Source organism: Ranitomeya variabilis, chromosome 5 (genome assembly GCF_051348905.1).
Source record: "Ranitomeya variabilis isolate aRanVar5 chromosome 5, aRanVar5.hap1, whole genome shotgun sequence".
Classification (NCBI taxonomy): domain Eukaryota; kingdom Metazoa; phylum Chordata; class Amphibia; order Anura; family Dendrobatidae; genus Ranitomeya; species Ranitomeya variabilis.
The window spans coordinates 301,122,727-301,411,084 of record NC_135236.1 but is presented as its reverse complement, the minus strand read 5'-3'; the positions used below and the strand labels follow the sequence as shown (position 1 = coordinate 301,411,084).

General features: G+C 43.1%; 1 protein-coding gene and 1 long non-coding RNA gene across 7 annotated transcripts in view; one reads left to right on the top strand and one right to left on the bottom strand.

Moving 5' to 3' along the window:
* The window catches only part of SFMBT2 (Scm like with four mbt domains 2), a 284,729-nt gene extending 195,766 nt beyond the window's left edge, over positions 1-88,963 (top strand). For 3 of the 4 annotated variants that reach the window (XM_077264494.1, XM_077264491.1, XM_077264493.1), the window contains 13 exons: positions 1,170-1,317; positions 2,665-2,747; positions 9,529-9,655; positions 15,453-15,566; positions 26,315-26,357; positions 44,941-45,017; positions 47,002-47,138; positions 59,778-59,887; positions 80,059-80,234; positions 84,855-84,997; positions 86,325-86,567; positions 86,834-86,962; positions 88,400-88,963. In XM_077264494.1, coding sequence (XP_077120609.1) covers positions 1,170-1,317; positions 2,665-2,747; positions 9,529-9,655; positions 15,453-15,566; positions 26,315-26,357; positions 44,941-45,017; positions 47,002-47,138; positions 59,778-59,887; positions 80,059-80,234; positions 84,855-84,997; positions 86,325-86,567; positions 86,834-86,962; positions 88,400-88,540 — 1,671 coding nt within the window. In that variant the 3' untranslated portion in view covers positions 88,541-88,963. The remainder of the gene's footprint in view (positions 1-1,169; positions 1,318-2,664; positions 2,748-9,528; positions 9,656-15,452; positions 15,567-26,314; positions 26,358-44,940; positions 45,018-47,001; positions 47,139-59,777; positions 59,888-80,058; positions 80,235-84,854; positions 84,998-86,324; positions 86,568-86,833; positions 86,963-88,399) is intronic. The other variant, XM_077264492.1, reaches the window with a different exon arrangement.
* A 44,777-nt stretch (positions 88,964-133,740) lies between these two features.
* On the bottom strand, positions 133,741-275,291 carry LOC143773634 (uncharacterized). Of its 3 annotated transcripts, XR_013215264.1 has the most exons (4): positions 275,258-275,279; positions 268,423-268,516; positions 144,293-144,454; positions 133,741-134,109 (listed from the first exon to the last, which is right to left on the bottom strand). It is a non-coding gene; the product is annotated as an uncharacterized LOC143773634 (long non-coding RNA). The 3 variants fall into 3 exon arrangements; XR_013215265.1 differs by lacking the exon at positions 268,423-268,516 and having other exon boundaries at positions 275,258-275,291; XR_013215266.1 differs by lacking the exons at positions 268,423-268,516; positions 275,258-275,279 and adding an exon at positions 264,769-264,837.
* Positions 275,292-288,358: the final 13,067 nt, after the last annotated feature.

Below are 288,358 nucleotides of genomic sequence, written 5' to 3'. Positions count from 1 at the left end.
CTGTCGACATAATGCTAATTAACAGCCGGCTTCCCGTTGCTTAAGGCCACATTCACACGTTCACTTTTTGGTCAGTAATTTCCATCAGTATTTACACACCAAAACCAGGAGTGGGTGAACTTTGTCTTTTAAATACTGAGGTAAAATTATGACCAAATACTGAATGTGTGAACGTGGCCTAACAGTCATTGTCCATCAACAGAGCAGGGCAAAAAAGAATGTGCTGCTCTGTTGACGTTGAGCAGCTGAATCGCTGGCAGGAGTGGTCAAGTCCTGCTCTGTACCGGCACTGGGTAGAACAGTTGGGTAGTTAGCAACTACCTGCCTGCTGTTTTTTATGCACATACTAAAAATAAATTCCTGAATAAACCCTATAAACACTGTCCTCCTAGTAGGATGCATTAGCACATATTGTCTTCATGAGTTGAGGAAATCACAATGTTTATTATGAGCAAGCACTAGAATTATTTTTGAGTCTTTAGCTTTGGAGGATTGGAATTAATAGTGTTTAATTAATGGAGAAGTTATTTGTTTTTTGGGTTTTTACAACTTTGGATAATATGCACTGATATTAATTTTTGCATCTTAAATCAGTGTAGACGGTAATATGGTGCTCCGTGCTGTGCTGCTACATGGGGGTATTCTTATGTAGAAGACATTCTTGTTATTCCATGGAGCTTGCCACAAATTGTGTAACTCATATAGAATCCTAGAAAAGAAATCTGTATTAAATCCGTAGCGTGTGAGTTACACAAGGCTCTTATCGCTGCTTACAACTCGGTGTTTTTATGGAGCCATATTAAGGCTATATCCATGTATTGTAAATGTAGTCCAAAAATAACGTTCTTTAATCTATGATTGTGCAATAATAGTATAAATATCAATAAAATGCAGCATCTTCTCAATCTAACAACAAACAGTCTTGCCTACTTGTTAATTGATATTTCTTTGTATGCTCATTAAGTGTATATTCATCTTTTTTATAGCTTTATTCCATTCATACAGGCTACCCACTACTCAGTTCATCTTTACAATTTTTATAGGTATTTTTCCCACTTGCATAATTTGTTGAGGTCTATAAAATGTTGGTCAGCAATGATAAAGCAGATAACACCACTGTCCGAGTGAGCCTCATTTAGTAATACAATCCATCTGGCTGTATATTGCAGGTTTTTAACAACGTATACTTCCTCGTAACTATTGATGATCTGAGAGCTGAAGCAAGAAACATGCCGATGCTTTGTCACGCTGATTCCTTGGGCCTCCTCCCGATACAATGGAGTCTTATAAATGGGGTTAATCTCACACCCCCAAAAGGTCTGTAATGCAGTCATATAAAAATGTCATAAAAGCACTTTAAGGCCGAGTTTCCACAGTGAGTAGTTGGTGTATGTTTGATGCTGAGTTTTTTCATGCGCAAAAAATGATGCGTCTTACAGTTCCAACAAAGTGGATGGGAGTTATAGAAATCTCATGGCCACTGTGTTGTGCTTTTCTATGCTACATAAATTGACCATTTTTGAAATGGACAACATGTCAATTTCTAATGCGGGAAATGTTTATTTTATTTGTAGATTTTCTACATAGAATTGAATGAGGAGTAAAAAAACAAGCATATGCTCCGTGGAAATGCACTAAAACCGCATGTAATCCACACATGACTGTATCAATAAAATACAAAATTCCAAAAAAAAGCCGTTTTATTTAAATCAGAACACATCAAAAAAACACAAAAACGCAATAAAATTGCAAGTAACCTAAATGTAATTAATTGGTACAGAAATTATCCAGAAAATTTGCAACATCAAAAAGTCACTGATTATAGGAACGTAACCTAAGGCCATGTTCGCATGTTCAGTATTTTGGATTACAAATAGTGATGTAAAATACTGACCAAAAATTGAATGTGTGAACGTAGCCTAAAGGAGTAGATTATTATGTGAACGTGTTGTTGTTGCCCTTATGCAAGGTACAATCTGATAATGTGACATCATCACATTACACTGGGAGATGTAAGGACGATTAATGTGTTTAAGGGGTTGTCTGGTCCAAATCGATAAGTATGGCTGCAGACTTATGAACCTCCCCAGCGTATGCGCTTTGGAGATTCGCCAGTTCCTGAGCCGGGACTGGAGGGTATGTATGTCCCATACACAAGCATATGAAGCTGGGCTGTGCCCACTGGCCGGGCTCTGGCCGGGAGTATGGGTAACTCATTCACACCCTGCGCATACACAGAAACTGATGAATCCCCGCAGCACTTAGTGTGTCTGCAGACTTATGGATTTGGACCGGACAACCCATTAAATGAATGTAAAAGTGGTCTGGACCATAATGTCTCTCGTTATTTCCCCTTTTTCTATGAATACATTTGCATTTTTCTATTAGGAACTTTGTTTTGACTTTCTCAACATTGATATCGTAGGAAAACAGTAGGTTGAATTCAATAGATTTAATTGTGTTTTCTATTTGTTTGCCATTATTGATTTGAATGATGTTTACACTAGTTTTCATCCGTGCCATCAATTGTACACAGAATTAACAGGAAAATAATTATATTGATCATTAAATATGAATATTTGTACATGTACAAATATTCCTTCTGGACAAATGCACCTACGCTGTATTATGTTGTAAGCATTTCCTCCTATTTTGTGAAATCAGGTTATCCGGAGCAGGACTTTGACTGGGCGGATTACCAGAAACAGTGTGGAGCGGAGGCAGCACCTCATACATGCTTCAGAAATGTAAGATGCCAACGATCCTATTATTAATGGTGTTTATTGTGCTAATGTGTACAACCAGGGAAGCAGGTAATTGCAGACGTGGTTGGTTCGGGACATTAACTTTATGAGCACAGCTGGTTATCATCGCACACAGCCTTCAGATACCTGTGGTGCTGTTTTGGGAAAAAATAGCTGTGTTTTTCTAAGCCTGTACACTCAATATAAATAAAAATTATTTGAATAATTATTTGGTGCTATGAATACTTGCATTTTATAACCACAACAATATAGCCTGTGTACATGACCTGTGGCACAAGCACAACACAGACGAACATCTTAATTTTATGTAGATTTTCAAGATGTTGCATTGTAACTAATGCTACTACCGTAGCTGGTCTTACCTGGTTTTTACCCTCTGTTGCTCACTATAAAACCTATAGCACAGTCCACTGACCAATGAAAATCCTTCCGTACAATTTGTATATGGAACCTGAAATGGCTAATTGTAGGAGCCACTGTCACAATTCTGCAAAGATGAGTGGGCCAAAATTCCTCCAGAGCGTTGTAAGAGACTCTTTGCCAGAGATCGCAAATGCTTGATTGACGTTGTTGCTGCTAAGGGTGGCCCAACCAGTTATTAGGTTTAGAGGGCAATCACTTTTTCACACAGAGCCCTGTAGGTTTGGATTTCTTTTTCCGTTAATCATGCCGAACAGCTGTACTAGGTGCCGGCCGCAGCCGAAACTGCTCAGTTACAGAGCTGCTTTGTCTGCTGATAGTGGCCATGGCACATCCTCCCCCTATTCAAATCAATAAAAGGTGGATGTGTAGTTCCCAACTGTGGCCACGATCCGTAGACTAATCTGCTCCTTAACAGTGCAGTGTGGACATCGCCAGCACCTAGAACATCTGATCATCGGGAAGCTGGGTTGCACACCCTCACCGATCAGACATCGATGACCTATCCTAAGGATAGGTCGTCAATGTTAAAGTAGTGGAAAATCTTTTTAAGTCTATTGTTCTAAGCTTGCCACTGCCAAGAATACTATGGTAAAGAAAATAAAAGGTATATTTTCAACTGCGGGAGATCTGTGTGGAAAAAGAGTACCCCTTATATAATCCTTTGTTCTTCTAGGCTTTTAATAGTTACATAACTCCCTGACAATTATGTTCTCAGTAAACTTCCTCATACCATTCTATGGAGCCTATATTAAAACAGAATTACACATACTCATTAACTAGTTACAAGCATACAGTATGCACCCATTGAATTTTCACTGGTATTTACTCATTAAGTGTGATGACACAGGTCCATAAAGAAAAACATCTTATCATCTCTTGTGTCCATCTGAAAGAATCATAGAAGCTGGACAAATGAAAGCTTTAAGAGTGCAAAAATATTTAGTAAAAACATATCCCTCTTTATAAATACGCAGATACCGTCACAGTATGGTGGCTGGTAAATAAATGTTTAGGGATCATTTTAATTAGTGGTATTACGATTTTGTGCGGTTTACTATCTGTCCTGTACATTCAGAGTTAGTCTGTTGTAGTCTGCATTATTTCAGTAACTCCATAAGTCATTGCCGAAAGTGTTGGCACTCTTGAGATTGTTCCAGGAAGTGAAGTAGTTCTACCAGAAAATTATTGCAATTGCATATGTTTTGTTATACACATGTTTATTTCCTTTGTGTATATTGGAAGAACACAAAACAGAGGAAAAAAATGCAAATTAGACATAATTTCACCCAAAATCCCCCAAATTGTCCAGTCAAAATTGTTGGGACCTTTCCAAAATTGTGGATAAACAACTTTATTTCAAGCATGTGATGTCCGTTCAAACTACAAAGAAATTCATGCTGTCCTGCAGGCTCAGGGTGCATCGGTGTCAGTGCAAACTATCTGTTGACATTTGAATGAAATGAAGTGCTGTGGCAGGAGATCCAAGATGACCCCACTGCTGACACAGAGACATCACAAAGCTAAACTGTAGTTTGCCAAAATGTACGTAAGTAAGCCAAAATGTTTCTGGGAAAGGGCCTTGTGAACAGATGAGCCCAAGACAGAGCTTTTTGGTAAAGCCCATCATTCAACCGAAAATGGAATGAGGTCTACAAAGAAAAAACACAGTACCTACAATCAAATATGGTTGAGGATCAAAGATGGTTTGGGGTTGTTCTGCAGCCTCTGGCACTGCGTGCCTTGAATGTGTGCAAGGCATCATCAAATCTGAAGATTACCAAAGGATTTTTGGGTCGCAATGTACATGGTGGGCCATTTATATGGATGCACCTAAATAAAATGGGAATGGTTGGTGATATCAACTTCCTGTTTGTGGCACATTAGTATATGGGAGGGGGAAAGCTTTTCAAGATGGGTGGTGACCATGGTGGCCATTTAGAAGTTGGCCATTTTGGATCCAACTTTATTTTTTCCAATGGGAAGAGGGTCATGTGAAACATCAAACTTATTGAGAATTTCACAAGAGAAACAATGGTGTGCTCGGTTTTAATGTGACTTTATTATATCATGAGTAGTGTTGAGCGATACCGTCCGATACTTGAAAGTATCGGTATCGGAAAGTATCGGTCGATACCGGCAAAGTATCGGATCCAATCCGATACCGATACCCGATACCAATACAAGTCAATGGGACTCAAGTATCGGACGGTATTCCTGATGGTTCCCAGGGTCTGAAGGAGAGGAAACTCTCCTTCAGGCCCTGGGATCCATATAAATGTGTAAAAGAAAGAATTAAAATAAAAAATATCGCTATACTCACCTGTCCGACGCAGCCTGGACCTCAGCGAGGGAACCGGCAGCGTTGTTTGTTTAAAATTCGCGCTTTTACTTGGTTACGTGAAGTCCCGGCTTGTGATTGGTCAGGGCGGCCATGTTGCCGGGACGCGGACCAATCACAGCAAGCCGTGACGAAATTACGTCACGGCTTGCTGTGATTGGTCCGCGTCCCGGCAACATGGCCGCCATTAACCAATCACAAGCCGTGACGTCACGGGAGGCTGGACACGCGCGCTTTTTAAAATGGGCGCGTGTCCAGCCTCCAGTGACGTCCCGGCTTATGATTGGTCACGGCGCCATGTTGCCGGGACGCGGACCAATCACAGCAAGCCGTGACGAAATTACGTCACGGCTTGCTGTGATTGGTCCGCGTCCCGGCAACATGGCCGCCATTAACCAATCACAAGCCGTGACGTCACGGGAGGCTGGACACGCGCGCTTTTTAAAATGGGCGCGTGTCCAGCCTCCCGTGACGTCCCGGCTTGTGATTGGTTGCGCCGCGGTCAACCAATCACAAGCCGGGAGGCTGGACACGCGCGCATTTTAAAATTTTAAAATGGGCGCGTGTCCAGCCTCCCGTGACGTCCCGGCTTGTGATTGGTTGCGTCTCCCATGTGACTGCGACGCAACCAATCACAAAGCCGGGACGTAATTTTAAAATCCTTAAGGACCTGAAATTACGTCACGGCTTGCTGTGATTGGTTGCGTCGCCCATGTGACTGCGACGCAACCAATCACAACGCCGGAACGTAATTTTAAAATCCTGAAGGACCTGAAATTACGTCACGGCTTGCTGTGATTGGTTGCGTCCCGGTCACATGGGCGGCACGCAACCAATCACAAGCCGGGACTCACGTAAAGGAAAGAAAAGCGCGAATTTTAAACAAAGAACGCTGCCGCTTCCCTCGGTAAGGTGCAGGCTGCGTCGGAGAGGTGAGTATAGCAATATTTTTTATTTTGATTCTCTCTTTTACACATTTTTACATTAATGTTGTTTCGATACCGATACCCGATATCACAAAAATATCGGATCTCGGTATCGGAATTCCGATACAGCAAGTATCGGCCGATACCCGATACTTGCAGTATCGGAATGCTCAACACTAATCATGAGTTATTTACAAGTTTATGACCACTTATGAAATGGGTTCAAAGTGCAGCCCATTGTGTTGGATTGTCAATGCAACCCTCTTCTCCCACTCATGACACAGTGATAACACCGCAGAAGAAATGCTAGCACAGGCTTCCAGTATCCGTTGTTTCAGATGCTGGGGTCATCTGAAGGCAATTGTCTATGCTGTGAAAATACGAGATGTGCAGCTGTACTTTCAAAAGACTTTGTATAAGTCAATAGTATAGGAGGTTATAAGAAACTTTGTAATGTCTTATCAGAAAAATCAGCTTCCTTTCCCACTTATCACAAGTCTTACCCTTCCCCTTGCCTCCTGAACTTTTCATCCCCTGTGAAAAAGCAGCTCAAGTCCATCTTGCTCAGAGGAGACGGACACAGTTGTCATGTGACACAGCCCATTATCCCCTATCGAGAAAGGAGATGGGGGTGGAATGAAGCACAAGAATGGGAAAAGGTAGACGGAGACAAAAAACATTATGCAGAGCTCTGTAACAAGTGTTTTGTCTCACATCATAGCTTGATTGAAATCAACACAGCTCAGCTCTGCTATATAATGTCCTCCATGTTGGTACAGCTTGTGTCTGTGAGCTAAAAAGTGAATGAAGAGCCGTAATTCACCTTTCTGCACCGTGCTGTCTGTGGGATAAATCATTGCATCTGTTCTCCTCCTCCAGTTCCCAGTGGATTGTAATTTACAGATGGATCACGCAGAGTAAAAAACTCATGAGCATGCAGAATAAGTCACATGGCCAGGAGTGGTGTTATTCATCATGCACACACACAAGGCAACTTGTTCAGAAAAGTTGTTTGAAAGCATAGTTAAGCTTACATTTTTCAGTCATTTTTATATTACTTTTTTTGCTACTATTTTGAGAAAATATGAGCATTATAGGAAATATGTCTCTATTTTTCACTTTTTTTATTTTTCATGACCACAAAAAACTGCTGAAAAAGCATTTCAAATTACACTCCATTGCCTGTAGAATTTTTTTTAATGTTGAGCATATTTTTTTCTGATGGGTGCTTGGCTAAAAACAGGAATTTGGACTGGAAGTGTCTCTTTTTTAGTTTTGTTATATTTATTTATATTTTTTCTTGCTTTTTTACATTTATTTATTTCATACTGTGCCCTCCAGAAGACATTAAAATATCTCTTCGGGAAGGGTTTGTCTTAATATATTGATACATACTTTTCGTCACTTATTTTTTCCATAATTGGGGCTGGTATGTTAACCCCAGTCTCAAGGAAAGTTCCGTTTCCTTCATGTATAGCAGAGCGATCTGAGTCTAATAAGACCCAAGAGCTCCTGCTCTCTCCCTACACCATGCACTGAAGTGATAGGTGGGTCCAAAGGAAGAAGCCTGACAGCGTTTCTTATACTGTATACACAGCACTAGTTTACTGGTTTGTATACAGTGATCAGGAAAGAAGGGATGGTAATTAGTGATGCGCGAACGAGCTCAGATAAGGTGTTATCTGAGCATGCTCATGTGCTAACCGAGTGTCTTTGGCGTGCTCCAAAAATATGTATGTTAGGCAATCCCTGCATCTGTTGCGCCTATTGAACAGCTGCAGAACATGCAGCCCGTGGACTCGAACATATTTTTCGAGAACACCGGAGACACTCGGTTATCACATGAGCATGCTCTGATAACACCTTATCCGAGCACTTTCACTCATCACTAATGGTAATAAACCATTTCTGCCTTCTCTATGAGGAGCCTGGCCGTCTCTGACACCTGGCTCCCTGCTGCATCAGCTGCATGAACTTATGCAAGGAGCTAAGTCTGCATCTGCCTTTTTAACGTCAGTGTAGAGTAAAGTGTGGACTGCCCTGATGTTTAAAGTCTATGGGCGGTCCGGAACTGGTCAAGATATCTTTTGTTTATTTACTTCTTGGCTTCAATAATAATGTATTTTTGGGTGTCTATGTAAAAAAAATTTAGTTTACATATTTTTATTGTATAATTGTAATTGTTTATGGTATGTGATATTTGGAGCATAGGGACAGATAGCTCCAATAGTCACACAATGTACATATAAATTAGGCCCTGTTGCACATACATGACTGTTCTGACATTTTGCAAATATATTTTCGTTCCATACAATAGAACTAACTTCTGCATCATGTTCACAATGCCCTTTCCTAGAAACTATTCTGTATAAATTGCAAAACTGTAAAATAATATTGATTTCATAAATTTGTCAAAATTCAATTTTAACAGTCTATAACAGCAACCTGACAATTTTCTGCACAAATGACAATTTTACACATTTCCCTAATGCATTGACTTGTAAATCAAAGAACCACGTTTATTTTCTGTTCATTATAATAACATAACCTGCACACAGTGAAACTTTATCACAAATACACAAATACATGACTTTTTCTGCGTTATCTAGAGCAATTATTTCTTGTCTAATAAAGACACATTGCTAAATCTGAATGTGAACATCACCATGCTATTTTCCTATCTCACTGTCTCACTGTAATGTTTACGTTCTTATGAAGATTGTTGTGTTCCCCGTAAACGGCAGTTACCGTAATTCATTTAGTATTCCCATTGAAATAAATTACATTGTGACTTGTTTCTAGTAAAGAATAAATGAGGTATGGATAATGTGACAACATTATTGAACACCGTGCCCTCTGTTCAATTGTTAAACATATATTTTTTTAGCAATTTGAGACAAAACTTACTTTTGTGCTTTCAACTCTTCTAATTTTTAGATCTATGTAAAGACAAACCAAATAAAAGAAGTTATATTTGTATCATCAGCCATTGTTTCCATTGACAAATCATATTTGCTATTCCCGTTTGCATTGATTTATAGACTGTGCCTTTTAGTAGTCTGAATTTGTGTTTCAGACCTCAAATTCTCGTGGATTTACAAAAAACATGAAACTGGAGGCGGTCAACCCAAGTAATCCGTCTGAGATTTGTGTTGCATCTGTTACCAAAGTAAAAGGAAGATTAATTTGGATCCATCTTGAAGGTATCTAAGTTTCCAGTCATTTTGATTTGTGCAGACTATTGTAACAAAACAAGTTGTGTTTTTTATATTTTAGCCACATCTTTATTGGAATTACAAAAAAGCCGGAAGAAAACAGAAAGCACAATAGGGTCTTATCTAGATAGAAAAAAGAGGATAACACTGCCCAGTTGTGCTCACCTGGTAGGGTTGTGTGCACACAACCACAACGCTGGAGCGATAATTTCATGCTACTACGTACGATTCTCAGCGGGGTCCCTGATCGCAGTAGCGTGTCAGACACTGCGATATCGTATGGATATCGCTGGAACGTCACGGATCGTGCCGTCGTAGCGACCAAAGTGCCACTGTGTGACAGTACCCTAATAAGGCTTAGGTTGCTGTAGACCATGAGGAGATAACAGGAGGAACTAGAAGAGAATGGGTTAACATGCCCAGGCATCAATAATGATGAGAAGACCGGATTCAAAGATATGTAGTTTAGTAGTCAACGGGTTTCGAAATATACAACAACTTCACCGTGGTTGTTTGTCCTGATGAAGAAGTTGTGTATTTTTCGGAATTCGTTGACTATTAAATAGTGATGACTGCGTGTAGTCGTTGCTCGGGTGATCTCGAAGTATTTGTTAGTGTTCGGAGATTTAGTTTTCATCACCGCAGCTGAATGATTTACAGCTATTAGCCAGGTTGCTTACATGTGGGGATTCCCTAGCAACCAGGCAACCCCCACATGTACTCAGGCTGGCTAATAGCTGTAAATCATTCAGCTGCGGTGATGAAAACTAAATCTCCGAACACTAACAAATACTCGGAGATCACCCGAGTGTGCTCTGGAAAACCCGAGCAATGATTACACTCGCTCATCACTACTATTAAACCATATATATTTGAAATTCGCTCTCTTAATCATTATTGATGGCAGCACAGGTTATCCCATTCTTTTGCAGTTGCGCCTGACATCTTTATTTGATGTATACTACTTTGTAAATTTCATGTCATGCTAACAATGAATTCCAAAAAAGAACATTGTGGCTGCTTGCTAATAGATGTATCTTACTGCATATTGTCATATATTGAGCTCATAAATAACAGACTATGCCGTAAGCGTGTATGGTCCCGATTGTGTTGGCTGTTGGGAGCCAGAACTTGTGCTGTACCGCAATGTCTATGCAATGAATTCCAGTTCCATATAAAAACAAACTTTTCAAGATATACGGTATTGAGAAGTGTAAGGATTTCTCGTCAGAGATAACCGCTTTCAAAAAGCACCTGCTGCACTGATAAGCCGTGTACTCGCTGGTAAACAGCTAATATTGTCGGCCACAGCTGCTTCATGGAGGCTGTACGATTACATGTCTTATAACACGGGAATTGCTCCAGTCCTCATTCTTACACAGCGATTCTTTATTCTAGTTCATGAAGAGGTGTGATGAGCATGGATCATTCTATATGATGTCCATATGACCAGGAATTTGTCATTATTAGATAATCCACTTAAATCACTGCATTATTTTAAAATTAAAAATGACAGAGGAATTCACTTCACAGTCACTGTTGAGATACTGAAATTAATAGCTATTTATTTAAAGGGAACCTGTCATATGGGGTTAATCTGCAGGTTAATAGCATTTTTGACACCATGCGGTGCTGGGACTGAGAGCCCTGCTGTCGAGATGAAATCAACTTTATTCACCCTGGCAGCATTTAGCTTCCAGTCATAGGGATGGTGTTGTGCGGCTTGAGCCACCGATCTGTTTAAAAAGAACAGCAGCTGTAACTGTACAGCTGGCACTGACTGACAGCTAACTCAGTATTAGGGCGGCTGTCAGTCAGTTATGGGGGCGCAATTACAGCCGCAACTGTGACTGAAGTCGCACCAGCGCCACCTCTATAACTAGAAGCTGAACGCTGCCAGGGGGGTAAAGTATATTTCCTCCCAGCAGAGGGGCTCTCAGTGCTGGCACCACATGGTGTCAGATCACTATTAATCTGTAGATTAACCTCATATCTGCAGGTTAGTAGTTATTCTCATTAAATGAAATTGCACTTGTATTTTCTTTGCTTTATGCGTTTTGTTTACTTGTGAAGCCTCTCTTTAGGTGGGGTTAGATGTCTTTTATATTTTAGGAAAACAGTGGAATGCCAGAGGTTGGATTTTATTAGATCATCTCAATATATAGCCAAACACAAGCACAAGCTTCACATCAGTGTTTTGTGTGATTCAATGGCTACTTGGAAACCAATCGGCTCATCTGGAAACTGAAAAAAGCAAAATGTTATTATTTTCAGTAATGCTTATCTAAAACCAGATACTGAATTGTTCCAAGCCTTTAATATGGCTTAATGCTGAATATCACAGACAGTGTAGTATTGGTCGGGATGAGATTAGAATTCAGTAAGAGCCAATAAGACAACTTAATAGAGCTCGACCATTGCACAGTTCTCTGAAGCCAGGGAGCTAACTGCGGCAGAATCAGCAGCAGATATGTGTGATACAGATACAGATCTCTATTGCTGACACATCCAACAAATTAAAATGGAAAGGAAAAGGATGTTGTGGTTGAGTTTCTTGCACATTTCTTAGTGGTCCCACAAGCACCTGCATCTGCAACAAATCATAAAAAGGTCGAAACAGGAAGTTTTTTTGTTCTTTTCTCAGTAATATTAAAGGAAAGCTGGTAGTAGATGTCCTGTTTAATGCTGACATATATAGATATCTACCACTGCACAACATATAATATAGCACGATGAGAATAAGATGTAACTTTGGATAGAAGATAGTAGATACAATTATTTATACTTGACAGGCAAAACTGAGGCCATAATAAATATGCTACTAGTTATGTTGTACAGTTTTACGATTCGCTTCTCCATGAGTGTGATTGCTAAAGAGAATGTCCACTACCCTGATAACCCTTTGTTAAATAGTGCGCCATATTCTGTAAAGAAAATCATCACCGGTGCAGTAGGTATCTGTTTTTTAGTTTAAACTGGGGACTAAAGCATTTAAATAGAGGTTGTTCAAGAAGTAAACAACCCCTTTAATCTCAGATTGAACATTCCTTTTGGGTGTGCCACATTGTTGTTACTTGCTAGAAACACCTAAGCCTTATTTGAGATGAAACTTTACGTGATGTTACAGTCATCGTTAAAGCCTCAACTAAGTTGGACTAAATTATACCTAAGCATTGTAAGGGTGCTAAACTACATTTCTAGTCTAAGATATTGAGAATTCTAATGCTTATTCTCATGCACCAGTTACTATCATCTGAAGTATTTATTTAGCTTCTTGTTGTGCGTTTCTTATATAGTGCCATCATATTGCATAGCGCTTTAAAGACATCATCATCACTGTCCCCATTGGGGCTCATAATCTAAATTCCCTATCAGTATGTCGTTGTTGTGTTGGCGGAAACCCAGACCAAAATGGGGAGAACATACAAACTCTTTGCAGATGTTGTACTTGAGGAGTTCTGAACCCGGGACCCCAGCATTGTAAAGCTGCAGTAATAACCACTGAGCCACCATGCTGCCCAATATAATATATGTATTTACAATTTTTAAGAAGATTAAAATCTAGCATTCTAAAGAATAACCCAAAATGTTGTAAAATATTAGCAGGTGATTTATATTATGACACAATATAGTCGACTGTCCCATTAAATCCCTACTTAATTATTTGTTAATTATAATATTTGTGGGACAGTAACGTTGGAGATCATTATATTGTTTAGTTTCGTTTAGTTTTAAAAAAATATTTATAGCAGTATATGTAAAGCTTAAAATATCTTGAAAGAACTTGAATGGTCACAAACTCATTTTCATTTAGTCACATGCAAAATATTTCTCTGAAGTTTAAAATTGGTCTATGTCAATTCAACAAGTTTAGCATAAATCAATAGCACATGTGAATCTAAGAAAATTTGTTCGATATCTTATTAGAAACTTCTGCTTCTTTCTCCACCTATGAGCTATTTCTCCCATACTTCTGCCTCCTGAACTCATCATTCACTTAGAAATATTGTTTAAATTAGTATTGCTTAACCCCTCCACACATAAATGGACACCAAGGTGATGTGTAATTAACCGTATCAAGCCATACATGCATGGAATGAGGATGGTGAGGACACAGGAGCTATTACATACAACTGGGCTCCCACTGCAGCAGTTTGGACTGCAGCTATGGGCAATTCCATCTATTTAAGTCTTTACATGATGTGATTGTCATTGACAGCGCTTTTAAGCAGTTTGGCAAAGAGAAAATGCTCCCTCTATCAGCCCATCTGCACCACCGCAGTGATATTGTGGGGAGCCGATGGGTTGCCATAGCAGCCAGAGACCTAGGAATGGCCTCCTTGTCTGCCATACATCACAGCTTACCTGATCTTTCTGGAGGCTGGGTTTGATAAGCTACTTGTCTGTCAAATGACGACAGGCTGGGATAATACACCATTACATAATGGTTTATTTGGAAATAAAAAGTTCTAAAAAAAAAACCAAAATGTTTTGCATTGCCACATCTGTACCAATCCATACTATAAAGCTACTTGGATGGTGAATGCTGCAAAAAAAAAAGACTTGTAATGCCAGAATTGCTTTTTTTTTGTTTATCCTGTCTCACAAAATATAAATTAAAAAGAAAATGATAAAAATGTGCTTGCACCCCAAAATTGTACCAATATATTCCAATTATAACCCGAAAAATGAGCCTCATATAATTTTCTAAGCAAAAAGAATGAAAAGTTATAGCTCTCAGAATATGATGACACCTCACCTCCCCCCCAAAAAGAAATGTTGTAAAATGAAAATTTCTGCTTCAAAAGTAGTAAAGTATTAAAAAAAAAAAGTATAAAAATTGGGTATCACCATAATCGTATCAATCTGCAGAATAAAGGTATTATGTTAGTTATGCCGGTGAAAAGAACTCCTCACTCTTTTTCAAATTGCAAAGTATAGGTCTGTTTGTTGTTCAGCAATCCAAAAACGTGACGACTCGGTCAGATGAAAAACTTTCTCAAACATGGGATTGCATGAGCTGGTTATGATGTACAAAAAAAGTGCATTGAATGGTGATATAACCGCTCTGGTGAGAGGCGTGGTCTTAATTATACTGCACAGTGAATGCTATAAGAAATATAAATAAAAAACAAACGGCGCTCAAGACCATTAATGAATAAAATTGTGTCAATACAATTGTTCAAGTTCAGCATGTGTCCATGCGACCACTCGATGTAAAAAGGGTGCATTTGCTTTCACCAGAGATGTGGTGTCAAAATAAAGTACAAATGGATGTAAGAATAAAATGTATCAAATAAAGATGCCACATACAAAGTTATAATGATGGTATGACCTGAATGGCTTTGTAATTGCTGGATACTGGGAAAGCTGGGTGCAGTGCTCATGGTCGGATGCCTGGAAAGCTGGATGTGTGGTGAGGTGGCAAGACGCCACATAATAAGATTCAAAATACGTTGAAGGGCTGTTTTTAGGCAGTGATTATAATAAACACGCTGTCCCGGCCGGTGGCAAGTGTGTGGGGAATCACTGCCGTTTGGCCTGAGCGCTTCTAGTTCATCACTCCCATACCTGTAGCAATGTACGGCCCTAAACCAACGCGTTTCGGGAGCTTACGGCTTCCTTCATCAGGGATGTGACATGCTCGGTTAACACCTTATCTGACCACGTTCGCTCATCGCTATTTCTTACCCAAATGACAACTCTTGGCTGAGAGTCCCATTGATCTTACAATATCTCCTGCCTACAGCTAACACTAAAACAACCATTTCTTCATACATTTCAGGTCTAGTGAAGCCTGTTCCAGAGTACATAGTTGATGTGGAGTCCATGAATATTTTCCCTGTTGGATGGTGTGAAGCGAATTCATATCCACTGAACACCCCACAGAGAGCAGTAGGTAAGTACATCCAGATCATGTACACTATGTACTCAGCCATGAACCCTGAGCTCAGGATTATCCAGGCTCTTATAAATAATATAAGAAATAGCTTACAGTGATATAAAATGGCCCTACCTAGTTTGTCCCTTTGTTAAAAATCAAACAATACACTCAATCACACAATATAATATAGTGGATGCAAATTCATGGAGTTACTGAAAAACGTTTGATTTGAGAAAACATCTGAAGTTTCATGAGGTATAAGTCACAAATCAATTTTCCATAGTTAAGTACTTTCTTAATAGTAGTTTCACGGATGAGTTCCCTTCTCAGCGCAGAGGAGTTGATGATTAATGACATTCAAGTAGCACAGCCACACTGCGAAAATCACGGGTATAGCACAGGATCCAAATAATGGGAGTTGTGACAGATTCTGCTTATGGGAGGGATAGTTTATCATGTACTCATTATTAAGAGATGGGAAGTCAACAAGAAGCTGTGGGGCAATGTTAAAAGGAAGTTATCATGTTGAAAATGGTATTTTATCTATATGCGGGGCGTTATAGAGCTGGAGGAGCTGATCAGATTAATATACATTTTTTTAAGTTTCAGTACAAAGTTTCAGTAAAACTTTAGTTTTATTTGTTGAAATCCTGGTGTTTGTATGAATATGAGTCACGTGATTGTCAGTCTTCCCTGAATGACAGTGCATGCAGAGATAGCTGTCAATCATTGAGTAGGACCACCCACTGGACTCATATACACACAAACACCAATGATTTCAAGGAATAAATTACAAGTTATATTAAATCATTTCCTACTAATCTATACAGTATATCATTCTGCTCAGCTTCTCCTTCTCTATATCATGTTGTCCACAGATCAAACTGCAGATAAAATGTGACATGTTCCCTTTAAAGGGAATCTGTCACCAGATTTTTTATCTCTTATCTAAGAAAATGATGATGTAGGTGCAGAGACCCTGATTCCAGCAATGTGTCACTTACTGTACTGCTTGTTGCAGTTTTGAGCAAATCCCTGTTTTTTTCTGCTGCAGATCTACCAGTTCTCTGAATGTTGATCTCTAAATAGCCCCGTCCACACCACTGATGGGCAGCTTTCTGCCTATGTACAGTGTATACAGAAAACTGCAAATCCATGGTGGATGTGGGGTTATACACAGCTCAGGAATATGCTTGACTACCTGGCTGCATGTTTACTAGTTCTTCAATTATAATCTCCTGCTGATAAAATACTTATTTTATCAAAACTACACTAAGCAGCCCAGTAAATGATACATAGCTAAAATCAGGGTCTCTTTCTCTACACTATACTGCTCTCAGATTACTAGGCAAATATCTAGTGGCAAATTCCCTTTTATAGGAAAGCTGAGACACTAAATTCAATGGTGTTTCACTTTCTTGCCTGTGTGCTTTTGTTTACTTACAATAAGGGTTTTATCACCAGGAGAGAATTACTTTTGGACTACAGCACTGCATGAGCCCTAGTCCAACCCCGCCTCCTGTGATAAGCAGCTCACTGTTAATAGACTATATACATAGGGATATAAATCTAATATTTGTCCATATGTACCCTACATTTAGGGGAGCAGGTAAACAGAAGTGACCACTTAAAGGGAACCTGTCACCCTCAAAATGGAAGATGAGCTACGCCCACCAGCATCAGGGGCTTATCTACAGCTTTCTGTAATGCTGTAGATAAGCCCCCGATGTATCCTGAAAGATGAGAAAAAGAGGTTAGATTATACTCACCCAGGGGTGGTCCCGCTGTGGTCCGGTCCGATGGGCTCGCAGTCTGGGGCCTCCCATCTTCTTACTATGACGTCCTCTTCTTGTCTTCATGCTACGGCTACGGCCTCTCTGACCTTTCCCAGCACCTGCGCACTGCAGTACTTTGCTCTGCCCTCAACAGGGCAGACAAAGTATGCCTGCACAGGAGCCACGGCGTGAAGACAAGAAGAGGACGTCATCGTAAGAAGATGGGAGGCGCCAGACCGCGACGCCCATCGGACCACAGTCGGACCAGGACCGCCCCGGGGTGAGTATAATCTAACCTTATTTTCTCATCTTTCAGGATACATCGGGGGCTTATCTACAGCATTCCAGAATGCTGTAGATAAGCCCCAGATGCCGGTGGGCTTAGCTCAACTTCGATTTTGGGGGTGACAGGTTCCCTTTAACGGGATTTATTTTAAAAACTAATATATTAACAAAATTATTTTAAAAGAAAAAACAGCATATAATTTCAAAAAACAACTATTGCCTCTTGTGTGAGGGATTGCTGAGTAAATAACCTCTGCACATAGTGCCAATAATATTATGCATCCTTTTGATCAAAATACTATATTGGGTCTAATAGAACCACATCATAATTATCTCCATATAGATGGGTATATTGAACAAATGGATGCATAATATTATTGGTACTATGTGCAGAGGTTATTTACTGTGCAATCCCTCACACAAGAGGCACTAATTGTTTTATGAAATTATTTATTGTTTTTCATTTTAAAATAATTGTGTTAAGAAAATATATTGTTTTTTAAAATGAATCCCATTAAGTGGTCACTTCTGTTTGCCTGCTCCCTTAAGTGTAGGGTACATATGGGCAACCATTTGATTTACTGAATGTTATTGCTTGTGACACTATATCAAAGGACACTCCTTTTTTTATTTTATATATACATAGTGAGCCTGGTGTGGGCGGGGTTAGCTTTCTCAGCTCTGCTTCATGCTACATCTAAAAATTCTGATTGTGTCAGAACTGCTGCACCCAGTAATCTAAGTGATACATCATTTGAATCAGGGTCTCTTGCCCTATATTATGCTATTCTAAAATGATATAGCCAAATCCTGCAGACATATTCACTTTAAGACACTACTCCGCACAGTAGAAGCATAAAATTAGTGTGAAGATTACCAGGTACAATGACAAAATGCATTTGAAGAAATAAGCTGTTACTTAAAGAGAACCTGTCACCCCCCCCCCCAGGCGTTTTTAACTAAAAGATCCACCTTGTGCAGCAGTAATGCTGCATTCTGACAAGGTGGCTCTTTTAGTTCTGGGTGCTGTAACTGCCGAAATAATCCGTTTTGTAAATTCTCCCAAATACCTTGTCTTCAGACAAGGAGGCAGGCGTTTCCCCTCTGCTGCAGACGCCACACAGCCGTCACTCAAATCCTCTTGGCGCCGGGCGCCGCCTCCTCCTCACCGCTGTTTTGAAATCAGCCGGCGCCAGCGCTCTTTTCTCCTGCTTTGAGCAGGCGCAGTGAGCGCTGCCCGTCCTCTGTGCTCATATGCAGTCTAGCTGACTGCGCCTGTGCGGCCGCCCTGCCTGTGAATCCCAGCCCCGCAGTGTCTTCTGATTTATTCACATTGCGGGGCTGGGACTGCATATGAGCACAGAGGACGGGCAGCGCTCACTGCGCCTGCCCAAGGCAGGAGAAAAGAGCGCAGGCGCCGGCTGATTTCAAAACAGCGGAGAGGAGGCAGCGCCCGGCGCCAAGAAGATTTGAGTGACGGCTGTGTGGCGTCTGAAGCAGGGGGGAAAGGCCGGCCTCCAGGACTGAAGAAAAGGTATTTAGGACAAATTACAAAACGGATTATTTATGCAGTTACAGCACCCAGAACTAAAAGAGCCACCTTGTCAGAATGCAGCATTACTGCTGCACAAGGTGGCTCTTTTAGTTTCAAACTCCTGGGGGGGGGGTGACAGGTTCCCTTTAAATGACAAAATGTGAGTTGTAAAGTTCCAGAAAGAAATAATAAAGCTATATATTTATTGTTCATTGGAGAACATGAAGTATGAGACAACAAATGTATCAGATGTCCTTTCAACTCCACACCTACAAACATGTACAGTAAGGCTGCTTTCACACATCAGTTTTTTGCCGTCAGTCACAATCTGATGAATTTAGAAAAAACGGATCCGTCAAAAGTTGCTGCTGGATCCGTTTTTTTTCTCATAGACTTGTCTTAGCGACGGATTGCGATGGATAGCCTCCCGTGTCATCTGTTTTTCGCCGGATAATAATAATAATCTTTATTTTTATATAGCGCTAACATATTCCGCAGCGCTTTACAGGTTGCACACATTATCATCACTGTCCCCGATGGGGCTCACAATCTAAATTCCCTATCAATATGTTTTTGGAATGTGGGAGGAGAACCCGGAGGAAACCCACGCAAACACGGGGAGAACATACAAACTCCTTGCAGATGTTGTCCTTGGTGGGATTTGAACCCAGGACCTCAGTGCTGCAAAGCTGCAGTGCTATCCACTGAGCCACCATGCTGCCCACGGTCGAAAATTGCCGGATCCGTTGAAAATTTTCTGGCGGCTGGAGAAAACGGACATAGTAACGTTTTTTGTGTCCGTCCAAAAAATGGACAGATCCGTCGCCATCTTTCGTTTGCTAGAATGGAACCCTATGGCACCGGACCCGTCAAATTACGGAATCCGGCAACGGATTCCGTTTTTTTTAACTGAGCATGCTCTGATTTTTTTGGATCCAATTAGCTGGATCAGCTAGTCGGATCCGTCAAAAAAAAGGATCCACTTCATCAGTTTTTCACAATCTGCGACGGATCCGTTTTTTCAACATTCGACGGATTGTGACTGATGCCAAAAAACTGATGTGTGAAAGCAGCCTAAGTGTAAAACCTTCCAGAAGGACATAGATGAGTTCTGCCCTTATGGCATACCTCCTTGTGTGAGCACTGTGCATTGCAAGCCCATATCCAATTTACTAGTCATTGACAGGTGACTTGTTAAGGGGGTTTTCTCTTTACATAAGCTGCTTAAAATATTCTTGTATTTGTATGGTGCCATCAACCAACTCAGCTCTCTTCTTACTTACATGACACATTGTAGCGATTAAAATTCAGTTTTGACACAGAAAAAAGACAGTGTTACAATGTAGCAAAAGTAACGACACTCGGACTTCTGGCTCAAATAGTATTTAGGTGGTTTTATTCACTAACACATGTGCGCAGCGTTAGACAATGAGCCTTTTTTAAGTTATATTCGGTATATGGCAAGGGTTCGATCCAATCCTGTCGGAATGAAAAGCTACTATTAGGGGCAGTGGACCAATCTGCGCCAATGCTTACAAGACACATTTAGTAGGAGCCCGGCTTATACAAGTTTACAATGCATAGGAAACTCACAAAGGCAATAAAGCTTGTGATACACTGGACTCTATGTACTAAGTTCAACATGTCTTTAATATTATTTTCCATTCTGCGGATCCTAGTGTTTCCAGACGTTTTGTCTATTGAGGGGTATTCCAGCGCAAGCAGCAGATAGGTGACAATGAGGAGCAGGGTGGTGAAGTGACTATAAGGATTTTTTTTTTCCATTTTTTTTTTTACATCTTACATGCAAGAGATTAAGGGACATTAAATTTGCAGAGAATAACTTCTCTGAAAATCGAATTTCCAGGTTAAATCCATGCGAACAATTGGCATCTGCTAATCTCTAATTTGCAACATTTTTGATGTTTTGTTTTCTGCACAAAAACCTCAAAAACTGGAAAACCACAGTGCAACATCTGCATGTTTTTTATGCATTTTTCTACAGTTTGAGTTATGTTTTTTGATGCATTTCCCCTCCCAAAAGCAGAAAGAAAACTAACACCGACAACTCTATGTGTGAATTGTCCAGCACTTATTTCCACAATCGCATAAAAGTGACCATAACAGTGTCCTATAGTGAGGAAGATTGTTGGTTGGCCACTTCTCTACAGTATTCCTCTGTGATATTTCATTGTTTTAATGAATAGGTTTGAAGCCTTTGATAATGGAAGCTTTAGTACTAACTAGCAAATTTGCTCTTTCCAGCAAAGTGTAATAATAATAATAGGAAGGCAGTGGGGAAAAAAGATACTAAGTCACCCCGAGTTAGTTGGGTATGATCATATATATACCAGCACCAGCATGGGGCATCATTTCTAAGTTTGCAATGAGGTTGACACAAAGCGGAATTTCTAAAGATCCCATATGACTAGTTAAACATAATTACTAATTACAGTAGATGAGATTCCTGAACTGTTGCGTTTACGTCATGTACTGTATATGCTGCATAGCGCTCCAAGCATTTCTCCTGAACAGTTTTGTAATCCGTTGATGAGTGTGGGTGGTGTGGTGGTAATAAATGTATGACCTTCTGTCATTATTTATTAAATATAGGTCATCAGACAATCTGTTTATGAAGTTTTTCCATTCATTAGCCTGTACTGTGTAGTTTTGTATTGAAGAAAATATCATTACTGCATCGCTAACTATTTAGAGACCTCTTTGGGAAGTTATGTCTGTGGCACCTGTTATTCTCCTCTTTCACCATACTCCTTCCCTATAAATCCTGTTTCTGCAACTAATTGCTGGCCCGTGAAAGGGACGAATCATTTCATGTGAGAACTGTAACAAGAGTTCCACATTCCGCAATTTTTCCAATGTGTTTTGCACAGAGCTTGAAATTTTAAACAGATCCAACACCCCGGTATATATGATAATCCTGGTGTTAGATTCCCTGGCTTTAGAGTACAATGCATGAACAGTGAGAATGTGCAAAAGCTTTACAAATTGTGTATATTTCAAATATGACTTTTATTACTAAGTCATTAAATGTAAGTTAAATGGAGCATGAAGCAGATCTCAGATCTGGATCACATGCTCCGATATAAATTACACAGCTCTCTGGCCAATTTCAGCATTTCCAATTACTCCTGTAAGTGGCAGTAATGCACCCAGATTTTCACCATAAACATTCGAAGCCTAGCAAGACCATATGATCTGAGCAACTGGGAGACTGTCATTTTGGCAGTAGTTCTTGAAGCTGTTATGAAATTAGATCCAGTGCTCCGAGCACTCATTCAGTGATTCATAGCGAACATTACTGATCACAGGCTACGCAGTTTAGGTTATGATTAACCGCATACTCATGCATTGCTGACCTCCACACAACACAATTAGGATAATTGTTGATCAATTAAAATGATATTTAATAACATGTCTTACTCCCTTAGGAATGAACAGAATAGCAAGTAAGCTAAGAAAAAGGTTGTTTCCAATGCCGCTCAATATTAACAGCTAACCCTTCTAAGGCCGGGTTCACATTTTGCGTTCAGGGGCTTTGTGGAGGGCTGCGTACATCCTCCGTTAAGCCCTGCCTGTTTCCGCATACTTCAGCATACGTCCTGCGTACCTATCTCTAACATTGGGTGCGCAGGATATGCGGATGTATACGGATTCGTCATTTTGACGCACCCGCCATGCGTTCCCGTGCGGTCAGCAGGTGCGTCAAAACAATGTATCCGCATACATCCGCATGTCCTGCATACCCAATGTTAAAGATAGGTACGCAGGATGCATGTAGAAGTATGCGGAAGTAGGCGGGGCTTAACGGAGGATGTACGCAGCCCTCCACAAAGCCCCCGAACATAATTGTGAACTTAGCCTAAAAGATGCAAATGTTACATAAATAGGTACATGTATACACAAGATTTGCTCAGTTTTATATCCCAATGTAACTCCCCCTAGGGGACACTGTACCATTAACCATAGATATATCACTGAAAGGTGAGATAAAAAATACACTGACCTCAACCTAGGTACTGTAATAAAACAACTTTTATTTAGAAAAATTCCTTATTAAGACAACATTATTACTATTACAAAAAAGGGTACTGGAACCACAAAAGGAGGGACAACTCTGCCATAGGTCAACCCCAAATTACGATCTGGCTATTACATAATATGTTTGATTGGCTGCCACAACTGTATAGCTATGATGGAAAAATCATAAGATGTAATCATACTAGGGGTAAATTTATATCTTTGCCCATATGGGCATACCATTACCTAGGAAGCTATACGCTAATCCTCTTAGTCTCAAAAGGTTTTCCCCCACATTAAAAAGCATACATTGTATAAATATTATAAGGCATACCTATATTTTAGCCACATGGGGATGATCCTCGGCGTCCCTCTGCCCCGACACGTGTTTCACACTGCTTCTTCAGGAGGCGTGTCTGGGCAGGGGATTAGCCGGCTTAAATATAGTACACATGATTTTGATTGGGCCCCGGAACTAATGATAACTTCGATACGGTGGTGTATTGTGACCATCATTATGTGCGCCGCTACCTAGTAGCACCCCCTTGTGCAATTATCACAGCTTGTAAATACTTTTTGTAGCCAGCCAAGAGTATTTCAACTCTTGTTTGAGGGATTTTCATTCATTCATCCATTCTTCATTGGAAAATTCTTCCAGTTCTGTGAGATTCCTAGGTCGTCTTGCATGCACTGCTATTTTGAGGTTTAGCCACAGATTTTTAATGATGTTCAGATCATGGGACTGTGAGGGCCATTGTAAAACCTTCAGCTTGCACCCTTTGAGGTAGTCTATTGTGGATTTTGATGTGTATTTAGGATAATCACAGATAGTGTTATGTTTACATCAAGAATTTGTTGAAATTTCATTGAATCCAATCTTCCTTCTACCTGTGAAATGTTTCCAGTGCCATTGGCTGTAACACAACCCCAAAGCATGATTTATCCAGCCCCATACTTAAAAGTTGGTGAGATGTTCTTTTCCTGAAATTCTGTGCCCTATTTTCACCACATATACATTTGGTCATTGTGGTCAAAGAGTTCTACTTTAAGTTCATTGGTCCAAAGGACTTGTTTCTAAAATGCATCAGGCTTGTTTAGATTTTCTTTTGCATATTTCTGATGCTGAACATTATGGTGAAGACGCAGGAGAGATTTTCTTCTGATAACTCTTCCATGAAGGCCATATTTGTGCAGGTGTCTCTGAACAGTAGAACGATGTACCACATCTCCAGAGCCTGCTAAATCTTTCTGAATGTCTTTTGCAGTCAAGCAGGAGGTTCTGATTTGCCTTTCTAGCAATCCTACGACCAGCTCTCAATGAAATTTTCCTTGGTCTTCCAGACCTCATCTTGACCTTCACTGTTCCTGTTAACTGCCATTTCTTAATTACATTTTGAACAGGAAAGGGCAATTTGAAAACGCTTTGCTATCTTCTTATATCCTTCTCCTGTTTTGTTGGGCTCCACCATTTTCATTCAGAGTGCTAGGCAGCTACTTAGAAGAACCCATGGCTGCTGTTTTTCATCACAATGTTAGAGGCTGGGTTTTTATAAAGCTGGGAAATTTATATCATCTGACCTTTCCTAATGATGATAATGAACAAGCCATAACCCTAACAGGCTAATTAAGTTCTGAAACATGGGTCAAAGCTATCTGAGCACACAAATCTCCAAGAGTGGAAATGTGTCATCTTTAACTTTAGCCCTTTTAGAGATCATTTCATTTTCAATGTGTAACTGTTCACAATAACAGTTATTTTGACCAGGGGTGGCAAAACAATTACATTCCACCGTAATTATGAGAGATCAAACACATAACGTTTTGCACATTTATGTGATACTTTAGTCCCCAAAAGTAGCATGAAAATCATTTAGAACAAATCACACCAATATGTTGTATGACCTTTAGTGAACCTATTACCGGTTTTTGCCACCTAATCTCAGAGTAGGATAATGTAGAGACAGAGGCATCAATTTATCACAGATTTTATGTTCCAAAAGTGGTGTAAAGGCTTTGCAAAGTTACAAAATATAGCAATTTTTGGTGTTTTAACTACAATTATTCCCAGCTCTGCCAAAATGGACGGAGCTGGGGCAGGAAGGGGGCATAGCTCCATGCCACATTTTATCTAATTCATGATAAGTTGCGGCATTCCCTACTCCAAAAATGCCACTTCAGTGATATTTTTTATGTAACGCATCATGAATCAGGAGAGTTTGACTCTATCATGCCCCCTCATGAAGACCAGCAAGAAAATTGACTGTCTTGATGAATCAGGGCAATGTGTTACTTTCTGGGCTATGTGTTGTAGATTTGATGGAATCACCAATAGATTACCAATAGAGGACTAGTAAACCAATGCTGCCATGTAGTCCTCCATATTCATGAGCTCTGTGTAACCGTTCCGTCACTATCTATTAGTTGGCTTACTGTGTGCCAGAAATGTGCTCAACAATTTTGGTGCCCAAATTAGGTTACACCCTTTTCCAATAAATCCCACCCTATCAACAAAGTCATACCCCCATTGTTATATAAGTTGTAAAAAGTGTCTAAAACTTCAAATAAATATGCTGCAAGCCATCAAAAATAGGGTTTTTTTTTTAAACAAATTACCTTAAAATTTCAGCACATTTAGCTTGATAAATATGCCCCAGTGTCTCTAAATATTCATTTGCTTAATAACTTTTGTCAATATGAACAGAGCTTTTTTGAAGCCATCATGCTAAGATTTTAATGTTGCAATACTTGTATATAAGAAAGCAAAAACAGCTGGAGCAAAGGGCAACTCGTACCAGAAAGTGAAAAAAAATGTGCAATGCAGTAAATCACTGTTGGTAAATGGAGATATTGTCATAGACAGAAACCTTGGAGTACTGCCACAGGCTTCTAAACCACCACTGTGACAATCATGACCTATATCTCTAAGCAAGACAGCATCAGATCAATGAATTCTGCCATTAGAATTCTACCTAAATGTGGATTTTGTATACATATGTATTTGTATAAATACATTTGATGTAGAACTAACTCAAATTTGCTGTTATTTTGCACTTGCACCATGTTCACGTACGCAAGTGAGTGTATGGATTTTGGAATATTATTTTAAAATGTTAATTTCATTTTTTTTCTAGTGAAAAAGAAAAGAAAGATTGCTGTTGTTCAGCCAGAAAAACAGTAAGTAATATTCCTTATATGAAGAATTGTAACAAATGAAGAAACTTTAGAGAGTGTCCCCCAATGAATATTATACAAAAGGGAGCTGACTTTCTCACATTTACTGATTTCCCTATGTATTTTTTTTACATATAATTTCAAGATCAGAAACACAATGCAGCAAAGGAGGAATTATGTTTCCCATTTAAGGGAAAAACTGTTTTTTTTTAAATTTGTTATTCTTTATTTAATACGTTTTACCGGTGCAGACAGTGCCGCTCTATCCAAAGTCTATGGAAATGACAGAGATAGCCAAGCGCTGTACATGTCTATTCTGGTCAATCCCACAGACTTTGAATAGATCAACACAGGAAGACCCAGTACCTGTAATAGAATACTTGTCACCTATGGATCTTATTATTTCCTGTAGATTGGTTTATGGGCAAAGTCCTAAAATGCTCCTTTCGAATGGTGTCCCCTTTAATGTGTATTGGGGCTCCCAACTCTCCCCCTGATCAAACTTGTTGCATATCAGTGGCCACTCCTTGCATTCTAGCGAAAATTCACTTGCCCAAAAGGTGTGAGGAATGTTTGGAGAAACGGTAATCTAATATATATTGCCACAATTTCTATGATGTCATCCCAGACTCCAAAATTTACATACATAAATCAGATTATCGTGAATTTACAGATTTAAAAAAAGGCAAATAAGAATGTTGGTCCTTTTAATTAATATAATTAATTATACTTTGTGTATAGAGGTATACATTTTTTTTGTCATTCTGCAACGTTTTTCAGATATAGTCATATATATAGTATATATATGCGACTTCTTACTATAATAGCTTTTCCTTATATTGTCACAGCTGAAAATAAGAGCAAATGATTGGTGGCAAGTAAAAACCTTGTAGCTAAGTGTAATGTCAGTAAATGAGCAGTAGAGTTGATTAATAGAGACGGTTTTCTGCTTTTTGCACTGCCGGGATGCAGGTTTTCTAGCATTTTGCTCAATAAGGTCTCTCTGGGTAGTTTAAACCACAATAAAATATCCTACAGTGAAGATTAACATCTGTAAATGTGTGTTACTTCTCATTCAGTCAAATCAAACTTCAGTAACCAAGTATTTCAGTATCCAGGACCATTTACAAAATAGACATTGTATAGTATACTACCATTTACATCTCTAGTGCCTCTTTCATTAGTCTGACATTAACATAAGGAATCCTATAAAACAGATTTCTGTCCATTACATGCAACATTAAAAAGCAAATATAACTTTTCAGGATGGAATTAGTGTTGTGTTGTTGATTTTAATGCTGTTTTTATTGAAGCTGTAAAACTAAAAAATTGAATTGAAATCCACAGATACAATTCCCTGGCAATATTGCTTTTTATTTAGTCAACTTGGCATAGTGTTGGTATCAGACGAGCCATAAAAGCTGTTTTACTAAATGCATCATTACTGTGTGAATTTAGTGTTATGTCCTTGCAATTACACAGTGATTTTGTAAAGTAGGTATTGTGGTCTACTTTTTACTTAGACGAGCCCTGCACAGGTTTTATGGCATCTTGATTGTAATTATTGTAATTAAATTCTACCGTGTCTTCTTAAAATTGACTATACACAAATAAGACACAGAACTTCATGAGTGCATCCGCCAAATGTTGGCACAAAAGGCCTAACGACTTATGTACCCTCTGTTTTAATACCCTGTCTGAGGCAGAGAGAACACAAGTATAGCGTTAGAATCACAAACTTTTATTTGTACTGTAAAGGTTTCTTTGTACCTATAGGGGTCCTGGGATCAAAGCGCATGTGCATAGTGATTGATATGAACACATATGAAGGGGGGCACAGGGCCGGTATGCTGTTGTTCAGAACTGGATTATATTTGCCCTGAAACACTTCTTTTATATAGGAATCAGAGTTGAGTGTGATGTGCTGTGGGGTGCTTTCTTTTTTCACTTTTAGCTCAGGAGTCCTTCTTCCCTCCACATCTATGGGATCAGATCCAGCTACAGATATGACAGGGGATCATAGGTCCGGTTCAATAGGTTCAGCTTTACTGTCCAATACGGATACAAGCAGTTGCAGCATACATATTGAGACAGAGTCCCTTTTTAGTGATGTTCCCTTGGCCCTGTATATTATCAGTCTTTGACTCAATTCTGTCCAACCTGCCCCCACCTCAACATCTTCTGTTGGTCCCAGTAGCTTCACATCCAGCATAACAGTTTCCCTGAAGTCCACCATCTTCTCCTTTCACTGTGACCAGTCTGACATCTTTCTCACCAGGGAAACAAAGACACGACACTCAATAACTTTCCTGGACCCTAGGCCCAAGACTGTCCCGGCGTCCACACGAAGCTTGGGATGTGTTTTCCTACTGTTAGACTTGAACTGAAAGAACCCTTCCGCCTATGCTATATACGTTATCTTAGAACCCGTTGGTATAATTTTTTTTCTTCCTCTGGATCAACATGTTAGGATATGGGTTGAACTAGATAGACTTAAAGTCTTCCTTCAACCTTAAATACTATGTTACTATGTATTATCTAGCCATTCCTCACACACTTGACTCTCCTAAACTCCTCACTTACTCTTCTCCACTCTTAACTCCACTGACTAAACTAGGAAGTGCTTTCCCTAAAAACTAATCTAACCCCTCCTAACTAATAAGCTAATCCCTTGTATTATCGCTATACTACCCTGCGTGGTGCAAACTATAACCCTCTGCTAGTTATGGTCCCCCTAGTGGACAAATGCATGTAGGATAGCTGCGGAGACACCATCATGTGTTTCTCAACGCAAGCAGTGAATAGCCAGGCCTTTCCCCGGGAAGGAACAACCACGGGAAGGGCAGCATCCAATAAAGGAAAACATCCAATACAGGAAAACCACCTATGCCAAGCATGGTATCCATCCACAGACAGCTGTTTCGGGGTGTTTGCCCCTCATCAGTGTGGAGTAGGAATCTAGCTATTAGGAGCAGTGCCTAGTAAAAGGCTGTAAAGGCACAGATGATTGGCCTCGGGGAGACCAAAACATCCAACACCGCGGAGACACCATCACGTGTTTCTCAACGCAGTGATCCAGAACACTGCCCCCATCCATTATGGGAAATATGCAAATGCATGTAGAATAGCTGCGGAGACACCATCACGTGTTTCTCAACGCAAGCAGTGAATAGCCAGGCCTTTCCCCGGGAAGGAACAACCACGGGAAGGGCAGCATCCAATAAAGGAAAACATCCAATACAGGAAAACCACCTATGCCAAGCATGGTATCCATCCACAGACAGCTGTTTCGGGGTGTTTGCCCCTCATCAGTGTGGAGTAGGAATCTGGCTATTAGGAGCAGTGCCCATAAGGGATGGGGGCAGTGTTCTGGATCACTGCGTTGAGAAACACGTGGTGGTGTCTCCACGGTGTTGGATATTGGATGTTTTGGTCTCCCTGAGGCCAATCATCTGTGCCTTTACACCCCTAGTGGACAGACCTACCCCCATTTCCAGGGACGGCCTTGAGGTAGAGCTTTCAGGAGAACTGAGACACAAACTGGCCATAAGGATAAAATGCAACACCTTTTTATTACACAACTTAACACATCACACTAGACATTAACCCTCTTGTTTTCATTACATATTCCGTCACCCCCCTACATGCCCCATGGCAAAATATGGTCATCCCCCACCATCAAACTGTATACACAAGAAAAACAAAGAATTAAAACACTGTACAAAAAAAACATGCAACAGGCCTCCTGTAGCAACTGGAAACCAAAACAAACAGGATGCTGGACCACTCTGGAGTCTTACTGAGTCTGGATCATACTGGCTCAAACGATGACCTTTGGAACTCAGTCATACAGGGGGAAAAAACAGGAGAAAAAATCCTGGGACCGCCTGGAGATGTCTATTTCTTTTCCTCCTTCCAATCCTCCCAGGTGTTGGGAAATGGAGGTCAGTTTCACCTCCAGGGTTGATCTGGAAACTTCTCTTTCCCACGTTTGGTCTTAGGCAGTCTGGTCCCAGACATGAAAATCTGTGTAGAAATATTGCCAGTCAAGGAGATATTCATTCCAGCCACAGAGGACATCTCCGTGCTTGAGCATTTATCTTCTCTGACCCGACAGGGGGGTTTGAGTGTTGATTTGCATACTGCCACTCGCTTTCTTTGGGGATCTGGGAGCTTCAGATGGCTGAACCATTGGCTGGGAAGGTGGGTGTCGGCACTTGTGGCAGTGAACTCTCTCGAAGTCCACCTATTCTTCCCACTTCAAGACTTCTTTACTGGAGGCCGGTCATGTGACACCCACAATGTATCAGCATTTCCAGCACCAGACTTTACAGAAGGTCAACTTCTCCCAGACATAAAGTCTGTGGAGACAATAGGGCAAGATCTCCGTTTGACCATTGCCCAGTTGACATAAATTTCATCCCCGGTTCCCTGCTCCTTAATGAACCTATAACCTTTCTGGTAATTGAAGCCAACAACTCGGCTGTCGGTGCATTGCTCCTCAAAGGCCGCCCTCTTTGAACCTGCCAGCCATTCCCAGGCTAGCGCATCAGCCTGCATGCACTCCTCTACAACATCGGGGAGCTACCGTGGCCACAGGAACCTGGGAAAGCCGGGCTCTGAGGGATTGGGGGTCCCATTGTCCTTAGTCCCAGTCCAAGGACTCGGGTTTATCCAGCAGCGGGGGGTTGGTGGCAGGTAGTGGAGCTTCCTCCTCTTCTTTCACTTCGGCCTCTTGGGACAGTTCGGACAGTCCAGCAGGGGTGTACAGACCTGGAGATGACAAAGCTTCCAGGTCCGGCATCTGACTGCAGTACATGAGACGGACTCGACACTCCTAAACTCTAACTCACTCTCCTCTACTCTTAACTCCACTGACTAAACTAGGAAATTCTTCCCCTAAAAACTAATCTAACCCCTACCAATTAATGAGCTAATTCCTTGTATTCTATACTACCCTATGTGGTACAAACTATATCCCTACATTAGTAATAATCCCCTAGTGGCCAGACCTCCCCCAATCCCAGGGACAGCCTTGAAGCAGAACCTCCAGGAGAACCGGCCATAAGCATAAAATGCCACAACTTTTTATCACACAACTAAACAAAACATATTGACACATCACACTACACATTACCTCTGTTCGTGCCCACAAGAGAGAGCAAGTTCTTATTCAGTGGCATGGGCCCTATAAGATGGTGGAAAAAGTGGGAGAGATCAACTATGAAGTACACCGAACATGGAAAAGGAAGGCCTTTCCCATATATTATGGCAACCTATTAAAACCCTGGAAAAGAAGGAACCCGCTATAAACTCCTTCCTGGTTGCCCTGCTTAGAAGCCAAACTTGTGAGTGTTTAAGTGGAACAGGAACTTTGCCGTCCTGCAAAAATCACCATGGGTGAAAATTGGTACCCAAAAAATAAGGGCAGGTGATTGGAGTTACTAAGTCGTCCTCATGTCATAAAGCATGAGCCTTGCGTTCGAGTCAATCTAAAGCGCTGTAGACTCTGTGTGTTGGCATATAGTACCCAGTCCCATGTTTTGGGTGAGGGGGATGAATGTAGCAATGCCAAGTAGGCTAGCGTTAAGGCTAAGTGCACACGTTGCAGAATTGCGGCGGAAATTTCCGTGGCAATTCTGCAGCTCCTGCTGCGGGTATTTCGCATGCAGAATTGGCATGCATATTCCCGCAGAAAACTAGCGTTTTGCAAGCATAATTAGCTTGCAGAATGCTAGCATTTTCCAAGCGATCTGTAGCATCGCTTGGAAAACTGATTGACAGGTTGGTCACACTTGTCAAACATAGTGTTTGACAAGTGTGACCAACTTTTTACTATTGATGCTGCCTATGCAGCATCAATAGTAAAAGATAGAATGTTAAAAATAATAAAAAAATAATTTAAAAAAATGGTTATACTCACCTTCCGCAAACAGCCGATCTCCTCAGCGGCTTCCGTTCCTATAGATGGTGTGTGTGCAGGACCTTCGATGACGTCGCAGTCACGTGACCGCGACGTCATCGCGGTCATGTGACCGCGACATCATCGCAGGTCCTTCACACACACCATCTATAGGAACGGAAGCGGCCATGTGCACCGCTGAGAGGCGGGAAGACTCCGGGGCCATCAGAGGGTGAGTATATCACGATTTTTTATTTTAATTCTTTTTTTTTTTAACAATTATATGGTGCCCAGTCCATGGAGGAGAGTCTCCGCACATGATCTGCTTACTTCCCGCATGGTGGGCATAGCCCCATGCGGGAAGTAAGCAGATCAATGCATTCCTATGTGTGCGGAATCCCCGCGATTCTGCAAATTTAATGAACATGCTGCGTTTTTTTCTGGAATGCGATTCCGCTCAGGAAAAAAATGCAGCATTTGCACAAAAAATGCGGATTGCATTCTGTTAAATAGGATGCTTAATGTGAGCGTTTTTTTCGCGGTTTTATAGCGTTTTTATAGTGAAAAACCGCAAAAAATCTGCTACGTGTGCATATAGCCTAAAGTCTAGCTCTGCAGGCTTTGATTAGTGCAAATGCCTAGCTCTGTATATAATCAAGCTAGGTGTTCATCAAAGTCAGTCTGCTGGGGAAGCTGAGCAGACTGGATATGTCTTGAAGTTGAAGAGAGAAACAAGCCAAAATCTCTTTGAGTAGAGTCTACTCAGGCCATGTGCACCAAATTGAAAGAATTAGTGGTTGTTGTAGATGATAGCATTTTGTGTGACTGAACTGGGGCTAGCTCAGAGGTGTCTGAAGCAGTCAGGGTCTGCGCTGTTTAGTTAGTGCCTGGACAAGGCTAGAGATTTATGTTTATGATTGTGTTGTTTTGGTGCTTTGCAAAACGTGTGAAGCAATAACAACTGCACGTGTTGGACCAAAACTGCACTGCCTGTGTGAACGCTACCTAAGACCTAATGCCTACCTGAGAGCGTGAATCCCTACACTATATATGGCGTACTGTGCAAGAGTAAGCATCCTTTGAAAAATAGAAATGTTAATAGTTAATTTTTTATCAAATAACAATATGCAAAATCAATGAACAAAAGAGAAATCTAAATCAAAACAAAAGCTTTAGGCAGTTATGCAAAAAAGAGCTTCACAGTACTGTATATTATGAGCATTTACATGCTTACTGGTTGCATACATTGCTGTGGGAGTAAGGGGAGGACACCCCCGGGCTGGGTTTTCCATGTGGCCTGTGGCCACAGGTTATTGTAAACACGATTGCAGCAGGGGGTTGGGTGTGTCAGTGTGCAAAAGCTCAGCCTGTGCGAGATTAACACAGAGCTCAGCAGAGCGAACTCTTGGCACCTCGCTGCGTGATACCATGGTGCAGTCTCCCTCGGCAACCAGACACACTTATGGACTGTCTCGTTTCCCGGCTGCGATCCAGGGGATACCGTGTGTTGTACACTGTGTGAGTTTTGGACATTAAACTCGTTTTGCTCTGAACTTTCCTTGTGGGCACTGCCTATCACCAGGGCCGGCGTTAGGGGCAGGCAGACCAGGCAGCTGCCTGGGGCCCCCGCTCCTCCAGGGGCCCCCAGCTAGTGGCAAGTCACGCAGCCGCTATGGGGCCCCTGTGAGGCAAGGGGGCCCGCCTGCCGCCAGCGCTGACTCCCCCGCCGCATTGAACTATACCGGCGTCTGCCGGTACAGTTCAAAGCAATGATGGTGGAGAGAGCGTCACCTGACGCTCCCTCTCCCATCATTCCCCGCTCTGCCTCTGACACAGCGGGGGTGTGTCATCGCGCACCCGCTGTGTGTAAGGCAGTGCGGCGGCAGCCGCCGAAACAGAAGCAGGGAGCAGCGCGGGCTAGGGGAGAGGTAAGGAGCTTATGTTTTTTTGTTTTTTACTGGACTGTGCGGCCATTCTCGGGAGGAGAGAGGCGGGAAGGAAAGGGGGGATGTGGGCAGTGCTGTATACTACTGTATGGGCAGCAGTGCTGTATACTACTGTGGGCAGTGATGTATACTACTGTGTGGGCAGTGCTGTATACTACTTTGGGCAGTGCTGTATACTACTGTGGGCAATGCTGTATACTACTGTGTGGGCAGTGCTGTATACTACTGTGGGCAGTGCTGTATACTACTGTGGGCTGTGCTGTATACTACTGTGTGGGCAGTGCTGTATACTACTGTGGGCAGTGCTGTATACAACTGTGGGCAGTTCTGTATAATACTGTGGGCAGTGCTGTATACTACTCTGTGGGCAGTGCTGTATACTACTGTGTGCAGTGCTGTATACTACTGTGTGGGCTGTGCTATACACTACTGTGTGGGCTGTGCTATACACTACTGTGTGGGCTGTGCTGTATACTACTGTATGGTCAGTGCTGTATACTACTCTGTGGGCTGTGCTGTATACTACTGTGTGGGCAGTGCTGTATACTACTGTGTGGGCTGTGCTGTATACTACTGTGTGGGCTGTTCTGTATACTACTGTGTGGGCTGTGCTATATACTACTGTGTGTGCTATGCTATATACTAAGTGGCTGTGCTATATACTACTATGCGGGCGGTGCTATATACTACTATGTGGCTGTGCTATATACTATGGGGATATATTATATTCTATGGGGGAGGCTGTGTTATATACTATGGGAAGCTGCATTATGTTCTGTGGGGGGCTTTATTAGATTTTATGAGGGATGATTGCATCATAACCTTTGATGGGGCTACATTATATTCTATGGGGAGGTGGGCTGTATTATATCTTGTTTAGGACTACAGTATATTCTATGGGGGGGCTGTATTATATTTATATTCTACTAGACTGTGGCCCGATTCTAATGCATTGGGTATTCTAGAATATGCATGTCCCCGTAGTATGTGATTCGCGGCAGACTGTGCCCGTCGCTGATTGGTCGAGGCAACCTTTATGACATCATCGTCGCCATGGCAACCATTATGACATCATCGTCGCCATGCTGTGCCCATCTCTGATTGGTCGAGGCCGCCCGACAAACCGTCGACCACTCCATATAAGGTATGGTCTACAAACCGCCAACCACTCCATATAAGGTATGGTCTACAAACCGCCGACCACTCCATATAAGGTATGGTCTACAAACCGCCGACCACTCCATATAAGGTATGGTCTACAAACCGCCGACCACTCCATATAAGGTATCCTGTTTGTAGACCATACCTTATATGGAGTGATTTCCAGGACAGACAGACAGACAGACAGACAGAAAGACAGACAGAAAGACAGACAGACAGAAAGACAGACAGACAGACAGACAGACGGAAAAACCCTTAGACAATTATATATATAGATGAGGGGTGATTGCATCATACTCTATGAGGGGGCTACATTATACTATATGGGGGGCTGCATTATATTCTATGGGGAGGTTACATTATACTCTGTGGGGGGGTTACATTATACTCTGGGGTGGCTGCATTATACTCTGTGGGGTGGCTGCATTATACTCTGTGGGGTGGTCTCTGCATTATACTATATGTAGGCTGAATTATACTGTATCGAGGACTATGGGGAATACATTATACTATATGAAGAACTATGGGGTGCATTATACTATGGGAAGGGAATTGTACTACATGAATGACTATGGCGGTGCATTATACTATATGGAGCACTGTGAGGAGTGTATTATGCTATATGGAGGACTGAGCAGTGTATTTTAATATATGGAGGACTATGAGGAGTGTATTATACTATATGGAGGACTACGGGAAGTGTATAATACTATATGGAGGACTATGAGGAGTGTATTATACTATATGGAGGACTATGGGGCACATTATATTATATGGAGGACTATGGGGACTATGGGGTGTATTATACTAAACAAGCAAAATGCTGCATATTCATTGGGTGATTGGATTGTTTATGCCGGAATAAAAATCATTGTTTTCAGCAGCACATCGCCGGTGTAAATTGTAGATGTGCTGCTGATAACATGATACTGTATGGTGATCTGTTAGTGATCTATTAGTGATCATTCTGTCCCCTTCATTCTTTCTCAGACGGTGGAAAGAGGCCAGGAAACAAGCGTCCAACGACTTCAGTATTGTCAATCACACTCGTTTAGCGGCCTGAGATCAGCGCATGTAAATACAACCGAAATGCTTCTGTATGATGTGCAATATGTTAGCATTTGGGGCCCCACTTTGCCTAAAACCGGCCCTGCCTATCACACTGAACCAACCCCGTTGCACTACAAAGTTGAGAAATATTTTGCTAAACCCATGTTTGTGGTTCGCAAATCTTGAGTTATGAATTTTTCAAGTATTAGAAGGAAATTGTTAAGATAATGTTAGGGCTAGCGGAACGCACCAAATAATTAGAGAAAAGGAATTAGGTGCGTTCGCTGCCAAGGGTCCACCGTGCAGAGATGGAACCTGCTGCTAAGCAATGACGAACTATGTGGGGGTACAGTGAGGATACACACACGGGTTAGCTTCACCCTGTGTGAAAGAAGCGAACCCTGTTGTGTCACAGAGCCGCAGTACCGCACGTAACAGAAATAATAATAAAGTAGCACGAGAGTGCATGCAGTGCCGCTCTGGTGGATGCCACTAACCACCCAGACTTGGGTTAGGAAAGCGCAGAGATAGCGCATGGCGCCGCACTGGCGGTCACAATAACAGACGCTTTTTGTGTACCGGTGTTGGTAACAAGTCGGGCGCTAGATTACAACCATCCTCCTTACGCGAGCATTCAAACACAAGGGAGGGGATGTTTAAAAGAGCAACTTTCACTCACAACACACACACGTAAACAAGAGTATACTAGCGCATGGCCGCACGGCGAACCTTTTATAGCTGCAGCAAGTTCAGGACCGCAATGAGCAGCGGAGCCCGAATGTGCTCTACAGGTTCCCAGGTTCTGTCCTCAGGACCATGGCCCATCCAGTCCACGAGATAGTATTTTTTGCCACATACTATCTTGCACCCCACGATAGCATTCACCTCGTACTCATCCATGGACGAACCCGATGTCCCGGCAGATGACTCAGAAAACCGGGACATATTGACGAGCTTTAAGAGAGAAACGTGGAAGGTGTCGGTGATACCAAGGCACGGAGGAATAGCCAAACGGTAGACCACAGGGTTAACCTGTTCCAGAACCTTGAAAGGACCAATGTAGCGAGGCGCAAACTTAGTGGACTCAACTCGCAGCCTGATGTTACGGGCGGAGAGCCACACTAAGTCGCCAGGAGCGAAGATCGGAGCGGGGCGCCGGTGAGCATCGTCAGAAACCCTCATTCTCTCCTTGGAAGCCCGAATGGCATCCTGTGTGTGGTCGCAAATGTCATGTGCCTCCACTGCCCAGTCTGCCACCCTGGAATCAGTGGATGACACGGGCATGGGCACAGGGACACGTGGATGCTGGCCGTAATTAAGGAGAAAAGGAGTCTGCCCAGTGGAATCGGCTATGGCGTTGTTCAGAGCAAATTCTGCCCAAGGTAGCAAAGATGCCCAATCATCCTGCCTAGCAGAGACAAAATGTCGCAAATTTGTCACCAGAGTCTGGTTGGCCCTCTCTACCAACCCATTCGTCTCGGGATGATATGCAGAGGAGAGATTTAGTTCTATGCTGAGCAGACGACAGAGCTCTCTCCAAAACTGAGATGCAAAATGGGGACCCCGGTCACTGACAATTTTATCAGTCATGCCATGTAAACGGAAAATGTGTTTAATGAACAACGCCGCCAAGGCCCGTGCAGAAGGTAACCGTGGAAGCGGCACCAAGTGCACCATCTTAAAGAAATGATCGGTGACTACCCAGATAACAGTGCATTTACCCGAATTAGGTAAGCCCACCACGAAGTCCATCCCGACCATCTCCCAGGGCCTGTCTTTACCCAGGGGGTAAAGTTGCCCAGCAGGCCGTTGCTGAGGAGACCGATTCTTGGCGCAGGAGACACATGCCCGAATATAGTCCCCGACTTCACGGACCATATGCGGCCACCAGTACGTCCTCGCCAAGAGCTCAGATGTCCTCTTGGTCCCAAAATTTCCACCCACCCTGGACGAGTGAGCCCAAGAGAGAACCTCCGGTCGCAAATTAGATGGAACAAAAGTCTTGCCTGGGGGCACAGACTCTAGCAAAACCGGAGCCACAGTTCTCAGGCTCTCAGAAGGGACAATAAGCTGAGGCTCCTCCTCAGATGACACTACGGAGCGAGAGAGAGCGTCGGCACGAATGTTCTTCTCCCCCAAGAGAAAATGGAGAGTAAAATGGAACCGGAAGAAGAACAGGGACCATCTAGCCTTGCAAAAATTCAGCCGCTGGGCCGTCTGTAAGTACACCCAGTTCTTGTGGTCTGTGAAAACTTGGAAGGGAAAGCAAGCTCCCTCCAAGAGGTGTCTCCACTCTGAGAAAGCCAACTTCATGGCTAGCAACTCTCTGTCCCCGATGGAATAATTCCTCTCCGCTGGTGAAAAGGTCTTGGAGAAGCAAGGATACTTCCGACCTTGAGCATCCTTCTGGAAGAGGACTGCTCCAGCACCAACGGATGAGGCATCCACCTCCATAATAAATGGCTTATCTACATCGGGGCGATGTAGGATGGGAGCGCTAGTGAAGTGTGACTTTATCGAGAGAAAGGCCTTGGAGACCTCCTCCGACCACAACTTGGGATTTGCTCCCTTCTTGGTGAGGGCAACCAAGGGAGCTACCAAGGTTGAGAAGAGTGGGATGAACTGGCGATAGTAATTAATGAACCCCATAAAGGGCTGCACCGCTTTAAGAGAATGGGGTTCTTGCCAGTCCATTACAGCCTGTAGCTTGGCAGGATCCATAGCCAATCCCTGAGCAGAGATGATATAGTTAAGGAAAGGCAAGAACTCCTGCTCAAACACACACTTCTCCAACTTGGCGTAGAGGGAGTTTGCCCATAAGAGGTCGAAGACTTTGCAAACATCTCTCCGATGGGAGTCAATATCTGGAGAGTAGATGAGAATATCATCCAGATAGACTACGACCGAGGTCATGAGCATCTCCCTGAAGATGTCGTTCACAAAGTCTTGAAAAATGGCTGGGGCATTACAGAGCCCGAAGGGCATCACCAGATATTCATAGTGCCCATCCCTGGTGTTAAAAGCCGTCTTCCATTCGTCCCCCTCACGGATGCGAATCAGGTTGTAAGCACCCTGCAGATCTAGCTTAGTAAATACCCTTGCGCCCCGTAGCCTATCAAAAAGTTCAGATATCAGGGGTAGTGGGTATTTATTCTTAACCGTGGTGGCGTTAAGACCCCTGTAGTCTATGCATGGACGTAGTTCTCCATTCTTCTTCTGCACGAAGAAGAACCCAGCCCCTGCAGTTGACACTGACTTCCTAATGAATCCTCTTGCCAGATTCTCTTGAATGTACTGGGACATTGCCTCCATCTCCGGAAGAGATAACGGATAGACTCAACCCCGGGGAGGCTCTGCACCAGGCAAGAGGTCAATAGGACAGTCATAGGGGTGGTGAGGCGGAAGAGTCTCCACAGCATTTTTGGAAAACATGTCCGCGTAGGACCAATAGTGCTTGGGGAGAGAGGAAAGATCTGCGGGTTCCTCTGTAGTAGCAACCTGAACGCACTCCCTCTGACATCTACCCTCACAGGATTTACTCCATCCCAAAATTTTCCGTGAGGACCACTCTATATGAGGAGAATGATAGCGAAGCCATGGTATCCCCAACAGGACCTCATCAATTCCCTCAGGAATGACTAATAGGGAGATAATCTCCTGATGTGATGGAGACATAGAAAGAGTGAATGGAATGGTTTGATGTGTAATCTGTGAGGGTAGTGTCGACCCATTTACCACTCAAACGGTCACAGGTTTGGCGAGCATCACCAGGGGAATTGCGTGATGCTGGGTGAAAGCAGATGACATGAAATTGCCTTCCGCCCCGGAGTCCAGGCAAAACTCTACCATAAGAGTGGATGGGCCTATGGTAATTGTCCCCTTGAAAGACAATTTAGAGGAAAACGTCTCCGTGTCTAGTGTACCGCCTCCAACTACCATTAGACGCTGACATTCCCCCGACCGCTGAGAACACTTGGAGGCAAGATGTCCTGACTGCCGGCAAACATGACAGACCTTAAGTGCATGAGCGGGCCGGGACTTAGATCCCTCACACAACACCTTTACGGCCTCATGTGACTCAAACACCTGGACCAGAGATTCCTGAGGTTTGGCGAAGGTGGGAGCCAGCCGAAACCTCTGATTACACTGGGCTCGCTACAACCTTCTCTCGTGAAAACGAAGGTCGATGCAGGTTGACATAGCTATGAGCTCCTCCAGTGTGGCGGGAATCTCCCTAGTGGCCAAAGGGTCCTTCACATGGTCAGCCAGCCCTCTCCAAAATACCGGGATAAGGGCTTTATCCGACCATTCCAGCTCAGACGCTAATGTCCGGAAGTGAACGGCAAATTGGCTGACCATGGACGAACCCTGAGTCAATGCCAGCAGTTGGAGCGCCATATCATGGGTGACTTGGGGTCCTAAAAAGACCTGTTTCAGAGTGCTCAAAAACCACATGATCGTCGCGCTCCCACAGCGGCGTAGCCCACTCCAATGCCCTGTCCGACAGCACAGAAATTATAAATCCCACCTTTGCCCGCTCTGTGGGAAAACGTGCAGCCAGGAGCTCGAGGTGTATACCGCACTGGCTCACGAAACCCCTACAGGATTTACTGTCACCAGAGTATTTCTCTGAGGTGAGATAAGGTCAGAACAGAGATGGCAGTGGGTAAAGCTGCCGCAGCCACGCTAGCAGCCTGAACAGCTATTGCGGTAGCATCCACCGCTGAGGTTGAACGCTCGTGAGCCACCAACCTGCCCTCCAGCAGCTGGATGTACCCCTGCAACCGCTGTTTATCCGTCATTATTTAACCATACCCTGGCGCTAGTATAATATTAGGGCTAGCGGAATGCACCAAATAATTATAGAAAAGGAATAAGGTGCGTCTGCAGCCCGGGGTCCACCGTGCAGAGATGGAACCTGCAGCTAAGCAATGACGAACTATATGGCGGTACAATGAGGATACACACACAGGTTAGCTTCACCCTGTGTGAAAGAAGCCAACCCTGTTGTGTCACAGAGCCGCAGTACCGCACGTAACCGAAATAATAATAAAGTAGCACGAGAGTGCATGCAGGTTAGGAAAGCGCGGAGATAGCGCATGGCGCTGCACTGGCGGTCACAGTAATAGACGCTATTTGTGTACTAGTGTTGGTAACAAGTCTGGCGCTAGATTACAATCATCCTCCTTACGCGAGCATTCAAACACAAGGGAGAGGATGTTTAAAGAGCGACTTTAACTCACAACACACACACACGTAAACAAGAGTATACTAGCGCATGGCCGCACAGCGAACCTTTTATAGCTGCAGCAAGTTCAGGACCTTCCTAGAGGACCAATGAGAACTGCTACAGTAACTGAGCAACTTCAGGACCTTCCTAGAGGACCAATAGGAGCTGCTGCAGTACCTGAGCATGTGACCCCAGACCTCCACTGAGAGATCTTCCTTTGGGCATGCTTAGAAGGGAAAAAGCAGGACTTAGTCCCAGAGACGTCTGCTCGCCGCTGATCAGTACAGGCTACAATGGCAGAGCCTGGAAAGGCAGCAGTAACCCTTTGCACAGAAGCAGACTAAGCGAGACGCTGGGACCGACGTCTCCGCTGAGCAGGCTCCACTGCTGCTGATGCAGAATGAGAGACTGCAGCAGACATGGTTCGAGATTCCCCCAGTGCAGCGGCGGGAACTCGACTCCTAAGAGATGATATCTTGGAAATCTGCAAAGTACAGTGCTGTGCAAATTAATTGGGACAAAGCATTTTTTAAGTAAACTCGTAAGTTGGTTACCAGTCAGTGATTAAAACCAGTTTTAATAAATCTTGGTCAACTAGCCAGAGGAAAAAGGTAATTTTCAGAATTAGTATGTAACAGTGCATTATAGCATTTTATTTTTTTGCTTTGTCCCAATTAATTTGCACAGCACTGTAAAAGCTTAGTTTCTAGATAAAAACTGTAAAGGTGCTGGAAATATATTTCTAGGGGTGTTATTGACTTTAAATTTTCACCCATTGTTGGTAACTACCCATCCAGTCCAAACAGGCAAAGAAATTAACCATTTCCTTAGATTAAGTTATTTGTGTAACGAGAAATTACACATAGAAAAATATTGGACACATGAAGAACGAGAGATGCTAAAAGCAATAGAAAGTCATGGCATCAGCTGAAATCTATCAGTAATTAGAAAGGAATCCTGCTACTTAGTGAAAAATAATATCAGCTGGTTCCACTGCTGGCCTATTAAAAGGTGTCTCGTTACCAAGGTAACACACAAAAAACATCTCATGATGGGTAAAACTAGTGAGCTGTCTGAAGACCTTTGCAACCTTATTGGATAAGAGAAGAGGTTGAAAAATTAGTGCCACTCACCACTGGTAGCTTAAAAGGGCATCTTTATTGAGGGAACATGCACACTATATGGCCTAGGAAAGCACAGACCAGCGACAGCTGTTTTGCTTGGAACACACTTCTTCCGGCTCAGAGATCGAAAATAAAGATGCCACAGTGGCCCTGCCAATCAACTCAACTGACCTGAATCCAATAAAACATTTATGGAAGGAGCTAAAGCTCAGAGTTTATAGAAGGAGCTCACTTAAACTTCATGATGTGAAGACTGTTTGTGTGAAAGAATGAGCCAAAATCTCACCTGAGCAATGCATGCAACTAGTTTCTCCATACAGCATGCGTCCTGAAACTGTCTTCATTAATAAAGGCTTTTCAGTTAATGTGTTTAATACTTTTTCCCTATATCATTTCTCAACGTTTTCACATAATTTATGGACATCTATGGTTTGATTTCTTTGCCTGTGTGGATTGGATGAATTGTTACCAACATGTGGTGAGAATTTCATGTCAATAGCACCTTTAGAGATATATTGTTCTGGTGTCACCATAGGCACCAGGAATAAGGGTTCCTCTTGGTGTGTGTGATACAGCTTGCTGTAGAATTTTCCAAACAGGCTGCATACCCTCAGAGGACACAAAAATGTAAGATATAAAGCATTATCAGAAAAGCATTCAGTCCATTTTATAAAAATAAAGTGAACTTTACTGTTAGAACTGGTAAAGCAAAATTGTTTTTCACATCATCTTCTGCTTTAGACAGAGGCACAGATATATTGATTTTATGTGGTCGCACCTCAATTGTACATAATATTTCACCCATACAGTATGCCTGATTTGGTTATTTTATTCTTTCTACCTGTCCTTCACTAACCACAGTCCACTTCTGTGCAGTACCTCTGTCACTGCCTGGGAAGTGTAGTCTTCTTTCATTAACACTTCCAGGTCCAACCTGCATGTTGTCTCTTCAGCCTTCAACATCTATCCAGTGTCCCCTCAAATCCACATCTGTACTTTCCAGGTTCCTGGTTATAATAACCACTGTTGCTGAGCTCTCCTTTCATGTCTGTTACACTTCCCAGGATCCAGGATGTTCTGGTCATAATAAAATCCCGACTTCCCCCTTTATCTAGTACAGTTACAGGGCTTGCTGCCTCAGAAAATCTCTTACTCCGAGAATGCGGCCTATTCAGTCACCATACAGTATGTGTGACTGGCGACACTCTCTTCACGTCACTGTTGACTCACTCTAATGCCATGTTCAGTATTTGGTCAGTATTTTATCTCAGTATTTGTTAGCCAAAACCAGGAGATAGTAATAAATGCAGAAGTGGTGACGTGTTTCTATTACACTTTTCCTATGATTTTTCTACTCCTGGTCTTAGCTTACTTAATACTGAGGTAAAATACTGACCAAATACTCAATGTGTAAACGTGGCTTCACCAGGACGTAATACTCATCTTTCTTCCAGGGCCAGCTAATTGTTAGTCTCTCCTTACTGTCTCTCTGCCTATAATGTTGCTTTCACTTTCCCCAGTACAATTGCATAGGAGGCATTAATCATACATCAAACGTCAGCATTCACGAAAATACAAGTACAGCATATCATCATATCAAAAATCATAATTACCTTCTGGGAGTGTCAGCCATCTCCACATCTCCACGCTCAGTAACCAGATTTCTACACATATATTGAATAAAACTAAACAATAAGAAAAAAGATAAAGACCATGAAGATATGTAGTACAATATGTGTATTGATAATAAACCCTTGGACGACATCAAAAGGTTTATTCAGATTTACAACAGTGATGCGTGGAAAAGACCAAGAGGTCCATCATTTAAAAAGCAGTAGTTAGATTTGTTGCACATAGGTGTCCTTATGAGGATAAGGCTCCTTCTTATATTCCAGTAGAACGCTTGCTGAGCCATTATACTTGAGTTTGACAATAGATCTGAGCTAATGTACCAGCTTCTTTCATTGTACTGGCTGAGAATGGCTGATCTTGATGGGTGTATATTGTTTTCATCCTATATAATACTGCTTTACCTACCCAGTAAGCTCCGCTCACTAATACACAGAGTACATCACAAGGATAAAAGCTTACAATAGAAAATATGTAGCAAATAACCTATTATCATTATTGTTGTTATTATCAATTAGTAATAATATTACACATGTTTTATCAGATTACCATCCTCAGTGCCTGTGCAGAAAATACCTCATGATCCTTGTCCGCTTCCTCAGAGTGACAGCTGCTCAACAGGTACATTATGTTCGTTCTGGCTACAAGCTTTAGTTATTTTGTGATGTTGACAGGTATTGATTTCTTCGAACAAAGCAGCACACAGAAAGCTGTATTTCATTACGTTATTACATACAAATTATTTATCTGTCACTTTATTTGCTTGCTATGAATTTATTTGTTGCTGGGTAATTGCCAAAGACAGCGAGATTCAGTACAGAGTAAAAGTAGATTGTAAAGTGGTAATTAAGTCTTTCACACATTTTGAAACATAAATAATTTATAATTATCTTTTGTTCTTGCATTTTAGTCAAAACTTAAATGTAAAAATATTTAGACAGGATCTTTACTAACTCTTTTATGAAAGGTGTTATCTTACACTATATCTATTATCATTATATAATAAAGTCAGAGAACATTATATTATACTTTATACATACAGTAGGAAAAAAAGTATTTAGTCAGCCACCAATTGTGCAAGTTCTCCCACATAAAAAGATGAGAGAGTCCTGTAATTGACATCATAGGTAGACCACAACTATGAGAGTCAAAATGAGAAAACAAATCCAGAAAATCACCCTGTCTGATTTGACAAGATTTATTTGGCAAATTATAGTGGAAAATAAGTATTTGGTCATTAACAAAAGTTTATCTTAATATTTTGTTACATATCCTTTGTTGGCAATGACAGAGGTCATACATTTTCTGTAAGTCTTCACAAGGTTGGCACACACTGTTGGTGGTATGTTGGCCCATTCCTCCATGCAGATCTCCTCTAGAGCAGTGATGTTTTGGGCCTGTCGCTGGGCAACAAGGACTTTCAACTCCCTCCACAGGTTTTCTATGGGGTTGAGATATGGAGACTGGCTAGGCCACTCCAGGACCTTCATATGCTTCTCACGAAGCCACTCCTTCGTTGCCCTGGTGGTGTGCAGAAAGACCCATCCATGTGTTCTTTGTATGCAACTCAACATTCTATCTCCTCCAAGCATAACGAGTTTTGTTTCTACCGAACAGTTCTACTTTGGTTTCATCAGACCATATGACATTCTCCCAATACTCTTCTGGATAATCCAAATGCTCTCTAGCAAACTTCAGATGGGCCGGGATATGTACTGGCTTAAGCAGGGGGACACGTCTGGCACTGCAGGATCTGAGTCCCTGGGGACGTAGTGTGTTACTGATGGTAGCCTTTGTTATGGTGGTGCCAGCTCTATGCAAGTCATTCACTAGGTTAACCCATGTGGTTCTGGAATTTTTGCTCACTGTTCTTGTGATCATTTTGACCCCATGGGATGAGATCCTGCGTGGAGCCCCAGATCGAGGGAGATTATCAGTGGTCTTGAATGTCTTCCATTTTCTTATTATTGCTCCCACAGTTGATTTCATCACACCAAGCTGCTTGCCTATTGCAAATTCAGTCTTCCCATCCTGGTGCAGGGCTACAATTTTGTTTCGGGTGTCCTTCGACAGCTCTTTGGTCTTCACCATAGTGGAGTTTGGAGTGTGACTGTTTGAGGTTGTGGATAGGTGTCTTTTATAATGATAGCAAGTTCAAACAGGTGCCATTACTACAGGTAATGAGTGGAGGACAGAGGAGCCTCTTAAAGAAGAAGTTACAGGTCTGTGAGAGCCAGATATTTTGCATGTTTTTAGGTGACCAAATACTTATTTTCCTCCATAATTTGCTAAATAAATTTTGCAAAATCAGGCAAGGTGATTTTCTGCATTTCTTTTCTCATTTTGACTTTCGTAGTTGTGGTCTACCTATAATGTCAATTACAGGCCTCTTTCATCTTTTCAACTGGGAGAACTTGCACAATTCATGATTGACTAAATACTTTTTTCCCCATTGTAAATTCTGATATTTTCTTAAAGGGAAGGCATCGTCTTGAAAATGCTGATTAAAGTATAACATCTTGTTATAGAGCAGAAGGAGCTGAACAATTTGATATAATGTTGCGGGAAAGGATTCATTGTAACTTGTGGGTTTCTTTTTGCTTAGGAACCAATGGAAAATACTGCTGCCCTCAACTTTACATCAATCATCGCTGCTTTTCAGGACCATATTTAAATAAAGGCAGGATAGCAGAACTACCTCAGTCAGTGGGTCCTGGGAAATGCGTGCTTGTTCTTAAAGAGGTATGTTCACCATTCATGATACCAAATGAATAAACTATCCTATTTGTGTGCCAGGTGCTTTAGTGTAGGTATTATTATGGTAGAGTAGAGTTGGCGTGCAGTTTTTGAGGTGAGGTGCTGGTGGAAGGTGGTAGTGAGCTCCTAGGACATCGACTAAAGTAAGTTCACTGCATACTCAAGTTGAATGCAAGTTCTTACTGTTTTTATTGCAAAATACACACAAGTTCAGCAATTGTAAAAAAGAAGAAAAAAATGCGATAGCACTCACCAGATAGGTGTGGTTAAGTCCTTTTATTGAAGACGATATTTCATGACAGCATTTTCACGGCTCGAGGGAGTGCAGGTAGAAGGGAGGTGAGCAGGGATCGACGACGGGCGTTTCGCGCTATTACAGCGCTTCTACGGGACCCGTGAAATATCGTCTTCAATAAAAGGACTTAGCACTCACCAGATAGGTGTGGTTATCGCATTTTTTTCTTCTTTTTTACAATTGGTGTAGCTTTCTTTCATGCGAGCACCTCCAGTAGTGAAGTCAGGCATTGTTGAAATACACCGCGGTTGGACTGTTTGTTATCCGCTCTAGGTTGAGAGGCTGTGCGGCTCTACTTTTTTCTTTTTTTCTTATCACACACAAGTTCAGTGTAGGCATAGAGTAAGGGTACTGTCACTGTTGTGTATCCGCTTTTTGGGCTCCCCTGGTGGTTGCTGGTGGTATTGGTGACTTGTTTGCACTTTGCTGCTTCTGTTCACCTGCTTCCATCAGCGTTTGGGAGTTTCCTATTTAGCCTTGCTCTCCAGTCATTTCCTTGCCGGTCATCATTGTAACCAGTGCCTTCGGTTGCATGTTCCTGCTACTAGTCTGCTGATCAGCTAAGTGGACTTTGTCCTTTTGTTTTGTATCTTTTGTCCAGTTTGCAGTTTTTGTAATTCTCTGTAGCTGGAAGCTCTTGCGGGCTGAAATTGCCACTCCTGTGTCATGAGTTGACACAGGAGTCTTAAAGTAATTTCAGGATGGTTTTTGAAAGGGTTTTCAGTTGACCGTGAAGTTCTCTTTTGTATCCTTCTGCTATCTAGTAAGTGGACCTCTCTTTGCTAAATCTACTTTCATACTGTGTATGTCTTTTCCTCTTAATTCACCGTTATTACATGTGGGGGGCTGCTATCATCTTTTGGGGTATTTCCCTAGAGGTAAGCCAGGTCTGTTTCTTCCTCTACTAGGCGTAGTTAGTCCTCCGGCTGGCGCGTGGCATTTAGGAAGCCGTAGGTATGCTCCCTGGCTACTATTAGTTGTGTGGTAGATTTAGCTCACGGTCAACTCGAGTTTCCATCACCCGAGAGCTCGTTCGTTATTTATGTTTCTTACGTTCCCTTGCCATTGGGAACCATGACAGTATGACCGGCCCGTGTTAAACTTATTGGCAGAAGAAAGGAGAGAAAAAAGAAGTCTGTAAATTTTTTTTTTTTTTCTTTTTCCCTATGCTTGCTCCATAGTTGGATCAGTTGTATTCCAGCTCTAATTACTGCCTTTGCCTTTCTCTCCTTATAATCCTTGAATGGCTCTGAGCTCACCTGTTTAAAGATGGATCCTCAGAGTTTGGCTGCAGGTTTAAATAATCTTGCTACGAAGGTTCAAAATTTACAAGATTTTGTTATGCATACTCCTATTTCTGAACCTAAAATCCCTACACCAGAGGTGTTTTCCGGAGATAGATCTCGGTTTCTGAATTTCAAATATAATTGTAAATTATTCCTTTCTCTCAGACCTCACTCCTCAGGAGATCCTGTCCAGCAGGTTAAGATTGTAATTTCTTTGCTGCGAGGTGACCCTCAAAATTGGGCATTTTCATTGGCACCAGGGGATCCTGCGTTGCTCAATGTGGATGCGTTTTTCCTGGCTTTAGGGTTGCTTTATGAGGAACCTAATTTGGAGATTCAAGCTGAAAAAGCTTTGATAGCCCTATCTCAAGGGCAAGATGAAGCTGAGATATACTGCCAAAAATTTCGTAAATGGTCTGTGCTTACTCAGTGGAATGAGTGCGCCTTAGCGGCAAATTTCAGAGAGGGCCTTTCTGATGCCGTTAAAGATGTTATGGTCGGGTTCCCTACGCCTACAGGTCTGAATGAGTCCATGACAATGGCAATTCAGATTGATCGGCGTTTGCGGGAGCGCAAACCCATGCACCATTTGGCGGTATCTTCTGAAGAGACGCCAGAGAAAATGCAATGTGACAGAATTATGTCCAGAAGCGAGCGGCAGAATTATAGGCGTAAAAATGGGTTATGCTTCTATTGTGGTGATTCTGCTCATGTTATATCGGCATGCTCTAAACGTACTAGGAAGGTTGACAAGTCTATTTCAATTGGCACTTTACAGTCCAAATTTATTTTGTCTGTAACCTTGATTTGTTCATTATCAGTTGTTACCGTGGATGCGTATGTGGACTCTGGCGCCGCTCTGAGTCTTATGGACTGGTCCTTTGCCAGGCGCTGTGGGTTTGATTTAGAGCCTCTGGAAGTCCCTATACCTCTGAAGGGTATTGATTCTACACCTTTGGCTTGTAATAAACCACAGTTCTGGATGCAAGTGACTATGCGTATGACTCCAGACCATCAGGAGGTGATTCGCTTCCTTGTGTTGTACAATTTACATGATGTTTTGGTGCTTGGATTACCATGGTTACAGTCTCATAACCCAGTCCTTGACTGGAAAGCTATGTCTGTGTTAAGCTGGGGATGTCGGGGGGGCTCATGGGGACACTCCTTTGGTGTCCATTTCGTCATCTATTCCATCTGAGATTCCGGCATTTTTGTCTGATTATCGTGATATTTTTGAAGAGCCTAAAATTGGTTCACTCCCTCCTCACAGGGATTGTGATTGCGCCATAGATCTGATTCCTGGCAGTAAATTTCCAAAGGGTCGTTTGTTTAACCTATCTGTACCTGAACATGCTGCTATGCGCGAGTATATTAAGGAGTCCCTGGAAAAGGGACATATTCGTCCTTCTTCATCACCTTTAGGAGCCGGTTTTTTCTTTGTCTCTAAAAAGGATGGCTCTCTGAGGCTTTGTATTGATTATCGACTCCTGAATAAAATTACAGTCAAATATCAGTATCCGTTGCCTTTGCTGACTGATCTGTTTGCTCGCATAAGGGGGGCTAAGTGGTTCTCTAAGATTGATCTTCGTGGGGCGTATAATTTGGTGCGAATTAAGCAGGGGGATGAGTGGAAAACCGCATTTAATACGCCTGAGGGCCATTTTGAGTATTTGGTAATGCCTTTCGGCCTTTCTAATGCACCTTCTGTCTTTCAGTCCTTAATGCATGATATTTTCCGTGAATATTTGGATAAATTTATGATAGTGTACTTGGATGATATTTTGATTTTTTCTGATGACTGGGAGTCTCATGTTCAGCAGGTCAGGAGGGTTTTTCAGGTTTTGCGGGAGAATTCTTTGTGTGTAAAGGGTTCAAAGTGTGTTTTTGGGGTTCAAAAAATTTCCTTTTGGGGGTACATTTTTTCCCCTTCTTCTATGGAGATGGACGCTGTCAAGGTTCGGGCTATTTACGACTGGACGCAGCCTACTTCTCTGAAGAGTCTCCAGAAATTCTTGGGCTTTGCTAATTTTTATCGTCGATTTATAGCTGGTTTTTCTGGCGTTGCTAAACCTCTGACGGATTTGACTAAAAAGGGTGCTGATGTTGCCAATTGGTCCCCTGCTGCCGTGGAGGCCTTTCGGGAGCTTAAGCGCCGCTTTTTGTCTGCCCCTGTGTTGCGCCAGCCTGATGTTTCTCTTCCCTTTCAGGTTGAGGTCGATGCTTCCGAGATCGGAGCGGGGGCGGTTTTGTCGCAGAAAAGTTCCGACTGCTCAGTGATGAGACCTTGTGCGTTCTTTTCGCGAAAATTTTCGGCAGCCGAGCGAAACTATGATGTTGGTAATCGGGAGCTTTTGGCCATGAAGTGGGCATTTGAGGAGTGGCGTCATTGGCTTGAGGGTGCCAAACATCAGGTGGTAGTTTTGACTGATCACAAGAATTTAATTTATTTGGAGTCTGCCAGGTGCCTGAATCCTAGACAGGCACGTTGGTCGTTGTTCTTTTCCCGGTTTAATTTTGTGGTCTCGTACTTACCGGGTTCTAGGAATGTGAAGGCAGATGCTCTTTCTAGGAGTTTTGAGCCTGACTCTCCTGGGAATTCTGAACCTGCTGGTGTCCTTAAGGATGGAGTGGTTTTGTCTGCTGTCTCTCCAGATTTGCGACGTGCTTTGCAAGAATTTCAGGCGGATAGACCTGATCGTTGTCCGTCTGGTAGACTGTTTGTTCCTGACGAGTGGACCACTAGAGTCATCTCGGAAGTTCATTCTTCTACTCTGGCAGGTCATCCGGGAATTTTTGGCACCAGAGATTTGGTGGCTAGATCCTTCTGGTGGCCTTCCCTGTCTCGAGATGTGCGTGTTTTTGTGCAGTCTTGCGATGTGTGTGCTCGGGCCAAGCCTTGTTGTTCTAGGGCTAGTGGGTTGTTGTTGCCCTTGCCTATTCCGAAGAGGCCTTGGACGCACATCTCTATGGACTTTATCTCGGACCTCCCTGTTTCTCAGAAGATGTCTGTCATCTGGGTGGTGTGTGACCGTTTTTCTAAAATGGTTCATTTGGTGCCGTTGCCTAAGTTGCCTTCCTCATCTGAGTTGGTCCCTCTGTTTTTTCAAAATGTGATTCGCTTGCATGGTATTCCGGAAAACATCGTTTCTGACAGGGGTACCCAGTTCGTGTCTAGATTTTGGCGGGCAGTCTGTGCCAGGTTGGGCATTGATTTGTCTTTTTCGTCTGCATTCCATCCTCAGACCAATGGCCAGACGGAACGAACTAATCAAACTTTGGAGACTTATTTGAGGTGTTTTGTGTCTGCGGATCAGGATGATTGGGTTGCCTTTCTGCCGTTGGCGGAGTTTGCTCTTAATAATCGGGCTAGTTCTGCCACTTTGGTTTCTCCTTTCTTTTGCAATTCAGGGTTTCATCCGCGTTTTTCATCTGGTCAGGTTGAATCTTTGGATTGTCCTGGAGTGGATGCGGTAGTGGATCGGTTGCATCAGATTTGGGGACAAGTGGTGGATAATTTGGAATTGTCCCAGGAGAGGACTCAGCAGTTTGCTAACCGCCGTCGTCGTGTTGGCCCCCACCTTCGTGTTGGGGACTTGGTGTGGTTGTCTTCCCGTTTTGTCCCTATGAGGGTTTCTTCTCCTAAATTTAAGCCTCGGTTCATCGGTCCTTATAGGATTTTGGAGATTCTTAACCCTGTCTCCTTTCGTTTGGACCTCCCGGCATCTTTTGCTATCCATAATGTGTTCCATCGGTCGCTGTTGCGGAGATATGAGGTACCGGTGGTTCCTTCTACTGAACCTCCTGCTCCTGTGCTGGTGGAGGGTGAATTGGAGTACGTGGTAGAAAAGATCTTGGACTCCCGTATTTCCAGACGGAGACTTCAGTATCTGGTTAAATGGAAGGGCTATGGTCAGGAAGATAATTCTTGGGTAACTGCCTCTGATGTTCATGCCTCGGATTTGGTTCGTGCCTTTCATAGGGCTCATCCAGATCGCCCTGGCGGTTCTTGTGAGGGTTCGGTGCCCCCTCCTTAAGGGGAGGGTACTGTTGTGTATCCGCTTTTTGGGCTCCCCTGGTGGTTGCTGGTGGTATTGGTGACTTGTTTGCACTTTGCTGCTTCTGTTCACCTGCTTCCATCAGCGTTTGGGAGTTTCCTATTTAGCCTTGCTCTCCAGTCATTTCCTTGCCGGTCATCATTGTAACCAGAGCCTTCGGTTGCATGTTCCTGCTACTAGTCTGCTGATCAGCTAAGTGGACTTTGTCCTTTTGTTTTGTATCTTTTGTCCAGTTTGCAGTTTTTGTAATTCTCTGTAGCTGGAAGCTCTTGCGGGCTGAAATTGCCACTCCTGTGTCATGAGTTGACACAGGAGTCTTAAAGTAATTTCAGGATGGTTTTTGAAAGGGTTTTCAGTTGACCGTGAAGTTCTCTTTTGTATCCTTCTGCTATCTAGTAAGTGGACCTCTCTTTGCTAAATCTACTTTCATACTGTGTATGTCTTTTCCTCTTAATTCACCGTTATTACATGTGGGGGGCTGCTATCATCTTTTGGGGTATTTCCCTAGACGTAAGCCAGGTCTGTTTCTTCCTCTACTAGGCGTAGTTAGTCCTCCGGCTGGCGCGTGGCATTTAGGAAGCCGTAGGTATGCTCCCTGGCTACTATTAGTTGTGTGGTAGATTTAGCTCACGGTCAACTCGAGTTTCCATCACCCGAGAGCTCGTTCGTTATTTATATGTTTCTTACGTTCCCTTGCCATTGGGAACCATGACATGTCACACAGTGGCACTTTGGTCGCTACAACGGCACGATCCGTGACGTTCCAGCGATATAGTTACGATATCGCAGTGTCTGACACGCTACTGCGATCAGGGACCCCGCTGAGAATCGAACGTCGTAGCAGATCGTTTGAAACTTTATTTCGTCGTCAAGTGTCCCGCTGTGGCGGCATGATCGCAGCGTGTAACAAAGGTGTGCACGATATTCCCAATGTCCCGTATGACTTCTACATCGCAACTACGTCATGAAATTATCGCTCCAGCGCCGTGCATTGCAAAGTGTGACCGCAGTCTACGACGCTGGAGCGATAATCAAGCGACGCTGCAACGTCACGGATCGTGCCGTCGGAGCGATCAAAGTGCCACTGTGTGACAGTACCCTAAGGGTTGTGAGTGCGACCTATAGACGTTTTGACCCGGTCCCGGGTCTTGCTCACAGAGTTGCTCTTTATAGTGCTGACCTTGATAAAAGGTGCTGATGGTACCTGGAGGGGTAGAAATGGAGGCCTTCTCCTGTGGAAGTGTCCTATGTTGTGTGCATCTGCACCTCTGGAGTGCAAGCCAGTATGGGCAGTTTTTATAAATGTAATAACACTATTAAACATCTTAAAATGTTCAAAAATATGTTCCTAGAGTTAAAGTGTAACCCGGAACCTCCTGTTTAATATAGCTCCATTTCTAAATAATGTTCTGCAACTACAACACAAAGATTAGACTTCATTATTTAAAAAACATCCATGCCTAAATAAAAAAAAAAATCAACATTGATTAACCCCAAAAGTGCAATCAACTTAAACAGAACTGTAAAAAGTGGTTGGTGGGTCATAATTGACTGGAGAGTTTGGGCAACTCTTTTAAACTGTTTCCTGGCAGCAGTTTTAATTAAGGTGGCCCAATGGTTGCCCTACATATACGAGCTGACATCTTTTAACACAAACTGCAAAGATGAAGAATGCCTCCTTTGTTATTATAATGGATTAAGCTTATAATCAGTAGTCTGATGAATTAATTCTTCTCTGTTTATAAAAAGACTTTATGACCTCGTTACAAAGTGACCTAATTAAATACAAATAAAACCTATTTCATATTGTATAGGGACCTAGTATTCGCGATGGCATTCCTATTTCTATTTATATACAGTGGCATGTAAACGTTTGGGCACCCCTGGTCAATATTACTGTTATTGTGAACCTTTAAGCAAGTTGAAGATGAAATGATCTATAAAAGGCCTAACGTTAAAGATAACACATTTCCTTTGCATTTTAGGCAAAAAATATATATATTTTCATCTTTTACATTTTAAAAGTTACAAAAAGGAAAATGGACCAATGCGAAACTTTGGGCAACCTGCATAGATAGTACCTAGTAGCACCCCCTTCTGAAAGTATCACAGCTTGTAAATCCTTTTTGTAGCCAGCCAAGAGCCTTTCAATTCTTGTTTAAGAGTTTTTCATCCTTTCTTCCTTGTAAAATACTTCCAGTTCTGTGAGATTTCTGGGTTGTCTTGCATGCACTGCTATTTTGATGACTAGCCACAAATTTTGAATGATGTTCAGATCAAGGGACTGTGAGGGCCATTGTAAAACCTTCAGCTTGCACCTTTTGATGTAGTCAGTTGTGGATTTTGACGTGTGTTTAGGATCATCATGTTTGTAGAAGCCATCCTCTTTTCAACTTCAGCTATTTTTTACAGATGGTGTTATGTTTGCATCAATAATTTTTTAAAATTTCAGTTAATCCGTTCTTCCCTCTACCCATTAAGTGTTCCCCATGCGATTGGCTGGAACCCAACCCCAAAGCATGATTGATCCACATGCTTAATGGTTGGCAAGATGTTCTTTTCCTAAAATTCTGTGCCCTTTTTTCTCCACACATACCTTTGATCATTGTGGCCAAAGAGTTCTGTTTTAACCTCATCTGTCCACAGGACTTGTTTCCAAAATGTTTCAGGCTTGTTTAGATGTTCTTTTGCATACTTCTGATGCTGAATTTTATGGTGAAGATGCAGGAGAGGTTTTTTTCTGATGACTTTTCTTTGAAGGCCATATTTGTGCGAGTGTCTCTGAACAGCAGTGCAATGTACCACAACACCAGAGTTTGCTACATCTTCAGATGGTCTTTTGCAATTAAGCAAGGGTTCTGATTTGCCTCTCTAGCAATCCTACAAGTAGCTCTCACTGAAATTTTGCTTGATCTTCCAGACTATATCTTGACTTCAACTGTTCCTGTTAACTGCCATTTCTTAATCACATTTCGAACTGAGGAAAGGGCAACTGAAAATGCTTTTCTATCTTCTTATAGCCTTCTCCTGCTTGGTCAAAGGTCTCTGAGTAAATAAATCTCCAAGGGTGCACAAACTTTTGCATCTGCCCATTTTCCTTTTTGTAATTTTTAAAATGCAAAAAATGTCAATATAATTTTTTTGGCTAAAATACAAAGGAAATGTGTTATCTATAACTTTAGGCCTTTTAGAGACCATTTCATCTTCAACTTGCTTATCTAATTACAATAACAGTAATTTTGACCCGGGGTGCCCCAACTTTTACATGCCACTGTAGATGTTTAAATTTTTTTCTTTTTTTAATTTTCTTGTTCAAAACTAGAGATTAATTATGGCTGCTTACTATAATTTAGTCTTCAGTCTCTGTTTTTTAATATATTCTCCTTTTCTTTATCTGCATTATAATAGGGGTTAATGTGAAGAGTTCATTCAGAGCTTTATAAAAAAAAATGTAGCTCTTTATTCTCAGTGTTATTACAGGCTTTGCTCATGAGCCTTTTTTTTTTTATAGTCCTTTTTAAATCCCCGGCCGGGAAAGTGCTCAGGAAGAAATACATACAGTACTCATTTTTTTATTGTAGCATCAAAAGATTCCGCTTGGAATACAGCATTCCAAGTATCTTTTATACTTTCAGGTGTGAGATTGTTCTGTTGAGATTTTTCTTTTACTGTTAAATGTGATTTTGATAATCATCTTACAGCTACAGATTATATTTTTAGGATTTTATCCTGTAAGAAATGGAACAATTTGTATATAGGCTCTTTTAATGAAAAACAAATGTCATGACAATACAATGGAATTTGGCTTCGATATTTTACAATTTGGTCTTAAAGTTTTTTTGTGGGATTAGCCAAAGTTCAAATCTGCAAATAATTCTGTAGTTTTCTTTTTAGACACTGGGTCCCGTATACTGGCTTCAAAGACATTATTAGCTATAGTTTGTGTAACCAGTCTCAAAAACATTAATGTTTTACCCTCTACTCTTATATTGATGACCTATACTTAGGATGTTTTTAATAAAAGGCAGGTGTGAGTCTAACTTAGGGCACCCAATGATCATCTATTATATGCTTTGGTGGTGGCCAATTGTAAACAGTGTACTGAGCGTAAAAGCATGTCTCTGCTTCTCCGTTTCCTGTGTCACTGTGTCCTATACAGTCATAAGTTTCTATGAGGAGCCAATCAGTGGTGATTTCAAGTAACAACTACCAGGGGAAGTGATTCATTTTACTTGGATAGTGGTGTTAGCAGACTTGGACTGGCCGACAGGGGAACAGGTCAATCCCCCGGTGGGCCCGTGTGGAGGAGGAAGCCACTTATCCCCCAAACTGATTAATAGCTGGCCCAAAACATTTGATTCACTATGTACAGACAAAAGTGGCATCTCATCACTCATTCAACAACCTACCTAGCTTATTAGTATACAGAGGCAGAGGTAAATTTGTAAAAGACGGTAAAGTAATATGTAGCTGACTAGTGGGCACCCAAAGTCAGTGTTACTGGAGGGCCCTTGCCACCCCAGTGCTTGGCCTTACCCACCCTTCCAGTTGGGAATTATTATGTTAAGGAGACTTTCCTACTTAAGTGTACAAGTTAGCAATATATACTGTATTTTTACTTGTCTTGTTCAGTTAAGATGTTAAAAATTGTATCCGGCTGTTATTCTCTGTAATATCTTTTTTTCTGGGAATGTTGAGTAACCGCTATAATAAATGCCGCTACTGCTTGCACATGTGTAGTCCTTTGGCTCTTCCAAACTCTTGAATGGCAAATCTGCCTAGAAATACACCTTACTCTTTCATTTTGCTGCAAACTAGGCAGACTTGCCATCCAGAAGTCAGCAAGAGATAAGTGACACCCCTGTGGGAGCTATAATGGCTATATCGATCGCCACCCCGGAGATGGATGGATAGAATTTTTAATAACTTGTTATAAGAAGACAAGCAGTTGAATGTTGAGACTACATTCTCTCTCTTTCATTTTGGGCTGAATTGCATGTGTGGCTGCAGTTTGCTGTTTTTGTGTTTTTGCCGCATTTCCTTGTACTGTCGCTTTATTAAGATGTTTATTTTATTCTAGACGCTGAAACAACAATAAAAAATAAATTAGCAGATGCTTCTTAGCGAATAGTGACTGCCAATCTAAGCAGCATGCAGATGTAATTGGTTTAGATTCACTCACCCATGAATTGAATATACTACATTTGCTTTGGGAAATATTCGCAGTATGCCCTATGAAATTTATGACCTAATTAGAGTCTTTTGTAGATTTAGTTTACATTTCTCCGCCAGCAGATCGCTCTACCAAGGTAGTGAACTCTAAGTAAGTGTCTCTATGGCATGCTCAGTGGTGCAAATGAAAGAAAAGGATCTGGCAGTAAATTAACTGTAGGCACTGCCAACCAAACTTATGTGCAGTGTATTAGTTTGTGGCTTTTTATGGACTGTTTTCTGTAAGATTTGTGGTGGCCTTCACAATCATTCAATGTGCTGTTTCCAATATTGCAAGGTGACATTGCCATACAGTTGCTTCAGAAAACATGTCTTTATCATATGACTGGTTCAGAGCCACTCAAAATGTTAGGGATTTATCAGCAAAATCCTAAAAATGACAGTTTGAACTGGTAATATCAGTATCTTGGAAACGTAATGTTCATGTGCTATTGGCAACTCACAGGTATGGTTTATGGTAGTCAGTATTCTGCGATGTGGCAACTAACAGAAGCGCCATTTAAACTGATTGTCACTATAACTGGCATCTCTTGGGAAAAGACCAAGTGTTAAAAAGTGGCTCCTCCAAGAGATTTTTTTTTATTACAACAAAGCCTTTTATTTATCAGTGCTACTGCTCTATACTCTGCTTCATATTTGGGGACCTCTAATCAGGTGGTTGTGGACCATTTCAGTGGCCAACAATTTGAAAGCTTATATTATAAAAGGGTGGTCTGAAATCCTCATGTATTTTCATCCTCAATCTCGATCTATTTGATGCCATAACCTAAACTCTTTTCTCATTAACTTGAATTTAAATTCCCTAGCTTTCCCCAACTACAGTAACTGCTTTATTTTTATACGCATCATTTAAGAATCTGAGTGCATGCTGAGATAATCAAATGAAACCTCATCAGAGTCAGAGGCCACGTCACTGCTGAAGCCTTTGCTCCCTCAGTGCGGTTACTGCCGCAGTCTCTGCCTCCTCCATAAAATGAAACATCATCAATGATGCTCATTTCAGGGGCTGGGCTAGTCCCAGTGCGATATGCACAATTACAGCGCTCGGCTGCCTGCTCAGATCAGCAGTAACAAGCTGGCAACAGAGTTCGTTGTCAGAATACCTGGTGCGTAGGAACCAATGACGTCTCTTGCAGGGGTGGCGCTGGTCTCTGCACCCCGGGTATTCTGACAAAGCAGTCTGCTGCCATCTCATTACAGTTGATCTGAGGCAACAGTACAGAGCGCACTGTCATTGTGCACATCACACTTGGATTAGCAAAGCCCCTGAAATGAGTGTCACTGATGAGGCTTCGTTTCAGGGAAGAGGTAGGGGATGGCAGTGACCACATCCTCTGCCCCCTGATGATGCTTCATTTAAGTATCCCAGTATGTACAAGGATTCAAGTATCATCAAAAAGGAAGTAGAAAAAAAAGAGAGTAAAGCAGTTATGTAGTTAGTATAGTAAGGGAAGAATAGGGAATTTTTAATTCAAGTACATTAGAAAATAGTTTAGACTATGGCATTAAATAGATAGGGATTAAGGATGAATTGGATTTCAGATTGCCTCTTTCACCTCAGCTAGACTTGTACTCGTCTGGTAATTGCTTTTCATGCTCTTAATATAAGTTAAGTATGGAGTAAAACAGAAGAGAAAATGGTTAATATATCTACAGATGAAACCATGTTTTTTTTGTTCCATATCTTTAAATATACTCTGTTAAATGGTACAACTGGCAGCAGTGCAGAAACTTACTTGCTATATATTTGCGGCAGGTCCTCAGCATGGTAATTAATGCTGCCTACAAACCTGGAAGGGTCTTACGAGAGTTACAGTTAGTGGAAGACGCATCATGGAATTTCCAGGAAGAAACACTCAAAGCCAAGTAAGTAATCCATGGCTAATACACACAGGTCATTATTCTTACTGGTGCTTTATCCTCGTGCACTGTTATATAAAGTCAGCAGCGCTGAGAACAAATGAATTCTGGTTAAACAATGACAAGCAATCCACGAACATACTGGGCTCATGTATTAAATACTAATTAATAGTCTGCTGGAGCGTAGCAGATACCAGGTCGGACAATTAGGACACGTTTCTGTTTTATGTAATATTCTAGTAGTCAGCTAGAAATGCTGCAGAGCTGAAGCCTTTGTATGCTGCCAAGCAGATTTACTGGAACAAGATAACACATTGATTAATACTAGTACTTTACATATGATCTAATACTGACAAGGTATTGAGTGAGTTCTGTAGAGTTGTGGTAACATACATTTAATACATAGCTACAGTACAGGCTAATCTCCATTACAAAATGTACCCAGTAGCTAGAATTTGGAACTTATCAGATAATAGTTGCATGTCCTGCTGGGGATAATAATAGTTTTAATTGTAACTACCATAAATACATTGTAGATGCATTTACACTGGTTGAATATGGCTATTAAAAGACCACATATAGGCTACATGCAAGCCGATCGGCAGTCGGCATTAATATGATCGTTCTGTGCAAATATTTTCTCAGCAGCACATGTCCCTGGGAGGGTTGATACTGATCAGCCAGTGTAAATGCAGTCCTAGGGTGCAGATTGTGGCTTTCAAACAGCTGCCGATCGGCAACATGTAAGCCAAACCAGTAGGGGCATGACTATAGTGGGTGCAGGGGTTGCAGTCACTCCCAGACCCTAGAGCCTAGGAAGAGGCAAAGAGTACCTTTGGCCCATATGAGAATACTATACTAATACAGACTCATGGTAGTTGAGGACCCTGTTGGAGATTTTGCATTGGACCTGCAAGCTTCAAGTTAAGCAACCTCTGATCAGAAATTACTTATTTGTCTGTTTAGACAGGCCTACCACGTATCCATATGCACAGAATGATTGCTAATATGATCATTCTGTGCAGTTAGAATATCATTTGATTCAGTTAGCACCTCTATGTTTGAAAATATTCTTACTTTGCATCATTTTTCACACACCTGGCTAAAACCTTTGCACAGTACTGGATGTGAGAGTAAAAAAAATATACCGTATATACTCGAGTATAAGCCGACCCGAGTATAAGCCGACCCCCCTAATTTTGCCACAAAAAACTGGGAAAACTTATTGACTCGAGTATAAGCCTAGGGTGGAAAATGCAGCAGCTACCGGTGAATTTCAAAAATAAAAATAGATGCTCCATACCATTCATTATGGCCCCATAGCTGTGCCATATAGTGCTCTGCACCGTTCATAATTGCCCCATAGCTGTGCCATATAGTGCTCTGCACCGTTCATAATTGCCCCATAGCTGTGCCATATAGTGCTCTGCACCGCTCCTTATTGCCCCATAGCTGTGCCATATAGTGCTCTGCACCGTTCATTATTGCCCCATAGCTGTGCCATATAGTGCTCTGCACCACTCCTTATTGCCCCATAGCTGTGCCATATAGTGCTCTGCACCGTTGCCCCATAGATGTGCCATAGAAAGCAGTGCTGCTGCTGCAATAAAAATAATAAAACACATACTCACCTCTCTTGCTTGCAGCTCCTCAGCGTCCCGTCCCGGCGTCTCTCTGCACTGACTGATCAGGCAGAGGGCGGCGCGCACACTATATGCGTCATCGCGCCCTCTGACCTGCACAGTCAGTGCGGAGAGAGAGACGCCGGAAAGACAGAGCGGCGCCCCGGCGTGTAGAACGTGGACAGGTAAATATGACATACTTACCTGCTCCCGGCGTCCCGCTCCTTCCCCCGGACAGCTGTCTTCGGTGCCGCAGCCTCTTCCTCTGTCAGCGGTCACCGGCACCGCTGATTAGAGAAATGAATAGGCGGCTCCGCCCCTATGGGAGTGGAGTCCATAATCATTTCTTTAATGAGCGGTCCCACGTGACCGCTGTACAGGGGAAGAGCTGCGGCACCCGGAGACAGTGTGACGGGCAGGGGGAGCGCCAGGATCGCCGGGACTAGGTGAGAATGCCTCAGCGCCCTCTCCCCCCTCACCCGCCGACCCCACCGCCGACCTTGACTCGAGTATAAGCCGAGAGGGGCACTTTCAGCCCAAAAATTTGGGCTGAAAATCTCGGCTTATACTCGAGTATATACGGTACATACTGTATGTGAGACCAGAATAAATACATATTTGAGATCGTAATAAATAGATATATGAGAACAGAATAAATATGTAAGGTCAGAATAAATACTTTTGTTAAACTAGAATAATTACGGTACATATTTTAGACCAGAATAAATACATATATGAGACTTAGGCCAAATTCAGATGAGGATAATACAGTTCCATACACAGAGCCTTAATTCATCTATTTGCTTAGATTTAGATTTGCTTTGTATTGTTTGCAGTGTACACATATGTATATACTGTATATGATTGATGCGACTGATGTATAGATATACAGTGGCATATGTTTACCATAGGCTCGCGTATGTAAAAATAAAAAAGTATATCATGCAGTATACTTTTTTACTGAATTTCCTTGTATAGAAAAGTGTAATGTACTATTAAATTCTGTACAGCACAAAATTCTGTACAGCACTAAAATTAAATGAATGCACAAAGTTGCCGACCAACCTTGATATTTATTCAAAAAAAGTGTACAATTGTGTAAGTTTATCCTTATTATCAAATATAAAGATGAACCTTTTCATATGAGGTTGTCCCAGTTAGATCACATGACTGGAGCATTGGGTATGATAGTATGACACCCCCACAGTGAATTCCTCCACAGTACCCTCCACATGCACTTTATGATGATTCTACTGTACCCCCTTCAATACCCCTGGCAAATTATGGTAAACCCCATCACAGTATGATGCCGAGCTGTGATCCCCACACAGTATAATGGGCCTTATATAGTCCTTCATACAGTACAATGAGCCACACATAGTCCTCCATACAGAATAATGGCCTCACATAGTCCTCTATACAGTATAATGGACCCCATATTTTCCTCCATACAGTATATTGGGCCCCACTTAAACAAAACACCTCTACTCGTTCCCCCTCTGCTCCGGTCTTGACAATGAGTGCTCTGAAGCTCTTCACTGATCGGCACAGCGGGCTAAAAAATAGTGACATCACCACAACAGATGCAGAGGAAGAATGATGGGGGAGGGACCAGACAGGTCGCATCGTTGCTTTCAACTGTATCGGCATCCACTATATATGTCTACTATCGTCTCATCTTCTGGTAATAATAAATAGTGGGTCACATCTGAGAATGCAGGGTAGACATTGCCAATAGGTATGTTGTACTTCATTATCTATCCTACATTGACAGAACTGTCCACGTCTTCTAATAGAATGAACAGGTCTTTGAAAATCTGTCTGTTCAGTTTGATGCTGGTAGATGGGAATACTGAAATTAAACAGGGGCATTCTGCCAAGTAATTTCCAAGCAGCTGCTGCCAGTGTTGATTCTCAAGTACACCATTGACTTCCTGACTCCAGGAAATGACAATCAGATATCTCACTAGATCAATAATGTGCTGTTAGTACTTCGCCTTCAAGTGCTCCAGCTCCAAAGGGCAGAGCGTTTGCTGAATAGGTCAAGGATCGGTGCATTGGATGATTTAACAGTAAAGATAGCCTTGTTGTTCTGGAGTTTTAATTTTCCCCAATTTAGTGTAATTTCACCTATAGATATAAAGACACCACCTGCAAATGACATATGCTCGAGTACACAGGGAAGATGTTTGACAGGTTTTCTCCCCCTAATCTTTAATTTGTTCTTGAAACCATATTTGTCTGAGGCACACTTGGATTTCTCAGAGAGGCTAATTAAACTAATTTACCCTAAACTATTATTAATGAAAAACTGCTGATTACTGCTAATAATGCCATTTCCTAACTGCTGTTTCTGGCCAATATCTTTTAATAGGATTTAAGTATCTTATCTGTGATTACTAATCTCTAATCCTCGGCTTGCAATATCACTTTACAATTGTCATGACTTAGCCGCGCTCAATGAGGCCACTTGAAACTGTGCCAGCCGTACATTTTATGACCCATTTATTGAAAACAGCTCACTTCATTAATGATATTTTATAGGATCCATTTTACGGTGTAGGTGACAGTTTTTGACAGATTTATAGTATTTGCTGATTTTTATACATGTTTCTACAGATGACATAATGACGAATGTAGGCATGGTGTCCAGATACTTGTTTTCACGTCCAGAGCACAGAATACATTATTTCATCTGATTATGGATAAAATGTTCCAAATATGTTATTTTAATCGTGTAATGCATACTTGTAATATTTACAGCTATATAAAAGCTTCAACACATTTTAACATACAAGCCATATAAAAAATAAATGTGCAGAAGGAAAATTCATTAAATATATACTTTAATGTATAATTAAAGAGCCCCTGCCTTACTCCTCTTTCAGTTTTTCTGGTTTTATTTGCTATATAGTTTTAGATTTACATTGTTTTTACTTGTAAAACTTGCCCATATGTCACCTAAATGTATAAAACAAATCAAAGCAGTGGGTTTTTTCATATATGAAGTCCTGCTTAAAAGAATGGAGCTTTCAAAGAGCTCTACGTTTGTTCCATGTAGTGAAGTCATATCAGAAGGTAACATTTCGGGGGCTCAAACATATTTCGACAAATTAAAATTAGCATAAATAAAATGTTCTTTTTTAATGCTTAATAATTTAATAATACTTCAATAATTGTTGAATTACTTTTGGTCCATTTAAAATGAAGCAGCTGCATATTAAAAAGCTGTAATTCCTAATCCCTTCCTCCAATTAGGAAGTGAATATCTTCAAATTAAAGCTGTGAGTCTGCACTTTAAGCCCCTACTGATTATATAACTGTATCTTGAATATGTTTTGGTGAACAGTAGTGTTGAGCGATACCGTCCGATACTTGAAAGTATCGGTATCGGAAAGTATCGGCCGATACCGGCAAAGTATCGGATCTAATCCGATACCAATACCCGATACCAATACAAGTCAATGGGACTCAAGTATCGGACGGTATTCCTGATGGTTCCCAGGGTCTGAAGGAGAGGAAACTCTCCTTCAGGCCCTGGGAACCATATTAATGTGTAAAATAAAGAATTAAAATAAAAAATATTGCTATACTCACCTCTCCGACGCAGCCTGGACCTTACCGAGGGAATCGGCAGCGTTCTTTGCTTAAAATGCGCGCTTTTCCTTCCTTCCGTGACGTCACGGCTTCTGATTGGTCGCGTGCCGCCCATGTGACCGCGACGCGACCAATCACAAAGCCGGAACGTAATTTTAAAATACTGAATGCCTAGAAGGACCTGAAAATTACGTCACGGCTTGCTGTGATTGGTCGCGTTGCGGCCACATGGGCGGCACGCGACCAATCAGAAGCCGTGACGTCACGGAAGGAAGGAAAAGCGCGCATTTTAAGCAAAGAACGCTGCCGGTTCCCTCGGTGAGGTCCAGGCTGCGTCGGAGAGGTGAGTATAGCAATATTTTTTATTTTAATTCTTTATTTTACACATTAATGTTGTTTCGATACCGATACCCGATACCACAAAAGTATCGGATCTCGGTATCGGAATTCCGATACAGCAAATATCGGCCGATACCCGATACTTGCGGTATCGGAATGCTCAACACTAGTGAACAGCTAAAATACCAAAACTTGTGTCACTGTCCAAATTAGTGATGAGTGAATATACTCGTTACTCGAGATTTCCTGACCACGCTCGGGTGTCCTCCAAGTATTTTTTAGTGCTCGGAGATTTAGTTTTCTTCGCCACAGATGAATGATTTACAGCTATTAGCCTGCTTGATTACATGTGGGGATTCCCTAGCAACCAGGCAACCCCCACATGTACTCAGCCTGGCTAATAGCTGTAACTCATTCAGCTGAGGCGATAAAAACTAAATCTCTGAGCACTAAAAAATACTCGGAGGACACCCAAGTGTGCTCGGGAAATCTCGAGTAACCAGTATATTCACTCATCACTAGTCCAAATATTTCCGGACCTAACTGTATATACATTGCATATATTTATATACATATGGCTGCTTCCAGGAAGTCCGTTAGTGTGTGGCAACCCAAATGTCGGTATCATATTAGTGAGCAGAGAGAAGTAGACTGGAGGCTTGATGGACTTAGTTCCCAAGAGTGAGCCTCGGAGAAGTCTGTAGAGAATGCAGCAGCTGCCTAAATACATGTTCTTGGTGGAATAGCTTGCTGCAACTTAGCTCTGTCGGAACATATATGAAGAAATGTGAGACTATAGGGCAGGATGTCACACACTACAGCCCAATGTCCTCACAGTTGTCAGAGCTATCTACTTTGTGAGTGGGGAATGTGTGTGTTATTGTGGGAGCATGTTTGTTAACCCCTTAACGACCGCCGATACGCCTTTTAACGGCGGCCGCTAAGGGTACTTAAACCACAGCGCCGTTAATTAACGGCGCTGTGGAAAAAGTGAATAGCGCCCCCCAGAGTCGGATTTTCTCTGGGGTCTCGGTTGCCGGGGGTAGCCGAGACCCCAGAGAACATGATTCGGGGTTTTTTTACCGACCCCCGAGATGCGATCGCCGGTAATTAACCGTTTACCGGCGGTCGCAACAAAAAAAAAACAAAACGCGATTTGCCATTTAATTTCTCTGTCCTCCGATGTGATCGCACATCGGAGGACAGAGAAATGTGGTCCCCCGATAGCCCCCCAATACTCACCTACCTCCCCCGGTGCTCCTCGTGGCTCCCGATGGGCACCGCCATCTTTTTCCGGGGAAATAATGGCGGGCGCATGCGCAGTGCGCCCGCCGCCCGGCACCCGGATGTTCTTTGGGGTCTCGGCTGCCGGGGGTAGCCGAGACCCCAAAGAACATGATCGGGGTCGGGTTTTACCGACCCCTGTTTTGCGATCGCCGGTAATTAACTGTTTACCGGCGACCGCAAAAAAAAAAAAAAGCGATGTCATTCTCTGTCCTCTGATGTGATCGCACATCAGAGGACAGAGAAATAGGGGGATTCGGGGACCCTGTTATACTTACCAGTGTCCCTGGGTCCTCCTGCTTCTTCTGCTGGCCGCCGGCTTCTTGCTCCGGTAAGAAAATGGCGGGCGCATGCGCAGTGCGCCCGCCATGATCTGCCGGCCGGCAGAAGAAAATTCTTCCTCTTTTTTTATTTTGGTCACTGTGAGATCCTATCACAGTGATCAAAATAAAAAAAATAGTAAATAACCCCCCCCTTTATCACCCCCTTAGTAAGAAAAAAATAATAAAATAAAAAAAATGTATGAATTTCTATTTTCAAAATAGGGTTAGGGTTAGGGGTAGGGTTAGGGCTTGGGTTAGGGGTAGGGTTAGGGTTAGGGGTAGGGTTAGGGTTAGGGTTAGGGTTAGGGTTAGGGGTAGGGTTAGGGGTAGGGTTAGGGGTAGGGTTAGGGTTAGGGGTAGGGTTAGGATATGTGCACACATAGAATGGTTCTCTGCGGATTTTTCCGCAGCGGATTTGATAAATCCGCAGGACCAAAACGCTGCGTTTTTCCTGCGGATTTATCGCGGATGTACCGCGGTTTTTGTGCAGATTCCACTGCGGTTTTACACCTGCGGTTTTCTATTATGGAGCAGGTGTAAAACCGCTGCGGAATCAGCAGAAAGAATTGACATGCTGTGGAATGTAAACCGCTGCGTTTCCGTGTGGTTTTTTCCGCAGCATGGGCAAGGCGTTTTATGTTTCCCATAGGTTTACATTGTACTGTAAACTCATGGGAAACTGCTGCGGACCCACAGCTGCGGAAACGCTGCGGATCCGCAGCAAAATCCGCAACATGTGCACATAGCCTTAGGGTTAGGGTTAGGGCTTGGGTTAGGGTTAGAGCTAGGATTAGGGTTAGAGCTAGGGTTAGGGCTAGGGTTGGGGCTAAAGTTAGGGTTAGGGTTGGGGCTAGGTTTAGGGCTAAAGTTAGGGTTTGGGCTAAAGTTAGGGTTAGGGCTAGGGTTGGGACTAAAGTTAGGGTTAGAGTTGGGATTAGGATTTGGATTAGGGTTGGAATTAGGGTTACATTTGGGATTAGGGTTAGGTTTGGGATTAGGGTTAAGGCTAGGGTTGGGATTAAGGATAGGGGTGTATTGGGATTAGGGTTAGGTTTTGAGGTTAGGGTTGAGATTAGGATTAGGGGGGTGTTGGGTTTAGGGTTTTGATTAGGGTTATGGTTAGCTTTGGGATTAGGGTTAGGGGTGTTTTGGGGGTTAGGGTTGTGATTAGGATTATGGATCGGGTTGGGATTAGGGTTAGGGGTGTGTTGGGGTTAGGGTTGGAGTTAGAATTGGGGGGTTTCCACTGTTTAGGTACATCAGGGGGTCTCTAAACGCCACAGCCAATTTTGTGCTCAAAAAGTAAAATGGTGCTCCCTACCTTCTGAGCTCTGCCGTGTGCCCAAACAGTGGTTTACCCCCACATATGGGGCATCAGCGTACTCAGGATAAATTGGACAACAACTTTTGGGGTCCAATTTCTCCTGATACCCTTGTGAAAATAAAAACTTGGGGGCTAAAAAATCTTTTTTTGTGGAAAAAAATTTTTTTTTATTTTCACCACTCTGCATTATAAACTTCTGTGAAGCACTTGGGAATTCAAAGTTCTCACCACACATCTAGATAAGTTCCTTGGGGGGTCTAGTTTCCAAAATGGGGTCACTTCTGGGGGTCTCTACTGTTTAGGTATATCTGGGGCTCTGCAAATGCAACATAACGCCCGCAGACCATTCTATCAAAGTCTGCATTCCAAAACGGCACTCCTTCCCTTCCGAGCTCAGCCATGCACCTAAACAGTGGTCCCCCCCACACATGGGGTATCAGTGTACTCAGGACAAATTGGACAACAACTTTTGGGGTCCAATTACTCTTGTTACCTTTGTGAAAATAAAAATTGGGGGGCTAAAAAAATCTTTTTTGTGAAAAAAATATTTTTTTTTGTTTTCACGACTCTGCATTATAAACTTCTGTGAAGCACTTGGGCATTCAAAGTTCTCACAACACATCTAGATAAGTTCCTTGGGGGGTCTAGTTTCCAAAATGAGGTCACTTGTGGGGGGTTTCTACTGTTTAGGTACATCGGGGGCTCTGCAAACGCAACATAATGCCTGCAGACCATTCTATCAAAGTCTGCATTCCAAAACGGCACTCCTTCCCTTCCGAGCTCAGCCATGCGCCCAAACAGTGGTCCCCCCCACACACGGGGTATCAGTGTAGTCAGGACAAATTGGACAACAACTTTTGGGGTCCAATTTCTCTTGTTACCCTTGTGAAAATAAAAATTGGGGGGCTAAAAAAATCTTTTTTGTGAAAAAAATATTTTTTTTTGTTTTCACGACTCTGCATTATAAACTTCTGTGAAGCACTTGGGCATTCAAAGTTCTCACAACACATCTAGATAAGTTCCTTGGGGGGTCTAGTTTCCAAAATGAGATCACTTGTGGGGGGTTTCTACTGTTTAGGTACATCGGGGGCACTGCAAATGCAACATAATGCCTGCAGACCATTCTATCAAAGTCTGCATTCCAAAACGGCGCTCCTTCCCTTCCAAGCTCTGCCATGCGCCCAAACAGTGGTTTATCCCCCACATATGGGGTATCAGCCTACTCAGCATAAATTGCACAATAAATTTTGGGGTCCAATTTCTCCTGTTACCCTTGTGAAAGTAAAAATTTGGGGGTGAAAAGATCATTTTTGTGGAAAAAATATGATTTTTTTTATTTTCATGGCTCTACATTATAAACTTCTGTGAAGCAGTTGGGGGTTCCTAGTGCTCACCACACATCTAGATAAGCTCTTTGGGGGGTCTAGTTTCCAAAATGGAGTCACTTGTGGGGGGTTTCTACTGTTTAGGTACATCAGGATCTCAGCAAATGTAACATGACACCTGCAGACCATCCCATCAAAGTCTGCATTCCAAGCGGCGCTCCTTCCCTTCCGAGCCCTGATGGGTGCCCAAACAGTGCCCTCCCCCCACATATGGGGTATCAGCGTACTCAGGACAAACTAATCAACAGATTTTGTGGTCCAATGTCTCCTGTTACCCTTGATAAAATAAAAAATTGCAGGCTAAAAAATCATTTTTGAGTGAAAAAAAAGGATTCTTTATTTTCACGGCTCTACGTTATAAACTTCCGTGAAGCACCTGGGGGTTTAAAGTGCTCACCACACATCTAGATAAGTTCCGTAAGGGGTCTAGTTTTCAAAATGGTGTCATTTGTGGGGGGTTTCCACTGTTTAGGCACATCAGGGGCTCTCCAAACGCGACATGGCATCCGATCTCAATTCCAGCCAATTCTACATTGAAAAAGTAAAACGGCACTCCTTCTCTTCCAAGCTCTGCAGTGCGCCCAAACAGTGGTTTACCCCCACATATGGGGTATCGCCACACTCAGGAGAGGTTGCACAACAAGATTTGTTGTCTAATTTCTCCTGTTACCCTTGTTAAAATAAAAATTGGGGGGCAAAAAGATCATTTTTGTAGAAAAAATGCGACTTTTTTATTTTCACGGCTCTACGTTATAAACTTCCGGGAAGCACCTGGGGGTTTAAAGTGCTCACCACACATCTAGATAAGTTCCTTAAGGGGTCTAGTTTCCAAAATGGTGTCATTTGTGGGGGGTTTAAACTGTTTAGGCACATCAGTGGCTCTCCAAACGCGACATGGCATCCGATCTCAATTCCAGCTAATTCTACATTGAAAAAGTAAAACGGCGCTCCTTCTCTTCCAAGCTCTGCAGTGAGCCCAAACAGTGGTTTACCCCCACATATGGGGTATCAACGTACTCAGGAGAAATTGCACAACCATTTTTGTGGTCTAATTTCTCCTGTTACCCTTGGGAAAATAAAAATTTTGCGGCAAAAAGATAATTTTTGTAGAAAAAATGTGATTTTTTATTTTCACGGCTCTACGTTATAAACTTCCGTGAAGCACCTTAGGGATCAAAGTGCTCACCACACATCTAGTTAAGTTCCTTATGGGGTCTAGTTTCCAAAATGGTGTCACTTGTGGGGGGTTTCCACTGTTTAGGCACATCAGGGGCTCTCCAAACGTGACATGGCGTCCGATCTCAATTCCAGCCAATTCTACATTGAAAAAGTAAAACGGCACTCCTTCTCTTCCAAGCTCTGCGGTGCGCCCAAACAGTGGTTTACCCCCACATATGGGGTATCGACGTACTCAGGAGCAATTGCACAACAACTTTTGTGGTCTAATTTCTCCTGTTACCCTTGTGAAAATAAGAATTTGTGGGCGAAAATATAATTTTTGTGTAAACAAATGCGATTTTTTATTTTCACGGCTCTACGTTATAAACTTCTGTGAAGCACTTGGGGGTTAAAAGTGCTCACCACACATCTAGTTAAGTTCCTTAAGGGGTCTAGTTTCCAAAATGGTGTCACTTTTGGAGTGTTTCCACTGTTTAGGCACATCAGGGGCTCTCCAAACGTGACATGGCATCCGATCTCAATTCCAGCCAATTCTGCATTGAAAAAGTCAAACGGCACTCCTTCTCTTCCAAGCTCTGCGGTGCGCCCAAACAGTGGTTTACCCCCACATATGGGGTATCAGCGTATTCAGGAGAAATTGCACAACAAAATGTATGGTTAAATTTCTGTTTTTACACTTGTGAAAATAAAAAAATATGGTTCTGAATTAAAGTGTTTGCAAAAAAAGTTAAATGTTCATTTTTTCCTTCCACATTGTTTGAGTTCCTGTGAAGCACGTAAAGGGTTAATAAACTTCTTGAATGTGGTTTTAAGTACCTTGAGGGGTGCAGTTTTTAGAATGGTGTCACACTTGGTTATTTTCTATCATATAGACCCCTCAAAATGACTTCAAATGTGATGTGGTCCCTAAAAAAAAATGGTGTTGTAAAAATGAGAAATTGCTGGTCAAATTTTAACCCTTATAACTCCCTAACAAAAAAAAATTTTGTTTCCAAAATTGTGCTGATGTAAAGTAGACATGTCGTAAATGTTATTTATTAACTATTTTTTGTGACATATCTCTCTGATTTAAAGGCATAAAAATACAAAATTTGAAAATTGCTAAATTTTAAAAATTTTCACCATATTTCCATTTTTTTCATAAATAATCGCAAGTAATATCGAAGAAATGTTACCACTAGCATGAAGTACAACATGTCTCGAAAAAACAATCTCAGAATCAGCAGGATCCGTTAAAGCGTTCCAGAGTTATAACCTCATAAAGTGACAGTGGTCAGAATTGTAAAAATTGGCTCGGTCATTAAGTACCAAATTGGCTCTGTCACTAAGGGGTTAATGATGTGTTACTACTGTTTTATAGATGTGCTGGTCTGGGTGACATGCATGTTGCCATGTACTGTGATATAGGTTTCCTTTTTACAGCATGGGGGACTCTATGCTTTCACTACCGGAGGAGGTGCCGACCCAAGAGTCTGATACTGACAGTTATGTCCTTTGTCATATATTTATAATTCTTAAAAATTAATATGTGATATTTTAGTATGCACACCTTTTTAGGGTATATTCCCACGTTCAGGATCTGTTGCGGTTTTGGCGCTGCAGAATGTCCGCACCATTTCCGCACCTATTATGCAAATTAACAGACATTCGTTTAAGTTTTTTTCACATGAGGATTTTCCTCATTAATAATGCAAGTCTATGGGGAAAATCTGCATGCATACTCTCAAGAAAAATTGAATTGCTGCGGATCTGAAAGAGGCGCCGTATGTCAGTTGTCAGTTTCCGCAGGTTTATTTACATAGACATACAGGTCAGCTTCCTATGACCTGTATGTCTATGTAAATGGCTTAGGAGGGTTGATCCTACTGGCAGATTAATTTTAAGCAAACCAAAAGATAATTGTACCCAATGAAAGAGTGTTTTGTTCATTTGTCAGGTGATAAACAGCCTGATTCAACTGCATGATTATTAACATTTAGCAATGCTAGTTCATGAGAACTGTGGAGTATAACTGAACCCTTAGGTTTGGGCTGCTCTATTATTTACATTAAAAAGTCAGAAAAAAATAAATGGCTTGTCCACTGTATGGAAATGACCCTATTTATTGCAGGAGTCAAGTCTGAACTTCTGGATTAAAAGAATCCCATCATGACCCCTGCAAATTTCTTAAAGGTACCTTCACACTGAACGATATCGCTAGCGATCCGTGACGTTGCAGCGTCCTGGCTAGCAATATCGTTGAGTTTGACAGGCAGCAGCGATCAGGATCCTGCTGTGCCATCGTTGGTCGGAGCAGAAAGGCCAGAACTTTATTTCGTCGCTGGATCTCCCGTAGACATCGCTGAATCAGTGTGTGTGACACCAATCCAGCGATGTCTTCACTGGTAACCAGGGTAAACATCGGGTTACTAAGCGCAGGGCCGCGCTTAGTAACCCCATGTTTACCCTGGTTACCAGCGTAAACGTAAAAAAAAAAACACTACATACTTACATTCCGGTGTCTGTCCCCCGGTGCTGTGCTTCTCTGCACTGTGTAAGCTCTCCGATGGCCGTGGGATCACTGTGGGATCGGGTCGGCCATCGGCGATCTTCGCTCCAAAGTCAGGTTTCTGTGAAATTTTGCACATACACACTACTAACATTAGTAGTGTGGAATATGCAAAAAAAAGGGGGATATGACATGGTTTACTGTATGTAAACCATGTCTCATATCATGTCGGGTTTAGGCAGGAGAAATGAAAAGCCGGCAATTGAATTACCGGCTTTTCACATATATCGCGCTGAAGTAAATATAAAAATATATAGATTTCCCATTGACTTGCATTGGGTTTCGTATTTCGGCCGATCCCCGACTTTTCAAGAAGATCGGCCGATTTCACTCGACTCGACTTCTGAGAAAGTCGGGTTTCGCGAAACCCGACTCGACCTCAAAAAAGGAAAAGTCGCTCAAACCTACTGGTAACTAGTTCTGGTGGCATACAGTGTAGTGATTTCTTGGCTTTGACTAGAGATGAGCAAATGCGGCAAACTTCAACTTCACCTGTACATTCAGGTTTTCCCTGCTGTAAAAAAACTGATTTTTCATACAGCCTATAATGTCTAGTGAATTTTAAAGATAATTTTTCTGCTAGTGACACCGTCTTTAACTGTAGCAGCATTTTACATTAAATTGGGCATTAAAAAATATCTGCACCTAAGATGTTCTTTATGTTAATATCCAGTAATATTATAGCTCGCAGAAACTGAAAGTGAAAGCTATTTATTTTTGTCAATGCTGTTGCGCATTGTTTGCAGAGTCTGTATTTTATCATCTTTTTTTTCCGTTTTTTTAATGCTAAATCTAATTGTAAATTAAATAGAATCTGTCATTTTACTGAATTATACAGTGTACTGTAAGGAGCTTATCGTCTGCTCAGGGTTTATTCAGTAAATGCTAATATCCTAGCGACACTAAAGAGATCACTTACTAAACCCAGAAGTGGCCATTTCACATAAATCTGGAGCTCAAGTAATTGTGTCTAGATGGACAAAAACAGGATGGCATCTCAGACTAGAGTGGGTAATATTTCACAGCACTCAACTTAGGGTCTATTCTTTTACGATAAATACAATTCTAATTCTGTTATCTATCAGTGATGAGCGAATATACTCGTTACTCGAGATTTCTCAAGCACGCTCGGGTGTCCTCCGAGTATTTTTTTAGAGCTCGGAAATTTAGTTTTTCTTGCCGCAGCTGAATGATTTACATCTGTTAGCCAGCATAAGTACATGTGGGGATTCCCTAGCAACCAGGCAACCCCCACATGTACTTATGCTGGCTAACAGATGTAAATCATTCAGCTGCGGCAAGAAAAACTAAATTTCCGAGCACTTACAAATACTCGGAGGTCACTTGAGAGTGCTCGGGAAATGTCGAATAACGGCTATATTCGCTCATGACTACTATCTATCTATCCCATATCTATCACATATCTATCTATCTATCTATCTGTCTATCTATCTATCTATCTGTCTATCCCATATCTATCTATCTATCTATCTATCCCATATCTATCTATCTATCTATCTATCTATCTATCTATCTATCTATCTATCTATCTATCTATCTATCCCATATCTATCTATCTATCTATCATCTATCTATCTATCTATCTATCTATCTATCTATCTATCTATCTATCTATCTATCTATCTATCCTATATCTATCTATCTATCTACCTATCTATTTATCCCATATCTATCTATCTATCTATCTATCTATCCCATATCTATCTATCCCATATCTATCTATCTATCTATCTATCTATCTATCTATCTATCTATCTCTATCTATCTATCTATCCCATATCTATCTATTTATCTATAATTTTTTCATATAACCAAAATAACATAATTTTTGGGTGAAAGAGTGCCCATCTCCTACACTGTGGGCAGAATTATTAAGTGAGTATTTTGACTATATCATCATTTTTATGCAGATTGTCCAAGTCAGGCGCTGTATAAACATGAATGCTTATTGGATGAAGTAGATCAGGTGATGTGTATTTGCATAATGAGGGCTGTGTGGTCTAAGGATATAAAACTCTTTATCAATGTGTGCAGAATTATTAGGCAGCTTGTTTTTTTTACAGCAAAATGGGCCAAAAAAGAGTTTTAACTGACTCTGAAAGTCCAAAATTGTTAAAGGTTTTACAGACGGATGCAACACTCTTGAAATTGCTAAGACATTGGGGCATGATCACAGAACCATCAAAAGTTTTGTTGCAAGTAGTCTACAGGGGGTCACAAAAAACATGTTGAGAAAAAAGATACACATTAATTGCCAAAAACTTGAGAAGAATCAAACATGAAGTGACCAGGACCTCTTTATCCTCGGAGCTGTCACATTCCATAGCTGCAGCCTCCTTGAAGTGCCCTGAAGAAGCAGGGCGAAACGTGTGCGTCAGGGCAGAGAATGCAAATGCACATCTCTTCTCTTAGACTCTTTCTCAAGGTGTTTAGTGCTCTGAGACATGGAGAAGGTAAGGCAGGCTGAAACCCGACCACCATTGAGCAAGACACAAAAGTCGACATGTCAGAACTGGGCCAAGAAGTATCTGAAGAAAGATTTTTCAAAGGCTTTATGGACTGATGGGATGAGAGTGACTCTTGACGAGCCAGATGGATGGGCCAGAGGCTGGATCAGTAAAAGGCACAGACCTATACTTCAACTGCGAAGACTTCACTTCAACACCATCAAGGTGTAACTGGGGTACCGATATGAGGGGCATTGTTAAAAAAAGAGCTAATTGGACCTTTTCAGGTTAAAGATGGACTCAAAATCAACTCTCAAACCTACTGCCAGTTATTAGAATACACTTTCTTCAAGTAGTGGTGCAGGAAAAAAAAACCCTGTATATTTCTAGAAAACCCTTATTTTTATGCAAGTCAATGCGCCATCACATGCATCAAAGTCTCCACTGCTTAAAGATGAAAGAATAATGACATTGGCCCTTCATTGCCTTAGATAAACCCTGTTGAAAACTTGTGGGTCTTACTTCACCCACACCAAAGCTTTCTGTGTACATTGTATATTGACAGTAGGTTGCTTATCAGAGAAGGGTAGGACAAGGTCTCATGTGGGCACCAGTCTTGGCAGTGATAATCTCATGCTGATAAAACACTCATTGTATTGAAACAGCGCACAGCCTAATAAGTGACACATTGCTGAAATCAGTGTCTCAGCCCCCTCACTCATGCTGGATTATGTAGAAAAAATCTGCTAAAGATTCCCTTTAACATAGCCTAATGATACACCATTGGTATATCACCACTTATTTCTGAATATTTTGTCTTTTTTGTAATAAACACAAGGCACAAGGGTGGCAGTAATGTTGACCACAATTTTATGCCACTGTACAGCTCAGCAGTAGCCATGGATTCTTTATAGGTGAGTTTATGAAGTTTTTAATAACACTAAGAGCCAAAACTGATCCTACCTAGAAAACATTCTGGTAAATAGGTGCTGCAGATAGACAGATTATAGATAAAAACAAATAGATAAAATGTTATAACATAAATTAACTTTAAATAAAAATATCAGGAAAAAAATTAAAAATAGATGGAACTCATAGTGAGGTTTTTTATGAGTATTTGGGAGCAGATTCTGCTGTAAATCTATTTAATAGCCTTTGAGCATTCTATAGATTTCAGTTGATCTCGACAGGCCTATAGTGCACATGCTGCAAAATTAGCCACCATGTAGTCAAAACTTCAGGTATTACTACTTGAAAAAATAATCCACATTTGACTATTGAATCAATTGAAGCAGAGAAAACACTCCGAAAAACACAACAAAAAAAGAATTCCAAAAAAGTTTGATAATGAAGATGAAAAGAATTGGCTTCCCAGGCTTGAGCATATGTCTAATGAGTACCACACTATCGACTGTCAAGATGTCAAGCTTCTGTTTGTGCTCTCATATCAGTATTCTCCAACCTGTACAGTTATCAGTTCTAACAGGGGAAATACAACTTTGTCCTAAAGCGCTAAGCACTCCTGCTGTTTATTCTCTGCATGGGAAGGAAACACTCTGGGTAATGATTTCTGCTTAACTTTATGAACATCGAGAGGGGAGAAGATGTGTTTTCTGAATGCAAAGTATGCCTGCTCTACCGACTTGACCTTCTTTGTGAGTATCTTGTAAGGGATGATTAAGAAGACCCGCTAAATGAAGGGAAATAAGTTTACCAGTCATTGGGGTAAAAATCAATATTATATTGTGGTTACTTACTACAAAAAAAACAGAAGGACAGGACAAAAACACAGGAAGAACAGCAAATGCAATGTGCAGTCATGATGACTACTTTAATTCAGGAGAAACATTCAGTGAAGTGATAAAAGTGAATACGTCACTGCAAGGTGTATTAGAAGAACTGTATGGTTCAGACTTTCTTGCAGTGCCTATACCATTCATCAGAAATTGTAGCAAGTACACACTTTACACAGTTTTTCAAAAAAGTTTCAGACCCACTTCCAGAGATTGAAATATATGTGTTGGACTCTCCTTAATGAGGATCAGCTTAATTAGGAAACCACATTGATGTGGAATGGCTCCTCGAGTTGAGAAGTAATTGGTTGCCGATTCCTTCTTTCTTGTATGGTTCCCTGTGAGAAGTCAATATAGACGAAGACTTGATGAAAGGGGTATGGTAACATTACAATCTTCTTGGATGCTGTCATGAGATTACCTTAAATGTTATTAAAAATGGAGTATGACATCGTATGGATTATTCTCTGTAATATCTGTAATACTTTAGGTTTGGGGAACCTAAGCATTCCATGAGTAATAAGATGCAATTGTGTGGTATCAGGTAAAATGGATGCAATAAATTCCAACACTGCTAAAGCATTAGAAAGCGGTCTAACATAATTTTGAGTTGCCTGGTGGGCCTCCCCATAATGCCCTACAGCAAAGGCTTCTTACAGATTTTCGTACCTTGGGCAGATGTGTTTAGTACCTGGCCTATGACAGATCAGTTGTTGCCAGCAGACCACAGTTTGTACAGCAGAGTCATTTTCCACCTCCAGAGTCACAGGGTAGATCCCTCTTTTGTATAGCATAAGCAGTTATGATCGGTAGGGTCCTCTCTCTCCTGTAGAGTGTAAGCTCTTATGGTCAGCAGCGTCCTCTCTTCTGTAGAGTATAAGCTCTTATGGTCAGCAGGGTCCATTCTCTTCTGTAGAGTGTAAGCTCTTTTGGTCAGTGTGGTCCTCTTTCTGTTCTGAAGAGTGTAAGCTCCTATGATCAGCAGGGTCCTTTCTCTCCTGTAGAGTGTAAGCTCTTATGGTCAGCAGGGTCCTCTCACTCTTATGTAGAGTGTAAGCTCTTATGGTCAGTAGGCTCCTCTTTCTCTTCTGTAGAGTGTAAGCTCTTTTGGTCAGCAGGGAACTCTCACTTTTATGTAGAGTGTAAACTCTTATGATCAGCAGGCTCCTCTCCTGTAGAGTGTAAGCTCTTATGGTCAGCAGGGTCCTTTCTCTTCTGTAGAATATAAGCTCTTATGGTCAGCAGGGTCCTCTTTCTCTTCTGTAGAGTGTAAGCTCTTATGGTCAGCAGGATCCATTCTTTTCTGTAGAGTACAAGCTCTTATGGTTAGTAGGCTCCTCTTTCTCTTCTGTAGAGTGTAAGCTCTTATGGTCAGCAGGGTCCTCTCACTTTTATGTAGAGTGTAAACTCTTATGATCAGCAGGCTCCTCTCTTCTGTAGAATGTAAGCTCTTATGGTCAGCAGGGTCCTCTTTCTCTTCTGTAGAGTGTAAGCTCTTATGGTCAGCAGGATCCATTCTTTTATGTAGAGTGTAAGCTCTTATGGTCAGCAGGGTCCTTTCTCTTCTGTAGCGTGTATGCTCTTATGGTCAGTGGGGTCCTCTTTCTCTTCTGTAGAGTGTAAGCTCTTATGGTCAGCTGGGTCCTCTTTCTCTTCTGTAGAGTATAAGCTCTTATGGTCAGCAGGGTCCATTCTCTTCCGTAGAGTATATCTCTTATGGTCAGCAGGCTCCCACTCTTCTGTAGAGTATAAGCTCTTATGGTCAGCAGGGTCCTTTCTCTTCTGTAGAGTGTATGCTCTTATGGTCAGTGGGGTCCTCTTTCTCTTCGGTAGAGTGTAAGCACTTATGGTCAGCTGGGTCCTCTCATTCTGTGTTTTGTAGTGTGCTAGATAGTATTTGAGGTTAAGCACACATCTGATGGTTTTTGGTCATGTGAATATTTATGTGAAGAAGACACCAATCATATGATTACTACGTTCAAAGGATTTTTCTTAATATTATTGCTGCTTTTTCACATAAAACTCTTGATTTTAAAAGAGAGTAAAAAATATATTTCTCAGCAAAAAGTTATTGATTGTAAATAAATCCTATATTAGGATTAGTCATAACAAACATACCCAGTGTTACAGAACCAATGTACTTTGTTATTACCTGTGTTGCCATATGTGATTTGTACAGCTGCTTGGTGATCTGGGATATAATTGGCAATTACATGAAATCCCATCCATGTGAAAATGGTTCTCAAGAGAGCTGCAAGCAGGTGTGTATCTGTGGAGAAAATTATCTCAGCATTTCATGTTTGTATCCCCTCCAGATACAAAGGGAAAACCTACAGGGCGACTGTGAAGATTGTCCGCACATCCAACCAGGTTACAGATTTTTGCCGCAAAGTTTGTGCAAAATTGGAATGTTGCCCCAATTTGTTTAGTTCATTCCTGGTCACTGACGTATGTCCAGAAAACTGCTCCATACACACGAAAACCAAATACAGTGAGTATCTCGAGGCATTGTGAATTCATGCAGCTCCACATGTAGAGAATAGCATTACTTCAGCCCGTGTGTGGAATGAATTTATCTTCTCCAGCTGTATGACAGGTGCTTTAGGACTACAAACAATTACAGACACAGGAAACTATTTATTTTTTATTGACACTGGATTAAGAAGTAAATCTCCTTGGAAGCGAGCAGTCACAGAATTCGCACTATAATGAACTGTCTACAAACACTATCAGTGCACCAGCTTTTAATAGGTCTAAGTAGGGGATGTATTCGGTACAATGGGTTACAATTAATGATGTGTTCTTCGCACAGTTCACAGTAACATTATACTTTAGCATTTTAAGTACAGCAAGTGGCATTATACTTAGTATTTTCTCCCATGTTCACTGGAAGCAAATGTTCATTTTCACCAAATAGAGCGCTCCTTCACTTTTTTTTAATAATGGGAATAAAATGTAAAACAACTATTTAACAGATCCCATTTATTTCACTTGGTTTGGAATATATCATACAATTCTTGTTTACAATCAAAGTAAATGATAATGAGATAATCACAAAACACAGAGATAGGTATGGATGTGAACATGTTTGCAATCTATTTTTGCATTGCAAAAGAAAAAGCAATGGCAGACATTTATCTTTCGTTTTGTGCCCGAATTTTCATGCATTTTGTGTTATTTTTAGTTTTATTCACACTTCTTAATATTTTGTCCCATTTTGCACCACGTACGTCATTTTTATTTTGAGCAAGTCAAAATTCATGGGTTCTGACATTTTCATAGGTTTTTTTAAATGTGGAACAAAATGGGTGCAAAATCACTTGCGTAGGGCATGGTGGAAAAAGTGAAAAATCAATTCTGGATAGAAGTCTTACATCTAAACATTGTGCAACACTTTAATAAATTTATCATAACAAATGACAATATAACCAGAAGCTAAATTGAGCTTACCCTGAAGGGACGTGACCAAATGTCTACTGGGTATTGACCAGAGCCTCTGATGGTGAGGATAGGCTGGGCTAGTGGTAGACACCATGTACCACTCCAGGGCAGTCCCTGGGACTGTAGCAGCAGACTGACTTGGGTAGGGGGTACAGGTGAGTGACACAAAAGCATAGTCAGACGGTCCAAGGTCAGAGCAGGCAGCACAGGTTCAGAGTAAAGGCCCCGTCTCACACAGCGACGCTGCAGCGATACAGACAACGATGCTGATCGCTGCAGCGTCGCTGTTTTGTCGCTGTGTGGTCGCTGGGGAGCTGTCACACAGACAGCTCTCTCTAGCGACCAACGATCAGGGGAACGACTTCGGCATCGTTGAAACTGTCTTCAACGATGCCGAAGTCCCCCTGCAGCACCCGGGTAACCAGGGTAAACATCGGGTTACTAAGCGCAGGGCCGCGCTTAGTAACCCGATGTTTACCCTGGTTACCAAAAAAAACAAACACTACATACTCACCATCTGTTGCCCGTCAGGTCCCTTGGCGTCTGCTTCCTGCTCTGACTGAGATCCAGCCGTACTGTGAGAGCAGAGCGCAGCGGTGACGTCACTGCTGTGCTCTCACTTTACGGCGGCAGTCAGAGCAGGAAGCAGACGCCAAGGGACCTGACGGGCAACAGATGGTGAGTATGTAGTGTTTGTTTTTTTTGGTAACCAGGGTAAACATCGGGTTACTAAGCGCGGCCCTGCACTTAGTAACCCGATGTTTATCCTGGTTACCAGTGAAGACATCGCTGGATCGGTGTCACACACACCGATTCAGCGATGTCAGCGGGACCTCAACGACCAAAAAAAGGTCCAGGCCATTCCGACACGACCAGCGATCTCACAGCAGGGGCCTGATCGCTGGTACGTGTCACACATAGCGAGATCGCTACTGAGGTCGCTGTTGCGTCACAAAACTTGTGACTCAGCAGCGATCTCGCTAGCGATCTCGCTATGTGAGACGGGGCCTTTAAATAGATATAAAATAAAATACACGTATTTGAGTCCACATATCCAGCACATAACACTTCAGGGGTCGTTGCCTTAAAGGGAACCTATCACCCCGTTTTTTTCGGTATGAGATAAAAATACTGTTAAATAGGGCCTGAGCTGTGCATTACAATAGTGTAGTTTGTGGACCCCGATTCCCCACCTATGCTGCCGAAATACGTTACCAAAGTAGTCATTTTCGCCTGTCAATCAGGCTGGTCAGGTCGGATGGGCGTGGCTTCTTCCCCCAGATATTGCGTAGTTTTCCGTTGGTGGCGTAGTGGTGTGCGCATGTCCAAGGTCCCCAATCCTGCACGGGGGGGTGAAAATAGCAGCGATGTCCGTTATTCCATTGGTGGTCGGTGGGCGCGGCCATCTTCCTTTGGCCGCGCGTGCGCAGAAGCGGCGCTCTGCTGGCCGCGGCTTCAGGAAAATGGCCGCGGGATGCCGCGCGTGCGCAGATGGAGATCGCGGCGGCCATTTTCCTGAAGCCGCGGCCAGCAGAGCGCCGCTTCTGCGCACGCGCGGCCAAAGGAAGATGGCCGCGCCCACCGACCACCAATGGAATAACGGACATCGCTGCTATTTTCACCCCCCCGTGCAGGATTGGGGACGTTGGACATGCGCACACCACTACGCCACCAACGGAAAACTACGCAATATCTGGGGGAAGAAGCCACGCCCATCCGACCTGACCAGCCTGATTGACAGGCGAAAATGACTACTTTGGTAACGTATTTCGGCAGCATAGGTGGGGAATCGGGGTCCACAAACTACACTATTGTAATGCACAGCTCAGGCCATATTTAACAGTATTTTTATCTCATACCAAAAAAAACGGGGTGATAGGTTCCCTTTAAGAAAATAATTAAGGAAATGGAAATAACAGCCGTAAGAGCAGGTTTACAAGCCGGCCGGGTGGACGTCACTAATTATTTTAAAGAGTGCGAGCAAGCTAACAAGATACAAACACTTAAGGCCCCGTCTCACATAGCGAGATCGCTGCTGAGTCACAAGTTTTGTGACGCAACAGCGACCTCAGTAGCGATCTCGCTATGTGTGACACGTACCAGCGATCAGGCCCCTGCTGCGAGATCGCTGGTCGTGTCGGAATGGCCTGGACCTTTTTTTGGTCGTTGAGGTCCCGCTGACATCGCTGAATCGGTGTGTGTGACACCGATCCAGCGATGTCTTCACTGGTAACCAGGGTAAACATCGGGTTACTAAGCGCAGGGCCGCGCTTAGTAACCCGATGTTTACCCTGGTTACCAAAAAAAACAAACACTACATACTCACCATCTGTTGCCCGTCAGGTCCCTTGGCGTCTGCTTCCTGCTCTGACTGCTGCCATAAAGTGAGAGCACAGCAGTGACGTCACCGCTGCGCTCTGCTCTCACTGTAAGGCGGCACACAGTCAGAGCGAGAAGCAGACGCCAAGGGACCTGACGGGCAACAGATGGTGAGTATGTAGTGTTTGTTTTTTTTGGTAACCAGGGTAAACATCGGGTTACTAAGCGCGGCCCTGCGCTTGGTAACCCTATGTTTACCCTGGTTACCCGGGTGCTGCAGGGGGACTTCGGCATCGTTGAAGACGGTTTCAACGATGCCGAAGTCGTTCCCCTGATCGTTGGTCGCTAGAGAGAGCTGTCTGTGTGACAGCTCCCCAGCGACCACACAGCGACAAAACAGCGACGCTGCAGCGATCAGCATCGTTGTCTGTATCGCTGCAGTGTCGCTGTGTGAGACGGGGCCTTTAGTAGCCGAGGTCAGGAGCGGAAAAATCAGAATAAACGAAAAGGCAAGCCGGGTACAGGAACTAGAGACAAAGCTACTAAGAACCCAAGATCAGGCGAGGAAGGGAGAGTGAAGTCGCCTGATATCATCTGCTGGCAAATGATACGCTGGGGAAGCAGATCTCTAAAGGACAGAAGGGACACAAATACCTGGTCGGTTATTGAGTGTAGCAGAATGAAACACGCAATGTGTAGGTCTGCGCTTAGGAGGTGTGCAAATGGCAGGTGTAACAGTCCCTCTATATGTGGCTATATAGGCTGAGGGCATATCCATATTTAAAGGGGATATCTGAGACTTAAAAAAGGCATGTAGTTGCTAACAGAGTCAACTACCTGCTTTTTAGTACCCAGCGCTGGTCATTGACCGCTCTTGCCAGAGATTCAGCTACTCCTTGTCAACAGAGCAGCAGTTTCTCTGATGACATGCAGGACTACTGGTGTCCACACAGTTTTTATTTCTATACGACAACTGTGGCCAAAGCTTGCACCAATGAAAAGACATTGTACAAAAACTTAAGGGTGGATGTACAGTGTACACTAAGACACCATGTAGTTCCAATGACATAATCCGATTCCTGGAAGATTAGGTAAGCATTTCTAAAGAAAGATTGTGAACGATTTTTCTGTCTGAGATGCACAGACCAGGTTTACAGATAACAGTTTGGGACAGTTTAGAATACTGTTTACATTTTTAGGGGGCTAAAGCAGGATGTGCATCCCAATGAACAAAAAGTATAAAAGAAAAAGCACTGTTTGAACTAAGTGTAATAAGGACAGTATGTAGTCATTCTCTTTTCTTAATGCAGAAGTACTCACTTTGATGAATTATTGCTGTTTATTACTGCAGCTTATTATGGAAAGAGGAAAAAGATTGTAAAGGCTTCTAGTGGTGAACATCAAACAGACAATACCCCGACCAAACCAACAAGACGCAGAAAAAGGAGAAAATCAATTTTTGTACAAAAGAGCAGCCCCGTTGGCTCTGTTGAGGTAAGGGAAATTTTATTTAAGAAATATTTGTATAATATTCTAAATGTTTTATTTATGAACAGTGTAAACAAAGTATTTCAAACACTAATCAATTCATTTGATAATGTGTACATTGGAAATTTCCATTTTTTTGTCTTCCAGGTTCTTTTTTAAAGCTTTGTTGTGATAATGGATTGTTATTGGAAATGGAAAACGGGTCACTTGTATTTTTAGTGTAAATTAATATTATTTCATTTTTTCAGATATCTCTGTGCTCCACAAACATTGCTTTGGTTCAGTAGATGTCTGCTGAGGAGGAGATTTGCAGACATTTCTTTTTAGTCCCTAAAATTGTGATTATTCTAGGCCAAGTTTTGTGTCTAAATGATCCTGACATTTTTTAATACTAAAAGTAAATAAGGTCACATAATTATCCAATTCATTATTGCCTCACTTCTTTATGGGGGTATGTTTACATGAGGCAGGTACACTACAGATTTCTTGTTAGAATTTTGCTAGAAGAAAATAGACAGTGAAGTACCAGCAAAGTTCATGAGATTTTGCCAAAAATTATGTCATCCGTGCCGAAAGTGACCTGAGTTGTGTAACAGATTTTTCTATTGAAGTTTATGTCTCGTTTATGCTCCTCTTGAAATTTAATAAATTTGGAGATTAATAGAAGAAAATAAAAACAACCAATTTTCCACTATGTGAAAATGCTAACTATGCCTGGAACTGGCTTGACTGTAGCAATGTCCCTTTAAAATTGAAGTCAATTACTTTATTTTAAAGGGAACCTGTCATATAAAAATAACACTACAAATCTGCAGATATGGGGTTAATCTGCAAATTAAAAATGTTCTGAACATGCCTGGCTCCGTCCCTGCGCTGCCAGGAGGAAATAAACTTTATTCCCACCAATGTTCAGCTTTCAGTCATCGCTCAGTGTATAGAGAGCAGCGGCTGTAACCGCCCCCCCGTCACTGACTGACAGCAGGTTCAGCATTACAGTTGGCTGTCAGTCAGTGCCAGGGGCACAGTTACAGCCGCCGCTTTCTATACACTGAGCGATGACTGAAACTGTGCCCCTCTGAGTGGAAGTCGAATGCTGCTGGGGGAATAAATTTAATTTTCTCCCTGCAGCGGGGCTCTCTGTGCTGGCAACGCATGGCATCAGAACACTATTAACTTGCTAATTAACCCCACATCTGCAGGTTAGAAGCGTTATTTTACATGACCGGTTCCCTTTAAATGTATAGGTAATTTTTTTCTAAAACAAACATCTAGACATGGTTTTTTTTTCTATTTTTCATATATCCTTTATTAACTAAATTTCCAATGTTAATAGGAGAGTGCAGACGATGATGGCCTCGAAGATGATACAGGCAGTGAGGGAACAAGTTCTGAAGTACGTGATGATCACACGGACACCTCCTCTGTTGAAGTTCCCTCTGTTCGTCCAAGAAGAGCTGTAACGCTAAGAAATAGCATTGCTTCTGACAGACCACCTCTAGTGGAGAGGACAAGAAGAGTCCGGAAAACCCGTTCTCTGTCATATGCTGAAAAGGTCGATACCATAAGTGGGAAAGATGTACGTTTGTATGTAAAAACACAAATTGTTTGAGAACAAAAGAAAACTATTAGTTGTATGCAATGGCCTAGCGTCAATACAAAGAGTACTGTGCACATGAATTGGAATCTGGAGCTCTCCTTGAGTTCTGAGAATGTAATGTTTTGCAACAATAACATGTCATGTTCTATAAGCCAAGTTATTGGCATGCTTTTGAATACAGGGCATTAACATATATTAGTCTTGGGATTAATGATTGGTAATATCTGATTATTTTGTTCCCATAGGAAATAAAACAAGAGGAAGAAGAATGTTTGGTCCTAGAGAGTAACCCCTTGGAATGGACAGTAACGGATGTAGTGAAGTTTATTAAGTCTACAGATTGTGCTCCCTTATCTAAAATTTTTCAAGAACAGGTATAAATATTTTTTTACATGTTGTACAATGTTTTTACAGAATTTCCCATTAACATACTTAATAACTTTTGAAGGTTTACCATGTTTTTCTCTGGCTACTTTCTACAAATTTTGAAATTCACTAAAAATGGAACTATGAGTCTTTAAAATAACTGCCCCGTCTGATGCTCAGAAAGACATATAAATCGGGTGATATTTTTTCCTGCAGTTCTTGCTTATATTCTCCTTTTGTGACCTGGGACTAGAGCTTAGAAGCGGTGCTTATGAGGTGTTTGAGATAGACTCAGACACATGTCTTGCCTTTTGATTGCCTTACGTTGCTGGCTAGTCCCACTTTGCAGTTCTGCCTCGCCTGATTGGTTACTGTATAGTATATACCCTATATAGAACAACTTACGGTACTAAGAAACATCCAGCAAGAGCAAAATAATCTCAAAAAGGTTGGCTGCTACTTTCTTTTATTGATGGCCTTACCTTGAGATTGGCCATCAGTATCTGATCAGTGGGGGTTTGACAACCGGCAGTTCTGCCGATTAGCTGTTAACGACAGCAGCTGGAAGTCTTCAGATGCTGCCAGAAAACAGCAACTCCATGCATTAGGAGGTGGATCTGCAATACCTGGCTGTTGCCACTAAAGAACTGTTGGAGCTGCTGTGTTCTGGATGTATCTGAGAACGTCCAGCTGACACTGGCCCTAGTAGCAGCTGATCATCAGGGTGGAAAAGCGGAGGGAGTTGAGTTGAGTGTAGTAAATCCACCAATCAGATATTCATGGCCTATCCTAATAGGAAATCAATATAAGAATGGCTGCCAACCCTTTTAAGGTACACATAACTAAATGACCAGTGTGAAAAAGAAAATGATAAGGAAACTGATGCACAAAGACTAAAGGGGATGCGTCTTAGTAATGGGTAGCACAAAGGGTCGCTATAAGTGACGTCAGTCTCCTGATCATCTGCAATAAAGTTCAGTATTGCTGCAGGTGAATGTCAGCAGGACATGAGCTGCTGTTTCTTATATTTTATTGTGCGTTAACATGATACAGGCTACCAAACACAGTATAGATCCCAAGGCGCAGCTGCTGGGAATCTCGACTTTCCTGCTAATTCACAACTTATTGTTCAATTGTCCATGTTGGTAGATGAATCCACTTGAAAATAACTATATTATTAAGGAGCTTGAAGTTTTTTAAAGTTAAATATAATTTCTTTTACATTAGTATATTTTATATTTATAGTTAAAAAAAACTTACAGTACAGGACTTTAATTATTACATACCTTAAGAGCAGTAGTTTATTTCTAAAGTTTTGTTACCCAGAGGCTTTTAGCTTCTTTAAATGTATCTACCATTATCTTTATATTGTTGGGGGCTGTTGTTATAACAGTACATCCGCATATATAAAGTGCACTAAATATGACTATTTTGTGTATCTTTAGGACATTGATGGACAAGCATTCTTACTTCTGACTCTTCCCACGGTACAAGACTGTATGGAATTAAAACTGGGCCCGGCCATAAAGCTCTGCCACCAAATAGAGAGAGTCAAAGTGGCATTCTATGCACAATATGCCAACTGAACCTTCCGACATGTTTTGCTGTATCTAATTTAGACTCATTTTCAATGTAAAAAAAATGAGTTTTCAAGAACAAAAAGAGGATAAAAGGAAAAAACACAGAAAAGATTTTTCCACATTTGTAAGCATATGTAAATATCGCTGCGATTTTTAATATCGCTAAGGCTAATCATAGTTGTGAAATCCGCAGAAATCCCAAACAAAACAGAAGAAGGATTTTTGTCTTGTTTTTCTGATATAAAGGCATACTTTGGCATGTCTGATCTTTTAGCAAAACTCGTAATCTTCTTTCATATTGAAAGTGTGTGTTTGTTTATACCGTGATCTGTGGCTTATGGGAAAGCTTTGATATAGTCGTTCACTTTCTATTGTCGCTTCTTGTCATTTTAATACCAATCTGAAGGAAATAAAGCCTTTCACTGCAGGAGAAGTCTGTCCTTCATTGCAGAGTAATAAATTGCAGGAGACTTCACTTGTCATTAGACTGCATTGAGCTGTAAAGTGAAGTCAGGCAAGCTACGTGGATATAGTTATCTGATTTAATGATGCACTAACGTGAGGAAATGATAAGGCCAAGGTGTAAACTGTCCTAATTTCTAATACTGCTATTGTGATACTATAGTATGACAGGTACAGTAGAAAATTATTAGACATATACTATACGTAAAGAGTCCCTATAACCAATGTGGGGTTATTTTCCTTAAATACTACACAAGTGGGCAGCCCCAGATTGGTGATTTTCCTAAATACAATGCAGTAACAAAACCTTTCATAATAATGTCCCCCAAAAGGATCTAGCAAAAGTAGGACCTGGTCTTCTGAGGTGTCAGATCCCGGCAGGTAGAGCAGAATCCCACAACTGCTCTCTTACTCAAACCGCGAGATTTCTACAGTGCTGCCACTTAATTTACTTAGCTGTTACCGAACAGGCACATAATGAGAGGTTACTGTTCGGTTACAGCTCAGTGAAGATCATGGCAGCGCTCAGTTAGTACAAAGATTGAGGTCTTGTGCTAAGGTTGAGCCTTGGGAGGTTGTGGGAGTCTTCTCCACATGCCCGGATCTCACAACTCGGAAGTTTGGGCTGGACTCTTACGAGAAGGTTAGTCCCTTTCAGGGGACATTAGGTAACTTATGAGCAGTTTTGTCCTACATGATATTTAGAAAAATCACCAATCAGGGACTGCCCATTCTTTTATTAAATAGGCAGCCCCAGACTGGTCATAGGTATTCTTTCAGGCTCTGGAACATCACTTCATCCTTAGTTTTTACGTTTTCTTTCTTTATGGTACAGCCATTTAGTGTGTCAATTTGGTATATGTTTTTCTCTAGTGACATATAACATCTCCTGCCTTTCACATAGTGCTATACAATCAAAAATGTGATATTTCATTTTTACTGTTATTACACTTTCTGTCTTGAATATATTATGACACTTGGAACATGTGGAGAAGAAAGGATTTCATTTTTCTACCTCTAAGGGATAATCAGCAAAGAGGTATCACCAATCCCCACCATTATCGCAAAGCGTTGTCTGCAGCATACAGCTGGCACCTGTTGAAGATAGTGGTAGCAAGAAATGTACAGTGAGCGGCTCCAAGGAGTTAATATTTTCTGACTATCCACAGAACGGGTATACTTTATTGAACCCAATACATCCCTTTACAGAGTATGGATATACCCGAGAGATAATGGGAGTTGTATTGCGCTGTATTATGCAGGATGGATATACCACATAGGTTATTGAATTTGTGTTGAAGAGTGAACAGCGAGTTGTACTGTACATATATATCTATATATAAATCATAGGTAGTTGAGGTCAAAGGGCATGTAGATGTATATACATAATCTTAAACAGGTTGTCTACAGAAAAAACATTATCACCTATCCACATGATCGGATATAACTTATAGATTATTGGGGTCCTGTGATCCACACTATTTGGCAGATTGGGGCCGTGTATCCCCTTTATCCCAATTTTTAATGAAGCGGCAGTGTGCATGCCCACCTATCACTCCATTCATTTTCCATGGGCATATGAGCCATTCTAAATGCGATCAATAGGGATAAATTTGTCCCTTTCTGTCCCAGCAGAAGCTTAGGTATCTATCATCATCTTTTTTATTTTTATATAGCGCTAACATATTCCGCAGCGCTTTACAGTTTGCACACATTTTCATCGCTGTCCCCGATGGGGCTCACAATCTAGAATCCCTATCAGTATGTCTTTGGAATGTGGGAGGAAACCGGAGAACCCGGAGGAAACCCACGCAAACACGGGGAGAACATACAAACTCCTTGCAGATGTTATCCTTGGTGGGATTTGAACCCAGGACTCCAGCGCTGCCGATTCCAACTGCTAACATCTAACTAACTGTCACTATATGAGTGATCAGAGCCAATAATATCTGGGATACTGCAATGCCCTGTACATGGGGTAAGGACATAGCAAATCAGAACAACTATACTACATTTCTAAGTGGAGGTATTTGCTAATATTATTATTATAAAACCTACTACATATTGGGATAGGAACTTGGACATGGAAATACCCAACTGCTGGGACCGAAAGGGGCACTTTTATCCCTAGTAATTACATTTAAATTGGAGCTGGCTGTGCGTATGCCCATAGAGCATGAATGGAGAGATAGGTGAGCAACTCTATTAAACATACATGCTAAAAAAACATAAACACACATAGCTGTAAATAAAATCATATAAATACTCGGATACATATGTGGACTTATAGGCTCCACCTAAATACATGGACACAAATCACGGGGATACCTTTCTATTCCACAAATCCTCTGGTCCTCTACTGAAGTTCTTAAGATGAGTCTTAGCTAAATTATCACTGAAGACATTCCCAGATTCATTATTTACTGAAATGTACCGAGCTCTCAGACACGAGTTTAACTCTAATTGCGACTCACAATAGAATTTAATGTTATTATTTCATTAGGTCTGTAATTAACTGTACAAGTAAAATGCACTATGCTTCATATACTTGGCAGTTTCATTGACTACATTTTCCAACTATTTCAGGTTGTAGCACAATCAATTAATAATCTCTATCTGGATATTAGGTCTTGTGGCCAAAATTGTGGCAGACTAATGTAGTCATTATGGTGCAATATGTCACCAGTGCTATATGCGTACTATATTCATGGTGTCTGGGGGATTAGATTTGACCTTCTTCAGTTTCCTCAGGCATACTGTGTCAATATGCAGAGTATGCAGACTTTCTTAGATTGCTTGCTTGCTTACTTTGGTTGCATAGCTTATATATACAATATTAAAGTGCTGAAAATTGCTCCATATGGTGAGTACTTTGTTTTTAATCAATGTTTGTAGTTTAGTTTTGTTTTTATAATAGAACTACAATAATTAGAATTCTACATGAACTGACTTTCATCTAAACTTAATATGACAGATTTAGTACTATAGTCGGCATTCTGGAACTTTATAACTTTTCACAACATCTGTTATGACTGCGGAATCTCTGACCAATATGAAAAATGTCTCTGGTTTCAGTACTAGACATACATCTCTGAGCTCTCAAAATCCATGCCCTTTAAAAAAAGGAATTTTTTTTTCCGGAGTAAACATTGATTGATACTCCCAGGTCCTATATTGATCAGGAACTTGTTTGTGGTTGAGTTGCAGTATTTAGTTTCTCCGCACTGTGTCTGGATATACACTGAATGGGCTGCAATTATCGCCTGAGAACTGTAACTTCTTATTACTTATACTAATCACTGCAGGTCCCTGGATTAAGGTCAGGATTAATCAACTATGAATAAGCCTTCAATTTGTATTTCTGGAAAAAACACTTTAGCACCAAATATATATAATTGAGTGAGGACTGTGCACAAGACAAAGGGCGTTATACCAATGCCCCGGTGGAATGGAAGTTATGTAAGAGATTAGAGAATTTAGTTCACTGGACCAGCAGGCACATGAATAGTCTGTGGCTGCCAGACGGGAGCCCTGCAAGCCTCGTCCTACATGCCAGTGCCTCTTCTGGTCAGTAAGCCCGGTGTGACTTCATATGTGTATCTCATTGCATGATGTCGCAAGGAGGCACAAATCAGAAGAGGGGCCAGAGATTTTGGTAGGGAAGAGGGCTCCCATCCAGTGGTTATGGATGTGGCAACTGGACCAGGGTACCAAAAATCGATTTGCTGAAATTTAAAGTTGTGCTTATTGGAGTCTTAATTTAGGATGGGCATTTGTATCTTACATTGAAATAGTTGGCTACACAGCTTTAGTGTTTTCAAGAGAATAGGAGCTGTAGTATCCGACAGCGACACATTGTATGCCGCATCTCATTGCGTGTCATTAATTTAAGTCTTCCCTTCTCCAAAGCTAAACACGACCAATCGGTGGGTGTGACTGGTGTCGGACCCTAACCTAAGGATAGGTCATCAAAATCTCGTGACCAGACAATCTCATTTAATGATCAGGCACTGCTGAATACGTCTCTGTTATAAATCAGGAATTGAACACAACCCAATCGGTTTTGTTCATGAGAAGTAGTTGTTTTCTTTAGGATTGTGAGGTCTGCTGAACACAAACTCCCATTTGTTCTGTAACTATTATTGAAAAGTTATAGAAAATTAGATCAATAGAACAGTTGGTCTAATACAGTTTTTCTCGTTAAGTAGCTACTAATTACATAAGTGATTTTTTTCCTGTAAGCAGAGAACATACTAAGAAGTATATCAGAATTTCAGTAAAATCGCATTTTTTCTAAACATACATGGGTTATTTTAAATGTAATTTCCTGATCAAAATCGTTTTCAATCTAGGATGTCACACTGTTGGCGTCCTGTGCTCTTGAAGACTTTAGCTCTCATGTATTCCAGTAACTAAATACCTATGTAACAGAATCCTTGTAGAATGCCCCTTGGTGTTTCCACTGTATTCATCAGATGTTAATATTACATAGGGCCAATGAATGGCCACAAGTAATATTACGATACCAAGCTTCTCGGGGCATAATGAGCTATTTTCAAGGGGTGCAGGAAACCAACCCTAAAGGGCGCTCTCTTTGTAAGACAACCCCTTTTATGTTTGCTTGTGATTAAAACACTGGGCTATATTCCTAGAGTATAATGAATTAATAAACCATTCAAAAGAATTAAAAGGGTTTAAAAAATAATATTTTCCACCTTTCTTTCCATATGTTGAAAAAAAACTCTAGGAAGAATCTGAAATAACAATGTTATTATGGGTACAAATTGTCTCGGAACGCACAGTATGAACCCACATTGAAGCATTATTTGTCCAGAAATCCTGTTTTTAATAAATCCTATTTTGACAAATCTTTTTTTCTCAAACCATATTGAAATGTCAGTGTACGCAGCAATATATTGTGTTTGATTAGCTTGGAAAGGTTAATATAGGATAATGGTATTCCGAATTTACATTTAAGCTTCTGTTGGAAAGCCTAGGGCAGGAATACTTACTTATTCATGACAACCTTTATGGGCATGGAGTTCAATTGTGTGACCTGTCTACTCCATCAGTAAATATACACCCGTGTACTGTATATACACCGTTTTATTTTGGAACATTGCAGCCTATTTTCTTATGTTGTGATAAAATCTAAAATGTACATTCCTGTTCTGCAATACCGCTGACTATATTGTGAAATGGGGTTTGAAGAAACTTGGAAATGTATCTTATTCTTATCCTTTTACAAATTTCAGGTGCAAAATTCTGCTCCAAATTATCAATTCATGACTGTTCATAAAATTCAAAACTGAATATACATTTAGAATAACATACTTTTGTCTCCATAACTCCATAACTCCATGTCTTTTAACATATTTTAAGGTTAATCATGGTGATAGGTGAGGTTTATTTTAATTATTAAGATTTAGATTTATTTAGAATTCCTAATTTTTGTAATTTAATTTTTTAGATTGTTAAGGGTTATTCCCACTCTGATCTTTTATTTTTTCGGGAGATGAGAGGGACAGGTGACTTCATGTCTACTGATACCCAGCAGGATGCGTGTGTGATCAGCAGGTATGATGCACCTGTCCTAGGATAGAATTAAGGCCCCGTCTCACATAGCGAGATCGCTAGCGAGATCGCTGCTGAGTCACTAGTTTTGTGACGCAACAGCGACCTCAGTAGCGATCTCGCTATGTGTGACACGTACCAGCGATCAGGCCCCTGCTGTGAGATCGCTGGTCGTGTCGGAATGGCCTGGACCTTTTTTTGGTCGTTGAGGCCCCGCTGACATCGCTGAATCGGTGTGTGTGACACCGATCCAGCGATGTCTTCACTGGTAACCAGGGTAAACATCGGGTCACTAAGCGCAGGGCCGCGCTTAGTAACCCGATGTTTACCGTGGTTACCAGCGTAAATGTAAAAAAAAAAAAACACTACATACTCACCATCTGATGTCCGTCAGGTCCCTTGCCGTCTGCTTCCTGCTCTGACTGACTGCCGGCCGGAAAGTGAGAGCAGATCACAGCAGTGACGTCACCGCTGCGCTCTGCTCTCACTGTACGGCGGCTCAGTCAGAGCAGGAAGCAGACGGCAAGGGACACCGAAAGGCGAGTATGTACTGTTTGTTTTTTTTGGTAACCAGGGTAAACATCGGGTTACTAAGCGCGGCCCTGCGCTTAGTAACCCGATGTTACCCTGGTTACCCGGGTGCTGCAGGGGGACTTCGGCATCGTTGAAGACAGTTTCAACGATGCCGAAGTCGTTCCCCTGATCGTTGGTCGCTGGAGAGAGCTGTCTGTGTGACAGCTCCCCAGCGACCACACAACGACTTACCAACGATCACGGCCAGGTCGTATCGCTGGTCGTGATCGTTGGTAAATCGCTATGTGAGACGGGGCCTTAAGGTGAATGTTATCTGACAATTGTGGACACAACCCAGCAGGTTTCAGTAGAGGTGACATCACCAGCCCTACAAAAGAATACTTCTTTGAATAAGATCAAACATCATACCTTTAGCCCATTCTAGTAATTTTTCTCGGTAGTTCTACAAAAACGTAATGGGGAAAATAGTCTTGTCTTGATGCCCTAAAAGATATAGATTTCTAACATACAGGCCCTGATTCATCAACACTGGAATTTTTCATGCCAGTCTTTATGAGAGGGTAGGGTGGAGTGCGAGGCACCTCATTTATTAAGACATGCATGCTCTCAGTTAATCAGGCAAGTCTAGAAGTGAAAGTGTTATGATCCTCACCAAAAATCTTACTCCAGTCAGAGCCTGAAGAATTGTGCTGTAAGGAACTCCACCTCTTGTTGTGAATTTGATGAGTGGGGGTCGCCACCCCTGTCCCACCCCAACTCTGTACACTTTGTCAGATCTGGGCGAAAATGGAGTAAAAAAAGCTGCAAAATTTTTGCACAGCTTAGTTTTGTTCAAAAATTTTAATGACTATTCAAATCTTTTTACAACTGGTTTCTTGCATAAAAGCTTTAATAAATCAGGGCCATAGGGTATGGCTGCATTATTCAGATTTTTGTCATGTATTCACATACCAATAAATGTATATTTCTATACAACATTTTTCATATTTATTGCCATGGAGGTATAAAACATGCCTATATTCTACTTTTACAAACAAATCCTTCCTTTAGAAACTATTCCCCGTGGGTGCAAGGTTGCTAAATAAAAGGTGCAAATAATGGGATTTCACAATTTTCATGCTAGTTGAAAATCATATATCTTTTGTATTTCTCCATCACAAATTTCACCACAATTAGTCTACTGTATATACAGTAGATGCCATACAGGGTAAATCACTATATAGACTAATATTTGTCTTTCTTCTTCCATATTTATTCACCAAAACAGTAACAGGTCCCAGACTGTGGTTTTGGGAATGTTGATGGAAAGGGTAAAAGATTTGCCAAATTCATTTTAGAAGTGTAACTAGAAGTCCCCCAAGAAGAGTGCGGGTGATCCCCAACCATTTAAGGTTTGGGCAGATGGGAGAATAGAAGTATTACCTTATTCCTTTTGCTTAGACAAGAACTCACATAGTAGTGCTAAATAGCAGAAATCCACCACCTTTCCGCTCTCAGAAAGGAATGGAACACCTACTGGCTCTGAGTGGGCCCGTTCTGTCTCTGACCCCCAAATCATGTGCTCATGTTTTGTCTATTCCTTGATATGATAACATTTTTGGGATGACATTGAAGGTCTAAAACTTCAACTGCTAACTTTACCTTTATACAAATGTTGTAGAATCTCCTCCGCTGAGTTTATGAAATCAAACCTCGTTTTTTCCTCACGTCTGTTCTGTGCAGGAAATTCTCTTTTTCCTAATGACTTTTAGAATTTATGCTGCACAACTTGTATCTGTTAAAGTGGTTTGAAGTCTTTTTCCATTTCCTCTTTTTATAAACTACTCTTTCTGAGTTCAAGGTGTCTCCTTGGCTCCTCTAGAAAGAAATTTAATGCATTTGGAGCAGGAGACTATAGGGTTACGTTAATAATGCATCATTTGAAGAAGTCTACCAATAAAGATGAGACTTTTTTGACTTGTGATAATAGTTGAATTTAGACCTAGTTACATGGTATTTTCGGGGGTACAGGCATGTAAAATATATGCTGTACATGCACCTGATTGCATATATTTTTTTCTTTATTAAGTCTGTAATAACTAATGAATTGATGAGATCAGTAAGTGCCATTAAGGCTCTGTTCACACTGCGGTTGAGCCCTGCATTTGACATATACGTAAAAAATTTTCCCAGCGTATATGTCAAAAGTATACATATGGTTCCATTTATCTTACGGAGGTCAAAAGAGCAACCTTTTGACCTCCACTAGGCTGACATCTCATTGTACACCTATTTGTAATATTTAGTCAATTATGCTTTTTGCAGAAAACTTAGTAACGTATGCCACTGTTTGCCTCTTCTCCCGATGTTTACGTCTGTTATAAGATCAGATATGATGTGAACAGGGCCCTATAAGGATCTGATGAGCTGTTTACATGATGATATTGATGAATGCAGCCACATGTCAGGGCTAGCTGTCAGTCCTAATTCAATGTAAAATATGTTGTAATGAATTTAATGTTTGCTATTTGGCCAAGGGGATGCGGTTGTCTTTTTCTGTAATATGTATATACATTTTCATTGTATATAAGTAAAATCTATTTACAGAGATTTATTTTAATTTGTATTAAAAGCCAAACCTTTCTACTTGAAAGACTTGTAAACCACCATGTTAATAAACTGCTATTGAAACACTTTCATGGTTTGCGTTTGTCTTACTGAGCCGTTTAGAAGCTGATTCATGAGGACTTTACATTCAGTCTTAAAGGGATTGTCATAGTGTTCAATATGAATCTAGCTGATACATGAAATAAACTACACCAGTGCCCCTGTCACATGCATTTAAATTGATTCTTACTGTATGTGCCCAAGGCATTAATGTGAAAAGGACAGGAAAGGTTGCTGTGTACCGTATCTGAGCTCCTTAAAGACTAATAACTAGGACCCCATACTCCCTATGTCTGTTATTACCCATCATTTTATGGGCGCCTAAGACAGAATGTTATACTTCTTAAACATAGTGACTCCGCCACTTTAGAAAAGGGCATAATACTATATTTCTTTAACTTTTCAGGAGCTTTCCATATTTTGTATTAAGCAGGTCTATGGGGCAAAGGAAAGAGAATTCTACCTGAATCCAGTGCATGTACACACGTTACCTTCTCAATACTGCTTGTTCTTACAAGCTCTCTGCAAATGTAAAATGCACCCTGGGTGGTAGCCATAGGCGAGTGTCAAGTGTCCAACACCCCGTCACGTTACAGAGAAACGAGTGTTAGGGTGGGACATTATTCCTGCCTCTGTTACCACCACCATCCACTCTGATGCAGTGTCGCTTCCTTTAACCCTTTCAATCAGGAAGCCAGACTAGCTCTTACAATCAATGTCCATTTTATGCCCAGCCAAACAGGGAATAACAGGTTATGGATTCTCCTTCACCATCTTCCATACAATTCATCGGCTTCTTTCCCAGAGTTACACATTGTATTTTTATTCCTGTCAACAAGTACAGCAAAGGAATGGGGAGAAGTTGGAATTGCCTGCATTTTCCTTGATAGGGTCATACAGGTCCTAGGGTGTCATTATGACCCTGATGCCCTATATCTTGCCTGTTTCAGTCCTAGGGGCTGCTCGCAGAGACGTTGCTCCCTTGGTCAGTACCCACAGCAGGGTGCTACCTTGCCCCAAGGTGCTGCAATTTTTTCCACATTCAGATTTGGTCACTAAAAAAAAAAATCCTTCATCTCCATTGCCCATTGAATTATATCAATACAATTGTCTGTTTTTTTATGGACAAAACTCAGACCACAAATATGGTTGTGTGAATGAGATCTCAGTGTGAGATCACACAGTGTGGCGGGCAGCAAGATCGAAACTATGCCCAGCTGCAGTGGCCATCTATTGGCAGATTTTGAAGCTCCTAAACATAGTAGAACATTAAAATTAGCAAAAAGGATGCAGTAGTTAGACAAGTCCAATCCATTATATGATCACTTTCTGTTCTTGTTCTAGGGCCACCTATAGTTGGCTTACCCTGTATGTCAGAAATATATAAAATGAAGGAAATATTGCTATGTAGATGCTGTCTGACTTGTGATCCGTCGGTGTCTGTCTTTTAAGGCATGCATAAAAGTGCCGTCGGCCACAGTTTTGCGCACCTCTGAAAAGAAAAACACCACTGAATAAAGGCCAGATTGAGTCCAGAGAAACTCTGCTGCCTCATTATAGTGAGTGAATCCCTCAGGAGTTTCATCTGAATCACGTCAATGGGAGATTTAGATTGAAACCCTCATATAAGTGCTCAGCGTAGAGCGCAGGATAAATGTGATCCCAAAAATTATATAAAATGTTCCTACCAAAACCTACAAACTAATCCACAAAAAAGCACCCAGTTAGGGCTGTCATCTGTCAAAGGAAATATAGGGGGCTTCCACGTTACTGGTAGCACAAAGGCTCTGGAAAAGCAAAATGGCTCCTCGACCCCCAAAAGAAATTCAGTAAATTCTGCACTGCCAAATCTAAGTGCCCCCCTTCCTCTCTGAGCCCCAGTGTGCCTAAGCCACATTTAGCGCCCACAGATTTATCATTTCTGTAGCTGTGAGAACCCACCTAAGTTATGGGTGCGTGTCTCCAGAAGCATGAGCTGAGCATAATGTACTGATCACTACAACATACTGGGAACTACAACGTTTTGGGGACTACGTCATACTAGGGACTACAATGGCAGTTTGCAATTTTCACTCAGCAGTATCCACTGCTGCTTGTTTCTGGAAAACACCCATGGGGTCAAAATTGTCACTATTTAATAGATACGCCATTTCTGGGTCAGCTGAGAGCTGATGTTCTTAGTCTGGGAGGGGGCCAATATCCATGACCCTTTCCTAGACTATTAATATGAGCCTGCAGCTGTCTGTGTTTGCTTGGTTAGTAATTATAGGGGGTACCCAACATCATTTTTTTGAGGGGTGTCCACTATAATAACCAGTAAAGGCTAAGCAAACAGCTGTGAGTTGATATGTGTCTATAAGACACCCCCATTACTAACCCCATAGTCAAATTTAATAAAGACATAGATTAAAGTCATTTAATTGAAATAAATACAAGAAGTTGTTTAATTGAAATAAACAATCCATGACCCTCTTTTACCCATTTATTCACCAAAAAATAAAAATGAAAAAGCAAAGTTATACTCACCTTTGCACCAATAATCCATTAATGCCCATGTCCCATGATGATCTGGATGGTTTGGTGAGTGGCCACACCAGTGATGTGGCCTCTCACCACTCTGAACACATTGAGGTGAGCTTGATAAAGCGACTGTGTTTGACAGTAGCGACATCATTAAGGTTACCGCTGGTCACAGGCAGAGCTTTTCATGCTCAGCTCAGTGTGTTCTGGCTGGCGTGGTGATCAGTTGCATCCCTGATGTGACCGCTCACCAAACCATCCAGATCGTCGTGGGACATGGGCATTAATGGATTATAAAGGCGAGTATAACATTGCTTTTTTATTTTTCGGTGAATAAATGGGTAAGAAAGGGTCGGTGAGTGTTTATTTTGATTAAATTATAAATGCGGTGTAGGAGTTTTGACAGGTTCTCTTTCATTCAAGGGTTTGAGCAGCTCATCAACATGGAACAAAAATGCAAAAAAGACTGGATTTTTCCAGAAGCAGTGGACTGGTATCCATCGACCGTGTATGGTACTGCAACTCCAGCCTATTCAATTTAATGGGATTTACAATGAGGACATGTTAAAAGGGAATATTCTACTACTATTTGTCTCCAAAATAACATCAAAATAGCATATTTCAAAATACCCTCAGACTATCATAAATGGTTCTGGCATGATCTTGCTTCCATGGATAGTCAACTTGGTGATAAAGGTTGCAGATAAGGACAAATGATTTTCCTACAGAATGTACCTAAGCAGCTAATGGTCTTGTTCAATCAGCTTGTGTGGTCTACTGATTCTCAGTGTAGTATTTTTTGCTCTTAAGACTTTTTAATATAATACAGGAATGCTGTAGTCTGCAGCTCTATCCGGACAGAATTCTAATTAGCTGACTTGATAAGGTGGCATCCTATGATCATGTCACATTGAAAGTCACTGCACTATGACCTTTTCTGTGACTTATGGTAGTCTATGGAAATTGCACCTGTCGGTGGAGGGTGTGTACACTAATTAGAAGGGTTGTCCACAGAAACTACAGTTATGGAGTATGTGAATGGAATTTTACAATTATTCTACTCTGATCAGTGGATTCGAAGATTGAAATAGAATATAAAATCACACTGAGTGATGACACATAAGAAGATTTCACTCAGCAAAAAACAGCTATGGAACAAGATCTTCTCTTCACTTCAAAACATTCTCCTTTATGGTGGGACAAATGGTTCTTTGAAAGCCTTGCAGCAGCTGTTTAATTACTAGTCTTCTAAGGAAAATTTCCTTTTCTTTTCAGCTGATTTCCTGTTGACTATAAAGACTGTGTGCATATTTTTCCTCTTACAAGTATGTGTGGTGTCATATGACAGTGCTTGAATACTGAGCTATAGAAGCTATACATTCATAGCCCTCTAAGGAGCCTAGTCATGGCTGTGGTGACAAGTTATAGTTAAAGGGAACCTGTCACCACGTTTTTGGAAGATGGGATAAAAATAGCGTTAAATAGGGGCAGAGGTGGGCGTTACATTAGTGTGTTTGTTACGCGTTTATTACCCACCTAAGTTGCCGAAATAACTTTGCAAAGTCTCCGTTTTCGCCTGTCAATCAGGCTGGTCTGGTCAAAAGGGCGTTGTCTTCCCCCAGATTTTGCGTAGTTTTCCGTTGGTGGCGTAGTGGTGTGCGCATGCCCAAGGTCCCGAATCCTCTGCCAGGGGATTTAAAATAGCACGCTGTTCGTTATTTCATTGGTGATCGGTGGGCGCGGCCATCTTCCTTTGGCCGCGCGTGCGCAGAAGCGGCGCTCTGCTGGCTGCGGCTTCAGGAAAATGGCCGCGGGATGCCGCGCGTGCGCAGATGGAGATCGCGGCGGCCATTTTCCTGAAGCCGCGGCCAGCAGAGCGCCGCTTCTGCGCACGCGCGGCCAAAGGAAGATGGCCGCGCCCACCGATCACCAATGAAATAACAAACAGCGCGCTCTTTTAAATCCCCTGGCAGAGGATTCGGGACCTTGGGCATGCGCACACCACTACGCCACCAACGGAAAACTACGCAAAATCTGGGGGAAGACAACGCCCTTTTGACCAGACCAGCCTGATTGACAGGCGAAAACGGAGACTTTGCAAAGGTATTTCGGCAACTTAGGTGGGTAATAAACGCATAACAAACACACTAATGTAACGCCCACCTCTGCCCCTATTTAACGCTATTTTTATCCCATCTTCCAAAAACGTGGTGACAGGTTCCCTTTAAGTAAAGAGATGCTAGACAGTAACATAGATGTTTCAAGACTCAGGAGTCAAGATTAGTTGGGAGGAAACCTGTGCATGTAGGTTTAGATAGAAAGTACCTGTGTTCTACAATTGTAAAACATTTTTACTTGAAATAACTATGTACAGATGCATGGATGTAGTGGAGCTTACTGTGACAAAGGGGAACTGGAATATCATCCATGTTACTGAGAAATGTGTCACGATGTACAAACTAAATAACTCCGGAACACTACTTGTATAGATAGAAAGACAGATGCAACTACAGTACTAGACAATATACATAACTTATTTTATACAAATTTGTTTACATTCATTTATAGCAGTCTTATTTGGGGTTGTATATTTAATACAAGTAAGGTTTTTTTTTAAACGTTTCTTCTTTTTTGTTGGAATTCTTGAAGATATAAAGCCTGTGGCTACATACTCAAGAGATGCTGATGACAACATGTCCCCTTCTGTCCTCTAACCAAGAAAATTCAGCTGCACTCTGAAATGCTATAATATGCCAACATTTAATATATGCAATTGAAACTACATTACTGCCATAAAATTGGCCAATTCGTGAGAACCCAACAGCCCTAACAAGGCGTACTCTTTTGTGGGAACCCTAAACCTTATATGCCTCTCCCAAGCTGGAATTTTAAGGACAGGCAGGATCCGATTCTCAGCCAGACAATAGGTGGCGCTATAGAGTTAAGTCCTCTTTTTCTCAGAAGAGGCAATTTGCATATTTAAATTCCCAGAGGAGCATTGCACGGCGAATAAGCCTCCTTACCTTGACAAGCCAGCTGGTTTGTCACTCTCCAGGAGGAGAAGGAGAAACGTTACCCCTTAGACCTCAGTCCAGAGCCTCTCACCTAGCCAAATCAGTTCTCATGCTTCGCACTGACGAGGGCCAACAGCCCGAAACACCGTGTCTGCGAATTGAGATACTGATTTGGCTTTTATCCTAAGTCATATTGCACGACTCGTTAAAGGGTTAATTGTGACTTGTAGGATCGCTACTTCCAACAGGTGGCGCTATAGAGTTAAGTCCTCTTTTTCTCAGAAGAGGCAATTTGCATACAGCCAGAGAAAGACATAGTAGGTTTACGGTCCCCACAGAAGAGTATGCCTTGTCAGAGCTGTTGGGCTCTCACGAATTGGCCAATTTGTGCACTATACCTTCATTTTTTAACATTTTTTTATACAGTAGTGCAGTTCCAATTTCATATATTCAATGAATGCATATTATAGCATTTCTTAGTGCTGCTGTATTTTCTGGGTTATATTGAATAGTTGTGACAGCTTGCACCTGTTCACACTTGTCTTGTTCTGTTTCGAGGTGCTGGTCACTCTTTTTGATATTTGTAGTACACTCCCTCGGAATGAGCATGCCTCCTATTATCCTAAGGCATTTTTAATTAGAGCTGGCTCCTACCTGCCCTAAAAGTTGTAGTATTTCAGCCCAGAGACATTTTGTCTGCAAAATTGGCTGGAATCAAGAACAGACACCATGTTGCATTCGGAGCGCTCCTGATGTACCTAAACAGTAGAAACCCCCACAATTGATACAATTTTGGAAACTAGACCCCATCAAGAAGCTTAGCTAGATGTGTGGTGAGCACTTTAAACCCCCAGGTGCTTCACAGAAATGTATAACTTTGAGCTTTGAAAAAAAAGATAGTTTGTTTCCACAAAAATTATATTTTAGGCTACAAATTGTTTATTTTCACAAGGAAGCATGAGAAAATGGACCGAAAAAATTATTTTGCAATTTCTCCTGAGTACGCAGGTACCCCATATGTATGGAAAAAATACTATTTGGGAGCACGGTGGGTCACAGAAGAGAATCATCACCGTTTGACTTTTTGAACGCAAAATTGACTGGAATCCAGAGCGTATGTCATGTCACGTTGGAGAAACCCTGATGTGCTTAAACAGTGGAAACCCCCCCAAAAGTGGCCATAGTTTGGACACAAGACCCCTCAATGAATGCATCTAGATATGTGTTGAGCACCTTGAACCCACAGATGCTTCACAGAAGTTTATAATGTACACCTTTGAAAATAAGTAATCACATTTTTCTCCAAAAAATGTTCTTTTAGCCCCAAATGTTTTATTTTTATGAGAAAATTGACCCCAAAATGTGTTGGTCACACGGCAGGGCTCGGAAAAGGAAGGAGCACCATTTGTCTTTTGGAGCGCAAAAGTGGCTGGAATCATTAGTGGCTGCTATATTGCGTTTGGAGAACCCCTGATTTGCCTAAACAGTGGAAACCTCCACAAGTGATCTCATTTTGGAAATGAGACCCCTCAAGAAATCTATCTAGATGTGGGGTGTGCACCTTGAACATCCAAGTGCTACACAGAAGTTTAACATAGAGCCATGAAAATAACAAAATCAAACTTTTCCCACAAAAATGTTTTTAGCCCCACATTTTTTATTTTCACAAAGGCAACAGGAGAAAATGGACCACAAAATATGTTGTGCAATTTCTCATGTGGTAGAAAGTTACTGTTTGTGCACATGGCAGGGAAGTAGCGCTGTTTGATGATTTTAATACAAACTGGAATCTTTAGAGTATGCCATGTCGCATTTGGAGAGCCCCTGATGTTCCTAAACAGTAAAAAAAACACAAGTGCCCCCATTTTGGAAACTAGACCCTCAAGAAATGTATCTAGTTTTGTGGTGAGCACCTTGAACCCCCAGGTGCTTCACAGACGTTTAGAATGTAGAGCCTTGAAAATAAAAAAATTACATTTTTCCCACAAAAATGATTTTTTTAGCCCCAAATTTGTTATTTTCACAGGGATAGCAGGAGAAAATGCAACCCAAAATTGTTGGCCAATTTCTCCTGAGTATATCAATACCCCATATGTGGTCAAAAACTACTTTAAATGCATGGCAGGGCTCAGAAAGTAAGGAGTGACGTTTTGGAAAGAAGACTTTCATGGAATGGTCTGCGGGTGTCATGTCGTGTTTGGATCAGGTCACTGATGAGCTTAAACAGTGTTAGCCCCACAATTGACCACATTTTGGAAACTATACCCCTCAAGAAATTTATCTAGCCTTGTGGTAAGCATCTTGAACCCACAGGTGCTGCACAGAATTTTACAACTTGATTTGTGAAAATGAAAAAAACTTTTTTTCTCACAATGATGTTTTAGCCCCAAATGTTTTCATTTTCACAAGGATAGCAGGAAAAAATGGACCCCAAAAATATTTGTGCACTTTCTCCTGAGTACATAGATACTTCAAATGTTGTGGAAAACTACTCTTGCGGCACAATGCAAAGCTTAGAAGGGAAGAAGCGCCATATTGGAGTTCAGATTTTGCTGGAATGGTTTGAGGGTTACATGTCCCATTTGCAGAGCCCCTGAGGTGCCAGCAGAACCCTCCCATAAATGACTCTATTTTACAAACCACACCCCCCATTGAATTCATCTAGGGGTGTGTGATCATATTGACACCACAGGAGTGTCACAGAATTTTATACCATTGGGCAGTGAAGACAAAAAATTGTTTCAGCATCAGATTTTACATTTTAACAAGGGGAATTAAGAAAAAATGGCACCAAAATTTGTCTCACAATTTCTGCTGAAGAAATACCTCATATGTGGCTGTACAGTACTACTTAGCCACACAGGGAGACTCAGGAGGGATGGAGTGCTATTTGTCTCCTGGAGCACAGATTTCCCTAGAATAGTTTTTGGACTCCAAACACAGAGCCCCTAACTGCTGGAAGAGCAGAATCCCTCTCCAAGTGACCCTATTTTGGAAATTATTCCCCTTTGGGAATTTATCTACAGGTGTAATGATGATTTGACTCCATGAGTGTTTTTTAGAAACTAGCAGTAGTGGATTTTTCTGAGTGACAATTGCAAACTGTGATTGTAGTGCTCTGTAACTGTACGTTGTAATTCCCAGGACGTTGTGGTGCCCAGTATGTGGTAGTGCCCAGCTAATGCTTTGGAGATACGCATCCATCTCTTTGCTTCCCAAATTCCAAACATGTGGATGCTATATGTGGTTTAGGCACACTGTGGCTCAGAAGGCAGGGGGCATTTGGATTTGAGTGCGCAGAATTTGATGATTTTTTTGGGGGTGAGGAGCCATTTTGCTTTTCCTGAGCCTTTTTACTACTAGTAACATGGAAGCTCCCTATATTTACATTAACAGATGACAGACCTGAGTGGGGACTTGCTTTTTTGTGGATTGATTTGAAGCTTTTGTTGGGAACATTTTTAAAATGTTTTGGATCACATTTATCCTGCACTCTACACTGAGCATTTACTTTGGGGTTTCCATCTAAATCTCTGAGTGACGTGATTCAGATGAAACCCCTGAACGATCCATTCACTATAATGATGCAGCAGATGTACTCTGGACTCCATCTACCTTCTGTTCAGTGGTTTCCTTCTTTTCAGAGGTGCACAAAACTGTAGCCGACCCCGCTTTTATGCACGCCTAAAAAGACGAACATCGTTCACAAGGTATACCCCTATATGGGATAATCCATATCTGCCGCAATTGAGGACACTGAAGGGGTTTGCGCAATGGCGACGAGTGGGTATCTGGTGGCTCTCACAGCTGATAGATGGGGGTGTCTTTAAATCATTTGAGGACTTACGAAGGGAGTTCTCACTTCAGCATTCTATGTTTTATCAGTATTTACAAGTAAGACACGCTTATATAATGCAGACTCATATACACCCTATTATTATACATCATGATACTGTTATTAATAGGCTCGGTTTACAGGCATCTACAAGGGGACTAATTTCATTCGTGTACGGGGAGCTCCTCTCGAGGGCGCTATTAGGTCACCCGATGACTGCATTGGCGAAATGGGAACATCAAGTGGGGGGGATTTCGGTAGATCAATGGGAGTCAATAATGCAAATGATCCCTAAGTTGTCTCTCAGTGAGCCTAACCGTCTGTCTCAACTATATATCCTTTATAGGGTTTATAGGACTCCTAAGTGGCTGTTTGATTTAGGTCTAAGGCCAAATTCAAAATGTCCCAAGTGTACGCTCGATAATGCAGATATCCTACATATGTTCTGGACGTGTCCCTGTATACAAATATTCTGGATTATGGTTCTCAACTTAATATATATGGCCACAGAGCAGGATATTCCCAGAGATCCTATTGTCTGTGTGCTTGGATATGTTGAGGAGGCGGGAGGAGATGATCATTCACAAATAGCTGTTGCCAGAATGCTTTTTACTGCTAGAAAATTAATAGCATATCACTGGATCTCAGATAAAGTTCCCACGAGGAAGGAGTATGTAAATAAGCTAAACCTCATACTATGCAGAGAGAAGGCCATTTATCTTAAACGGGGTAGACCGGCAGTGTTTGAGAAAATTTGGGCAGGATGGTTGAATGTTCCAGGCTTACCGTCTGTAAGTTTATTCTCGTGATACCATGTTTATATCACCCTGAAAGTGATTTAGTTGTACTCCATGACTGGTGCCTTGGGATATGTGCCTTATCTATGTCTGTATTTTTCTTGTGATATATTTTATCATTGGACCAGGGTTGGGGGGGGGGGGGGGGGGGAGTTGTTGGGAATGGGAAAAGACTGTGGGGTATTTTGGAAAAAATTCTGTTATGTTCTGAAAACTTTAATAAAAAATATCTGATTTAAAAAAAGACGAACATCGCCGGATCATAGGCCAGACTGCATCCACAGCATTTCCATCTTCCTCATCATAGGGAATCTTCCATCCGGGGATCCATCTGAATAACGTATTTCAGAGACTTATATGGAAATCCTGGTGCAAGTACTCAGGCAGAGCACAGGAAAAATGTGAGCCAAGCCTTACTGCAAGCTTTGGCAGGCAGAATTTAAAAATCAACAGCAGGTGAAGAATTAGTTTTATTTATTTTTTACGCCGTTCCTCGTGTGGAATAAGTGATTACATGACTTTTTTTTGGGTCAGTGTTATTACATCAATACCAAATTTATATAGTTTTTTTATGTTTGGCTGTTGTCACACATTAAAAATGCTTTTTATTGTGCATTGTCATATATTAAGAGCTATTGCAGCGCCCCAGAGTCCTAGTCGTTGCAGTACTGACGCTCCGCCACTAAGGGGAGTGATGGTACGTCTGATGGCACTTAAGGAGTTCACCTGACCAGGTATCACAGTCACACACTACATTTCACACTCTGGCCACCAGGGGGAGCAAAGGGTTCTATGTATTAGGCCACTCCTCACAATCTGGTAAAACTGGGGGCTGGATAGGAAGTTAGTCAGAAGCTGACTGGGTTGGATCCAGGCAACATCCTGTGGCAGAGGGTGTTGCAGGGGAAGATTCAGGGGGGTCTCTGTCAGGGGTGGAATCCTGACAGTGGCCTAGCGAACAGAACAGAACGTTACGGAGCCGCGCCTGCACCCGTTGTGGCGGCATCCCAAGAAAGGAAACGAAGAGAAGTTTATTGTGGAGAAACGAGATCGCAGCAAAAAGGAGATAAAGCCAGTAGGAGTCGTGCGGTAAGATCGTGGCAACATCCTACTGAGGCACGTAGCCGGTGGCTGGAACGCCGAGGAAGTATTAGGCTCCAAGCATTACTTCAAACAGTGGCAGGACAGTTAATTTTAGGTTGGCTGTCTCACCTAAATCACCTAAGCAGACATAGGGGGCAATTGTGGGAGAGGGGCGACGCTAGGGTCCCGGAAGAACTCCAGGCCTACCCGTCATACGGGTGCGTCCTATCCATATCATCTGGGGGGACGGAGAAAGAACATCAGAATAGATACGAGTTGTGAGAAAGAACATCAGAAACAGACACAACAGTTGTGAGGACTATCCCGTGGTGCTCAGCAGGGAGGTACTACAACACACAGGCGCTAGAAGGTAGGCACTGATTTCCACCTGCAAAGGGAACTCTGGATGTGCCTTCGGACCGGCCGGTCTCAGCCTGCCCTGTTAGCAGTACTCTGGATTGCGGATCCTGAAGCCTTCAGTAAAGAGGTAAAGAGACTGCAACCCTGTGTCCTCGTTATTCATCGCGACCTGCACCAAGCACCCCATCTTTCATTGGACGCCCCTTAGCAGGGTCACGGACCGGGTCTAGCCACCGTGACAACCCCAGAACTGAGACAGAGAGGCCCGGTACCGAGTACCCCGCGGCCCTGCGTCTGGGGGCACTCCACTATAATTTTTCCATATTTCTGCAGACAGAATTATGTGATGACTTGTTTCTTGTGGTAAGAGTTGGCATTTTTATTGGTACCATTTTCCGGCACATAAAGTTTTTTTTCCACAGTTTTAAGCGTGCCCTAAAAACACATTTGTTCAGACTGGCCTACCGCCTCAACACATTAACCTAACTATCCCTGTGTGTCCCATTCAAAAAACTTAAACCATAATCAGGTTCCTCGCATCATGTTCTCATACACTTTATGCAGTTAATAGCACTCTGTGTCTGTACTGCTACATACTTAGGCTGATAACTGGTTTATGCAGCATTACATGAACACCTGATTCTTACACTATGGCTGGTCCGAACAATGAAAGCAATTGTTGCCATCCACCTCTCGTGTCTCCCCTTTTTCCTCATAGATTGTAAGCTTGCGAGCAGGGCCCTCATTCCTCTTGGCATCTGTATTGAACAGTGATTACTGTTTGCTGTAATGTCTATTGTCTGTACAAATCCCCTCTATAATTTATAAAGCGCTGCAGAATATGTTGGCGCTATATAAATAAAATTACTATTATTATTATTATTTTGATCACTTTTTGTATTCAAATTTTTGGGAGGCAGAATGAACAGAAACAGAGGTAGCTTTATTTTTTGGATCAGTGCAATTACAGCGATACCACATTTATATAGTTTATTTTTTTATTTTTTTTGCCACTTTTACACAATAAAAACCATTTTATAGAGAAAATAATTATTTGTGCCTCACTGTATTCTGACAGCTTTTTTTTTTTTATCTTCCACTGATGGATGTCTTGTGGATTGTTTTTTTAGGGACAAGATGACTTTTTCAGCGATACCATTTTGATTTACATTCGTCTTTTTGATTGCATTTTATTTAACTTTCTGTTCGGTGGTATGATGAAAAAGCATTGTTTTTTGCACCTTTTTTTTTACGGTGTTCACAGAAGGGGTTAACTAGTGTGACAGTTTTAGGCAGCGAGTTGTTCTGGACACAGCAATACCAAAGCGTACTTTTTTGTTTTGTTTTGTTTTTTTCACATAAAAGTACAAATTGATGGATATAATATATATATATATATATATATATATATATATATATATATATATATATATATCCAAGCAGAAACGGCTGTCGTCTTTTGTCCACGTTCTCCCCAGTGTGCCCGCACATGTTCTAAGTAAACGACTATCGCACAAAAGACCGGTGAGTGCACTGTTTTGTCCTGCTTGGATTTATCTCATTTTACTATTTAAGTGCACCCAGTGTCTGTCAGGCACATATGGCATAGCAGCGGCATTTAGTTGTATTTTCTGTGGAGGCGGTTCATCACGCGGGCATATCGGTGCCGTGTATCTTTTCTACATTTTTACAGATATATATATATATATATATATATATATATATATATATATTATCATTATTGTTTTGTAATTTTTTAAAAATATTTTTAACAATTTTGTTTTTCCTTTTTTTACTTGTTCGCTCTATGAGACTTTCATTTTCAGGTGTTTGATCGCTGTTATAAACCAGTGAACTGACACAAGCCACTCAGACCTTACACTGCCCATGGTCTAAGGGGCTTGCCATAGCATGGTTACTCGGATGTCTTCTTGACGACCTTGGATCACTATGGCACTGATTGGGCCCCCGTGATGATGTTGTAGGGGCGCTGATTAGAGGGCACAGGGAGCTCCCTCCCTCTTCTTGCCTTCTAAATATTGAATTTTATGTTGTTTTCAGATTTTAGAGGTTAAGCTGACTGGAGCACTGCGGGCTCCTGGCAGTGAGAGCAGGGTGTCAGCTGTGATGTATGCTGAACACCCAGCAGCTGCTGTGCTTGCAAAATCGCCAGGATGAAGAAAGTCAATCCCAACTAGGATGTACTGGGTACATCCAAGGTCGTGAAGGGGTTAATACAGCTCTGTCATAATTTATTTCTGTAGGAAAATATCTGAAACCAAGGATTGTGCATGACAGAAAATGTACTTCTTGGCGTGTGAGACCAGTGAGCTATAATTTACATTTTTTAAAAGAAAAATCTCCACACTCCAGAAATGTAAACATAACTGTGTACATTTTTCCCAACTTTCCCTGTTGTAATAGTCCAATATCATAGTCGTATATGTGCCCTGAATATCACTGCTGGCCACCACTTTTTACTATCCGTTTTTCTCTATCCAGATAGTTTGAGGACACTTGGACATTATTAAGGCTATGTTTGCATTAAATAGCATAAAAGGGGTTCCGTAATGTGCTAGGAGATCTTTGAGTGTTTTAATCATATTTTTGGGGGTGATTAGAGGCTTTGAAGTATTGAGAATAAATTTGCTGCAAATCAAATTTTGTGGAAAAAATTGGCATAGATGGTGAAATTAAATTTCCAAAAGAGTCATCCATCGTTACCTTTAAGTGTCCAATACTCTTTAGATGTAGTAAATATCACCTTATTTGTGTATACTAGTGATTTTTAACGTAATATCCACAGTGGAAATATTTTTTTCCTATTCCTAATTCATTATATGCCATTGATTATGTTAATTCACTTGAAATACACTAAGCTGCTATTTTGTTCATCGAATTACAAAATTTGTAACTTCTTCACTTGTTCAGGTGTATTTTAGGACTATAATTGTTTATTGCTGAGAAAAAAACATAGGCCTCAATTCACTAAGAGTTTAGTTTGCAGTGTCAATGAAGAGAGCACTGTAGTAAGATGCACCATATTGATTTTGAGGCGTAAGATTCACCTCTTAATTAGTTTGCGGCATCTGACAATTGCCGTGTGCCCCACCAGAAATGTTACTTCATCCAGAGACTGTCGTATATTTCTGTCATAATTTACGCAACCTTTGTGGTGTAAATTTGGATGAATTTGTCAAGCCGGCCTTACTACGCCTCGTCCTGTTTCAGCTCCACCAAAGTAGCCTGGAGTAAAAACGCCAACAATTGTTGCACCAGATCTCTGGCTAAAACTCCTCAATAAATAGGGGCCATATTGACATAAAGCATAGGTCCATTAGAAACATACAGGTTCTGTTACATACAAACCTGGACCTGCTCTAGAGATATCTGCCTCTATTTCCATGGGCTGCAGGATTCACCCTTCACGTAGTGCTGATGATTGAGGAGACAGCAATGCCTAGATAAGTGGTTGTCGCAGGTGCTGTACATCCTGGAATACTGGTGTGGCTGGGACCTGTGGTGCTACCCATTTGGGAAGAATGGGTGTACATGTTATCCAGCAGCGCAGCAGGAATAATTAACTCACTGCTGTAGTCAATGGGTCAGCACCACACCCTACTTCTATTTTAATTTTGACCCCAGCTCAACTGACTCTTCTTAATGACTGACCTCCTGTTCCTGGTTAGAGATGAGCGAACTTTACAGTTTGGGGTTTGTACCGGACGGTGCTGAATTTCGAACACAGACTTTTCACGGAATTCCATTTTAGTGTTCAGAGTTTGGATGGAGAGAGAGAGATTCTGTGGGGTTACTCTGCTTCCTTTGGCAGCACCTTAGCGCTTACTGCGACAATTTTGCAGCACTACATTTCAGGGCCCCATTTATTCTATCGGGTTTGGGTAGAGTTCTGCTACTCAAACCGAACTTTGATCTAAAGTTCGGTTGTACTCAATGTGCACGAACATCCACGGGTCCGCTCATCCCTAGTCCTGGTACCTGACTCTAGCTATTCCTTTGACTGTGGTTTTGCTTTCTGCTTCTGTCCCTCCCTAGTTTTGTCCCTTTTGATACTGATCTGACTTTGCTTGACCATCTCTGCCTCACTTCTCTGTCCTGCAGCTACTCCGTGGACGCAACCCAGGGGGCCCTGTTATAAGTCCAGCTCGCAGCTACTCCGTGGACGCATCCCAGGGGGCCCTGTTATATGTCCAACTCTCTGCATACGGGATAAAGCATGAAGGATTGTGTTCAGGCTCCTCTGGGACCTACTAGATAGATCTATGAAGTACCCTGTGTGCCTGAGGACCCTTTGTGAACTGAAGGTGTCTGACAAATCTTACAGTACTCTATTATTTCCAATACTTCTTGTGCGTTAGTTTGTTTAAAAGTTGACAAACCTTATTAAATACCCATTGTTATTCTTAGAATACATTATTAGCATTAGTAATTGGCAATAGTGTTGTAGCACCAATAATTGGACAGGATTGTGCATAACCCAGAGTACTTCAAGTCACAGAATATGGTGCAAAAGGTGAGACTTTTAATATGGATTAGTCTATCGTTTACACTACTCTTCAAGTTACTTTTCCTCATTAAACTGTGAGTTTGACTTTTACAGTCATTATTCAGTGTGAACAGATTCCTGTTTTCCAGAGTAATTTATAATCTAATACATGTTTAGCTTGTCACCGTGCCAAAACATTCACTGGCCTTTTCTAGAGGTAGAACCAATCACGCCGGGGCTGACTTCACCCAGGCTTATATATATACGCAGTGTAAACTCAGACTCAATGACCGCTTCAGAAGGTGTCATTAGCTTCCACCATATAAAAGCACATTAATGGTGGTCGGCCATATGTATTGTTGCATTGCCACTACAGTTACCAGCTTTGAGATATTAGATCTTTATTTGTAACTGTGAAAGTGTTAACTTTTATATTGAATGTGAAACTTCACTGTGTCAACAAACGAGCTGTGACTTTATTTGTATTTTATAGAAGGCAGTATATAAGAGAAGACTGTTAAATGCCCTTGACTATTCATAAAGACACTTTTGTTATTGGTGGGAAGGAACTATTGGAGATCTTCTCCCTCTAGTGGACGAGAATATATTATATAAGCAGGAAAAACCCTGAAAATGACTGGGGTTAATTTTGGACAATTCTTAAAATGACTGATTCAAACTTTTCTAAAAAAAAATATATATATATATTTTAACTTATTGACTGCATTTAAAAAGCAACATTTATTATGTACTTTTTAATGAAAATGACGCAAATTATATTTTCGTGTCATTGGTTTGCATTCATACATTGCCCGTTTCAAACAATCATTGAGCAGTTTTTTAATTTATTTCTTTTAGTGCTTTCAGAACATGAAAGCTACACTGCGATTGGGTGGTGTGGGCAACAAAGATATTTTTTCACTTATAAATAATTATGCCAAGGTTAATATTTCTGAAAATGGACTAAAATCATGCAGAATGTGGAGGAGCATGCCACTGTAAATCCCCTGACTACGTATGCCGTATGTGTATGGCGCTCATCAGAGAGAGCAGCGGTATGGAGCGGGCTCAGGAACTGAGCCTGCACCATCCTTGCCTGTCTCTAATAGTTGTGGATGTACTTGAGCTTCACCCACTGTTCTTAACCTGATAAATGCAGCTGTCAATCTCTATTTACACAGCACCCCCACGTCAAAAACTGCTCCATGCTACCAACGCCTCATTCACAATGTGATTGCGAGGTGCGGATAGGTTGCAAGGATAGCCAGAGGTCTGGTAAGGATCCCATGACTGTCATGATGGTGCTCTCGTGAAGCCCAGGATGCCAGTAGACTGTAGTTTTCACCACACACTACAATGTGGATCGATTACAGTCAATAGTATAGGTTATCAGATAGTTACAGGTTAAAGTCCCCTAAGTTACCTAATATTTTTTGTGTAATTGTGTGTATTAAAAAAGATTAGAATTGATATTTTCTTACATTTTTGGTCATTGTGCTTATTTCTGGCCACTTGTTTTTGCCTCATAAGAAGAGCTATAATGACTCAGACTAGTTTGTTATGTCTTATTAGCACTATACAATACATAGATCGCATCCCACTGTTGATCATTGCAGTGTGCATTAAAGTCTGATCTTTCAAAATATAATTATAATAATATATTCATTAACCCCATCAAGAAAAACTATAAGGAGGAAAGAAATGAAATGGAAGTTGAAATTTCAAAGAGAGAATTGGAGCAAAGTGCACTGACACTCTGACAGAATTTGATCCAAGAGTCTTTGCGTAATATTAACCGTTATTGTGCTGTCTGGTGCCAGCACGCCGTCGAATGTATAGGGAATAAAATGATCTTTATTCTCCCTGCCAGCATTCGGTATTCAGTCATGGATGCGGCGGCGCCGGTTCAGTCATGCTCTGAGTACACAGAGCAGCCGCAATGTAGAGTCAATGTAGAGTCAGTGTCAGTCAGGGCTGGGGGCACAGTTGCAGTGGTCACTCTGTGTACTGTGTACTCAGAGCGGTGACTGAACCACCGCTACGCCGCCTCCACGTTTGGACATATTTGCGGTCCTTAAAAAACAGACTGCATACAGACATAAAAAACGAATGTGTGAAGGGGCCTTAGCGATGTAAAAGTAACCTCATCATAAAAAAATGGTAACCCAGTAGTAACCAAAAGCCTATTTAAATGGAATATGTCAGCAGGTTTTAGGTTTCAGTGATGTGTCACTTACTAGGCTGTGTGTTGATGTTTTAATAAAATCAGTGTTTAATCAGCAGGAGATTATCACTACAGGACAAAGTTTCTGTGGCTCCTAGTTAACTTCTCTGTGCAACCAATCCCCACTATTGATTAGTAGCCTTCTGTCAACATACAGTGTACACAGAAAGCTGGCAATCATTGGTGTGGGTGAGGTTATACAGAGCTCAGCATTTAAGGCTGTGTGCCCACAATGAGCGTTTATCATGTTTATGAGCTGTGTATTTTCCTTGAGTGTTTTACTGTACCAGCAAACTGGATGTGATTGATAGAAATCTCCTGCCATTGTGCTTCTTTTTTATGCTGCGTAAACTGACCTGTGGTGCGTTTTTCCAATTCACAGCACGTCAGTTTCTCCTGTAAGTACGCAGAGTTTTCAGTGCATAATTTTCCCATAGACTTGTGTTGTGAATTCCATTCTCGGGCTCCCTCCTGTGGTCGTGAATGGTACTTTGGTGAGTTCTGTCCTTGGACACCCTCTGGTTGCTTTGAGTGGAACTGCTGATCTTTGAGCTTGGCTTTCTCACCTGCCCTCGTTTATTGCTTCTGCTTGTTTCCCTATTTAACTCTGCCCAGGCCGTTAGTCCATGCCAGCTGTCAATGTCTCAGTATTGGTTCAGATCTCTCTTGGATTTCCTAGATGACCTGTCTACTCCAGCAGAAGCTAAGTCCCTGCTAGTTCATTTGCTGTTCAGTGGTTTTTGAATATATTTCTCAGTGCATGCTATGTTTCTAGTCCAGCTTGCTATTATGTTATTTTCTTGCTAGCTGGAAGCTCTGGGGGTGCAGAGCTGCACCTCCACACCGTGAGTCGGTGTGGAGGTCTTTTTGCACACTCTGCGTGGTTTTTGTAGTTTTTTATACTGACCGCATAGTTCCCTTTCCTATCCTCTTTCTATTTAGAAAAGATTCGGCCTCCTTTGCTAAAATCTGTTTCATTCCTGTGTTTGTTACTTTCCTCTTAACTCACAGTCAATATTTGTGGGGGCTACCTTTACTTTGGGGAATTTCTCTGAGGCAAGTTAGGCTGCTATTTCCATCTTTAGGGGTAGTTAGCTCTTAGGCTGTGAAGAGGCGTCTAGGGAGAGTTAGGCACGCTCCACGGCTATTTCTAGTGTGTGTGATAGGATTAGGGATTGCGGTCAGTAGAGTTACCACCTCCTCAGAGCTTGTCCCAGGTTTCCTGTTTTAACCATCAGGTCATTTCGGGTGCTCCTAACCACCAGGTCCATAACAGTCTTGCACTTGCGGAAAAACGCACATACGTTTTTAGTGTGTTTCCGTGGTGGAAACGCATCAAAAGCACATTTTATCATCACCTAATGATGTAAAATGCCAGGAGGTTTAAAAAGCAAAGCAGCTTTATTTAAAGCATGAAACACCAGCCAGAGACAAAGAACGCAGCATCGAAAACGTGATAAAAACGCATGTTAAAAAAATGCAGTGAAAAAAAGGACCCTAATTTACATAATACGTGCAGAAATGGTGTGGAAATTCTGCAATGTTAAAAACTCACCAAATACTGATCGTGGGAACGTAACCTTAGAGAACAGGTAGAGAAAACAGTTGTTTCAAAATCACTGCAAGCAGCCCAGTAAGTGACACATCGCAGGAATAGAGGATGAAATGTTTAGAAATCCCAACCACTTTGATCGATTGTAGGATGCTGCTTTATTGTTTTGTGCTGTGAAAATGTGCGGCGTCAAAAACTCGCTGAGAACTCATGGTAGGAACTTAACCTAACAGAAGAAGTGAAAGCGCACAAAATCATATTAGCAACAGCAGGGCCGGACTGGCCATAGGGCACTTCTGGCAAATGCCAGAAGGGCCGGTGCCAGTGGTGGGCCGCTCAATCCGCCGCCCCCGCCGTCGCATTCAACTATACCGGCGTATAGACGCCGGTACAGTTGAATGCAATGATGGAGGAGAGAGCGTCTACAGACGCTCCTCTCCCATCATTCCCCGCTCTGCCTCTGACACTGCGGGTGCGCGATGATGTCATATCATCGCGCACCTGCTGTGTCCCGGGCAGACTGCAGCTGCTGAGACAGGAGCAGGAACCAGGAAGCAACGCTGGGCACGAGGAGAGGTGAGGAGAGTTTTTTTTTTTTCTGGACTGTGGGGCCATTCTCGGAGGAGGTGAGGGGAGGAAGAGAAGAGATGTGGGCTGTATATAGTACTCTGTGGGCTGTGCTCTGTGCTGTATACTGCTGTGGGCTGTATATAGTTCTCTGTGGGCTGTGCTCTGTGCTGTATACTGCTGTGGGCTGTATATAGTTCTCTGTGGGCTGTGCTCTGTGCTGTATACTGCTGTGGGCTGTATATAGCTCTCTGTGGGCTGTGCTCTGTGCTGTATACTACTGTGGGCTGTATATAGTTCTCTGTGGGCTGTGCTCTGTGCTGTATACTGCTGTGGGCTGTATATAGCTCTCTGTGGGCTGTGCTCTGTGCTGTATACTACTGTGTGCTCTGTGCTATATATAGTTCTCTGTGGGCTGTGCTCTGTGCTGTATACTGCTGTGGGCTGTATATAGTTCTCTGTGGGCTGTGCTCTGTGCTGTATACTGCTGTGGGCTGTATATAGTTCTCTGTGGGCTGTGCTCTGTGCTGTATACTACTGTGGGCTGTATATAGCTCTCTGTGGGCTGTGCTCTGTGCTGTATACTACTGTGGGCTGTATATAGTTCTCTGTGGGCTGTGCTCTGTGCTGTATACTGCTGTGGGCTGTATATAGCTCTCTGTGGGCTGTGCTCTGTGCTGTATACTACTGTGTGCTCTGTGCTATATATAGTTCTCTGTGGGCTGTGCTCTGTGCTGTATACTGCTGTGGGCTGTATATAGCTCTCTGTGGGCTGTGCTCTGTGCTGTATACTACTGTGTGCTCTGTGCTATATATAGTTCTCTGTGGGCTGTGCTCTGTGCTGTATACTGCTGTGGGCTGTATATAGTTCTCTGTGGGCTGTGCTCTGTGCTGTATACTGCTGTGGGCTGTATATAGCTCTCTGTGGGCTGTGCTCTGTGCTGTATACTACTGTGTGCTCTGTGCTATATATAGTTCTCTGTGGGCTGTGCTCTGTGCTGTATACTGCTGTGGGCTGTATATAGTTCTCTGTGGGCTGTGCTCTGTGCTGTATACTGCTGTGGGCTGTATATAGTTCTCTGTGGGCTGTGCTCTGTGCTGTATACTACTGTGGGCTGTATATAGCTCTCTGTGGGCTGTGCTCTGTGCTGTATACTACTGTGGGCTGTATATAGTTATCTGTGGGCTGTGCTCTGTGCTGTATGCTACTGTGGGCTGTATATAGTTCTCTGTGGGCTGTGCTCTGTGCTGTATATAGTTCTCTGTGGGCTGTGCTCTGCTGTATACTACTGTGGGCTGTATATAGTTATCTGTGGGCTGTGCTCTGTGCTGTATGCTACTGTGGGCTGTATATAGTTCTCTGTGGGCTGTGCTCTGTGCTGTATATAGTTCTCTGTGGGCTGTGCTCTGCTGTATACTACTGTGGGCTGTATATAGTTATCTGTGGGCTGTGCTCTGTGCTGTATGCTACTGTGGGCTGTATATAGTTCTCTGTGGGCTGTGCTCTGTGCTGTATATAGTTCTCTGTGGGCTGTGCTCTGTGCTGTATACTACTGTGGGCTGTATATAGTTCTCTGGGCTGTGCTCTGTGCTGTATAATACTGTGTGCTGTATATAGTTCTCTGTGGGCTGTGCTGTATATAGTACTCTGTGGGCTGTGCTGTATATAGTACTCTGTGGGCTGTGCTGTATATAGTACTCTGTGGGCTGTGCTGTATATAGTACTCTGTGGGCTGTGCTGTATATAGTACTCTGTGGGCTGTGCTGTATATAGTACTCTGTGGGCTGTGCTGTATATAGTACTCTCTGGGCTGTGCTGTATATAGTACTCTCTGGGCTGTGCTGTATATAGTACTCTCTGGGCTGTGCTTTATATAGTACTCTGGGCTGTGCTGTATATAGTACTCTGGGCTGTGCTTTATATAGTTCTCTGTGGGCTGTGCTGTATATAGTTCTCTGTGGGCTGTCCTGTATATAGTTCTCTGTGGGCTGTGCTGTATATAGTTCTCTGTGGGCTGTGCTGTATATATTACTTTGTGGGCTGTGCTGTATATATTACTTTGTGGGCTGTGCTGTATATATTACTCTGTGGGCTGTGCTGTATACTACTGTGTGGACTGTGCTGTATACTTCTACGTGGGCTGTGCTGTATACTACTGTGTGGTCTGTGCTGTATACTACTGTGTGGTCTGTGCTGAATACTGCTGTGTGGGCTGTGTTATCTACTACGCGAGCTGTGCTATAGTATGCAGGCTGTGCTGTATACTATGCGGTTTGTGCTATATAATATGCGGGCTTTGCTATATACTATGGGGAGTATATTATATTCTATGGGGGAGGCCATGTTATGTACTATGTGGCTGTGTTATATACTATTGTGGGGGTATATTATATTCTATGGGGGAGGCTGCGTTATATACTATGGGGGGCTGCATTATATTCTATGGGGGGCTACATTATATATTATGGGGAGGTGGGCTGTATTATATTCTATGGGGGTTACATACTCTGGGGTGGCTGCATTATACTCTGTGGGGTGGCTGCATTATACTCTGGGGTGGCTGCATTATACTCTGGGGTGGCTGCATTATACTATATGTGGGCTGCATTATACTGTATCGAGGACTATGGGGAATACGTTATACTATATGAAGAACTATGGGGTGCATTATACTATGGGAAGTGAATTGTACTACATGGATGACTGTGGCGGTGCATTATACTATATGGAGCACTATGAGGATTGTATTATGCTATATGGAGGACTATGAGGATTGTATTATGCTATATGGAGGACTATGAGGAGTGTATTATACTATGTGGAGGACTGAGCAGTGTATTTTAATATATGGAGGACTATAGGGAGTGTATTATACTATATGGAGGACTATGGAGCACATTATAATATATGGAGGACTATGGGGTGTATTTTACTAAACAAGTAAAATGCTGCATATTCGGATTGTTTTTGCTGGAACAAAAAGCCTTGTTGTCAGCAGCACATTGCCAGTGTAAACTGTAGATGTGCTGCTGAAAACATGATACTGTATGGTGATCTATTAGTGATCGTTCTGTCTCATCATTATTCCTCAGCTGGTGGAAAGAGGCCGGGAAACAAGCGTTGAACAACTTCAGTATTGTCGATCAAACTCGTTTAGCGGCCTGAACTCAGCGCACGTAAATACAACAGAAAGGCTTCTGTGTGATGTGCAATATGTTAGCATTTGCGGACCCATTTTAAACTTTGCCTAGGGCCCCACTTTGCCTAAAACCGGCCCTGCCTACAAGTGTACAAAGATATTATACAGTCACCATGTGACAAGTGGGCCTGTGTAACTTCAAATGCCAGGGCTGAATTTTAGTCCCAGTCCGGCCCTGAGCAACAGTCTCTGGAGTACAGTTTTTCTAGAACACTGAATAATCCAGTGGGTCATCGTTGCACTTTCTGCCTATTAATAAGCTGTAAAACCAAATGGTTTGCAGAACAATCAAAAGACAAAAGTGGATTATCATGTGTATTTGGTTAGACAAGCAGCACAGTCGGGGAAGCTTCCTTGGAACAAGATGAAACAATCTAGCAGCACAGAGATAATGTGCTTCACACAGTCAGGCTTCATGGGATCCTTGCGTCACCACTCGGCTTTTCCAGCTTCTCTATATGTGGCCTCCTTTTATACTTTATTCCCTTCCTCCCATGATGTCACTGGTCCTGTCACAAACAGCTTTACCCTCGCTAATAGAGTCACACCAGTGGACAGGACTTGGCCTTCCATCGCCTGCCGCCTCTAATGTTTAATGATCTAATTGGACAAAAACATACTCATGGAAGAAGAACAACTAAGAAAATGGTAATGAGACAAGGACACGGTGAGAACAGGTTTTTTTCATTTTAAATTCATGACAAATTTTCTTTTTCTTACAACCATAATCATTTTATAATTCTAAATTATTTCTCCTTTGAGGACAAACTCAAATCTAAATCGATAATTTGCAGTAAATAAAAATGTCCACATTTCTAGATTAAAAGAAAAGAAAGAAACTGAATATCCAGAGGAGAAGCAGGAATAAAATAAGCAAAAAAATTACTTTTTAACCGGTGATAGGTTCAAGGGGCCATTGTGTTTGGATGGGACTGAGCTAGAAGGCACTCTATATTGTAGTTATAAAAAGGTAGGACGCAACCGTTGCCAGAAGAGATGATTAACGAAAATCACAGCCGGTGTTTTCCTGAAGCGTGTTCTTCTTGCTAAAATAAGCGAGTAATGTTTAAAAGATGTTGTGAGAACATACCCCAAAAAGGTTTTTGGAAATCATCTTACTGACAAAGCATGACTCAAATTTTTTTTATTTCAATGCTGGAATGGTGCTTCTAATCTATGTTTCCTGACCCTAGGATTATACTCACCAGCTGCCGTCTTCAGCTCTTCTCAGTGCCGCATCTGTCCCATGCCGCCATAATGTGACCACAACTTCTGACTGACCAGAAGTCTGAGGTAACAGCTGTATCCTTGCTCTGACTCCAACAGACTTACATTGAGCTCACTTCGGGATCGCTAATGCTGGGTATAAACTGCTGGAGACCAACCGGAGAGGTGCCGATAAACATGAAAGTTGGTGGCTGGTAAGTATAAGACTAAGGGCAGGGAACTTAGATTAATAGCACTACTCCAGTGCTGAAATAAAAAAAAAACCACTGCAGTGGTTCTTTAAGGCACTTATGTATTTATTTATATAATGTATATGGTCCCAACATATTCCACAGCCGCATACAGGCATTGCTATCACTCATGCCTGGATATGGGCTCACAATCTAAATTCCCTATCAGGACGTCTTTGGAGTGTTGGAGGAAATGCACACAAACACAAGAAAGACTCACCAAATCCATACAGATATTGTCTGTAGAATTGGACCCAGGGGACCAGAGCTGCAAGGCAACAGTGCTGAGCTCCTTAACCCCTTAGCAACAGGGCCAATTCTTAAAATTCTGACATGAGTCACTTTGTGTGGTAATAACTTGGGAACTCTTCAACATATCCCATTAATTTTGAGATTTTTTTGTGACAAATCATATTTTATGAAAATAGTAAGTTTAGGTTGATATCTTTTGGGTTTATTTATAAAAAATATCAGAAATTTTACAAAAATGTAATAGAATTTGCAGTTTTCCAATTTGAATGATTATCCCTTTTATCCAGATAGTCATAACACACAAAAACATTAATAAATAACATTTCCCTCTTGTCTGCCTTACATCAGCACCATTTGTAAAATGTTGTTTTATTTAGTTAGAATTTTAGAAGGTTTAAAAATGGAGAAGTAATTTTTATTTTTTTCAAGGAAATTTACAAAACTTTTTTTTAGGGATCAGCTGAGGTTTGAAGTGACTTTGGGGGTTTACTTGTGGGGTGCAGCACCTCGACCATGACTACCATCCTGTGCTGCTTACACACCCTTTCAAACCTCGCCCCTCTTGTGTTGATGACAGGTTTAGCGTTCCATTGCTTGACTCATTAGTGGTCTGGTGCGTGACCAGCATGTCACTGATGTAGATGATGTTGAGAGAGGAGTTGTGTCTGCGCGGGCTCCTCACTGAGCAACACACAGGAACACAAAAAATAACGAGGGCTATAGGAGGGTACAATGGCCAAACCTCAATATAGTTCCTGACTTGAGCTAACTTGTTGAAATGGAATAGAATTGCTATTTCTCAATTATGCAACCATTATAAATGGCAAAACTGGCATTTAGAAAGCTTGCTTTCATTACACCTATCTATGTTGACCTATTCTGGCAGATTTCCTGTACAGCTGATCTGTAATAATATTATGCTACCAACTTTAAGGCCAGCATTAAAAGGAGACATGTCCTGTATACTATTTGCCCAAAATGGCACCTGTGGTGCAAAAACGCTATTTACCTGAAGATATAGGGTTAATGTGCAGGTAAATAGTGTTAAAACACTTATCTCCTCCCAGGAGCCACTTGCTTTCAGTCATAGGGGCCTGCACGGAGCGCTTACAGTCATTTCTCATTATCACTCCCTAAAATGACAGCTCTGTAGGTAAATAGCATGTTTGCACTATTCTGTAGTACTGTTTTGTAATTGGCACATAACATGACATATACAAGAAAAAATATAACATGAGATATTTGTGAAAATTAGCTCTTGGAAACGTAAGATTTGAGGAGCATACATACAGATGATTTCTTACAGATCTAAATGGTAACAAAATAATGTGGCACTGGCTGTACAGTCTGTTCTGTACCATCAAACTGAGCAATTCAGAGGAGAAATCTATGAAAGAACGACCTAATGAAGGCTCGGCCCTAATGGCCTCATGCACAATATACTTGATTTTCCTAGCAGACATTATCATTTACAGATTGTTCAGTTTGGAGAGAACAATGACTGTGCATCTTATCCAGTAAATTACTCATCTACACAAAGATAGAACTGTTGGTATTGCTTCAGAGCACATCTCTGTCGTTCACTTTATATGTAGTAGTGGACTGGGGATTGCAGCATGTTGCAGAGAATAACATGGACATATACCCCACCTTTTCTCCTCTTTCACTTATTTTCCTCTCAGCGTTCTAGAAATGAAAGCAAGGTTCAGAGTTAAAAAAGGAACAAAATGTAATGAAAAAGGGTTTCTATTTAGTGCTAACGTATGCATTGTTGTCTCTATATGGGGCCACATAGTGAATATTAAAATATGGCTTTAGGTTCAAACTTTATATGACATTTGGACTGATTTCTAACACACCTTCCTATCACTGCATTGGCTTTGAAGTAGTTAGATCTGTGCAGGATCTCACCATCTTTAGAACTAAGAATTTACAGCCAATCAAATCTGAAACACCAATTTTCATAAATCAAAAAATAGATTAAGCTGAATGCGAAAAGTCCAAAATTGTTAAAAGTGGCATGGAGCGCTCTTGAAATTGCTGTGCTGTCATATTCCAGAACTACAACCTCCCTGGAGTAGCCAGAAGTATTAGGTCAGTTCAGTGTTCAGTGCTCAGAGACAAAGCCAAGGTAAGGAAGGCTCAAAGTTGACCACCAAAATCAGCTTTTTGACAAATTATAGTCTAATGTATCCCTGTCTTGAGTTCTGACAATAAGCTGTGTATTTCTTATTTTATTTTTTATTCAGTGCCAGTGTCGGTCAGGACTGGGGGTAACAGCCACTGTTAGCTATACTCAGCGCGGTGACTGAACCCACGCCAGCACCCCACCCGTAACGGAAACTGGACACCTGTGACTGAAACCAGAACACTGTGGGGGGAATAAAGTTCTTATTTGTTGGTGCCGGTGAGGTTAATACCGTTATTAACCTGCTATATCTGCAGGCTAAAAGCGTTTTTCTGGTGACACGTTCCTTTTAAACTTGGGAAAATCACAAAAATAAATAGGTTTCACATCCTGCTGAACCTGCTTTCTTTCACTAAGGACACTACAAAAACTGATGGTAATGTTTTTTGCTGCTTTTTTGCACTTACTCATTGCTTTCTATAGGTAAAAAAAATACTGCAAAACACTGAAAGAAGTGACAAGCTGCAGTCTTCCAATTCAGTTAGGAAAAGAAAAAACAAGCGTCTGCATGAGATTTCTGAAATTTCACGGCAGCTTTTAATTTGCATGAAAAAAACATAGCAAAAAACTTAACGTGCGAACCTAGCCTAATACTGAACGAACCCTAAATCTTGACAATATTGTGGAGTTGTGGACTTTCCTTTTTCACCATTTTGTTGCTCTATTGAGGCTTTGATAAGTTATACATTTTGATTGTCTATTGTACTTTTTATTTCTTTTTTTAACATATTTGTTACATTCCGGATTACATTTGCCAGGGCAGTTTCCATGGTGCTGCGACATATAGCACATAGTAGGAATCAGATTAGACCATGCATAATACTTAATACTAATAATAAAGAAGGCAGAGCTCGCTCATCATCCAAATATTGCACAGCTGTATGGCAAGTGTTCTCTTTAACTACTTCCGCATGTATCAAGAAGTTGTCTCTTAAGCTGCAAGCTAGACTTTACAAGAAGAGATCAAGTTCTCACAGAGCAGAGTGACAGCCGTATTTGCAGAATTATGCAGTGGTAAATCTAAGGAGCGCGGTTGCCTAGTAACCTGGTAGATCTATGTTGACTCAACAGCGTACTAACTCCATATATTCCTTTCTTAAAATTACCCGCAATGAAAAGGTCATCAACCGAAGGGAAAATCAGATTAAGTTAAACTATTAACTAGACAAATAGAGTGAAGGAACTCCTATGCGTCGGTTCCATCCGATTAGATTACATATTGTTCTGTCAAATCAAGCATGAATCATTAATTTATTCCTGAAGCCGGCTACTCGGGTTCCTGCTGAAAGATTAAAATTCAGTCCTCGGCAAATAGAAAAACAATTCTGGTAGCGCCTGTTGGGCTTGTAACACATTGTTTGTAGCGTGATAAATAAGGGAACGGCATATTTGCTTTAGTAGTTGCATTGTTTAACCTGTAAAGAAATGACGCTCCGCATTGTCCAAAGTTTATTCTGTTTAGAAGTAGGAGACATTTAATAAATACTGTACCGGCATGTACGGGCCAGATAAAGGCGGCCCATAATATAAATCATCGGTGTAAAAAAAGCAGGATTTGAATAATTAACCCTTTTTATGTCCGGAGCGGAAAAAAATAATGAAAATATTACTACAATGGCTTTCCTTAATATGGCAATTTATTCATGCACAGATCTCCAACTGTTTTATTCTTATATTACCTTAAGATTAATTCTTCATTCTTTAACTTAAATATATCAAACATTCTCTGCTAATTAATTTCTTAAAGGGAACCTTTCACCCCGTTTTTTTCAGTATGAGATAAAAATACCGTTAAATAGGGCCTGAGCTGTGCTTTACAATAGTGTATTTTTTGTCCCCTGATTCCCCACCTATGCTGCCGAAATACCTTACAAAAGTCGCCGTTTTCGCCTGTCAATCACGTGCAGATGGAGATCGCGGCGGCCATTTTCCTGAAGCCGAGATGCGAACTCGGCTTCAGGAAAATGGCTGCCGCGATCTCCATCTGCGCACGTGCGGCATCCCGGGGCCATTTTCCTGAAGCCCCGGGAAGCAGAGCACTCCATCTGCACACGCGTGGCCTCAGGAAGATGGCCGCCGCCACCGATAACCAGGGGAATAGCACAGATCGCGCTCTTTTTTGGCTGTTGCGCATGCGAGAACCACTACGCCAACGCCGGGAAGATAAGCAAGAGGTGGGGGAGAAACAGCCATTTCACCACGCCCTTTTGACCAGACCAGCGTGATTGACAGGCGAAAACGGCGACTTTTGTAAGGTATTTCGGCAGCATAGGTGGGGAATCAGGGGACAAAAAATACACTATTGTAAAGCACAGCTCAGGCCCTATTTAACGGTATTTTTATCTCATACTGAATATGCCTTTCTGGCTGTCAAAGCTTCCTCTTCTGATAAAGCTGTTAGTCAGCTACAAGTCAGGGGCAGGGAGGTGGTAGAGCACTCCCATCATGCCACTTTGAAATTGCAAACAAAATGCAATTCTACAATTGTTCTTTTGTTTTTTTTTATTTATCATGGTCACTATACTGAACTGACCTGGCAATATGATTCTCCAGGTCAGTGTGAGTATGCAGATACCAAACGTATAGTTTTTTTTTATTTAAGTGGTGAAAAAATTGAGATATGTTGAAAAAATTTTTTTGCTTGTGTCGCTATTTTACGAAAATTGTAACATTTTCATTTTTCGTGATATGGGGCTGTGTGACAGCTTATTTTTTGCCCCCTGAGCTGATGTCATAAAGAGACCTCTGTGTTTCAAGAGAACACCTGGTCTAGTGCTAACATCCTCTTATGGGCTAGATTCATTGATGATGTATTCTTGCTTTGGTGCAGGTCTTGATTGTGGGTGAGTTCAAATTATTTGTTGACTGTCTTAATGACAATGGTATTCGTATGAGACTCACATGAGAAAGTCAGTATAAGGAAATACCATTCTTAAATCTCATCATTAGCAGAGGTAGACAGAGATACTTAATTACAAGAACATATAACACATGTAAACTTACTGTGACTAATAGTCTTTTTTGAGATGGCAAAGTCATCACCTTGGTCCACTTAAAAAGAGAATAAAGGGCAATTTATGTGGAGTAGGAGAAATTGTACCCATATGGTTGATTTTCAGGTACAGGCCTTGGACATCAGAGATAGATTCCTACAGAGAGGGTTTCTCAAAGACATTTTGGATTCAGCTTTCCGTAATGCATTGGATCAAGTCATTACTAGAGTTGAGCGACTTTTACTTTTTTCTGATCAAGTCGGGTTTCGCGAAACCCGACTTTGTCAAAAGTTGGGTCAGGTGAAATCGGCCGATTATTGCGAAAAGTTGGGGGCCGACTGAAACACGAAACCCAATGCGAGTCAATGGGGAATCAAAGTCGGCAGTGAGTGGAGGACAGGAAAACACCTACAGTGCCCACTTTAATGCCAAAAACATCAATTCTTATTACTTAAGCTTGTCAATCTTAATTTACTTTATAATAATAGTTAGGCATTGAAAACTGGCGGTCATTTGGCTAAAGTTGTGGGGGGGTAGGGCTGGCTCAAGATTTTCGTGGGCCCAGGAAACGCGGAATTCCTCACGGCGGTGGAGCAGGGAGAGGTAAGTATTTCAACTTTGCAAGTGCTGTGATCCTGAGCAAGCAGGGGGGGCCCACTCGTTGGCACTGGCACAGGGCCCCTCATAGTACGGCGTTGTGTGCTTGATGGCGGGTGGCGCCTCCCACTGGCAGAGACACTTTTGCGTACTATGAGGGGCCCTGTGCCAGTGACGTCGCCAACGAGTATGCCCCCCCACCTGATGAAGGAACCTGCACTTTCATCTGCACCTTCCTCTTTGTCCCCGTGTAAGGTGGTATAGTATGCGGGAGGGGAACCTGACTTTTAGCAGGGTCAGATTCTGGCTGTGTGCAAGGGGAATGTAGTGGTCTGGGTCAATGTACCAGCAGACTCATCTAGCAGTGGCTGGGCAATGGGCAGGATGAGGAGGAAACACAGATATAAGCCCAAATAATAAAGTAGGCTAAATGCAGTTCAAAATTGGTAACAGGACTAAACAGGCGGCATTGCTTTGTTCAGTGGAGGAAAACTGTAATGAGTGGCAGACACAGTTAGTAGGCCCAAATAATAAAGTAGGCTAAATGCAGTTCAAATGTGGTAACAGGACTAAACAGGCGGCATTGCTTTGTTCAGTGGAGGAAAACTGTAATGAATGGCAGACACAGTTAGTAGGCCCAAATAATAAAGTAGGCTAAATGCAGTTCAAATGTGGTAACAGGACTAAACAGGCGGCATTGCTTTGTTCAATGGAGGAAAACTGTAATGAGTGGCAGACACAGTTAGTAGGCCCAAATAATAAAGTTGGCTAAATGTCTGCCAAAAAATTGTTCATAAATAAACAGGTGGCATAGCTAGGTACAGGGGTGGGCTCCTCTGCTGAGTAGCAGACAGTGGTAGTAGGCGCAAAGTATTAACTGGTCTAAATGGAGGCCAGGGCCCCTGTATATTTTAACTATCATCTATCATTTTAACAAATTTGTATTGGCAGAGCCATTGAAGGATTTAACAGCACAGACTACACAGTGGTGGAGCAGGGAGAGGTAAGTATTGCAAGTGGTAGAGCACTGTTCGACACACACGACGGTGTGTCTGACGTTGGTTGTGCACCACCACCATCAGAGACACTTCATTGTACTATGAGGGACCCTGTGCCAGTGCCGTCGCCCAAGAGTGGGCCCACCCACCTGTCCAGGCAAACGGCACTCACCCGGGTGCTTGCGCCAGGTGGTGACCACGACCCTGTGTGGGGGAGTCAGCCCATTTAGGGAGATATAAAAATGGCCTATGGTGGACATTCAGCAGCTGCAAATGGAGGAATTGGAGAAGTCAGTAAACAAGGTAGAAGGTGTATATAAACTTGTTGAGAATTTAAATCTCCCTTTTTTTGGGGAGACTGAACCAAAACTCAGGCCCTGTGCATAAAACAACACAATGTAAGTGGCAGAAAGTGGCTGGCTGACATACGACAAACTAACAGGACTGAAGTATATCCACTTTGTGAGAATTTGAATCGAACTTTTTTTTTTGGAGACTGAACCAAAACTCAGGCCCAGTGTATAAAACAACACAATCTAAGTGGCAGAAAGTGGCTGGAAGATATATGAAAAAATACAAGGACTGTAGTACAATTTCAATCTCCCTACAATTATCTCACGACAAGTATGGCAGCAATAAAAAGGACTGCTGCACACAAAAGTGTGGACAAATAAACAAGATAACTGCAGAAAGGAGCAACAGGATTTTTGCTTTTAAAAAAGCAGTTGGTTTGCACAGCAGCGTGCAAACAGCAATGCAGCTATCAGGGAGCCTTATAAGGCAGCCTAATAAGCTACAGAGCTGATGCACAAAAATATAGCCTCCACTGTCCCTGCAAAAAAAAGGCAGTGTCGGACAGTGGAAATCACTACAGCACAAGCAGTTTGGGGGTTAATCTTCCCTCCCTAACTATATCCCTTCTTCTGATGAAGCTGCAGCAACCTCTCCCTATGCTAAGATCGGCAGAAGTAAGATGGTGGTCGGCGTGAACGCCCCTTTATAGCCCCTGTGACGCCGCAGAAAGCAAGCCAATCACTGTCATGCCCTTCTCCAAGATGGTGAGGACCGAGACCTATGTCATCACGCTGCCCACACTCTGCGTCCTCCTTCATTGGCTGAAAAATGGCGCTGAAAGCGTCATATGAAACGCGACTTTTGCGCGCAGATCGCTGACCTCATGGTCGATCCCACACTAGGATCGGGTCGGTTTTCATGAAACCCGACTTTGCCGAAAGTCGGCGATTTTTGAATTTGCCCGATCCGTTTCGCTCAACCCTAGTCATTACCTTTAAAAAAAAAAAAGAGAACCCGATAGATGTACCTAGGATTATTTGAACGTATGACAATCAGGCTAACCATATACATTACATGGAGTAATTAAAGGGAACTTGTCACCTGAATTTGGCGGGCCCTTTTTTCGGTCTGATGGGCGGTGTCTTCGGGTCTTTTATTCGCCCCTTCCTTTCCTGCTGGCCGCACGCTGGCCGCAATATTGTCTTGAAGTTGATTCGCTTTCCTCCGTAGAACACGCCTGTGCAAGGCAATCTTGCCTTGCGCACGCGCAGTATGCTTTGCCCAACTGCGGGCATAGCCGAAAAGCATTAGTGCGCATGCTCCGGCGCACTATGTCCGGGAAGTATTTCGCTGTTAATTGTAGTCCGTGTTTACCGTTCTGGTACCCGATCCAAACATTCAGCCGAACTTGCCAGACCCAAACATCCAGGGGTTTGCGCATCACTAATACTAACTTTTTGCCCATTCTATTGAAGCCCTTATCCCCTGTAAAAAAAGGAAAATAATAAACAACCATATTCCTCACCTGTCCGTAGTGAAGATAATCCATACTGTCCCACACCGTAAACCATGTCTGTAATATGTAGTTTACAACCTGAATGATGGGATGATGCGACCTTTCATGCGACCTTTCATGAGCGCAGCTTCAGTGACTATTGAGATTAAAGCAGGTCACTGAAAGTGCATTCCTAGGCTCACTTTACTGTGAGCAAGGATGATGAACTGTGTTGACCTGAATGAGATCACAGCGAGCTCTGTGAGAATTCTCTTTGGAGAGTTAAATAATTTTAAAAAATGACATTGGGAACCCTCTATTCTTGATAACCAGTCATGATAAAGCTGACAGCTGTTAGTTGCAGCCCACTGCTGCCGGTGTTTTTCACGCTGTCATGCAGAGGACAGCAGGGGAAACACTTGATGCTCGGTGTGTCGAACCCAAACAGTAACATGGACTTCCTAGAGAAGTCCGTGCTTTAACACTAGGTGTTTGGTACAGACCCCGAACTTTACAGTTTGGGTTCGCCTATCACTAACCAAAACCACACTTTCTTAATATTTGAATGAAGTACTCTAGTTAGCACACTCAAAGGTCTATGAATGACTCTCCACGTGCAAAGCCTTTATGAGTGTAGAAGTACCACAACTATTATTTGAATGAGGTACTCCAGTTGGTGGCTTCAAGGATGTATGGATAATGGCAGAGGATCCGGAAATCCAGGTGTGAAAAACTTGGTGCATCATTCCCAAGAAGACTCATGGCTGTACTAGCTCAAAAGGGTGCTTCCACTCAATACTGAGCAAAGGGTGTGAATACTTATTTATGACCATGTGATATTTCAGTTTTTCTTTTTCAATACATTTTCAAAAATTACTACATTTCTGTTTTTTTTCAGTCAAGATGGGGTGCAGAGTGTACATTAATGAGAAAAAAATGAACTTTGTTTAATTTTCCAAATGGCTGCAATGAAACAAAGAGTGAACAATTTAAAGGGGTATGAATACTTTCTGCACCCACTGTACATTCATAAAGGATCTGCACACAGTGCAAGGCCAGAAAAAACTCTTACCCAAAGTCATGTTACTTTTAGGCTATGTGCACAAGTTGCTGATTGTATACGTTTTTGCCACATTTTTTCGCTGTGAAAACGCATACACAACACAACCCATTGAATTCAATGGGATTTCGCAATGCTGTGCTAATGCTGCGTATTTTTCCACGGCGGAATCGCATTGTGGAAAAATATGCAGCATGCTCATTCTTTGTGCGGAATCGCGGCGATTCCGCACACATAGGAATGCATTCATCCGTTTACTTTCCGCATAGGGCTGTGTCAATTATGCGCAAAGTAAGCGGATCATGTACGGATGGTACCTGGATGTGGAGGAGAGGAGACTCTCCTCCAGGCCCTGGGAATAAAAAATAGTTATAATACTCACCTTCTGGCAGCCTTCGGATCCAGCCCAGGCCTTAGCTATGCTCCCGGCAGCTCCCGAGATGACATAGCGGTGTAGCGTGATGCTACATCATCTGGGGTCATTGTTGCAAGGCATCGCTGGGAACAGGAGTTGTCGGGAGCATCGCGAGGATCGGGAAGGCTGCGGGGCCGCATGATTTTTTGTTTGTAATTATTTTTAACATTCTATCTTTTACTATTGATGCTGCATTGGCAGCATCAATAATAAAAAGTTGGTCACACTTGTCAAACACTATGTTTGACAAGTGTGACCTGCCTGTCAATCAGTTTTCCAAGCGATGTTACAGATTGCTTGGAAAACGCTAGCATTCTGCAAGCTAATTACGCTTGTAAAACGCTAGTGTTTAGCGGGAATATGCATGCCAATTCCGCATGCGTATTTCCCGCGGCAGGGAGTTGCGAAATTTTTGCGGCAATTCCGAACATGTGTGCGTAGCCTTAAGGTTGAGAAAGTGTGTGTTACGCCCACAGGGTGTGGGGAAGTATAGTGGACTCACTAGACCACTGAGCAGTGGTAGCTGTATACCCGGTACACAAGAGACAGGAGAATGAGCTTCCAAAAAGCAAAGGTATTTATTTAAAGGAAGCTTTAACAAACAGAAAGAGATGCCTGAGAGAAGACCTTTCTGGACCACAACACTGAACCACGTAGTGGAGCACAGGGCAAGGTGTACCCCTATACAGGGATTCCCCCGTCACAACACCAGATGGCCTAAATGCCGCAGTACCCGGACCAGAGGGACGACACGTACAGACCATATTAACAAGATGATGGAATTCAGGCTCTGTCAGTGGAGAGAATCCTGGAAGCTCTGTGTAGTCCCGGAAAGGCTGAGCCAGCCGGCAGCAATATCTGGATGGTTCAGAGAGAAGCAGCTTAGTCAGCCTGGAGTGGAAACCGGAGAGTCCAGAAGGATCCAGAATAGGGAACTGCCAGCAGAGGATTCTGAGGAGACAGAGGAATTAGAAAACCGAAAGTAATAAACTTCAGTTTGCAGAGCACAGCAGAGTGTGGCCTGAGCAGAAGGCCACGAACAACAGAATGAACACATTGCCCAGGCACCTCCCTTAAGGGGAGGATGCCTTTTATGCACAGAGCATCATAGCACAGAGAGCCCTAATAGAGAACAGCTGCTATGATGTTTTAGGTATGTGCAGGAAGAAGGGCGCACCTCCTAAGAGCATTTCAGGAGACCTGCCAAGAGGATGCAGGTTCTTAGCAGAGAAAGGAGCCGCTGATTGTCTGGAGCCACGGACAGGGTGTGTAGTACCAGTGGAGCTGCGTGAAAGGTGCCGGTCTCCCTTTGCAGCGGAGACCGGGCCTGCAGCTGAGGGCATGACAGTGTGCATGAGAATGGGAGCATTACACATAGAATCTATCTCATTCATGGTGTTTCCTTCCTTACCAGCTAGGGTTCTGTTGGGTATGCCCCGGTTTATGAAACACAATACTACTATCAATTTGGAGAATTGTGAGGTTAATTCATGTTTTTAGTACCGTATATACTCGAGTATAAGCCAAGATTTTCAGCCCAAAAAAATGGGCTGAAAGTGCCCCTTTCAGTTTATACTCGAGTCATGGTCGGCAGGGGGGTTGGCGGGTGAGAGGGAGCAACGACGGTCACATACCTGCTCCTGGTGCTCCTGACGCGGTCCCTGCATGTCCCATGGTCTCCGGCACCGGCAGCTTCTTCCCCTGTTTAGCAATCACGTGGTACCGCTCATTAAAGTATTGAATATGGACTCCATTCCCATAGGGGTGGAGCCGCATATTCTTTACTGTGATGAGCGGTACCAGTGACCGCTGAACAGAGGAAGAAGGTGCCGGCTCCCGGAGACTATCTGTCCGGGAGAAGCTGCCAGGGACCATGCCGGGAGCAGGTGAGTATTTCATATTCACCTTTCCTCGTTCCACCGCCGCTCCGTCCTCCGCGTCCTTTGCAGTGACTGTTCAGGTCAGAGGGTGCAATGACGTATTAGTGTGCGTGCTGCCTTCTGCCTGAACAGTCACTGCGGAGAGACTGGATGCTGAGGAGCAGTGGGCAGCAACGAGAGGTGAGTATGTCATTTTTTTTATTGCAGCAGCAGCATTATATGTGGCACATTGTTATATGGAGCATCTTATGGGGCCATAATGAACTGTATGGAGCATTATATGTGGCACATTGTTATATGGAGCATCTTATGGGGCCATAATAAACTGTATGGAGCATTACATGTGGCACATTGTTATATGGAGCATCTTATGGGGCCATAAAGAACTGTATGGAGCATTATATGTGGCACATTGTTATATGGAGCATCTATGGGGCCATAATGAACTGTATGGAGCATTATATGTGGCACATTGTTATATGGAGCATCTTATGGGGCCATAATGAACTGTATGGAGCATTATATGTGGCACATTGTTATATGGAGCATCTTATGGGGCCATAAAGAACTGTATGGATCATTATATGTGGCACATTGTTATATGGAGCATCTATGGGGCCATAATGAACTGTATGGAGCATTATATGTGGAACATTGTTATATGGAGCATCTATGGGGCCATAATGAACTGCATGGAACATTACATGTGGCACATTGTTATATGGAGCATCTTATGGGGCCATAATGAACTGTATGGAGCATTATACGTGGCACATTGTTATATGGAGCATCTTATGGGGCCATAATGAACTGTATGGAGCATTATATGTGGCACATTGTTATATGGAGCATCTATGGGGCCATAATGAACTGCATGGAACATTACATGTGGCACATTGTTATATGGAGCATCTATGGGGCCATAATGAACTGTATGGAGCATTACATGTGGTACATTGTTATATGGAGCATCTTATGGGGCCATAATGAACTGTATGGAGTATTATATGTGGCACATTTTTATATGGAGCATCTTATGGGGCCATAATTAGCATTTGTGCAGCATTATATGGGCCAAATATCCGTATGGAGCATCTTATGGGGCCATGATCAGCATTTGTACAGCATTATATAGAGCATATTTTAATATGGAGCATCTTATGGGGCCCATCATAAACTGTATGGAGCATTATATGGGGTGTATTTTGTATGGAGCATTATATGGGGCCCATCATGAACTGTATGGAGCATTATATGGGTGTATTTTGTATGGAGCATTATATGGGGGCCCCTGATTCAATATGGATATTCAAAAACACTTAACCTACTGATGTCTCAATTAATTTTACTTTTATTGGTATCTATTTTTATTTTTGACATTTACCGGTAGCTGCTGCATTTCCCACCCTAGGCTTATACTTGAGTCAATAAGTTTTCCCAGTTTTTTGTTGCAAAATTAGGGGGGTCGGCTTATACTCGGGTCGGCTTATACTCGGGTCAGCTTATACTCGAGTATATACGATATATCTAAATCCCTGGCATCAAGGAGATATCTTCTTCTAGATTTGATTCAGAATTTTGAGGATGTGTTTTCCGAAACTGATTGTGAATTTCTTCCCACGCATAGGTCATATGATTGTGCTATAAAATTTTAATGTGATCATCTGGGGGTGTTGTGTGGGGGCACAACACTTATAAGAGCCTTCGATTCCGCAGTTGCAGTCTCATGATTTGTTTTTCTACATTGAAAAAGGTGCCAATTTGGCACTGAAATGCATTGGTTGAATAAAAACCTTAATTTTACTCAATCAAAGTTTCTTCATTCCCGCAAGGACAGCCCAGGTACCATTAGAGTCTGCTGTAAGTCAGTGCCGGGGTCACGACTACGGCTGTCGCACTCTATACACAGAGGAGTAACTGAAACACGAACGCTGTCAGGAGTAAGAGAGTTAATTTCCTACTGGCAGCAGGGCTCAAAGTATGGGTGTCGGGCTATTTACCTGCAGATTAACCCCATATCTGCAGGTTAATAGCATTTTTTCACGTGACAGGTCCTCTCTAAGCTGATAAATATGAATTTAATTCACATTGGTTTAACTTTTTCCAGAGAGAAAAATAGCGAATATATGAATATATGCGATCATTGCGATGATCTTACTTTGTTATACTTGGTCCTAACCCAAAGAAATGTTAGCGTGTGCCAAAGCTAATAACATATTTTTCAGATGGTCATAAACTACTCTTATACAACCAAACATTTTGTATTCATTCCTATTTCCTCTGTCATAGTGCTGGCCTACCCTAAAAACTTCAATGTTCACGTAAGCTTCCTCAAAGGTTTCAGAAACTTTGCAAAATTACAATGTGTTAGTTAATGTTATCTGAGGCAAGCAGTAAAATACAAATATGTAAAATGGGATTTTCCACTGCATTTATATAGTGAAGTATTTCCTCATAGCTCACAATGGAGGAATTACCTTAACCTACTTGGAGCAGTGCTTACTAGGCTCAGTGACAGGTCAAAAACCAGAGAAGTTAGAATATCTGCACACAAGCAATACAAGTAAGGACTCGCTCACACTGGCGAGTAGCAGCCGATGATGCTGTCTTGCCAGAGAATCAGATGCTATTTGCAAATCACCCTCGGCTCAAACTCTAAGGGTAAATTCACACTAGGTGCTTTTTGCTGCGTTTTTGAGCATTTTTTGCTGAGTTTTGGCATACTAGAGTTGTCTCTTGTGCATGCTGATAAAGTTTAGTTTTTTTTTTTTTTTAAATCCTATTCTACAAAATCAAGTTTTGGCTCAAAAAACGCAGCAAAACCTGATATTTGCGTTTTTGGTGCTTTTTTCAGTGTTTTTCACCACCCATTCATTTCAATTTGTGAAAAACGCTGAAAAAAGCTGAAAGAAATGACATGCTCCATTGTGCAAAAAAACATGCAAAGCACAAAATCCTGAAGACAAAAAAGCTCAATGTGTGTATGAGATTTCTGAACTCTCATAGACTTTGCTGGTACTGTAAAATGCAGCTGAAAAATTGCATTAAAAAACGCTGCAAAAATGCCTAGAGTGAACATAACCTTAAAGCACACTTTACAGCCTTTTTACACACTGTATGTCCTTAAATGTATTGCCGACCAGTGGTGGTCTGAGTCCTGGAGATTCTGACCTACAGCGCAAAACACTGTTCTAAAGCACTTACTTCAGGAGGCAGAAGCTCAGCTCCTGCAGGAGCACGTGCATAGATCTATGTATGCTCAACAGAAAGCTGAGGATATACAAAATAGAAAACCATTGTAAAGTGTACGAACAGTTGAGAGAAAACCTGTCAGCAGGATTTAGCAATATAAAATAAAGTTATTATTACCATAATGGTGCTGTTATACTACTTCAACTGATACCACTGGGGTAGGGTCATCTTCCTCCACAGTACAGCCAGCCTCCTGTCTTGCTTTGACAGGAGTGACCTGCCTCCTATTAAAAATTCAGCACTGCCGTCATTGGGGTGAGCGGTGCTTATGCAGTGTGATTCCATGGTGATCAATCTGCACATGCTCCACTTCCAGTGTCATTTTATTGAAGACCTGAAAACCGGCAATGGACTCACACTGCGCACGCACCACCCACCCCAATGATGGCAGTGGTAGCGTGGAATTTAAAAAAGGAGGCAGGTCACTTAATGATCAGTGACCTGTCATAGCAACACAGGAGGCTGGCGGTTGGACAGAGGAGTAGAAGAAGACCCTACCACCAGTCCTTCCCTGATGCACAGATATATCATTAGAAGAAAAATTTAGACCCTGTTTAAACAAATACCAGAGGTCTAATTCCTTCACCAAAGATATCAATTTAATTAGCAAAACAGTGCCAATATGGCCATATCTTTACTTTATATTGATAAATCCTGCTGATAGATTCTTTTAAGCTTCCCTTAGTGGCAATTGTAGGTGACCAACATGGCATCTCTTCAATCTATGTCTACTGTATGTAGGGAATTTAAAGCTTTGTACCATAAAATTTCAGCTCTAACCTTTAAAAAGATATAGTAAGCAATTGCTTCCCAGACACATTAAATATCAGTAGTAGAGATAAGAGGAGGATTGAGTTTGAGTCGAATTTCCTGAAATCCTAGGTTTCACACAAATTCAAACATTTTGAATTTGTATTACCAAACTGAGGAGAACCCCAAATAAACACTCACTAGGAAGCCTAAAATGTAACTTTTATTATTAGCAGTACTAAAAATTAACTAAAGGGTATAAAAATATGTCCCTAATCTGCCTACATTTGTTTAAATTAAAGCGCTCACTGATCTCTTTCTTATACGTGATAGGTAGCACCCCGGAGTGCCAACCCTTATCTGGTAGGACATAGACAATTAGCACACTAGTCCCCCCCAACATGTCACCACATTTGAGGCGTCATCAGGTGATGGGACACTGAATGGTGGCCATCCAGACAAGCCATCTATATATACAATGGGTACGGAAAGCATTCAGACTCCTTTAAATTTTTCACTCTTTGTTTCCTTGCAGCCATTTGGTAAATTTAAAAAAAAAATAAATCATTTTTTCACATTAATGTACACTATGTACCCCATCTTGACTGAAAAACAGAAATGTAGACATTTTTGCAAATTTATTAAAATGAAAAACTGAAATATCACATGGTCATAAGTATTCAGACCCTTTGCTCAGTACTGAGTATAAGCACCCTTTTGAGCTAGTACAGCCATGACTCTTCTTGGAAATGATGCAACAAGTTTTTCACACCTGGCTTTGGGGATCCTCTACCTTGCAGATCTTCTAAAGTTCCATCAGGTTGGATGGTGGACGTTGTTGGACAGCATTTTCAGGTCTCTCCAGACATGCTCAATTGGGTTTAGGTCAGGGCTCTGGCTGGGCCAGTCAAGAGTGGTCACAGAGTTGTTCTGAAGCCACTGCTTTGTTATTTTAGCTGTGTGCTTAGGGTCATTGTCTTGTTAGAAGTTGAATCTTCGGCCAAGTCTGAGGTCCAGAGCACTCTGGATGAGGTTTTCATTCAGGATATCTCTGTACTTGGCCATATTCCTGTTTCTTCAATGACAACCAGTCATCCTGTCCCTGCAGCTGAAAAACACCCCCATAGCATGATGTTGCCACCAACATGTTTCACTCTTGGGAGTGTATTGGGCAGGTGATGAGCAGTGCCTGGTTTTCTCCACACATGCCGCTTAGAATTATCACCAAAAAGGTCTATCTTCATCTCATCAGACCAGAGAATCTTATTTCTCATAGTCTGGGAGGCCTTCAAGTGTTTTTTAGCAAACTCTATGCGGTCTTTCATATGTCTTGCACTGAGGAGAGGCTTCCTTCGGGCCACTTTACTATAAAGGCCCGACTGGTGGAGGGCTGCAGTGATAGTTGACTTTGTGGATCTTTCTCCCATCTCCCTACTGCATCTCTGGAGCTCAGCCACAGTGATCTTGGGGTTCTTCTTTACCTCTCCTCCCCTGATTGCTCAGTTTGGCTGGATGGCCAGGTCTAGGAAGACTTTTGGTGGTTCAAAACTTCTTCCATTTAAGGATTATGGAGGTCACTGTGCTCTTAGGAAGCTTGAGTACTGCAGAAATTCTGTTGTAACCTTGGCCAGATCTGTGCCTTGTCACAATTCTGTCTCTGAGCTCCTTGGCCAGTTCCTTTGACCTCATGATTCTCATTTGGTCTGACATGCACTGTGAGCTGTGAGGTCTTATATAGACAGGTGTGTGCCTTTCCAAATCAAGTCATATCAGTTTAATTAAACACAGATGGACTCCAATGAAGGAGTGGAACCATCTCAAGGAAGATCACAAGCAAATGGACAGCATGTGACTTAAATATGAGAGTCTGAGCAAAGGGTCTGAATATGTATGACCATGTGATATTTCAGTTTTTCTTTTTTAATAAATTTGCAAAAATTACTACATTTCTGATTTTTTTTTCAGTCAAGATGGGGTGCAGAGTGTAAATAATGAGAAAAAAAAACTTTTTTGAATTTACCATATGGCTGCAATGAAACAAAGTGTGAAAAATTTAAAGGGGTCTGAATATTTTCTGTGCCCACTGTAAGTATATTAGTTGTTCGCATCATAATGAATATCTATTTATTTTATTCAATATACAAATAGTAATAGGGGAAAACCAGTAGTTTTGAATACCAACGTCACAGGTTCCTGATATCCAACATACGTTATTTATAAACCATCTCCATGAGAGGAACATGTTACATCCATAGCAATAAAGTATCAAATAAAACTGTTGTTATTGTTCTTATTGTTACAGTATTAGTCCACTTTCTATGCTAGATATGTTACGATTACTCAGCTCCTCAACTATTGATATTAATTTACTCCTCCTGACGTTACATCAGTCTATATATCTATTGAGTTCATAGCACTTGAACCCTTGAAGGTTTTACACATCTTGATTAACATTAGACCATTGTACCAAAGGAGACATAATACAAGGCCAAATAGACTAAGAATAGTGCTAATTAAAATATATTAAAAACACCATACCCACAACTGTAATGATTTTACCATATATCATATATAAATGTAAATACACTCACCGGCCACTTTATTAGGTACACCATGCTAGTAACGGGTTGGACCCCCTTTTGCCTTCAGAACTGCCTCAATTCTTCGTGGCATAGGTTCAACAAGGTGCTGGAAGCATTCCTCAGAGATTTTGGTCCATATTGACATGATGGCATCACACAGTTGCCGCAGATTTGTCGGCTGCACATCCCAAAGATGCTCCATACAAGGCAGGATGGATCCATGCTTTCATGTTGTTTACGCCAAATTCTGACCCTACCATCCGAATGTCGCAGCAGAAATCGAGACTCATCAGACCAAGCAACGTTTTTCCAATCTTCTACTGTCCAATTTCGATGAGCTTGTACAAATTGTAGCCTCAGTTTCCTGTTCTTAGCTGAAAGGAGTGGTACCCGGTGTGGTCTTCTGCTGCTGTAACCCATCTGCCTCAAAGTTCGACGCACTGTGCGTTCAGAGATGCTCTTAGGCCTACCTTGGTTGTAACGGGTGGCGATTTGAGTCACTGTTGCCTTTCTATCAGCTCGAACCAGTCTGCCCATTCTCCTCTGACCTCTGGCATCAACAAGGCATTTCCGCCCACAGAACTGCCGCTCACTGGATTTTTTTTCTTTTTCGGACCATTCTCTGTAAACCCTAGAGATGGTTGTGCGTGAAAATCCCAGTAGATCAGCAGTTTCTGAAATACTCAGACCAGCCCTTCTGGCACCAACAACCATGCCACGTTCAAAGGCACTCAAATCACCTTTCTTCCCCATACTGATGCTCGGTTTGAACTGCAGGAGATTGTCTTGACCATGTCTACATGCCTAAATGCACTGAGTTGCCGCCATGTGATTGGCTGATTAGAAATTAAGTGTTAACAAGAAGTTGGACAGGTGTACCTAATAAAGTGGCCAGTGAGTGTATACCTCCCTGTATATACAAATATTTTCTTTATAGTTTCCACTCATAGAAAAGCGCCATTTGAGAAACCCTCATTAAGGCCAACTGGACTCATAGTACCAAGGCGACAAATCTACGGTATCTAGCCTCTTCTTTTAATCACAACTGATCCAAATTGCCTTCTCTCTGTTTGAGGGTATATTTTTGAACCCCCAAAATCTGCATTGCCAAGGGACTCGAACTATGATGGAATCTCATATGGCGCAAGAATGGCGTATCATATTCATTGCCAATTGATCCAACATGTTGTAATACACATCTCTGATGTTTCGGACTTTTAAATTGTTTTGTCATAATAATAAAGCTGCACGCCTTGCAATGGCCACATTTAAAACACCCTGTCATTATATTTGTAAGCCAACTACTGCCAGATTCGCTCACTGGTGGGAAGTGACTTGGGACAGGCATATTTTTTTTTTTATTCGGCCCTTTGTGATGTTCTCGAATTGGGAAATCCTATCACATAAATCCTTATCTTCCCTTAGAAGGTACCAGTACTTTGTCAATATCTTTTTAACCTCTGGTGCACCTTTCTCATACATATTCTGTACCTATACAGCAAATTAATTTTTATTCAGAGGGAAAGGCTTCTTATTTTGTAGGACCTGATCCTTCAGAGTATGTATTGCATGGTGAAAAGCTCTCGTCAGCGACTTTTTGGGTAACCCCTATCTCTGAATCATTTATACAAGATGGAACATTCCTCTAAAAAATCTTCATCTCTTAAGCAGTTTCTTCCTGCTCTTAGGTATTGCTCAGTTGGAATACCTCTTTTAAGAGGCAGTGGATGAAAGCTATCCCAGTGGAGGAGACTATTAGTCAAGGTTTCTTTTCTAAAAGTCTTTCTTTGGATATAACCAATCGAGTCTATCCAGATAGTAAGGTCTAGGAAGTTGAGAGATCTAGCATTAATCTCATGAGTAAATTTGAGACTCAAATTGTTCTCATTTAAAATATGCACAAAATCAAGAAATAGTGATTTAGGCCCTTCCCAAAAAATTAAAATATCATTGATATAAGGTGCGCACTGTGAAACGTGACTGGTGTAACATGATAAATCCTCATTAAACACAAATTTATCATCCCACCAACCCAGGAATAAATTGGCATAGGGAGGAGCGCAAACCGTCCCAATGGCAGTACCCCGAAATTGGTGGAGGGTGTCCCCATTAAACATAAATAATTGTGCTCTAATACAAATTTAAGAACTGTAAGGACAAAAGAATTGTGTTCACGCTGATGAGAACCACATAACCTTAGAAAAAATATCATTAATCCGTATGCCATGATCGTGCTTAACACTACTGTATTGCATCTCTACATCGAGACTCGCTATAAGTGCGTTTTTAGAAACTGACAAATTTAGTAATTTACATACAGTATCTTTTGTGTCTTTTAGAAAGGAAGGTAATGTGCAAACAAATGGTTGTATAATTTTGTCTACATAAATGCTAGCTCTCTTAGTTAGACATTCGTTTCCAGAGATTGTAGGTCTTCCTGGAGGATTGACCCTATTTTTATGCATTTTAGGCAATGTATAAAAAGTTGCAATTGTGAGATGCTTATTGTAAACATATTTATTTTCATCCTCACTAATCTTGAGATTATATTTGATCCAGCACCATTTCTTGGCCGCTGAAGAATCAGAGAGTGTGCTAACACCATTTTGCATTGCAGTGTGGCTTCCCTATAATATCATGCAGCTATGGCATCACACAGATTTATCGTACCTTGTATAGGTCAGTCAGTACTTGGGCTATCACAGATCACCAGTTCTCAGAGGAGCAAAGTTTGTACGGCAGAGCTGTTTCCATCTTCAGAGTCACTCGGTTAATCTCTCTCTTCTCTAGATTGTAAGCTTTTTGGTCAGAGTGGTCCTTTCTCTCTTTCGCCTGTAAAATGTAAACTCTTGTGGTCAGCAGGGTCCTTTCTTTTTCTCTGTATCCTCTTCCCCACATGTATCTACTAGCAATTACAAGCTTACTATTATTGAGATTTGGGCAAATTTATTTGCCGTGATTTGAAAATATTTGTGAAAAATTCAGAGAAGTCATCGAAGTCGAATTCCAATAGATCCACTCATTTCTTGTAGTAATGAAACATTTTTTAACAATCTTTACATTGGATTAATATAATGTTAATGGAGAGCCAATAAAATTATCAAAATAAACCTGTTTGCCAATATATTTGGCTGTTCCCTTTTAAGAAAACTACTGAGATACCTTTACTTAGTATAAACGCACAGCTAGATTTTCAAAGGCCTATAAATCCATCGTTTTAAATTACTGTATATAATAGAATATATAGTATACTGTAATGACATACACTCACATTTTCCTTTCTTTAGACAATTTAGAAAAAAACAGACCACTGGCATACAGAAATATGTTCAATTGTTTTTATCTGCAGTTGGTACACAGTGTTCCACTCATTCATCCAAAAGGCCCTTCAAAGGGGCCGAGATTTTTTTTATTTTGTTATAGGAGCCAAACCAGTTGATGTGACACAAAAGCAATTTAAATGTATATTACATTGTCTCCAGTTGTTCCAAAATAAAAGAGATAGGAAAAGTCTGAGCTGTCCTTATTCTCCAAGGACAAAGGAAAGCCCAAGATACATTTCGGAAAAATGTGTTTTACTGATTTCTTCTGTACTGCTTGTCCTTAACAGCAGGCTGTGGAGTTTCTGGAGTTTAATCTCCAAATCGACACAAACATGGCCAGCGTGTGACTATTGTACGGTAAAAGCCATATTTTCTGTTCTTTTCTTTCTAGGTTGCATTTGTAGTGCTAGACTCGAAATACACACTTCTATTCTGTGGGACTTTAAACCATGTTTTATTTACTTTTTTGTGAACATTAATTTTGTCAATAGAGTTTTACTCAATTTTTGCATGTAATGTATCTATCTATCTATCTATCTATCTATCTATCTATCTTTCTATCTGTCTATCTATCCCTCTATCTATCCATCTATCTATCTAGTGTGAACAGGAGCAAGCTGCAATGACTGCATAGCATTAAAAAAAAAGGAGGAACACAGCAGCACCCTGCAAGGATCAAGAAACTACATTGTTGCTGAATAAAATGTACTACAAAAATAAATAATACTTACAATAAATGAAGATTCTTAGCGCATAAATTGGCTAATTCATGTGTGCCCATCAACTACAGAAAGGTGACACTTGTCTGATGAGTCCTATTATTCTAAACATGCCTCTATTGGACCCAAGGGTGCTTTTAATTAGGTCTGGTATCTACCTGTCCATTTAAAATTGTAGGTTTTTAACTAGTGATGAGCGAGCACTAAAAGGCTCGGGTGCTTGTTGCTCGGGTCGAGCAGATTGGAATACTCGGGTACTCGGCCAGAACAACGAGCCCAATGTAAGTCTATGGGAGACCCGAGTATTTTTACTGCAATCCCCCCCGGGGGTCATTTTAAGGTTTGAAAATGATGTTAACACTGCTCAAATGACATCATGAGGATCACCCCTGAAAGCATTCCTGACTCCTAGTTCACAGCTTTAATCAATTTCTTCCGAGATTCATGCCATTTTTCCCGGTGCCACAAAAAACACATTAAAACAAAACCAAAACGGGTTTTGCTTGGAAATATGTCAAGGTACATCCTTTGCAGGTTAATGACTTGCCTGTAAGGCCAAATATTTAACCCCAGACCGAAAATTTCCTCCCCACTTAGGCTTAGTTCAGATGCAGCGTTTTTGAAGCGTTCAACTTTAACATTGCTTTCAACCACTACAAATGCATTCACTGGGAAATGTCATTGTAACATTAACAGCCCTAGCTGGCCATGTGGTGTGTGACACATACACAGACCCATCTTGTTTCATTTATGAAGGAGGGACTCTTAAAGTCACAGAGCCTATTTTTACTGGTGCATCAGGTGGCATTAATCTTCTTAAAGGGCCATTATGAAACAGTGGGTCTCCTAAACTGTAGTAGCCTATGCTGTGAGTGGATGGGCTGCCAAGAATTACGACGCACCATAATACCACTGTCATAAGATTTCCAGGGGGGACTCCTGAAAAAGTGTTGCATTGAATTTAAGGCCTGCCCTGCTACCAATTCATATGCACCTTAATAAGCCTTTGACCCCACATACTGGATGCACCCATGAAAATCCACTTCACAATATGCATTTTATACTCCTGTATCCTTTGTTTTACACATTGGCAGCAAGGCCAGCCCTGCTGCATAGTCAGTCATATGCACCCCATCAGGCCTTGGAACCCACATACTAGATGGGCCCATGAAAATCCACTTCACAAAATGCATTTTGTACTCCCGTACTCCTTTGTTTTACACATTGGCAGCAAGGCCAGCCCTGCTGCATAGTCATATGCACTCCATTACGCCTTGGAACCCACATACTGGATGTGCCAATAAAAATCCACTTCGCAATATGCATTTTGTACTCCGTACTCCTTTGTTTTACACATTGGCAGCAAGGTCAGCCCTGCTGCATAGTCAGTCATATTCACCCCACTACGCCTTTGAACCCACATACTGGATGGGCCCATGAAAATCCACTCGTATTTTTAATGGTATGATGGTTCCCTCTTTGCACAATTATTTACAGGAGAATTTGGCAATTTTATTTGCCATGTTTTTAACACTAAGGTTCAGATACTGCTTTAAAAAAGGCTGATATTTGCAATACAACTCAATTTTATTGCAAACTACAAAATTCAAGGAACAGTATGATTGAATAGTGTGAGTGCGTACACGTTTGTATATGTTAACATATACAGGTTAATAAGTACATATAAGGATTAAATAAATATAGTGATTACGTACAGTATATATGAAGATTAACTACATACAGTATACTTAGATCATCACCAAGAGGCTTTTTAAATATCATCCATCTGGAATATCAGAGAAGCAACACCAAGACAGAGAACCCCTGGGAGATTACCTACACTGCATGGGCATCCTCGATTATGCAGGTATCAGCACACTGAACATGTACAGGTACCCCAGTTTTGGCATCTGTCTAAGTCATGTTTCTCTGGTCTTATATAGTGAATAACACTATTTAGTAACTCTAGTTTCACCCAGACTTTCAAGTGGCCACTTTTCAAGGTTGGATGAAACTGAGATATCATGGAGTCAGATGAGGGGCTATAAACCCCTAGAAAATAAAAGCCACAAGGATTTAGATCAAACCACCACCGCCATAGTTTCCGTAAACCTTAATGTTTTACAATGACAAACAACAAACATATAGAGGCTTAGAACGATTTGTGAAGTGAATAAACAAACATTTATCAAGATTGTGTCACAATGAGCATTGTCTGTCACATCTGTAAATGTTTTACAAGAAATGCAGCTATGTGATTGTCTGAATGCATTGGGTATACAGTATTTAAATCCTGGTTACAAATCGCCATTTGTATATTTGCCATTTGTACATTTGAGGCAGCCAAAGTTATGGCACTCAAGGAGAAAAACTAATATAGAGACAAAGCTATATTTTTAATGAACTACTGAGCCAAACTAACAGCATTGCTTTATCAAATTTATATGAAGTATATTGTCTGAAATGTGAGCAACCAGGCAACACAAAAAGGAGCTTTTTAAGGGAGTTCTTTAAGGTACACAAATGTTATGAAGTCTTTGACAACAAGGATGTGGTTTCACCAATGTGGGGTACCTTTTTAAAACCAGACTAGTGCCATCGCAGGCCCCTTGCCCAAACTGGCCTATAACAGTACGAAGCACGTTCACCCTGGTGATCTGGGGGCAGTTAACCCCTTCCCGACCTTTGACGCATACGCTGCGTCATGAAAGTCGGTGCCAATCCGACCTGTGACGCAGCGTATGCGTCATGGAATGATCGCGTCCCTGTAGATCGGGTGAAAGGGTTAACTCCAATTTCATCCGATCTGCAGGGACAGGGGGAGTGGTGCTTCAGCCCAGGGGCTTCACCCCCTCGTGGCTACGATCGCTCTGATTGGCTGTTGAAAGTGAAACTGCCAATCAGAGCGATTTGTAATATTTCACCTAAAAAACTGGTGAAATATTACAATCCAGCCATGGCCGATGCTGCAATATCATCGGCCATGGCTGGAAATACCGAAGTGACCCCCCCCACCCCACTGATCGCCCCCCCCAAGCCACCGATCTGTCCCGTAGTCCCCTCCGTCCTGTGCTCCGCTCCCCCGTCCTCCTGTCCGCTCCCCCCATGCTCCTATGTCACCCCCCCGTGCTCCAACGCCCCCCCCCGTGCCCCGATCTCCCCCCCTTATACTTACCGAGGCTCCCGGTGTCGGTCCGTCTTCTCCATGGGCGCCGCCATCTTCCAAAATGGCGGGCGCATGCGCAGTGCGCCCGCCGAATCTGCCGGCCGGCAGATTCATTACAAGTACATTTTGATCGCTGTGGTAGGTTCTATCACAGCGATCAAAATAAAAAAAATAATAAATAACCCCCCCCCCTTATCACCCCCATAGGTAGGGACAATAATAAAATAAAGAAAATATATTTTTTTCTTTTTCCACTAGGGTTAGGGTTAGAACTAGGGTTAGAACTAGGGGTAGGGTTAGGGGTAGGGTTAGGGTTATGGGTAGGGTTAGGGTTAGGGGTAGGGTTAGGGTTATGGCATGTGCACACAGTGCGGATTTGGCCGCGGATCCGCAGCGGATTGGCCGCGGATCCGCAGCGGATTGGCCGCTGCGAATTCGTAGCAGTTTTCCATCAGGTTTACAGTACCATGTACACCTATGGAAAACCAAATCCGCTGTGCCCATGGTGCGGAAAATTCCATGCAGAAACGCTGCATTGTATTTTCCGCAGCATGTCAATTCTTTGTGCGGATTCCGCAGCGTTTTACACCTGTTCCTCAATAGGAAACCGCAGGTGAAATCCGCACAAAAAAACACTGGAAATCTGCTGTAAATTCGCAGGTAAAACGCAGTGCCTTTTACCTGCAGATTTTTCAAAAATCGTGCGGAAAAATCTCACATGAATCCGCAACGTGGGCACATAGCCTTAGGGTTAGGGTTGGAATTAGAGTTAGGGTTGGAATTAGGACTAGGGTTGGAAATAGGGTTAAGATTAGGCTTGTGGTTAGGGTTAAGGATAGGGTTAGGGGTGTGTTGGGGTTACAGTTGTGGTTAGGGTTGGGATTAGGGTTATGGTTGGGATTAGGGTTAGGATTAGGGTTAGGGTTGGAATTAGGGTTACGGGTGTGTTGCGGTTAGGGTTGTGGCTAGGGGTGTGTTGGGGTTAGGGTTGTGATTAGGGTTATGGCTACAGTTGGGATTAGGATTAGGGGTGTGTTGGGGTTAGTGTTGAAGTTAGAATTGAGGGGTTTCCACTGTTTAGGCACATCAGGGGTCTCCAAACGCAACATGGCGCCACCATTGATTCCAGCCAATCTTGCATTCAAAAAGTCAAATGGTGCTCCCTCCCTTCCAAGCCCCGACGTGCGCCCAAACAGTGGTTTACCCCCACATTTGGGGTACCAGCGTACTCAGGACAAACTGGGCAACAACTGTTGGGGTCCAATTTCTCCTGTTACCCTTGCAAAAATAAAAAATTACTTGCTAAAACATAATTTTTGAGGAAAGAACAATTATTTTTTATTTTCCAGGCTCTGCGTTATAAACTTCTGTGAAGCACTTGGGGGTTGAAAGTGCTCACCACACATCTAGATAAGTTCCTTGGGGGGTCTAGTTTCCAAAATGGGGTCACTTATGGGGTGTTTCTACTGTTTAGGCACATCAGGGGCTCTGCAAATGCAACGTGATGCCCGCAGACCATTCCATCAAAGTCTGTATTTCAAATGTCACTACTTCCCTTCCGAGCTCTGACGTGCACCCAAACAGTGGTTTACCCCCACATATGGGGTACCAGCACACTCACAACAAACTGGGCAACAAATATTGGGGCCCAATTTCTCCTGTTACCCTTGTGAAAATAAAAAATTGCTTGCTAAAACATCTTTTTTGAGGAAAGAAAAATGATTTTCCAAAATGGGGTCACTTGTGGGGGGTTTCTACTGTTTAGGCATATCTGGGCTCTGCAAACGTAACATGATGCCCGCAGACCATTCCATCAAAGTCTGCATTCCAAAACGTCACTACTTCCCTTCCGAGCCCTGGCATGTGCTCAAACAGTGGTTTACCCCCACATATGGGGTATCAGCGTACTCAGAAGAAACTGGACAACAACTTTTGGGGTCCAATTTCTCCTGTTACCCTTGGGAAAATAAAAAATTGTGGGCTAAAAAATCATTTTTGAGAAAAGAAAAATTATTTTTTATTTTCATGGCTCTGCGTTATAAACTTCTGTGAAGCACCTGGGGGTTATAAGTGCTCACTATGCATCTAGATAAGTTCCTTGGGGGGTCTAGTTTCCAAAATGGGGTCACTTGTGGAGGAGCTCTAATGTTTAGGCACACAGGGGCTTTCCAAACGCGACATGGTGTCCGCTAACGATGGAGATAATTTTTCATTCAAAAAGTCAAATGGCGCTCCTTCCCTTCCGAGCCTTACCATGTGCCCAAACAGTGGTTTATCCCCACATGTGGATCCATTTTATCCTGTTGCCCATGTGAAAATGAAAAAATTGAGGCTAAAATAATTTTTTTGTGAAAAAGTACTTTTTCATTTTTACGGATCAATTTGTGAAGCACCTGGGGGTTCAAAGTGCTCACTATGCTTCTAGATAAGTTCCTTGGGGGGTCTAGTTTCCAAAATGGGGTCACTTGTGGGGGAGCTCCAATGTTTAGGCACACGGGGGCTCTCCAAACGCGACATGGTGTCCACTAAAGATTGGAGCCAATTTTTCATTGAAAAAGTCAAATGGCGCTCCTTCCCTTCCGAGCCCTGCCGTGCGCCCAAACAGTGGTTTACCCCCACATATGAGGTATCAGCGTACTCAGGACAAATTGGACAACAACGTTCGTGGTCCAGTTTCTCCTTTTACCCTTGGGAAAATAAAAAATTTTTCGCTAAAAGATCATTTTTGTGACTAAAAAGTTAAATGTTCATTTTTTACTTCCATGTTGCTTCTGCTGCTGTGAAACACCTGAAGGGTTAATAAACTTCTTGAATGTGGTTTTGAGCACCTTGAGGGGTGCAGTTTTTAGAATGCTGTCACTTTTGGGTATTTTCAGCCATATAGAACCCTCAAACTGACTTCAAATGTGAGGTGGTCCCTAAAAAAAATGGTTTTGTAAATTTTGTTGTAAAAATGAGAAATCACTGGTCAAATTTTAACCCTTATAACTTCCTAGCAAAAAAAAATTTGTTTCCAAAATTGTGCTGATGTAAAGTAGACATGTGGGAAATGTTATTTATTAACTATATTGTGTCACATAACTCTCTGGTTTAACAGAATAAAAATTCAAAATGTGAAAATTGTGAAATTTTCAAAATTTTTGCCAAATTTCCATTTTTTTCACAAATAAACTCAGAAATTATCGACCTAAATTTACCACTAACATGAAGCCCAATATGTCACGAAAAAAAAATCTCAGAATCGCTACGATCCATTGAAGCGTTCCTGAGTTATTACCTCATAAAGGGACACTGGTCAGAATTGCAAAAAACGGCAAGGTCATTAAGGCCAAAATAGGCTGGGTCATGAAGGGGTTAAACAAGAGACATTGCAGGAGACAGAGTTAAGAAGTAAGCCCAATGTAGTGGTGTGGGTTACTGAGACTTAAAATGGAGTGCATGAGCTGTCAAACAATTTCCCAGTGGGGGTACCTTTTTTAAAAATAGACTAGTGCCATCGCAGACCCCTTGCCCACAATTTACCGGCCTATAACAGTACTGAGCATGTTCACCCTGGTCATCTAGTGGCAGTTAAAGGACACATTGCAGGAGACAGACTTAAGATGTAGGCCCAATGTAATGTAATGCCCAATTCCCCAATGTGGGGTCCTGTTTAAACTAAATAAATTAGTGCCTTCACAGCCCCCGTGCCCAAAATTCACCGGCCTATAATAGTACAGAGCACATTCACCCTGGTCATCTAGTGGTTCTGGATGATGAGGATGAGGATAAGGAGGAGGATAACAACAAACAGGCCAAATCTGGAAGCGTATACTCATGTGTGGTTGTGAAGAGGTGCATGAGAATACACCTCCCCAAAAGAGAGAATGTATTTGAGGTTATGTTTCGCTGTTTTCACTTGGTGGTGCACAGAAGTCTTTCCCAATCCAGCCCTTGTTCTTTTTTATAAGCGTCAGCATGTCAGCATTTTCAGTTGACAGGCGGATGCGCTTATCTGTTATAATTCCACCAGCGGCACTAAAAACCCACTCTGACGCAACGCTAGCAGCAGGGCAGGGCAGGATCTCCAAGACGTAGAGCCAGTTCATGCCACGTGTACAGCTTGGATACCCAATGATTAAAAGGCACAGAGGAATCACGGAGGACATTTGTACGACCTGCAATGTACTCTGTTGTGAATTCCGTTCTTGGACTCCCTCCTGTGGTCATGAATGGTACTTCAGTGAGTTCTGTCCTTGGACTCCCTCTGGTGGCTTTGAGTGGTACTGCTGATCCTTGAGGTTGGCTTTTCCAGCTGCCCTCGTTTATCGCCAGGCTGGCTTCTCTATTTAACTCCACTCAGATCGTTACCTCATGCCTGCTGTCAATGTCTCAGTACTGGTTCAGATCTCTCTTGGATTTCTCTGATGACCTGATTGTTCCAGCAGAAGCTAAGTCCCTGCTAGTTCATTTATTGTTCATTGCGTTCTGAATATATTTCTTAGTACATGCTAAGTTCTGTCCAGCTTGCTATCATGATATTTCCTTGCTAGCTGGAAGCTCTGGGGGCGCAGGGTTGCACCTCCACACCGTGAGTCGGTGTGGAGGGCTTTTTGCACACTCTGCGTGGTTTTTGTAGTTTTTTGTGCTGACCGCATAGATCCCTTTACTATCCTCTGCTTATTTAGTGAAGACTGGCCTCCTTTGCTAATACCTGTTTCATTCCTGTGTTTGTGACTTTCCTCTTAACTCACCGTCAATATTTGTGGGGGGCTGCCTTTTCCTTTGGGGAATTTCTCTGAGGCAAGGTAAGGCTTTATTTCCTATCTTTAGGGGTAGTTAGCTCTTAGGCTGTGAAGAGGCGTCTAGGGAGAGTTAGGTACGCTCCACGGCTATTTCTAGTGTTTGTGTGATAGGATTAGGGTTTGCGGTCAGCAGAGCTCCCACTCCCCAGAGCTTGTCCCGATTTCCAGTTTAACCATCAGGTCATTCTGGTTGCTTCTAACCACCAGGCCCATAACAGTACAGCAGGCCAGCAAAGTGTTAATGCATCTCAAAAGAGGGATAAGAGAAGTTCTGAGACCATTTTTTTTTCTCTGCAGTGTGTTTTGTCTTTTTTTTCCCCTTAACCTCTGGGTGGTTCAGGACTCAGGTGTAGATATGGATATTCAAGGTCAGTCCTCTTGTGTCGATCAACTCACTGCAAGGGTACAAAGTATTCAAGATTATGTAGTTCAGAATCCGATGTTAGAGCCTAGAATTCCAATTCCTGATTTATTTTCTGGGGATAGATCTAAGTTTCATAATTTCAAAAATAATTGTAGACTGTTTCTTGCTTTGAAACCCCGCTCCTCTGGTGACCCCATTCAGCAAGTAAAAATCATTATTTCTTTGTTACGTGGCGACCCTCAAGACTGGGCATTCTCCCTTGCGCCAGGAGATCCTGCACTGCTTAATGTAGATGCGTTTTTTCTGGCGCTTGGATTGCTTTTTGACGAACCTAATTCTGTGGATCAGGCAGAGAAAATCTTGCTGGCTTTGTGTCAGGGTCAAGATGAAGCGGAGGTATATTGCCAGAAGTTTAGAAAGTGGTCTGTGCTTACTCAATGGAATGAGTGTGCCCTGGCAGCAATTTTCAGAAAGGGTCTTTCTGAAGCCCTTAAGGATGTTATGGTGGGGTTCCCCACGCCTGCTGGTCTGAATGAGTCAATGTCCTTGGCCATTCAGATCGATCGGCGCTTGCGTGAGTGCAAAGTTGTGCACCATTTGGCGGTTTCCTCTGAGCAGAGGCCTGAGCCTATGCAATGTGACAGGACTTTGACCAGAGCTGAACGGCAAGAACACAGATGCCAGAATGGGCTGTTTTTTTACTGTGGTGACTCCACTCATGCTATCTCTGATTGTCTTAAGCGCACTAAGCGGTTCGCTAGGTCGGTCACCATTGGTACTGTACAGCCTAAATTTCTTTTGTCCGTTACTCTGATTTGCTCCTTGTCGTCTTACTCTGTTATGGCATTTGTGGATTCGGGCGCTGCCCTGAATTTGATAGACTTGGAGTTTGCCAGGCGCTGTGGTTTTTTCTTGGAGCCCTTGCAGTATCCTATTCCATTAAGGGGAATTGATGCTACGCCTTTGGCCAAGAATAAACCTCAGTACTGGACTCAGTTGACCATGTGCATGGCTCCTGCACACCAGGAGGATATTCGCTTTTTGGTGTTGCATAATTTGCATGATGTGGTCGTGTTGGGTTTCCCATGGCTGCAGGTTCATAATCCAGTATTGGATTGGAAATCAATGTCTGTGTCTAGTTGGGGTTGCCAAGGGGTACATGGTGACGTTCCATTGTTGTCAATTTCTTCTTCCACTCCTGCTGAAGTCCCTGAGTTTCTGTCGGATTACCGGGATGTATTTGATGAGCCCAAATCCAGTGCCCTACCTCCTCATAGGGATTGTGATTGTGCTATCAATTTGATTCCTGGTAGTAAGTTTACTAAGGGCCGACTTTTCAATTTATCTGTGCCAGAACACGCCGCTATGCGGAGTTATATAAAGGAGTCCTTGGAGAAAGGGCATATTCGCCCTTCGTCGTCACCGTTGGGAGCAGAGTTCTTTTTTGTGGCCAAGAAGGATGGTTCTCTGAGACCCTGTATAGATTACCGCCTTCTTAATAAAATCACGGTCAAATTTCAGTACCCTTTGCCTCTACTGTCTGATTTGTTTGCTCGAATTAAGGGGGCTAGTTGGTTCACCAAGATAGATCTTCGAGGGGCGTATAACCTTGTGCGTATTAAACAGGGCGATGAATGGAAAACAGCATTTAATATGTCCGAGGGCCATTTTGAGTACCTGGTGATGCCATTCGGACTTTCTAATGCTCCATCTGTGTTTCAGTCCTTTATGCATGACATCTTCCGAAGGTATCTGGATAGATTCATGATTGTATATCTGGATGATATTTTGGTCTTTTCGGATGATTGGGAGTCTCATGTGAAGCAGGTCAGAATGGTATTCCAGGTCCTTCGTGCTAATTCCTTGTTTGTGAAGGGGTCTAAATGTCTCTTCGGAGTTCAGAAGGTTTCCTTTTTGGGCTTCATTTTTTCCCCTTCTACTATCGAGATGGATCCTGTTAAAGTTCAGGCCATTTATGATTGGACTCAGCCTACATCTGTGAAGAGCCTTCAGAAGTTCCTGGGTTTTGCTAATTTTTACCGTTGCTTCATCGCTAATTTTTCTAGTGTTGTTAAACCGTTGACTGATTTGACCAAGAAAGGTGCTGATGTCGTGAATTGGTCCTCTACGGCCATTGAGGCTTTTCAGGAGTTGAAACGTCGTTTCTCTTCGGCCCCTGTGTTGTGTCAGCCAGATGTTTCGCTCCCTTTTCAGGTCGGGGTTGATGCTTCTGAGATTGGAGCAGGGGCCGTTTTGTCTCAAAGAAGTTCTGATGGCTCTGTGATGAAGCCATGTGCCTTCTTTTCTAGAAAATTTTCGCCTGGTGAGCGTAATTATGATATTGGCAATCGGGAATTGTTCGCTATAAAGTGGGCATTCGAGGAGTGGCGACATTGGCTTGAGGGAGCCAAACATCGCGTGGTGGTCTTAACGGATCACAAGAATCTGACTTATCTCGAGTCTGCCAAGTGGTTAAATCCTAGACAGGCTCGATGGTCGCTGTTTTTCTCCCGTTTCGATTTTGTGGTTTCATACCTTCCGGGTTCTAAGAATGTGAAGGCTGATTACCTTTCAAGGAGTTTTGTGCCTGATTCTCCGGGAATCCCTGAGCCGGCTGGTATTCTCAAAGAGGGGGTGATTCTGTCTGCCATCTCCCCTGATTTGCGGCGGGTACTGCAGGAGTTTCAGGCTGATAGACCTGACCGTTGTCCAGCAGAGAAATTGTTTGTCCCTGATAGATGGACTAGCAGAGTTATCTCTGAGGTTCATTGTTCGGTGTTGGCTGGTCATCCTGGGATTTTTGGTACCAGAGATTTGGTGGCTAGGTCCTTTTGGTGGCCTTCCTTGTCACGAGATGTGCGTTGTTTCGTTCAGTCCTGTGGGACTTGTGCTCGGGCTAAGCCCTGTTGTTCTCATGCCAGTGGGTTACTTTTGCCCTTGCCGGTCCCGAAAAGGCCCTGGACGCATGTTTCCATGGATTTTATTTCAGATCTTCCTGTCTCTCAAAGGATGTCTGTCATCTGGGTGGTTTGTGATCACTTCTCTAAGATGGTCCATTTGGTACCCTTGCCTAAATTGCCTTCCTCCTCTGATTTGGTTCCATTATTTTTCCAGCATGTGGTTCGTTTGCATGGCATTCCGGAGAACATTGTGTCGGACAGAGGTTCCCAGTTTGTTTCGAGGTTTTGGCGGTCCTTTTGTGCTAAGATGGGCATTGATTTGTCTTTTTCTTCGGCTTTCCATCCTCAGACAAATGGCCAAACCGAACGAACCAATCAGACCTTGGAAACCTATCTGAGATGCTTTGTTTCTGCTGATCAGGATGATTGGATGACCTTCCTGCCATTGGCTGAGTTCGCCCTGAATAATCGGGCCAGTTCGGCTACTTTGGTTTCGCCTTTTTTTTGCAATTCTGGTTTTCATCCTCGTTTTTCTTCGGGGCAGGTTGAGCCTTCGGACTGTCCTGGCGTGGATTCTGTGGTGGACAGGTTGCAGCAAATTTGGACTCACGTAGTGCACAATTTGACATTGTCCCAGGAGAAAGCTCAATGTTTCGCTAACAGCCGTCGCTGTGTTGGTCCCCGACTTCATGCTGGGGATTTGGTTTGGTTGTCATCTCGTTATGTCCCTATGAAGGTTTCTTCTCCTAAGTTTAAGCCTCGTTTCATTGGTCCTTATAAGATTTCTGAAATTCTCAATCCTGTGTCGTTTCGTTTGGCCCTTCCAGCTTCTTTTGCCATCCATAACGTGTTCAATAAGTCGTTGTTGCGGAGATATGTGGCGCCTATGGTTCCCTCCGTTGACCCTCCTGCTCCGGTGTTGGTCGAGGGGGAGTTGGAGTATGTGGTAGAGAAGATTTTGGATTCTCGTGTTTCGAGACGGAAACTTCAGTACCTGGTCAAATGGAAGGGCTATGGTCAGGAGGATAATTCCTGGGTTGTTGCCTCCGAAGTCCATGCTGCCGATTTGGTTCGTGCCTTTCATTTGGCTCGCCCTGATCGCCCTGGGGGCCCTGGTGAGGGTTCGGTGACCCCTCCTCAAGGGGGGAGTACTGTTGTGAATTCCGTTCTTGGACTCCCTCCTGTGGTCATGAATGGTACTTCAGTGAGTTCTGTCCTTGGACTCCCTCTGGTGGCTTTGAGTGGTACTGCTGATCCTTGAGGTTGGCTTTTCCAGCTGCCCTCGTTTATCGCCAGGCTGGCTTCTCTATTTAACTCCACTCAGATCGTTACCTCATGCCTGCTGTCAATGTCTCAGTACTGGTTCAGATCTCTCTTGGATTTCTCTGATGACCTGATTGTTCCAGCAGAAGCTAAGTCCCTGCTAGTTCATTTATTGTTCATTGCGTTCTGAATATATTTCTTAGTACATGCTAAGTTCTGTCCAGCTTGCTATCGTGATATTTCCTTGCTAGCTGGAAGCTCTGGGGGCGCAGGGTTGCACCTCCACACCGTGAGTCGGTGTGGAGGGCTTTTTGCACACTCTGCGTGGTTTTTGTAGTTTTTTGTGCTGACCGCATATATCCCTTAACTATCCTCTGCCTATTTAGTGAAGACTGGCCTCCTTTGCTAATACCTGTTTCATTCCTGTGTTTGTGACTTTCCTCTTAACTCACCGTCAATATTTGTGGGGGGCTGCCTTTTCCTTTGGGGAATTTCTCTGAGGCAAGGTAAGGCTTTATTTCCTATCTTTAGGGGTAGTTAGCTCTTAGGCTGTGAAGAGGCGTCTAGGGAGAGTTAGGTATGCTCCACGGCTATTTCTAGTGTTTGTGTGATAGGATTAGGGTTTGCGGTCAGCAGAGCTCCCACTCCCCAGAGCTTGTCCCGATTTCCAGTTTAACCATCAGGTCATTCTGGGTGCTTCTAACCACCAGGCCCATAACAGTACTCCCTCACCATCTTCCCAACATTGCACTTGTGACTGCACCCCTTGCCTCTGCGCCGTCATGATGGGAGGGTCTGAGAAAACTGTACCAGAACTTTGGCATTGTTCACATGCCTGAGCTAGATTGCACTGTCTCTCTCGCTTGGACTCCTTGGTTGTACAACAAACTCTGACATCTGCTGCGTTCTCACATGGGAATTTTCTAAGTAATTCCGCTACAAGGGCCCTCTGGTACTGCAACATTTTAGTACACCTCTCTGCCTCTGGTAGAAGAGATTGAAAGTTCTCCTTGTAGCGTGGGTCTAGAAGTGTCACCAACCAGTAATGAGTGTCACCCAAAATTTTTATAATGCGAGGGTCACGAGAAACACAGCGCAACATAAAGTCAGCCATGCGTGCCAGACTGCTAACAGGCAAGACTTCTGTGTCCTCACCAACAGGACGACTGACCATGCTGTCCTCCTCCTCCCCATCCTCCTCCTCCCTGTCCTCAGGCCATCCTCGCTGAACAGACGGTATAACAGATGTGTTTGTAGTACCGTCTATAGTGCATGAAAGTAGCTCCTGCTCTTCCTCCTCCTCCTCATTGACTACCTATCCACGATGAGAAGACATGAGGCTGGGCTGAGTGTAATCCCCCTGTATTGTTCCTTGCTCCATGTCCTCGTGCTCTGCCTGCAATGCATCCTCTTTAATTGTGAGCAGAGAGGTTTTCAGAATGTTGAGAAGCGGGATGGTGATGCTAATTATGGCATCATCGCCGCTCACCATCTTGGTGCAGTCCTCAAAGTTTTGGAGGATGGTACATATGTCAGACATCCATGTCCAATCCTGAGGTCTTATGTGTGGAGTCTGAACTGAATATCGACGGCCTTGTGGATGTTGGTAGTCAACAACTGCCCTCTTCAGCTCACAAAGCCTTTCCAACATAAGCAGCATAGAGTTCCAGCGCGTGGGGCATCACACACCAGCCGGTGAACTGAAAGCTGCAAATGCTGCTGAAGAATGGCAAGGGTGGTGAAGCAGTAGCTGACTTTCTAAAATGGGCAGACAGACTGCGTACTTTCACTAGCAGATCCAGCAGCTCTGGGTAGCTTTTCAGAAAACGTTGAACCACGAGGAAGCACATGGGCCAAGCAAGGTACGTGTGTGAGCTCACCTTGCCTCAGAGCCACCACCAGGTTACGGCCATTGTCACACAGACCATGCCTGGCTGTAGGTTCAGCGGTGTCATCCAAACATCTGACTGCTCTTTTAGCACTGTCCAAAACTCTTCTGCATTGTGCGGTTTGTCACCTATGCAGATTAGCTGCAGCACAGCCTGTTGCCGCTTGGCTGAGGCAGTGCTGCAGTGCTTCCAGCTTCTGACTGATGTGTTGATTTCAGAGATGGAGGATGAAGAGGAGGAGGAGGTGCAGGAGCTGTAGACTGTGGGGGCAACCCTGATTGATGTAGGGCCAGCAATCCTCAGTGTGGGGAGGATGTGTTCCATCCCAAGGTCCCACTGGGTCCCGGCTTCCACTATGTTAACCCAGTGTGCCGTCAGTGAGATGTACCATCCCTGCCCACAAGCCCTTGTCCACGTGTCCGTGGTTAGGTGGACTTTCACTGTAACAGCATTGTTGAGGGCACAGGTAATGTTGTGGGACGCATGCTGGTGTAATGCCGGTATGGCACACCGGGAGAAATAGTGGCGACTGGGGACCAAGTACCTTGGGACGGCCACCGCCATCAGGTTGCAGAAAGCTTCCGTCTCAGCAAACCTAAAAGGCAGCATTTCTAGCACAAGCAGAAGAGAAATATTAGAATTTAGGACTGTGGCCTGTGGGGCGTTGCCAGGGTATTTCCGCTTGTGTTCCAAAGACTGGGTTATAGACAACTGAAGGCTGTGCTGGAACAAGGACATGGACGAGCTTGATGATGGTGCTGCTTGACTGTGGACCATAACAGGTGCAGGGCTAAAGGCATCTTCACATGCATGAGATTGGCTTCTCCGCAAAACAGTTGAAGCAGTGGTGTGACCTGCAGGCAGTGGTCCTGGAGCCTGGGGGTCAGCCCACAAAGTCGGGTGCTTTGCTGCCATGTGCCTGTTCATGATGGTAGTGGTCAGGCTGGTTGTTTTGCTACCCCTGCTGATCTGCACATGGCAGGTGCTGCAAATGGCCTATTTGGGGTTATCGGCAGAGTCTTTAAAAAAATAACCAGACTCGGGAAGATCTAACAGTTGGAATGGCTACTTCCCTCATGTTGGTGTTACGGGAAACGGATGCACGCCTTTTGTCTGTGGCCACCACACTGCTTATTCCTGGCTGTTGTGGCGATATGCCTCCTTCCCCATGTGTGCTGCTGCCCTCACTCTGCATGTCCTCCTGCCAGGTTGGGTTAGTCACTATGTCATCCACCACCTTGTCTTCCACATCGGCACCCTGCTCCTCCTCCTGACTTTCTGGCAATTGTGTCTCATCATCGTCCACCTCTTCTGACACTTTCCCACCATCACCTTCGCGTGACCGGGGGTGGTCAAAGCTTTGGGCATCTGTACATGCGATCTCATCTGTCCCCACTTCAAGTTGACCGGCCGAGAGTTCAGAATCTTGAAATGGAAAACTGAACAGCTCTTCATAGTGTCCATGTGTGGGATCAGTTTTCTCAGGGCACTCGGGATGGTGGGAGGAAGCAGGATCAGGGTGAGGAATATCCGGGCCACAGTCACGGCTACTCAGACTTGGCCGTGTGGAAGACATGGTGGTGGTGGTGGCTAAGTGACTGGAAGCATTATCAGCTATCCAACCAACAACCATTTCACACTGCTCTGGCTTCAATAGTGGTGTGCTGTGGTCCCCTAGAAACTGGGACAGGAAGGTCGAGCAAGAAGATGTGGGTCTTTGTTGTTGCCCACTTTCACCTTGGCCACGGCCTCATCCTCTGCATGCACCATCGTCATCACGTCCACTTCCCTGTCCCTTGCCCCTTGTCTTGCCCTTTTTAAATGGACTACTGCACTATTTCAAATGCTCAACACAAATATATTTATTAGTAGCGAAATAATATCTGGTCAGTATGCCTGCAATTCTACGATTTTTCAAACCCAAACACCAGGCAGGCCTCAGCCTGATATAACAGACTGTATTCGATTTTGGGGGCTTTTTTGTGAAGTAAATTTATGCTAAATAGTGCTGTATAGAATTAGAGTATCAGACAGCAAAAAGAGGGGTCCACCGGCCTACAATGACCAAACTTGGAGCATGCAGATATATGAGGGCTGTCACGGAAATACCACACTGGACAAAATGTGGCCTGTTTTTAAATGCAAAATAGCGCTGTATAGAATTAGAGTAACAGACAGCAAAAAAAGAGGTACATCGGCCTACAATGACCAAGCTTGGAGCACGCAGATATATGAGGGCTGTCACAGAAATACCACACTGGCAAATATGTGGCCTTTTTTTTATATACAAAATAGTGCTGTATAGAATTAGAGTAACAGACAGCAAAAAAAGTGGTACACCGGTCTACAATGACAAAACTTGGAGCACACAGATATATGAGGGCTGCCACGGAAATACCACACTGGCAAATATGTGGCCTTTTTGTAATTTTGGAAGCTAAATAGTGCTGTATAGAATTAGAGTCTCAGACAGCAAAAAAAGGGGTCCACCTACCTACAATGCCCAAAGTTGGAGCACGCAGATATATGAGGCCTTTTTCGGTGAATTTAAAACACACACACAAAAAAAAGTGGCACAAGGCTAGCACACACAACTATGCTACGTATGTCTGACAAACTATGATTTTTCAACAGGCCACAGTCTGACAGAACAGACTGTATATTTTTGTTTTTTGGGGTGAATTTTTTGAAAAAAAAAATCCAACTAGGTATATAGTAAAGAAGCTGCAGCAACAGCAGCAGCAGACAGTTATGGAGCTTTGGGAGGGATGCAGTGGGAGCAATGGACGCACATACAGTGCCTGCAGGCCTTGCACTGATGTGGATATGCTGTGCCCTGCCTACCTAGCGCTGCAATATCAGGACCCACGAATTAGCCCTAAAAAGGACTTTTGGTTTCTCAGGAGTTGTGGATTTAAGAGTTGCAGACCTACACTAACTCTAAAACCACGATTCTGACCCTATCTTGGCACCAGTTCTCACTACACTCGCTGAATCAGGAACAGAATGCGGTGAGCAGGGGGGCGCCAGGTCTCTTATACTTGGGATGATGCTGTGCGGCCAAGTCAATCACTGCACGACCACAACAAAGATGGCTGCGGCATTTCATGGCCTGGCAGACAATCCCTGCACCGTGATTGGGTCTCTAAAGTCTGCCAAAAACGCTCGGTAGAGACACCAATTACTGCCGAATAATCCCGGAAATGCTAGCTGCTCGCCGAGTACACCGAGCATAGTGATACTCGAACGAGTAACGAGTAGTGGTGAGCACGTTCGCTCATCACTATTTATAACCATACCTACCAGCAACCTCCGGCTTTCATTCATAGAGGCATGGCATTGGACAATGTTCAGTACATACAGTGTGGTTTGCCAATGTATTCACCCCTTTGGCATTTTTCAACTTTTGCTACCTCACAACCTGAAATTTCACTTTTTTTAGGGTGTGCATCAGTTCATGTGTAAGAAGGTGGTGCTGTTATGGACAGTAAGGAACACGCTGTCACTTTAAGAGGCTGCACCCCCTTGTCTGGCGTGATGGAATGTTCTGCTTCCCCCTGCATTAGTCGGCATGATGGACTAGTCTGGCAGAGTGCAGGTGTGGAGCTGTAGCAGCCTGTGTGACCTGAGGCTGCTGCAGAGAGGATTTTTCATGCTGATAAAGCTGCTAGAGAGAACTGTGTGCTGTTTGCTACAAGAAAGGTCCCAGGCTGGGACAGAGTGTACTTGTGAAATCTGGCAAGACTTTTCCGGGCTACAGCAAAGGTGGCTGTTCTGTGCTAGTTTGTGAAGCCACGAAGATACTGGGAAAGGGACTTACAGTTTCCAGGAGCATCCCTAGGATACAGAAGCAAGGAGAAGACCACGCTTCACAGAGCTGACAGAAAGCCGTGCGCACCACCGTATAGACTGCTGGGGGCCCCCCTGGGACTGGATCTGAGTCCCCAACATCACCGTGAGTCTGTTCCTGTTTGATGCACCTGTTAGGGCCTAGTGTAGGCTTCGGTAGTCAGTACACGGCAGCCGAGTGGCCTGCTTAGTAAGGGCCAGGGAGATTATACGTAGAGTAGCATCGTTATTTGTGTATTGTTTAAAGTTGCTTGTGAGACATTTTCTGAGTCTGTAATAGTTGGAGCACTATGCTATTTTACGGACAAGATAAAGTGTATAAGTCTTGTACAGTGTCTCTTGCCATTGTATACCCCTGTTTGCATCTTCCTCACCCACTACATTCCTTGCCTCCCAATAAATCAACCCTTTGTTGTTTGCACCTCATGTTGTGTACAGTAGTCTTCCTGCACCGTGGTGGTCCCCCGGCCATCGCTTCACATGTACAGAACATGCCTACAACTGTGAATATTTGGTTTTCTGTTTATTGTGAAGCAAATAACAAATAGGACAAAATAACTGAAAACTTCAGTGTACATAACTATTCACCCCCCTAAAGTCAGTCCTTTGTGGAGCCTCCTTTTGCGGCAATTATAGCTGCAAGTTGCTTTGGATAAGTCTCTTTGAGCTTTCCCTATCTTACCACTTGGATTTTTGGCCATTCATTAAGGCAAAACTGCTCCCACTACTTCAAGTTAGATGGCTTCCTTTGGTAAACAGCAATCCTCAAGTCTGACTACATATTCTCAATTGGATTAAGTTGATTAGGCCACTCCAAAATGTTTCCCCTTAAACACTTTGAGTGTTGTGTTGGCGGTATGCTTTGGGTCATTGTTATTGCCCCAGTCTCAAATCACTGACAGACTGAAATAGGTTTTGCTCAAGAATATCATTGTATTTTGCACCATCCATTTCCCCCTCAACTTGGACCATTTTCCTGCCCCTACTGCTGAAAAACAGCCCCGCTGCATGAATCTGCCACCACCATATTTCACTGTGGGGATGGTGTTCTTGGGGTGATAAGCTGTGTTTTTTTGATGCAAGACAAACCAATTTTGGTCTTATCTGACCACAGCACACTTCTCCATACATTTTGGGAGTCTCCCACATGCCTTTTAAAACACTCAAAACAAGCCTTTCAATTTTTGTGTGTAAGTAAAGGCTTTTTTCTGCCCACTCTTCCATAAAGGTCACCTCTAATAAGAGTAAGGCTTATTGTGATCATATGGACAGATACTCCAGTCTCTGCTTGGGAATTCTGCAGCTCCTTCAGGGTTACCTTTGGTGTCTGTGATGCCTCTCTTGTCAATGCCCTCCTTGCACGAGATTATAGTTTTGGTGGGTGGCCGTCTCTTGGCAGGTTTGTTGTGGTACCATGTTCTTTACATTTGATTATAATGGATTTGATGGTGCTCTGGGGGATAATCAGAGACTGGAATATTTTTTTATATCCCAATACTGACTTGTACTTCTGAACAACTTGGTGCTTGACTTATTTGGAGATCTCCTTAGTCTTCATGGTGTTCTTTGGTTAGTGGTCCGTCTTGCTTAAAGGTGTTGCAGCCTCTGCGGCCTTTCAGAAAAGACACAAAGGGCAAAATAGGGTCTTATCCTACAAATAACCAAGAGAGCTTTCTTGGAATTGCTCCCCTGATTTTGATGAATAGAAAGCATATAGAGTTTTAGGCAGCTGCAGATCCAGAGCCGATCAACGACCGTACGACATGATAAACTGTGTAAAAAGTGTCGTATGTGAAATTTCCTGAAGAAGGGGTCGCATTGACCTTGAAACTCGTTGAATAAACCACCGTTTAATTTAATCATCCTTTGGAACCTCATTATTAAGGCGGCGCGGATTTAACCCACACTTCCTACACAGTTTATACTGACAGACCGTGTGACACTTAGGTTGCACACAGGTGGACTTAGCATATGACTTATAAAGGTAATTGCTTGCACCAGAAATTTTTAGGGGCTTCATCGTAAAAGGGGTGAAATTAATTTATGCCTATATTTTCTTTCTTCACTTCACCAACTTAGACTATTTAGTGCTGATGTATTACATACAAATCGGATTACAAACATATTTAAACACAGGTTGTAATGTAACAAAATGGGTAAATAAGTCAAAGGGGTGAATACTTTCGCAAGCCACTGTAGCAAGCGATGGCTGTAGCTACACCCCAGCACTTACTGAGAACTGAATTTTGACTGAGGCACTTCTGAACCAGCTTTCAGTCAACGGTTGGGTGTGGTTACAGCCTCCACTCACTATGTACTGAGTGATGACTGAAGCTGCACTGGCTGCGCCTCTATGAAGGCACATGGCTGCTAGAAGGAATAAAGTTAATTTCTTTCCAGCAGAAGGGCTTTTACTGCAATGGCCACAGGATGTCAGAATGCTATTAGCCTGCACATTAGTCCCATATCTGCAGATTAATTCCGTTTTTTCACATGACCGGTTCCCTTTAAGTTTGAAAAAATTCAAAATCAGATTTAAGTAAAAATGGCAAAATTTCACAAAGAAGAATATCTAAAAATCTCATTTGCAGAAGTCGTTTTTATATTAATCTAAATACTGTTGTCAACTTCAAATAAATTAATAAATTGACATTGACTGCTCCAAAACATGGAAGTAAAAAAGGAGCACTTGGCAGTACTTTCAAATTATGTTGAACACAAGTAGTAACAAGAAGCAGAACTGTATGTGATTAGGTGTTTCTACATACTCATTTAGCTTTCGGGGACCCATAGGGATACGGTTCAGTGCATTCCTTTTTGCAACAACATACAATTGATACAAAATGTGATAAACATTTTGCTTCTTACATGTGAAAATATACCAACACAACGTCTCAGCCTCCTCATAACGTTCACACAATTTTCAACGTTGTGTCCATAGAGCTGAAATGTTCACAGCTAAGCTAACAGAAATGGATCATAAAGAGGTGATTAAACCATTAGGGTAACAGCTCTCTTGGCACGCTGCCTGTCCGGCTATAAACAGGATTGCCGTTCTAACACAGTGACCGCATGTCTGGCACTACGGTGAGTTACAGGCTGTGTGATATAATTTCAAAGTGATGGGAGAGGTTCCTTCAATTCACCAGTTCATTTTCTGCTCATCAACCAGTAGCAGTAATTATTAACATTGCTCATGGGTTCATGATGTTGGAAAGGTCAAGGGATAAGAACAGTTTTTGTTTCATAGAATTCATTTTTTATTAATGTCTAAATATAAAATATACGTGTGACATTTACTATTGGATATATGCCAGAATTCTCTTTGTGCAGATGTAAGGAGATGGACAAAATGCGCTTCCCCCCTTGAAGAATATGTGTATAATTAATGAGTAATGTGACATGCATTTATGATGTTTAACCCCTTCACCCCCAAGGGTGGTTTGCACGTTAATGACCGGGCCAATTTTTACAATTCTGACCACTGTCCCTTTAGGAGGTTATAACTCTGGAACGCTTCAACGGATCTTGGCGATTCTGACATTGTTGTCTCGTGACATATTGTACTTCATGATAGTGGTAAAATTTCTTTGATATTACCTGCGTTTATTTGCAAAAAAAATGGAAATTTGGCGAAAATTTTGAAAATTTTGCAATTTTCCAACTTTGAATTTTTATGCCCTTAAATCACAGAGATATGTCACACAAAATACTTAATAAGTAACATTTCCCACATGTCTACTTTACATCAGCACAATTTTGTAACCAAATTTTTTTTTTGTTAGGGAGTTATAAGGGTTAAAAGTTGACCAGCAATTTCTCATTTTTACAACACCATTTTTTTTTAGGGACCACATCTCATTTGAAGTCATTTTGAGGGGTCTATATGATAGAAAATACCCAAGTGTGACACCATTTTAAAAACTGCACCCCTCAAGGTGCTCAAAACCATATTCAAGAAGTTTATTAACCCTTCTGGTGCTTCACAGGAATTTTTGGAATGTTTAAATAAAAATGAACATTTAACTTTTTTTCACAAAAAATTTACTTCAGCTCCAATTTGTTTTATTTTACCAAGGGTAAGAGAAGAAATTGGACCCCAAAAGTTGTTGTACAATTTGTCCTGAGTACGCTGATACCCCATATGTGGGGATAAACCACTGTTTGGGCGCATGGGAGACCTCGGAAAGGAAGGAGCGCCGTTTGACTTTTCAATGCAAAATTGACAGGAATTGAGATGGGACGTCATGTTGCGTTTGGAGAGCCACTGATGTGCCTAAACATTGAAACCCCCCCACAAGTGACACCATTTTGGAAAGTAGACCCCCTAAGGAACTTATCTAGAGGTGTGGTGAGTAGGGTTGAGCGACTTTCATTTTTTTAAGATCGAGTAGGGTTTTGGGAAACCCGATTTTGTCCAGAGTCGAGTCGAGTGCAGTCGGCCGATTATCGCTAAAAGTCGGGGATCGACCGAAACACGAAACCCAATGCAAGTCAATGGGGAAGCATAGTCGGCAGTGAGTGGAGGCCAGGAAAACACCTACAGTGCCCATTTTAATGCCAAAAACATCCATTCTTGTTTCTGAAGCTTGCCAATCTTAATTAACTGTATAATAATAGTTGGGCATAGGGAATTGGGGGAAAGTTGTGGGGGGAGTAGGGCTGGCTCAAGTTTTTCGTGGGCCCAGGAAATGCGGACTACGTCACGGCGGTGTTGCAGGGAAAGGTAAGTATTTAAAAGTTGCAAGTGCTGTGATCCTGAGCAAGCAGGGGGGGGCCCACTCCTTCGCATTGCCACTGGCACAGGGCCCCTCAAAGTACGGCGGTGTGTTTGCATGGTGGGGGCGCCTCCCACCAGCAGCGACACTTTTGCGTACTCTGAGGGGCCCTGTGCCAGTGACGTCGCCAACGAGTATGCCCCCCCACCTGATGAAGGAACCTGCACTTTCATCTGCACCTTCCTCTTTGTCCCTGTGTAAGGTGGTATAACATGCGGGAAGGGGAACCTTACTTTCAGCAGGGACAGATTCTGGCTGTGTAGAGTACAAGGGGAATGTAGTGGTCTAGGTCAATGTACCAGCAGACTCATTTAGCAGTGGCTGGGCAATGGGCAGGATGAGGAGGAAACAGATATAGGGCCAAAGAATAAAGTAGGCTACATGCAGTTCAAAATTGGTAACAGGACTAAACAGGCGGCATTGCTTTGTTCAGTGGAGTAGCAAACCCAAGAGCAGCAGACACTGTTTCAAGGGCCTAACCACACTAGTAGGCCAAATGCAGTTTAATATCTGATAGTATAGGGCGAAAGCCAGAATGTGGAAGCTCAGCTTTGTTCAGTTGAGGACAACACCAGGGAGGGGCAGACACCTTTAGTAGGCCGGAAAAGCCTATTGCATTTTTTAAAATGGTAATTTGGAGCAGAAGGTTGAAGCTCAGCTTTATTTAGTTGAGGGCAACACCAGGCAGGGGCACACAGACAGACACCTTTAGTAGGCCGGAAAAGCCTATTGCATTTTTTAAAATGGTAATTTGGAGCAGAAGGTTGAAGCTCAGCTTTATTTAGTTGAGGGCAACACCAGGGAGGGGCAGAAGCCGTTAGTAGGCCCTAACCACCATTTTTTTTTTTTAAAACCACTTAATGAGAGCCGGAAGGTTGAAGCTCAGCTTTATTTAGTTGAGGACAACACCAGGCAGGGGCACACAGACAGACACCTTTAGTAGGCCGGAAAAGCCTATTGCATTTTTTAAAATGGTAATTTGGAGCAGAAGGTTGAAGCTCAGCTTTATTTAGTTGAGGGCAACACCAGGGAGGGGCAGAAGCCGTTAGTAGGCCCTAACCACCATTTTTTTTTTTTAAAACCACTTAATGAGAGCCGGAAGGTTGAAGCTCAGCTTTATTTAGTTGAGGACAACACCAGGCTGGGGCACACAGACAGACACCTTTAGTAGGCCGGAAAAGCCTATTGCATTTTTTAAAATGGTAATTTGGAGCAGAAGGTTGAAGCTCAGCTTTATTTAGTTGAGGGCAACACCAGGCAGGGGCACACAGACAGACACCTTTAGTAGGCCGGAAAAGCCTATTGCATTTTTTAAAATGGTAATTTGGAGCAGAAGGTTGAAGCTCAGCTTTATTTAGTTGAGGGCAACACCAGGGAGGGGCAGAAGCCGTTAGTAGGCCCTAACCAAAGTTGAAGGCCAAATGCAGTTTAATTTCTGATACTATAGGCCGAAAGCCAGAAGGTGGAAGCTCCGATTTAGACAGTGGAGGACAATTTGAATTAGGGACTGCAGACAGACTTAGTAGGCTGTCCCCTGTGGACCATGCATCCACCACATTAACCCATTGCGCCGTAATGGACACGTAATCTTCCGTGGCCATGCCTACAGGTCCATGCGTCTGTTGTCAGGTGCACCTTTGTACTCACAGATTGCCAGAGTGCATGGACAATGCGGTCTTCTACATGCTGGTGGAGGGTTGGGATGGCTTTTCTCGCAAAAGAAGTGTCGACTGGTTAGCTTGTAGCGTGGTACAGCGTAGTCCATCATGGCCTTATTAATAGTAAATAAAATATATAACTAGGCTCTATGAACTTTTAAATAGGTTCCAGGGGTACACGGGCAGCATTGGTGTGGTCAGTGGAGGAGTATTGCAAGTAGGGGCTGCAGACAGGCTATCAAAGGCCTAAAATAACAAACAGTAGGCAGTCATGGCAGTTTTACATCGGTTACATGGATACACAGGCAGGCACTCCAGGCAGCATTGTGGTCAGTGGAGGAGTATTGCAAGTAGGGGCCGCAGACAGGCTATCAAAGGCCTAAAATAACAAACAATAGGCTCATTGCAGTTTTACAGCGGTTACATGGATAGACGGGCAGGCAGCTTGGTGGTGAGTGGAGGAGTATTTAAAGTAGGGACCGCAGACAGGCTATCAAAGGCCTAACATAACAAACAATAGGCTCATGGCAGTTTTACAGCGGTTACATGGATACACGGGCAGGCAGCTTGGTGGTCAGTGGAGGAGTATTTAAAGTAGGGACCGCAGACAGGCTTCAAAGGCCTAACATAAGAAAATGGGCTGGCTGTAGGCACTTTATAATTGGTTCCAGGGGTACACGGGCAGCAGTGGTCTGGTCAGTGGAGGACTAGTGGAAGGAGGGACCGCAGACAGGCTATCAAAGGCCTAACATAACAAACAATAGGCTCATGGCAGTTTTACAGCGGTTACATGGATACACGGGCAGGCAGCTTGGTGGTGAGTGGAGGAGTATTTAAAGTAGGGACCGCAGACAGGCTATCAAAGGCCTAACATAACAAACAATAGGCTCATGGCAGTTTTACAGCGGTTACATGGATACACGGGCAGGCAGCTTGGTGGTCAGTGGAGGAGTATTTAAAGTAGGGACCGCAGACAGGCTTCAAAGGCCTAACATAAGAAAATGGGCTGGCTGTAGGCACTTTATAATTGGTTCCAGGGGTACACGGGCAGCAGTGGTCTGGCCAGTGGAGGACTAGTGGAAGGAGGGACCGCAGACAGGCTTCAAAGGCCTAACATAAAAAAATGGGCTGGCTGTAGGCACTTTATAATTGGTTCCAGGGGTACACGGGCAGCAGTGGTCTGGTCAGTGGAGGACTAGTGGAAGGAGGGACCGCAGACAGGCTTCAAAGGCCTAAAATAACAAACAATAGGCTCATGGCAGTTTTACAGCGGTTACATGGATACACGGGCAGGCAGCTTGGTGGTCAGTGGAGGAGTATTTAAAGTAGGGACCGCAGACAGGCTTCAAAGGCCTAACATAAGAAAATGGGCTGGCTGTAGGCACTTTATAATTGGTTCCAGGGGTACACGGGCAGCAGTGGTCTGGTCAGTGGAGGACTAGTGGAAGGAGGGACCGCAGACAGGCTATCAAAGGCCTAACATAACAAACAATAGGCTCATGGCAGTTTTACAGCGGTTACATGGATACACGGGCAGGCAGCTTGGTGGTCAGTGGAGGAGTATTTAAAGTAGGGACCGCAGACAGGCTTCAAAGGCCTAACATAAGAAAATGGGCTGGCTGTAGGCACTTTATAATTGGTTCCAGGGGTACACGGGCAGCAGTGGTCTGGCCAGTGGAGGACTAGTGGAAGGAGGGACCGCAGACAGGCTTCAAAGGCCTAACATAAAAAAATGGGCTGGCTGTAGGCACTTTATAATTGGTTCCAGGGGTACACGGGCAGCAGTGGTCTGGTCAGTGGAGGACTAGTGGAAGGAGGGACCGCAGACAGGCTTCAAAGGCCTAAAATAACAAACAATAGGCTCATGGCAGTTTTACAGCGGTTACATGGATACACGGGCAGCTTGGTGGTGAGTGGAGGAGTAGTGCAAGGAGTGTCTGTCCCAGTACTCCCAAAATATAAATAGATGTTAATGTCTCGCAAAACAACCAAAACAAAAAAAAAGGTGGCATACTTAGGTACAGGGGTGGGCTCATCTGCTGAGTTTCTGACATAGTAATTTGGCAGTAACTATTTAATGGTGCCAATATAGGACACAGACACAGACTACTTTAAGTTGCATCGTAGATGTCTACAAATTTGTATTGTCAGTGCCAGACATTGAATGATGTCAGCGAATAGACTAAAGATTGGTGGAGCTGTGCGACATAATTTTGCATGTGGTAGAGCACATTTTGAGCTGGGGTAGGGGGGAACTCTCTAGAGGCCGGCGGGACCGCCCCAGGGCCCCTCATGTTACAACGGTGTGTCTGACGTTGGGTGTGCACCACCACCGCCAGAGACACTACATTGTACTATGAGGGACCCAGTAGCAATGCCGTCAACCAAAAGCGAGCACACCCACCTCTTCAGACAAACAGCAGTCTCACGGGTGCTTGCGCCAAGTCGCGATACCACGGCCCCGTGTGGGGAGTTTGGCCATTTAGGGAGGTGTAAACATGTCGTATGCTGTACAATCAGCTGCAGCAAATTAGACATTAGAAAAGTAATTCACAGGCAAGGGCCTTTCATAGGAAAGCTAGGTGTCGGCCGGGCAAGGTGGGGCAAAAGATTTCGAAATCCAGTTGTGGTTCATTTTAATGAATGTTAGATCGTCAACATTTTGGGTAGCCAGACGAGTCCTTTTTTCGGTTAATATTGAACCTGCAGCACTGAATACTCTTTCTGATAGGACACTTGCTGCCGGGCAAGCAAGCTCCTGCAATGCATATTCTGCCAATTCTGGCCAGGTGTCTAATTTGGAGGCCCAGTAATCAAATGGGAATGACGGTTGAGGGAGAACATCGATAAGGGATGAAAAATAGTTAGTAACCATACTGGACAAATGTTGTCTCCTGTCACTTTCAATTGATGCAGCAGTACCTGTCCTGTCTGCGGTCATAGCAAAATCACTCCACAACCTGGTCAGAAAACCCCTCTGTCCAACGCCACTTCTGATGTGTGCACCCCTAACACTCCTAGTCTGCTGCCCCCTGGAGCTCGTGTGAGAACGATCACGTGCGCTGTGTGCTGGGAATGCCTGAAGCAAACGGTCAACAAGAGTTGATTGTTTGGTTGCTAATATTAGTTCCAAGTTCTCATGTGGCATAATATTTTGCAATTTGCCTTTATAGCGTGGATCAAGGAGGCAGGCCAACCAGTAATCGTCATCGTTCATCATTTTCGTAATGCGTGTGTCCCTTTTTAGGATACGTAAGGCATAATCCGCCATGTGGGCCAAAGTTCCAGTTGTAAAATCTCCGGTTGTGATTGGTTGAGGGGCAGTTGCAGGCAAATCTACGTCACTTGTGTCCCTCAAAAAACCAGAACCCGGCCGTGACACGCAACCAATTTCCTGTGCCCCCGGGAAAGGTTCGGCATTAAAAATATACTCATCCCCTTCATCCTCCTCGTCCTCCACCTCCTCTTCGCCCGCTACCTCGTCCTGTACACTGCCCTGACCAGACAATGGCTGACTGTCATCAAGGCTTTCCTCTTCCTCTGGTGCAGACGCCTGCTCCTTTATGTGCGTCAAACTTTGCATCAGCAGACGCATTAGGGGGATGCTCATGCTTATTACGGCGTTGTCTGCACTAACCAGCCGTGTGCATTCCTCAAAACACTGAAGGACTTGACACATGTCTTGTATCTTAGACCACTGCACACCTGACAACTCCATGTCTGCCATCCTACTGCCTGCCCGTGTATCCTCCCACAAATAAATAACAGCACGCCTCTGTTCGCACAGTCTCTGAAGCATGTGCAGTGTTGAGTTCCACCTTGTTGCAACGTCTATGATTAGGCGATGCTGGGGAAGGTTCAAAGACCGCTGATAGGTCTGCATACGGCTGGCGTGTACAGGCGAACGTCGGATATGTGAGCAAAGTGCACGCACTTTGAGGAGCAGGTCGGAGAACCCAGGATAAGTTTTCAATAAGCACTGCACCACCAGGTTTAAGGTGTGAGCCAGGCAAGGAATGTGTTTCAGTTGGGAAAGGGAGATGGCAGCCATGAAATTCCTTCCGTTATCACTCACTACCTTGCCTGCCTCAAGATCTACTGTGCCCAGCCACGACTGTGTTTCTTGTTGCAAGAACTCGGACAGAACTTCCGCGGTGTGTCTGTTGTCGCCCAAGCACTTCATAGCCAATACAGCCTGCTGACGCTTGGCAGTAGCTGGCCCATAATGGGACAACTGGTGTGCAACAGTGTCATCTGCCGATGGAGTGGTTGGCAGACTGCGTTCTGTGGAAGAGCTGTAGCTTCTGCAGGAGGACGAGGAGGAGGAGGAGGAGGGGGTGCGAACGCCTACAGCCAACTGTTTCCTAGACCGTGGGCTAGGCACAACTGTCCCTAAATTGATGTCGCCTGTGGACCCTGCATCCACCACATTCACCCAGTGTGCCGTGATGGACACATAACGTCCCTGGCCATGCCTACTGGTCCATGCATCTGTAGTCAGGTGCACCTTTGTACTCACAGATTGCCTGAGTGCATGGACGATGCGCTGTTTAACATGCTGGTGCAGGGCTGGGATGGCTTTTCTGGAAAAAAAGTGTCGACTGGGTAGCTCGTATCGTGGTTCAGCGTACTCCATCAGGGCTTTGAAAGCTTCGCTTTCAACTAACCGGTAGGGCATCATCTCTAACGAGATTAGTCTAGCTATGTGGGCGTTAAAACACTGTGTACGCGGATGCGAGGATAAGTACTTCCTTTTTCTAACCAGAGTCTCATGTAGGGTGAGCTGGACTGGAGAGCTGGAGATCGTGGAACTTTCGGGTGTGCCGGTGTACATGGCAGACTGAGAGACGGTTGGAGACGGTATTGTTTCCGCCGGTGCCCTAGATGCAATATTTCCTCCTACAAAACTGGTGATTCCCTGACCCTGACTGCTTTTGGCTGGCAAAGAAACCTGCACAGATACTGCCGGTGGTGCGGAAAATGGTGGCCTTACAGTGACGGAAGGGATGTTGCGTTGCTGACTAGCTTCATTGGCCGAGGGTGCTACAACCTTGAGGGACGTTTGGTAGTTAGTCCAGGCTTGAAAATGCATGGTGGTTAAGTGTCTATGCATGCAACTAGTATTTAGACTTTTCAGATTCTGACCTCTGCTTAAGCTAGTTGAACATTTTTGACAGATGACTTTGCGCTGATCAGTTGGATGTTGTTTAAAAAAATGCCAGACTGCACTCTTCCTAGACTCGGATCCCTTTTCAGGGATTGCAGACTGAGCTTTAACCGGATGGCAACGCTGTGCTCCAACAGGTTTTGGCTTTGACACGCGTTTTGGGCCAGATACGGGCCCGGCAGATGGAACCTGTTGCGATGTTGATGCCTGCTGCGGCCCCTCCTCCACCTCCGCTTCTGAACTACTGCCGCCTGCACCCTGTTCCCCCAATGGCTGCCAATCGGGGTCAATAACTGGGTCATCTATTACCTCCTCTTCGAGCTCGTGTGCAACTTCGTCTGTGTCACTGTGTCGGTCGGTGGTATAGCGTTCGTGGCGGGGCAACATAGTCTCATCAGGGTCTGATTGTGGATCTGTACCCTGAGAGGGCAATGTGGTGGTCTGAGTCAAAGGAGCAGCATAGTACTCTGGCTGTGGCTGTGCATCAGTGCACTCCATGTCAGAATATACTTGTAATGGGCATGGCCTGTTAAATGTTTCACTTTCTAAGCCAGGGACGGTATGTGTAAAGAGCTCCATGGAGTGACCCGTTGTGTCGCCTGCTGCATCCTTCTCTCTTGTTGTAGTTTTTGCTGAGGAGGACAAGGAAGCGACTTGTCCCTGACCGTGAACATCCACAAGCGACGCGCTGCTTTTACATTTACCAGTTTCGGAAGAGGAGGCAAAAGAGCTAGAGGCTGAGTCTGCAATGTAAGCCAAAACTTGCTGTTGCTGCTCCGCCTTTAAAAGCGGTTTTCCTACTCCCAGAAAAGAGAGCGTTCGAGGCCTTGTGTAGCCTGACGACGAAACTGGCTCCACAGCTCCAGACTTAGGTGGAATATTTTTATCCCCACGACCACCTGATGCTCCACTACCACTACCATCATTACCAGCTGACAATGAACGCCCACGACGACCTCTTGCACCAGACTTCCTCATTGTTTTAAAATCTTAACCAAAGTAACTTTATTTGTTGCTGTCAAACAACTTACACGGTGAGCTATAACTTCAGTATGATTTCAATATCCCTTAACAGGTTGGTGAGACCACAAGGAAAATCAGGCACAATGTTACACACTCTGTTTTCTGTGGCACAAAATCACAGAGATGACACACACGCAGGACTGTCACTCAAGCACTAATGTCAATATTAATCTCCCACCTAATTTATTTATTTTTTTTTCTCAGGGAGACTTTAGAAACCAAATAATATTAAAAAAAAAAAAAAAAAAAAGGCTTTCTATGGCCCACAATTAGAGAGAGAGAGGTGGCACACCCAGGAGTCAAGACTGGCGCACAAGCTGAAAGGGCAATATTACTCTCCCACTGTTTTTTTAAGTTTTTTTTTTATTTCAGGGAGACTTTAGAAACCAAATAATATAAAAAAAAAAAAAAAAAAAAAAAAAAAAAAATAGGCTTTCTATAGCCCACTGAATGAGAGAGAGAGGTGGCACACCCAGGAGTCAAGACTGGCACACAAGCTGAAAGGGCAATATTACTCTCCCACTGTTTTTTTATGTTTTTTTTTTTTTTTTCAGGGAGACTTTAGAAACCAAATAATAAGAAAAAAAATAAATAAATAAATAGGCTTTCTATAGCCCACTGAATGAGAGATAGCACACACAGCAGTGGCACACAAGCCCTGACTGAGGCCAATATTTTTCTCCCACTGATTGATGTAGTGTTTTTGTGTTGAGGTAGATTTTAGAACACAAATCAAGGAAAAAAAAAAAAATGCTTTCTATGGCCCACTGAATGAGAGAGAGGTGGCACACCCAGGAGTCAAGACTGGCACACAAGCTGAAAGGGCAATATTACTCTCCCACTGTTTTTTTATGTATTTTTTGTTTTTTAAGGGAGACTTTAGAAACCCAATAATATTTTTTAAAAAAAATAAATAGGCTTTCTATGGCCCACTGAATGAGAGGGAGAGAGGTGGCACACCCAGGAGTCAAGCCTGGCACACAAGCTGAAAGGGCAATATTACTCTCCCACTGTTTTTTTATGTATTTTTTGTTTTTTAAGGGAGACTTTAGAAACCCAATAATATTTAAAAAAAATAAATAAATAGGCTTTCTATGGCCCACTGAATGAGAGGGAGAGAGGTGGCACACCCAGGAGTCAAGACTGGCACACAAGCTGAAAGGGCAATATTACTCTCCCACTGTTTTTTTATGTTTTTTTTTTTTTTTTTCAGGGAGACTTTAGAAACCAAATAATAAGAAAAAAAATAAATAAATAAATAGGCTTTCTATAGCCCACTGAATGAGAGATAGCACACACAGCAGTGGCACACAAGCCCTGACTGAGGCCAATATTTTTCTCCCACTGATTGATGTAGTGTTTTTGTGTTGAGGTAGATTTTAGAACACAAATCAAGGAAAAAAAAAAAAAATGCTTTCTATGGCCCACTGAATGAGAGAGAGGTGGCACACCCAGGAGTCAAGACTGGCACACAAGCTGAAAGGGCAATATTACTCTCCCACTGTTTTTTTATGTTTTTTTTTTTTTTTAAGGGAGACTTTAGAAACCCAATAATATTTAAAAAAATAAATAAATAGGCTTTCTATGGCCCACTGAATGAGAGGGAGAGAGGTGGCACACCCAGGAGTCAAGACTGGCACACAAGCTGAAAGGGCAATATTACTCTCCCACTGTTTTTTTTTTTTAGGTATTTTTTTTTTTTTCAGGGAGACTTTAGAAACCAAATAATATTAAAAAAAAAAAAAAAAAAAATAGGCTTTCTATAGCCCACTGAATGAGAGATAGCACACACAGCAGTGGCACACAAGCCCTGACTGAGGCCAATATTTTTCTCCCACTGATTGATGTAGTGTTTTTGTGTTGAGGTAGATTTTAGAACACAAATCAAGGAAAAAAAAAAAAAATGCTTTCTATGGCCCACTGAATGAGAGAGAGGTGGCACACCCAGGAGTCAAGACTGGCACACAAGCTGAAAGGGCAATATTACTCTCCCACTGTTTTTTAATGTTTTTTTTGTTTTTTAAGGGAGACTTTAGAAACCCAATAATATTTAAAAAAAAAAATAAATAGGCTTTCTATGGCCCACTGAATGAGAGGGAGAGAGGTGGCACACCCAGGAGTCAAGACTGGCACACAAGCTGAAAGGGCAATATTACTCTCCCACTGTTTTTTTATGTATTTTTTGTTTTTTAAGGGAGACTTTAGAAACCCAATAATATTTAAAAAAAAAAATAAATAGGCTTTCTATGGCCCACTGAATGAGAGGGAGAGAGGTGGCACACCCAGGAGTCAAGACTGGCACACAAGCTGAAAGGGCAATATTACTCTCCCACTGTTTTTTTATGTATTTTTTGTTTTTTAAGGGAGACTTTAGAAACCCAATAATATTTAAAAAAATAAATAAATAGGCTTTCTATGGCCCACTGAATGAGAGGGAGAGAGGTGGCACACCCAGGAGTCAAGACTGGCACACAAGCTGAAAGGGCAATATTACTCTCCCACTGTTTTTTTATGTATTTTTTGTTTTTTAAGGGAGACTTTAGAAACCCAATAATATTTAAAAAAAAAAATAAATAGGCTTTCTATGGCCCACTGAATGAGAGGGAGAGAGGTGGCACACCCAGGAGTCAAGCCTGGCACACAAGCTGAAAGGGCAATATTACTCTCCCACTGTTTTTTTATGTATTTTTTGTTTTTTAAGGGAGACTTTAGAAACCCAATAATATTTAAAAAAAAAAATAAATAGGCTTTCTATGGCCCACTGAATGAGAGGGAGAGAGGTGGCACACCCAGGAGTCAAGACTGGCACACAAGCTGAAAGGGCAATATTACTCTCCCACTGTTTTTTTAGGTATTATTTTTTTTTTTCAGGGAGACTTTAGAAACCAAATAATATTAAAAAAATAAATAAAAAAAATAGGCTTTCTATAGCCCACTGAATGAGAGATAGCACACACAGCAGTGGCACACAAGCCCTGACTGAGGCCAATATTTTTCTCCCACTGATTGATGTAGTGTTTTTGTGTTGAGGTAGATTTTAGAACACAAATCAAGGAAAAAAAAAAAAATGCTTTCTATGGCCCACTGAATGAGAGAGAGGTGGCACACCCAGGAGTCAAGACTGGCACACAAGCTGAAAGGGCAATATTACTCTCCCACTGTTTTTTTATGTTTTTTTTGTTTTTTAAGGGAGACTTTAGAAACCCAATAATATTTAAAAAAATAAATAAATAGGCTTTCTATGGCCCACTGAATGAGAGGGAGAGAGGTGGCACACCCAGGAGTCAAGACTGGCACACAAGCTGAAAGGGCAATATTACTCTCCCACTGTTTTTTTATGTATTTTTTGTTTTTTAAGGGAGACTTTAGAAACCTGTCATGTTCTCAATGGCAAGAGAACATAGCTTCAGTATATATAGGAACTAGCTCTTGGAAGATGGGAACTGAGCTGACCATGAACTAAACCTAACGCACAACTAGCAGTGGCCGGGTAGCATGCCTACGTTGATTCTAGATGCCCAGCACCAGCCGGAGGACTAAATAATGCTAGCAGAGGAAAATATTAGTCCTAGCTCACCTCTAGAGAAATACCCCGAAAGGAGACAGAGGCCCCCCACATGTATTGGCGGTGAATTAAGATGAAATAACAAACGTAGTATGAAAATAGGTTTAGCAAATTTGAGGTCCACTTACTACATAGCAGAAGACAGAAAGGACACTTTCATGGTCAGCTGAAAACCCTATCAAAAACACCATCCAGAAATTACTTTAAAACTCTGGCATTAACTCATAACACCAGAGTGGCAATTCCTGTTCACAAGAGCTTTCCAGACACAGTAACGAAACTACAGCTGTGAACTGGAACAAAAATGCAAAAACAAACATGGACAAGAGTCCAACTTATCTAGTAGTTGTCTAGGAGCAGGAACAAGCACAGAGAGGCTTCTGATAACATTGATGACCGGCAAGCAACTAACAGAGAAGCAAGGTTATATAGCGACTCCCACATCTTGATGGGAACAGGTGAACAGAGAAGATGAAGACACCAGTTCAATTCCACCAGTAGCCACCGGGGGAGCCCAGAATCCAAATTCACAACAGTACCCCCCCCTCAAGGAGGGGGCACCGAACCCTCACCAGAACCACCAGGGCGATCAGGATGGGCCCTATGAAAGGCACGAACCAAATCAGAGGCATGAACATCAGATGCATTCACCCAAGAATTATCCTCCTGGCCGTATCCCTTCCACTTGACCAGATACTGGAGTCTCCGTCTGGAAACACGAGAGTCTAAGATTTTCTCCACAACGTACTCCAACTCACCCTCAACCAACACCGGAGCAGGAGGCTCAACGGAAGGCACAACCGGTACCTCATACCTGCGCAATAATGACCGATGAAAAACGTTATGAATAGAAAAGGATGCAGGGAGGTCCAAACGGAAGGAAACAGGGTTAAGAATCTCCAATATCTTATACGGGCCGATGAACCGAGGCTTAAACTTAGGAGAAGAGACCCTCATAGGGACAAAACGAGAAGACAACCACACCAAATCCCCAACACAAAGCCGAGGACCAACACGACGGTGGCGGTTGGCAAAAAGCTGAGTCTTCTCCTGGGACAACCTCAAATTGTCCACCACCTGCCCCCAGATCTGATGCAATCTCTCCACCACAGCATCCACTCCAGGACAATCCGAAGATTCCACCTGACCAGAGGAAAATCGAGGATGAAACCCCGAATTACAGAAAAACGGGGACACCAAAGTGGCAGAGCTGGCCCGATTATTGAGAGCGAACTCTGCCAATGGCAAAAAAGCAACCCAATCATCCTGGTCAGCAGACACAAAACACCTCAGATATGTCTCCAGGGTCTGATTAGTCCGCTCGGTCTGGCCATTCGTCTGAGGATGGAAAGCGGACGAAAAAGATAAATCTATGCCCATCCTAGCACAGAATGCCCGCCAAAATCTAGACACGAATTGGGTCCCTCTGTCAGAAATGATATTCTCAGGAATACCATGCAAACGAACAACATTTTGAAAAAACAGAGGAACCAACTCGGAAGAAGAAGGCAACTTGGGCAGAGGAACCAAATGGACCATCTTAGAGAAACGGTCACACACCACCCAGATGACAGACATCTTCTGAGAAACAGGCAGATCTGAAATAAAATCCATCGAGATGTGCGTCCAAGGCCTCTTAGGAATAGGCAAGGGCAACAATAATCCACTAGCCCGAGAACAACAAGGCTTGGCCCGAGCACAAACGTCACAAGACTGCACAAAGCCTCGCACATCTCGTGACAGGGAAGGCCACCAGAAGGACCTTGCCACCAAATCCCTGGTACCAAAAATGCCAGGATGACCTGCCAACGCAGAAGAATGCACCTCAGAGATGACTCTACTGGTCCAATCATCAGGAACAAACAGTTTATCAGGTGGGCAACGATCCGGTCTATCCGCCTGAAACTCCTGCAAGGCCCGCCGCAGGTCTGGAGAAACGGCTGACAATACCACTCCATCCTTAAGGATACCTGTGGGCTCAGAGTTACCAGGCGAGTCAGGCTCAAAACTCCTAGAAAGGGCATCCGCCTTAACATTCTTAGAACCCGGTAGGTATGACACCACAAAATTAAACCGAGAGAAAAATAATGACCAGCGCGCCTGTCTAGGATTCAGGCGCCTGGCGGTCTCAAGATAAATCAAGTTTTTGTGGTCAGTCAATACCACCACCTGATGTCTGGCCCCCTCAAGCCAATGGCGCCACTCCTCAAAAGCCCACTTCATGGCCAAAAGCTCCCGATTCCCAACATCATAATTCCGCTCAGCGGGCGAAAATTTACGGGAAAAGAAGGCACAAGGCCTCATCACGGAGCAGTCAGAACTTTTCTGCGACAACACTGCCCCAGCTCCGATCTCAGAAGCGTCGACCTCAACCTGAAAAGGTAGAGCAACATCAGGCTGACGCAACACAGGGGCAGAGGAAAAACGGCGCTTAAGCTCCCGAAAGGCCTCCACAGCGTCAGGGGACCAATCAGCAACATCAGCACCCTTCTTAGTCAAATCGGTCAATGGCTTAGCAATATCCGAAAAACCAGCAATAAATCGACGATAAAAGTTAGCAAAGCCCAAAAATTTCTGAAGACTCTTAAGAGAAGAGGGCTGCGTCCAATCACAAATAGCTTGAACCTTGACAGGATCCATTTCAATGGAAGAGGGAGAAAAAATATATCCCAAAAAGGAAATCCTCTGTACCCCAAAAACACACTTAGAACCCTTCACACACAAAGAATTAGACCGCAAAACCTGGAAAACCCTCCTGACTTGCTGGACATGAGAGTCCCAGTCATCCGAAAAAATCAGAATATCATCCAGATACACAATCATAAATTTATCCAAATAATCGCGAAAAATATCATGCATAAAGGACTGGAAAATTGACGGAGCATTTGAAAGACCAAAAGGCATCACTAAATACTCAAAGTGGCCCTCGGGCGTATTAAATGCGGTCTTCCACTCATCCCCCTGCCTGATTCGCACCAAATTATACGCCCCACGAAGGTCAATCTTAGAGAACCACTTGGCCCCCTTTATGCGAGCAAACAAATCAGTCAGCAACGGCAATGGGTATTGATATTTAACAGTGATTTTGTTCAAAAGCCGATAATCGATACATGGTCTCAAAGAGCCGTCTTTTTTTGACACAAAGAAAAAACCGGCTCCTAAGGGAGATGACGATGGACGAATATGTCCCTTTTCCAAGGACTCCTTTATATATTCTCACATAGCAGCATGTTCAGGCACAGACAGATTAAACAAACGACCCTTTGGGTATTTACTACCCGGGATTAAATCTATGGCACAATCGCACTCTCGGTGCGGAGGTAACGAACCAAGCTTGGATTCTTCAAAGACGTCACGATAGTCAGACAGGAACTCAGGAATTTCAGAGGGAATAGATGATGAAATGGAAACCACAGGTACATCCCCATGAGCCCCCTTACATCCCCAGCTCAACACAGACATAGCTCTCCAGTCGAGGACTGGGTTGTGAGATTGCAGCCAAGGCAATCCTAGCACCAAATCATCATGTAGATTATGCAGCACCAGAAAGCGAATAATCTCCTGATGATCCGGATTAATACGCATAGTTACTTGTGTCCAGTATTGTGGTTTATTATTAGCCAATGGGGTGGAGTCAATCCCCTTCAGAGGAATAGAAGTCTCCAAAGGTTCTAAATCATACCCACAGCGTTTGGCAAAGGACCAATCCATAAGACTCAAAGCGGCGCCAGAGTCGACATAGGCGTCCGTGGTAATAGATGACAAAGAGCAAATCAGGGTCACAGATAGAATAAACTTAGACGGTAAGGTGCAAATGGAAACAGATTTATCAAGCTTTTTAGTGCGCTTAGAGCATGCTGATATAACATGAGTAGAATCACCACAATAGAAACACAACCCATTTTTCCGTCTAAAATTCTGCCGCTCACTTCGGGACAGAATTCTATCACACTGCATACTCTCTGGCGACTTCTCAGTGGACACCGCCAGATGGTGCACTGGTTTGCGCTCCCGCAAACGCCTATCGATCTGAATAGCCATTGTCATGGACTCATTCAGACCCGCAGGCACAGGGAACCCCACCATAACATCCTTAATGGCATCAGAGAGACCCTCTCTGAAAGTCGCCGCCAGGGCGCACTCATTCCACTGAGTAAGCACAGACCATTTACGGAATCTTTGGCAGTAAATTTCCACTTCATCTTGCCCCTGAGATAGGGACATCAAAGTTTTTTCTGCCTGAAGCTCCAAATGAGGCTCGTCATAAAGCAACCCCAAGGCCAGAAAAAACGCATCCACATTGAGCAACGCAGGATCCCCTGGTGTCAATGAAAAAGCCCAGTCTTGAGGGTCGCCCCGGAGCAAGGAAATCACAATCCTGACCTGCTGTGCAGGGTCTCCGGCAGAGCGAAATTTCAGGGACAAAAATAATTTGCAATTATTTCGAAAATTCTGAAACCCAGATCTATTCCCCGAGAAAAATTCCGGCAAAGGAATTCTCGGCTCAGATACAGGTGCATGACAAACAAAGTCTTGCAAATTTTGTACCTTCGTGGCGAGATTATTCAAACCTGCAGTTACACTCTGAAGATCCATTACAAACAGGTGGACACAGAGCCATTCAAAGATTAGAAGGAGAAAAAAAAAAAAAAAAAAATCTCAGCAGACTTCTTATTTCTCTCCTTTCTCAGCCAAGGATTTTAACCCTTTAGTGGTCCGGTCAAACTGTCATGTTCTCAATGGCAAGAGAACATAGCTTCAGTATATATAGGAACTAGCTCTTGGAAGATGGGAACTGAGCTGACCATGAACTAAACCTAACGCACAACTAGCAGTGGCCGGGTAGCATGCCTACGTTGATTCTAGATGCCCAGCACCAGCCGGAGGACTAAATAATGCTAGCAGAGGAAAATATTAGTCCTAGCTCACCTCTAGAGAAATACCCCGAAAGGAGACAGAGGCCCCCCACATGTATTGGCGGTGAATTAAGATGAAATAACAAACGTAGTATGAAAATAGGTTTAGCAAATTTGAGGTCCACTTACTACATAGCAGAAGACAGAAAGGACACTTTCATGGTCAGCTGAAAACCCTATCAAAAACACCATCCAGAAATTACTTTAAAACTCTGGCATTAACTCATAACACCAGAGTGGCAATTCCTGTTCACAAGAGCTTTCCAGACACAGTAACGAAACTACAGCTGTGAACTGGAACAAAAATGCAAAAACAAACATGGACAAGAGTCCAACTTATCTAGTAGTTGTCTAGGAGCAGGAACAAGCACAGAGAGGCTTCTGATAACATTGATGACCGGCAAGCAACTAACAGAGAAGCAAGGTTATATAGCGACTCCCACATCTTGATGGGAACAGGTGAACAGAGAAGATGAAGACACCAGTTCAATTCCACCAGTAGCCACCGGGGGAGCCCAGAATCCAAATTCACAACAGAAACCCAATAATATTTAAAAAAAAAAATAAATAGGCTTTCTATGGCCCACTGAATGAGAGGGAGAGAGGTGGCACACCCAGGAGTCAAGACTGGCACACAAGCTGAAAGGGCAATATTACTCTCCCACTGTTTTTTTATGTATTTTTTGTTTTTTAAGGGAGACTTTAGAAACCCAATAATATTTAAAAAAATAAATAAATAGGCTTTCTATGGCCCACTGAATGAGAGGGAGAGAGGTGGCACACCCAGGAGTCAAGCCTGGCACACAAGCTGAAAGGGCAATATTACTCTCCCACTGTTTTTTTATGTATTTTTTGTTTTTTAAGGGAGACTTTAGAAACCCAATAATATTTAAAAAAATAAATAAATAGGCTTTCTATGGCCCACTGAATGAGAGGGAGAGAGGTGGCACACCCAGGAGTCAAGACTGGCACACAAGCTGAAAGGGCAATATTACTCTCCCACTGTTTTTTTAGGTATTTTTTTTTTTCAGGGAGACTTTAGAAACCAAATAATATTAAAAAAAAAAAAAAAAAAAAAAAAATAGGCTTGCTATAGCCCACTGAATGAGAGATAGCACACACAGCAGTGGCACACAAGCCCTGACTGAGGCCAATATTTTTCTCCCACTGATTGATGTAGTGTTTTTGTGTTGAGGTAGAATTTAGAACACAAATCACGGAAAAAATAAATAGGCTTTCTATGGCCCACTCAGTGAGAGATGGCACACACAGGGATGGCACTGTAGCAGAAATGCCAATCTTAATCTCCCACAAAAAAAACAAAAAAAAAAAAAAAACTGTCCTACAATTACTATCTCCCTGCAGTAATGTAAGCCAGGTATGGCAGGCAGCAATAGGAGTGGACTGATGCACAAATTAAATAAAAAGTGTGGACAAACAAAAAAGATAGCTGTGCAGAAAGGAAGGAACAAGAGGATATGTGCTTTGAAAAAAGCAGTTGGTTTCCACAGTGGCGTACACACAGCAATACAGCTATCACGGAGCCTTCTAGGGCAGCCCAATGAGCTACAGCGCTGAGGGGAAAAAAAAAAAAAAATAGCTTCCACAGTCCCTGCACACCGAAGGTGGTGTTGGACAGTGGAAATCGCTGCAGCACAAGCGGTTTGGTGGTTAGTGGACCCTGCCTAACGCTCTCCCTGCTTCTGACGAAGCGGCAGCAACCTGTCCCTAAGCTCAGATCAGCAGCAGTAAGATGGCGGTCGGCGGGAACGCCCCTTTATAGCCCCTGTGACGCCGCAGACAGCAAGCCAATCACTGCAATGCCCTTCTCTAAGATGGTGGGGACCAGGATCTATGTCATCACGCTGCCCACACTCTGCGTTCACCTTCATTGGCTGAGAAATGGCGCTTTTCGCGTCATTGAAACGCGACTTTGGCGCGAAAGTCGCGTACCGCATGGCCGACAAGCACAGGGGTCGGATCGGGTTTCATGAGACGCCGACTTAGCCAAAAGTCGGCGACTTTTGAAAATGATCGACCCGTTTCGCTCAACCCTAGTGGTGAGCACTTTGACCCACCAAGTGCTTCACAGAAGTTTATAATGCAGAACCGTAAAAATAAAAAATCATATTTTTTCACAAAAATTATCTTTTCACCCCCAATTTTTTATTTTCCCAAGTGTAAGAGAAGAAATTGGACCCCAAAAGTTGTTGTACAATTTGTCCTGAGTACGCTGATACCCCATATGTGGGGGTAAACCACTGTTTGGGCGCATGGGAGAGCTCGGAAAGGAAGTAGCACCGTTTGACTTTTCAACGCAAAATTGACAGGAATTGAGATGGGACGCCATGTTGCGTTTGGAGAGCCACTGATGTGCCTAAACATTGAAACCCCCCACAAGTGACACCATTTTGGAAAGTAGACCCCCTAAGGAACTTATCTAGATGTGTTTTGAGCGCTTTGACCCACCAAGGGCTTCACAGAAGTTAATAATGCAGAGCCGTAAAAATAAAACAAAAATTTTTTCCCACAAAAATTATTTTTTTAGCCCCCAGTTTTGTATTTTCCCGAGGGTAGCAGGAGAAATTGGACCCCAAAATTTGTTGTCCAAGTTGTCCTGAGTGCGATGATACACCATATGTGGGGAGAACCACTGTTTGGGCGCATGGGAGGGCTCGGAAAGGAAGGAGCGCCATTTGGAATGCAGACTTAGATGGAATGGTCTGCAGGCGTCACATTGCGTTTGCAGAGCCCCTAATGTACCTAAACAGTAGAAACCCCCCACAAGTGACACCATGTTGGAAAGTAGACCCCCTAAGGAACTTATCTAGATGTGTGGTGAGCACTTTGACCCACCAAGGGCTTCACAGAAGTTTATAATGCAGAGCCATAAAAAAATAAAAAATAAAAATTTTCCCACAAAAATTATTTTTTAGCCCCCAGTTTTGTATTTTCCCGAGGGTAACAGGAGAAATTGGACCCCAAAAGTTGTTGTCCAATTTGTCCTGAGTGCGCTGATACCCCATATGTGGGGGGGAACCACCGTTTGGATGCATGGAAGGGCTCGGAAGTGAAGGAGCGCCATTTGGAATGCAGACTTAGATGGAATGGTCTGCAGGCGTCACATTGCATTTGCAGAGCCCCTAATGTACCTAAACAGTAGAAACCCCCCACAAGTGACACCATGTTGGAAAGTAGACCGCCTAAGGAACTTATCTAGATGTGTGGTGAGCGCTTTGACCCACCAAGGGCTTCACAGAAGTTTATAATGCAGAGCCGTAAAAATAAAACTAAAAATTTTTCCCACATAAAATATTTTTCAGCCCCCGGTTTTGTATTTTCCCGAGGGTAACAGGAGAAATTGGACCCCAAAAGTTGTTGTCCAATTTGTCCTGAGTGCGCTGATACCCCATATGTGGGGGGAACCACCGTTTGGATGCATGGGAGGGCTCGGAAGGGAAGGAGCGCCATTTGGAATGCAGACTTAGATGGAATGGTCTGCAGGCGTCACATTGCGTTTGCAGAGCCCCTAATGTACCTAAACAGTAGAAGCCCCACACAAGTGACCCCATTTTGGAAACTAGACCCCCCAAGGAACTTATCTAGATGTGTTGTAAGAACTTTGAACCCCCAAGTGTTTCACTACAGTTTATAACGCAGAGCCGTGAAAATAAAAAATCTTTGTTTTTCCCACAAAAATTATTTTTTAGCCCCCAGTTTTGTATTTTCCCAGGGGTAACAGGAGAAATTGGACCCCAAAGGTTGTTGTCCTATTTGTCCTGAGTACGCTGATACCCCATATGTTGGGGTAAACCCCTGTTTGGGCACACGGGAGAGCTCGGAAGGGAAGGAGCACTGTTTTACTTTTTCAACGCAGAATTGGCTGGAATTGAGATCGGACGCCATGTCGCGTTTGGAGAGCCCCTGATGTGCCGAAACAGTGGAAACCCCCCAATTATAACTGAAACCCTAATCCAAACACACCCCTAACCCTAATCCCAACAGTAACCCTAACCACACCTCTAACCCTGACACACCCCTAACCCTAATCCCAACCCTATTCCCAACCGTAAATGTAATCCAAACCCTAACCGTAACTTTAGCCCCAACCCTAACCCTAACTTTAGCCCCAACCCTAACTGTAGCCTTAACCCTAGTCCCAACCCTAGCCCTAATGGGAAAATGGAAATAAATACTTTTTATTTTTTTTTCCCTAACTAAGGGGGTGATGAAGGGGTGTTTGATTTACTTTTATAGCGGGTTTTTTAGCGGATTTTTATGATTGGCAGCCGTCACACACTGAAAGATGCTTTTTATTGCAAAAAATATTTTTTGCGTTACCACATTTTGAGAGCTATAAATTTTCCATATTTTGGTCCACAGAGTCATGTGAGGTCTTGTTTTTTGCGGGACGAGTTGACGTTTTTATTGGTAACATTTTTGGGCACGTCACATTTTTTGATCGCTTTTTATTCCGATTTTTGTAAGGCAGAATGACCAAAAACCAGCTATTCATGAATTTCTTTTGAGGGAGGCGTTTATACCGTTCCGTGTTTGGTAAAATTGATAAAGCAGTTTTATTCTTCGGGTCAGTACGATTACAGCGATACCTCATTTATCTCATTTTTTTATGTTTTGGCGCTTTTATACGATAAAAACTATTTTATGGAAAAAATAATTATTTTTGCATCGCTTTATTCTCAGGACTATAACTTTTTTATTTTTTTGCTGATCATGCTGTATGGCGGCTCGTTATTTGCGGGACAAGATGACGCTTTCAGTGGTACCATGGTTATTTATATCTCTCTTTTTGATCGCGTGTTATTCCACTTTTTGTTCGGCGGTATGATAATAAAGCGTTGTTTTTTGCCTCTTTTTATTTTTTTTTTTCTTACGGTGTTTACTGAAGGGGTTAACTAGTGGGCCAGTTTTATAGGTCGGGTCGTTACGGACGCGGCGATACTAAATATGTGCACTTTTATTGGTTTTTTATATATTTAGATAAAGAAATGTATTTATGGGAATAATATTTTTTTTTTTTTTCATTATTTTGGAATATTTTTTTTTATTTTTTTTTACACATTTGGAAAAATTTTTTTTAACTTTTTTACTTTGCCCCAGGGGGGGACAATACAGATCGGTGATCTGCCAGTTTGCATAGCACTCTGACAGATCACCGATCTGAGAGAAGTGCAGGCTGCTTCACAGCGCCTGCTCTGAGCAGGCTTCTGTGAAGCCACCTCCCTCCCTGCAGGACCCGGATCCGCGGCCATCTTGTATCCGGGTCTGGACCAGGCAGGGAGGGAGGTAAGACCCTCGCAGCAACGCGATCACATCGCGTTGCTCCGGGGGTCTCAGGGAAGCCCGCAGGGAGCCCCCTCCCTGCGCGATGCTTCCCTGCACCGCCGGCACATCGCGATCATGTTTGATCGCGGTGTGCCGGGGGTTAATGTGCCGGGGGCGGTCCGTGACCACTCCTGGCACATAGTGCCGGATGTTAGCTGCGATATGCAGCCGACACCCGGCCGCGATCAGCCGCGCTCCCCCCGTGAGCGCGGCCGATCGCATATGACGTACTATCCCGTCGGTGGTCATACGGGCCCACCCCACCTCGACGGGATAGTACGTCAAATGTCGGGAAGGGGTTAAATGTGTAGTGATCTATGTTGTTGGTGACGAGTAGATATGGGGGAACTTGTTCAGTAATCAATCATCAATCTCAAATTTGGCACACATGTAGCACATTCGGATTCGTGTTCGGTTTCAGAGTATTTTTCCTCATAGACGGCAAAATTCTGTCACAGTTCGGTAAATGATTGCGTTTCCACTAATACTTTTGTAAGGACTTTGGCTAGGATAGTGATTCTGTATGATGAGTGGGGATGTGTTTTTTGAAGGGAGGTGGTGTGTATAGGCCAGAGGAGCGGCGGTGGGTAATTTTTTTTTTCCTTTTTAATAACTTAATGTGTGCAAATTCAAGCAGCCAATCAGGGTGCAGAAGCCATAAGCAACATCACAGGGGTTTCTGTCATTGGCTTCCAAAGTCACATGTTCCTCTCCATATAAAAAGCGGACATGTTTTGCTGGCGCCATTTTCTCAGTGTAACAGCGCAGAAAAGCCGCTGCTACTGCTGCAAGTTGTCATATTGTTAGATAGGATCTTATCCTGTGTGAAATAAACTTTCTAGCATCTACCTAGATTGTGCTAATAGTGTTGTGCAGGCAGGAATCCACGTTGACTACTGAAAATCATTTGGGCTAATACTGTGCAGCAGTCAGAACTCAGGAAGCCCCATTTGCTAATCAAAATCGTTAGGGCTAATACTGTTGATCAACCAGGAGGCCACATTTGCTAATAAAAATCGTTTGGGCTAATAATGTAGTGCAGCCAGGAGGCCCCATTTGCTAATCAAAATCATTAGGGCTAATAGTGTTGTGCAGCCAGGAGTCTACATTTCCTACTCAAAATCATTTGGGTTAATGCTGTGTTGCAGTCAGGACTCAGGAGGCCCCATTTGCTGATCAAAATCGTTAAGGCTAATATTGGGGTGCAGCAAAGAGACCCCATTTGCTAATCAAATTCTTTAGGGCTACTAGTATTGGGCAGCCAGGAGGCCCCATTTGCTAATCAAAATTGTTAGGGCTAATAGTGTTGTGCAGCCAGGAGGCCCCATTTGCTAATCAAAATCATTAGGGCTAATACTGGGGTGCAGCCAGTAGACCCCATTTGGTAATCAAAGTCATTAGTGCTAAGAGTGCTGTGCAGGCATGAGTCCACATTTCCTACTCAAAATCATTTGGGCTAATAGTGTGCTGCAGTCAGGACTCAGGAGGCCCCTTTTGCTAAACAAAATCATTAGGGCTAATAGCAGGGTTCAGCAAGGAAGCCCATTTGCTAATCAAAATCATTAGGGCTAACATTGTTGTTCAGGCACACTATCTCAGAAAATAAATACTGATTGTTCATTTAGTGACAGATCACTGACAGGTCTGGGCATAGGGTTGTGAAATAGCTGGTTAAAAGAGGGGAAGGGTACATACAAATGAGTGGGAAAAAGCAGGGTCATGGTGGAAGGGGGAATAGGCTTGGTGTTCCACGTGTATGTGGGTTTGGTGGTAATGTTACTGAAAGCTCTACTGAACAAATACCTCCTTGTCCTATGCAAAGACAAATGACAACATCTGTTATTGGACCGGCGACTTGACTCTCTTTCTTTGGCAGCCACACAGTGGTATGCCTTGTAGATGAGGGTTAGAAAGAGCATGTGCTCCAGTGGCTTGCAAGCTCTGCCTTAAATGACCTTTCCTCCTCTTCCTCCACCTTAACATCACACACATAGTACAATCCTCAGAGGTGGCACCCCAATTATCCTTGTTTCTCCACGAGTCACAACTTTTCAACTGCTCAACTGACTGTGGTGAACCACAGATGGGCCAGTCTGCAGAGCTGTTCATGCATTATATTCCATGAGAATCAGAAGTCTGCTCCAAATATTCACAGAATCCAGAAGAGGAAAGCATCTGCACCAATGTTCAAAATTTTTTCCTGTTGGATCCAGGGCCGGACAATGTAGGGTCCGAACAGAATCCAGACCTTCGTCAGCAGACGTTAAACCCCAGGGTGAGATTCAAATACCTGAGGCACACGTGAACTGTACTGTGATGTCAGGGCAGGAAGAGAAGTAGGATGACTCTGAGGGTAAGGAGTGGGAGTACAGAGAGGATTAAGATGAGGTTGATGACCCAACTCACAATATCTGCCAATTTTGCAAAAAGCAACTCAGTAGAGACAAAAATGGCAATAATTTGATTACTACATGCATGAAATGGCACATGAGCAATCAACATGCCTTAGTCTGGGAATCACACTGCGCTAAAATGTGGACTAGCGGGCCTCATCAACCACTGGCCATCCAATCAACCACATCTGCTGCTTCTTCCACATCCTAACTGTGCCAAGTGTACTCACACAGATCTCCACCTGCAGAAATTCGACTTGTTCACCCTCTACAGTTGGGGTGAGTGAGAGCCTGTCAGCTGTTAGGGAAGCCGAGATGCCCGCTGTTTTTGTTTCACTGAGCAAAACAAATCTTTCTCAGCCCACCATAACATCTCCGCCTGCACCTCACTCACAGTCCAGCAGTTTGTCCTTTTCACTCTACTCCAATCTCTCTCAGCACAGCAGACAGCCATTGGTCCCACAGTTGTGGTCACATCAGGGCCGGCTCCAGGTTTTTGAGGGCCCCGGGCGAAGGAGTCTCAGTGGGCCCCCCCCCTTTAACACATACCACGATTCATGATGCCCAGATACAGCAGAGAAATATAGGTATAGTACAATGCCAGATTTCACTTCTTACATGAGTGATAGCTATTGTAAATTCTGCAGTGTATATATACAGGGCAGGAGGAGAGGTACTGTGCAGTGTATATATACAGGAGGAGCGGTACTGTACAGTGTATATATACAGGAGGAGTGGTGCTGTGCAGTGTATATATACAGGGGAGAGGTACTGTACAGTGTATATATACAGGAGGAGTGGTACTGTGCAGTGTATATATACAGGAGGAGTGGTACTGTGCAGTGTATATATACAGGAGGAGCGGTACTGTACAGTGTATATATACAGGAGGAGTGGTACTGTGCAGTGTATATATACAGGAGGAGTGGTACTGTGCAGTGTATATATACAGGGGAGAGTTACTGTGCAGTGTATATATACAGGAGGAGAGGTACTGTGCAGTGTATATATACAGGAGGAGCGGTACTGTACAGTGTATATATACAGGAGGAGCAGTACTGTACAGTGTATATATACAGGAGGAGTGGTACTGTGCAATGTATATATACAGGAGGAGCGGTACTGTGCAGTGTATATATACAGGGGAGAGGTACTGTGCGGTGTATATATACAGCAGTGGTACTGTGCAGTGTATATATACAGGAGGAGTGGTACTGTGCAGTGTATATATACAGGAGGAGCGGTACTGTGCAGTGTATATATACAGGGGAGAGGTACTGTGCAGTGTGTATATATACAGGGGAGAGGTACTGTGCAGTGTATATATACAGGAGGAGAGGTACTGTGCAGTGTATATATACAGGAGGAGCGGTACTGTACAGTGTATATATACAGGAGGAGCGGTACTGTGCAGTGTATATATACAGGAGGAGCGGTACTGTGCAGTGTATATATACAGGAGGAGTGGTACTGTGCAGTGTATATATACAGGAGGAGCGGTACTGTACAGTGTATATATACAGGAGGAGTGGTACTGTGCAGTGTATATATACAGGAGGAGCGGTACTGTACAGTGTATATATACAGGAGGAGTGGTACTGTGCAGTGTATATTGTTATGAACTATACTTTTTGGCTCCCTCTTGTGGTCACTAGCGGTATGGCTCTTGGATACTCTTTCCCCAGGTTGGTAGTCACCTGGTTCGTTAAGACTCTGGGTGTTTCTATTTAAACTTCCTGGAGTCTTAGTCCATTGCCTGGCATCCATGTAATCAGTCCTTGTCTGGTTGCTCTTGTCTACTGGTCCTGATTTTTGCAACATAAGCTAAGTCCTGCTTTCTTGTTTTTTTTGTTATTTGTATTATTCTGTTTTTTGTCCAGCTTGTTCATAATGTGATTCCTGATTTTGCTGGAAGCTCTAAGGGGGCTGATATTCTCCCCCCATACCGTTAGTCGGTACGGGGGTTCTTGGATATTCAGCGTGGATATTTTTGTAGGGTTTTTCGCTGACCACATAAGTCCGCTTTCTATATTTCTGCTATTATTTAGTGGGCCTCCCTTTGCTGAATCTAGTTCATACTTACGTTTGTCCTTTCCTCTTACCTCACCGTTATTATTTGTTGGGGGCCTGTATCTACTTTGGGGTACCTTTCTCTGTAGGCAACTGAGGTCTGTATTTTCTCTGAAAGGGTTAGTTAGATCTCCGGCTGGCGCGAGACGTCTAGAACCAACGTAGGTACGTTCCCCGGCTGCTATTAGTTGTGGGCTAGGATCAGGTATGTGGTCAGCTCAGTTACCACCTCCCTAAGAGCTAGTTTTTATGTTTGCAGACTTTGCTGAAGACCCTGAGATCCTCTGCCATTAGGATCACAACAGTATGCCAGGCCAGTGAATAGTTAATGCATTGCAGAAGTGGGATTAAAAGAAAAGAAGTTCTGAGTTTTTTTTTTTTTTCTTCCTTCCCCTTTATCTCTGAATGGCTTGAAACTCTGCTGCAGACATGGATGTGCAAACTCTGATTACTAGTGTGGATCAGCTTGCTGCTTGTGTGCAGGGCATTCAGGATTTTGTTACTAGCAGTCCTATGTCAGAACCTAAGATTCCTATTCCTGAGCTGTTCTCTGGAGATCGATTTAAATTTTGGAATTTTAGGAATAATTGTAAATTGTTTCTATCTTTGAGACCTCGTTCGTCTGGAGACTCAGCTCAGCAAGTTAAAATTGTTATCGCCTTCTTGCGGGGCGACCCTCAGGATTGGGCTTTCTCATTGGCGCCAGGAGATCCGGCATTGGCGAATATTGATGCGTTTTTTCTGGCGCTCGGATTGCTTTATGAGGAGCCCAATCTTGAAATTCAGGCAGAGAAGGCTTTGCTGGCTATTTCTCAGGGCCAGGATGAAGCCGAAGTGTATTGCCAAAAATTTCGGAAATGGTCCGTGCTTACTCAGTGGAATGAGTGTTCTCTGGCCGCAAATTTCAGAAATGGCCTTTCTGAAACCATTAAGAATGTGATGGTGGGCTTTCCCATTCCTACAAGTCTGAATGATTCTATGACGCTGGCCATTCAGATTGATCAGCGTTTGCGGGAGCGCAAATCCGCTAATCCTTTGGCGGTGTTGTCTGAACAGACGCCTGATTTAATGCAATGTGATAGAATTCAGACTAGAACTGAACGGCAAAATCATAGACGTCAGAATGGGTTGTGTTTTTACTGTGGTGATGCTACACATGTTATATCAGCATGCTCTAAACGCCTAACAAAGTTTGTTAGTCCTGTCGCCGTTGGTAACTTGCAGCCTAAATTTATTTTGTCTGTGACTTTAATTTGCTCATTGTCTTCCTACCCTGTTATGGCGTTTGTGGATTCAGGCGCTGCCCTGAGTCTTATGGACCTGTCGTTTGCCAGGCGCTGTGGTTTTGTCCTGGAGCCTTTGGAAAATCTTATTCCTCTTAGAGGAATTGATGCTACGCCATTGGCGGAGAATAAACCGCAGTATTGGACACAAGTGACCATGTGCATGACTCCTGAACATCGGGAGGTGATTCGTTTTCTTGTTCTGCATAAGATGCATGATTTGGTCGTTTTGGGTCTGCCATGGTTACAGGCTCATAATCCTGTTCTGGATTGGAGGGCTATGTCTGTGTCAAGTTGGGGTTGTCAGGGAATTCATTGCGATTCCCCGTCGGTGTCTATTGCTTCCTCCACTCCTTCAGAAGTTCCTGAGTATTTGCTTGACTATTAGGAGGTGTTCAGTGAGTCCAGGTCCAGTGTTCTTCCTCCTCATAGGGACTGTGACTGCGCTATAGATTTGATTCCTGGTAGTAAGTTTCCTAAGGGACGATTATTTAATCTGTCGGTACCTGAGCATGCCGCGATGCGTTCTTATATAAAGGAGTCTTTGGAGAAAGGACATATTCGTCCATCCTCTTCCCCTCTTGGTGCGGGATTCTTTTTTGTGGCCAAGAAAGACGGATCTTTGAGACCTTGTATAGACTATCGGCTTCTGAATAAAATCACGGTTAAATTTCAATACCCTCTGCCACTATTGTCGGACTTGTTTGCTCGGATTAAGGGTGCCTGTTGGTTCACCAAGATAGATCTTCGTGGTGCGTACAACCTTGTGCGCATTAGGCAGGGAGATGAATGGAAAACTGCATTTAATACGCCCGAAGGTCATTTTGAGTACTTGGTGATGCCTTTTGGGCTCTCTAATGCTCCTTCAGTGTTTCAATCCTTTATGCATGACATCTTCCGGAAGTATCTGGATAAATTTGTGATTGTTTATCTGGATGACATTTTAGTTTTTTCTGATGATTGGGATTCTCATGTAAAGCAGGTCATGGTGCTTCAGGTTTTGCGTGATAATGCTTTGTTTGTGAAGGGCTCAAAGTGTCTCTTTGGAGTGCAGAAGGTTTCTTTTTGGGGTTTTATTTTTTCCCCTTCTGCTGTGGAGATGGACCCAGTCAAGGTCCGAGCTATTCATGATTGGACTCAACCCACGTCTGTTAAGAGTCTTCAGAAGTTTTTGGGTTTTGCTAATTTCTACCGTCGTTTTATTGCTAACTTTTCTAGCGTTGTTAAACCTCTGACGGATATGACCAAGAAAGGTTCTGATGTCGCTAATTGGGCTCCTGCGGCCATTGAGGCCTTCCGGGAGCTGAAGCGCCGGTTTACTTCGGCACCTGTTTTGTGCCAGCCTGATGTCTCACTTCCCTTTCAGGTTGAAGTGGATGCTTCTGAGATTGGTGCAGGAGCTGTTTTGTCGCAGAGAGGCTCTGGTTGCTCTGTGATGAAACCATGTGCTTTCTTTTCCAGGAAGTTTTCGCCGGCTGAGCGGAACTATGATGTTGGTAATCGGGAGTTGTTGGCCATGAAGTGGGCATTTGAGGAGTGGCGTCATTGGCTCGAGGGAGCTAAGCATCGTGTGGTGGTCTTGACTGATCACAAAAATCTGATGTACCTCGAGTCTGCTAAACGCCTGAATCCTAGACAGGCTCGTTGGTCATTGTTTTTCTCCCGTTTTGACTTTGTGGTCTCATACCTGCCTGGTTCGAAAAATGTGAAGGCTGATGCTCTCTCTAGGAGCTTTGTGCCTGACTCTCCTGGAGTCTCAGAGCCGGCTGGTATTCTGAAAGAGGGAGTGATTTTGTCGGCCATTTCTCCTGATTTGCGACGTGTGTTGCAGAGATTTCAGGCTGGTAGACCTGACTCTTGTCCACCTGATAGACTGTTTGTTCCTGATAAATGGACCAGCAGAGTTATTTCCGAGGTTCATTCCTCGGTGTTGGCAGGGCATCCTGGGATTTTTGGTACCAGAGATTTGGTGGCTAGGTCCTTTTGGTGGCCTTCCTTGTCACGGGATGTGCGTTCTTTTGTGCAGTCCTGTGGGACTTGTGCTCGGGCTAAGCCTTGCTGTTCTCGTGCCAGCGGGTTGCTTTTGCCCTTGCCCGTCCCGAAGAGGCCTTGGACACACATTTCCATGGATTTCATTTCAGATCTTCCGGTGTCTCAGGGAATGTCTGTCATCTGGGTGGTGTGTGATCGTTTTTCCAAGATGGTCCATTTGGTGCCCTTGCCTAAGTTGCCGTCCTCTTCCGATCTGGTTCCTTTGTTTTTTCAGAATGTGGTTCATTTACACGGCATTCCTGAGAATATCGTGTCTGAGAGAGGATCCCAGTTTGTGTCCAGATTCTGGCGATCTTTTTGTGCTAAGATGGGCATTGATCTGTCGTTCTCGTCTGCCTTTCATCTTCAGACTAATGGCCAAACGGAGCGAACTAATCAGATGCTGGAGGCTTATTTGAGATGTTTTGTTTCTGCGGATCAGGATGATTGGGTGACCTTCTTGCCATTGGCTGAGTTTGCCCTCAATAATCGGGCTAGTTCCGCTACTTTGGTTTCGCCATTTTTCTGCAACTCTGGTTTTCATCCTCGTTTCTCCTCGGGTCATGTTGAGCCTTCTGACTGTCCTGGGGTGGATTCCGTGGTTGATAGGTTGCAGCGGACTTGGAATCATGTGGTGGACAACTTGAAGTTGTCACAGGAGAAGGCTCAGCGTTTTGCCAACCGCCGCCGCGGTGTGGGTCCCCGACTTCGTGTTGGGGATTTGGTTTGGTTGTCTTCTCGGTTTGTCCCTCTGAAGGTTTCCTCTCCTAAGTTTAAGCCTCGCTTTATTGGTCCTTATAGAATTTTGGAGGTCCTTAATCCGGTGTCTTTTCGTTTGGATCTTCCTGTGTCGTTTGCCATTCACAATGTGTTCCATAGGTCTTTGTTGCGGCGGTACATTGTGCCTGTGGTTCCTGCTGTTGACCCTCCTGCTCCGGTCTTGGTTGAGGGCGAGTTGGAGTATGTGGTGGAGAAGATCTTAGATTCTCGTCTCTCTAGACGGAGGCTTCAGTATCTGGTCAAATGGAAGGGCTATGGTCAGGAGGATAATTCCTGGGTGGTCGCCTCTGATGTTCATGCGGCCGATTTGGTTCGTGCCTTTCACGCTGCCCATCCTGATCGCCCTGGTGGTCGTAGTGAGGGTTCGGTGACCCCTCCTTAACCCCTTCCCGACCCATGACGCCACATAGGCGTCATGAAAACCCGTGCCAATCCGACCCATGACGCCTATGTGGCGTCATGGAATGATCGCGTCCCTGCAGATCGGGTGAAGGGGTTAACTCCTATTTTACCCGATCTGCAGGGAGAGGGGGAGTGGTGCTTCAGCCCAGGGGGGGTGGCTTCACCCCCCCGTGGCTACGATCGCTCTGATTGGCTGTTGAAAGTGAAACTGCCAATCAGAGCGATTTGTAATATTTCACCTAAAAAACAGGTGAAATATTACAATCCAGCCATGGCCGATGCTGCAATATCATCGGCCATGGCTGGAAAATCTGAAGTGACCACCCCCCACCCCACCGATCGCCCCCCCACCGCTCCGTTATGGGGTCCGGTCCCCTCCGTCCTGTGCTCCGCTGCCCCGTGCTCCTGCCCGCTCCCCCGTCCTGCTGTCCGCTCCCCCCGTCCTCCGATCACCCCCCCCTGTGCTCAGATCCACCCCCCCACCACCCCTTCATACTTACCGATCCTCCCGGTGTCCGGCCGTCTCCTTGCTGGGCGCCGCCATCTTCCAAAATGGCGGGCGCATGCTCAGTACGCCCGCCGGCCGGCAGATTCCTTACAGGTACATTTTGATCGCTGTGGTAGGTTCTACCACAGCGATCAAAATAAAAAAAATAATAAATAAACCCCCCCCTTTATCACCCCCATAGATAGGGACAATAATAAAATAAAGAAAATATATATTTTTTTTTTTCCCACTGTGGTTAGGGTTAGAACTAGGGTTAGGGTTAGAACTAGGGTTAGGGTTAGAACTAGGGTTAGGGTTACGGGTAGGGTTAGGGTTATGGCATGTGCGGATTTGGCAGCGGATCCGCAGCGGATCGGCCGCGGATCCGCAGCGGATCGGCCGCGGATCCGCAGCGGATCGGCCGCGGAACCGCAGCGGATCGGCCGCGGATCCGCAGCGGATCGGCCGCGGATCCGCAGCGGATCGGCCGCGGATCCGCAGCGGATCGGCCGCGGATCCGCAGCGGATCGGCCGCGGATCCGCAGCGGATTGGCCGCGGATCCGCAGCGGATCCACAGCGGATTGGCCGCTGCGAATTCGTAGCAGTTTTCCATCAGGTTTACAGTACCGTGTACACCTATGGAAAACCAAATCCGCTGTGCCCATGGTGCGGAAAATTCCGTGCAGAAACGCTGCGTTGTATTTTCCACAGCATGTCAATTCTTTGTGCGGATTCCGCAGCGTTTTACACCTGTTCCTCAATAGGAATCCGCAGGTGAAATCCGCACAAAAAAACACTGGAAATCTGCTGTAAATCCGCAGGTAAAACGCAGTGCCTTTTACTTGCAGATTTTTCAAAAGTCGTGCGGAAAAATCTCACACGAATCCGCTACGTGGGCACATACCCTTAGGGTTAGGGTTGGAATTAGGGCTAGGGTTGGAATTAGGGTTACGGGTGTGTTGGGGTTAGGGTTGTGGTTAGGGGTGTGTTGGGGTTAGGGTTGGGATTAGGGTTATGGCTACAGTTGGGATTAGGATTAGGGGTGTGTTGGGGTTAGTGTTGAAGTTAGAAATGAGGGGTTTCCACTGTTAGGGCACATCAGGGGTCTCCAAACGCAACATGGCGCCACCATTGATTCCAGCCAATCTTGCATTCAAAAAGTCAAATGGTGCTCCCTCCCTTCCAAGCCCCGACGTGTGCCCAAACAGTGGTTTACCCCCACATTTGGGGTACCAGCGTAATCAGGACAAACTGGGCAACAACTGTTGGGGTCCAATTTCTCCTGTTACCCTTGCAAAAATAAAAAATTACTTGCTAAGACATAATTTTTGAGGAAAGAAGAATTATTTTTTATTTTCACGGCTCTGCGTTGTAAACTTCTGTGAAGCACTTGGAGGTTGAACGTGCTCATCACACATCTAGATAAGTTCCTTGGGGGGTCTAGTTTCCAAAATGGGGTCACTTGTGGGGTGTTTCTACTGTTTAGGCACATCAGGGGCTCTGCAAATGCAACGTGACGCCCGCAGACCATTCCATCAAAGTCTGCATTTCAAATGTCACTACTTCCCTTCCGAGCCCTGACGTGTGCCCAAACAGTGGTTTACCCCCACATATGGGGTATCAGCGTACTCACAACAAACTGGGCAACAAACATTGGGGCCCAATTTCTCCTGTTACCCTTGTGAAAATAAAAAATTGCTTGCTAAAACATCTTTTTTGAGGAAAGAAAAATGATTTTTTATTTTCACGGCTCTGCGTTGTAAACTTCTGTGAAGCACTTGGGGGTTGAATGTGCTCATCACACATCTAGATAAGTTCCTTGGGGGGTCTAGTTTCCAAAATGGGGTCACTTGTGGGGTGTTTCTACTGTTTAGGCACATCAGGGGCTCTGCAAATGCAACGTGACGCCCGCAGACCATTCCATCAAAGTCTGCATTTCAAATGTCACTACTTCCCTTCCGAGCCCTGACGTGTGCCCAAACAGTGGTTTACCCCCACATATGGGGTATCACTGTACTCACAACAAACTGGGCAACAAACATTGGGGCCCAATTTCTCCTGTTACCCTTGTGAAAATAAAAAATTGCTTGCTAAAACATCTTTTTTGAGGAAAGAAAAATGATTTTTTATTTTCACGGCTCTGCGTTGTAAACTTCTGTGAAGCACTTGGGGGTTGAATGTGCTCATCACACATCTAGATAAGTTCCTTGGGGGGTCTAGTTTCCAAAATGGGGTCACTTGTGGGGTGTTTCTACTGTTTAGGCACATCAGGGGCTCTGCAAATGCAACGTGACGCCCGCAGACCATTCCATCAAAGTCTGCATTTCAAATGTCACTACTTCCCTTCCGAGCCCTGACGTGTGCCCAAACAGTGGTTTACCCCCACATATGGGGTATCACTGTACTCACAACAAACTGGGCAACAAACATTGGGGCCCAATTTCTCCTGTTACCCTTGTGAAAATAAAAAATTGCTTGCTAAAACATCTTTTTTGAGGAAAGAAAAATGATTTTTTATTTTCACGGCTCTGCGTTGTAAACTTCTGTGAAGCACTTGGGGGTTGAATGTGCTCATCACACATCTAGATAAGTTCCTTGGGGGGTCTAGTTTCCAAAATGGGGTCACTTGTGGGGGGTTTCTACTGTTTAGGCACATCAGGGGCTCTGCAAATGCAACGTGACGCCCGCAGAGCATTCCATCAAAGTCTGCATTCCAAAACGTCACTACTTCCCTTCCGAGCCCCGGCATGTGCCCAAACAGTGGTTTACCCCCACATATGGGGTATCACCGTACTCAGGAGAAACTGGACAACAACTTTTGGGGTCCAATTTCTCCTGTTACCCTTGCAAAAATAAAAAATTCTGGGCTAAAGAAATATTTTTGAGGAAAGGAAACACATTTATTATTTTCACGGCTCTGCGTTATAAACTTCTGCGAAGCACTTGGGGGTTCAAAGTGCTCACCACACATCTAGATTAGTTCCTTGGGAGGTCTAGTTTCCAAAATGGGGTCACTTGTTAGGGAGCTCCAATGTTTAGGCACACAGGGGCTCTCCAAACGTGACATGGTGTCCGCTAATGATTGGAGCTAATTTTCCATTCAAAAAGCCAAATGGCGTGCCTTCCCTTCCGAGCCCTGCCGTGTGCCCAAACAGTGGTTTACCCCCACATATGGGGTATCATCGTACTCAGGACAAACTGGACAACAACATGTGGGGTCCAATTTCTCCCATTACCCTTGGAAAATTAAAAAATCCTGGGCTAAAACTCATTTTTGAGGAAAGAAAAATTATTTTTTTATTTTCACGGCTCTGCGTTATAAACTTCTGTGAAGCACCTGGGGGTTATAAGTGCTCACTATGCATCTAGATAAGTTCCTTGGGGGGTCTAGTTTCCAAAATGGGGTCACGTGTAGGGGAGCTCCAATGTTTAGGCACACAGGGGCTCTCCAAACGCGACATGGTGTTCGCTAACGATTGGAGCTAATTTTCCATTCAAAAAGTCAAATGGCACGCCTCCCCTTCCGAGCCTTGCCGTGCACCCAAACAGTGGTTTACCCCCACATATGAGGTATCAACATACTCAGCAGAAATTGCCCAACAAATTTTAGGATCCATTTTATCCTGTTGCCCATGTGAAAATGAAAAAATTGAGGCTAAAATAATTTTTTTGTGAAAAAAAAGTACTGTTTAATTTTTACGGATCAATTTGTGAAGCACCTGGGGGTTTAAAGTGCTCACTATGCTTCTAGATAAGTTCCTTGGGGGGTCTAGTTTCCAAAATGGGGTCACTTGTGGGGGAGCTCCAATGTTTAGGCACACGGGGGCTCTCCAAACGCGACATGGTGTCCGCTAAAGATTGGAGCCAATTTTTCATTCAAAAAGTCAAATGGCGCTCCTTTCCTTCCAAGCCCTGCCGTATGCCCAAACAGTGGTTTACCCCCACATATGAGGTATCAGCGTACTCAGGACAAATTGGACAACATCGTTCGTGGTCCAGTTTTTCCTTTTACCCTTGGGAAAATAAAAAAATTGTTGCTAAAAGATCATTTTTGTGACTAAAAAGTTAAATGTTCATTTTTTCCTTCCATGTTGCTTCTGCTGCTGTGAAACACCTGAAGGGTTAATAAACTTCTTGAATGTGGTTTTGAGCACCTTGAGGGGTGCAGTTTTTAGAATGGTGTCACTTTGGGGTATTTTCAGCCATATAGAACCCTCAAACTGACTTCAAATGTGAGGTGGTCCCTAAAAAAAATGGTTTTGTAAATTTTGTTGTAAAAATGAGAAATCACTGGTCAAATTTTAACCCTTATAACTTCCTAGCAAAAAAAAAATTTGTTTCCAAAATTGTGCTGATGTAAAGTAGACATGTGGGAAATGTTATTTATTAACTATTTTGTGTCACATAACTCTCTGGTTTAACAGAATAAAAATTCAAAATGTGAAAATTGCGAAATTTTCAAAATTTTCGCCAAATTTCCGTTTTTTTCACAAATAAACTCAGAAATTATCGACCTAAATTTACCACTAACATGAAGCCCAATATGTCACGAAAAAACAATCTCAGAATCGCTAGGATCCGTTGAAGCGTTCCTGAGTTATTACCTCATAAAGGGACACTGGTCAGAATTGCAAAAAAAGGCAAGGTCATTAAGGCCAAAATAGGCTGGGTCATGAAGGGGTTAAAGGGGGGGTACTGTTATGAACTATACTTTTTGGCTCCCTCTTGTGGTCACTAGCGGTATGGCTCTTGGATACTCTTTCCCCAGGTTGGTAGTCACCTGGTTCGTTAAGACTCTGGGTGTTTCTATTTAAACTTCCTGGAGTCTTAGTCCATTGCCTGGCATCCATGTAATCAGTCCTTGTCTGGTTGCTCTTGTCTACTGGTCCTGATTTTTGCAACATAAGCTAAGTCCTGCTTTCTTGTTTTTTTTGTTATTTGTATTATTCTGTTTTTTGTCCAGCTTGTTCATAATGTGATTCCTGATTTTGCTGGAAGCTCTAAGGGGGCTGATATTCTCCCCCCATACCGTTAGTCGGTACGGGGGTTCTTGGATATTCAGCGTGGATATTTTTGTAGGGTTTTTCGCTGACCACATAAGTCCGCTTTCTATATTTCTGCTATTATTTAGTGGGCCTCTCTTTGCTGAATCTAGTTCATACTTACGTTTGTCCTTTCCTCTTACCTCACCGTTATTATTTGTTGGGGGCCTGTATCTACTTTGGGGTACCTTTCTCTGTAGGCAACTGAGGTCTGTATTTTCTCTGAAAGGGTTAGTTAGATCTCCGGCTGGCGCGAGACGTCTAGAACCAACGTAGGTACGTTCCCCGGCTGCTATTAGTTGTGGGCTAGGATCAGGTATGTGGTCAGCTCAGTTACCACCTCCCTAAGAGCTAGTTTTTATGTTTGCAGACTTTGCTGAAGACCCTGAGATCCTCTGCCATTAGGATCACAACAGTATATATACAGGAGGAGCGGTACTGTGCAGTGTATATATAGAGGGGAGTGGTACTGTGCAGTGTATATATACAGGAGTGGTACTGTGCGGTATATATACAGGGGAGAGGTATTGTGCAGTGTGTATATATACAGGGGAGAGGTACTGTGTGGTGTATATATACAGGAGAGGTACTGTGCAGTGCATATATACAGGAGGAGTGGTACTGTGCAGTGTATATATACAGGAGGAGCGGTACTGTACAGTGTATATATACAGGAGGAGTGGTACTGTGCAGTGTATATATACAGGGGAGAGGTACTGTGCGGTATATATATACAGGAGGAGTGGTACTGTGCAGTGTATATATATATACAGGAGGAGTGGTACTGTGCAGTGTATATATACAGGAGGAGCGGTACTGTGCAGTGTATATATACAGGAGGAGCGGTACTGTGCAGTGTATATATACAGGGGAGATGTACTGTGCAGTGTATATATACAGGAGGAGTGGTACTGTGCAGTGTATATACAGGAGGAGTGGTACTGTGCAGTGTATATATACAGGAGGAGCGGTACTGTGCAGTGTATATATAGAGGGGAGAGGTACTGTGCAGTGTATATACTTCAACAGCCGCCCAGCCCAGGCCCCCAGCACCTGTCCTGTATATATATTATATACACTGTATCTATACAGGCTGTGCTGGGGGCCTGAGCTGGGCGGCTGCTGTAGTATATATATATGTCAGCTGCAGCCGCCCAGCCCATGGCTGCCCCAGATCACCCACACTGTCAGAACATACAGCGATATAGCATTGCATTGCACTCACTCAGGTGCTAGTAGGAACTCCGTCTCCTCCGGAATCTGCCTGACTGTGCCTGATACGTTCAGCACTGAGAGCAGAGCAAAAGTGCTCTCTCCGCCCACAATGTCACGCTGGCTGTGTCCTTAACCCCTACGTGCCTGGCCCTGCACTGACAGTGAGAAGATGCTTGTGCCAGCTCAAATTGAAAGGGTAGAAAGGGTTAAAGCGGCCAGATGGATCTATGACTGTGTGAGTGGGCCCCCCTGTCTCCTCAGATCTTTGTGTGGAAACTTCCTGAAGAAGAAGCCATGAGCTTCGAAACGCGTTGAATAAACCACCTGAACACCTTACAACTATATCTGGATTCATTTGTCACAGCAGCGCAGATTTTATCCACATTCATCTATTATAACTCCTCAGGGCCCCAGCACTTGCCCGGGTAAGCCGGGTGCTGACGCCGGCCCTGGGTCACATAAAAGAATGTTTCCTCCTACACATTCCAAAGCTAAGAGCTTGAACTCCACCTTCTTCAATCTGTTGGCCATGGAAATGCTGTCTTTCCACCTGGTGGATACAGATGGTTTCTGAAAGTTGATGGCGATCGCAGTCATCCAGTACCAGTTGCCCAGTCTCCATTACTTCTCTAAGAAAGATGTGCCTGCACTACACCAGCATATTGCAGACAACATCATCAGTTCCCTGAAAAAATCTATGTCTGCCAGGGTGACACCTGGAAGAGCAAACATGGGCAGAGGCGCTACATCTCGCTGACTGGGCACTGGGTGACTCTGGTGGCTGTGGAGGCAGGCGATCAAGGGAGTGCTCCACAAATCTTGGAATCCCCAAGGCTTGCTGGACAAGTCTCTCTATCTAACATTTCCTCTACTGCTACTGCCTCCTCCACCTCCTCTAGTGCCTCCACCTCACCCTCAACCTCTCCCGCATTCCAACAGTACAGTGAGAATCCTCCCCACCTCCACACTGTGCAGCCAGGGATCACTGCATTTAGGCAATGTTTAAATTAATGTGCCTTGGAAAGCATAGTCACACAGCTCAAGAGTTGTGGACAGCTATCCAGGCTGAGTTAGAGCAATGGCTGTCTCCACTGAATCTGGAGCCAGGGAAGGCCATGTGTAATAATGGTGCAAACCTGGTGGCGGCCCTACGCTGGGGCAACCTCACACACGTACCTTGCATGGATCACATCCGCAAACTGGAGGTACAGCTATTTCTCCACCACTTTATGTGATGCTGCAGAAAGCAAGGTCGCTTTGTACTCACTTCTGATGATTGCACCTCGCAGGTCATCGACTTGCATCACTACATAGGACTTTCGGCCTATTGATTACCTGTTTGATTTGTGATATTTCAACATGGTTGAATTCCACTCTGCACATGTTGCAGTGACTGTGGCAGCTGCCCCGGTGCAGTCTGTCCTTTCACATAGCTAGGGCCAATGCACTATGGACGTGGTGCAAATCACGCTTGTGGAGTGGGCACAGATGAAGGACCTCTGCACCTTTCTACACAGTTTTGAAATGACTACTAAAATGGTTAGCGCTGATGATGCCTTCATCAGTATCACTATTCCAGTCATCTACATGCTGGAGCACACTTTGAATACTCTGCATGAGGAGGTGGTGGTCCCAGAGAAAGAGCTGGAAGCAGAGGATGATGTTGAAGGGATAACAATAGCTCTAAGTTCCAGACTGTCATTGGACAGGTGGGTGCCATGGGATCGAGGGGGGCCCTGGTACCAAACAAACTGTTAGTGAAGGTGCAGGAGCCAAGGAACAAATTGAGGAGGGCAATGAGGAAGAGATGATGGACGCGCAGCAGTCAGGAGATGAAGAGGATAATGATCCACACTCTTTTGTCCATAGTTGGCGGAAGGGAACGGAGGAAGCAACCTTGAGTTTTATCCCGTCATCAACACACCATGGACTTGGACCTCATGGAATCCCCTGACACATGAGCGCCTTCTTGCTGCACTATCTTGAACATGATGCCCATATTCTTAGGATTAGAATTAGTGTTGACTTCTGGGTTGCCACTCTGCTAGATCCACGATACAAGAGTAAATGTTGCCAGATGCTTTCCCCCTGGAAAGGTGCGCACGCATGCTGAAGTATCGAAACACTCTTCTAGACAATCTTAAGAGTGGTTTTCCCCATAAAAGCAGTGAGGTACACAGTGTGCATTGCGGTTCTAGACTTCCAACCCATGGAACATCAAGGCGTCATCACAAAAACATTAGCAGCAGCAACAGCAGCAGCAGTGTAAGCATAAGCAATTTCTGTAAGTAATTTCACACAATTTTTAGACCAGCCCATACACCAGCAGAACAGAGTACAAGTCTTACACGTTGTGAACGACTTGAGAGGATAGTGCAGGAGTATCTCGAGCTCAATTGAAATTTGGACCCTTTTGCTTTTTTTTCAAGAACGGAAGAGTGGCAAAGCTTGCATGTCACGCTTTGGAGGTTTTGTAATGCCCCACAGCTAGCGTTCTCTCAGAACATATCTTCAGTGCTGCTGGTGGTGTCCTGACAGATAAGCACATCTGGCTGTCCTCTGAAAGTATAGACCACCTAACTTTCAGCAAAGTGAACAAGTCATAGATCTAAAATGACTTTTGTACCCCAGTTACAGACTGGACAGTTTATGCGATGGTGTCATTTTTAGTGTCATGCATTGATCTCGCATTACTGTAGTCTGTGACACCTTTGTTGTGGCTTCTGTGCCTGCTGTTGCTACTGGTGCTGGTGTTACAAACAATGTTTTGAAATGTGAAGACTTCAATTTGGTTCTCCATCTGGTGGGTTGCCTGTGAAACAGCCACAACACATGCAGCTGCGGCACCGAACAGCTGATTATCGGGAGCGCTCCAGGTATCCAGGTTACCGATGCAGCTATTCAGAAAGTGATATAGCTTTTCATAAAAACACTTATCTGAAGCTATTCGATCAACCCTACTATTATACTGCTTCTACTCTGTGGGAATTGATGCCATTTTAGTGGTGTGTGACAATAATTTTTAGAAATGTGGAGACTCAAAGTTGGGTCTCCATCTGGTGGGTAGCCTGTAATGGAAGGTGTGTCAGAAGCCTATTATACTGTTTCTATTCTGTGGAAATTGATGCCACTTTAGTGATGTATGACAATATTTTTTTGAAATGTGGAGAATTCAGCTGGATCTCCTTCATGTGTGCTGCCTGTAGAAGTAGGGCTCCTAGACAGGCAGGCCTGCACTTACTTTCACTCAACTGACTGTATTACTATCCCTACATTTTTACAAATAGTACTCTATGAAACTTATGTTTGTGCCATGTGAGTGTGGCTGGAAAAAAAAACAAAACTGTTGCATGAGCTATCAGGGCTCCCAGCAAAGAAGGCTTACACCACTCCCTTAACCACCAAGTCTTAATTTAAACATCAAGTCAAACCTCTAAATGCTGGCTTACTGCTTCTGTGCCATTATAAAATGTTCTACTGTGGGTCAATTGATCAGTAAACTATCTGTGTTATTTTCCTTACATTTGATCTACCAATAGTACTGTATGAAACTGATGTTTATGCCATCTGAGTGTGGCTGGGAAAAAAATTGAAACTGCAAGTTAATGAGGGCGTGGAAAAGAATCGCACTGCACTCAGATGGCAGCCGGCTCAGAGAAAGTGCAGTGTGACGGCTACCAGTGGTCAATCTTTCAGACGCTAGTACAATTGAATCCCTGACTACTGGGTCAGGATGGCATCAGCAACGTGATCAGGTCATGTGATCATGCTGCTGACGTCACACGTCGGCGCTGCAGAGGCTCTAACAATATTGGTGGTAAGTGCTTCAGTGGGCTGAAGACATCGAAGATTTATTGTAATGGGTAGATGGGAAAGTAAAATTTGAGGACACAGTTTGGGGAACGAAGAAGAAATGGATGCAAACACAACAGAAGAAGGAGAAACAGTACAGTGAGTAGGAGAATTGGTGCAGACACAGTGTGAGGAGCAAGAGATGAATGTATGTGAACACAGAATGGGGAGGAAGGGGGCATACACAGTATGGGGAGTAAGGGAGGGGATGTGTGCAGACACAGAATATTAAGTGAGGGGATCTATAAAGACATAGTAGGAGACGCAAGGGGAGGGAATGTATTCAGACACACAATAGGGAGTGAGGGGAAGAATGTATGTGGGCACATAGAATCATAGAATGTTAGAGTTGGAAAGGACCTCAAGGGTCATTGTGTCCAACCCCCTGCTCAATGCAGTGCAGGATTTTTTGAACCATCTCATACAGATGTCTGTTCAGCCTCTGTTTGAAAATTTCCACTGGAGAACTCACCACCTCTCATTACATCTGGCTCCACTCATTGATCACCCTCACTGTCAAACAGTTTTTTCCTAACATCTAAACTGTATCTTCTGCCTTTCAGTTTCATTTCATTGCTTCTCGTGTTTCCACGTGCAAATGAGAATAAGGATTATCCCTCTTAGGGAGACGCTATCTGCCATCTACAAACTCTCTCTCCATAACACATCAAATGGGTGAGATTACTCCAAGCTGCCTGTGTTATAGGCGCTATGGTTGAATTCATTATTGACTGACTGTTATATCATACCTCTGCGATATAAGTGGTAACCCATGGCATGGGTATGCAAATATTCCACAAAAACGCATGTATTCCTGTGATTATTCCAGTCAGGAATGTGTTCTTTTTGCTGCTTAATACATGTTTACATTTGGTTTATGGCATACGGCTAGGTTGATAGTCTATAGGACTGAATGAGCACTTTGGTTGGAGGTACTGTGCATGTACAAGGATAATTGGGGTCTGAAGCCCTATGGTGAATCATTATAGACATTGCATATTTCACCATTGTGCATATGTACCTGTGCCTGTCCGACTCGCTAGCATTGTTATCTTTGTCATACAGAACCATTGTATGTTGCTGGATCTTTGTATGAACGGAGCAGCACATATATTTTTGTTTTTTCCTACGTACCTTTTGTGTCTTAAGGGGGCACGCCAAACCCCCCCTTTTTAAGTCCCCTGTATGTGTCATATCACGTGGTGATGTTTTTCACAGTTAGTCTTTTTTAATATTTGTATATTAAAAGTTATATTTTATTCCAATCGCTATACACACTCATTGATCACCCTCACTGTCAAACAGTTTTTTCCTAACATCTAAACTGTATCTTCTGCCTTTCAGTTTCATTTCATTGCTTCTCGTGTTTCCACGTGCAAATGAGAATAAGGATTATCCCTCTACACTGTGACATCCCCTCAGATATTTGTAGACAACTATTAAGTCTTCTCTTAGTCTTCTTCTTTGCAAGCTAAAAATTCCCAGATCCTTTAACCATTCCTTGTAGGACGTACTTTGCAGGAGTAGTGAGGGGGAAATGTGTGAGGAGACTATTGAGGGGAATAGTGTGAGGAGACAGTATAGGGGAGAAAAGTGTGATTAGGCATAGAATAAAGACTGACTAGTGTGTTGGGGTTAGCATGGAGGAACCGTGTAAGGTCACAGTCAGGAGGGGACAGTATGCCAAAGAGGGGGATTGTGATGAGGGGGCACGGTACAGAGACTGGGCCCTATAAGGGGGAAGAGGGGAGTGTGGAGGGCATGTAACATAAGAGGGACAGTATGTGGGTCATATTTTATGCAGGGAATATAGTGAGGCAATAGTAAGCAATTACTTATTTAGGGGCTCAGTGTAGGGCAGATATTTTTATTCAGAAGCATTATGATGCCATTGCTATTTTTAAGGACATCATGTCAGGATGTGCTGCACATGGAGAAGATGGAAGTCTGCAGAGATGAGCTGTGGCTGTGAGAAGTCATCATGGCATTGTGGTAAGGTAAAGAAAAGAAAGAAAACGACTTCAATCAAAGATAATGTCATCTATGAGGTACCTGGATGTAGTTTTTTTTGTGATACTAATTCTCATCAATACTGTGGTTCCTGTATGATCTGCTGTCTGATCAGCAACAACTCTCAGCGACTTCTTACCATTTGTAAGGACATAGTGCAAGTTGTAGGTTCATGTCATACAAATGTATATATATATATATGGGTCTGAACTGACATTACAATTGATGTACCATGTACTGCTGGTGGTTCTGATGCCAAAGTCATGTACTGATGGTGGTACTAGTGGTGTATTCTTGTGATGCATTCCTGTACTGATGGGGTTATATGGATTAATTTCTGTACTGCTGTTGGTTCTGATGATGAATTTCTGTACTGTACCGCAGTACTAGTACGGCGGCACGATCGCGCTGCCTCACAGTGAGTGCCGCAGTGATCGTGTGCGGGTGTCAGCTAGCGCCGATCATGGGCATTTAACCCCTCTGATGCTGCTGTCAATAGTGACAGCGACATAGAGGGTCATCGCGCAGGGACGGGGGCTCCCTGAGCTCTCCCACCAGAACAACGCGATGCGATCGCGTTGTTCCGGTGATCTGAAAGGAGTCCCTGGATCCAAGATGGCCGCGGGACTCCTTCCGGGTCATGAAGTGAGGTGGAAAGCCTCCTGCACTGCCTGTCAGATTGCTGATCTGACACAGTGCTATGCACAGTGTCAGATCAGCGATCTGATCTAATATAGTGATGTCCCACCCTGGGACAATGTTAGAAAGTTAAAAAACAAAATAATAATAATGTACAAAAAACAAATCCCCAAATAAAGAAAAAAAAAATATTTCCCAATAAATCCATTTATTTATGTAAATAAAAAAACAATAAAAGTACACATATTTGGTATTGCCGCGTCCGTAATGACCCGCTCTATAGTTAACCCCTTCAGTGAACACCGCAAAAAAAAAGAGGCAAAAAACAATTTATTATCATACCGGCGAACAAAAAGTGGAATAACACGCGATCAAAAAGACGGATATAAATAAACATGGTACTGCTGAAAACGTTAACTTGTCCCACAAAAAAAAAGACCTCACATGACTCTGTGGGCCAAAATATGGATAAATTATAGCTCTCAAAATGTGGTGATGCAAAAACTATTTTTTGCAATAAAAAGCGTCTTTTAGTATGTGACGGCTGCCAATCATAAAAATCCGCCAAAAAAATGCTATAAAAGTAAATCAAACCCCCTTCATCACCCCCTTAGTTAGGGAAAAATAATAAAATGTTAAAAAATGTATTTATTTCCATTTTCCCATTAGGGTTAGGGCTAGGGTTAGGGTTAGGGCTAGGGTTAGGGATAGGGCTAGGGTTAGGGTTAGGGTTAGGGCTAGGGCTTGGGTTAGGGTTAGGGCTGGGGTTAGGGTTACGGTTGGGGTTAGGGTTAGGGTTGGGGCTAAAGTTAGGGTTGGGGCTAAAGTTAGGGTTTGGATTAAATTTACAGTTGGGATTAGGGTTGGGATTAGGGTTAGGGGTGTGGATAGGGTTATGGTTGGGATTAGGGTTAGGGGTGTATTTGGGTTAGGGTTTCCACTGTTTAGGCACATCAGGGGCTCTCCAAACTCAACATGGCATCCGATCACAATTCCAGCCAATTCTACCTTCGAAAACTAAAACAGTGCTCCTTCCCTTCCGAGCTCTCCCGTGCTCCCAAACGGGTTTACCCCCACATATAGAGTATCAGCGTACTCAGGACAAATTGGACAACAAATTTTGGGGTCCAATTTCTCCGGATACCCTTGGGAAAATACAAAACCGGGGGCTAAAAAATATTTTTTGTGGAAAAGAAAGGATTTTTTTATTTTCACAGCTCCGCGTTATAAACTGTAGTGAAACACTTGGGGGTTTAAAGTTCTCACAACACATCTAGATAAGTTCCTTGGGGGTCTTGTTTCCAATATGGGGTCACTTGCGGGGGGTTTCTACTGTTTAGGTACATCAGGGGCTCTGCAAATGCAACGTGATGCCTGCAAACCAATCCATCTAAGTCTGCATTCCAAACGGCGCTCCTTCCTTTCCGAGCTCTGCCATGCACCCAAACAGTGGTTCCCCCCCAGATATGAGGTATCAGCATACTCAGGAGAAATTAGACAATAACTATCGCTGTCGAATTTCTCCTGTTACCCTTGGGGGAAAAAAAATTGCGGGCTAAAAATCATTTTGTGGAAAGAAAAAATTATTTTTAATTTTCATGGCTCTACATTCTAAACTTTAGTGAAACAATTGGGGTTAAAAAGTGCTCACCACACATCTAGATAAGTTCCTAAGGGGGTGTTCTTTCCAAAATGGGGTCACTTGTGGGGGGTTTCCACTGTTTAGGCACATCAGGGGCTCTACGAACGCGACATGTGTTACGATCTCAATTACAGCCAATTTTGCATTGAAAAGTCGCTCCTTTTCCGGCGCTCCTTCCCTTCTGAGCTCTGCCATGCACTCAAACAGTGGTTTACCCACATATATGGGGTATCAGCGTACTCAGGACAAATTGAACAACAACTTTTGGGGTCCAATTTGTCTTGTTACCCTTGGGAAAATAAAAAATTTGGGGCAAAAAGATCATTTTTGTGAAATTTTTTTTTTTTTTACGACTCTACATTATAAGCTTCTGTGAAGTACTTGGGGGTTCAAAGTGCTCACCACACATCTAGATTAGTTCCCTAGGGGGTCTAATTTCCAAAATGGTGTCACTTGTGGGGGGGGGTTTCCACTGTTTAGGCACATCAGGGGCTCTCCAAACGCGACATGGTGTACTCAGGACAAATTGAACAACAACTTTTGGGGTCCAATTTGTCTTGTTACCCTTGGGAAAATAAAAAATTTGGAGCGAAAAATCATTTTTTGTGAAAAAAAATATTATTATTTTTTTTACGGCTCTACATTATAAACTTCTGTGAAGCACTTGGAGGTTCAAAGTGCTCCCCACACATCTAGATTAGTTCCTTAGGGGGTCTACTTTCCAAAATGGTGTCACTTGTGGGGGGGGGGTTTCCACTGTTTAGGCACATCAGGGGCTCTCCAAACGCGACATGGTGTCCCATCTCAATTCCAGCAAATTTTGCATTGAAAAGTCAAATGGCGCTCCTTCCCTTCCAAGCTCTGCCATGTGCCCAAACAATGGTTTACCCCAAAATATGGGGTATCAGGACAAATTGTACAACGACTTTTGTGGTCCAATTTCTTCTGTTACACTTGGTAAAATAAAACAAATTGGATCTGAAGTAAAAATTGTGAAAAAAAGTTAAATGTTCAATTTTTTTTAAACATTCCAAAAATTTCTGTGAAGCACCTGAAGGGTTAATAAACTTTTTGAGTGTGGTTTTGAGTACCTTGAGGGGTGCAGTTTTTAGAATGGTGTCACTTTTGGGCATTTTCTGTCATATAGACCCCTCAAAGTCACTTCAAGTGTGAGGTGGTCCCTATAAAAATGATTTTGCAAATTTTGTTGTAAAAATGAGAAATCGCTGGTCAATTTTTAACCCTTATAACTTCCTAACAAAAAAATTATGTTTCCAAAATTGTGCTAATGTAAAGCAGACATGTGGGTAATGTTATTTTTTAACTATTTTGAATGATATGACTCTCTAATTTAAGGGCATAAAAACTAAAAGTTCAAAAATTGCAAAATTTTAAAAATTTTCGCCAAATTTCCATTTTTTTCACAAATATACACAAGTCAAATCGAAGAAATTTTACCACTATCATAAAATACAATATGTTTCGAGAAAACAGTCTCAGAATCACCAAGATCCGTTGAAGCTTTTCAGAGTTATGACCTCATAAAGTGACAATGGTCAGAATTGAAAAAAATGGCCTGGTCAGGAAGTTGAAAACAGGCTTCGGGGTGAAGGGGTTAATAAAGTGCTGTACCGTCTGAAAAGTTAAGGATTACTATGTTTTTATTTATGTTAGGAGCATTAAAGGGGTTGTCCAAATTTGTGGTGAGTCTGCAGTCATTGTATGTGACAGCAGACTTCTGAATTCTCACAGCATGCATGATTCTCTGGTGCCAGGAGTGAGAGTGGGAGATAATGAAACCTCAAGTATTTAGATTTGCATACATGCGGTCATGTGCTGACTAGACATGCTTTGAAAATTATTTGATAGAGGCCGGACACATCTAGTTGGAATGTGGCCAGAAGTACATAAATCGCATACTTGTACTCACATAGAGTGACTGCAGACTTTCATCTCAAACCTGGACAAGTCCCTTAATTATAAAATGAAGCATTGTAGCATGTCAATTCTAACAGATTGTAATATACTGTCAGGATTCAGCTCTGGTTGCAGGTTCCAGCAGTAATCACACGGCCTCTTCACTCATGGATTTTTCACACTTACAGTAAATAGTGATCAATACATCGTAACATTGAACATTGTGCTCTGAGTTGAATACATGAACTCAAACATTTCCTTTAATACTATGAAAATAATATTTAATTGAATTAGCGAAGAAAGTTTTTTTCAGTAATTGCGAATATTTATTTGTTCCAATCCTCTAACTGCATTGGAACCTTATTTTGGACTTGCATTTACACTTCTCCTTTTTTGTTGTTTTTTCTATCAGTTAAACTATTTCATGTGTGATAAACAAGAATTTTTGGAAACATTGTTCAGTTACTCAACCCATTTACATTACACAGTTATCGTGAATGATGGATAGTCACCATTAGAATCTGATGGATTACCCATCAGTACAAAAGGGCCTTACATTTACACTGTCTGACAATAATACAGAATTAGAAACTTTGTCTTGTAATATTGCCCCAAAAGCCTAATTTCTTTATTTCCACAAACAAGGTATCTTGCTCCTCTGTTGTTTATATGCTAATGGTTAGAGATGAGCAATCACTTTTTTTACACAGGACCCTGTAGGTTTGAATTTCTTTTTCCCTTAATAACAAAAACCTTAATTTAAAAACTACATTTTGCATTTACTTGTGTTATCTTTGTCTAATATTTAAATTTGTTTGTTGATCTTAAACATTTAAATGTGACAAACATGAAAATGAATAGGGAATCAAGAAGGAGGAAAGCACTTTTTCACACAACTGTATGTATATATATGACATGATGGACCAGATAGTTTATCTGCTGATGCAAAAATTGAGAAAATGGAGGGGACACCAAACACCATAGGGTCTTATCTGAGGGATCAAAAAGTCAAAATAGGCCTAATTTTTATGACAATTAATTAAAATCTATCAATTAAAATAAAGTATATACAAAGGGTGTAAACAGTTTTGTCCCTAATCTGTCTCAAAACAGAATATAGAAAAAAACAGCAGCCAACAGCACTTCATTATAGGGATGCACGTTCCAACTCCAATAAACCTAATTGGAGATACAACAATCAAAAGGCAAAAAGGAGCAGCATCTAGTCCAGGTGAAAAAGAGAAAAAATCTTTATTCCACCATGATACAACGTTTCGACCAGTGTTGGTCTTTATCAAGTCTTTTTCACCTGGACTGGATGCTGCTCCTTTTTGCCTTTTAATCTGTCTCAGAAGTCTGCAGTTATTTTATGCAGTATTTCGGCTAATTTATATTTAGAAAGTGCATAGTACTCGGTATGCTAACACATATTGGCAGAATAGGACAACAAATTTTAGCACCAGCGTTCCTCCTACATGTTTCACAATGCTAGCGGCGTCATCAGGGGATGGAACATAGGCTTAAACGCCAGTGATGGCGCGGTGAAACATGTTAAGGGGACACCGCTGCTAAAATGTTGTTGTCCTACTCTGCCGATATGTATTAGCACACCAGGTGCTATACACTTTCTAAATATAAATTTGCAGGAATACTGCACAAAATAACTAAATCATATAGAGAAAAAATACACATACGAGAACAAGAAATCACTAAAATGTAGCACTTTTTTAAGAAAATTGTATTAAAAGATATACAACAATAATAGTATTGGAAGGGTGATCAGACAATGAGAACTACCAATAAAGGTGGAACTGCAAGTAAGAGGTAAAGAAATAAGTTCAAGATACCCACTAGAATATAATGTAAATAAATTTATCCCAGGTAAGTACAATATCACTGAAAAAAAGGGAATTAATGCCACAGGTGACAATCACCAATAGGTGGTAAAGAGATAAAGGGGCAAAAAGAGCATGATGGTAATAAACAGTTACCTCAGACATGCGGTGCAACGACCCCTACACGCGTTTTGGCTTGTGTACCTTCTACTGGGGGAGACTACTTCCACTAGCAGAAATGCAAAATAATTACCCAAAGTGGGGGACTTTTTCTCTGCTCCTGCTGTCTTGCCTGCCTAACTGCATACAAGCATAACAGAGAAACAAAATTTCAGATTGGGGCAGGCAAGACATTGAACAATGTATGTCTGGGAAGTGGAGGAAAGAAATTTACTGCAACTATAGTGCATGCAAAATGATAATGTAGAGCAAGCCTCTTAAAATAAGATCAGTTAATGGACGTATTAGGTATGTTGTTAGATGTTACAGATTTTCCATCCATCATGATCTTGAGACTGAAATTTAGCAAGGGAATACAGGATCAGAAAAGTAGATGAGATTTTTACAATCACTACTATCCACTGCAGAGGTGTAGCAAATGATTCAGCATACGGAGGAAGTGAACTAAGAGTTCTAGTCCTCTTCCTCTCTTAAGAAGCAATTTGTTTATTTAATTTCCCAGATGAGCATTGAAAGGCTTAAAAGTCTCCTCACATTGGCATGCCAGGTTTGGCATGTTACTCTCCACAAGGAAAAACATTGTTCCTTACAACTACGATGACGCATCCTAATGCTGAGCAAGCTGTCAGTCAGTTTTGAGCCATGGTTACAGCCGCGCTCACTATGTATTGATTGGTGGCTGAAACTGTGCTGACCACACCCCTATTATTGAAAGCCCATGGGTGCCGGGAAGAATAAAGTTCATATCCTCCAATGCTGGTGAGTCGCCTGCCAGGGCCGTGGGGTACCCAGAACCGAGTATGGTGTTCACAGGGGGATGTCACGGTGGCGACCTTGTCCGTGGCCCAGGACGCCCATGTAAAAGGGAAATTGATTAAAGTTTATGTTCGTGATGCCACCTGTGGTATTCGGTCAGTGGGGACTGATGCTGCTTTAAGGGGTCCTCTGGGGTGATGTTATGGCAGCTAGATGGTATAACTTCCCACAGGTGAAGTATATCCCCAGGGCTCCCGGTGTGTAGATGGAAGATGGTGAATGGCGCAGTGAAGAACGAGGACACAGGTTTGCAGTCTCTTTACCTGGTTTACTGAAGACTTCAGGAAGCCACAGTCCAGGGTGCCAGATCACAGGATAGGCAGAATCCGGCCAGCTTGGAGGCAAGTTGGGAGTCTCCTTTTCCAGGTGGAGTTAAAAGCCTTCCTCTAGCGTGGTGGTGTTGTAGTCCCTTACTGCCTATGTCTTCTGATAAGGTCCTCACAGTTCTTCTCTGTCCCCCATATAGGATAGGACACAAACCCGTATGACAGGTGACTCGAGCCTTTTTACAGGATCTCTATCATGACCCGGGCTCTATGCGTCACTGTGCTTCCTGGGTATTGAGGAGGACAGATTACTTGCAGTTCAGCTGTCCTGCTGGTCTCTGCTGTAAGTCTTAGAGTCCCTTACAACCTCGGTGTTCCGGCTACCGGTGATCTGCGCCTCAGAGGGAGGCAGCCCATTCACAGCTGGTCTCCCCTGATATCACTCTCCTGTGCTTTGCTCTCCTACACGCTTGCTGCAATCTGTTCTGCTTTCGGTATTATCTCTGTCCAGAACACATGGCTGCACGGCTCCTCATACGTTCTTCCTGCCTCAGACTGCTCCAGTCTGCTCTCTGGCACTATCTGACTCACTTTCCCTCCAAACCACAATATATATAGGGGAGTCACCTAGGAATAGGATCAAAAGCTCCCACTTGTGGCCTGGAGTGTGAACATGTTGCATGTTTGTATTTACCTGGTGAGAGTAAGGCTACTTTCACACATCAGGTTTTCAGTGTCAGGCTAAATCCGACAAATGTTGGAAAAACTGGATCCGGCACAGATTTTGAAAAACTGATGCGACGGATCCTTTTTTTGACGGATCCGGCTAGCCTATCTAGATTATTGGATAAAAAAAATTTTGGAGCATGCTCAGTTAAAAAACCGGATCAGGCCGCCGGATCCGCCTTTTTCCGGATCCGACACCTTCCGGCTTCCATAGGCTTTCATTGTAGCAAACAGCCGGAAGCGCCGGATCCGGCGCTTCTGGCTTTTTTACCGGAGACAAAAAACGTTGCAGTAGACGTTTTTTCCAGACGCCGGAATCGAAATTTTAGCCGGATCCAGAAAAAAACAGAAGGAACGCTGGGCCATGCGGCGCGATCCAGCGCTAATACAAGTCAATGGGGGAAAAAAGGTTCCGGTTTTTATTTTTTTCGGTTCCGGTTTTTCTCTAAAGAGCCGGATTTTGCCTGAAACAAAAAGACGGATGTGTGATAGTAGCCTTAGCCTTCCTTGCCTCCAAGCGTAACATCTCTCTCCCCATGAGGAAAGCCATGTCACTGTGACAACCAGGACCCCGGGGCATCACACTGGTGCCGGGTGTCATACTCCCGGATTTGATCTCTTGAGCTTGTGTTCTGTGGTCAGCTTCTCTTTCTGCTGAGCCACAGGAGACACACCTTTTCTCTCGGTGTTTGTTTTCTGCTATTCTGGCTGCAGTCTGTCTAGCTTAACACAGGTGTTCTTATTTGTCCACCTATCTCCTTTTGGGTGCAGCTTTATATTCTGTCCCCCTGCTGATGTTTCCTGCTGGTGATAGATTCATATGGATGCTCTGACATTATTTTGATGTTTGGAGCCAGTCTGTGAATTTCCAGCTAAGCTTTGCTGTTTCTTTGCTATACTTTGAACTTCTCTTCTGTTTATCATTTGGAAGTAGGCAGTATATTTGGTAACAGTACTTGCTCTATTATTTGTTTGGTATTACGTTATTTACTTTACTCACTCTGGAATCTTTCCTTTGTTTAGCACACTTTTCCTCTTGTCAGTAATTCACACTCTGCTCTGTCCTCCTGTTCTTTAGGAGGAACATGAAACAACTCAACTACTTTTTAGGCAGTTAGATCGAGCTGCCTTCTAGGGTCTGTGGTTAGGACTATCTCTGTACCCACAGGCACCACTAGGCACTGTGGAGTCAGGATATCTAATCAGAACAAGAACTGGCAGGGTCAGTTGCAGTTTTTAGTGCATAACCTATTTTACCGAGTGAGTTGCTACACAGGCACAACATCAGGCAGCTTCAGAACGTAACCTCAGAGTAACCCCATATCTGCAGTTTAAGAGCGGTTTTTAACATTACAGGTTCTCTTTAAAGAAAGGATGTGAGCAGTCAAAGGAAATTTGCAGCAAAATCAGCACTACTTTGTGCAAATCTGACACTGAGGACTTTCCGGTAGATACTTGCAGGTTTGCTGTAGAAAGTGTCCACAAAAAATCTGCTATATATATATACACATACGCATACACTAATATGTGCACAAAGCAGTTTTATCTTGTTGGGGATGAGGGCAGCAAGACAATGATTTCGTATAGGTTTTGTTAACGATAGGTATGCTTAACAGGAAGAATGTCTACTGTATTCATTCTTTGGACCTTGGAATCCTTAGACAAGGATAGGTTGAAGTCGGCACATTGGAAGTATTATAAGATTGAAAGCAGTTCTGGGCATTTCCTTAATTCCTTTCATTTCTGGTTGATATCATATAACAATAAAGTGCTCTAGTTAATGCTATATAAAGACAGAGATTTTCTTAATGCTTAAACTGTTAACCATGAAGTTTTCTTCCTAATGCTCCTCTGAGTAAGTTCCATTCAACAAAGCAAATCAAATCTATCTTTCATATACAAGGAATCCCTTGTATTTTCATCAACACATTAATGGCACACTATTGCACTTTGCTAAACATTTTCCTCCTATCTCAGCAGGGCAAGTTTTGAAGATTTAGATATTTTACTGGAATCTATTGAAAATCCTGAGTGTGGGCTGGATGCTGTTCATTTAAATCACTGCAGGATACTCAATTTTGGATTTAAATGCACTCTTCTTTCCAGAGCCAGTAGGGGACTTTTTAGAAAATGTATTTTCCATTATTCTCATACAAGAATAGCAGTTATCATGCAAATGTCTAATCCACTCTGGGCAGTCATAAAGCTTAAAGCTGTCCTATTTGTCATACAAAACAAAGGGTCTCTTGAATTATGAAATCTACAAGTGTGTTATTAATCATTATGCACTAGTCATTGTTATTTTCAATAGCAGCACTTTATAAGGGTTGTTGTATCTGTTTGCTGAAATGAATGCCTACAGACTTTCAGTGGCAACATTTTCAATTATATTCGTGTGTCATGTAAATGTTGGTAGATAACAGGCTTTATTTGACAGTACTAGAGAAGACCAATAAATACTAGCTTGCCCAGCTTTGTGTGAATATGCAGGGCGCCTTTTTATCTACAGTACATACTTCTGACTGTTTCTTATAAAATCCCTTTCCTAAAAATTGAACCTTTCCATTTACTGCAAACTATCACCCAGCTGAGTTCCATAAGTATTCATGAAATAGAAAGTCTAAAGTGATTTGGTCAACATGCAAAATGTACAGTTTGGAGAGATCAGCTGCACCAACTATTTCATGTCCATTAGGGTCACGCATTCTCAAGAGTTACAGTGGTTCTACCATTCCAGTGATTGTATGGAAGATGTCAATTTTGCCCATAAAGGTGTGATTAGAGGACCTGAGCCAAGACTAGTCTGAGGAAAGAGAGGCAAGGGAAGAAAAGAATAAAACTACATTTACAAAAATAGCAAACCTAGCATTGAACATGAAATACCATTTCAGAATAAAAGAATGATGATACATTCCTCTACAGTAGTAGTTAGGCAGCGTAGTAGTAGTAGTATAATAGTAGTTAAAGGGGTATTCCCATCTCCAAGATCCTATCCCAATATGTAGTAGGTGTAAATCATAATATTAGCAAATAGCTCCAATTGGAAATGTGGTATAGTTTTTCTGATTCGCCATGTATCTTTCCTCATGTGCAATCATCCTGCACATGAGGAAAGAGATGTAGTGAATCAGAAAAACTATACTACACTTCTAATTGGAGCTATTTGCTAATATTATGATTTACACCTACTACATATTGGGATAGGATCTTGGAGATGGGAATACCCCATTAAGGAGAGATAGGGAACCAAACAAGTTGCCTATTTCTACGTCAGTTTGCATATTTTGAACATGTTCATGACATGAGTTGTAGATATTTTCTTGTACTTATACTATTTTTTTGATCACAGCAGCGGAACAATTATTATAACACGCTGCCAACATATTTAGAAACTGCGTTTTAGTAAGTGGGTGGCAATTACACCTACCCTTACATTATAAATTGGCCATTCAACTATTATAATTATGGGTATTAGTTATTTTAATTTTTATATTTATCTACATTCTTACTGCTTTTTTGTTCAGATGTATTACAACTATGTTTACTGTATGTCTGACCGACCATTTTTTGAAGAAATACAAAACAAAAAAAAGTTATATTATCTGTCTAGAAAAATAAAAAAACGCTTTCTACACTCATGATAGAGTGTATATAACCAAAACCATTAGTGTCCATTACATCTCACCATTAGAGGCTTGCCAAATTGAGCTGGACTGACCGACCTTATAATGTGTATTTGTGTATTGTATTGTGTTTTACATTAATTTGGCTTATATTAAGGAGATAATAGATAATGCGTTGGTGATTTACTCTCCTCTCCCTTTTCAGAACACATGCAAACTTAGTCATATTGAGCATATATGTATACGGCAAGTCAAGAAGAATAGCTGTGGGCTGAACAAGCGTATATCCAAGAGCTACTGCATGTGTAACACCACCTTATAAAATGACTTTGATAACACACTGTGACATTTCTCTTTAATTCCTTCTGGAAATGTATAACGGAAAGCTTGCGTTTTTTATAAAAAAAAATAATATTAAAACAAATCTGAACTACTTTTGTTCTGTCTAATGAAAATTAGATTAGTCTTTATTTCCTCTATAATTATAACATTATGAATGTCTTTAAATTATTTTATTTCAAATGAGTTTGCCAGGTTAAAATAAAATATTCTGCTTTATTTTCACAAACAGTGCAACTCTTGTCCTTGAACTCTGTCTGGTATTGCTGAACATCCCCATTCACGTGAATGCCATACACATTCCATGCAAGAGTGGCATTTCTAGAAAAAAGAAGCCGACACTGGCTAATTCCTTTCAGTGTTTAATCATTTATATTCTGATGGCATACTGTCATTTACAATATAAGATGCTTAAAAGGTTATTCCCACAATCACAATATTTTTCACAAAGCAAAGTAAATATATACCGTAGTTATTTTTAATATACCGACTAAGCCCATCATAACACTTCTTTCTTGTACCTCGTGTGTGATTCTTTTTATCTCTATCTATCCTTCTGGACGTCCATCTTCGGTTAGCACAATGTATGGTCCATTTCTTATCTGCTAAAACTGCATTTGTCAGCAGGACCCGCTTGTTTTCCATGCCGCAGACCCCTTCCGCTATATCGTATGCTCCTGAATAACCTCAATCTGAGTTATCATTAAGCTCATTATTATTATTATTATTATTATTATTAATTATTATAGCGCCATTTATTCCATGGCGCTTTACATACGAGGAGGGGTATACATAATAAAAACAAGTACAATAATCTTGAACAATACAAGTCACAACTGGTATAGGAGGAGAGAGGACCCTGCCCGCGAGGGCACACAATCTTTAGGTGTAGAATTCACTGTATACTCCTGTGCAATCTCTGCTGACCAATTTTATCTTCGGCCAACTACATCAGTATAGCTGCTTGCAGTCATGGACTGGGACTAAAATTCAGCCCTGGCATTTGAAGTTACATAGGCCCACTTGAAACATGGTGACTGTATAATATCTTTGTACACTTGTAGGCAGGGCCAGTTCTAGGCAAAGTGGGGCCCTAGGCAAAGTTTAAAATGGCGCCCCAGATGCTAACATATTGCACATCGCACAAAAGCATTTCGGTTGTATTTACAAGCGCTGAGTTCAGGCCGCTAAATGAGTTTGATCGACAATACTGAAGTTGTTCAATGCTTGTTTCCCAGCCTCTTTCCACCAGCTGAGGAATAATGATGGGACAGAACAATCACTAATAGATCACTAACAGATCACCATACAGTATCATGTTATCAGCAGCACATCTACAGTTTACACCGGCGATGTGCTGCTGAGAACAAGGATTTTTGTTCCAGCCAAAACAATCTGAATATGCAGCATTTTACTTTAGTAAAATACACCTCATAGTCCTCCATATATTATAATATGCACCACAGTCCTCCATATAGTATAATACACTCCCTATAGTCCTCCATATTTTAAAATACACTGCTCAGTCCTCCATATAGCATAATACACTCCTCATAGTGCTCCATATAGTATAATGCACCGCCATAGTCATCCATGTAGTACAATTCACTTCGCATAGTATAATGCACCCCATAGTTCTTCATATAGTATAACAAATTCCCCATAGTCCTCAATACAGTATAATGCAGCCCACATATAGTATAATGCAGCCACCCCAGAGTATAATGCAGCCACCCCAGAGTATAATGCAGTCACCCCATAGAATATAATGCAGCCCCCCTCATAGTTTAAAGCAGCCCCCTCATAGAGTATATCTAATACATCCCCCCATAGAATATAATACAGCCCACTTCCCCATAATATATAATGTAGCCCCCATAGAATATAATGCAGCCCCCCATAGTATATAACACAGCCTCCCCCATAGAATATAATATACCCCCCATAGTATATAACACAGCCTCACCCATAGAATATAATATACCCCCATAGTATATAGCAAAGCCCGCATAGTATATAGCACAACCCGCATAGTATATAGCACAACCCGCATAGCAGATAACACAGCCTACGTAGTAGTATACAGCACAGCCCACACAGTAGTATACAGCACAGCCCACACAGTAGTATACAGCACAGCCCACGTATTAGTATACAGCACAGCCCGTGTAGCAGTATACAGTACAGCCCACGTAGCAGTATACAGCACAGCCCACGTAGCAGTATACAGCACAGCCCATGTAGCAGTATACAGCACAGCCCACATAGTAGTACACAGCACAGCCCACACAGTAGTATATAGCACAGCCCACATAGGAGTATACAGCACAGCCCACATAGTAGTATACAGCACAGCCCACACAGTAGTATACAGCACAGCCCACACAGTAGTATACAGCACTGCCCACACAATAGTATATAGCACAGCCCACACAGTAGTATATAGCACATCCCACACAGTAGTATATAGCACAGCCCACATAGTAGTATATAGCACAGCCCACACAGTAGTATATAGCACAGCCCACACAGTAGTATACAGCACAGCCCGCATCTCTCCTCCACCCGAGAATGGTCCCACAGTCCAGTTGAAAAAAACAACCCCACACTCCTCACCTCTCCTCGTGCCCGCGTTGCTCCCTGCTCCTGTCTCGGCAGCTGCCGCTGCACTGCCTGGGACACAGGGAGTGCGCACGCACCCGCAGTGTCAGAGGCAGAGCAGGGAATGATGGGAGAGGGAGCGTCAGCATACGCTCTCTCCTCCATCATTGCATTCAACTGTACCGGCGTCATAGACGCTGGTATAGCTGAATGCGGCGGCGGCGCTGGTGGGGGGTTGAGTCGGCGCACAGCGGCCCACTACTGGCACCAGGTCTTCTGGCATTTGCCAGAACTGCCCGATGGCCAGTCCGGCCCTGGCTGCTTGTGTGGATTTACATTATCGCTCCTCTTGGCCCTAACACCTAGAGCTCCCAAATTTTACACACACAAACTACTAACATTGTTAGTGAGGGATATGTAAAAATATAACGGATATGAAATGGTTTACTGTATGTAAACTATGTCTCATATCTAGGGTTGAGCTAAACGGATCGGACAAATTCAAAAATCGCCGACTTTCGGCAAAATCGGGTTTCATGAAACCCGACCTGATCCTAGTGTGGGATCGGCAATGAGGTCGCCGATCTGCGCGCAAAAGTCACATTTCATATGACGCTTTCAGCGCCATTTTTCAGCCAATGAAGGAGGACGCATAGTGTGGGCAGCGTGATGACATAGGTCTCAGTCCCCACCATCTTAGAGAAGGGCATGACAGTGATTGGCTTGCTTTCTGCGGCGTCACAGGGGCTATAAAGGGGCATGCACGTTGACCGCCATCTTACTTCTGCCGATCTTAGCATAGGGAGAGGTTGCTGCAGCTTCATCAGAAGAAGGGATATAGTTAGGGAGGGAAGATTAACCCCCCAAACTGCTTGTGCTGTAGCGATTTCCACTGTCCGACACCACCTTTTTTTTGCAGGGACAGTGGAGGCTATATGTTTGTGCATCAGCTCTGTAGCTTATTAAGCTGCCTTATAAGGCTCTCTGATAGCTGCATTGATGTTTGCACGCTGCTGTGCAAACCAACTGCTTTTTTAAAAGCAAAAATCCTGTTGCTCCTTTCTGCACAGTTATCTTGTTTATTTGTCCACACTTTTGTGTGCAGCAGTCCTTTTTATTGCTGCCATACTTGTCCTGAGATCATTGTAGGGAGATAGAAATTGTACTGCAGTCCTTGTATTTTTTCATATACAGTATCTTCCAGCCACTTTCTGCCACTTACATGGTGTTGTTTAATACACTGGGCCTGAGTTTTGGTTCAGTCTCCCAAAAAAAAAAGTGAGATTCAAATTCTCACAAAGTGGATATACTTCTGTCCTGTTAGTTTGTCGTATGTCAGCCAGCCACTTTCTGCCACTTAGATTGCGTTGTTATATACACTGGGCCTGAGTTTTGGTTCAGTCTCCCCAAAAAAAGGAGATTTAAATTCTCAACAAATTTATATACACCTTCTACTTTGTTTTACAGTACCATATAACAGTTGTTATTTTGGTTAGATTTTCCAAAAAATGAGGAAGTCTGGTGGAAGAGCCCGTGGGTGGTGGTTGCCAGCTGGTACTGATGGTGGTGGTGGTGCATCTGGTGGTAGTGGCAAAAGCACAATAGCACCTAAGGCTGGAGGTGTTGAGCCAGCATCATCGTCTGGCTACACAAGGCCTCGAAGGCTCCCTTATCTGGGAGTAGGAAAACAGCTTTTAAAGCCGGAGCAGCAGGAAAAAGTTTTGGCTTTCCTTGTTGACTCAGCCTCTAGCTCTTTCGCCTCCTCTTCAGAAAGTTCCAAATATAAAAGCAGCGAGTCGTCAGTGGATGCTCCCGGTCAGGAACAAGACGTTTCCTTGTGTCCTTCACCCAAACCAAAAGTAAAGGATGCGTCAGGCGACACTACAGGTTACTCCATGGAGCTCTTTACACATACCGTGCCTGGGTTAGAAAGGGAAATTGTTAACTGCCCATTACTAGATGAATCGGACATGGAGTTCACTGATGCACAGCCACAGCTAGATTATTATGCTGTTCCATTGACTCAGATCACTACATTGCCCTCGCAGTGTACTGAGCCAGAATCTGAGGCTGATGAGACTATGGTGCCCCGTCCCGAATGCTATAGCACCTTACACGGTGACACAGAGGAAGGGAAGGTGCACATGACATTGAAGAGGAGGTGATAAATGACCCAGTTAACCCAGATTGGCAGCCATTGGGGAAAGAAGGTGCCGCTGCCAGTAGCTCAGAAGCGGAGGAGGATGATCCGCAGCAGCCATCTACATCGCAACAGCTGTCATCTGGCAGGCCCGTATCAGGCCAAAAAAGTTTGTCAAAAACAAAAACAGTTTTAGGACAGCATGGCCATCCGGTGAAAGTAGCACAGCGTGCAATGCCTGAAAAGGTATTCCATAGTAGGAAGAGTGTAGTGTGGCAATATTTTAACCAAGATCCGAATGATCAGTCAAAAGTTATCTGTAAGAAATGCTCAAAGACCTTTAGCAGAGGGAAGAATCTTCAAAATTTAAATACAACGTGCGTGCTTAGACATTTAACCAACATGCACTTGCAAGCCTGGACTAACTACCAAACGTCCCATACTGTTGGTGCACCTGCTCAGAATGAAGGTAGTCAGCAACGCTACATTGCTTCCCTCACTGTAAGCCCACCGGTTAGGACACCACCACCAGCAAATGTGGAGGTATCGTCGCAAGGCCAAAGCAGTAAGGGAATCACAAGGTTATTGGTAGGAAACACTGTATGTAGGCCAACATCAAGAATACCATCACCAACCCTCTCTCAATCCACCATGTCCACCACCGCCACCGCTAGTTCCACCATATGCAGCTCTCCAGTCCAGCTCACCCTACAAGAGACTCTCGTTAGGAAAAGAAAGTACTCATCCGCGTACACAGGGTTTGAACGCCCACATTGCTAGACTAATCTCATTAGAGATGATGCCCTACCGGTTGGTTGAAAGCGAAGCTTTCAAAGACCTGATTGCCTACGCAGTACCACGCTATGACCTACCCAGTCGGCACTTATTTGCGAGAAAAGCCATCCTAGCCCTCCACCAGCATGTCAAAGACCGCATTGTGCATGCACTGAGGCAATCAGTCAGTGGAAAGGTGCACCTCACAACAGATGCATGGACCAAACATATTAATCCAATCTGACCTATAGCCAATATAAGCTTGGTCTCATTCCGTAGAACTAATGAAACAACAAAACCACATAAAAAATATGGCTCAAGGAATGTAAAATATATAAACTTTATTAACAAAATTTAAACATGACAGTAAAAACACCAAAGTACCTCTAAACGCAACTTAGCGTCACCCAAGCCTAAAGCAATACAAATAATTCTTTCTATACCGCACTATTATTGGCTCCGTATTAGGATATTAATAATACATAGTAAAAATGAGCCTTACTTGCAAAGTCACATGTACCCACTGGTATAGATATACCTAGGAGGGAAAACAACCGAAGGAGCGCTCTCATATATTCTAAGTCCAATCAGAGTCCAATAGATGCAGATATATATGTGCATGGATAGATGTAAGTATATTTACCAAGTGGCGTGCCAAAGCCTGGATGAACGTCCCACCCCGACGCACGTTTCGCCTGTTCTTCTTCCGGGGGCCATATTATTTTTTATGTGGTTTTGTTGTTTCATCAGATGCATGGACCAGTAGGCATGGTGTTATGAACTGGTGGTTTAGGAGCAACATGGGACGAGCTCTGGAGGAGGTGGTACCTGTACTAACCGCAGTTCCTGAGCTTAGCACAACACTAGAAGTAGCCGTGGGATGTTCCTGTCACTCCCTAGACACCTCGTCACAGCCGGAGGACTAACTACCCCTAAAGATGGAAACAGGAAAGCTATCTTGCCTCAGAGAAAATTCCCAAAGGATAGGCAGCCCCCCACAAATATTGACTGTGAGTGGAGAGGGAAATGACATACGCAGAATGAAACCAGGATGTAGCAAAGGAGGCCAATCTAGCTAGATAGATAGAACAGGACAGAATACTGTGCAGTCAGTATTAAAAACTAGAAAAATCCACCACAGAAAATACAAAAATCTCCACACCTGACTAAAGGTGTGGAGGGTAAATCTGCTACCCAGAGCTTCCAGCTTAACTGAATAAATCCATAGTGACAAGCTGGACAAGAAAAAACATAGATTGTGCAGAACGATTAAGTCCACTATATGTGGACAGCAAAAGAAAAAGCAAGGACTTATCTTTGCTGAACTGGTCAGAATATCAGGGAAATCCAAGCAGAGATGTGAATCCAAGCAGGAACCATTGACAACTGGCACTGGCTGAAGGACAGAGCCAGGATAAATAGCCGAGCCAGAATAGACGATCAGTGGAAGCAGCCGCTGACTGCTAAATCCAAGGAGCAGCAGTTCCACTTAAATCCACTGGAGGGAGCCCAAGAGCAGAACTCACAAAAGTGCCACTTACAACCACCGGAGGGAGCCAAAGAGCGGAATTCACAACAGCATGGCCAGGGACAGTACGTGTCCATCACGGCGCATTGGGTTAATGTGGTGGATGCAGGGTCCACAGGGGACAGCCATAGTGGGACAGTTCTGCCTAGCCCACGGTCTAGGAAACAGTTGGGTGTAGGTGATCGCCACCCCTCCTCCTCCTCCAGAAGCGAAAGCTCGTCCACAGAGCGCAGTCGCACGACCATTCCATCCGCAGCTGCCAGTATTGCACACGAGGTGTCCCATTATCGAACAGCTAGTGGTAAGCGTCAGCAGGCTGTGTTACAAATGAAGTGTTTGGGCGACAACAGACACACCGCGGAAGTACTGGCCTAGTACTTGCAGCAACAAACTCAGTCATGGATGGGCAGTGTACATCTTGAGGCAGGCAAGGTAGTCAGTGATAACGGAAGGAATTTTATGGCTGCCATAGCCCTTTCAGAACTGAACACATACCTTGCCTGGCTCACACCTTGAACCTGGTGGTGCAGTGCTTCCTCAAAAATTATCCGGAGTTACCAGCCCAGCTCCTGAAGGTGCGAAGACTTTGCTCGCACATCCACCGGTCGCCCGTACACTCCAGCCATATGCTGAGCCATCAGCGATCGCTGAATCTTCCCCAGCACCGCCTAATAATCGACGTTGCAACAAGGTGGAACTCCACACTGCACATGGTTCAGAGGCTGTGCGAACAGAGGCGTGCTGTAATTAATATGTGGGAGGATACACATACATGGGCAGGCACTTGGATGGCAGACATGGAGTTGTCTGGTGTGCAGTGGTCGAAGCTACAAGACCTCTGTCAAGTCCTTCAGTGTTTTGAGGAATGCCCACAGCTGGCAAGTGCAGACGACGCCATCATAAGCATGAGAATCCCACTAATGCGTCTGCTGATGCAAAGTTTGACGCACATTAAGGAGCAGGTGTCTGCAGCCGAGGAGGAGGGAAACCTTGATGACAGTCAGCCATTGTCTGCTCAGGGAACTCTCCTGGACGAGGTGGTGGACGAAGAGGAGGAGGAGGAGGAGGATGATGGGGATGAATATTTATGGGAGGAGGATGCTTCTCGGGGGGCAATAGAAACTGGTGGCGTTGAAAGATCAGGTACAGGGTTTTTGCGGGACACAAGTGATGTTGATCTGCAAGAAAGTGCTCCTCAACCCAGCACAAGCAGTGAATTGACACCTGGAACATTGGCCCACATGGCTGAGTATGCCTTGCGTATCCTAAAAAGGGACCCCCGCATTATCAAAATGATGACCTATGACGATTACAGTTTGGCCTGCCTCCTGGATCCACGATATAAAGGAAAATTACAAAATATCATGCCACATGAGAACCTTGAGCAAATATTGGCTACCAAACAAGCAACTCTTGTAGACCGTTTGGTTCAGGCATTCCCAGCACACAGCGGCGGTGCTGGTTCTCACATGAGCCGTAGGGGGCAACATGGCAGAGGTGTTAGAGGTGCACAAATCCGAAGTGGCGTTGGACAGAGGGGTTTTATGACCAGGTTGTGGAGTGATTTCGCAATGACCGCTGACACGACAGGTACTGCTGCATCGATTCAAAGTGACAGGAGACAGCATTTGTCCAGTATGGGTACGAACTACTTTTCCTCCCTTATCAATGTTCTCCCTCACAGGTCATTCCCCTTTGATTACTGGGCATCTAAAATAGACACCTGGCCTGAATTGGCAGAATATGCATTACAGGAGCTGGCTTGCCCTGCTGCTAGTGTGCTATCAGAAAGAGTCTTCAGTGCTGCTGGTTCAATACTGACCGAAAAAAGGACACGTCTGGCTACCCAAAATGTTGATGATCCAACCTTCATTAAAATGAACCAATCATGGATTTCAAATTATTATTATTTTTTTTAAATTAGTTTATTAATTCCAGAATAAACTATACAATACACACGTTTGCATTCGTTATTATCAATTACAGTATGGAATACAGACGGTTGCAATGCATCAGCATATCTACAATATTACAAGAGTAACAAATTGTGCATGTTGAATCACTGGTGTCTTATAAATCACCTATTATATTACATTAACTACATTAACTTTTAATAGCACGCCGCTGAAAAGGAAGTTCCATACAGATTTCGCCCTTTAAGTGATGCCTCCCAAACCACGAGCCCAACTCTTACATAGTTGTCAAATTAATGGGGATTATAAAGTATTATAAGAGGAGTTCCATCTACCCCAAATCTTCTCGAATTTACCTGGACATCCTCGATTTTGATATAATGTACGTTCATACGGGATGATCGAATTCACCAGATCGACCCAGGCTCTGAGAGATGGGCAGGAACCACCCATCCATCGTAATGCTAACACCTTCCGTGCCATAAAAAGTGCCTCTCATAGAAATATTCCGGTATAGTGATCCCAAGCCTCTGCATCCCACACCCCAAACAAGCAGATCAATGGTTCAAGTGGGACAGGAATCAGTAATAAGGATGTTAAGAATGTTGTCACCTCCCTCCAATACTGAAGAATAACAGGGCACCTCCAAATCATATGAATGAAATCTGCGTCGCTTGAGTGGCACCTCAAGCAATCTGACGAATGGAGGCGGCCCATTTTAAAAAGTCGCACCGGGATCAAATAAGACTGATATATGATATACAACTGGGATATTTTATTATTAATTGAGGGAGAGACTTTAGTCGGGGATTCCAAAATATCCTCCCACTCTTCTCCCGATACATCAGGAAGAAGTCCCTCCCATTTCCCTTTGATAGAATTTATACTAGACCCAACTCCCATGGACAACAAATAAGTATATAAGGAGGAAATAAGTCCTTGAGGACCCTGTGAGTTGAGAATACCTATCAAAGGTAAAGATGAAGCGCGATCTGTACCCATATTTCGCACGCGTGATTGAAAGGCTGATCTCAATTGCAGATAACGGAAGAATTGAGATCTCGGAATATTGTGAGTGTTCTGTAGTTGTTCGAAGGATACAAAGATCCCTTGGTTATGTACGTCTCCCACCGAGAGAACACCATATGAAATCCAAAAATCAGTGGATGGATGGCTCAATAGTCCTGGAAAGTAACTATTATACCACAGGGGCATTTCAACTACTACATCTACAAATCATATTACTTTTTTAATTTGCCTCCATATTAGTCGTGCCAACCGGAGTAAAGGCAGCAAACGGGGAGCATTAACTTTCTCTAGTTCCAGAAACCCCAGTGGACAATCAACCAGGGCAGAATGGAACAGATGGCTCTCTGAGTTAGGCAGGGAATTATTGGGCATCCATTTATTTATCGCCTTAGCCTGACCGGCGAGATAATATAAGTAGAAACCGGCAGAGCCGCCCCACCCCCTTGCTTCGGCCTCTGTAGTGCAGATAATTTAAGTTTGGGTCTAGTTTTCCCCCATATAAAGTATGTAACTAGGAAATTTAAATTCGCCAAGAAGTGTTTGGGTATGGGCACGGCACTATGTTGAAGGCAGTAACTAAGTTTAGGAAGCAGTATCATTTTTATTAGGTTAATACGGCCAGCGACAAAGAGCGGGAGTTTGTTCCAGGTTGCAAATTTAGTTTTGACCAGATCTAATAGTGGATAGATATTAAGTTGTAGATCTGATTGACTATGTTGAGACATGTGGATACCTAAATATTTGAAATTGGAAACAATGGGTAGCGACGAGAGAGTTTCAAGGCAGGGTGTTGGGGTATGTGAGAGAGGGAACAAAGCAGATTTATCCCAGTTTATATAGAGACCAGAGAATTTACTGAATTTATCTATAGTCGCTATCACTTGTGGTAACGTTTCCTCTACTTTGTCCATAAATATCACCATATCGTCAGTATAAAGACCAATGGTATCCACTCGACCCGCAATATTTATTCCCTTAATGTCATTGGAGATCCTTATGCGTATTGCCAAAGCCTCTATTGCCAAGGCGAAGAGAGCCGGGGACAGAGGGCATCCCTGACGAGTTCCCCTATATAGGGAAAAAGGCTCAGAAATGGCATTATTCACAACTATACATGCTCTGGGCTTCATATATAGTATACCTATCCCTCTCGAAAATGTATCCCCAAAACCGTATTTCCTTAAACATGCAGAGAGGAAGGGCCACTCGAGAAAGTCAAAAGCCTTGGCTGTATCTAACGATGCCAGTGCCCAGTTATTATGTTTCTAGAGAGCTATACTGAATCACTGACTGAACCCGTCTAATATTGATGGAGGTGCTTTTTCCAGGCATAAAGCCAGTCTGGTCCGGGTGTATAAGGTCTAATATAATTGTGTTCAGTCTAGTAGCCAAGATTTTAGTAAAGATTTTATAATCTACATTTACCAATGATATAGGACGATACAATCCACAATCCAAAGGATCCTTCCCCTCTTTCCTGAGCATAACAATATTTGCATCATAAAATGTTTCGGGCACAGATCCTCCCTCCCATATTTCCCATAGTACCTTCAGTAAGAGTGGTGCCAGTTTATCTCGATATTTCTTGTAGAGCTCAATGGGAAACCCATCAGGCCCAGGGGCTTTCCCAGTGGCCATATCTGCCATAGCATGCTCTACTTCCTCCAGGATGAACTCAGCATCCATAAAGGCCTGCTGGGTTGGACTCAATAAAGGAAACACTATATCTGATAAATAATCCAAACATTCAAAAACATCAAGACCATTACCAGAACTATATAACGCTTCATAGTAATCATGAAAGCATTGAAGTATCTCATCTGTAGAAGATACCAGCGAGCCATCAAGTGTACGGATTTGTAGTATAGTGTTAGATGTGTTATGTTGGCGCACTAAGAAAGCCAGGAGTGTACTGGCCTGGTTCCCCAGTTCAAAGTAGGATTGACGGGTAAAGAATAATTTGCGTTTTGACTTAGTATCTGTATGTTGAGCATATAGCCTCTGGGAGGCGAGCCACTCAGCCCTGTTACCACTAGTTTGAATGGCTATATAGGCAGCTTCTGAGTCTTTCATCTCATCATCTTCCCTCGCCGTCATCCTTTTGATATAAGAAATTGTGGAGGACAAGCACCCCCTTAAATAGGCCTTTAGGGTATCCCAAAACAGACCAAGATTTTGAGGGTCCGGATGAGTTGAGATTAAACAATTCAGCTGGTCAACTGTTCAATCACTAGAGTCTATTAGTTTTAACCAAAAAGGATTCAACTTCCAGGACATATTATTATATGATTGGCCATATTTAAGTTTAAGAATAACTGGACTGTGGTCCGAGATCCCTCTATTGCCATGTTCAACACTATCCACCCACATTGCCAAATTACTAGAACCAAATATGTAGTCTGTGCGAGATAACGATCGCCTGGTGGACGAATGGCAGGTATATCCTTTTGTCTCAGGGTGACGCACTCGCCATAAGTCCAGCCATCCGCTACCATCCATAAACAGCGCCAATTGGGAGAGGGGCTGGGACAGGAGCTCCCCAGATGTCGTGTCATCTAGTCTCAATCTGTCTAGGGAACCATCCATGACTAGGTTAAAATCTCCCATACAAATAACGCTGGCGTCAGGATAATTTAGGGAGAAACCCAATGCCATGCGAAGGACCGAGGTGCTAGCCGGGAGGGGGTTATAGACACATAGTATCACATATTCACGCGAGTTAACAAATGCATGCACAAAGACAAAGCGACCCTCAGGATCCCGTCGTGCTTCCCTGGCCTCCCATCTAACATCCCTGTGTATTAACAAAGAGACCCCTCTCGAGTAGCTAGTGTGGAATGCGTGGAGAGACCACTGCACCCACAGTTTTTGTGTATATCGGGCTGTATCTCTAGTCAGATGCGTCTCCACCAGTGCTACAACATGCGGGCGATACTGTTTAATCTGCGAAAATACTTTGATTTTCTTCCGGGGGTTTTTAATACCCCGTATATTCCAGGTCATAAATATAATCTCACACCCCATGTTTATACTTAAAAGGAAGGAAGATGTGAATTGTTACTCGGGTTGGGTTCAGAGACATCACACAAGGCACAAAAATAGTATTGGCGGCGACCATACACATCAAACAATCAAAACTAATACAAAAAACCAAACAAAACAAAACTTGAACAGTAGAGGAGTACAATCCCGTACTCCTGCAATCAAATAGAAAAGGGGATACCCTCACTGACTCCAGCGTCCGGTATTGTTGATAAGCTCAGCACCCATATGAAGAGCTCTTTATGTTGCCATTAGACAAAAAGAACAGATTAGGAGTCTTTCACAGTAGACACCTTGTGGGACCGTAACCATTCGGCCACCACCGCCGGGTCTGTAAAAAATAAAGAGGAACCGTCATGGACTATACGCAGTCGAGCGATTTCAAATTATTTTGCCCCACCTTCCCCTGCTGACACGTAGCTTGCCTGAAAAATGTCTTGCTTTTGGCCTCCTCTTACTGACTTCTCCAATTCCTCCATTTGCAGCTGCTGAATTTCCACCATAGGCCATTTTTATACCTCCCTAAATGGGCTGACTCCCCCCACAGGGCCGTGGTCACCACCTGGCGCAAGCACCCGTGCGAGTGCCGTTTGCCTGGACAGGTGGGTGGGCCCACTCTTGGGCGACGGCACTGGCACAGGGTCCCTCATAGTACAATGAAGTGTCTCTGACGGTGGTGGTGCACAACCAACGTCAGACACACCGTCGTAATATGAGGGGCCCTGTGCCAGTACCGCCGCCCATGAGAGAGTGTTCCCCCCAGCTCGAACAGTGCTCTTCCACTTGCAATACTTACCTCTCCCTGCTCCACCACTGTGTAGTCTGTGCTGTTAAATCCTTCAATGGCACTGCCAATACAAATGTGTTGAAATGATAGTCGATAGTTAAAATATACAGGGGCCCTGGCCTCCATTTAGACCAGTTAATACTTTGCACCTACTACCACTGTCTGCTACTCAGCAGAGGAGCCCACCCCTGTACCTAGCTATGCCACCTGTTTATTTATGAATAGTGTTGAGCGATACCTTCCGATATTCAAAAGTATCGTTATCGGATTGGATCGGCCGATACCGGCAAAATATCGGATCTCGCCGATACCGATACCAATACAAGTCAATGGGACACAAGTATCGGAAGGTATCCTGGATGGTTCCCAGGGTCTGAAGGAGAGGAAACTCTCCTTCAGGCCCTGGGATCCATATTCATGTAAAAAATAAAGAATACAAATAAAAAATATGGATATACTCACCCCTCCGGCGGACCCTGGACCTTAGCGATGTAACCGGCAGCCTCCGTTCCTAAGAATGCAGAGTGAAGGACCTTCGATGACGTCGCGGCTTGTAATTGGTCGCGTGACCGCTCATGTGACCGCTCACGCGACCAATCACAAGCCGCGACGTCATCGCAGGTCCTACACTCACTGCATTCTTAGGAACGGAGGCTGCCGGTTACACCGCTAAGGTCCAGGGTCCGCCGGAGGGGTGAGTATATCCATATTTTTTATTTTTATTCTTTATTTTTTACATGAATATGGATCCCAGGGCCTGAAGGAGAGTCTCCTCTCCTCCAGACCCTGGGAACCATACACTGGGAACTTCCGATTCCGATTTCCGATATCACAAAAATATCGGAACTCGGTATCGGAATTCCGATACAGCAAATATCGGTCGATACCCGATACTTGCGGTATCGGAATGCTCAACACTAGGGTTGAGCGACTTTTATTTTTATAGGATCGGGTCGGGTTTCACGAAACCCGACTTTCTCAAAAGTCGGGTCGAGCGAAATCGGCCGATCCTATAAAAAAGTCGGGGTCGGCCGAAACACGAAACCCAATGCAGTGCAATGGGATACTATGGTTCCCAGGGTCTGAAGGAGAGGAAACTCTCCTTCAGGCCCTGGGATCCATATTAATGTGTAAAATAAAGAATTAAAATAAAAAATATTGATATACTCACCCGTCCGGAGGCCCCTGGACATCACCGCTGGTAACCGGCAGCCTTCTTTGCTTAAAATGAGTGCGTTCAGGGCCTTCCATGACGTCACAGCTTCTGATTGGTCACAAGCCGTGACGTAATTCTCAGGTCCTAAATTCCTAGAATTAGGAATTTAGGACCTGAGAATTACGTCACGGCTTGTGATTGGTCGCGTGGCGGTCACATGAGCGGCACGCAACCAATCACAAGCCGTGACGTCATCTAAGGCCCTGAACGCGCTCATTCTTAGGAAGGAAGGCTGCCGGAAAGAAGCCGAGGGTGAGTATATTCCTATTAGGTATATACTCACCCTCGGACGCGCCCTGCTTCTTTCCGGCAACCTTCCTTCTTAAGAATGAGCGCATTCAGGGCCTTAGATGACGTCACGGCTTGTGATTGGTCGCGGCCGCCCATGTGACCGCTCACGCGACCAATCACAAGCCGTGACGTAATTCTCAGGTCCTAAATTCCTAGAATGAGGAATTTAGGACCTGAGAATTACGTCATGGCTTGTGATTGGTCGCGTGGCAGTCACATGAGCGGCACGCGACCAATCACAAGCCGTGACGTCATGGAAGGCCGTAAACGCGCTCATTTTAAGCAAAGAAGGCTGCCGGTTACCAGCGGCGATGTCCAGGGGCCTCCGGAGAGGTGAGTATACCAATATTTTTTATTTTAATTCTTTATTTTACACTTAAATGTGGATTCCGATACCGATTTCCGATATCGCAAACATATCGGAACTCGGTATCGGAATTCCGATACCAGATTCAGAAGATCGCCGACCTCATGGCCGACCCCACACAGTCGGCGACTTCTGAAAATGGCCGACCCGTTTCGCTCAACCCTACTCAACACTATTTATGAACAATTTTTTGGCAGACATTTAGCCCACTTTATTATTTGGGCCTACTAACTTAGTCTGCTACTCATTACAATTTTCCGACACTGAGCAAAGCAATGTCGCCTGTTTATGAACAATTTTTTGGCAGACATTTAGCCCACTTTATTATTTGGGCCAACTAACAATGTCTGCCACTCATTACAGTTTTCCTCCACTGAACAAAGCAATGCCGCCTGTTTAGTCCTGTTACCACATTTGAACTGCATTTAGCCTACTTTATTATTTGGGTCTACTAACTGTGTCTGCCACTCATTACAGTTTTCCTCCACTGAACAAAGCAATGCCGCCTGTTTAGTCCTGTTACCACATTTGAACTGCATTTAGCCTACTTTATTATTTGGGCCTACTAACTGTCTGCCACTCATTACAGTTTTCCTCCACTGAACAAAGCAATGCCGCCTGTTTAGTCCTGTTACCACATTTGAAATGCATTTAGCTTACTTTATTATTTGGGCCTACTAACTGTGTCTGCCACTCATTACAGTTTTCCTCCACTGAACAAAGCAATGCCGCCTGTTTAGTCCTGTTACCAAGTTTGAACTGCATTTAGCCTACTTTATTATTTGGGCCTATACCTGTGTTTCCTCCTCATCCTGCCCATTACCCAGCCACAGCTAGATGAGTCTGCTGGTACATTGACGCAGACCACTACATTCCCCTTGCACTCTACACAGCCAGAATCTGACCCTGCTGAAAGTCAGGTTCCCCTTCCCGCATACTATACCACCTTACACGGGGACAAAGAGGAGGGTGCAGACGAAAGTGCAGGTTCCTTCATCAGGTGGGGGGGCATACTCTTTGGCGACGTCACTGGCACAGGGCCCCACATAGTACGCAAAACTGTCTCTGCCAGTGGGAGGCACCACCCGCCGTCAAACACACCGCCGTACTATGAGGGGCCCTTTGCCAGTGCCAACGAGTGGGCCCCCCCTGCTTGCTCAGGATCACAGCATTTGCAAAGTTGAAATACTTAGCTCTCCCTGCTCCACTGCCGTGACGTATTCTGCGTTTCCTGGGCCCATGAAAATTTTGAGCTAGCCCTACCCTCCCACAACTTTAGCCAAATGACCCCCAGTTTTCAATGCCTAACTATTATTATAAAGTAAATTAAGATTGACAAGCTTAAGTAATAAGAATTGATGTTTTGGCATTAAAGTGGGCACTGTAGGCGTTTTCCTGTCCTCCACTCACTGCCGACTTTGATTCCCCATTGACTTTGCATTGGGTTTCATGTTTCAGTCGGCCCCCGACTTTTCGCAATAATCGGCCTATTTCACCCTACCTGACTTTTGACAAAGTCGGGTTTCGCGAAACCCGACTCGATCTGAAAAAAGTAAAAGTCGCTCAACTCTAGTCATATCCTGTTGGGTTTGGTAAGGATATACCAAAAGCCCACAATTCAATTACCGACTTTTATGTTATCTTGCTCTATATGAAATATATATATATACTTTATATATATATATATATATATATATGTGTCTCACTCATCTAATATATAAAGCTGAATGTGTGTATGTGTGTATGTGTGTGTATGTCCGGGATTGGCATCTGAACCGTCGCAGCTACAGCCACAAAATTTTGCACAGCCACACGTCTGGACCCCGAGAGCGTCAAAGCTATGTTGTGAGGTGAAATTTTAACCCCGCGATTTCCAATTCACCAAACAATTTTGCCCCTATCTACATAATGGGGAAAAAAATGAAAGGAAAAGTGTTGGAGGAAAATTAACAGCTGCCAGATGTGAACAAGGGGGACTTAAAGAATGAGAGCGATGGCGCCAAAGAGTATATACTGTACAGTTGCTAAGGTGGGGCCCCGACATGGGATAATCACCACACCACCACGGGGATATGAACACACACAAAATGCGCCACACACTACCACGTGCTCGAACACATATACCACCCTCAGCGCACATTTCACCACACATACACCAACCTCGCCACATAAAAGTCGAAACACAAAAGTCGCCGCTCAAAACTCGCCATGCGCAAAACTCTCCACATGCAAAACTCGCCACACGTGCAAAACTCACCTCATGGAAAACTCACCACATGCAAAACTTGCATACGCAGAAAAATTGCCACAAGCACAAAAGTTGCAACACATGCAAAAGTTGCCTCACACAAAACTTGCACATACTCAAAAGGCACCACACATAAAACTCGCCATGCGCATAACTCGCCATGCGCAAAACTTGCTGCACACAACTTGCGACACTAACCTGTCACATGCAACTCGACACAAAAAGTTGCTACACGCATGTCGCCACACAAAACTCATCTCACAAAAGTCGCTACATGCATGTCGCCACATGCAACTCAACACACACAACTTGACACATGAAACTCGCCCTAAAACACACACAAGTCTGGTATTATCCTTCAAAAATAAAAATCTGATTAATAAGCAGACAAACTACAAGAGCAACAAATGTACCATATAGGAATCCGGCAGCTGTCAGTCACATGACCAGTCTATTATGTGTATGTGTGAGCTAATATATACTGCTGATTTATCAGGCTGCCAATTTAGCTTACAAATACTGAGGTAAAAATACTGACCAAATAACGTGTGAACGAGGTCTAATACAGGAGGAGATGACATACAGATATATACTATATACAGAAGGAGATGACACACAGGTATATACTATTTACAGGGGAGATGACACACAGGTATATACTATATACAGGAGGAGATGACACACAGATATATACTATATACAGGAGAGATGACACACAGGTATATACTATATAGAGGAGGAGATGACATACAGGTACATACTACATACAGGAGGAAATGACATACAGGTATATACTATATACAGGAGGAGATGACACACAGGTATATACTATATACAGGAGCAGATTACCTACAGGTATATAGTATATACAGGAGGAGATGACATACAGGTATATGCTATGTATAGGAGGAGATGACATACAGGTATATACTATATATAGGTGAGATGACACGCAGGTATATACTATATACAGGAGGAGATTACATACAGGTATATACTATATATAGGAGGAGATGACATACAGGTATATACTATATACAGGGGAGATGACACAGCAGGTATATACTATATACAGGGGAGATGACATACAGGTATATACTATATACAGGAGATGACATACAGGTGTATACTATATATAAGGGAGATGACAAACATGTATATACTGAGGTGAAAATGAGAGGTGTGAGGTGAAAATGAAAAGGTGTGAGTGCAAAATGAGGAGTGAGGGAAAATAGTGGAGTGATCGGAAAATGACAGATGTGAGGTCGAAATGACAAGTGTTAGGGGGGAATGAGAGGAGTGAGGGGGAAAATGAGAGGTGTGAGGGAGAAAATGAGAGATGTGAGGGGGAAAATGAAAGACGTGATGGGGAAAATGAGAGGCGTGATGGGAAAATAAGAGAAGTGAGGTGCTATAACTAACCACAGATATTTACTATGCCCAGGCAACACCGGGCTCTTCAGCTAGTATATATATATATATATATATATATATATATATATATATATATATAGTACAGACTAAAAGTTTGGACACACTTTCTCATTTAAAGATTTTTCTGTATTTTAATGACTATGAATATTGTACATTCACACTGAAGGCATCAAAACTATGAATTAACACATGTGGAATTGAATACTTAACAGAAAAGTGTGAAATAACTGAAATTATGTCTTATATTCTAGGTTCGTCAAAGTAGCCACCTTTTGCTTTGATGACTGCTTTGCACACTCTTGGCATTCTCTTGATGAGCTTCAAGAGATAGTCAAAGGGAATGGTCTTCCAACAATCTTGAAGGAGTTCCCAGAGATGCTTAGCACTTGTTGGCCCATTTGCCTTCACTCTGCGGTCCAGCTCACCCCAAACCATCTCGATTGGGTTCAGGTCTGGTGACTGTGGAGGCTAGGTCATCTGGCGTAGCACCCGATCACTCTCCTTCTTGGTCAAATAGCCCTTACACAGCCTGGAGGTGTGTTTGGGGTCATTGTCCTGTTGAAAAATAAATGATGGTCCAACTAAACGCAAACCGGATGGTATAGCATGCCGCTTCAAGATGCTATGGTAGCCATGCTGGTTCAGTATGCCTTCAATTTTGAATTAATCCCCAACAGTGTCACCAGCAAAGCACCCCCACACCATCACACCTCCTCCTCCATGCTTCACGGTGGGAACCAGCCATGTAAAGTCCATCCGTTCACCTTTTCTGTGTTGCACAAAGACACGGCGGTTGGAACCAAATATCTCAAATTTGGACTCATCAGACCAAAGCACAGATTTCCACTGGTCTAATGTCCATTCCTTGTGTTCTTTAGCCCAAACAAGTCTCTTCTGCTTGTTGCCTGTCCTTAGCAGTGGTTTCCTAGCAGCTATTTTACCATGAAGGCCTGCTGCACAAAGTCTCCTCTTAACAGTTGTTGTAGAGATGTGTCTGCTGATAGAACTCTGTGGCATTGTCCTGGTCTCTAATCTGAGCTGCTGTTATCCTGCGATTTCTGAGTCTGGTGACTCCGATAAACTTATCCTTGGTCTTCCTTTCCTGGGGCGGTCCTCATGTGAGACAGTTTCTTTGTAGCTCTTGATGATTTTTTCCACTGCACTTGGGGACACTTTCAAAGTTTTCCCAATTTTTTCGGACTGACTGACCTTCATTTCTTAAAGTAATGATGGCCACTTGTTTTTCTTTACTTAGCTGCTTTTTTCTTGCCATAATCCAAGTTCTAACAGTCTATTCAGTAGGACTATCAGCTGTGTATCCACCAGACTTCTGCACAACACAACTGATGGTCCCAACACCATTTATAAGGCAAGAAATCCCACTTACTAAACCTGACAGGGCACACCTGTGAAGTGAAAACCATTCCCGGTGACTACCTCTTGAAGCTTATCAAGAGAATGCCAAGAGTGTGCAAAGCAGTCATCAAAGCAAAAGGTGGCTACTTTGAAGAACCTAAAATTTAAGACATAATTTCATTTGTTTCACACTTTTTTGTTAAGTATATAATTCCACATGTGTTAATTCATAGTTTTGATGCCTTCAGTGTGAATGTACAATTTTCATAGTCATGAAAATACAGAAAAATCTTTAAATGAGAAGGTGTGTCCAAACTTTTGGTCTGTACTGTATATACAGTATATATATATATATATATATATATATATATATATATATATATATATATATATATATGCAGCGTCCCAGAGTCCTGGTCGTTACAGTAATGTCATTCTTCCACCAGAGGGAGTAATATTACGTCTGATGGCAATAATGGAGATCTTCTGTCCAGGTATCACAACCACACACAACACACTTCTCACTCCAGTCCACCAGGGGGAGCAAAGGTTCTATCTACTAGGCCACTCCTCACAGTTAGGTAACACTGGTGGGTTGGTTAGGAAGTGAGACAGAAGCTGACTGGGCTTCAACCAGGCAGTGAGAGCTCAACGTAGTTTGGCAGAAGCTGGCTGGAGTGGGTTCCAGCCAGATCCAGACTGCGGTCTGAGGAGGGCGAGGGTCCACGGAGCTGCGCCTGCCCCACGTGCTGCAGCATCCAAAGAAAGAGACATTGAAAGGAAGTGTATTGCAGTGAGTGAGAAACGAAGGCATAGCAACAAGTGGATATCAGAGAGGATAGTGACGGAAGAGAAGCGGCATCCTTCTGGTGCTCGATCCGGTAGCCGGAATACCGAGGGAGTAAAGTGCTCTAAGCCTTGCTTCAGAGACTGGCAGGACAGTCAATTCCAAGTTGGCTGCCCGACCTTTATACCTAGGAAGACACGGTGGCAACTTGTGGGGGTCGGGGCATCTCTAGGGTCCCTATAAACAAGCCTCAGGCCATCAGTCATACAGGTTTTGTTCTATCCGACCACGGGGAACAGTGAGAAGAGTAATAACAGTGAGGACCTCATTAGAGCTTATGCAAGTGGGAACCTACTGTGTTACTGTGCGCATAGGAAGGCTATTGCATTCCCCTTGGACAAGGAGACTCTGGATTTGCCTTCAGACTGGCCAGACTCTGCCTACCCTGTGATCCGGTGCCCTGGACTGCGGACACTGAAGCCTTCAGTAAAGGTAAAGAGACTGCAACCTTGTGTCCTCGTTATTCACTGCGCCTCACACCATCCACCATCTACACTCTGGGAGGCCCTGGGGATACACTTCACCTGTGGGAAGGTATACCATCAAGCTGCCATAACATCACCCCAGCGGACCCCTAAGCAGCGTCGGTCACCCTGACCGAATACCACAGGTGGCGTCATGAACACTTCCCCTTTAAAGACCTTTCCCAAAACCATAAAAACTCCTTTCTTTATTGGACGTCCCTCAAAGGGCCACGGACCAGGTCGGGCCACCATGACATCCCCCGAACCGAAGGACCCGGTGCCGAGTACCCCATTGCCCTTGCGTGGGGGCGCTCCATATATATTATGGAAAAAGTTCCCACGCTCGAGTTCATATGAGGACATCCAGCAGAGGGCGCATCACCGCAACTCAAGGTAACTACAGGTCACCCTGCTTTCCATTTAGTACCCGGGGTTTTACAGGCAGGAGCAAGTGCATTAGCACAGCTCCTGGCTGTGAAATGATTTAACCCCTTCAGATGGATTTACATCGTGGGACATAACGACGGAAGGTATGGAATATTGTTGTTTGTCTTTTTTACTTTGTTTCAGGACAATGGTCTTCAGGTGGATTAAGAGAATAATAAAATATTACAACACCCTGTGTCTTTATTTCATTAAAATACTTGTAAATAATGTGAGTGTGTTTTATTAACCATTTCGTACTATTGGATTAATAATGGATAGGTGTCATAATTGACGCCTCTCCATTATTAACCTGGCTTAATGTCACCTTACAATAGCAAGGTGACATTAACCCTTCATTACCCCATATCCCACCGCTACACGGGAGTGGGAAGAGAGTGGCCAAGTGCCAGAATAGGCGCATCTTCCAGATGTGCCTTTTCTGGGATGGCTGGGGGCAGATGTTTGTAGCCAGGGGGGGGCAATAACTATGGACCCTCTCTAATAATAATAATAATAATAATTTTATTTATATAGCGCCAACATATTCCGCAGCGCTTTACAACTTATAGAAGGGACTTATACAGACAACAGACATTACAGCATAACAGAAATCACAGTTCAAAACAGATACCAGGAGGAATGAGGGCCCTGCTGCTCGCAAGCTTACAATCTATGAGGAAAAGGGGAGACACAAGAGGTGGATGGTAACAATTGCTTTAGTTATTTGGACCAGCCATAGTGTAAGGCTCGGGTGTTCATGTAAAGCTGCATGAACCAGTTATCAGCCTAAGTATGTAGCAGTACAGACACAGAGTGCTATTAACTGCATAAAGTGTATGAGAACATGATGGAGGAACGTGATTATGTTGTTGTTTTTTATTAATAGGCCACACAGGGATAATTAGGTTAATGCGTTGAGGCGGTAGGCCAATCTGAACAAATGAGTTTTTAGTGCACGCTTAAAACTGTGGGGATTGGGGATTAATTGTATTAACCTAGGTAGTGCATTCCAAAGAATCGGCGCCGCACGTGTAAAGTCTTGGAGACGGGAGTGGGAGGTTCTGATTATTGAGGATGCTAACCTGAGGTCATTAGCAGAGCGGAGGGCACGGGTAGGTTGGTAGACTGAGACCAGAGAGGAGATGTAGGGTGGTGCTGAGCCATGGAGTGCTTTGTGGATGAGGGTAGTAGTTTTGTACTGGATTCTGGATTGGATGGGTAGCCAGTGTAATGACTGGCACAAGGTAGAGTCTCTAGGTAGACTCTCTAGGCTATTAATATCTGCCCTCAGTCACTGGCTTTAACACTCTGGCGGAGAAAATTGCGCGGGAGCCCACGCCAATTTTTTCCACCATTTAACCCTTTATTTTACAAGCTACAGCGCCCAAATTTTGCACATACACACTATTAACATTAGTAGTGTGGAATATGCAAAAAAAAAGGGGTATGAGATGCTTTACTGTATGTAAACCATGTCTTATATCCTGTCGGGTTTGGGAAGGAGAAATGAAAAGCCGGCTATTGAATTACCGGCTTTTCTCTAACACCGCTGCGTATTTCTCGCAAGTCACACGCATGGTCCGTGTGTAATCCGTATTTTTCTCGCCCCCATAGACTTTCATTGGTGATTTTTTTTGCGCAATACGGTGACAAACGCAGCATGCTGCGATTTTCTACGGCCGTACAAGACCGTATATTACGGATGCGTAATATACGGCAGATATTTGCTGGGACATAGAGATTCATTGGGCCGTGTGCAATGCGTATTTTACAGATGTAGTTTATGCGCTCATACGTCCGTAAAACTCGCTAGTGTGACGCCGGCCTAATAATTGAGTGGTTTCCACTTCTTTTTCTGTTGCACTGGGGAGGGACAAATCATTTCTCATTTATATAGTCATGTATGGATTTTTTTGATTATCCTTGAAAGTTATTAGTCCTCTGAGGTGTATACATCATTGCTTTGTAATGATAATATAGTTTAATTCCAAAGACATCCCAGAGCATGGCTATGCTGGTAGGAAACCAGCTGAGAGAGACTGCAGTGCACATAATTTACCAGGAGCCCTGGAACTAGACCATGATGATTCTAAACAGGAGGGTAAATAGGGCATCATTTGGGGGGGCAGGAGACGTGTAAATTTAGGCAGATTTTAAGATAACCTGTTATCAAGCTGTACTACGTCAAACTAATGGCATGTATGTAAAGGTGCTTTAATGGTGATTAAATACTTATTTTTCTTGTAGAAATCCATTTTGCTGTTTTAGAAAAATCCATAGTTGAAATTGTATGCTAATGATTGTCGAGTGCAGTGCCCCCTACAGTCTGCTTCTCTGCTTTTTCTCCACATTCTACCTCCCTCCTATCTCTGGTCATTGAAATATGAGTGATTTGTCAGTCAGAGATATTAAAGGGAACCTACCACCCCGTTTTTTAAAAATTAGATAAAAATAGTGTGAAATAGGGGCAGAGCTGGGCTTTACATTAGGGCCTTTTCGGTGCCTTTACACCGCCGTTAGGCTGCCCAAATACCTTTGTGAAGTGGCCGTTTTCTGCTGTCACTCAAGTGGGTCAGGTCGGATGGGCGTGGTCACAGCGCTGTTTGTCCCCCAGGATCCTGCTCATCATTACGTTGGTGGCGTAGTGGTGTGCGCATGTCCAGCAGGCGAATCCACTGCCCAGGAGATGAATAACGGCGCGGTCTTCGCTATTCAGCCGTTTACCGGTGGGCGCGGCCATCTTTCCTGTGGCCGCGCCTGCGCAGATGGAGCGCTCTGCTGCCCGTGACTTCAGGAAAATGGCCGCTGGATTCCGTGCGTGCGCAGATGGAGATCGCGGCGGCCATTTTCCTGAAGTCCCGGGCAGCAGAGCGCTCCATCTGCGCAGGCGCGGCCACAGGAAAGATGGCCGCGCCCACCGGTAAACGGCTGAATAGCGAAGACCGCGCCGTTATTCATCTCCTGGGCAGTGGATTCGCCTGCTGGACATGCGCACACCACTACGCCACCAACGTAATGATGAGCAGGATCCTGGGGGACAAACAGCGCTGTGACCACGCCCATCCGACCTGACCCACTTGAGTGACAGCAGAAAACGGCCACTTCACAAAGGTATTTGGGCAGCCTAACGGGGGTGTAAAGGCACCGAAAAGGCCCTAATGTAAAGCCCAGCTCTGCCCCTATTTCACACTATTTTTATCTAATTTTTAAAAAACGGGGTGGTAGGTTCCCTTTAAGCAAGAAGTGGACGGGGAACAAGGAGAGAGACAGAAGAGCTGTAAGCACAGGGCCCACCCACTGCACTTGCAACTTATTATCTTACAATTTCAACTATGGATTTCTCTAAGAAGCAGAAAAATGTATTTCTGCAAGAAAAGTAAAGATTTAATCAGCATTAAAGCACCTATACATAAATGCCACTATTTTGTGGTATAAAATCAGGTTCCCTTTGATATTGAGTTACATTGACATGTATTAATAAATATATGTATATACAGTTGTGGCCAAAAGTATTGACACCCCTGCAATTCTGTCAGATAATACTCAGTTTCTTCCTCAAAATTCGACGGATTGCAACGGACGACAAAAATCTGATGTGTGAAAGGGGCCTTAGTAGTGACCAAGAAAAATGTAAGGCACTGTCTATTCACTCTCAATCAAGGTGTTCTGTCATTATCTACAAACATACTGTAGAGGTAATCTACAGACGACCATGATAACATTCCCTCATCTCTTGTAACTTATTATTCTCTCTTCATTTAATCTTACACTAATTATTCACAATGGAAAGAGTCATATAATACCCACTTTCCTAATTTATTGGAAACTTTTCTATTCTTGCTTTCATTAGAAACTGATATGTCTCAGCCTTGTGTGCTGTCTCGCTAATGAGCAGTCTTCTATGTGGTTTTATGTATATTTTACCTCAATGCAATAGTTTGCATTACAGATTCTAATTAAATCTTATCACCATTCATAACTCTGTCACAATGTATTACTGAACAATTTCCTGACTGCATACCTATAGAAAAGGGTTAAGTGAGCCTTGTTCATTAGTCATTAGTGCTCCTCTTCAGAAACATAATTACCACATTTGGTTTTCAGCAGCATCTCGTGTTAATTACAACATTTCTTCAAGTGAAATTTCCCAAGGTCTTAAAACAAACAGCAATAAATGTCTTTTAATTCTCTCATCTTTCATTTCTGAGACATCTGCCCAAGGTCAATCTCCCTTTTCCATTAACATTTCCCCACCTGTATCTGTTTGTGTCCGACACTCCCAAATTTTAAATGCTTTGTGGAAGATCTCTTCTACACGATTGCTTGCATTTTATACTTCTATTTATTAGGAGACTCCATCTGTGACTTCGTATACGGACATGTCAAAGTAACGATTGGCATTTACCCATAATAGGGATCATGCTTTCTCCTATTTTTATATTAAAATATTTGTCCATAGTGAATGGAAACTAATCCCTATTCTGCACCATGAGGTTGTCGTATGAAGCAATGGAAGGAAACCAAATTTCAGACACATATTGTGTTTAAAAGTTACCACCTTTGTATTATGTATTTGTATCAATTATAATGCATATTATGGACATGGAAATCTTGAAAGATTGAGGCAATTTACTGCTAACTGACATATGACTTGATTGCCTCAGTTATGGGGTCTTCATTATTAGAAGAAGGCAAGATTAAGAGATATGGATAAATCGATGAAGGCCTGGGAGATTTAAACAATTTGCTCAACTGCAGAGTTTGCCTTGCCACAATATCAGTTCTATAATTACTGCTAATTATGCCATGCTTCAGACATTGAATGATGAGACCATCTAATAAGCTAAGGAGGCAGACAATTGACTGATGGATGAAACCATTTGGGATGTACCATATAAAGTCTTTTTAGGAATCTTTTGGAGTGGGTCTGCATTAAAAGATTCCTGAAAAATTGATAAAAAAAGATCTTTCCTATATATTGTCTTCTTTTCTTTATTTCTCTATTCTCTATTTCTCTATTCTTTTTTGCATGAAATATTTTATTGAAGGAAAACAACATTACTGTAGACAAAGTCAAGTCACAAAGACATTATGATAATAGCTTTTAATTTTAAGCAATTCTTCAATCCTGTGAAAAGTATGGACCATGGCATGGGTAAGGAAACATTGACCCCACCTCAGTAGTGATTAATGAGAAAAATACATGCCACCCAGTGTTGAGTAATAACTATCTGGGACAATCTGTCCCTAGTATTTGCATCATTAAAGAGGAGGGTGAAAAGTGGAAGGGAAGGGAAAGGGGGTAATTAAGGAAAATCATAAAAAAGTTATGGCTAGAGGGGTAGACTGATATGTAATTGTCATAACAAAAACTCAAGAAGCTCTAGAAGAGGTTATGGGCCAGGCACCCATGAGGCTTGGGGATTCCTCAGAGCATGTGTACTCGCTCTAGTAGAACCAGATTTTGTCTACAAGTACAGGGTTCTTTTTTAAATCAGAAGTTAGCTGCTAGAGAAAATATATCTTGTTAATTTGTGCAAACCAGTTTGGTGTAGTAGACTTCCAAAGAGCCAGAATACAGGCCTTATTTGATGATATAGTAGAGTGGAAATAGCTTTCTATGAGTATGTTGCTGTGATGAATGAGAAAGAGGCCTGGGTTCTTTGGAAGACACTTTCCAGTAAGTTTGTAGGAAATCTTATGTACCTCTTTTCAAAAATGTGTCAGATGACTGCAGTACCAAAACATATGAAGCAAAGATCCCTCCTCCAAATGCAATGTCATTATCATGTTGTTGAGGGATATATTTATTTCAAGACTGTCGGAACTCAGTATCATCTGGTTAAAAGTTCATAATTAGCTTCTTTGCTTCTGGTATCTTGGTAAAACCTCCAAATGGAGTATACTATAAGAATTTTGGCCTTCTCGTCAGGTGGTCACATCATCTAAAGGTCCCATTCCTATTTTGACAGGAAAGAAGGGAGCCAGTTATCAAAAGACAATGAATCTGTGAGCATAAACATGGAACCGGGTCTCAAAATGAGCAAGCTTTAACCCCTTGAGCCCCCAAGTCTGTTTTCACCTTCACGACAGGCCAAAATTTACAATTCTGACCAGTGTCATTTTATGAGGTAATAACTCTGGAACACTTCAACATATCCCATTAATTCTGGCACATACTGTACTTCAGGATAGTGATAAAATTTCTTCAATATAATTTGCGTTTATTTGTGAAAAAAATCTAAATTTGGCAAAAATTTGGAAAATATTGCAATTTTAAAACTTATAATTTTTATGTCCTTGAAACAGAGAGCTATGTCACACAAAATAGTTAATAAATAATATTTTGCACATGTCTACTTTACATCAGCATGATTTTTTCAACAAAATTTGCAAAACTATTTATTTTATGGACCACATTACATTTGAAGTGACTTTGAGGGGTCTATATGAGCCCAAAGTGACACCATTCTAAAACTGCAACCCTCAAGGTGCTCAAACCTACATTCAAGAAGTTTTTTTAACCCTTCAGGTGCTGCACAGGAATTTTTAGAATGTGAAAGAAAAAAAATGAACATATAACTTTTTTTCACAAAAATATTAATTTATACCCCAAGTTTTTTATTTTCAAAAGGGTAACATGAAAAAGTGAACCGTAAACTTTCTTGTGCAATCTCTCTTGAGCATGCCTATATCCAGTATGTGGGGCAAAACCAAGGTTTGGGTGCACGGCAGGACTCAGAAGGGAAAAAGTGCCAATTGAAATTTTTGAATGCAAAATTTGCTGGAATAATTAGCAGATGCCAGGTCGCATTTGGAAAGCCCCTGATGTGCCTAAACTGTGGAAACCCCCCACAAGTGTCCCCATTTTGGAAACTAGACCCCTCAAGGAATGTATCTAGATGTGTGTTGAGCACCTTGAACCCCCAGGTGACATTGAGCCGTGAAGATAAAAAAAATCACGTAGGGTGACAGAAGAAATTGCACCATACACTTTGTTGTGCAATTTCTCCTGAATACGCAGATACTCCATATGTGGGGAAAAACTACTGTTTGGGTGCATGGTAGGGGACAATACAATATATTTTTATTTTGTGATTTAGAAAAAATATTTTTACAAATTTGTTTTCATTTTTTTTAAACTTTTTTACTTTGTCCCACTATGTGTCTTTTACTTTTTGCAGTCTGACCACTTTTAAAGCATAGGAATACAGGAGCATTCCTATACTTTACAAACTGTCAGCACTTCACTGACAGACAAATTTGCTACATTATGCTCTGAGTCATTTTTACTGCACAATGAATGGTATAAATATAGAACCCCATAAAATATGGAGCATTTTTTCCCTTTTCCCCACACGTGGAATTATTATTTCCATTTTCGCTTACTGAATATGGTAAAATGAATGGTGTATTGCAAAACTACAACTCATCACCTGTGGGTATGATGGTTTAGTATATAGTTCTGTCAGAAGTGGGTTTCTTGTATAAATACAATCTGGGTTCAAAGGCGCCATGGTTCCCTGAAAAGGATGAAGTATTTCTTTCTTCACATTAAAAGATGTGATCCAAAGAGAAGGTGTTGATGTCATCTGGAGAGAAAAAAGGGGTGGTGATGGTAAAGGGTCCAGAAGAGAGAATGCTAAGCAGTACAAGAGAGAGCTATTTCCCATGGAGTCGAGAGCCTATCTGACCAATGAGAGTGAACAATCAGGAAAGAGGCAAAGCAAGGCAGTGGGAGCAAAGGCTCATGAACACAATGAATTAACAGAATAATTGACCCAGGACAGAAGTGAATTAGTGATGGGGATAAAATATTCCTAAGAAGTGAGAGTTATGATGACTCTCCAACAGTAGTAGTGTCCTTTGTGTTTCCATCACTGTCCAACTCAGATGTGTCAAAGAATGTCCTTATATAGCCCCAGGCATGAAAAAGCTGGGACCTATCAAGCGGTGTCAAAGCTCTGGTGCTGACTTAGGCAGGTCCTCTGGGAGATTTGCATTGTACACTTGGTCTCTCTGTCTGTGATTTAGATCTACATTACTTCAGGATCAATAGAATCCAATACAGCAAGTCAGTTGGAGGGACTAGAAGTAAATGAAATACATTCTGATAAGTCCACCTGAGTGAATATGGAAAACGATGCTCCATTTTGGTGCACATGTAGGTGAAAAGGATGCCACACAAATAAGATTCCCCCGTTGCATCCTTTGCACATGTTTTGTCCAAGGGTGGGCAATATTGAATCCGTATTAAGAGCACATGGTTTTAGACATCAGACAGAATCTGAATTTTTGCCCCATCAAAGTCTGCAAGGCCATTCTCCCAGACTTTTCATACCAATTGTTCTTTGAAGGTATAGTAGTGAACTGTGGCAAATAATGCCCAAATGAGAAGAGACAGTAAAGGATAAAATCCCCAGCACTCTACAGACTCATTCTTATACAACATGTTCAGTGGAGAGCCTTTCCTGAAGGAGATTGAATAGTGCAATCATAGTGAACTTTAGGTCTTCTTAGTGGGTTCCTTCTGTTAAACCTCTTATATGCAAGTTATTATTCTGGCTCCTATTCTCGTTATGCGGCCCATTGCATTGCGAATCACTAACAGAGGAACTAACAGAGTGGGCTTACTACTGGAGAGGGCCCCACCTCTCACAGTCATTTCTTTTGTAAAACAACTTGATGTTCTTATATTAAGTCTTCTGAATGCTTCAAAAACTGTTCAAAGCCACTTCAGGAAACTAGTAAAAACTCTTTCAAAACCTCCCAAAAGAAGGGTCGTTTCCTTTAGCGCGGTCCACTAGAAAACTCAGTTTTTTAAATGCTGATTTTTTCGAATTTGCTTCCGCACTGATTCCGCAAAATGGCAGACATTAACTGTTTTTATTCAATCTCAAATGGTCATCAAAATGCTAAAAAAGTCCATATTTTCACCTCTCCATCCCCTTTGCATAACCCGTTCGGTCCCCATGGCATCTTCAGATTGCCTCCTGCTAAGATCCTTGGATCTCTTACTCTGCGCCAGGACTTCCGGCTAAGTTGATATGCCAAGAGGGCTCAGCATAAGTGCATGAAAGCTCACGGAGACATGGTGTCACTACTTGTGCCATGACCTTGCATGACCGTGCGCAGAACCCTCCTGGGCTCGATCAAGCACGGAAGCTCCAGCCAAGAGTTTGAGGTCTGGGAATTTCAGTGTGAGTGTCAGTCTCAAGATGTGTTGAGGACCGGACAAATAATGGGGTTTTTTATCATATAGACCCCTCAAAGTTACATCAAATGTGAAGTGGTCACTAAAAAAATGGTTTTGTAAATTTTGTTAGAAAAAGGAGAAATCGCTGGTCAAATTTTAACCCTTAACTTTTTAACAAAAGAAAAAATTGTTTCAAAAATTGTACTGATGTAAAGTACACATGTGGGAAATGTTATTTATTAACTATTCTGACTGAGTGACACATCTCTCTGATTTAAGGGCAGAAGAATTAAAAATTTGAAAATTACTAAATTTTCCAAATTTTTAGCAAATTTCGTTTTTTTTTCCACAAATGATATATTGAAGAACTTTTACCACTATCTTGAAGTACAATATGTAATGAAAAAAATAGTCAAAAAATTAGTGGAATCTGTTGAAGCGTTCCAGAGTTATTACCTCATAAAATGACACTGGTCACAATTGTTAAAATTGGCCTCGTCATTAACGTGCAAACCACTTTGGGGGGTCAAGGGGATAAAAAAAATTCTGCATTTTTTAAAACTTTTTTTTACTTAGTCCCTCTATAGGACTTTCACTTTTTTTTACTTTGATCTCAGGTATAATGCATTGCAATTTACTAGCATTGCAATGCATTATACCTATATAGAATCTAGCTTGGTGTACCCGTGGGTTATCATGACGACCATGGGTCACCATGGCAACGATTGGACCCTCATGATGACGTCATGTGGGCACCGATCTGAAGGCAGAGGGCGCATCCTCCCTCTGCCTGCCTCCTAAATGTATCAATCACAGCATTTAGGTGGTTAAATGTCCAGGGCGGTGCTCATACCATCCCTGGCTATTAGTGCAGTAGCTCGCCTGCTCCATCATGTGCTATGTCTGTCATTGGTCATTAATGAGTTAACTATAGACCTTTAGAGAGTATTTAATCTTCAACTTACTTAATTGTTCACAATAACAGTAATTTTGACCAAGTGTGCCCAAACTTTTACATCTCACTGTTGAGATTTTATATTTGGTGTGTCAAGCAAAGAGGGCGATCCTTATTTTCCAAGGTAGGGGCTTGCACATCTTTATACTGTCGATATGTCACAATTAGGAATACCTAGGTTTTCTTACCGCCCTTGAGAGTCATCTAATCTATTGTGTTGCCTTCAGAGCGGAGAAGATTGTGCATCTCGGCTATATAGATATTATTTCTGGCTACCTTCCAACAATAATCTTTTTCTTTTTTTTATTTGTATAAATATGCACTTAGCGCAGATTTTTTTTTCACTGTTTTGCCTGTTGTTCATTGACCCATCATGAGATTTTGAAAGGAAACAATGCAAAACACAGCCACCAGCAGATGATGAATGCGTGGGATTGCTGCCACGTTATAATTATGCCTTATAAGGCAGAAAAAAATAACAGCATGACTATCGTAATATAAATATGCATAATTTTAGCTTTCTTGTGTATTTAGTCTGAACTTTCTAAGATGTGATAGTGACCAAATAATAACTTTTGTTGTGTGATTATTGCAGAATTCTGGAGTCAAGACATGTGCAACAAATGTATCTATAGGATCAATAGGAAAGAGTTCGATCATATTACTTGTGATTCAATTAATCTATAAATCAAAGAAATTGCATTTTTATGGAAATTTTATGCGCTTTTGGTATTCCTTGATACAAATGAATTCTCATTGTTGCTTTCAAAATAATTTGGGGAGTCTGAGTGGTGTAAGGAGAACTTTGCAAAATGCAACAGTCATGCCGTTCATTTGAAGTCATGGAACACAAGTGGTGGGATGGCGCAACTAATATTTTCCATGTAGCCCAAGAGGGCAGTTTAAGGCCAGAATCTCACTAGCGTATGACATCCGATGTGAGAGCATCGCATGCGAGATGCTAACTGTCTGAAGCTCTGCCATGAGCGTTAGTTGAGTGTCAATACTCTGTGCTCCGATCCTCTCGTATCAATCAGAGGATCGGAGCAAAGGTGCGAAGCAGATAGAGAAACTAATTTCTCCATCTCCTCTGTTGCCGGCGTACGCGGGAATCGCACTACAAGTTGGTGACATCCAAGTGTAGTGCGATGTTTCACATACACCCATTGATTTATACGGGTGTGTACGACCTGAATTTTGCGTGCAATCGCAGCATGCTGTGTTTGTTTTTCAGTCAGATCTTGATCCGATTAGAGCTGAAAAAACCCCACAGATGAGCACACAATTATAGAAAAATGATTTATTCGCAAGTGTGAGCGAGCCCTAAGGTATATTTACCCATCAGACCCAATCCCTGGAGGTCTGACTGCTTGCTGCCCAAATCCATGACTCTAAAGAGTTTGGCGTGTATGATGCTGTGGTTGATCATGTTATTCTAATCATTTCTATGGAAGTGCTGAAGACCAACCCACCACAGCACTCGGCTCCCTCCAGTGGTCCCATTAAGTATGAATTTAGCGGCACTGGTACATTCACATGGGGCGTGAGATCCTCAGAGATTGAAAAGTTATCCAATATCACTATGATAGTCAAAAATGTGCACACTTGAGAATACCCATTAAAGCTGTCACTATTCCTGTCCTTGCTATTAAATCGAAAGCTGATGTCACAATAATGTTCCTGTGCAACCACGATTTCCAAAAGGGCAATAGAGCGATCTGGTTTTAGTATATATATATATATATATATATATATATATAAAATAAGAGTTCTCCTAATTGTCACACACCACGCACCTATTCATAGTGTGTACATATAATAATTTATTAAAAACCTAAATGTATTGGATTTATGTGATTTGCTTATAATGTAGCTGAGGAAATGAGATGACCGAGGAATAATCATCCAACAGAATGGTAAATATTTCACAGATACTGAGCAGAAAAGCAATTCTGTACATATGCCAGGGTGAGAACATTTTGTGAACAGCAGATAGAGCAGCAGTTTCATAGCGAGCCATCTTTGTTCTCTCTATTCCCTTTTAACAGTGGCCATTATTTTTACATCTGCTACATTTGCATAAATCTACAAATCAGATGTCATTCAATTAATGCATTGTTTTACAGTAAATTTATTTTAATCTATTCAGTGATGTACAAGTCAGTAATGTGCCTAGAGCGGCGCTCATTTCAATTAGCTAATCAAGAAACGATATTTAAAAGAATATGATGTACAACATTAGTCAGTAATTGCCAATAAAAGGAAGCGGACTGACCTTTTCAGCACGTAATGCTTTTACTTTACACAAACCTGTTTGAATTTAGCTTCTTGCTACAATAATAAATTATGCTTAAAGGTGTAGCACCAAATCAGGTCAACATAGAGGTCACATTTTTATTCCATTGATTATTTGCCTAATTGTTTTTCTAACCATAATTTTTATAGTATAATATGACTCTTGTTTTATGGAGTTTAAGGGAGTGATTTATAAAAACTGATCTTCTTCTCTCAGTTTTGATGAGCATTGCGCAGACGTAAGATGTACCAAATTTATTAAAGAGGACACGTCACCAAGTTGTCATGTTGAATTGAACAGACAATGAAAGTGGAATAAGATTTTTTTTTTTTTCATTTTTTTAACTTACCATTGTGGAGATATTAGTAATAGAGATGAGCGAACATCGTCAGCTCCCTCCTTATTCGGCAAGCTATAGCGCTTACCGAAGAAACTGCATCGGGAACCCAGATATCTGTATCGCTCCCGATGATCAGCTCTTCTTTGCCACCGCTGCATGTGTTGCGGCTGTGTGACAGTCACAACACACAGGCTCTCCATGCATGTGTTGCTACTTTCACACAGCCGTGACACATGCAGCTGCGACGCCGGACAGCTGATTATCGGGAGCGATCCAGGTATCCGGGTTCCTGATGCAGCTTCTTCGGTAAGCGCCATAGCCATAGTAATCAAAGTAGTTGGCACCTAATGAGTTAATCTTTTTGAATTCTAAGTGGGTGTTTTCAGAATTTTCACTGGGAAATGTGTATATCTTCTCTCTGTGTGATGCTAATCAATCATAATCAAGCAGCCACAATTAAAGGAAAGAAGAACGCCCCACCACCATAGGTTAGAGCAGATTTCTCAGTGTGTGTGATATAATGATACAGCTCTTATCTTTCAACTCTTATAGTGACACTATCGAATGGAAACAATGTTCTGCTCAGTTCACCTCATCTGTCACCTTAATACTTAGTAATACCGGTGTAAAAATCACCAGTCTTGAAGAATCAGGGCCAGAGGCATGGCTAGGGTTTTGGTTCAGGCGGGGCGAAGCTACTGAGTGGGCCCCTAACCAGGTAACCTTGATTACAACTCGGTATGTGGCCCCTTTGACAGTCACAGTAACCTGAGTTCCCCTATAACAATAAGTGCCCACTTTACATTTAATAATGTCCCGAGTCTTTCCCTGTACAGCTCCCCTATACACAGTATGATACTCTCTTATACACAGTATAATGCCCCCTCACTGTATAGTACCACTCACACAGTATACTGACCCCTTAGTAGCCCCCAAACTGTTTGATGGCTCCAACACTGTATGATGGCCCCTTCACTGTAATCCCCACTCTGTACGATGGCCCCCTAGATAGCCTCCATATAGTATTATGCACCAGATAGTCCTAAATATAGTATAACGCACTCTACATAGGCCTACTCTATATTGTATAATGCACCCCCATAGGCAGACTCTATAGCACAAGACAGCACCCCATTGGCAGACCCTGTAGTATAAGGCAGCACCCCATAGGCAGACCCTGTAGTATAAGGCAGCACCCCAATAGACAGACCTTGTAGCATAAGGCAGCACCCCATAGGCAGACCCTGTAGTATAAGACAGCACCTCCATAGACAGACCCTGTAATACAAGGCAGCACCCCCATAGGCAGACCCTGTAGTATAAGGCAGCACCCCCATAAGCAGACCCTGTAGTATAAGACAGCACCCCATAGGCAGACGCTGTAGTATAAGGCAACACCCCATAAGCAGACCCTGGAGTATAAGACAGCACCCCATAGGCAGACCCTGGAGTATAAGGCAGCACCCCATAGGCAGACCCTGTAGTATAAGGCAGCACCCCCATAGACAGACCCTGTAATATAAGGCAGCACCCCCATAGGCAGACCCTGTGGTATAAGGCAGCACCCCCATAGACAGACCCTGTAGTATAAGGCAGTACCCCCATAGGCAGACCCTGTAGTATAAGGCAGTACCCCCATAGGCAGACCCTATAGTATAAGGCAGCACTCCCATAGGCAGACCCTGTAGTATAAGACAGCACCCCATAGGCAGACACTGTAGTATAAGGCAGCACCCCATAGGCAGACCCTGTAGTAAAAGGCAGCATCCCCATAGACAGACCCTGTAGTATAAGGCAGCACCCCAATAGACAGACCTTGTAGCATAAGGCAACACCCCCATAAGCAGACCCTGTAGTATAAGACAGCACCCCATAGGCAGACCCTGGAGTATAAGGCAGCACCCCATAGGCAGACCCTGTAGTAAAAGGCAGCACCCCCATAGGCAGACCCTGTAGTATAAGTCAGCACCCCAATAGACAGACCCTGTAATATAAGGCAGCACCCCATAGGCAGATCCTGTAGTATAAGGCAGTACCCCCATAGGCAGACCCTGTAGTATAAGGCAGTACCCCCATAGGCAGACCCTGTAGTATAAGGCAGCACCCTCATAGGCAGCCCCAGTAGTATAAGAGCACCCCATAGTCAGACCCTGTAGCATAAGGCAGCACCCACAAAAGCAGATGCTGTAGAATAAGACAGCACCCCATAGGCAGACCCTGGAGTATAAGGCAGCACCCCATAGGCAGACCCTGTAGTATAAGACAGCACCTCCATAGGCAGACCCTGTAATACAAGGCAGAACCCCCATAGGCAGACCCTGTAGTATAAGGCAGCACCCCCATAGACAGATCTTGTAGTATAAGGCAGCACCCCCATAAGCAGACCCTGTAGTATAAGACAGCACCCCATAGGCAGACGCTGTAGTATAAGGCAGCACCCCATAGGCAGACCCTGTAGTAAAATTCAGCACCCCCATAGACAGACCCTGTAGTATAAGGCAGCACCCCATAGGCAGACCCTATAGTATAAGGCAGAACTCCCATAGGCAGACCCTGTAGTATAAGACAGTACCCCACAGGCAGACGATGTGGTATAAGGCATTACCCCATAGGCAGACCCTGTAGTATAAGACAGCTCCCCATAGGCAGACCCTGTAGCATAAGGCAGCACCCCCAAAAGCAGATGCTGTAGAATAAGACAGCACCCCATAGGCAGACCCTGGAATATAAGGCAGCACCCCATAGGCAGACCCTGTAGTATAAGACAGCACCTCCATAGACAGACCCTGTAATACAAGGCAGCACCCCCATAGGCAGACCCTGTAGTATAAGGCAGCACCCCCATAGACAGATCTTGTAGTATAAGGCAGCACCCCCATAAGCAGACCCTGTAGTATAAGACAGCACCCCATAGGCAGACGCTGTAGTATAAGGCAGCACCCCATAGGCAGACCCTGTAGTAAAATTCAGCACCCCCATAGACAGACCCTGTAGTATAAGACAGCACCCCATAGGCAGACCCTATAGTATAAGGCAGAACTCCCATAGGCAGACCCTGTAGTATAAGACAGCACCCCACAGGCAGACAATGTGGTATAAGGCAGTACCCCATAGGCAGACCCTGTAGTATAAGACAGCTCCCCATAGGCAGACCCTGTAGTATAAGGCAGCCCCCCATAGGCACCCCCTGTAGTATTAGACAGCACCCCATAGGCTGACCCTGTAGTATAAGGCAGCACAACAGAGGCAGACCCTGTAGTATAAGGCAGCACCCACATAGGCAGATCCTGTAGTATAAGGCAGCACCCCCATAGGCAGACCCTGTAGTATAAGACAGCACCCCCATAGACAGATCCTGTAGTATAAGGCAGCACCCCTAAAGGCAGACCCTGTAGTATAAGGCAGCCCCCATAAAAAAAGCAATAAATACTCACCTCTCATCCTCCTTGATCCAGCGGTGCTCCGAGCTCCCGCTCATCTCCTGACAGCGAGCACCGAGTGGTGACATCATCACGCCCACTGTCAGGCCATGTGCACACGTTCAGTATTTTTCGCGTTTTTTTCACTATAGAAACGTGATAAAAACACGAAAAAAAACGCTTACATATGCCTCCTATTATTTACAGTGTATTCCGCATTTCTTGTGCAAATGTTGCATTTTTTTCCGTGAAAAAATCGCATTGCGGAAAAAAAAGCAACATGTTCATTAAATTTGCGGAATTGCGGGGATGCCGCACACCTAGGAATGCATTGATCTACTTACTTTCCGCATGTGGCTGTGCACACCATGCGGGAAGTAAGCAGATCATGTGCGGTTGGTACCCAGTGTGGAGGAGAGGAGACTCTCCTCCACGGACTGGGCACCATATAATTGGTAAAAAAAAAAGAATTAAAATAAAAAATAGTGACATACTCACCTTCGATGGCCCCGGAGTCTTCCCGCCTCTCAGCGGTGCATGCTGCCGCTTCCGTTCCTATAGATGGTGTGTGTGAAGGACCTGCGATGACGTCGCGGTCTTGTGATTGGTCGCGTGACCGCTCATGTGACCGCTCATGTGACCGCGACGTCATCGAAGGTCCTGCACACACACACCATCTATAGGAACGGACGCCGCTGAGGAGATTGGCTGTCTGCAGAGGGTGAGTATAACCATTTTTTTAATTTTTTTTAATTTTTAAACATTCTATCTTTTACTATTGATGCTGCATAGGCAGCATCTATAGTAAAAAGTTGGTCACACTTGTCAAACACTATGTTTGACAAGTGTGACCAACCTGTCAGTCAGTTTTCCAAGCGATGCTACAGATCGCTTGGAAAACTTTAGCATTCTGCAAGCTAATTTCGCTTGCAAAATGCTAAAAAAAACCCGCGAAAAACCAGGAAAAAAACGCAAAAAAAAAAAATGTGGATTTCTTGCAGAAAATTTCCGGTTTTCTTCAGGAAATTTCTGCAAGAAATCCTGACGTGTGCACATACCCTCAGTGTCGGCATCAGTGACGTCAGACGCCGACAGGGGGTTGATGGGAGAAGGAGCGTAGCGGTCCTTCTTTTATAAATGCAGTCAGCTGTAGCTGTTCTGAACACGGCCATACCAAATATGTGTACTTTTTAAAATAAAAACATTTATTTGTGGGTACAGTATATATACAGTATATGTTTTATTATTTTGTAATTTTTGAAAAAAATATTTTGCACAAGCATTGCTAAGCTTTGCAACTGTCAGTGCTGCACTGACACGAGCTTGTTAGACAATGCACTGCTCATGATCTAGCAAGATTGCTATTTGCTAGCACTAGTGACCTGGATGAAATCATGATGATGTTGGGTCACCAAAATTGGCCCCTTGCGATGATTGGAGGGGAGGACGATCCCCCTCCCTCTCCCTGCTTTCTAAATACAGCTGTTGATAACAATTGCAGAGTTTAGGAGGTTACACTGCCTGGACCCATGCGAGCACTGCCCTGGCAGTGAGAGCCGGGTGTCAGCTGTTAGCTGAACGCAATACGGCGATTGCGCACGCACAGCTCCTGTGCTTGTAAAATCACCAGGATGTATCTATACGTCCAGGGTTGGTAGGTCCTACCCAAACAGGACGTATGAATTTGTCTAAGGAAACGGGTTAACTAGTACATGGCTGTTCAGGAATATGTATACAATTTAAATAATAGCTGAATTCTTATTATGTACTACAAACATGTCCAAAAGCATATCAGTAATATATAGGGACCTTCACTACTAGACTGAATCCCAAGGTGCATTTAGACAGGGGGGTGTAAAAATGTAACAACCTAAAAAATGGATAACTAGTATCCACACACACCAATCACCAAAGAGCTATATATAAAATATTAAAGTTTATTATGTTGCAAAAAATCTAGACAATACACACATTGAATAAAATCTTATACAGTCACACTTGACATGAAAAGAGAGGTAAGAGGAAAAGAATTTAACTTAAGTAAGACACACGTGGTGGCAAGGTGGAAAATAACAGGCACTGGGTCATTGCAAACTATCTAACATAATGCAGACCTATCCCCATCAACCCAGCAAGTGCTGCTCGGATAACATAATAAAGTGCTAACAGTACAAATATATAGGTCTGCAGAGTATGTAATAAGAAATTCAAAGCATACCCATATGTGTAGAAGCCCGTCCACAATGCCACAGAGACCCCGACGCACGTTTCCCTGCTCGCTTTCTCAAGGGGAAGGCGTATATACATATCATATCCTGCCTAGTCCTGTTTTTATGTCCGTCCTACTCTGTCGTGGGCCAATCATCAGTCGCGCATGGCACCGCCACCCCCGGGTCCCAGGTGCACCTGTTTCCGGCACTCAAACCCAGCGTGCGGGGAGGAACTCCTCCATGATGTCACATCCGCTCGCCCTCAGTTAAAAGAGGCCTTTTGGCAGATGCAGGGATCCCGGGTGCAGTGCACATGCGCGTCACCATTTTGTTGAAGCCCCACAGAAAACCAGTGTGAACAGTCCAGTCTATTACGCAAAAGGGGAAGGGGGATGTCATATATTATGGTCACTTCCAAGTCAATAGTAGGGTAAGTATAGCGGGCACAGAAAAAATGAAATAAATATAAAAAATAAAAATAAGAACAGAAAATGCGATCACCTGCCCCAGTAGCAGAGTCACCCACCCACATGGAATGTTGGAGTGTGTGGGGCGGGGGCACCTGACGCACCTGTAGCGCCCCCACACCACATATTCACACAGTGCACAAAAGAAAAGATGATATATGTATATAAAAAAAAAATCTTGAAAGTTGCATCAGGGGAGTCTTCATATTACAGCCTTTGCTCCAACTTGATCAATAGAGACCAGCAATCTCAGAGTAGACAAGACCGAACCATATATCAGAAAACAGGACAGGTATGAGTCAATTACTGAAAGGAAAGCGCCGTAAAAGCACAGGGAAAGCACAGTAAACAAAAAACAATTAAAGTGGATAGACAAAAACACAAACAGTTAAAATACGGCAGGAAGTTCACAGGAACAGTACAAAGCTAAGTTTTTCATTAAGTCCCATCGGGGACATAGTGCTCAGCTCGACAATCCACCTGACTTCAGATTGTGCCAAAGTTTGTTTCAAATTCCCACCCCTTATACCGCCATATACTCTGTCAATACCTCTGACTTTTAGACCCCAAGGGTCTGAATTGTGATGTTGTCTAAAGTGTCTGGGTATAGTTTTAAGCAGTGAAGGATCATCCACCTCCTTCGCTGCAAGGATGTCACGGGCATGTTCCCTCACCCTAACACACAGTTCCCTAGATGTAAGGCCAATATACGTTTTAAAGCAGGGGCATTGGGCATAGTAGATAACGTACGAAGTGGTACATGAAATATAATGAGTAATAGTGTACTCACAAGCAGGGCAGCCACTAGGAATTTCAGGGCCCCATACTGGCAAAATTTTCAGGGCCCCTTGAAACTCCACAATGGCTCCACTCTAGCCCCGCCTCTACACCTCGAACCTTCCACAGTCCCACCACCCTCTCTTGGAAAAACTCCACTTCTGCACCACGTCCTCACCAATCACACATTAACAGTTCCCATCACCAAGTCACATATACAGCCAGCAGGTTTTTATTTGGCCAAAAAAAATTTTAATCCGCCACCACGACAAGGCAAACTCTTTTGGCTGGCTCTACTCCACTGTAACTGGTATTATATAACAAATCCCATGCAAAAAATGTCAAATAACCCCTACATAGAAATAAATTTGCACAAACAGGATCAAACTCAAGCACAATAATTTTTATTATACAAACCACATTAAAATCAAATCCTAACATACTGTGGCATACTCTGATAAATGACAACTACAAAGGAGTAACAGGTCAGAGGCTACAAACATGCATGTAATAGTACTGATATCCTCAATATAACCATAACACATGTGCATAGTGGGTCCAACAAAATGGAGCATAACACACCATGCTGGTAAAAAGCATCCAGCAACAACACAAGGGAAACATTAAGGGAGTTATAACCACTCATGCAGCATATTTACCTCAGACCTGAGGCGCCACAACCCCTGATTTGATTTTAATGTGGTTTGTATAATAAAAATTATTGTGCTTGAGTTTGATCCTGTTTGTGCAAATTTATTTCTATGTAGGGGTTATTCCACTGTAACTTGTTAAACCTTTTTTTTAAAATATCCAATAGAATTTTAGGTATATTTGTATTTATTTTTCAATTTCTAAAATGACCAATAATGCCACATACAAGGGACAAATACCACTGCACCATGACCGAATCACATATTACCACCACATAGTGACCGAATAATACCACATACAAGGAACAAATACTGCCAAACCATGACCAGACCACATGTTACCACCACAGTGACCGAATAATACCAAATACAAGGAACAAATACCGCCACACCATGAACAGATCACATATTACCACCGCATAGTGACCGAATACTACAATACTGATCATTAATTAAAAAAACAAACAATACTAATGCCATTATACAGAGGAGATCTGTACTTAGTATACAATGTCCTTCTACAGGTAATACAGTGATCACCAGTGACATTATACACAGGAGCTCTGTAAACAGCATATAGTGTCAGTGTACAGGTAATAAAGGGATCATCAGTGACATTAAACACAGGAGCTCTGTATATAGCACATAGTGTATAGAATCAGTGCACAGGTAATACTGGGATCACCAATGACATTATACACAGGAGCTCTGTATCTAGTGTCAGTGTACAGGTAATACAGGGATCACCCGTGACATACACAGGAGCTCTGTATATAGCATATAATGTATTGTGTCAGTTTACAGATAATAGAGGGATAACAAGTGACAATATTGTTATGACCCCAATGGCGAGGGTCTCAGAGATATCAGCAAGTCTGCGAAGTACAAAAATCCAGCTCATAGGGCAGTGGTAACTGGGTTGACCATATATCTACTCCTAACGCCAACACTAGAAGTAGCCGGGGAACATGCCTACGTTGGTCGCTAGATGTCTCGCGCCAGCCGGAGGACCAACCACCCCTAGAAGAGGAAAACAAAGACCTCTCTTGCCTCCAGAGAACAGACCCCAAAAGTTGGATACAAGCCCCCCACAAATAATAACGGTGAGGTAAGAGGAAATGACAAACACAGAGATGAACTAGGTTTAGCAAAGAGAGGCCCACTCACTAATAGCAGAATGTAGTAAGATTACTTATATGGTCAACAAAAACCCTACAAAAATCCACACTGGAGATTCAAGAACCCCTGAACCGTCTAACGGCCCGGGGGGAGAACTCCAGCCTCCCTAGAGCTTCCAGCAAGGATAGGATACAGATTATGTACAAGCTGGACAAAAATGCAAACAAAAACAATAGCAAAAAGCAAGAAAGCAGACTTAGCTTAATCAAGCAGGAACCAGGATCAGTAGACAAGAGCACTACAGATTAGCTCTGATATCAACGTTGCCAGGCATTGAACTGAAGGTCCAGGGAGCTAATATAGCAACACCCCTGACCTAACGACCCAGGTGAGCATACAAGGGATGATAGACATACCCAGAGTAAAAACACTAGTAGCCACTAGAGGGAGCCAAAAGGTAAATTCACAACACAATATACACCCAAATGCTGTATACAGTGTACAGGTAAAACAGTGATCACCAGTGACAATATACACAGGAGCTCTGTATATAGTGTCAGTGTACAGGTAATACAGTGATCACTAGTGACATTACACACATGAGCTCTGTATATAGTACATAGTGTAAGTGTACAGGTAACACACTGACTCATCGGTGACGACTGTAGTTGAAGTCCTTCATCTTCGCTTTTCTTCTTCATCCAGTGCAGACTGCCATCACTTCTTCCAGCCAGGACTCCTCTCTGCAGAAAATAACACAGTTATCTATTGCCCATTACCCAATTTTTAGCCAACCTCTATATTACGCCAGATGAAGAAAAAAGCGATGGTGTTGCCCTGAACAGTAACAGGACCTCTCCTCACCCACACTGAAGACAGTATCCTAAAAAATAATGTCCTTTAATGACCCCCTACAGTAATAAAATCCCACATTCTGGACCCCAGGTGTCCTCACATTCTGGACCCCACGTGTCCACCCATTTTGCCTCATGTCTTTCCATATTGCCCCCATAGTCATCCATAATAGTATAATGCATCCCATAGTCATATATAGTCGTATAATGCAGCCCCATAGTAGTACAATGCAGCCGCATAGTGGTATATAATGCAGCCCCATAGCGGTATAATGCAGCCCCATAGTGGTATATAATGCAGCCCCAGAGTGGTATAATGCAGCCCCATAGTAGTATAATTGACCCCCATAGGGGTATAATGCAGCCCCATAGTGAATAATAGATTGTAAGTTTGTGAGCAGGGCCCTCATTCCTCTTAGTATCTGTTGAAGTATTTGGTTACTGTTATGCTGTAATGTCTTTTGTCTGTACAAGTCCCCTCTAAAATGTAAAGTGCTACGGAATATGTTGGCGCTATAGAAATATTATTATTATTATTATTATTATATGCCCCATACTGTGGCTTTACAAAAAAATAATGCATCTAAGGCATGGACCTTCGTTCCGGCATATGACAGTGATGTCATACGCCGGCGATGTGCCCACTGATGTCAGCTGCCGGCAGATTCGCTGGTGACTTAACTGTTGTCGTTTGGGAGTAATCTGCCGCATGGAAACAAATTTTAACTGCCTGTGCATCTGAGGATGCAGAGGCAGTTACTTAGCTGGCAGAATCCTGCAGCTGGGGCTCGATCCAGTAAGGGCAGTAATGCCCCGATGGCGGCCTTGCTTAGGTTAGTGGGTTTGGGAAGAAGGATACTTATATTATAAAGTCTTCAGGAATATTAGGAATAATTAAGGTATATAAAAGAATTGTCCAGCTGAAAAAAGTGTAAGGCTGGGGTCACATGAGTGATGATTCTCTCATGTGAGAGAATCGGCTCAATCATGCTACTGACACTGGGCTCAAACTCTCATCCGAGTGTCATCTGATTCTCTTGCATGAAATAATTGGTGCACATTGAGAAGAAATAGAACTTAATTTCTCCATTGTCTGAGTCCGTGGATGTCGGACTGCACTCAGATGACAGCTGAGTGCAGCCTGATGTTTCACACGCTGCAGATTATTTTTCCACAGACCAATTTGGTCTGTAGAAAAAAATCACAGATCTGCGCTGCCCTATAGTATAACATTATGCCGAGCGTTATCCGATAAACATCACATAGCATTCGACCGTGTTATACTCTCGTGTGAGCGAGCACTAAGAGCCCTTATTCCCTCTGCATATCTTCACCCACTAGCCTCTCAGGCTGGAGTCCGACCTCAGTTACTTTTTTTCTGTAATACTGTGGAAGTTTTGCATATTTCTACATATACTGTACTTGTGATATATATATATATATACTAGCTATTGAACCCGTTCTACGCCCGGGTGGCGAGCATTTATATTGGTATATGGTCTCCATCCTGGTATGTGCTGCTCCCATCTTGCTCTCCCATCCTGTCATGTGCTGCTCCATCCTGCGCCCCCATCCTATCATGTGCTGCTCCATCCTGTGTCCCCATCCTGTCATGTGCTCCCATTCTGCGCCCCCATCCTGTCATGTGCTCCCATCCTGCGTCCCCATCCTGTCATATGCTGCTCCATCCTACACCCCATCCTGTTATGTGTGTGCCCCCATTCTGTCATGTGCTGAGTGCGGGCGGCTGTGCGTGGCTGTGCTGAGTGCGGGCGGCTGTGCGTGGCTGTGCTGAGTGCGGGCGGCTGTGCGTGGCTGTGGTGAGTGCGGGCGGCTGTGCGTGGCTGTGGTGAGTGCAGGCGGCTGTGCGTGGCTGTGGTGAGTGCGGGCGGCTGTGCGTGGCTGTGGTGAATGCGGGCGGCTGTGCGTGGCTGTGCTGAGTGCGGGCGGATGTGCTGAATGCGGGCGGCTGTGCGTGGCTGTGGTGAGTGCGGGCGGCTGTGCGTGGCTGTGGTGAGTGCGGGCGGCTGTGCGTGGCTGTGGTGAGTGCGGGCAGCTGTGTGTGGCTGTGGTGAGTGCAGGCGGCTGTGCTGAGTGTGGGCGGCTGTGCGTGGCTGTGCTGAGTGCGGGCGGCTGTGCGTGGCTGTGCTGAGTGCGGGCGGCTGTTGTGAGTGCGGGCGGCTGTGCGTGGCTGTGGTGAGTGCGGGCGGCTGTGCGTGGCTGTGGTGAGTGCGGGCGGCTGTGGTGAGTGCGGGCGGCTGTGGTGAGTGCGGGCGGCTGTGTGCGTGGCTGTGGTGAGTGCGGGCGGCTGTGGTGAGTGCGGGCGGCTGTGTGCGTGGCTGTGGTGAGTGCGGGCGGCTGTGGTGAGTGCGGGCGGCTGTGCGTGGCTGTGCTGGGGGCCTGAGCAGGCGGGGACACCGGCGCGCTGTGGGGGTCAGGTGCGGGAGTCGCCGCTAGCTCAGGCCCCCGGCACTTGCTATATTTTCCTGTCCCGGCGTTCCATCGATGCGCGCTGCTCTGTCCTCCACATCCTTTGGCTGTGACTGTTCAGTCAGAGGGCGGCGTGCATTAATCATCATCGTGCCCTCTGAACTGAACGTCACAGGCAGAGGATGTGGAGGACAGAGCAGCGCGCATCGATGGAACGGAGGACAGGTAAATATTGCATACTCACCCTCCTGGCTCGTCCCTGCTTCTCCGTTGGAGATCGCGGTGTGCGTTCAGTGCTTACGCATACCGCGATCTCCTGGGAGCGTCACTCTGTGGGGTCCAGACTGCGCCGGCGCTTGCGCTTGCGCAGTCTATAAAGGCTTCGGACAGAGTGACGCTCCCAGCGTTATATTATAGAGATATATATATACTAGATTGTGGCCCGATTCTAATGCATCGGGTATTCTAGAATATGCATGTCCACGTAGTATATTGCACAGCCCACGTAGTATATAGCACAGCCCACGTAGTATATAGCACAGCCACGTAGTATATTGCCCAACCATGTAGTATATTGCCCAGCCACGTAGTATATTGCCCAGTTACGTAGTATATTGCCCAGTGACATAGTATATTGCCCAGCCACGTAGTATATTGCCCAGTTAAGTAGTATATTGCCCAGTGACGTAGTATACAGCACAGAGCCACGTAGTATATTGCACAGCGATGTAGTATACAGCACAGAGCCAGGTAGTGTATTGCACAGCGACGTAGTATACAGCACAGAGCCACATAGTATATTGCACAGCGACGTAGTATACAGCACAGAGCCACGTAGTATATTGCCCAGTGAAGTAGTATACAGCACAGAGCCACGTAGTATATTGCACAGCGACGTAGTAAACAGCACAGAGCCACGTAGTTTACAGCACAGAGCCACTAGTATACTGCACAGAGCCACGTAGTATATTGCACAACGACGTAGTATACAGCACAGAGCCACGTAGTATATTGCCCAGCCATGTACTATATTGGCCAGTCAAGTAGTATATTGCCCAGCTACGTAGTATATTGCCCAGCCACATAGTATATTGCCCAGCCACATATCTGACAGGTTAAAAAATAAAAAATAAACATATACTCACCTTCCGAGGGTACCCTTGTAGTTCTGTTGCCTGTGTGCGGTGCAGGCGGCAGCTTCCGGTCCCAGGGTGTGATGACGTCGTGGTCACATGACCGTGACGTCATGGCAGGTCCTTCTCGTGCAGGCGCGCAGGACCTGTGATGACGTCGCGGTCACATGACCGTGACGTCATGGAAGGTCTTTCTTGTCATGGAAGATCCTTGCCACCGGAACCTGCCGCTTGCATGGAGCGGTCACCAGAGCGTCGCGAGGAGCGGGAAAGGCGGCATAGGTGAGTATATAATGATTTTTTATTATTTTTAACATTAGATGTTTTTACTATTGACGCTGCATAGGCAGCATCAGCGACTTGGTTTCCATGACAGACAGAGGCCGCGACCAATGAATATCCGTGACAGAAAGAAAGACAGAAGGACAGACAGAAAGACGGAAGTACCCGTTAGACAATCATATAGTGGATATATATATATATATATATATATATATATATATATATACTAGCTGAAGAGCCCAGTATTGCCTGGGCATAGTAAATATCTGTGGTTAGTTATAGCACCTCACTTCTCTTATTTTCCCATCACGCCTCTCATTTTCCCCCTCACATCTTTCATTTTCCCTCTCACATCTCTCATTTTCTCCCTCACACCTCTCATTTCCCCCCACTCCTCTTATTTTCCCCCTCACTCCTCTCATTCCCCCCTCACTCCTCTCATTCCCCTTAACACTTGTCATTTCGACCTCACATCTGTCATTTTCCGATCACTCCACTATTTTCCCTCACTCCTCTCATTTTGCACTCACACCTTTTCATTTTCACCTCACACATCTCATTTTCACCTCACTCCTCTCATTTTCACATCACACCTCTCATTTTCACATCAGTATATACATGTTTGTCATCTTCCTTATATATAGTATACACTAGTATGTCATCTCCTGTATATAGTATATACCCGTATATCATCTCCCCTGTATATAGTATATACCCGTATGTCATCTCCCCTGTAAATAGTATATACCTGCTGTATGTCATCTCCTCCTGTATATTGTATATACCTATATGTCATCTCCTCCTGTATATAGTATATACCTGGATGTTATCTCTTCTGTATATAGTATATACCTGTATGTCATCTCCCCTGTATATAGTATAGACCTGCTGTATGTAATCTCCTCCTCTATATACCTACTGTATGTGTCATCTCCTCTTTTATATAGTATATACCTGTATGTCATCTCCTCCTGTATATAGTATATACATGTGTCATCTCCTCCTGTATATAGTATATACCTGTATGTCATCTCTTATATATAGTATATACCTGTATGTCATCTCCTCCTATATTAGACCTCGTTCACGCGTTATTTGGTCAGTATTTTTACCTCAGTATTTGTAAGCTAAATTGGCAGCCTGATAAATCCCCAGCCAACAGGAAGCCCTCCCCCCTGGCAGTATATATTAGCTCACACATACACATAATAGACAGGTCATGTGACTGACAGCTGCCGTATTTCCTATATGGTACATATGTTGCTCTTGTAGTTTGTCTGCTTATTAATCAGATTTTTATTTTTGAAGGACAATACCAGACTTGTGTGTGTTTTAGGGTGAGTTTCATGTGTCAAGTTGTGTGTGCTGAGTTGTGTGTGGCGACATGCATGTAGCGACTTTTGTGAGATGAGTTTTGTGTGGCGACATGCGTGTAGCAACTTTTTGTGTGTCGAGTTGCATGTGACAGGTTAGTGTAGCAAGTTGTGTGCAGCAAGTGTTGCGCATGGCGAGTTTTATGTGTGGTGCGTTTTGAGTATGTGCAAGTTTTGTGTGAGGCAACTTTTGCATGTGTTGCAACTTTTGTACATGTGGCAATTTTTCCGCTTGTGCAAGTTTTGTGTGTGGTGAGTCTTCCATGAGTTGAGTTTTGCACGTGTGGCGAGTTTTGCGTGAGCCTAATTTTGCATGTGGCGAGTTTTGCATGTGGCGAATTTTGCTCGTGGTGAGTTTTGAGCGGTGACTTTTGTGTTTCGACTTTTATGTGGCAAGGTTGGTGTATGTGTGGTGAAATGTGTGCTGAGGGTGGTATATGTGTTCAAACACGTGGTAATGTGTGGCGCATTTTGTGTGTGTGTTCATATCCCCGTGTGTAGTGAGTATCCCATGTTGGGGTCCCACCTTAGCAACTGTATGGTATATAATCTTTGTCGCCATCGCACTCATTCTTTAAGTCCCCCTTGTTCACTTCTGGCAGCTGTCAATTTGCCTCCAACACTTTTCCTTTCACTTTTTCCCCATTATGTAGATAGGGGCAAAATTGTTTGGTGAATTGGAAAGCACGGGGTTAAAATTTCATCTCACAATATAGCCTATGACGCTCTCAGGGTCCAGACGTGTGACTGTGCAAAATTTTGTGGCTGTAGCTGTGACGGTGCAGATGCCAATCCCGGACATACACACATTCAGCTTTATATATTAGATATATAAGGCCGGGATCACACTTGGGAGAAACTCGCACAAGTCTTGCATCTCAATACCCGGCACTGCTACAGTATTTAGTGTGTGTTTATTTTTCCATCACATGGAAGGTGAGCCTGTTCGTCAGCTATAAATCTTGATGACCAGTGTCCTGGTGACCCCCTGCAGAGAAGGATGAGGCTGCTGTGCCCCATCTGCCCCCTGACAGGACACAGGAGCTCAATTCAGAAGACTGAAGTTTATCAGAGCAGTTTGGAGGTGTAAATGTCACCTGTGGGAAGCTTGAGAAGGGGGCTACTATGTCCTGTGAGGAGGCAGATTCAGCTCAGCAGCCTTATTATGCTTCTCTGCAGGAGGTGAGGAGGGAGGGGTCACCAGCACAGACCGCGCTGTACTCTTATCAGGATCTACAGTATAGCTGATACAGACGGGTCAGAGTATAGCAGCATCCTCAGTGGGCCAGCTGCTGTGACGATAGTAAGGCCGATCATGTCAGAGGCTGCCTCTGCTGCATATGTGGACTGGAACCTGTCAAGACACCATCCTTACACTTCACCAGCACAGGCAGTCAGGCTCAGACACTCACCCGATGATGGCTGCGATGTTCCTGCTACTCACTGACTCACTGACTGTAACTGCCTGGTGGGAACACTGAACTGAGCCCGCGCTCAGCAGGGATTGGATGGTGGAAAGTCCCGCCCTGCTGTGGTCAGTCTGTGATAATGTCGCTCCTCTTTCTGCATCCACACACCGCTCCGGTTTATGTAAGCTCTGACCCCGGGCCCCTCCAGCTCACGGGCCCCATACACCGGTAAGGGTAATAATGCCCTGATGGCGGCCCTGCTCACAAGTGCCATCAGCTGAACGAAATGATTTAGCTCTCTCGATGTTATATAAATTGCAAGCCGTGCAATTCCCACAGGGGTAGCAAACCCACCTCTGCTTTCTTGCGCCAAACAGACTCCTTTGAGGAGCCACATAGTGGCTTCTCACCAGATGGTCCTTCAAGTTTTTGCCCCTTCTGGCTGTTATGAGGGGCATCTCTGAGATCTCTTTTTTGAAAACAGAATCTGTTTTGAGAACTGGCCATTGTTTGGTCAGAATCTAACGAATGGTATCCCACTCACAGTTAAAAGTAGTAATGAACCTTGTTTGGGGATCTCCCTTTTTCTTATTAGTTGAATTACAGAGAAGTTTTTCTCGTGGGGTATATTTTGCCCTGTGGTACCCATTTTTTATATTTTTCTGACTATATCCTCTTTCTGAGAAGCGATCCCTCAGATCCCTTGCTTGTTGTTCAAATTTGTCCATTGTTGATTGAGCATGTACGTTTGGCCCTTAAGAATTGCCCAATGGGAATTGCTTGGATGGTCAAGTAAGTATGTGCAGAGGAGGAATGAAAAAAAGAGTTGAACGATGTTTCCTTGCGATATGTATCTGTCTGGACGGATCCATCCCCTTCAACCGACAGAGCAATGTCCAAAAAATCAATGTTTTGTCGATGCCATTTATAAGTTGACTTGATGTTATATGCATTTCTGTTGAGATTCATCAAAAATGTAACCAATTCTGGCACAGGACCCTGCCAAATAATCAGTAGGTCATCTATATAGCGAAGCCAGCACTGCACATGGTTGGCGGTGAACGTGCGGCGCCCCAGGGTCCTGGTCGTCGCAGTGGTATTGCTTTCCTCTCGGGGAGAGTGATATTACGTTTGGAGGCAAAGAAGGACAACTGCATCCAGGTATCACAAACATGCAACACATTTCACACTCCAGGCACCAGGGGGAGCTTCTGCTCCTATTTATTAGGTCACTCCCCACATAGGTAAAACTGGTCGCCTGTAGGGAAAGTTAGATAGTTGCTGGCTGAGCTCAGCTCAGTTAGTTGGTCCATGACAGGGGTGGGATACTGTCAGTGAACGAAGGAGAAAGGACATGGAGCTGTGCATGCCCTGAGAGCTGCAGCTCCCAGAAAGAGACACACAGAAGGTAGAACTGTATTGCAGCGAGCGTGAAGGGAGTTGCAGCAAAGGAGAGGATACCAAAAGGGGACCAGCCCTACACAGGCTGCCTCCTTCTGAGGCGCAGAAGCCCGGTAGCTGGAACACCGAGGGAGTAAGGACCTTTATGCTTTGCTCCAGAGACCGGCAGGACAGCTAATTGCAAGTTACCTGTCTGCCCTACACCCAGGAGGCATGGTGACACCTACAGAGCCGGGTTATCTAAGAGACCCTATAAACAGGCTCAAGTCACCAGTCATACGGGTTTTGCCCTATCCTATATGGGGGACAGAGAGAGCGAAACATCGCATGAGTGAGACAATTATGTGAAGCCATAGGCAGTAAGGGACTACACCACCGCAGCGCAAAGGAAGGCTACTGATTTCCACCTGGATAAGGGAACTCTGGACTTGCCTCCAAACCAGCCAGACTCTGCCTGCCCGGTGATCTGGGGCCCTGGACTGTGGATGCTGAAGTCTTCAGTAAAGGTAAAGAAACTGCAACCTTGTGTCCTCATTCTTCAATGCGCTTCTCACCATCCTACCATCTACACACTGGGAAGCCCTGGGGATACACTTCACCTGTGGGAAGGTATACCATCTAGTTGCCATAACATCCCCCCAGCAGACCCCTTAAAGCAGCATTGGTCACCCTGACCGAAGACCACAGGTGGCGTCACGAACATAAACTCTGTCCCTTTAAAGACCTTTCCCTTTTACACGGATGTCCCAGGGCCACGGGCTGGGTCAGCCACCGTGACATCCCCCTGTGATGCAGGACCCGGTACCGAGTACCCCACGGCCCCATGGGGGCGCTCCACACACTCTATCCCCACGAAAAACCTCCCTCTCCCAAAATCCAAGTAAGAGGTTTGCATAGGCGGGCGCACAAGCCGCCCCCATGGCAGTGCTGCACTTCTGCAAATAATGCTGTTCCTTAAAGGTAAAAAAGTTATGATACAAAACAAATTGGAATAATTCCAGTATCCGATCAACAATGTATCCGTCCAGACTGCTCATCCCAAGGAAAAATCGTGCCGCACTTATACCATCACTGGGATCAATACATGTATATAGGGACTCGACATCCGCGGTGACAAAGAGCATTTCTGAATCAAAGTTGAGTCCGTCGGCCCTAACCAGAACATCAGCAGAATCCCTGACATAGGAGGGCAGCGTCTCGACCAACGGTTTCAAATAATGATCAATAAATTTACAGACTGGGCCGCACAGCCCCCCTATGCCAGAGACTATAGGACGCCCCGGTGGGTCAACGGGGTCCTCGTGGACCTTAGGGAGGAGGTAGAATGTGGAGATATTTGAAAATTTCACTGTTAGGCCATCTAGGATTTTTTGGGGGATAATACCCTTTTCAAAGGCCTGATTAAGTATCGAGTCCAGCTCCTGAGAGAACATGGCCATAGGGTTTGAGGATGGAGTAAATAGGAATCCTTATCCTTAAGTTGTCTAAATGCCTCCTTTTCATATTTATCCATCGGCCAGATCACGACATTCACCCCCTTGTCAGCTGATTTAATAACCACATTATCCAATGATCTTAATTCCTTTAATGCACTTCTATGTCGAGCACTAAGATTATCTCTCTTAATTCTAGATAATACTTTTTTTAAATCTTCAGTTACTAGACGTGCAAAGATGTCAACTTGTGGGCAGACTGACAAGGGAGGGAAGGTCAATGATCTGGGTAAGATGGAAGTAGGAAATTTAACTGTTCTCTCACAGTCTTGTTCATGAAGCAACTCCTCCAATACCTCCAAGGCCTCCTGCTCCGTGCCACCATGGATGTCGACGTCCTCTGCTGGTCGATGGTACAATTTTTTAAGGACAAGTTTGCGGCAAAAGAGGTGGAGGTCCTTCACTCCTGTAAAAAAGTTGAAGTTATTAGTAGGTGAAAATGATAGACCCAATCCTAAAACCTCAACTGTGCCTGAGACAGAGTATATGTGGAAAGGTTAATTACCTCTAGGTCGTTATAGGCCCCGTCACACGTAGCGACGCTAAAGCGATTCCGACAACGATACGACCTGTCCGGGATCGTTGCTGCGTCGCTTTGAAGTCGCTGGTGAGATGTCAAACAGTGCGATCTTCCCAACGACGCAGCAGCGATGCGGCGACCTGTAGCGACCTGTACAACGATATCGTTGGTCGCTGTGACCCTGTCACATGGCTGCTATTACGACGATACAGACCTCGATGAGGGACGTCCTGTGTGACGTTGTAGTCACACAGGCGTGCATTTGCGTTGCCTTTTCCACGCCCATGCAGTTCCGATTGGTGGTCGCTACTGCGCTCTGATTGGTTGGCGGCCTTGCCATATGAGGCGACACGATAACTCTTCCGTCCTTTGTTCCTGAGCGCGTGGTGGATTGCAGATCGTTGTAGAGTTCTCCGGCCTGCGATTTCTCTTCCGTCCTTTGTTCATTAGCGCGTGGTGGATTGCAGATCGTTGTAGAGTTCTCCGGCCTGCGACTTCTCTTCGATTCTATTCTTCAACGGTTCTTCTGATATCTATACTTTGTGCACGGTAGGTATCTTTGGGGTCTCAAATGCGTTTCCATTTCCTTAATTTAGTATAGGGCACCTACTAATTATCTGCTATCTTTGCTCTGGAAGGAGGGAGGGAGGGCTTGGCTGCTATCTGTGTACATATACTTTTGCACATGGAGCCATTTTAGGTAGTCTCGTGGGCACATAAGGACCGCAGACAGGCTTACTAGGCCTAAAATAATAAATTAGGCTCTATGCAGGTTCCATTATCTGGAAGGGGTACACAGGCAGCATTGGTGTGGTCAGCGGAGGACTATTGGAAGGAGGGACTGCAGACAGGCTTACTAGGCCTTAAATAATAAATTAGGCTCTATGCAGGTTCCATTAGCTGGCAGGGGTACACAGGCAGCATTGGTGTGGTCAGCGGAGGACTATTGGAAGGAGGGACCGCAGACTGGCAGTGATTATTAGCAGTCCTGGCACCTTGTTCTCTATTCTACATTGTTACAAGTTAGGAACGTGGGCACACAGTAGTGTGGCTCAAACTTAACTCTTTTTAAAATGTTGTTTAAAATGTTCCATATATGCTCACTGTATGCTATTCTTTCTTTCAGATGTCTTTCAATACCAAGGAATTTGTACGGGAATTAATTGAGGTGTATCGATCCCTGCCCTGCCTTTGGCAGATTAAATCTGCTGACTACAGTAACAGAAATAAGAAAAGGGAGGCATATGGCAAACTTGTTGCTCTTTTTAAGCAGCATAACCCCTGCGAGAAGGTGGATGAGAGTGTTGTCCGGAAAAAGATCCAGGGTCTACGCACAGTTTATAAAAAGGAGCTGAACAAGGTGGTGAAGTCAATGAAGTCTGGTGCCGCCACAGATGAGGTTTATGTGCCATCGTTATGGTACTATGACTTGCTTGGCTTCACCCGTGACCAGGAGCTGCCGCGCACAATGGCATCTTCAATGCGGCAGACCCTGGATCAAGACCCTGAGATCCCGACTGACACCCCTGTTGGAGATGTAAGTACCTACTTTGCTTGCTTCCCTGTAAAAAGCATTAAAACTTGGTCTCTCATGCCATAGTAGAATCGAAAATAGTAACTAAGTTTTTCCCTCTTTTATTATGCTGCATTTTCTAAAAGTTATCCCTTCCACTTCAGATAAGTACAATCTTTTACTTTTTTGCCCCACTCAGTGCTCATACCGTTGAATGACAAATCCTATCCTGTACTACTAGTTCCTCCCCTTAATTCTTAATTATCTAATTTTCTGTTCCTGCAGCAAGATCGGCATGATGATCTGTCCACTCCGACCAGTGACGACATGCTGGGTGATGAACCGAGCCTGGCGGAGGCTACTGAGGGGTCGAGTGAAGACCCTGCACCCTCAACCCCCAACTCAGCTTCTGTACCACGGCGGATAAACAATTGTCGTAGAAGAAAGGACACCGTGTCGCCATCAACAGAGTTAGTCAGTTTGGCAAAGCAGATGTTAAGCCAGCAGAGCAACAGTACCATGGACAGCTTTGCCAACTTTGCCGCTGATCGGCTAGGGAAGCTGGAAGACACATAAAGGATCCACGCCGAGAGGGTCATTTTTGAAACTTTAAGCAAAGCGGCAGCCGGTCAACTGGATGAAAGGTCTAGTGTGCACAGTTGGATGGAACGTGATCCTTGTTCACGGCAGCCAATGAACGAAACGCCTGAGGCAATGCGTGGCACACCAGCACACCGTCGAATTATATCTCATCCAAACCTGCCGCTTGCCCCTCCACCACAATATCCCAGGTTTTCCCATTCTTTCCTTGGACAATTATCTTCTCCGCCCAGCCAAGGATTTTTGAATGCTGAAAACCATTATGAAGAACATTAGTTCCATTTAACATTTTGGGTTTAAGTATAATTGTTATATAGTTAAATTATGGCCGCACTCATCTGTGCTAAAGTAAGGAAATGTGAAATATAAGGAAATATGAATAGCATAATGGCTTATGAACTTTATGAACAAACACATGAGATATTTAGCACAAGATTTGGCCAAACGTTGTATGGTATCTGGGCTTTATCATGTCATTAGCCACAAGTAAGTGTTCACATTGGGCAGTCAGCTCAGATACCATAGGTAAGTGTTCACACCAGGCAGTCAGTGTAGTTACCCATTCGATCTGAGATTACCTTGACGTTTGGTGAATGGGCTCACAACGTTTGGCCAAATCTTGTGCTAAATATCTCATGTGTTTGTTCATAAAGTTCATAAGCCATTATGCTATTCATATTTCCTTATATTTCACATTTCCTTACTTTAGCACAGATGAGTGCGGCCATAATCTATTTTGTATGTATCTTTTTTGGCTATGCACTAGCATAAATTATTATATATATATTGTTCAGTCAGTTTACCTATTTTTGTTATATAGTTAAGTTATTGTTTATGAAAGAGTTAATTTAAAATGTTTATTTATGTTAATTTTTGTTATAAATAAAAATGTTTTGTTGATTCAAACTTGCAGCCTGCTTTACTGAATTCAGCATATAGTTATTTGCAGGACTGGTAGGCGGGGTAATGGGCTGGGTGCATGTATACAGAAGCATACATATAATGAGTGTGAGTGATGAAACATGTTAGTTGTTTTTAACAAAGCGTACACATCAGTGGATATAAACTGTAATTTTGTTTTATAACGAAAATAAAGATAACAACAACAAAAAACTTAAATATAACAAAAACAACAACAACAAAAAAAAATTAATGGCTGCCGCTCTGCTGTTGTGCAGCCATAAAACTTGCCAGCATCACTCCGTGCTGTTTGACTTGCTCAGTCAGTGTCCGCTGTGCCGCCATCATCCTCCTGTGTGAAGCCAGGAGGTCCTCTAATGTAGGGATTTCTATGGAGGGAATGGTAAAACTTATTCTGTACATGCATCTAACTATCAGGTACGTGTTTGTTATTTAACACTTACGGTTTCCGGGTAAATCGGGTGATGACGAGCTAAGGGACCACCCGGATCCTCTGGCATCACCGGCTAGGGAAAGATACAACACTTCATAGTACACAACAGGCCTATCCTTTACAAGTTGTATGGACCTTTTTTTTTTTAGTGCAAGAATTACTGGGAGACAAGGCTTCACCCATATCACGGAGTGATGCTGGCGAGCCTGTTGGTGACGAGCCTGTAGGTGACTCCGGCTGGGGCTCCGGGTCTGCTGGTGCTGGAGAAAAAATAAATTATTACATTATTACATACCTGAGGTGCTGCACTGTAATTACTGTTGTAACTAATGTGCCGCCATATACAGGGCCGTATTTTGGGTCATATGATCAGGGGCCTCATTGTATGCAGGACTGTGCAGTGCTGGTTGTCCTGGTGATGGATGAGGGTTCGTTTATGTGTGGGGTAAGGAGGGGTTTACAGTGTGGATGGAGCAGAGCCGCATGTGTACGAGGTGTGCAGAGCGGAGCCGAGTGTGTACGAGCTGTACGGAGATGACTGGCATGTGTGCGAGGTGTAAGGAGTGGAGCCGCGTGGGTGCGAAGCGGAGTCGTGTGTGTGTGTGTGTGTGTGTGCGCGCGGTGTACGTAGCGGAGCCGGGTGTGTACGAGGTGCACTGACAGCGTAGCCGGGTGTGTACGAGGAGCACTGAGCGTAGCCGGGTGTGTACGAGGAGCACTGAGCGTAGCCGGGTGTGTACGAGGAGCACTGAGCGGAGCCGGGTGTGTACGAGGAGCACTGAGCGGAGCCGGGTGTGTACGAGGTGCACAGAGAGGAGCCGGGTGTGTACGAGGCGCACTGAGCGGAGCCGGGTGTGTACGAGGCGTGCGGAGCCGAGCCGGGTGTGTATGTAGCGGACCGGCATGTGTGCAGTTATTAGTACTGCGAGTTTTCTTTGTATATAGGTGTGGGGGAGTAATTTTCCTTTTGTTGAACTTTTTATTGTTCCTCCTGGGGTCTTTGACATTCATCATTACTGATAGGCTCTCTGTATGAGAGTCGCTAGCGCTTGCACGTGGCTTATCAGTGGAAGTAAATGAAGACATGGACCCTGATTGTGATCTATTGATAACACCACCCATATTGCTTCTTCTCCCCTCATACATTGTTTTGTTTTGAAAATCCAAAATTTTCCCGTTGGAATTTGCGAGATTTAAAATTGACAATTACCTTTTCCCATCTTTGAAAACTCACATCAAGGTCCCTATTAAACTCCTCCGATGCAGCCACAGACAGTTCTTTTTTATGGTCACTCTGGATTTCCTCAATCTCTTTTTCAATCTCTTTAAGTTTGGCGTCGTCCAATTTCAAGAGTAATTCCATTAACCCTTTTGAACACTCCCCAGCAATCTTCTCCCAATTACTTTTAAATACATCATCATTAATTGCAAAGGATGGAAAAATTTGCACATGTAATCCACGAGGGACAAAACCTTTGGCAATGTATCTCTCAAGAAAGGCTCGGTTCCACCACACCTTGGTACGCTTGTGGAGGAGATCCTTTAGTCGAGCTGTCTGCTCCTGTGCATCCCTGCCATTTAAAATCAAACTTGAGTCCTCTTTAAATACCTTATTTAATTTACTGAGCCATGCCTGATCACGGGCTCGATAATCCATATGCTTTGGATCAGAAGCTGTGAATAACACAGAAACAATTAGAACTACAAACATGTCCAAAAGCATACCAGTAATACATAGGGACCTTCACTACTAGACTGAATCCCAAGGTGCATTTAGACAGGGGGGGTGTCAAAATGTAGCAACCTAAAAAAGGATAGCTAGTATCCACACACACCACTCACCAAAGAGATATATAAAATATTAAAGTTTATTATGTTGCAAAAAAATCTAGGCGATACACACATTGAATAAAATCAAGTACAGTCACAGTTGATATGAAAAGATAGGTAAGAGGAAAAGAGTTTAACTCAAGTAAGACACACGTGGTGGCAAGGTGGAAAATAACAGGCACTGGGTCATTGCAAACTATCTAACATGATGCAGACCTATCCCCATCAACCCAGCAAGTGCTGCTCAGATAACATAATAAAGTGCTAACAGTGCAAATATATAGGTCTGCAGAGTATGTAATAAGAGATTCAAAGCATACCCATATGAGTAGAAGCCCGTCCACGATACCACAGAGACCCCAACGTACGTTTCGCTTCTCATTTTCTCAAGGGGAAGGCGTGTATGTCATATCCTACCTAGTCCTGTTTTTATGTCCGTCCTACTCTGTTGTGGGCCTATCATCATTCTTATTATGTATTTGATCACTAGCTATCAATATAACTATAAATATCTAGGAATCTTTTTTTAAAACTTTCTATTTATAGACAAAACAGTACCAAAATCAGAAAATAGAGGAATCAACATAATTGAAAGCAAAGTGAAACAGTGCTTTACAAATATGTCACATAACAGACAATACATAAAATAAATAATGGTCCTCAGAGATTGAGGCAATCAACCATAACGTAAGCAAAATTTCACACAGAGGTTTTTAGTTCTGTCAAAGTTGTTCCCTTTTGGAATAGAAGGAGAAAAATCAGAGAGCAAAGAGAAGTTCATAAAGAGGGAAGAGTGAAATAAAAAGACTTGAGGAGGGATGAGGGGATGGAGATGAACAGAGGAGCCAAACCAGGTGACCATTCAATCTAGACTCAAGGGGTGCTGGAACTCTATCCAATAGTAGCAAGCTTTGTAAAAGGCCTCATATCTGCTGTACAAGCAGTCAAATCCTCCATATATATTAAAGGGAATCTGTCACCCCATTTTAGGCCTATAAGCTAAGGCCACCGCGATCAGGGGCTTATCTACAGCATTCTATAATGCTGTAGATAAGCCCCCGATGTAACCTGAAAGATAAGAAAAACAAGTTAGATTATACTCACCCAGGGGCGGTCCTGGTGAGGTCTGGTCCGATGTGCGTCGCAGTCTGGGTCCGGTGCCTCTCATCTTCATACGATGACGTCCTCTTCTTTGCTTCCTGTCGTGGTTCCTGCTCAGGCATAATTTGACTGCCCTGTTGAGGGCAGAGCAAAGTACTGCAGTGCACAGGTGCCAGGAAAGGTCAGAGGGGCCCGGCCCCTGCGCACTGCAGTACTTTGCTCTGCCCTCAACAGGTCAGACAAAGTACATATGCGCAGGAGCCAGGGTAGGAAGCAAAGAAGAGGACGTCATCGTATGAAGATGGGAGGCGCCGGACCCGGACCGTGAAGACTATCGAACCGGACCGAACCGGGACTGCCCCTGGGTGAGTATAATCTAACTTGTTTTTCTTATCTTTCAGGTTACATCGGGGCTTATCTACAGCATTATAGAATGCTGTAGATAAGCCCCTGATGGCTGTGGCCTTAGCTTATAGGCCTAAAATTGGGTGACAGATTCCCTTTAAATCATTGACCTTAGAAATTCAGAGGACATGCAGAGTGCAGTGGCTTTCTTTCAAAGTAGAGGCATACAAGCCATCACCAAAAATTTTAGGAGTGAATGATTACATGAGGAAACAGAAGTCTCACAGAGCTGTAATAGAAACAGTTTAGGACCCACTTCAGATGAAATGCTTGTAACCGACTTGATAATGCTCTTCAATTTGGTCCAAAACCAGAACCAATATAGGACAGGATCAAAAAATGTTAAGGCAATCAACCTCATGTTATCCACATCTCCAACTTAGAGTCTATGGAGAGAAACATTTTGTTTAATTTAACAAAAATCCTATACCATCTTGACAAGAGTTTGGAATTCTATTTCTGCAGGTGTGAACTTATAGAGGATTTATGTGCCAAGGACAATACCCTATCTCTCTGTTCAATGGACAGGGACATCCCCAAGTCTTCCTTCCATTGTGTTCAAAATCTAGGGGGAGGCTGATTCAATGGGTTGACTAGCATAGAGTGAACGGATGAAAATGTATGCCGAATCACACCCTTGCCCATGTTTTCGAATAAGGATAGGCTATGTGTATAACGGGAGTAATTTGGGAGGGAAGGATGAAAATGGCGGAGTTAGACAGAACATTAAAAACGCAGTGGCACAGAGTCTACAGCATCTTATATGGCCTCTAACGAAGGCCAGTCAGAGCCTGTTCCAATTTGATTTTCCCTGAACTTACTCCAAAAGATCCAAAGCTGAAAAACTGGATCTGACAAACAAGGAGGGAAGTTCGGAGAGCAAATAGTAGGGGATAGTGGAGATGGAATGGGAAGAAGAAGTTTGCGTATCTCTCATCTGGAGCAGCAACAGAGTGTAGTGCTAGATGTGAGATAATTTTTCAATGAGGAATGATTAATATTCGGTAACCAAGGAAGAGCAGATAATAAAATCTCTGAAAAGCTTTGTTCTATTTGCATCCATGGCTTCACTGAGGTGTGTCTGCACCAATCTAAGACTCTAAACATATGAGCAGAAAGATAGCCACCCCTACTTTATAGGAGGAATAGCAGAAGTCTAGCAGGTTTGTTTTGCCCATCGAAGCTTGTAAGGACACCATACATTTGAAAAAAGAATTGGGAATTTTAATGGACAGAGTTTGAAGATATAGAACATAGGGAAGAACATTTATTTTAAGGATTTCACATCTATCAAACCTAGCAAAATAATGTTTAAACCATTCCTTGCAATCATCTTTAATGTCCTGGAGCAAAGGCAGGAAGTTGAGGTTCAAGATGGAATTTATATCAGCTGAAAGGAGGATGCCAAAATGCTTCAAGGACTGTGATGACCAGCAAAATTTAAACAAATTTTGTAGAGAGGAAACTATCTACGATGAGAGATTAATATTCAAAGCCTCAGATTTAGATAAGTTAATTTTAAAGTTAGATAAGGAAACGTATCTTTTAAATTCCAACACTAAACTTGGGAGTGAGACAATCGGATTAGTGATGAGAAATAAGAAGTCATCCGCAAAGGCTGCAATCGTAAAATAAATCTTATGTATCAGATCCAATATCTGGATTGGATCTGATACACCAAAAAGAAGGGCTCAAGGGAAAGAATAAGGATTAAAAGAGAGGTCGGCCCTGGCATATACCATTTGCAGTAGAAAATCTCTCTCATGGTACACCATTCACTTGAACACAGAAGGAAAGAGCTGTAGAGCGAGTCAATCCACTTTAACATGGAGCACTGCAATCCAATTGATTTTAACACTTCTTCCACGTACACCTAGTTGACTCAGTCGAAGGCCTTTGAGCATCTGTGGATAGGAACATAAAAAGAGTGCCAATCACTTTGGCTTTATGGATAAGATTCAAGGCCTTAAGGCCCCGTCTCACTAAGCGATTTACCAACGATCACGACCAGCGATATGACCTGGCCGTGATCGTTGGTAAGTCGCTGTGTGGTCGCTGGGGAGCTGTCACACAGACAGCTCTCTCCAGCGACCAACGATCAGGGGAACGACTTTGGCATCGTTGAAACTGTCTTCAACGATGCCGAAGTCCCCCTGCAGCACCCGGGTAACCAGCGTAAACATCGGGTTACTAAGTGCAGGGCCGCGCTTAGTAACCCGATGTTTACCCTGGTTACCAGCGTAAATGTAAAAAAAAACAAACAGTACATACTCGCCTTTCGGTGTCCGTCAGGTCCCTTGCCGTCTGCTTCCTGCTCTGACTGAGATCCGGCCGTACAGTGAGAGCAGAGTGCAGCGGTGATGTCACTGCTGTGCTCTCACTTCTCACTGTACGGCCGGCAGTCAGTGAGAGCAGGAAGCAGACGGCAAGGGACCTGGACACCGAAAGGCGAGTATGTACTGTTTGTTTTTTTTTACATTTACGCTGGTAACCCGGGTAAACATCGGGTTACTAAGCGCGGCCCTGCGCTTAGTAACCCGATGTTTACCCTGGTTACCAGTGAAGACATCGCTGGATCGGTGTCACACACACCGATTCAGCGATGTCAGCGGGGCCTCAACGACCAAAAAAAGGTCCAGGCCATTCCGACACGACCAGCGATCTCGCAGCAGGGGCCTGATCGCTGGTACGTGTCACACATAGCGAGATCGCTATGGAGGTCGCTGTTGCGTCACAAAACTTGTGACTCAGCAGCGATCTCGCTAGCGATCTCGCTATGTGAGACGGGGCCTTTAGTGTTATTGTCTCTCGCCTCTCTGTCAGACATAAACCCTGCCTGATTAGGGTGAATGATCTCTTCAAGTAAAGGTGCTAATCAGGTTGCCAG